Source organism: Solanum lycopersicum, chromosome 12, assembly GCF_036512215.1.
Source record: "Solanum lycopersicum chromosome 12, SLM_r2.1".
NCBI lineage: Eukaryota > Viridiplantae > Streptophyta > Magnoliopsida > Solanales > Solanaceae > Solanum > Solanum lycopersicum.
In genome coordinates this window covers 67,542,508-67,817,172 of record NC_090811.1, presented here as the reverse complement: position 1 = coordinate 67,817,172, position 274,665 = coordinate 67,542,508, and the positions used below count along the sequence as shown (strand labels likewise).

At 32.1% G+C, this 274,665-nt stretch overlaps 43 protein-coding genes, 1 long non-coding RNA gene and 1 other non-coding gene across 64 annotated transcripts; 22 read left to right on the top strand and 23 right to left on the bottom strand.

Annotated features, from left to right (window-relative positions):
* The first annotated feature begins 1,175 nt into the window (after nt 1–1,175).
* Nucleotides 1,176–6,077, top strand: LOC101246119 (WAT1-related protein At1g09380-like). The gene is made up of 7 exons (XM_019211445.3): nt 1,176–1,462; nt 2,844–2,906; nt 3,042–3,158; nt 3,800–4,046; nt 4,460–4,618; nt 5,076–5,227; nt 5,757–6,077. The coding sequence occupies exons 1-7, from the start codon at nt 1,278–1,280 to the stop codon at nt 5,899–5,901; spliced, it is 1,068 nt and encodes a 355-aa protein (XP_019066990.2). The 5' UTR covers nt 1,176–1,277; the 3' UTR covers nt 5,902–6,077.
* A 468-nt stretch (nt 6,078–6,545) lies between these two features.
* Nucleotides 6,546–7,700, top strand: LOC138340533 (uncharacterized). The gene has a single exon (XM_069292264.1). It carries the CDS (start codon nt 6,546–6,548, stop codon nt 7,698–7,700), a length of 1,155 nt encoding a protein of 384 aa, XP_069148365.1.
* A 5,117-nt stretch (nt 7,701–12,817) lies between these two features.
* LOC101266920 (GCN5-related N-acetyltransferase 8-like) lies at nt 12,818–13,925 on the top strand. Its single transcript, XM_010316476.4, has 2 exons — nt 12,818–13,206; nt 13,380–13,925. Exons 1-2 carry the CDS (start codon nt 12,919–12,921, stop codon nt 13,761–13,763), a joined length of 672 nt encoding a protein of 223 aa, XP_010314778.1. The 5' UTR covers nt 12,818–12,918; the 3' UTR covers nt 13,764–13,925.
* Nucleotides 13,926–23,142: 9,217 nt separating this feature from the next.
* On the bottom strand, nt 23,143–25,277 carry LOC101246409 (UDP-glycosyltransferase 74E2). The gene is made up of 2 exons (XM_004252979.5): nt 24,498–25,277; nt 23,143–23,900 (listed from the first exon to the last, which is right to left on the bottom strand). The coding sequence occupies exons 1-2, from the start codon at nt 25,137–25,139 to the stop codon at nt 23,181–23,183; spliced, it is 1,362 nt and encodes a 453-aa protein (XP_004253027.1). The 5' UTR covers nt 25,140–25,277; the 3' UTR covers nt 23,143–23,180.
* A 393-nt stretch (nt 25,278–25,670) lies between these two features.
* LOC101246701 (UDP-glycosyltransferase 74E2-like) lies at nt 25,671–27,700 on the bottom strand. Its single transcript, XM_004252980.5, has 2 exons — nt 26,943–27,700; nt 25,671–26,502 (listed from the first exon to the last, which is right to left on the bottom strand). The coding sequence occupies exons 1-2, from the start codon at nt 27,621–27,623 to the stop codon at nt 25,789–25,791; spliced, it is 1,395 nt and encodes a 464-aa protein (XP_004253028.2). The 5' UTR covers nt 27,624–27,700; the 3' UTR covers nt 25,671–25,788.
* A 3,840-nt stretch (nt 27,701–31,540) lies between these two features.
* LOC101247004 (uncharacterized) lies at nt 31,541–41,468 on the bottom strand. 4 transcript variants are annotated; one of them, XM_010316478.4, is made up of 16 exons: nt 41,319–41,458; nt 40,280–40,333; nt 39,488–40,085; nt 39,072–39,384; nt 38,243–38,389; nt 38,018–38,106; nt 37,818–37,910; nt 36,485–36,611; nt 35,038–35,102; nt 34,705–34,879; nt 34,254–34,454; nt 34,124–34,171; nt 33,438–33,575; nt 33,124–33,206; nt 32,495–32,610; nt 31,541–31,836 (listed from the first exon to the last, which is right to left on the bottom strand). In XM_010316478.4, exons 3-16 carry the CDS (start codon nt 40,069–40,071, stop codon nt 31,766–31,768), a joined length of 2,250 nt encoding a protein of 749 aa, XP_010314780.1. In that variant the 5' UTR covers nt 40,072–40,085; nt 40,280–40,333; nt 41,319–41,458; the 3' UTR covers nt 31,541–31,765. The 4 variants fall into 4 exon arrangements, 3 of the variants coding, with proteins under 3 accessions (XP_010314780.1, XP_010314779.1, XP_069148917.1); XR_011213515.1 differs by lacking the exon at nt 40,280–40,333 and having other exon boundaries at nt 34,250–34,454; nt 41,319–41,468; XM_010316477.4 differs by lacking the exon at nt 40,280–40,333 and having other exon boundaries at nt 41,319–41,468.
* Nucleotides 41,469–42,239: 771 nt separating this feature from the next.
* Nucleotides 42,240–44,428, top strand: LOC101267215 (vinorine synthase-like). The gene has a single exon (XM_004253131.5). The coding sequence runs from the start codon at nt 42,732–42,734 to the stop codon at nt 44,109–44,111; it is 1,380 nt and encodes a 459-aa protein (XP_004253179.1). The 5' UTR covers nt 42,240–42,731; the 3' UTR covers nt 44,112–44,428.
* Nucleotides 44,429–44,716: 288 nt separating this feature from the next.
* On the top strand, nt 44,717–46,272 carry LOC101247305 (acyltransferase Pun1-like). Its single transcript, XM_004252982.5, has one exon. It carries the CDS (start codon nt 44,777–44,779, stop codon nt 46,121–46,123), a length of 1,347 nt encoding a protein of 448 aa, XP_004253030.1. The 5' UTR covers nt 44,717–44,776; the 3' UTR covers nt 46,124–46,272.
* Nucleotides 46,273–52,189: 5,917 nt separating this feature from the next.
* LOC101247598 (enoyl-[acyl-carrier-protein] reductase, mitochondrial-like) lies at nt 52,190–55,374 on the bottom strand. Its single transcript, XM_004252983.5, has 9 exons — nt 55,125–55,374; nt 54,878–54,975; nt 54,108–54,239; nt 53,534–53,677; nt 53,245–53,447; nt 53,086–53,162; nt 52,910–52,988; nt 52,608–52,720; nt 52,190–52,471 (listed from the first exon to the last, which is right to left on the bottom strand). Exons 1-9 carry the CDS (start codon nt 55,250–55,252, stop codon nt 52,378–52,380), a joined length of 1,068 nt encoding a protein of 355 aa, XP_004253031.1. The 5' UTR covers nt 55,253–55,374; the 3' UTR covers nt 52,190–52,377.
* Nucleotides 55,375–63,294: 7,920 nt separating this feature from the next.
* LOC101248087 (acyltransferase Pun1-like) lies at nt 63,295–66,632 on the bottom strand. The gene has a single exon (XM_004252985.5). It carries the CDS (start codon nt 64,813–64,815, stop codon nt 63,469–63,471), a length of 1,347 nt encoding a protein of 448 aa, XP_004253033.1. The 5' UTR covers nt 64,816–66,632; the 3' UTR covers nt 63,295–63,468.
* A 2,435-nt stretch (nt 66,633–69,067) lies between these two features.
* Nucleotides 69,068–72,960, bottom strand: LOC101248372 (2-alkenal reductase (NADP(+)-dependent)). The gene is made up of 5 exons (XM_004252986.5): nt 72,552–72,960; nt 71,330–71,507; nt 70,637–70,803; nt 69,775–69,857; nt 69,068–69,603 (listed from the first exon to the last, which is right to left on the bottom strand). The coding sequence occupies exons 1-5, from the start codon at nt 72,774–72,776 to the stop codon at nt 69,225–69,227; spliced, it is 1,032 nt and encodes a 343-aa protein (XP_004253034.1). The 5' UTR covers nt 72,777–72,960; the 3' UTR covers nt 69,068–69,224.
* Nucleotides 72,961–74,052: 1,092 nt separating this feature from the next.
* Nucleotides 74,053–75,519, bottom strand: TAPG4 (abscission polygalacturonase). Its single transcript, NM_001246988.2, has 4 exons — nt 75,061–75,519; nt 74,687–74,976; nt 74,371–74,599; nt 74,053–74,290 (listed from the first exon to the last, which is right to left on the bottom strand). Exons 1-4 carry the CDS (start codon nt 75,484–75,486, stop codon nt 74,072–74,074), a joined length of 1,164 nt encoding a protein of 387 aa, NP_001233917.2. The 5' UTR covers nt 75,487–75,519; the 3' UTR covers nt 74,053–74,071.
* A 6,278-nt stretch (nt 75,520–81,797) lies between these two features.
* On the top strand, nt 81,798–83,234 carry TAPG5 (polygalacturonase 5). The gene is made up of 4 exons (NM_001345919.1): nt 81,798–82,223; nt 82,309–82,598; nt 82,688–82,916; nt 83,016–83,234. Exons 1-4 carry the CDS (start codon nt 81,798–81,800, stop codon nt 83,232–83,234), a joined length of 1,164 nt encoding a protein of 387 aa, NP_001332848.1.
* Nucleotides 83,235–83,609: 375 nt separating this feature from the next.
* Nucleotides 83,610–85,511, bottom strand: TPG6 (polygalacturonase). Its single transcript, NM_001320889.1, has 3 exons — nt 85,053–85,511; nt 84,275–84,564; nt 83,610–84,193 (listed from the first exon to the last, which is right to left on the bottom strand). Exons 1-3 carry the CDS (start codon nt 85,497–85,499, stop codon nt 83,743–83,745), a joined length of 1,188 nt encoding a protein of 395 aa, NP_001307818.1. The 5' UTR covers nt 85,500–85,511; the 3' UTR covers nt 83,610–83,742.
* Nucleotides 85,512–87,419: 1,908 nt separating this feature from the next.
* LOC109119189 (uncharacterized) lies at nt 87,420–90,027 on the bottom strand. Its single transcript, XR_011213514.1, has 4 exons — nt 89,949–90,027; nt 89,440–89,506; nt 88,814–88,905; nt 87,420–88,578 (listed from the first exon to the last, which is right to left on the bottom strand). It is a non-coding gene; the product is annotated as an uncharacterized lncRNA (long non-coding RNA).
* Nucleotides 90,028–90,064: 37 nt separating this feature from the next.
* Nucleotides 90,065–92,656, bottom strand: LOC101248957 (probably inactive leucine-rich repeat receptor-like protein kinase At5g48380). Its single transcript, XM_026028524.2, has 2 exons — nt 91,537–92,656; nt 90,065–91,334 (listed from the first exon to the last, which is right to left on the bottom strand). The coding sequence occupies exons 1-2, from the start codon at nt 92,395–92,397 to the stop codon at nt 90,429–90,431; spliced, it is 1,767 nt and encodes a 588-aa protein (XP_025884309.1). The 5' UTR covers nt 92,398–92,656; the 3' UTR covers nt 90,065–90,428.
* Nucleotides 92,657–94,040: 1,384 nt separating this feature from the next.
* On the top strand, nt 94,041–96,441 carry LOC101249254 (large ribosomal subunit protein uL6z/uL6y). The gene is made up of 3 exons (XM_004252988.5): nt 94,041–94,610; nt 95,826–95,948; nt 96,064–96,441. The coding sequence occupies exons 1-3, from the start codon at nt 94,236–94,238 to the stop codon at nt 96,148–96,150; spliced, it is 585 nt and encodes a 194-aa protein (XP_004253036.1). The 5' UTR covers nt 94,041–94,235; the 3' UTR covers nt 96,151–96,441.
* Nucleotides 96,442–96,884: 443 nt separating this feature from the next.
* Nucleotides 96,885–99,813, top strand: LOC101249537 (cytosolic Fe-S cluster assembly factor NBP35). Of its 4 annotated transcripts, none has more exons than XM_010316485.3 (4): nt 96,885–96,982; nt 97,285–97,345; nt 97,434–97,535; nt 98,699–99,813. In XM_010316485.3, the coding sequence occupies exons 2-4, from the start codon at nt 97,309–97,311 to the stop codon at nt 99,619–99,621; spliced, it is 1,062 nt and encodes a 353-aa protein (XP_010314787.1). In that variant the 5' UTR covers nt 96,885–96,982; nt 97,285–97,308; the 3' UTR covers nt 99,622–99,813. The 4 variants fall into 4 exon arrangements, with proteins under 4 accessions (XP_010314787.1, XP_004253037.1, XP_025884386.1 ...); XM_004252989.5 differs by lacking the exon at nt 96,885–96,982 and adding an exon at nt 97,053–97,207; XM_026028601.2 differs by lacking the exon at nt 96,885–96,982 and adding an exon at nt 97,081–97,116.
* A 1,050-nt stretch (nt 99,814–100,863) lies between these two features.
* LOC101268085 (pentatricopeptide repeat-containing protein At2g03880, mitochondrial) lies at nt 100,864–103,060 on the top strand. The gene has a single exon (XM_026028600.2). The coding sequence runs from the start codon at nt 100,864–100,866 to the stop codon at nt 102,826–102,828; it is 1,965 nt and encodes a 654-aa protein (XP_025884385.1). The 3' UTR covers nt 102,829–103,060.
* A 2,490-nt stretch (nt 103,061–105,550) lies between these two features.
* LOC101249806 (ankyrin repeat-containing protein At5g02620) lies at nt 105,551–110,455 on the top strand. The gene is made up of 4 exons (XM_004252990.4): nt 105,551–106,605; nt 106,691–107,219; nt 108,118–108,527; nt 109,205–110,455. Exons 2-4 carry the CDS (start codon nt 106,760–106,762, stop codon nt 110,063–110,065), a joined length of 1,731 nt encoding a protein of 576 aa, XP_004253038.1. The 5' UTR covers nt 105,551–106,605; nt 106,691–106,759; the 3' UTR covers nt 110,066–110,455.
* An 11,041-nt stretch (nt 110,456–121,496) lies between these two features.
* Nucleotides 121,497–129,876, bottom strand: LOC101268374 (type I inositol polyphosphate 5-phosphatase 12-like). 2 transcript variants are annotated; one of them, XM_004253135.5, is made up of 12 exons: nt 129,188–129,858; nt 127,333–127,687; nt 126,206–126,458; nt 125,259–126,072; nt 124,728–124,852; nt 124,501–124,585; nt 124,096–124,261; nt 123,953–123,993; nt 123,607–123,874; nt 123,100–123,223; nt 122,661–123,024; nt 121,497–122,391 (listed from the first exon to the last, which is right to left on the bottom strand). In XM_004253135.5, the coding sequence occupies exons 1-12, from the start codon at nt 129,557–129,559 to the stop codon at nt 121,909–121,911; spliced, it is 3,450 nt and encodes a 1,149-aa protein (XP_004253183.1). In that variant the 5' UTR covers nt 129,560–129,858; the 3' UTR covers nt 121,497–121,908. The 2 variants fall into 2 exon arrangements, with proteins under 2 accessions (XP_004253183.1, XP_010314789.1); XM_010316487.4 differs by having other exon boundaries at nt 123,953–124,261; nt 129,188–129,876.
* Nucleotides 129,877–130,480: 604 nt separating this feature from the next.
* On the bottom strand, nt 130,481–137,276 carry LOC101250100 (vacuolar protein sorting-associated protein 20 homolog 2). The gene is made up of 6 exons (XM_004252991.4): nt 135,588–137,276; nt 133,843–133,995; nt 133,543–133,695; nt 131,616–131,699; nt 130,929–131,094; nt 130,481–130,838 (listed from the first exon to the last, which is right to left on the bottom strand). Exons 1-6 carry the CDS (start codon nt 135,687–135,689, stop codon nt 130,813–130,815), a joined length of 684 nt encoding a protein of 227 aa, XP_004253039.1. The 5' UTR covers nt 135,690–137,276; the 3' UTR covers nt 130,481–130,812.
* A 48-nt stretch (nt 137,277–137,324) lies between these two features.
* LOC101250385 (la-related protein 6B-like) lies at nt 137,325–144,195 on the top strand. Of its 4 annotated transcripts, XM_019211285.3 has the most exons (12): nt 137,325–138,264; nt 138,989–139,070; nt 139,171–139,265; nt 139,513–139,584; nt 139,938–140,017; nt 140,107–140,203; nt 140,675–140,722; nt 140,807–140,875; nt 141,070–141,213; nt 141,296–141,581; nt 143,645–143,736; nt 143,816–144,195. In XM_019211285.3, exons 1-11 carry the CDS (start codon nt 137,722–137,724, stop codon nt 143,671–143,673), a joined length of 1,545 nt encoding a protein of 514 aa, XP_019066830.1. In that variant the 5' UTR covers nt 137,325–137,721; the 3' UTR covers nt 143,674–143,736; nt 143,816–144,195. The 4 variants fall into 4 exon arrangements, with proteins under 4 accessions (XP_019066830.1, XP_019066831.1, XP_019066832.1 ...); XM_019211286.3 differs by lacking the exon at nt 143,645–143,736; XM_019211287.3 differs by lacking the exons at nt 143,645–143,736; nt 143,816–144,195 and adding an exon at nt 142,746–142,979.
* On the bottom strand, nt 142,005–145,466 carry LOC101250675 (probable uridine nucleosidase 2). 2 transcript variants are annotated; one of them, XM_004252993.5, is made up of 9 exons: nt 144,948–145,466; nt 144,488–144,603; nt 144,185–144,244; nt 143,798–143,983; nt 143,607–143,711; nt 143,433–143,529; nt 142,898–143,005; nt 142,668–142,803; nt 142,005–142,576 (listed from the first exon to the last, which is right to left on the bottom strand). In XM_004252993.5, the coding sequence occupies exons 1-9, from the start codon at nt 144,994–144,996 to the stop codon at nt 142,468–142,470; spliced, it is 966 nt and encodes a 321-aa protein (XP_004253041.1). In that variant the 5' UTR covers nt 144,997–145,466; the 3' UTR covers nt 142,005–142,467. The 2 variants fall into 2 exon arrangements, with proteins under 2 accessions (XP_004253041.1, XP_010314790.1); XM_010316488.4 differs by having other exon boundaries at nt 143,631–143,711; nt 144,948–145,125.
* A 7,950-nt stretch (nt 145,467–153,416) lies between these two features.
* On the top strand, nt 153,417–154,731 carry LOC101268666 (acetylajmalan esterase-like). Its single transcript, XM_010316559.3, has one exon. It carries the CDS (start codon nt 153,442–153,444, stop codon nt 154,582–154,584), a length of 1,143 nt encoding a protein of 380 aa, XP_010314861.1. The 5' UTR covers nt 153,417–153,441; the 3' UTR covers nt 154,585–154,731.
* A 1,610-nt stretch (nt 154,732–156,341) lies between these two features.
* On the bottom strand, nt 156,342–156,438 carry MIR827 (microRNA MIR827). The gene has a single exon (NR_161759.1). It is a non-coding gene; the product is annotated as a microRNA MIR827 (primary transcript).
* Nucleotides 156,439–157,255: 817 nt separating this feature from the next.
* Nucleotides 157,256–163,528, bottom strand: LOC101251564 (poly(ADP-ribose) glycohydrolase 1-like). Of its 4 annotated transcripts, none has more exons than XR_011213513.1 (11): nt 163,237–163,492; nt 162,603–162,791; nt 162,087–162,190; nt 161,545–161,749; nt 161,357–161,461; nt 160,322–160,440; nt 160,007–160,150; nt 158,948–159,068; nt 158,521–158,830; nt 157,897–158,083; nt 157,256–157,730 (listed from the first exon to the last, which is right to left on the bottom strand). XR_011213513.1 is itself a non-coding variant. In XM_010316489.4 (11 exons), exons 1-11 carry the CDS (start codon nt 163,483–163,485, stop codon nt 157,705–157,707), a joined length of 1,635 nt encoding a protein of 544 aa, XP_010314791.1. In that variant the 5' UTR covers nt 163,486–163,528; the 3' UTR covers nt 157,256–157,704. The 4 variants fall into 4 exon arrangements, 2 of the variants coding, with proteins under 2 accessions (XP_010314791.1, XP_004253043.1); XR_003244495.2 differs by having other exon boundaries at nt 158,630–158,830; XM_010316489.4 differs by having other exon boundaries at nt 157,897–157,959; nt 163,237–163,528.
* LOC101251867 (6,7-dimethyl-8-ribityllumazine synthase, chloroplastic) lies at nt 163,477–167,785 on the top strand. Its single transcript, XM_004252996.5, has 8 exons — nt 163,477–163,819; nt 163,899–164,020; nt 164,738–164,833; nt 165,110–165,205; nt 166,072–166,150; nt 166,846–166,892; nt 167,188–167,247; nt 167,461–167,785. The coding sequence occupies exons 1-8, from the start codon at nt 163,669–163,671 to the stop codon at nt 167,506–167,508; spliced, it is 699 nt and encodes a 232-aa protein (XP_004253044.1). The 5' UTR covers nt 163,477–163,668; the 3' UTR covers nt 167,509–167,785.
* An 806-nt stretch (nt 167,786–168,591) lies between these two features.
* LOC101252162 (potassium transporter 4-like) lies at nt 168,592–175,066 on the bottom strand. Its single transcript, XM_004252997.5, has 10 exons — nt 174,746–175,066; nt 173,406–173,561; nt 172,877–173,117; nt 172,540–172,785; nt 172,249–172,299; nt 171,880–172,140; nt 171,344–171,396; nt 171,012–171,126; nt 170,667–170,918; nt 168,592–170,000 (listed from the first exon to the last, which is right to left on the bottom strand). Exons 2-10 carry the CDS (start codon nt 173,559–173,561, stop codon nt 168,919–168,921), a joined length of 2,457 nt encoding a protein of 818 aa, XP_004253045.1. The 5' UTR covers nt 174,746–175,066; the 3' UTR covers nt 168,592–168,918.
* A 4,171-nt stretch (nt 175,067–179,237) lies between these two features.
* Nucleotides 179,238–180,253, top strand: ARGOS (protein AUXIN-REGULATED GENE INVOLVED IN ORGAN SIZE). The gene has a single exon (NM_001247750.2). The coding sequence runs from the start codon at nt 179,840–179,842 to the stop codon at nt 180,194–180,196; it is 357 nt and encodes a 118-aa protein (NP_001234679.2). The 5' UTR covers nt 179,238–179,839; the 3' UTR covers nt 180,197–180,253.
* Nucleotides 180,254–181,289: 1,036 nt separating this feature from the next.
* On the bottom strand, nt 181,290–186,252 carry LOC101252471 (probable apyrase 2). The gene is made up of 9 exons (XM_004252998.5): nt 185,619–186,252; nt 185,002–185,130; nt 184,852–184,908; nt 184,638–184,730; nt 182,850–183,055; nt 182,550–182,641; nt 182,029–182,246; nt 181,750–181,939; nt 181,290–181,664 (listed from the first exon to the last, which is right to left on the bottom strand). The coding sequence occupies exons 1-9, from the start codon at nt 185,934–185,936 to the stop codon at nt 181,549–181,551; spliced, it is 1,419 nt and encodes a 472-aa protein (XP_004253046.1). The 5' UTR covers nt 185,937–186,252; the 3' UTR covers nt 181,290–181,548.
* A 1,739-nt stretch (nt 186,253–187,991) lies between these two features.
* On the top strand, nt 187,992–191,435 carry LOC101252762 (protein TIC 55, chloroplastic). Of its 2 annotated transcripts, XM_004253000.5 has the most exons (4): nt 187,992–188,592; nt 189,677–189,779; nt 189,877–191,013; nt 191,196–191,435. In XM_004253000.5, exons 1-3 carry the CDS (start codon nt 188,147–188,149, stop codon nt 191,008–191,010), a joined length of 1,683 nt encoding a protein of 560 aa, XP_004253048.2. In that variant the 5' UTR covers nt 187,992–188,146; the 3' UTR covers nt 191,011–191,013; nt 191,196–191,435. The 2 variants fall into 2 exon arrangements, with proteins under 2 accessions (XP_004253048.2, XP_004253047.2); XM_004252999.5 differs by lacking the exon at nt 191,196–191,435 and having other exon boundaries at nt 189,877–191,167.
* Nucleotides 191,436–192,261: 826 nt separating this feature from the next.
* LOC101253268 (small ribosomal subunit protein eS10z) lies at nt 192,262–194,896 on the top strand. Its single transcript, XM_004253002.5, has 5 exons — nt 192,262–192,424; nt 193,344–193,392; nt 193,490–193,769; nt 193,863–193,998; nt 194,698–194,896. Exons 1-5 carry the CDS (start codon nt 192,422–192,424, stop codon nt 194,770–194,772), a joined length of 543 nt encoding a protein of 180 aa, XP_004253050.1. The 5' UTR covers nt 192,262–192,421; the 3' UTR covers nt 194,773–194,896.
* An 85-nt stretch (nt 194,897–194,981) lies between these two features.
* On the top strand, nt 194,982–199,745 carry LOC101254073 (peroxidase 18). 3 transcript variants are annotated; one of them, XM_010316492.3, is made up of 5 exons: nt 194,982–195,117; nt 196,241–196,341; nt 197,006–197,185; nt 197,751–197,916; nt 198,957–199,745. In XM_010316492.3, the coding sequence occupies exons 2-5, from the start codon at nt 196,249–196,251 to the stop codon at nt 199,370–199,372; spliced, it is 855 nt and encodes a 284-aa protein (XP_010314794.1). In that variant the 5' UTR covers nt 194,982–195,117; nt 196,241–196,248; the 3' UTR covers nt 199,373–199,745. The 3 variants fall into 3 exon arrangements, with proteins under 3 accessions (XP_010314794.1, XP_004253052.1, XP_019067031.1); XM_004253004.4 differs by lacking the exon at nt 194,982–195,117 and having other exon boundaries at nt 195,973–196,341; XM_019211486.3 differs by lacking the exons at nt 194,982–195,117; nt 197,006–197,185 and having other exon boundaries at nt 195,973–196,341.
* Nucleotides 199,746–202,070: 2,325 nt separating this feature from the next.
* On the top strand, nt 202,071–208,681 carry LOC101253764 (probable protein phosphatase 2C 59). Of its 2 annotated transcripts, XM_004253003.5 has the most exons (9): nt 202,071–202,268; nt 202,390–202,562; nt 205,042–205,169; nt 206,141–206,239; nt 206,331–206,489; nt 207,343–207,429; nt 207,520–207,611; nt 208,005–208,079; nt 208,186–208,681. In XM_004253003.5, exons 2-9 carry the CDS (start codon nt 202,480–202,482, stop codon nt 208,342–208,344), a joined length of 882 nt encoding a protein of 293 aa, XP_004253051.1. In that variant the 5' UTR covers nt 202,071–202,268; nt 202,390–202,479; the 3' UTR covers nt 208,345–208,681. The 2 variants fall into 2 exon arrangements, with proteins under 2 accessions (XP_004253051.1, XP_069148915.1); XM_069292814.1 differs by lacking the exon at nt 202,071–202,268 and having other exon boundaries at nt 202,390–204,357.
* A 15-nt stretch (nt 208,682–208,696) lies between these two features.
* On the bottom strand, nt 208,697–210,577 carry LOC101243689 (pentatricopeptide repeat-containing protein At5g66520-like). Its single transcript, XM_004253137.5, has one exon. The coding sequence runs from the start codon at nt 210,575–210,577 to the stop codon at nt 208,697–208,699; it is 1,881 nt and encodes a 626-aa protein (XP_004253185.1).
* Nucleotides 210,578–213,222: 2,645 nt separating this feature from the next.
* Nucleotides 213,223–214,791, bottom strand: LOC101254368 (zinc finger protein CONSTANS-LIKE 4). The gene is made up of 2 exons (XM_004253005.5): nt 213,877–214,791; nt 213,223–213,785 (listed from the first exon to the last, which is right to left on the bottom strand). The coding sequence occupies exons 1-2, from the start codon at nt 214,609–214,611 to the stop codon at nt 213,444–213,446; spliced, it is 1,077 nt and encodes a 358-aa protein (XP_004253053.1). The 5' UTR covers nt 214,612–214,791; the 3' UTR covers nt 213,223–213,443.
* Nucleotides 214,792–222,550: 7,759 nt separating this feature from the next.
* Nucleotides 222,551–223,823, top strand: LOC104645215 (protein GLUTAMINE DUMPER 5-like). The gene has a single exon (XM_010316493.4). The coding sequence runs from the start codon at nt 223,108–223,110 to the stop codon at nt 223,600–223,602; it is 495 nt and encodes a 164-aa protein (XP_010314795.1). The 5' UTR covers nt 222,551–223,107; the 3' UTR covers nt 223,603–223,823.
* A 2,658-nt stretch (nt 223,824–226,481) lies between these two features.
* LOC101254674 (protein GLUTAMINE DUMPER 2) lies at nt 226,482–227,927 on the top strand. The gene has a single exon (XM_004253006.5). The coding sequence runs from the start codon at nt 227,304–227,306 to the stop codon at nt 227,760–227,762; it is 459 nt and encodes a 152-aa protein (XP_004253054.1). The 5' UTR covers nt 226,482–227,303; the 3' UTR covers nt 227,763–227,927.
* Nucleotides 227,928–228,782: 855 nt separating this feature from the next.
* LOC101254982 (transcription initiation factor TFIID subunit 10) lies at nt 228,783–232,480 on the top strand. The gene is made up of 6 exons (XM_004253007.3): nt 228,783–229,253; nt 229,333–229,397; nt 230,513–230,575; nt 231,718–231,775; nt 231,838–231,888; nt 232,133–232,480. The coding sequence occupies exons 1-6, from the start codon at nt 229,155–229,157 to the stop codon at nt 232,211–232,213; spliced, it is 417 nt and encodes a 138-aa protein (XP_004253055.1). The 5' UTR covers nt 228,783–229,154; the 3' UTR covers nt 232,214–232,480.
* Nucleotides 232,481–232,734: 254 nt separating this feature from the next.
* LOC101255571 (uncharacterized) lies at nt 232,735–236,798 on the bottom strand. 2 transcript variants are annotated; one of them, XM_004253009.5, is made up of 4 exons: nt 236,626–236,798; nt 234,358–235,332; nt 233,301–233,337; nt 232,735–233,060 (listed from the first exon to the last, which is right to left on the bottom strand). In XM_004253009.5, exons 2-3 carry the CDS (start codon nt 235,218–235,220, stop codon nt 233,301–233,303), a joined length of 900 nt encoding a protein of 299 aa, XP_004253057.1. In that variant the 5' UTR covers nt 235,221–235,332; nt 236,626–236,798; the 3' UTR covers nt 232,735–233,060. The 2 variants fall into 2 exon arrangements, with proteins under 2 accessions (XP_004253057.1, XP_069148914.1); XM_069292813.1 differs by lacking the exon at nt 232,735–233,060 and having other exon boundaries at nt 233,296–233,337; nt 236,626–236,787.
* Nucleotides 236,799–237,837: 1,039 nt separating this feature from the next.
* LOC101255281 (cytoplasmic 60S subunit biogenesis factor REI1 homolog 1) lies at nt 237,838–240,958 on the bottom strand. The gene is made up of 5 exons (XM_004253008.5): nt 240,709–240,958; nt 238,871–239,464; nt 238,619–238,788; nt 238,249–238,467; nt 237,838–238,156 (listed from the first exon to the last, which is right to left on the bottom strand). Exons 1-5 carry the CDS (start codon nt 240,811–240,813, stop codon nt 237,997–237,999), a joined length of 1,248 nt encoding a protein of 415 aa, XP_004253056.1. The 5' UTR covers nt 240,814–240,958; the 3' UTR covers nt 237,838–237,996.
* Nucleotides 240,959–241,970: 1,012 nt separating this feature from the next.
* On the bottom strand, nt 241,971–245,146 carry LOC101243973 (beta-1,3-galactosyltransferase 7-like). The gene is made up of 10 exons (XM_026028811.1): nt 245,117–245,146; nt 243,946–243,992; nt 243,748–243,776; nt 243,570–243,704; nt 243,430–243,493; nt 243,073–243,148; nt 242,890–243,010; nt 242,668–242,780; nt 242,219–242,435; nt 241,971–242,119 (listed from the first exon to the last, which is right to left on the bottom strand). The coding sequence occupies exons 1-10, from the start codon at nt 245,144–245,146 to the stop codon at nt 241,971–241,973; spliced, it is 981 nt and encodes a 326-aa protein (XP_025884596.1).
* Nucleotides 245,147–245,993: 847 nt separating this feature from the next.
* On the top strand, nt 245,994–254,087 carry LOC101244268 (ubiquitin carboxyl-terminal hydrolase 18). The gene is made up of 11 exons (XM_010316495.4): nt 245,994–246,358; nt 247,957–248,119; nt 248,212–248,300; nt 248,395–248,480; nt 248,577–248,739; nt 248,885–249,008; nt 249,307–249,464; nt 250,071–250,155; nt 251,709–251,924; nt 252,575–252,636; nt 253,068–254,087. The coding sequence occupies exons 1-11, from the start codon at nt 246,279–246,281 to the stop codon at nt 253,759–253,761; spliced, it is 1,920 nt and encodes a 639-aa protein (XP_010314797.1). The 5' UTR covers nt 245,994–246,278; the 3' UTR covers nt 253,762–254,087.
* Nucleotides 254,088–261,742: 7,655 nt separating this feature from the next.
* LOC101255868 (probable E3 ubiquitin-protein ligase RHG1A) lies at nt 261,743–266,830 on the bottom strand. The gene is made up of 6 exons (XM_004253010.4): nt 266,595–266,830; nt 263,569–264,790; nt 263,434–263,484; nt 263,255–263,353; nt 262,454–262,618; nt 261,743–262,141 (listed from the first exon to the last, which is right to left on the bottom strand). Exons 2-6 carry the CDS (start codon nt 264,763–264,765, stop codon nt 261,998–262,000), a joined length of 1,656 nt encoding a protein of 551 aa, XP_004253058.1. The 5' UTR covers nt 264,766–264,790; nt 266,595–266,830; the 3' UTR covers nt 261,743–261,997.
* Between the last annotated feature and the right edge of the window lie 7,835 nt (nt 266,831–274,665).

Genomic DNA, 274,665 nt, shown 5'->3' with positions numbered 1-274,665 from the left:
TGTCCTTGAGTAGTAAAGTCTCATCCATTTGTTCTTTGGTTTGAATAAACAAAAATGTCTTAAACTAATTGTTGGATACTAATTGCCCTGAATTTCTTAATATAAATAGATTTTTTTTAAGGAAAAAGTTTAGGAGTGGTTAGTCCTTTTCTTGTACGAAAAGATTTTATGACTATAAATAGAGGCTTGTTTCTTCTAACTTAATCAACATTTCAATGTAGTCTAATGGGCTTTGAGAGTTTTTGTTAGCGAGGGAATTTGCGGGACACAAGTGATACGTTATCACTTGTGTGAATCTCTCATGTATTTTGAGTGAATTGGTTCGATAGTTACTCTCTATATTTTGTACTCTCATATTTTTACAGTGGACTGATCATCTTCTTTGTGGATGTAGGTCAATTGACTGAACCACGTTAAATCTTTATATCTTTTAATATATTTTTCGTTTGTCTTTTTACTTATAGCCTATAGAACTTTGCTTTGCTAACTTTCACATTGCACCTAATTATTTACGATCCTAACACTTATGCCATCAGATGGTAAAGATTGATAATATATATATATATATATATATATATATATATATATATATATATATATATAGTTAGCAAATGCTTTTTAGAAAATATTCAATTAAAAGACATTGAAAAAAATGTGAATGTTCACACATGAATCATCTATATATTTAGTTAGCAAATGCTTTTTAGAAAATATTCAATTAAAAGACATTGAAAAAAATGTGAATGTTCACACATGAATCGTCTTTTTTGCTGTTATTCTATAATTTAAAGTTCATGAATTTTAAATTTGTCGTCAAATGCATATACACTATAACTCCAATACAAAATTTCAACCCAAATCATGGGATTGATCATTAGAATCAGACTATACTAATAATTTGTTTGATCAAATTTTTAGATAGTTAAACGTGCTTATTTTATAAAAAGTAAAGTGTATGACTAAGTTTTTAGGATAAAATAAAGTGGTTTCTCAAGAGTAATAAATGTTGTTTTTCAAAAGCCAAATAATAAAATTACACACAAAAGAACATTTATTGAAAAAATATATATATTTAAAACCGTTTTAAAAAGTTTGATCAAATATTAATTGCTGCTCAAAACTACAAGTATCTTTTAAAATGTATAGCTCCATCCCTAACTACTTGTCATCTATAAAAATTTCCACCCTTCTAACACTCACCCCACTCTCCACTCCATACCCCCCCCCCCCCTCAATTATTGTATATAAAGAATTTATATACATTACTATATTTTTATATGGAAAAAATGGGTAAAGATGTATTGCCATTGTTGTTAATGGTGATAGTTCAATTAGGTTATGCAGGCACAGCTATTGTATCAAAGCTTGTAATGGATGAAGGCATGGATCCTTATGTTCATTTATCCTATAGACAAATTTTGGCCACCATTTCTATTGCACCTTTTGCTTACTTTTTCGAGAGGTATTTTCTTATTCGAACTCTCTATATACAATTTTTTTCGTAAGTTAGAGTTCGATTAATTTAAATTTGCACTGATTCACTAAGAAAAAAATGCTTCGTAGTAGGGCATTTTTATACTTAAAACTCAAAATTATATATGACTTCGAAACTTCATTTGTTGCTTCATATTCGTCTGTATTTATATAAAAAAAATATATATTTCATATTTCATTTATAATCGATTTTTTATTTTTATATATTGATAAATTATTTTTTTAGCCCTCTCTTAATAAATTATTCAAGAACTCACTGTATTGTTTCACATTTTCTTTATTGCTTCATACCTACTTCACCCAAGAAATATATCTTAGTAGATTAGTTAATTAATTATTCTGTAATTTAATTCATTAATTATTTTTAAATTTCTATTTTATTGATGAGAGTTCGATTCTCACTTTATTACCTCCAATTCTTTCTTCTTCTTTTTTTCAAAATACATACCTCCAATTCTTTTTTTATATTATTATTATATTACTATTTTAAATAATTTAATTGTACCTTCGTAGTTAATCATTAATTTCACATTGAGACAGAAAAAAATAGTCAAAAGGCTCATTAATACAGCCACGCAATGCACACACAATCACATGCATGGATCGTACAATAAAATATATCTTAATCTTTTTATATAATAATAACATCACCTTACACAATATATTTTAATTTTTTTATATAATAATAACATCATTTGTCTTATTTCGATATTATAATAAAATCTTGTTAAATTAACAATTCCACAAAGTAAAAAAATATGGTTATTAATATAATAAAATGTTGTTATAAATAATGCTTATTATAGTATCTGATTTGATAATTCTCTTTTAAGATTAGTATCTCATTAAAATATTCTGTTATTTCAATTATATCGTTAATTATTATGTTTTTAATATGTGTATTTCGTCTTACTGATAATTCAAATCTCAAATCACATTTTCAATAACAATGTTCTCTATCACACCAAACGCTAAATATTAGATGTTTATATCATTTGATTAGAATAGAATATTAGTAGATAGTTGAGTTTTGACTTGCTTTTAGCATGATTGTATAACGTACTATGATGTATGTTATCATTTTTGTGTTTCTGTATAATTCTATTATTATTATTATTGTTCTTTTTCGAATGTCGTGTATTACTTTCCGTATTAATTGACTATTTTCTCTATTATCGTGTTACCTTTTTCATGACTAGTTTATTTTAGTACTTTCACATCAACCATCTTTTGAACATAATCTTACTTTCTGCATATATTTTAATTTTTTTAAAACATATTCGTAGAATTACACTAAATATATATACCGTTATTATATTGCTGACTAATGATTGTGTCCCATCACACAGGAAAACAAGGCCTAAGTTGACACCATTTAGCCTTTTCCTAATTTTCTTATGTTCTGTTTTGGGGTAAGCAATCATGACTTTAGTTTCCAAAATTAATTCTCCTTTTCACATGATTAATATTTGTTAAATCAAATTATTACATAAATGGTGATTAATTAAATTATAATTAATATGATTTAATTGGTGTGATAATTGCAGGGTAACAGCAATGCAAATGACTTGTATTATAGGATTAAGAAATTCAACAGCAACTATTACATCAGCTATGGCTAATTTAATTCCAGCAAATACATTTCTTCTTGCCCTCATTTGCAGGTAACATTTTTTAATTTATGTTTTATGTAGTGAAATTATAAAATAATTAACACAATTAAATCACTTAAAGATATACTACTAACTAAAAGTAGAGTAATAGATGTTTTATTAGGTATTAGGGTATCCTTATATATTATGAATTAAATTTTAGATTTGAGTTAGATTCGAAATTTGTTATCGTAATAATGCATGGATATCCAATTTTGAAACCATCATATAAATTATAATGTGTGTTTGCCTTTTAGATTATTATAATTTTACACATGTAAGTTGTAATTAGTATAAGATAATTTCAGATATATTATATCTCTGAATTTAGTTTAGACAAAGTTTATATGGCTTGACCTTTTTAACCATTCAGTTATTTTCGTTTGAACTTTTACGTAACTTCAAATATTTTGTATGTGTGATGGATAATTGACTTTTTAATAAACTATTCTTTTAAGTTAAGTTAAATTCAAAATTTATTTTCTTCTGGTATAACATGTCAAGTAACATTAGTTCTATCAGATAAATGATGTATATAACTTAAATTCGTTCTCTTATAGTCATGTTTGAGTAAATATGTAAATTTCTCAACAACAACAACAAAAAAAAACACTACATGTCTAATTTGAAACCTTTATTTTACATATATGTAGGCTTGAAAAACTAGGACTAAAAACTAAAGCAGGACAAGCCAAAATGATGGGAACAATAATGTGCATTGGTGGAGCTATGTTGTTATCATTATATCATGGAAAAGTTGTGATTGGAAAATTAGGATTTCAATGGAAATATTCACAACATAATAATACAAGCAAAAATAATAGTCATGGCAACTTCTTCAATGGACCTTTTCTAGTCATAATTAGCACTATGGTTTACTCTTTATGGTTAATCATACAAGTAATATTACTAATCTTCATCTCAATTAAATATTTTTTTTCCAGTCTCAATTTATGTCTCAATTTATGTGATATCGTTCAAATTTCGAGAGTCAAGTTTCTGAATTTTGATCGCATATTCGGACATTTTTGTTGTAAGCTCTCACCTTTGGTCCCTTGGTAACTCGAACTCACAACTTTAAGATTAGAAGTGAGGGTGCTTACCATTCGAGCAACTCCTTTTTTGTCGTATATTCAGACATATGTATAATCTATTAAGTTTTTCTATTAAAAAAAGGCATAAGAAGGAAACACCATCAAAGAAGAACTTGTTTGACTTGCGAAATATGAAAGTTGACGTATAAATTGAGACGGAGGAAGTACTATCTACCTTTTTTTTAATCTTATCATTATTTTTTTTTATTTTGGAGTTAGCCAAGTGTTAATATGAGGTATGCAGCTCCATATACAAGCACAACATTGATGTTCTTCATGGCAAGCTTAGAGTGTGTAATTGTTGCAATTTGTGTTAATCATGATGACAAAACTGCCTGGTCTTTGAACCCCATAAGAGCTATTTCTGTTCTTTACAATGTAAGTATATATGTTTTCACTTTTCATATTTATATTTCAAAAATAAAAAGGATTTTATACAAATGAAAATCTATAATACAAACCATATTCTACATCACTCTTAACATTTTTAGGTTTAAAAGATTTTTCTTACTAAGCGTAGTCCCAATCAATTTTAAGATACGGACAGAGAGACAGACTCAGAATTTGAACGTTAAGGGGCATCAAAATCTTTATCATGAATATGTTAAATTGTTAATTACTAACAACAGGCAAGCAATATTGTTGGATAATTTACTCTTATAGTAATAAACATATAATACACATTATCTCACAAAAAAATCATTTTATGACAAACTACTCTTCTCATTATCTTTGCTTATTTAGACTTTCTTGAGCATGTAACATTTTAAGATGTCACTTTTTTTAATTTATTATTATTATTACTTACACTTTTTTATTTTCTTATTTATCTTAGGGAATTGTGAGCTCAGCCCTAGCATTATATTTGGTTACATGGTGTATCAAAAGAAAAGGACCTTTATATGTCTCTATGTTCCTTCCCTTGCAATTAATATTTTCTGCCTTTCTCAGTTGGACATTGCTTGGTGAAAAGTTATACACTGGAACGTAAGTTACATTTTATCATTCCGAAAAAGGATAAATATATTTTCAAATTATTATAAACGGTATGTAGATATTCTCCGTTATACTTTTGAGATATTAGTGCCTCTGACGTCCAAAAACTAGAGCATATATGTCCTTCACTCTAACGGAAAACTAAATAGGGACTCGTGGCACAATTTTATCCGTCGATCTGATATTTAATTAGTATTAGACCGGTAGATAAGATCGTGACATATGTATATCCGTTAGTATAAAAGGTACATATGCTCGATATAGTTTTTTGGACGGCGAAGGCACCAATGTTTCAAAAGTACGACGGAGATTATCAGCGTACCATTTACTATAGTTCGAGATATATTTATTCTTTTTTCCTTTATTATTTTATCAGAATTTTTTATTGCCACATGCACGTAACGTTATGACATGTTTAAAACCTCAAATTTTAAAAATCTTTCATCTTTTACATATATGTATCCTTTAAATTAGATGTCATGAATATATAACATTGATTAAACTTTTTATTTTTTATCAGATTTATTGGTTCAATTACGACCATTATTGGACTCTATTGTTTTTTATGGGGGAAGAAAAAAGATATGAACGATAACACAATAAATGTTAAGGAGGAAATATCGAAGGAGAAGAAACAGTTGACCAATTTTGACTCGGAATTGTAATTATCGAAAAATTCAGACGTATATTCAAATTCAAAATAAGTTATATGTATTTGTCAATAGAATATATAGCAAAACTATTTAAACTTTAGCCAATAAACTTTTGTGTGGTTGCTTCTCATCCGCTTGTATGATTTATATCCCTCAAATCATTTTAATCATATTATTTATTTTCTTAATTTTATCTTTTACATTTATACTATTAAATTTATTTAAATTAATAATTTTATAGATTATTTAAAAATAATTATTCGTTGCTGTAAAAGAACTAACTAAATGTGTACAAGTTCCCTAGCATTACTAATTGTAATTACACATTGTTAAGAGTGTAAATATAGTTAGTTAGTTAGTTAGTTAGTTTGTTAGAAAAGGTCAGTAAATTAGTTGGGGTTTTGAGTCATTATATATGCTTGTAAGTAGCATTAGTACGGTTAAGTTTCAATATCAGATTTTTCCTCCTCTTCCTCATAGCTTCTCTGTTCTTCCTTTTACTCTTCAATGGAGTTTTCTTTCTCCAATTCAGTTTCTTAACATGGTATCAGAGCAACACGAGCCTGGATTTGAACAATTCCTACATATCCAGTAAAGGATTTTCATATTTCAGTTGAATTTCTTCTTATTAGTTGATTTTCTTCTTCTTCGATTTCATGGAGGTTCAAGGAACTGCTTCAGAAACTTCCATACCAGCTTCAGCTCCTTCTTTCGATTATCTTCATCCTTTATATATGTATCCATCAGATTCACCTGGATCGTTGAATGTTGGGATCTTACTCACTGGAAGTGATAACTATACCTTATGGAGCAAGGCTATGGAGTTAGCTTTGCTTGGAAAGAATAAGGTTGGATTTATCGATGGAACAGTGAAGAAGACACAGTTCACAGGGGATTTGACTCGACTTTGGGATCGCTGTAATGCCATAGTTGTTTCGTGGATATTGTGCAATGTAAGCAAAGATCTTCACAGTGGAGTTCTCTATTGCTCAAATTCATACTTGATTTGGGAAGATCTTAAGGAAAGGTTTAACAAGGTAAATAGCTCTCGTATTTTTCAGCTGCATAAGGAGATTTTTACTCTTGTTCAAGGTGTCTCGTCTGTGTCATTGTATTACTCTAGATTGAAGGATTTATGGGATGAATATGATTCTATAATGCCTCCTCCAGCTTGTACATGTTCTAGATCTAAAGAGTTTTTTGAGCAATTACAACATCAGAGAATGTTACAGTTTCTAATGGGGCTTAATGACAATTATAGTCAGGCTAGAAGCCAAATTCTGTTAATGCCACAACTTCCTAGCATCAATCAAGCATATGCTATGGTTAATCAAGATGAAAGCCAAAGAATGGTAGCTGGATCAAGTAGAGTAATGACTGATATGGTTCTTACTACAATGTTTACGTCTAATTCTGGTCCTGGTAGTCATAAACCTAGAAGATCTTATAATCCAAATGCTCTTTGTGATTACTGCAATATCAAAGGTCACATGAGAAGTGATTGTAATAAACTTCTAAAGTGTGATTTCTGTCACAAAACAGGCCATCTTAAGAGTAATTGCTATAAACTAATTGGATATCCTGCTGAATACAAAGGTAAAAGAGATATAATTGTTGCTGGGAATTCTATCTATAATGCAGGACATGTGTCTCAACAGTATCAATGTGATAAGACAGAAACAGTTCAATCATCTTACAATTCTCAGATGCCTCAGATGATGCAATCATCATTCTCTAATAAGATGCAACTCCAGCCTTCAAGTGTTTCTTCTTCACATAACAATGAATCTCAGATGCCTTCTTCACATTAAAATTCTCAGATGCTTTTATTCACTCCATTGCAACATCAGAAATTACTCAAAATGCTTGATCAAACTAAACTTGAGGATATAAGTGGTACAGCAAATATGACAGGTAATCATACTTCTCTGAAGTGGATTATAGACACTGGAGCATCCCATCATATAGTAAGAGACCATACATGTTTATGTAATTCAGTTATGGTAGAGAATGCAGGTCAAGTTCAGCTGCCAACTGGTACTTCTGCCAAGGTTTCACATGTTGGAGATTGTCACATAGGAGGAGGTGATGTTCTTAGAAGAGTATTGTGTGTACCAGCTTCCAAATTCAATCTTCTGTCAGTGTCTCAAATGACAAAAGATTTGAATTGCTGTGTCACATTTTACCCAAGTTGTTGTGTTTTACAGGACCTAGGATCTGGGAAGGTGAGAATGATTGGTAAAGAGGAAGATGGACTTTACACTTTCTACTCGCAGCCTGGTCAGTATGATCACAACAAGATGTTACAACCACACCATTGCATGACAACCATTCAGAGTGTGGAGGCAAATGCAAATATATGGCATCAAAGGTTGGGACATGTTCCCATGGGAGTCATCAGAAAGATTTCATCATTTCACAAGTTTGGTAATAAGTTTGCTTTACATAAATGTGATATCTGTCCTCTTGCTAGACAGACAAGATTTCCTTTTCCACACAGTACTAGTAGTTCTACATGTGTTTTTCAGCTTCCACATATGGATGTTTGGGGTCCCGATAGAGTTGAAACATATGATGGTATGAGATATTTTTTGACTATAGTTGATGACTATTCTAGATGGACTTGGACTTTCTTAATGAGACTTAAATATGATGTTGTTAGTTTGCTAAAACAATTTGTTGCTGAAATAGAAACTCAGTTTGATAAGAGGATTAAAAGGATAAGATCTGATAATGGCACTGAATTCTTCAATACCAATTGTGATGATTTGTTTAAACTTCATAGCATCATTCATGAGAGTTCTTGTCCATATACACCTCAACAAAATGGGGTAGTGGAAAGAAGAAACAAACATATTTTAGAAACTGCAAGAGCTATCAATTTCAAGCTGGTTTTCCTGACAAACTTTGGGGATTATGTATTCATGCTGCTACTCATGTGTTGAACAGAATTCCTTCTACAACTTTAGGGAATGTATCATCTTTTGAGAGATTATATGGAAGACCTCCTCTTTTAGACTACATGAGAGTCATTGGATGTATGTGTTTTGCCACTAACATTACTACACATGATAAGTTTAGTCCAAGGGCAATTAGAGCTGTTTTGATGGGATATGGTACGACTCAAAAAGGATACAAGCTGTATGATTTGGAAAACAAGAGATTCTTCATTAGCAGGGATGTAACTTTCTTGGAAACAGTCTTTCCTTTTCATGATCACACTCATAAACAGACTCAGCTAGTACAGACTGGAGATATGTTTGATTATGATGTCCTAGTTGCAGATTCTACTTCTTCAACTGTTTGCCAAAATAGTGTTTCTCCTTCTTCTCAGAATTGTGAGGATTGTGTAAATGATTTATCACAAGTTTCATGTGACATTACTCCATCACCTTTAAGAAAATCAAGCAGAAACTCTAGGCCTCCTGTTTGGCACAAAGACTATGTAGTCACAGCTGGTTCTAAGAAATGTAATTACTCTCTTGCATCAGTCTTAGACTATGAAGGATTATCACCTACATATCAAAGTTTTGTGTCAAAGTTTTCTGTTGAAACTGAACCATCATGTTACGTAGAGGCAGTACAAGATCCTAGATGGATAGATGCTATGAAGAATGAGATCAAAGCACTAGAAGATAATGGCACATGGGAACTGGTGACATTGCCTAAGGATAAAAGGGCTATAGGTTGTAAATGGGTATACAAGATCAAATATAATGCATATGGAAGTGTAGAGAGATACAAGGCTAGACTAGTTGCTAAGGGGTACAATCAAAAGGAAGGATTTGATTACCAAGAAACTTTCTCTCCAGTGGTGAAGATGGCAACTGTGAGGTCTGTTGTATCTATTGCAGCTGCTAATCACTGGATAATACATCAGATGGATGTATACAATGCATTTTTACAAGGAGATTTATATGAAGAAGTATATATGAAACCACCTGAAGGTCTTAATAGAAAAGTTGGCAGTGATCAAGTTTGCAGATTGTTGAAATCTCTTTATGGCCTTAAGCAAGCTTCAAGACAGTGGAATATTAAACTAACTACTACCTTGATTGATTCAGGATTCATTCAGAGCAATAGAGACTACTTTTTGTTCACTAAAAGGAAGGACAACAGATTAGTAGTGGTATTAGTGTATGTAGATGATTTACTTATAACAGGAAATGATTCCAATATGATTCATGAGACTAAAGCAGCTTTGCAACATGCATTCAAGATTAAAGACTTAGGAGAACTAAGATACTTTCTTGGATTGGAGTTTGCTAGAAGTGACAATGGGATACTCATACACCAGAGGAAGTATACTTTAGAGTTACTAGCTGACATGGGATTATCAGGTGCTAAACCAGTATCAACACCTATGGAAATGAATTTAAAACTCACTTCCACAGAATATGATGATCACATGGATTCTTCACATAATGATACACTTCTTGAGGATCCTGCAAGTTATCAAAGATTGATTGGAAGGTTATTGTATCTCACCACCACTAGACCAAACATATCTTTTGCAGTTCAATGTCTAAGTCAATTTATGCATGCACCAAAAATTTCGCACATGAATTCAGCACTCAGACTGGTCAGATATTTGAAGACAGAACCAGGTTTGGGAATTCTAATGTCATCAACTGGGGGAGATAGTTTACAAGTATTTTGTGATGCTGATTGGTGTTCATGCATAAACAGCAGGAGGTCAATCACTGGTTACTTAATCAAATATGGAGAATCACTTATCTCATGGAGGTCTAAGAAGCAGGTTACAGTTTCCAGAAGTTCAGTTGAGGCTGAGTACAGAGCCATGGCCTCAACTGTTGCAGAGATTGTTTGGACTGCTGGTTTGTTTCAGGAATTAGGAGTTGATATCTCTTTACCAGTGTCTATTCATTCAGATAGTACTTCAGCATTGCAAATTGCAGCCAATCCTGTGTTTCATGAAAGAACAAAACACATAGATATTGATTGTCACTTCATTAGAGAGAAGATCAAGAATGGAATGATTATCACTGCCTATCTACCATCTTCAGAACAGCCTGCAGATATGCTTACCAAGGCACTTGGAAAAGGCCATCATAAGTATCTAATGTCCAAGCTAGGAATGAAGAACATCTTCATAGCTCTTAGCTTGAAGGGGGGTGTAAAAAAACTAACTAAATGTGTACAAGTTCCCTAGCATTACTAATTGTAATTACACATTGTTAAGAGTGTAAATATAGTTAGTTAGTTAGTTAGTTTGTTTGTTAGAAAAGGTCAGTAAATTAGTTGGGGTTTTGAGTCATTATATTTGCTTGTAAGTAGCATTAGTACGGTTAAGTTTCAATATCAGATTTTTCCTCCTCTTCCTCATAGCTTCTCTGTTCTTCCTTTTACTCTTCAATGGAGTTTTCTTTCTCCAATTCAGTTTCTTAACAGTTGCTAAATAAATCCAATACAGGCAATAATATGGGTTGAACATGTGCAAACTCACTTCTGGAGGTAGCATGGCCTCTTTTGGAGAATAATTTAAAAATATCTGCGAATTAATTAATAAATAAATTTTATATAAAAATTATCAATCAATTATTTGTCAAATTCATAGCCCACCTTTAACCCTAAGTTAAAAGAAAGTGTTTTTTAATATAAGGACAATATTTATTTTTCTATGCTATCAATGATGAAGAAATTATGACTTTTTTTTTTTTATATTCCCCATGTTATGTTAGTCGTTACATTCACATTTTTCAATTCACATCCCTTATATAAATCTGATAAAATTAATTTTTGATGAAGAAATTTATTCATATGGGATTATAATTTTCAGAAAAAAATAGTAAAAATTTAGATTGAAAATTATTAATTTTTTCATTTTCGTTAGAGAAAAAGGGTATATGTAAGTTATTTGTTTACAAGTAGGGATATATATGAGTCACTTTCACAACAATGGGTATATCAGCTCTAAATGACAAAGTTAAGGGTTATATCAAACCCTTTCCCCTTAATTAATATATTACACACACTTGTTATTGCAATTTGCATAGTTTTACAAAGATCACAAGTCCAAAAATCAACAATAATAATAATAATTAACTACTCTTATGTATATTTTTTTTTCACAATCTCTCTTCAAAATTAAATTTACTTGATAATACCGAAGAAGTTCAATTTCTATTAAAATAATTTTTTGTTGGTTTGGATAAGATTAGACTTAAATTAAACCATATTTGACAAATACCATGAGTCGATAGCTGAATTGCCACCATATTTTACCAACTCAATATTAAATTGTATCATTTTATCCAAATTCATTCACTATAATGAATTAACAAGTCAGAAAATTTTAAGAAGAACAGAAAGAGCATCTTTTATATATTATATATTATATATAATAAGTAGTAGTTAAATACATGTAACTAATTTGCTGCCTTTATTTTACTCAAATTAATTCACTATAATGAATTAACAAGTCAGAAGAATTTAAAAAGAACAGAAAAGAGCATCTTTTATGTGTGCATATATACATACATACAATAAGTAGAGTTAAATACATGTTGCTAATTTGCCGTCTTTTTTGGAATATGTCAATTAATTAGAACAATTACGTAACTGATACGTTTTTAAATTTTTAAATCAGAACAATTACGTGATTCTCTTTTGCTAATCTATTAAAAAATAAATAATAATTAATATAAGTATTTCTTTATAATATTTATATTTATATTCATATTTATATCAAGTGATCGATATACAGTCTTTGCTTTGGAAAAATAATTTCCCAAATAAAAAATTCTTTTTTAATAAGTTAAAACTGACAATTAAAAATGAAAATTTATAAAATACTGAACAACCTAAAACTGAACATTGGGAACAACTAATTTGTTGACTTCAACTGTGGGGCCATCAAGTGTCTCTAATCTATCATTAAATTCATAGAAAAATCATCACCACATGCATGCATTTGCAAGTTTTTCTATAAAAGCACTTACTATATGATCAATATGAACATACTCAACTTTGAATAGTAATTTATCGTATCGTATCATATCATATTCTATGGCTTTAATCTCTCCTATTTCATCGTCAAACGGAAAAACCTTCAACCAAAAACTTTTTTCCAGAATTAGGGTTGCCATTGAATGCGATGTCCCACACATATACAAGCTCATGCAACAGTTATTCGTTTACCACGACATCACTCATCTCCTGAAATCGAATGAATCCTCCATTGCCTCGGGGCTATTTAACTCGAAATATCCTCATCTTAGTCCTGTTACTACACTTCTAATCGAAGTCTCTACTGATCCTTTTCCATCTTGTGCCAATGACAAGAATAACTCCAAGGTATGTATGACAAATATGCATAACTTCTCTATCTGTTATCATAATATTTGATTTTAGGCCACTAATTTTATTGAGTCGCTCATAAACGAAGTTGATCTTGACATGCCCATCTATTTGGTATCATAATTTGATTTTAGGCCACTAATTTTATTGAGTCGCTCTTATCTATGAAGGAGCTTGATCTTAACATGCCCCTCGTAGATGAGGAGTCAGAGCAGTTTAGAGTTGTCAAACATGATCAACATGATGTTTTTATAGCTGGATATGTCATGTTCTACCCTTGCTTCTCGAGTTTCTTCGAGAATCCAGTCTTCCACATGGAGAACTTCTTTATAAGAGAGTGTTATAGGAGGAAAGGGTTTGGGAAATGGTTGTTTTCAACCATGGCGTTGGAGGTTGCAAGAATGGGATTTTCTTCCATTGATTTGTATGCTTCGGATTGGAATGAAAGTACACTTGATTTTTACAAACATATGGGTGCTACAATTTCTGATGATTTTAGGGTTTTGAGTTTGGCTGGTAAGGCTCTTGAAGCATATGAGGATGATAGTAACTAATTGTGTGTTGTGTTACCTAATATTGTATTGCCTATAGCTCTAAATGTTATGTTTGTTTTGATAGTTATTTAAATTTCAGTCATTCAGTGTATCGTATTGTTATATACATCTCTATGTAATAATCGTTATATGCATCTCATAAAAACATCTCATTTTATATAATTACTGATTGATTTAGTGTAATCACATGATCGTTGTACACATCTCTATCGATATCTCCCAACTTAAGTTCTCTCAAACATCAAGCCAAAGTTGTCCCTATGGTGAAGGGGATATAAGATAACCTATTCCTCCTCTCTTAGGTAAATATTGAAACCATGCAACTATTAAAAAGGTGTGGCACCCAACGTTTGAAAAAAATAATTCTAATATCTCAAAAGAAATCTTTGAATTATTTGTGTGTAGGTTCATTCTTTCATATCTTGTCCGTCGATTTTTCACGCATAGTTTTACATTTATGAGCCAATTTTTAGAAATTATCGGACTTTCTTAGTTTTTTTATATGTATTTAGCCATGGATTAGACGCCTTTGTGGCACTCGAAAAATTTTTCTGAAAAAAATTATATGAGGACCTCTGTAATGAGTTGAGGAAACCTTACATATCGTTCCGCCATTTTTTTCATGCATATTTTCGCATTTGCGAGCCAAATTTTAGAAATATCCAACATTCGTGGTTGTTCGTGTTTATTAGCTCATGGATCTGGCATCTCTGGGCACCCGATTTTTTTCAGAAAAAACTATATGAGGTCCTCCGTAATGAGTAGGGGAAGCATTATGTATAGTCTCGCCATTCTTCTATGCATATTTTTAACATTTATGAACCAACTTTTAGGAATTATTCGACTTTCGCCGTTTTTTGTGTGTTTTATTTCATGAATATGGCGTCTTTACGACACACGAAAATATTTTCTGAAAACACTATATGATAACTTGTCTAATGAGTTGGGAAAACGTTATGTATATATAGTCCCGTCATTTTTTCAGCATTTTTTTGAATCTACGAACCAACTATTAGGAATATAATTACCAACTTTCATGTATATCATCCATGGACTTGGCGACGTTGTGAAGCATTACGAATGCACAGGTTCTTTTTTAGGAATTGCACAAATTTCTTGATTTTTTATATGTATTAGCCCATACATCTGAGCGCCTTGAAGCAATTAAAATTATTTTTAAAAAAACTTTATGAGGACCTTCGGCATGAATTAGAAAATCGTCACATATACTCACACAATTTTAACACATATTTCCGCATTTATATGTTCTTTTGTAGGAATTAATTAAATAAATTTCTTGATTTTTCATGTCTATTAAACCATTGATTTGACACCTTGGAGCACCGAAATTTTTTTTTAAAAATAGTTTATAAAAACCTTCTTGATGAGTTGGGCAACCTCCAATATACTAACAAAAATTTTTAACATCTATTTTTGTATTTACATATCTTTTATTTAAGAATTATGCAAATTTCTCAATTTTTCGGGTGTATTGGCCCATGAATCTTACACCTCGAACACCCAAAAAGTTTTCTAAAAAAACTTTATGAGGAACTGCGTAATGAGTTGGGGAGCCTTCACATATATTCACACCATTTTTAACGCTCATTTACGCATTTACAATCCTTTTTTAAGAATCGTCCAAATTCTCAATTTTTCGTGTGTATTAGCCCAAAGATCTGGCGCCTGGAGCACCCAAATTTTTTTCTCAAAAAAATTTATGAGGACCTCCGTAATGAGTTGGAAAACATTCACGTATACTCACACCATTTTTAACTCTCATTTCTGCATTTACAAAAAAAAATTAAAAAAAAAATCACCCAATTTTCTCAATTTTTCGTGTGTATTAACACATGAATTTGCTACCCCGAGCACCCACAATTTTTTTCTAAAAAAAAAATTTAAGAACCTCCGTAAATAGTTGGAGAACCTTCACATATACACACACCATCTTTTAATACCCATATAGGCATTTGCAAGCTCTTTTTTAAAAATCGCCCAGAGTCTCTTATTTTTTGTGTGTATTAGCCTTGGATCTGGCCCCTGGAGCACCCAAAAAATATTTCTCAAAAAAACTTTATGAGAACCTCCGTAATGAGTTGAAGAATATTCATGCATACTCACACCATTTTTAACGTTCGTTTCAACATTTGCAAGCCCTTTTTTAAAAAACGCTCAAATTCCCTGATTTTCGTGTGTATTAGCCTTTAGATCTAGCGCCCAAAGCACCCAATACTTTTTTCTCAATAAATATTATAAGGACGTCGGTAATGAGTAGGTAATCTTTACGTATACTTACACCATTTTGACGCCCATATCCGAATTCACAAGCCCTTTTTATAAGAATCACCCAAATTTCTGATTTTTCTATCTGTTAGCCCATTGATTTGACGCTAGACACCCAAAGTATTTTTCTCAAAAAAACTTCATGATGATCTTTTTAATTAGTTGGGAAACCTTCACTTAAACTCACACCCTTTTTAGCTCTCATTTCCGCATTACAAGCCATTATTTAAGAATCATCCAATTTTTTAATTTTTCGTGTGTATTAGCACAAAGATCTAACGCTTGGAGCACCCAATTTTTTTCTCAAAAAATTTTATGAGGACCTCCGTAATGAGTTGGAAAACATTCACGTATACTCACACCATTTTTAACTCCCATTTCTGCATTTACTAACTTTTTTTAAAAAATGAAAAAAAATCATCCAAAAATCTTGATTTTTCGTGTATATTAGCACATGAATTTGCCGCCCCGAGCACCTGCAATTTTTTAAATTTTTTTAAGGACCTCCATAATTAGTTGGAAACCTTCACATATATACACACACCATCTTTTAACGCCCATATAGGCATTTGCAAGCTCTTTTTTAAAAATTGCCAGAGTTTTTTTTGTGTGTGTGTATTAGCCTTGGATCCGGCGCCTTGAGCACCCAAAAAATGTTTCTCAAAAAAAAATTACGAGGACCTACGTAATGATTTGGGGAATATTCATGCATACTCACACCATTTTTAACGTCCGTTTTAGCATTTGCAAGCCTTTTTTAAAAAATCGCTCAAATTCCCTGATTTTCGTGTGTATTAGCCTTTGGATCTAGCGCCCAAAATACTCAATACTTTTTTCTCAATAAATATTATAAGGACCTCAGTAATGAGTAGGTAACCTTTACGTATACTTAAACCATTTTGACGCCCATTTCCGAATTCACAAGCCTTTATATAAGAATCACCCAAATTTCTGATTTTTCTGTCTATTAGCCCATTGATCTGACGCCCGACACCCAAATTATTTTTCTCAAAAAAACTTCATGAGGATCTCTTTAATTAGTTGGGAACCTTCACATATATTCACACCATTTTTAACGCTCATTTACGCACTTACAATCCTTTTTTAAGAATCGTTTAAATTCTCGATTTTTCGTGTGTATTAGCCCAAAGATCTGGCGCCTGGAGTACCCAATTTTTTTCTAAAAAATTATATGAGGACCTCCGTAATGAGTTGGACAACATTCACATATACTCACACCATTTTTAACTCCCATTTCTGCATTTACAAATTTTTAAAAATAAAAAATAAAAATCACCTAAATTTCTCAATTTTTCGTGTGAATTAGCACATGAATTTGCAGCCCCGAGCACCCACAATTTTTTTCTGAAATTTTTTTTAAGGACCTCCGTAATTAGTTGGAGAACCTTCACATATATACACACCATCTTTTAACACCCATATAGGCATTTACAAGCTCTTTTTTAAAAATCGCCTAGAGTCTCTTATTTTTTGTGTGTATTAGCCTTGGATCTGGCACCTAAAGCACCCAAAAAATGTTTCTCAAAAAAACTTTATGAGGACCTCCGTAATGAGTTGGGGAATATTCATGCATACTCACACCATTTTTAATGCCCGTTTCAGCATTTGCAAGCCCTTTTCTAAAAATTGCTCAAATTCCCTGATTTTCGTGTGTATTAGCTTTTGGATCTAGCGCTCAAAGCACCCAATACTTTTTTCTCAATAAATATTATAAGGACCTCGGTAATGAGTAGGTAACCTTTACGTATACTTACACCATTTTGACGCTCATTTCCGAATTCACAAGCCTTTTTATAAGAATCACCCAAATTTCTGATTTTTCTGTCTATTAGCCCATTTATCTGACGCTCGACACCCAAATTATTTTTCTCAAAAAACCTTCATGACAATCTTTTTAATTAGTTGGGGAACCTTCACATATATTCACACCATTTTTTACGTTCATTTGCGCATTTACAATCCCTTTTTAAGAATCGTTCAAATTCTCAATTTTTCGTGTGTATTAGCCCAAAGATCTGGCGCTTGGAGTATCCAATTTTTTTCTCAAAAAATTATATGAGGACCTCCGTAATGAGTTGGAAAACATTCACGTATACTCATATCATTTTTAACTCCCATTTCTGCATTTATACTTTTTTTAAAAAAAAATTTAAATCATCCAAATTTTTCAATTTTTCGTGTGTATTAGCACATGAATTTGCAGCCCCGAGCACCCACAACTTTTTTTAAAAAAAATTGAGGACCTTCGTAATTAGTTGGAGAACCTTCACATATACACACACCATCTTGTAACGCCCATATAGGCATTTGCAAGCTCTTTTTTTTAAAAATCGCCCAGAGTCTCCTAATTTTTGTGTGTATTAGCCTTCGATCTGGCGCCTGGAGCATCCAAAAAATGTTTCTCGAAAAAACTTTCTGAGGACCTCCGTAATGAGTTGGGGAATATTCATGCATACTCACACCATTTTTAACGTCCGTTTCAGCATTTGCAAGCCCTTTTTTAAAAATCGTTCTAATTCCCTGATTTTCGTGTGTATTAGCCTTTGGATCTAGCGCCTAAAACACCCAATACTTTTTTCACAATAATTATTATAAGGACCTCGGTAATGAGTAGGTAACCTTTACGTATACTTACACCATTTTGACACCTATTTCCGAATTCACAAGCCTTTTTATAAGAATCACCCAAATTTCTGATTTTTCTTTCTATTAGCCCATTGATCTGGCGCCCGACACCCAAATTATTTTTCTAAAAAAAACTTCATGAGGATCTCTTTAATTAGTTGGGGAACCTTCACGTATACTCACACTATTTTTAGCTCTCATTTCTGCATCACAAGCCTTTATTTAAGAATCGTTCAAATTTTTAATTTTTCGTGTGTATTAGCCCAAAGATCTTGCACCTGCCCAATTTTTTTCTCAAAAAATTTTATGAGGACCTCCATAATGAGTTCGAAAACATTCACGTATACTCACACCATTTTTAACTCTCATTTCTCCATTTACAAACATTTTTTAAAAAAAAATAATTAAAAAATCACCCAAATTTCTCGATTTTTCATGTATATTAGCACATGAATTTGCTGCCCCGAGCACCCACGATTTTTCTCTAAAAGTTTTTTTCAGGACCTCCGTAATTAGTTGGAAAACCTTCACATATACACACACCATCTTCTGACGCTCATATAGGCATTTGCAAGCTCTTTTTAAAAAATCGCCCAGAGTCTCTTATTTTTTGTGTGTATTAGCCTTGGATCTGGCATCTGGAGCACCCAAAAAATGTTTCTCAAAAAAACTTTATGAGGATCTCCGTAATGAGTTGGGGGATATTCATGCATACTCACACCATTTTTAACGTTTGTTTCAACATTTGCAAGCCCTTTTTAAAAATCGCTCAGATTCCCTGATTTTCGTGTGTATTAGCCTTTGGATCTACCGCCAAAAACACCCAATATTTTTTTCTCAATAAATATTATAAGGACCTCGGTAATGAGTAGGTAACCTTTACGTATACTTACATCATTTTGACGCTCATTTGCGAATGCACAAGCCTTTTTTATAAGAATCACCCAAATTTCTTATTTTTCTGTCTATTAGCCCATTTATCTGACGCCCGACATCCAAATTATTTTTCTCAAAAAAACTTCATGAGGATCTCTTTAATTAGTTGGGGAACCTTCACGTATATTCACACCATTTTTAGCTTTCATTTCAGCATTGCAAGCCTTTATTTAAGAATCGTCCAAATTCATTGATTTTTCGGGTGTATTAGCCCATAGATCGAGTGCCTGGAGCACCAAAAAGGTTTTCTTATAAAACATTATGAGGACCTCCGTATTGCGCTGGGAAACCTTATACTCGCACCATTTGAAACGACCATTTCCGCATTAATAAGCCCTTTTTTCAGAATTACCCAAATTCCTTGATTGTATGTGTTTATTAGCAAATGAATCCAGCGCCCTCAGCACCCAAAAAATATTTCCCAAAAACTTTATTAGGACCTCCGTAATGAGTTGGGGAACGTTGATGTATACTCACACAATTTTTAATGTTCATTTCCGCATTTACAAGCTCATTTTTAAGAATCACCCAAATTTTCTGATTTTTCATATGTATTAGCCTATAGATCTAGCGACCAGAGCAACCAAATTTTTTTCTCAAAAAACATTATGAGGACCTCCGTAAGTAGTTGGGGAACCTTCACGTATACTCACACCATTTTTTAATGCTCATTTCCACATTTACTAGTCCGTTTGTAAGAATCGCCCAAAATTTCCCAATTTCCGCATGCATTAGCTCATGGATCTGGCTCATCGAAGCACCCAAACAAATTTTCTTTAAAAACTTTAAGAGGACCTCCGTAATGAGTTGGAGAACTACCATGTATACTTACATTTTTTTTAACGCATATTTGCGCATTTACAAGCTCCTTTTCAAAAAATTACCCAAATTTCTCAATTTTTTTATGTATTAGCCCATAGATCTGATGTCTCAGAGCACCAATATATTTTTATGATATAAGGACCTTCATAATGAGTTAAGGAACCACCACTTATACTCACACCATTTTTAACCGCTATATCCGCATTTACGTGCCTTTTTTAGAAATTACGCAAATTTCTTAATTTTTCGTATGTATTAGCATATGGATGTGGCACCTCTGAGCACCAAAATATAATTTGGACAAAAAAATATTATTAGAACCTCTATAATGAATTAAGGAACAACCACGTATGCGCACACTTTTTTCTCACGCATATTTTCGTATTTACAGGCATTTTTTAGTCACTTTGTAAATTTCTCGATTTTTCGTCTGTATTAGTCAATAGATTTGGCGCCTCAGTGCACCCAAAAATAATTCTGAAACTTTTATATAAAGACCTCTGTAATGAGCTTTAGAACCACCACTTATACTCACATCATTTTTTAGCATTTATTTTTACGTTTACAGACCATTTTTTAAATCACACAAATTCTATAATTTTTTCGTGTATGTGAGCCAATGAATGTGGTGCCTCGTAAAACTCAAAAGTCTTTACTGAAAACAAATTCTGAGAACCTCTGTAAGCAATTGTAATGAAGACCTTTGTTTTGCACGAGTCTTAAGCATTTTGGTATTAGATGGATGGTATCTTAATCTTATTTTACAGGAAATAGGTTTCGAATCACCAATTTATATTGAGTCAATATCATCGATTTATATCGAGTCACTTTTATTCTCTTTAAATAATAATCATTTGAAAATATCTCCAATTTATATCGAGTCAATATCATTACTTACTAGAAAAGAATGTTAAATTATGCAATATTAGTTGACATGCTTCTTGCTTGTCCTCACAAAATATTTTTCCTAAAATTTCCAACAATCAACACATAAGATTATATAAGTCATTTGAAAATATTTTCAAATTTATATCGACTCAATATCATAATTTACTAGAAAAGATTTTTGAATTATGCAGTAATAGTTGACATGCTTCAAGTTGTCCTCACAAAATATTTTTCGTAAAATTTCCAACAGTTAACACATACAAATTTTAAATCCATCTCTATATATTAAGGGGTCGTTTAATTGGAAAACAAGTTATCCTAGAATAAGTTATCTTGGATTAGCTATTCTGGAATAATTTTTTCCACGATGTATAGAGATAACTTAGACCATCACTATGATATAAATGATGAAATAGATTTTCAAACACGACAACCAAATAAGATAAAATACTTTTATCTCATCACAATTATTTTTAATTTCTCACACCGAACGAGCCCTGAATAGATGACTTAGTGATGAGCAACTCAAATCAGGAACACGCCTAATCATTTTCACATGCTATACCAAACATGTAACAATACAAGATTTTCCATCTTAATTGCTACGTAAATAATTTAAAAATTGTTTGATACGAACAATTTAACGATAAATTAGCAATGAAATTTTAATAGCGATGTTAAGTCCAGATGTAGCTCAAAAACTATAAACTAGTTATTTGGGCAACGATGAACACTTGAAGAGAGATCGAAACGTTAGATGAAAAACCCATTTAACATTTTTACTCCCTTCTCCTTTGTTTTCCAGACGTGTAACGGTGTCCGCCAATTAAATTTGGTGGACACCTGACTATATGTCTGGTATACAATAAATTACACACATATACACACATAAAACAAACATGTTTGCGATAAATTTTTGAAACAATCAAACTATATACATCGTCAAGATAAATAACAATAACATGAATGATATAAAAAGTTAGCTATTTATATTGATGATGCATAAAACTTAAACTCGTATCGTAACAAGAGGAAGAAATAAGTTGGGAGAGAGATAACAAATGGAATTAACAACTTGGTGTGTATGTTAGTAACGAAATTGGGCGGCAGACATATAAATAAAAATAAACTGAGATTAGGGTTTCATATTGGAGTTTATTTGGGCTTGGAAGTTTCAATCTGTAAGGCCCATATTTATTATTTTAGGTATTTGTGATTTTTAATAAAAAAAAAAATAAAATTGGACTAAAATATTCGAGTATAAGTTATTAAGATGTGTGATATTGGTCGTGTTTTAATCTATAGGACACTTTTTATTTTTGAGATATAAACTATGTGAGCTTTGACGTATATTTTATAAACATAATATATAAATGTGTTTTTTAATTTAAATTCAGTTGACATTCATGTTTATTACTTCGAGTTGTGCACAAGTAGACACTTAAACATGTATAAAATTGAACAAATAGATGTGTGTCGTACACAGGGGCGGAGCTACCTTGTATGAAGGGGGTTTGGAAAATTATATTATTTATACATGGTTATAATGAGTTTATATGTATATATAGTAGACGTTGAACCCCCTTCGTCTATCTATTTCTACAGATTTTGTACCCTCTTTTTGAAAATCCTGGCTCCGCCTCTGGTCATACGTGACATCCAACATGACAATTTTCTTATTGAAAATTCTGGCTCCGCCTCTGATCATACGTGACATCCAACATGACAATTTTTATATCCTATGTGGCATTATACATGTATTATTTACGTAATTATGCAATGTAAGAACATGATGCATAAATTGATCAAAGTTTGTCAAATTTATTTAAATATTCAAGTCTAGTTTATTACAAGTTTGAGAAATTCTTCAATATTCTTGTTTGAACTTCCTCCTTCATCTACTGCTTCCTTAGCCAATTTTTTCCATTTAATTGCATTCTCTTTAAGCATTATACCTTCCTCTTCCCTCATGACTCGCCTTACGGAGCTCGCGATTTCATCTCTATTCACTACACCATTTTCTCCAGCCTTAACACGAACTCCTGTTTGCCATACATCACTAATAAATTTCGCGTTAGTTGGTTGATCTGACCATTGTGGCATGGCCACCATCGGCACTCCCAAACTCAGTGCCTCCAGAGTCGAATTCCATCCACAATGAGTAAAGAAACATCCAACTGCTTGATGTGACAACACATCGAGTTGAGGGCACCAATTCACAATGAGACATTTCTCTTTCGGCTTGGACATGAATTCCTCTGTAAGTTTGTTCTCTTCTGTAACTCTAACAACCCACAAGAAGTAGAAATCGCTCATCATCAATCCTGAAGCTAGTTCTTCCATTTGTTGTTCGCCAAGATTGGCTAAACTTCCGAATGATACATAAACAACAGAGCCAATTTCCCTCGAGTCTAACCACTTCATACAAGTTTCACTGTTAGGTTTGAACAGACTCAAACCATACTCTTTGTCATCTTTTAGTCGCTTGTCAAGATACATTGATGGAATAAGTGGACCGATGGTTTTGATTCGACATTGTGTCCTTAGCCAGCTGATCACCTGTACAAAAATTCAGCAACAGAATTAGAAACTTTCTATAACCGGAAACTCTTTTAAGTTTTGAACTTCTAATTTATTCTTGATACATTTCTCTTCTAGTCAGAGAATGTCATAACATAATTAAGACCTATAACTTCGTAGTAAGTTTTTACCCTTTCGATAAAGAGTCGTAAAAGGATAGCTCAGTGCATTAAGCTCTCACCATACACGAGAGAACGACTAGATCATAAGGTCTATTGCAGGTACCCTTATCCTGCATTTCTATAAACAAAAGTCTACACGATGACCGAGGGGATTTGAGCCCTAAACCAAGGAGGGTAATATAGCTAAACAAGCCCCTCTTTTACCACTAGATCAACATCACACCATATATGATTTTGCAACTCGTATTTTCGAATTTCTCAATACAAATACAGGATGCCCCTAGAACTCCCACCTAACCTCATGAATCCGCCCTTGTCCACAACTTGAACTCATTAATCAATTAATCACGTAACAACAACTTTACCAGTCACACCAAAAACACAATTTACTAACAACAAGAATATGAATTAAAGAGGGGGAGGAGGGGATGGGGGGGGGGGGGGGGGTTATTACCTCCTTCTCCAACACATCAAATGAGTTGAACAAAAGCCAATCTGCTTTCTTGAAATTGATATTCCTGCTGAATACAAGTTTCTTAAGAGATGGATACAAATCAGTTTGACACACAAAAGAAGGCAAATCTTGTTTTTGCAACAATGGAAGTGAAGGCAAACAAACACCATCATCATCATCAAAAACACAAATTTTATTTTTTTCTGGATCCATATGATAATATACAACACTAAGAGCACAAGATTGTGTAAAAAAAGCAGCCCCTTTTAACCCTAAATCATGTGCCAAATCAATTGCCCAAGTTGTTATCGAATCGAAAACAAGAACCTTCACAGGATACTCAGAATCAGACAATTCCTCAACAATTTTTGTAAAATTTTTTGACACCAATACATGAAACCATTCAAGAAAAAGATCATAACTTTGAGGTGGGGTTTCATCATTATGTGGAATGGAGTGAATCTTGATTGAACTAGATTCTAATATTGGCATAGATTTGGTAACAGAGTCTATGGTGATTAAGGTCACTTTAACTGATTCTTTTGATGTTAATCTTTTGGAAAATTGAACCATTGGGTTTATGTGACCTTGTACTGGAAATGGAAGAACTAAAACATGAGATTTGTTGGTTTTTTCTTCCATTTTGTGCACTAAATTTACTCTTTTTAACTTGTAAGTTTATCAATCTCAAGAAAACAAGACCTAAAGATTGTTTTTTTGTTCTTTTTCATTTTGGATAAGATTAAAGGGAAAACACACCCTAGTCTTAAGTGGAGAATTTGACCAAGAATAGTCAAATATAAAGTCATTTAAAAAAGAATGTCTTTTTTTAAAAAAAAAATTAGTTTTGACTTGATAAGTTTTTTTTTATATAATAGAATATAACATATAAAATGAATTTATAAAAAACTTGTTTTTTCAAAATGAATATTATTATAGAGCATGATTCTCATAGATTTGTTTGTGATTAGTGATAGATTATAACTTTTTGGGTAAATATTAAACTTTCAAATCATTTAATATTACATGAATGATATTCATATACGGTGGTCATGAATTTTTGGTCCCGCTTGAAATTTGTTTAAAAATCTTTCCGAAAAAATTATAGTTTTTGCTTCTGTGGAAAAATAAAAATAAAATATATGTAGCTTTAAATAAAATGTCACATCAATATTCTGAATAACAAGTCCATACCTTTTATCGCCATACATTATGAAACAATAATTAAATTCAAAATTTTGAGGCATTGGTAAAGCAAATGTTTTATGAATATGTTACTCAATTTAGTGCATTACAAGTTTGAAAGAAATTCTTCAATATTTTTATCAGAGCTCCCTCCTTCATCTACTGCTTCTTTAGCTAAATTTTTCCATTTCATTGCGTTCTCTTTAAGCATTGTACCTTTCTCTTCCTCCATGACTTCCCTTATGGAACTCGCGATTTCATCTCTATTAACTACACCATTTTCTCCAACCTTAACGCGAACTCCTGTTTGCCATACATCACTAATGAATTTCGCGTTAGTTGGTTGATCCGACCATTGAGGCATGGTGACCATTGGCACTCCCAAACTCAATGCCTCGAGGGTTGAATTCCATCCAGAATGAGTAAAGAAACAACCAACTGATCGATGAGCCAATACATCGAGCTGAGGGCACCAATTCACCATTAGTCCTTTTTCGAATAACTTGGACATGAATTCCTCAGGGAGTTTATTCTCTTCTGTAGCTCTAACAACCCACAAGAAGTAACATTTTGTCAGTATCAATCCGAAAGCTAGCTCCTCCATTTGTTGTTCATCAAGGCTGGCTAAACTTCCAAATGATACATATACAACAGAGTCAATTTCCTTTGAATCTAGCCACTTCATACAAATTTCACTATTTGGCTTGAAGAGACTCAAACCATATTCTTTGTCTTCCATTAGTCTCTTGTCAAGATACATCGATGGAATAGTTGGTCCGACAGTCTTGATTGGGTATCGAGGCCTTATCCACTCGACTATCTGTATAAAATTCATGGTTTGATTTAGATCGATTTTCCTCTAGAAAGAAATGTAACCACTTAAATCCTTTTTTAAAAATATTAGAAACCAAACATATTAGGTATAGTCATATGGTAAAAAAAAAAAAAAATCGATCTAGATCTACTCCTCTAATTTTGACCATTCTATGTTTGTATGTAGAATAATTGAACAAAAGATGAGGTTTAGCGAAAATGAGGATGTTGAAGTAAATATGCACACATACTAGGAGTGATAACATTAAGAACAAAGATATACTGGACAAGATAAGAGTGATTACTGTGGTGGACTAGGCGAGGAAAGTCAAATTAAGATAATTCAGATATGATAAGCTCTGCATAGATTCTACCCTTCACAAACCCCAACACAAGTATATAAATGGGGTGGACCCAAAGGATAACATTAAGATAAGAGAATAGTACCTCTTTTTCCAATGCATCAAATGTGTTGAAGAAAAGCCAATCTGCTTTCTTGAAATTGATGTTCTGACTAAAGACAAGTCCTCTAAGAGTTGGATACAAATCAGTATCATAGATGATAGAAGGCAAATCTTCCTTTGTAAGCAATGGAAGTGAAGGCAAAGATACATCAGAGCCATCAAAAGAAACTTTGGTTGTCTCTGGATCCATATGATAGTAAATGGCACTAAGACAACAAGGTTGTGTGAAAAAAGCAGCCCCTTTTAGTCCTAACTTATGTGCAAGATCAATAGCCCAAGTTGCCACCGAATCGAAAACAAGAACTTTCACAGGGTACACAGAATCAGATAATTTCTCAACAATTTTTCTCAAATTTTTTGATACCAAAAGATGAAACCATTCAAGCATTGGGTCAATGTTTTGTGGTGGAGACTTGTCATCATGAGGAATGGACTCAATATTGATTAAACCAGACTCTTTTGGCATGTTTTTGCTAATAGAGTAAATTGTGACTACAGTCACTTTATTAACTCCTTTTGATGCCAATCTTTTGGAAAATTGAACCATTGGGTTTATGTGGCCTTGTACTGGGATTGGGAGGACTAAAATATGAGATTTGTTGGATTTTTCTTCCATTTTCTGCACTACTCTTACCTGACTTGAAAGATATAAAGGGCTGGGCATGTATATATATATATGACATAATATATATATTAGACCCTAAATTTGACTTCAAATTTTAACTTTGACTTTCAACTTTCATAATGCACAAACAGACACTTTAATTATCCAACTTTAAAAATAAATAAACACATGAGTTCCACGTGGCACAAACCACGTAGGAAAAATGACATGTAGTACATGCGTGTCTATTTGTTCAACTTTATACAAGTTTAAGTATTTATTTGTGCACATCCAAAGCTGAAAAACATAAATGTGATTTGAAGCCAAGTTAAATAACACATTTATGTATTATGCTATATATATAGTGTTAAGTTAGTCTATTTTTTTTATTCAATAGTCAAATATTAATTATTGTGAATGACAGTATCAGCTTAGGATCTATAAAACTATTAGTTTAATGATTACAAAAATACATTTTTTTCTCATAGTGGCTTTAAACAATTAGGTGTGATGACACACGTGTTATTCCACCAAAATATGTTAGGGTAAACCTAACGAAATAAGATTAAATGCGGAAGTAAAATAGATTTAAGGACTAGCATAATATAAATCTGCAAAAATAATTACATAACTCTAAATGCCTCCAAGAACTGGTGCCACGTGTACAAGTCTCTAAGTAATAAAAAGGAATACAAGTTTTAATGTCTTTGTGTCTAGAACAGAACAAAAATAAAAAGAAAGAGTAAGTGGATGTCTGACGAAGTGACAAGTAACTACCTCACAAACTATCAGGGTCGTCTCAACAAGTTTGGGGCCTAAAACCAAACATTATAAAGAGGCAATATTTTTATAGTTGATAAATATATATTGAATAATTATAATAAACTAGTGTGATTCTACAAATGAGGTGTGAAGAGGCAAGATATATATAGAAATTATGAAGTAAAAACGCAAATAATGTAAATTTTCAATAAAAATTATACAATATAAAGTTTGGACTAATAAAATATGACTCAAATTTTTAAAAAAGATGATGATATTAAAATAGTAGAGATGAATTTGATAAGTTAATAAATAATATTAAAATAGTGTTGATTAGTTTTAGCGCTTGAAATTTGAATAAGACACCAAACACAAATTTGATCTTTTTATAAACACACAATAATAAATATCACATAATTTAAAATATTTGAACGTTTGAGAGACTTAGAAATATTCAATAATAAGAAAATAAAAAATAGTGAAAGGAGAACAAACAAAAGTAAGAATAAGAACACAATACTATTGGTTCATGATAATCGTCAAAATATAAATGAGCTAGACAACAAAATAGATAATAAACATGCGAAACTAAAAAAAATATTATAATTAACTAGGCACATAAAAAAATATTAAGCTTATTGATTAATATCTGTAACCTTAAAATACAAAATAAACAAACCTTCATTTTGAAAGAAGAACACCCGGATGTTATGTGTTTAACTCTTGTGATTTATTTGTTTTCATTCTCTTTCCTATTTTGCATTTTTCTTTTGTTTTGTTTCATTAAGTTGGATGGGCCACCTTGGGCTTCTCTTTGTACAAATTCAAATAAATTAGCCCAATGAATTTTTAATTAAAAATATATAAAAGATTCACAAGTTTTGCTAAATTATTTTAGCCATGCACATTTTTATTTAACTTTAATTGTAGCATTAATTCATTTGATTTATTCCAATATTTCCTTCCAAAATAAAATGAATATACATGTTAAAGAAATAATATTATTTGAAAAGTAAGACAATCCTCTCTATCTAGTTTTGAACTAATAAATAATATGTAAATTGTCTTTAGAAAATCAACAATCATTATTCAGTAATCCTAATTCTTAACCTAACTTGTTTTCAAACCAAACGATCCTAAATGTTGAGCATTAATTTGAGTGGGGGCAAATACACAGAAAACCTAAGTACTTCTGTCATTGTAAACGGAAAAACGTGAAGAAAAAGGATTGTGGGGTTGTTTGTAGCATGGAAGTGGGGGGTTGTACCAAAAAGCATGCAACTAAGAAAATTAACACTTGCACCCTTACCCTACACACCATGGACGGATCAGCTTTCAAACACTTTAACTAATTTCACGGGATATCTATTATCTCCACTTCAAGGTTGGAAATGGGGGCTGCACCAAAAAGCATGTAATTGACACAATTAACGCGTGGGCCCTTACCTTGCACACCAAGTTGTGAACAACCAACTTGCGAATACCTCAACTAATTCCACGGTATACTTCTCACCTCCCACCTTTTGAGGTTTGTGGTGTTGTTTGTAGTCGCGGGAAGTGAGGGTTTGTACCAAAAGGCATGCAAAGGACACAATTAACATATGGGCCATTACGTTGCACACAAAACAAGTGAGTGAGCCAGCTTGAGCGCACCTCAACTTATTCCACGGAATACGTGACACCTACCACCATTCGAGATTTTTGGTGTTGTTTGTAGCCTTGGGAAGTGGGGGCTTGTACCAAAAAGCATGCAACTGACACAATTAACACGTGAGCCCTTATCCCGCACACAAAACATACGAACGGGCTAGCTTTCGTGTACCTCTACTAATTCCGCTAAATACATGACACCTCCCACCTTTCGAGGTTTGTGGTGTAGTTCGTAGTTTTGGGAACAAGAAGCATGCAACTAACACAGTTAAAACGTGAGCACTTAACCATCAACCATGGCATGTCAGGTGCTCAACTAACTAATTCTACGAAATACATGTAACTTCCCACCTTTCGAGGTTTGGGGTTTTGTTTGTAGCTGTGGGAAGTGGGGCTGCAACAAAAAGCAGGCAACTGACACAATTAACATGTGGGCCCTTACCTTGCACTCCAAGTTGTAAACGGGCCAACTTGCGCGCACCTCAACTAATTTCACTCGATACCTGTCACTAGGGGTGTCAAAAATGAACACACATAGATAACCCGTCAAGAATTTTAAGGGTTGAGCTCAAATAATTTGAATTAGGTTCAATCTCAACCCATTTGAAGAGAATTCTCAATTGAGCCCAATTCAATCTCCAATTTCAACCTGTTTTAAAACTTTTTATTAAGATATGTTCCCATATTGAAGGTATGAATTATTATCTATTTAACATCTTTTAGGATTTATCTATCTATTTGTTACTTTTTTTAACAAAAAACTCTTGAGCAGAATATCAAATTGTGATTATAAAAGTTAAACATCAATGTTAAATTAGTGAGATTAATCGGGTCAAATTGGGCTAGTCAAGACCTAACCCATTTTTTAGCATTTGAGCCCGAAGTAAACTTGAGCGGGTCAAGACCCAACCCAATTTTCTATTCAATCCATTTAAATATTTTCAATTTCAACTCAACCCACCCATTTGACACACCTACCTGCCACCTCCCACCTTTTGAGATTTGTGGTGTTATTTGTAGCCCTGGGAAGTGGGTCCTGTACCAAAAAGCATGCAACTGACACAATTAACAAGTGGACCTTACCTTGCACATCAAGCATGTTGGTTGTTGCACACCTCAACTAATTTCATGAGATATCTATCACCTCCCACCTTTCGAGGTTTGAGGTGGTATAATTGTAGCAGTCATGGGGAGTGGGGGCTCGTGCCAAAAAGTATGCAACTGATACAATTAACACGTGACACCAAACATGTGGAAGGGTCAGCTTTCGCACACTTCGACTAATTTCACGAGATATCTGTCACCTCCCACCTTTCAAAGTTTGTATTGTTGTTTGTACTTGTGGGGAAGTGGGGTTTGTACCAAAAATCATGCAACTGACAATTGACACGTGAACCCTTACCCTGCACACCAAACATGTGGCCGGACTGGTCAGGTTTCACACACCTCAACTAATTCCACGTATGCCTCCCACTTTCCACCAGCAACAGATACTATATAACTCTGCCCACCAAGGCTAGGACAAATGCAAAGAATCACCTAATGTTTTTTTTGTCTCCACTCAATTTTGAACCTGAGGCCTCAGGATTATCAACGACTTCATTGACCACTGATAAGAATTTAAACACACAAAAGAAGAAAAATACCTAAAGATATTGACAGGAGGAGAAATGAAAACTTACAGACAGTGACTTTCTATAATTGGAGGCCTAATTACATGACTGAACTAGGTTAGTGAAGTGTACTGTTTCATTATTTTGTAAGATGCCAAAACTGTTGCATTATTCTGTCTATTCATTGGACCTAGCATCTTCTACGCGGCTGCCTAGCTTAACAATATCTTCAACAAAAATCTTTCCGTCTGCAACAAAAACACTCAACAGAAGTTAGACGCAACAAATATAAAAAGACATTCAGTTTTCGGGTCAATTGTGAATTAAGATAATTAATGACAAATACGAAAATCTACATTGTAGGTCCTAAATTAAGAGTTGCTTCTTATAAAACCATGTTTATTTCAATCGCAAAATGCAGCAACTTCAGTACTAATCCAATAAAAAATCTGAGGCTCACGTCTTTGAAAAGAATGTATAATTAAAAGCAATTAAAAGATGTGGAACCTAAAAAAGTAGTTGTTCTAGATAATAAGGAAGTTTTGGTGCTCATACAATGTTAATCACCAACTTCCTGACATCTATTATTTACCATGAATGAGCAAATAGGTCATCTATTTGAATATACAGTGAGACAGGTTGATCATATAGTTAAGCTGGTTTATTTAGGACACTTGAGATTTGGGACTCTTCAATCAAGGATTTTGTATAGTTAATACGTGACTTCTTTAGTTGAGGATGCGCACACGGTTATCAAAAAATGACTTCTTTAGTAGTATAGTTGCTGAAAGTTACTCACCGACCATCAAGTGTGGTATTGCTAATTGTTACCAAACAAACAGTGTCAATTTTTAAAAAAATGGCATTCAGATAGCTAAAAGACTTCAAACAAAATTGAAAATTGACCTGTATCTTTGGAAAGGTTGCTGATGAGTTCTTGAATTCCTTCTTTGCCAAGAGTATCCTTCAAGTACATGGCTGCAGCTGCTAGCTCCTCAGGAGTCACTTTTCCATCATAATCCCTGTACAACAAAACAGCATGCAAGTCAATGAAAAGCAAAATTTTGGATCCGCTCAGTTGCAGTTGAGCATGTAACTTCCCGGCAACTTAGGTCACCACTGCAAGCCACAAACCAGACCAGACTAATGACAGAAATATAAACATGATTATCATTACTTCCAGTCATGATATGATAATGGTCACGTGCATGGTCATGATTAATATTCCACCAATTCATCTTCAAAAGATAACACATATCATTCATGTTTTGCAACATGAGAATCATTCCATGATAAGGAGCGCATTTCTGCGTGCATGCTTGTGAATAAATAGGTAGATTAAAAGATGAATAAAGGGAACAAGATTTCCCCAACTTCGACCTTAATTTCATTGGAGTTGGAGAAGGACACAACTATTCAAAATGGTTTTGTACTAGTATAAAAAAGAAAATGTGAAAGCTCAAAATTGATCATCAAGCAAAAACTTTTGATAAGGATAACAAAGCAGGATTATCAAGCAAAACACTGCTACTCACCTGTCAAGTATTTGCCAATGGTTGCCAATTTTGGCATCAACATCATCGATTTCCTTCTCGAGATTTTGAAGCATGGAATCAACCTGAAACATATTAAGCCAATAAATAAGTAATTTCAAGCAAGCTGTAGGAACATATCCCAGTGTGCTGTTAGTTTTCCCTTGATTATCTTCTACATCACTTTGTATCAGTGAATCATAGTACTATCTAGGCTACTTTATCTGATGCTTTGCTCAATTTTTTTAAGGATATAGAGGACGAAATAAATGTCTTTTGTCACTACCTTCAGGACTATTACAGGTTGAACGTCTCACCTTATCTATGAGTGCAGATGAAACCTCATCATGTTCAGCAGCATGATCATTCTCATCATGAGCAGCTCTATATGCCTTCATGGCATCCACTTCACCAACTGTACCCTCTTCATTTACCATGCTATGATAAAGCTCGATCTGACAAGAAAAGGAATCCTCCATGAGTCGCAGATTCTTGAGGAGAATTACCTGGCCTTATAGAGAACCAAAGAGAAACTCGCAACTTGTAAAACGAATACCAGAAAAACATCAATAGCAAAGGGAGTCAGACAGCAAACAGGTGTGATTTCTTTCTTTTATTATGTTTTAAACTTATCTTTTTATTGGGGGAGAGAGAGAAGGATAGCTGGAGGAACAAGGTGCCCTATTAATTCTCTGCTATTAATTGAATTTTCTGCTGTTTAAGAAAGTCAAAAAATTGTGACATAGAAGACACTGAGTCAACATAGATATCCTAGGATTATGCTAGGTTTTCCTTTTACCTTGTAAATATGGTCTTAGCACAACCTATGAGCTGTTTTTGGTCAATATATACAAATGATACTTTATCAAATGGAAGCAAGGACATAATGAAATGATAAACATAAGAAAGAATTATTAAGAGAAACAGCTAGTATTAACATAAGAGATTCCCATTTGCTTATTCTTGGTCTGATTTCTCATATAGTTGCTTCTGAATGACATACCTCTTTATTTACAAGCCTCAGGAACTCTTCACGCTCTTGGCTAACAGACTGCATAAAATAGAGATAATAAAAGATTGAGAAAAAAGACTAGGTACTGAACAGTCCAAAACTTTTTCAGGTACATACTTACAGAAGCAGAAGCCAGAACAGCCAGGGCACGGCTAATTTTACATAGCTGCTCTTGTTTGTCAATAGCTCTTGCTCGAGCTTGCTCTTGTGCTTTTGTAGCAGTAGGAACAGTCATCTCTTTCAATGCTACATCTTCTCGACTACAAACAGATTTTTTCCTTCTAGATTTCTCTTCTTCCTCTTTCTCTCTCTCTTCCTCCTCCTGTGGACAATTACAATTACCTCTAAGCAGACGAGTACTGATGCTTACACAATTTGATGTACAAAAAATATAATACAGATGCCTAAAGAGGCAGATTCATTTCCTGATGGATACCATTGTCAAAAAATAGGATTCCCGGTAAGAGAACAAGAAAAAGATCCATCCACTACATATAAGCAGGGGAGAGGAGGTGGAAAAGAAAAGACATAAGAAAACTGTTCATTTCACAAGAATAAAAGAAGACATCAACCTTGATAAGCTCCTCTTGCATTTTAAGAAATTCCAATTTCCTCCTCCTTTCCGATAGAGAATCTTCAGATGGCAGGGAAGTGATGCCCACAGTGTCCACAACCTCATCTGGTAGTGAAGACAGTGTAGCTCCAACAACCTCCTCTGGCTTCAACCTTCCAGAAACAGTGAAAGATCTGCTCACGTGCAAAGAAAAAGCAGGTCATATGTGCTCAAAAGTGAACAAGATTAATCAGTTGCAAGTTAAATAATCCAGAAAATGTGTAATATGTGCACACATATTCTAGTCTACAGGTGCTGAATTTCAGAGAGAGAGAGAGAGAGACTGAGATACCTGGAAAGGATCAGAAGTGAAGAAGGCACTGAATGATTAAGTGACAAATCCAACCAATCTCGGAGCTGCACTTAAGAATAACAATATCAGAACAAAATACTCTGATCTTCTACAAATGGTGATTACTAAAAATCTTCTTATTATAAAGAGGATAAAAAGATCACGCCAAGTTGCTCTCACTGCACAATATTCGTTCAAACTGAATCTCCATCATTTTCAGAGATGGTGCAATGTTCTTTGCTGACAAAAACTCACATTGCATGTTGAAACAAAGACGCAACTGTTAGGATCCTAAGTACACTTACCTCTGTGCATGTTGATAAAGCAAAAAACCCGTTGAACAAAAAGGAAGGACAAAAGTCTATCTCTGAGAGAAAACTAACTGCAGAGGCTTATTAGAGATTGTTGGACAGAAAAGATGACAGGAGCCTAAAGTAATTTACTTATCCAATCCCAGGGTACTACATCATTGACTTTGAAGTTCATTGAATGCATGAATGATTTTCAACCCTCATATTTGCTTAACGGAAGCAGTCAGAGACTTGTTCTTTATTTCCATACTTCCCCTAAATGTACATATTCTCCTCTTCTAGTTTTCTGGTAACTGAAGGAACTAAAAACATTTCTTTTCCTTTTGTCAATTCAATATTTGTGAGGAGTCATTGTCCCCTTTGGCTTCTTAATTTCTTATGAAACAATGAAAATGGACCACATCATCACCCTTTTGCTTCTCCACGTGCCCATTAACTTTTGTGTCAATGACGACAGCGGTACAGCTAATTGAGTGCTTATACGAACTTATTCCTTCACATCCATTTGAGCAGAAGGATCATAGCATTCTAATGACGTGTTTCACATTCACAGTCTAGATGCCAGAAGGTTCCTCCATCACTATAACCAGTTAACTTTAGAACAGTAAAGATGATAGTCCCTTCGTCCCCATTTTTTTGGCATTCTTTTCCTTTTTATCTGTCCCTATAATTGAGATGTTTTCATGTTTAGAAATTAAACTTATTCTTTACCATCCAATTTACCGCTGATTGAAATGTTCAATGAGAATTGGCATGACTTGACACGGCCCACTGCATAGAAATACTAGTATGCTACTAAGAATACTTCTAATAGTTTGTAGAAATGTAGCACTTGTTTCACAAGACTTCCTTTCTTTCTTGATCTCTGTGCCTACTCAAATACTCGCAGACAAATGAGAAGAGTATTTTTCATTGCTAATAAAAACTTTCAACAAGAAAATCTCTAAAAAAAAGATGAAGTCAACATTGAATATCTTAGCAAAGATCGTCTGAGAAACACATATTGCAAGTGCTCATCTAATAATTAGCTGAAAAAGTTGCTGCAATCCGAAACTATTGACAGGATATCCACATAATATCGAACTGAACAAAATATATTTGCATTGATGTTTATTACAGAAATATTGACGAAGAACCTGTTGGCGCATTTCTTCCACGGAAAATAAACCAAGCATGCCTCGCTCTCTACAATCTTCACGAAGTTCTGCCTCTGAAAGGGATTCCACACCTTCAGCTTGAATCAATTTGTCATCAACTTTAATCCTATGAAAATTATAGGAGTTTCAGTATCAAGTATATTTTACTAGATTCAACTGAACAAAGATGAAACTAGTTACTTTGAGAGTAGCTAGTATACGTCGTATGTCATGTTAATGAACATGTAGACATGTTCCTTCTAATTATGAAAAACAACACCTAGATACTTGAGAAATAACTTGGCTGTTACATCTCCAAGAACTGCATTAATCACCTTTTATCCCAGGCTATATAACACAAACAAAGACAGACTGGTATTTGTAATTTTGTACTACTCATTGATGTTGCTTCTTGTTTAAGAGTAAAGACAGCTTTTTCCATCAACAGTTAAACAAGTGAAAAATTGTTTCCATCAGCAAACAACTCGTTGATCACATTTTTGTTTCCCAATAAAGTGAATATTCGCAATTACTTTCTTTCAGAGCTGCAGATTTATTATTGTTTGAGTTATGTAGCTTGCACAAGCACAACTAAACAAACTATAAGGTCTTCCCAGCGAATGTTCGAGAAGTCGAGAGAAACTGAATGTACATCCATATGAAGGACCATTTTCTTATTTCTGTTAACAAATCAAACAGGCTGACATAACAAGTTCCCCTTTCTGATACAGCTCTTCTAGACAATGCTTCAAACACCTTAATCAGAGTCCAAAACACCACACCAGAAGAGTTTTATGTAATTGACTCACTACTGAACAATGTTACGGGAAACCTCTTTTCTTGTACCTCCACAAGGGTCAAGAACAAGACAAAGAATGGCCTACTTACAAAGGAACTGAATATACATCCACATGAAAGACATTTTTCTTATTTCTGACAACAAGTTAAACAAACTGATGTATCAAGTTCCTCTTTCTGATGCAATTTTCCTATATACTGCTTCAAACACCTTATCCAGAGTCCAAGCACCACCACCAAAAGAGTTTTATAGACTGGAGATTCAGGAAGTGAATCACTACTGAAAAATGTTAGGGAGAACTTTTTGTTAGAATGATAATGTTAGGGAAAACTTCTTTTTTTAAGAATGATAATGTTAGGGAAAACTTCTTCTCCTCTACGACTACAAGCATCAAAAACAAGTCAAAGTATGGCCTACTTTCACAAACTGTGACTGACTAAAAAGGAAACATACATTTAGAAATCAGAACATCCAGAACAGTCTCTAACATGCATTTTCTTTAAACAATATCCTACATAGAAAGATGTGGTGCACCTTTGCAATCTCTTCCGAAGCATGAAACGCAAATAAGCATCTGTTCCATAAGGACTGATCCCCATATACTTGCACATACTTACTAATCGAGACCTGAGAAATAGATAAGATACAATTCCTTCCATATTCAGAGATAAGCTCGCATATCAAGTTGACTAGATGCAACCATAGAGAATAAAAGACTTGGTTATTAACCCAACCTTCTTATATTATCTAGGGTAAGTTCATCGTTGAACAGCTTGGCAAAGCCTAATATCTCCTCATTTGTGACTCCTGCACCTCTTCTAACCTGCATGAAGTTACAAGGCCTGTATTTAGACAAACAGAATGCTATTGATCTTGGTTGGCATTTCTTGTTTCCATATTTTTAGCCTCTGGAGGGCTGTAGAGGAGACAGTAATGGTTGTATATCAAGAATGAGTCACCTTGCTCAGAAACTCATCAAGATCTTCAGCTGTTTTCTTTAATTCTCCACTCTGAGAGTTTTGGACTTCTTTAGCCATCTCCTTGACAGTGTCTTGAAGAAATTTTGCATACTCTATCCTCGCAATCAACCTCCTCTTTAATGCTTCCTATAAGTGAATTATTCCAACAAAGTAAGTTGATGATCTTTGGAATATAAACTCTTTTGCTTACGTAAACGCAGAAGTAACAATCTGAGATTGCTAATGACATTGCAATTTGTTAGAATGTGCACAGAAGCATTTCACCATACATGGCACGCCTACAGCTTACAGATGGGAAGATTTGGAGGTCAAGGATTAGGATAGAAGTTTAGTAAGAAGTTGTGCGTTGTATAGTTGTTTCCTTATCAGTAGTGTTTGTATTACTCTCCTAGTACATTGTCCTTCGATTTTAGTTTCTCTTTGGCTTTGGTTATCATATTATTTGTTGTTGCAACTGTTATCTTCTCCATTTGTTTTCAGTATGAATTCTTCAGTACTTTATTTGATTTACAAGCTTGACTTTTGGATATGCTTTACTTGAGTAGAGGGTCTATCGGAAACAGCCTCTCACCTTCCCAAGGTAGGGGTAAGGTTGTGTATACACCACCCTTCCAGATCCCACTTGTGGAATTACATCGTGTATGTTGATGTTGTTGTTGTTGTATAAGACGAAACCTAGATTGAGAAATCAAGTCCTAGAACTACAAATCAGCAAAAATCTACGACATCACACAAGTTAAAAATATTACAGACTACTTAGACTACAACCAAAAAAAATTACTTTACACTCAGAAAGAAAGGATTTGACCTGTTCTTTCATTTTGTCTTGAAAAGTAGACGGCAGCATGTTTGGAAATAGCTTCAAGAACACAGGCAGTAAGAATTCCATGAACGGGACAATGATGAAAACAGCAAACGGAACAAGCCTGAACATATCAGCTGTAGTCCGTGTCAGCTGTTGCCTCTCTCTTCTAGAAAGACTCTTTCCACTAGCTAGCTTTATCAGCAATCTTGAACTGATCCTCATGTCAGCCCATAGGAGCTTAAAACCTAGCCAGTAATGTTGCAGAGTAGAAGTAAGCTCATGTTTCCAGTGAGCAAGTTTTTTGGCCCAATCTTCCCTGAATAAATACCCAAAAAGATAAGGAAAGAATGCAACTGAGCACTATCAGAGGCACTTCTTGTATAGCCAAAAATGAATCAATAGATTCTAACAATCCTAACCTACTCATTGAGGCCACCATTCTCAAAGAGGGACCAATCCCCAAAAGTGTTGCCCATACTCTCTGTATAACAGATTTAGCATCTTTCTGAGATTCTTGCAGGCGTTGCGCTTTTGCTTTGGCCTTTGCAGTACTTAATCCTACGACAGCTTGATCACATTCCTCTGGAGAAGCTTCACTTTTCTTTTTGGCAATCAACTCTTCTTCATCATCACTTCCCAAATTAGGTTTTTTTGCTGTTGCAGTAGAGGTACAACGTACAGAGTATGGCCACAAACTCATACTAGTCGAAGGAACAACATCAACTCTTCTATTTAGATAGTCAAATACTGTAGTACTATAACGTTTTGTCCGGAAGAATACTAAACCTGAAAATCCATCATTTATTGGAGAAACTTCGTCATGATCCTTTCTTTTATCCAAACCCTGACATATACAATTCGCAGTTGAGCTGAAACCGCAGGAGTCAAAATAATGAGCAGATTGCCCATTCCCCCAACTCCGAAGATTTTGAATAGACCGAGCAGAGACATTCAAATAGTCGGAAAGGAGCCTCCTCCTCCGTAGAATCGCCCTAGAAGCCATTAATTTCCTCTTCACTAACAAACAAAAATCATCATGTTCAGCAAGTGGCTCAAAGTTACTCGAATTAAATAAAACACCAAAAGTGAAACTACAAATCATACGCGATTAATTGCATATCTTCTTCCATTTCTTCTAAATACATAAACATAACATAGAACACTAGCAATTAACTACAAATATGCTCTAGACTAGAGATAGATATACACACATTGATCCTTCTAGAAGGTTCCACAGCATGCCTCCAAGGTTGTGCAATTGTGGCCTAGTGATCAATGAAACTGGAATGTAAGACTAGTATTCATACAACCAATACTCAATATCCGTGTTGATGGAAGGGAAGCCAGCTGGTCAATTAGTCGAAATGCATGCGAATTGACACAAACACCACCAGTACACACACATATTAATTGATATTATAATACAAAGTTTTCTCCTTATTTTCATCTTATATATGCTATACTCTAAAACTTGGAGAAAAAAGAAAAAAAAAATAACAATCTGCAAGTAGAACTAAAATTACATTACACAGGACACAAGCATAAAACTGCAAATATAGTCAATTATTCTCCTCTTTCTTTTCTTCTCAACATATACTCTGCAAATCTGTGCTTAGAGATTATATTTTTTAAAAAAAAGTAAAGCTAAAATTAAACAACCTAGATCACCAGCACTAATAAAAAAGTGCAAACATACTCCATTGATCATCTATTACACAATAATTTTTTTTCTTCTTCTCACCACAAATTCAGCTAAAATTTTAGAATTAATACACTCACAAATCACAAAAAGCTACAGAAAATTTTGATTTCACATAAAATCAACACTTCATAGAAACGATAAACTAATGAATTTTCCACAGCTGACAATATTCAAAGCAATGATGAAAAAAGCTTCAACATTTACCAATTTCTCCTCGTTTGATGGCAGAGAAAATAGTTTTGCAGAGAAACATGCAAATTTGTGCTTAGAAATCAAAATAACAGATAAAAAAAAAAGAAGCTAAAACTAAACAACACAGAACACTAGCACTAATAGAAACTGCAAACACACTCGATTGATCGCCTATTACGAGATAAATTTTTTCTTCTCAACATCACTATTTCAGCTAAAATTTATCATGAAACACTTACAGATCAAAAAAAAGAACTTTTCACATGAAATTGATACTGCAATTGAAACAATGATTTGCGAAATTGCGATATTGTAACAACTTTCAAAGTGACGATGAAAATAGCTTCGATACTTACAAATTTCACCTTGTTTGATGCGCAGAGAGAATGATTTTGCTGTGAAATTTAACGTGTGAACATGTACAAAGAATCGAGAATGCTTATGGATTTCAAGTTTCTAAGTGTATTTAGAGAGAGAAAAATGGAGGAGAAAAAATAGGTCAAGTTAGGGTCACAATTTATATACATGAGGTTTTAGGAATATTGGGGTTTAAGTAATCAGGTGTAGTGCAGGTGCAAATTCTTCAGTGTACAACACCATTGTGAATCGTGGATTAATTTATTTATTTTTTCATTTTAGTCTAATAATAATAAATTTTCGTGTAATCGATTTGAGGGAGATTCGATATGTGTAGATTTTTCCTTTTTTTGGAATCAAAAGGTTTGTTTTCGATAGACTTTTTGTATTTAACGATGCATTATCAAAAGAAGCTAGAAAGAACAGTTAAAAATAACATTAACAAAGTGGTAAGATGAGCATGGCCAATGAAGCAATAATACGTAACAAATAAAAAAGATGAAATCAAAGATTTTAAATTACTTTTTTAAAAATGCATGTTCAATTCAAATTTATAATTTAAAATCTATAGTCAAGCTAAACATATACTAAATAATAATAATATGAATATGATATAAATTTGATTTCTCTTGTTGGATGCTTAATATTTGCTTATTTGCCTTTGCTTAATTTATTTTACAACAATAAAATAGGTGAATAAATCTCTATTTTTATCATTTTTCATGTTCTTTTGATTCTAATCATTTTGTAAATAATAAAAATGTCTAGAGATTTTGCCAAACACTTGCAAGTATGTATAATAGATGTATTATATCTACGTGTACTTCTTAAAATAATATTGAAAAATAAGTAATCGTACTAATATCAAAGAAATCCTAAATTGAAATGATTTCGAAAAATTTAATTTTTATAAATATAAAATAAAATAATTATTGATAAGATATAATTTTAGAATATAAACAACCAAATCAAAACATTTAAATTTACCTAATGGTCTCAACTTTCTTTCTTAAAATAAAAATAAATCTTCTGGTTAATACATGAAATAATACTAGTATCTTCAAAATAAAGAAAAAAATTACTATTACATCCCAAATAATAAAATGATGATAAAGAAATAAAATTATTTACACCCCAAATATATAAATGGAATACAACTTTAAATGATAAACTTATTTTTATTTGAAAACACTTTTATAACTGTTCGCTCATAACAACATTTTATTAGTCAAAATATATTCAAACACAATTATTATTTTGTCCATAATTTTTCAATATCATAAATACCAAATCTTACCCTATTTATGATTTGATGGAATTTTCCCTGTATAATAAAGATTGTTGTATATGTATAGCATAAGCTTCATAGAAAAAAATCACTTTGATCTTCTTTCACTTTTCATTTATCAAAAATGGAATTGAACTTAGAATTCATTTCCACAAAACTCATAAAACCATCCATACCAACACCACCACACCTTAAGAATTACAAGTTATCGTTCTTCGATCAGCTCGCGGAGAGGGAACATATGCCATTACTACTTTTCTATCCATATGGTAACAACAATGACATCGGTGATGATTTGTTTGATCAGAAACTCGAAAAATCCCTATCCAGGATTTTATCTCATGTTTATCCTGCAGCAGGAAGGTTGTCAAGGGATCGATTTTCAATCGATTGCCTTGACCAAGGTGTTACGTTTACAAAAGCTAAAGTCAATTGTCAATTCAATGATTTCATCGATCAGGTCCAAAAGGACCTTAATCTCGCCCTGTTTTTCTTCCCTCGGGATATCCAGGATTTAAAGGACGTGGATTTTGACAGTACTCCACCTATGGTTGTGCAAGTCACAAAATTCGAATGTGGTGGAATTGCTATGTCCATTAGTGCATCACACCTTGTAATGGATGGATTCAGCAATTTCAAATTCGTTTACGAGTGGGCTAAAGTGTGTAAATTTGAGATTCCAGATGATGAGATTGATTTCATGAGTTTTGATTTTGGTGAGATTCTTCCAGCAAGAGATTTATCGCGTATTTTCCCAAATCGTGTTCATCCAGTAGAATCAGAAGAAAGATTTATAGCTAACAGATTCTTTATTACTGAACAGACGATATCGTCTCTCAGAGACAAGTTAACAGGGGCGATAGATTCAGGGGAGTTGTGCTTTAAGCCTTCGAGAGTTGAAATTATTACAGCAATTTTATGGAGGGCTTTAATTCGTGTTTCAGAAGCAAAACACGGATATTTGAGACGTTCATTAGTGTTTTTTCCAGTGAATTTACGCGGAAGAATCTCATTACCTTTAAAAGAGAACGCGTTTGGGAATTATGTAATGGATGCTCCAATAATGTTTGTACCAGAGAAGAACAAAATGGAGCTTCATGATTTCGTAACATTGATTAGGAATTCAGTGCAAAAAGCTATTGATGCTTGTGCTATAGGTACAGCTGATGATATAATCGCGAATGTGGCTGATTCATACAAGGAAATCTTCGCGTCAAAAGAATGGGGAACTGACAATGATGAAGTCGATAAGTGTATAATTTCGAGTTTGTGCAAGTTTCCTATGAAGGATGCCGATTTTGGTAGAGGAAAACCGAGTTTGATGCATTTTGGATTGAGAAATTTTCATAGTTGTTGGATGTATGATGCAGAATGTGGAAGTATTTGTGTTCAAGTGGACTTGAAGGATAGTTATATGAGTTTATTTGAATGTCAAAGTGATATCAAGGCTTTTACCAACGTTCTTGGAAATCAAGAGCGGATTCAACTACAGCCGTTACTGTAAGAGCGTGAAACTCATTCTCAAGCACTCGCTAAGAGTTATATTACTTATCAATGTTTTTTCTAGACCATGATGTTAAGGCTTTAGAGTTTTCTATGTTGTTTTTCTTTTTAGTCATCTTTCTAGTATGTCTGGTTTATTATCATTGAGTTAACAGGTTTTTAATGATTTTATAAGAAAAAAAAATATTGAATTATTAATTAAAGTTTTAATTTTTTTAGCTTTGAATTATTGAGTACATCGATAACCACGGTAAAAAGGTAGACATTTCCTCATTTACCTCTACATAAATATAGTAAATATTTATATCAATATATTTGCTGGTTACTACCTTTCATTTGTCATATAGCCTTCAACTCACATTATTGTCCTAGTTCCTTTATTTGTATTGCGCTTTATAGTTCTTTTAATTTACACGGTTGTAAATATTGATTCGATTTTAATTATGAACGTTATGTAAAGCTACATTATTATCACACCGCGTCAAATTATTGAAGAAGTCATATATTTATATTATGAGCATTTTTTTATTGGTTAAACCAGCTTAAAAATTGATAAATCAAAAATCATATCTTTTTTTTTCTATATAAAGGGGAAGAGTGGGGTGCCACTATATATCTTAGCTTTGCTTAATCTCACTTTTGCAAGTTCACCACCTCTATTTACTCATGGCATTTCAAAAAGAAAACATGCAAGTTGAAATCATATCCACAAAATTCATAAAACCATCTTCACCAACTCCAAATCATCTCCAAATTTACAAGTTATGTTTCTTTGATCAAGTAACTGATGAGACACATTTACCTCTTGTTCTTTTTTATCCTCCTACCAACAACATTAATTTATCATCTCATCATGAAGAACAACTTGAGCAATCCTTATCTAGGATTTTAACTCATGTTTACCCTATTTCTGGTAGATTTAACGAAGATATTAACTCGATATCCTGCCAGGATCAAGGGGTTAAATTTATAAAAGCAAAAATGAATAGTAAACTCAATGAATTTCTTGATAAAGCACATAAGGATGTTAACCTTTCATTGCTTTGTTGGCCTCAAGATTCATGGAATGTAGATCCATCCAATTTATTCGCCATGCCACTTGTCATTATCCAAATCACGGAATTTGAGTGCGGTGGCTTAGCACTATCTCTGAGCCACGTGCACATGGCTATGGATGGTTATTCAACTTTTAGTTTTATCAACGAATGGTCCAAAGTGTGTAGACTTGAGATTCCTGTAGAGAAGATCGATTTCATGAGCTTTGATTTAGCTAATGTTTTTCCAACGAGAGATTTATCGAAGCTTCTCTTGCCTCGTGTTCCTACAGAAGATCGCGTGGAGTCTAAATTAGTAGCCAAAAGGCTATACATCAATGAAGATTCCATTTCAAGGCTAAGAGAAAAAGTTGGTGGAGATTTATGCAAATTTAAGCCGTCAAGAGTTGAAATGATTACGGCCCTCCTATTGAGGGCATTAATCCGTGCTTCAGAAAAGAAGCACGGATATCTAAGACGTTCTTTAATGAACATTCCAATAAACTTGCGCACTAGGTTGACTTGTTTACCTCAAGTAGAGAAATCTTTTGGGAATCTTGGAGTTGACGCCCCTATAAAATTCATACCTGGAGAGAACAAGATGGAGTTGCACGAATTCGTGACATTAATTCATAACACTGTGAAGGAAACTATCGCTACTTGTGACAAGACTTCACCGGAGGACATAGTTTTCGCGGTGTCAAATATATATAATAAAAGTTTCCTAGCACAAGATTGGGGAGGAAGTGATGAAGTTGATAAGTACACAAGTTCAAGTTTATGTAAATTTCCTATACAAGAAGCTGATTTTGGTTGGGGAAAGCCATGTTTGATGCATTTTGGGTCAAGACATGATCAGTGTTGCTGGTTGTATGATGCAGAATGTGGCAATGGGATTTGTGTGCAAGTGGATTTGAAGGAAGATCATATGCATCTATTTGAATGTGATAATGATATCAAGTATTTCTTTTCTTTTTAGCCTTTTATCCCCTACCTAGCGCGGAACATTAGTGATATTCTAAGTAGCTTCGTAAGGTTTGGCAAGTTTTATTTACTTTGTTATTGTTGTTGTCGTCATCATTTTCGATTACTAAGTATAATAAAGTTGCATTTGTTATCTTGTTACAACTTCATTTGTTGGAGAGTAGTACTACCTTTTACCTTATAAAACATACATAAGGAAATATTTGTGTAGTGTGTTGGAGATTATTAGTTCTTTTACCCAATAATTAAATGCTTGCACATTTTAACGTATAGGCTTGTCATATTTCTTCAATCATCACATCATTTGACTCTAGCAAGATATCAAACGTTTTTTTGACATCTTAAACGTCACTGTGAATAACGTTTTAAGAGTAAGACGTTACATACATTAACGTTTTAGGAGTAAAACATTACTACGAGTAACGTATATTAATCTAATGTCGTCAGTTTTTAAAAAATAAAATATACTCTAAAACGTTACTGTGAAATACGTTTATACTAGTTTTGTAAAAAAAATTTAAAAAACAAATTATTTTGGTGAATTACTTTATATAATGGCTTAATTTGGTCAATACTTTTTGTTATCTTAGATCTTTCTTTAGCTGATGTGTTTGCTATTCGTTTTTCATTTTCATAATATTCAAACAAATCAATGCTTCAAAAAAGATTTATTAGGTGAGAACAAAGCAACATTTTTGGATAAAGAGATTTTAACAAGGTTGCTAACAAAGAAGTTGGGCTTAGAGTGTGTTTGGTATGAAGGTGTTTTTCAATTTTTTCATGTTTGATTGGGACAAAAGTTTCGGAAAATGTTTTCCAAATCAACTCATTTTTCTCAAAATTAAGGAAAATGACTTCCGTTCAAAAATTAAGGAAAACATTTTCTATAACTCTCCTCCAATTTCAAATTACTTTTTTTTTGGGAAAACATCAATTTAAATAAATATTTTCAATCTCAAAATTTTATTTTTTCACCTGATCCTTGACCCTACCCCCACCGGCCAGCCCCCCCCCCCACCCCTAATTTTGCTTTTTTAAAATATTTTCAACTTTAAATTTTTATTTTTAAACTCCTACCCCTCCCCCCCTCCCGGCCAGCCCCCCCACCAGTCCCCAATCCCCCAAAAAAATAATTTTGTTTTTTAAAAATACTATCAACTTTAAATTTTTATTTTTTTCACTCCTATTCCCTCCCCTCCCCCTCCCCCGGCCCCCACCACCACCACCAAAAAAATAATAATTTTGATTTTGGAAAATATTTTCAATGTCATAAATTATTTTTTACTCTATTAAAAATAAAAGATGTCTCTCAAAAACATTTTTCATTCATAAATCAAACACTAAAAATCATTTCCAGAAAATATTTTCTACTCATCAACCAAACATGAGAAAATAAGTCCAAAATCTACTTGTTTTCTTTCATCAACTTTTCAGTTTTTCACCATTGTCCCCATCATTCACGTTTTTCTTTCATCAAATTTTCACTTTTATTCTCTCTCTCATTGTTGAAGAAGAACTAGTTATTCAAATTTATACTAATTTGTCCAGATTTATCAATTAGTTTAAGAAATCTCTCAAATGATAAAGATATTTTCTAAGTCATCATTTATTTTGCGAGATTTTATTTTCAAAATCACTCATTAAGTTGAATTTTCGATTGTATGTATCACGGATTTTTTGTCATTTTTTCTATATTTATGTGAGTTTGTTAACATACTCATAAAATATTTATGCATTTTGAATTTTTAGTATTTTAAACACGATTATTCTTTTTTGTGATTTTGTTTTCATATTTGAAATTTAGTAGATTGTAAGTTGTAATAATCTACATAACAATTCATACATAATATATTGTTTGATTTTTTTATATATATTCATATTTAATAATTTTAAATTTTGCTTATAGGGTTAATAATGCATAAGTTAATACAGATTCAGATTTGAATTTGGTGAAAAAAATTGGAAAAAAAAACCCATAGAAGACGAAGGAGAAAGAGAGATCAGAGAAGATGTATCTCGAACTATATTCATAAATCAAATACATAACAAACTAAAACATTGACATCTAAGATAAATATTGAAAGTGTGCCTAAGAAAACCCATTAAATATCAAAATATTGACATTTTGAAACTTTTTTCGAGAAATTATTATCTTAGAGAAGTTATTAATTAATCGAGTATTAATTTAGTAAGATGTTACTGTATAATATATAGTGTTTCAATATTTTCCAACATTGACATCTTGTTTAGATGGTTGTAAACCGTTGTATTGTATTTGTATCGTTAGTTAAAATACAATCTTTGTTTTCAATTTTTACTTAAATTCTATTGTATTGTATCGTTAGTTAACAAAGAAAAGACGCATTTTTTGTAACAACTGATTTGGTGTGATCGCATTGTTACCTTAATATTTTCTTCTCATTTTATCTTTATTTCTTATTCAATAATCATATTTCATCTTTTATCCTACCATTTCATCATAGCTCTACTCCGTACCTTACTTTTCTTATAGATTTATCGCTCAAATTATGAATGTACGACATTATATAACACAAAAAAAATACGATAAAATACTACTCCATCCGTCCCATTTCATGTGGCACTTTTCCCATTTCGAGATTCAAACAAGTCTATCTCTGACCGTAAGTTTTTCATATATTCTTTTAACATTTAAAATTATTTTGTGACTTATAGTACTCTTTACGTAGTTTATAAATACATAAATTTTATTTTTAAAAGATTAAAAATTTCATATGTAAATATCTAATCAAAATTACACTATTTGATATTTAAAAAATAAAAAATATCACATAAAATAAAATAAAGAAATATAAAGTATAATACAATATGATATAAAATAATGAGTAACAACCATCCCACGTGAATCGTGAGTAGGTTGAGTCTCCCTAATAAATGAATTGAAATAATAAATGCATCTATTTTTCTTTGAGTTTTAATGTTTCGACACGTACATGTCCTTACGTATGGCCCATTGAAAAAAAACAATTTATTCCCATCACCTCAACTTTGACATTTAAAAAATAAAATTCACATGTTATTTGATTCTTTGTATCAAACGTTTTCGAGTTTTGGGAAAAGGTTTGATTTTATTTTTACTATTAAAATAAAATTATTTTTACTTTTTTTATTATTGATTTTATTAAATTTATCGCTAATTTTGAAAATTGACTAAAATTATCTAATCTTTAAAAAAAATGTATTCCTTATTTTAATTCAATAACCCCATTCCATTTAGAATAATTCGATAACCTTATTTTATTCATTTTCTAAAATTTCCGTTGTTCATTCGCTTTCTTTGTATTTTAATACAAAAACTAATTAAATGAGATTTGATATCTGCTATATATATTTATAATATAATTTTAATCATATATAAATAATAATATTTCGAAACCCTGACAATATGCTGGATTGGCCCCGTATTGATTGCATTATTGAAAATACATAGTTCAACTTAAGGTGTAATATTTGAAATTTAGCGATAATTTTTATTTAAACATTTATATAAAAATCAAAAAGTACTCATATAATATATATAATTAAAATTATTTTTATTTTAATTAATATGTAATAATGTAATTATCCGACGATAGAATACCGATCAACGTCCCACAACATTTTCTTTTTGATTTCTCACCTACTGTGATTGATTGATACTTTGTAGTACACTTTTTTATTTCCCTTTTTTCTTCACCTACCATAATTTATTTATCAAATTTGGATGTGATACATTTATTGTGAAAATACATTATTTTAGCATATTATTTTTATTAATTGATATTTAGTAAAATATAAAAAATAAATATCTTAGATTTGAAGTTGAAACCTCAAGTTAAGTCTTGAACCCTTCAATAATTAAATCAATCTTTAGTATTATATTTAAGTAAGAGGTTTAAATTAATATATAGATAAAATTTCTCAAAAACACTTTAAATTTAAATGTATAATATAATTTTTTATCGAAGGAGTTCGGATGACCCATTCATCAACATCGAGGTCTGTATTTACTTATAAAATGATTTTAACCATATATAATTAATAATATTTTTCATCGAAGAGAGTTCGAAACCCTTGATAATATGTTGACTCCGTCTTGATTGATTCCATTATTGAAATATATCTTCCCCAATATATCTTTTTCAACGATTTTTTTACACGTTATTTTTTTGAAGATCCGTTCATCTTAAGGTGTAATACTTGAAATTTATCGATAATTTTATTTAAGGTGTGACAAAATATAAAGAAGTAAAATTATGCAAAAGTTAAAAAGTGTTCGCTTGTAATATATATATATATATATATATATATACATATATGATAAAAATTATTTTTATTCTAACTAATACATAATGTAGTTATCCGACGATGGAATATCGATCAACATCCCACAATTTTTTCCTTTTGGTTTCTCACCTGTTGTTAATTACGATTCGCGTCAGAAAATCCCACATAAAAATAACGTGCTCTCTAACAAAAACAACTCAAAAAAAACAAATAAAATATCAGTTCAATAACGTTTTCAACGTTTATCCTAATAAAGAGTAGAATAAATAATCAAAGTAAACTTATTTTTATAGTTTGTTTTAGATAAAAACATGATCAACTAAATATAAATAATATACTAATTAATTCCTTTTCTTTTTAGAACTTTGATATAACTCGCCCTTTTTATAACCTTTGTCATATTTTCTGTTCTTTCAAATATTCACTATTTAATAATAACCTACAAGTTATATAGAAAATGTAAATTATACTAAACGATAAGATGCGACTTTTTTTATTTTGTCTTGTTGTAATTGTTATTAATACAAAGAAATCACATGTGAAAAGTACTGGATTTTAAAAATGGTGTTTTGTACAAATATAATTGATATCACGTCCACATCTTTAATGCCTCGTGATACTCGTGTTGTAGTATGCTTTTCCATTTCCCTTTTTTCTTCGCCTACCATAATTTATTGCGATTAGGAACAAAAATATCCTTTTAACTTTATTTCATCGATTGATTTTAATTTTAAGATATTTTTATTCCTATTACAAATAAATTTAAAAATATATTTCTCTCTAGATAAGAAAACTCCAAATTAATTAAAATTATTTAATTTTAATTCGACTCGACTCATTTAATAATATAATTTATTTTTTAAATGCAAATCAACTTTATTTTTCCCACACCAGCATGACCAAACCCATCGCCTTCTCCGAGATCTCCTTTATCATCACCGTATCGCTCCCACTTTACATATAGTATTGAGAAGCTTGACTAAGGCTAATAAATGAGTTGAACTAATAAATACACTAATTTTTCTTTGAGTTAATATTTCGATGTCCTTACGTAAGGCCCATATTGTGGTCCCAATTTATTACTTCCTCCGTTTAAAAAAAAAAACGAACATATTTCCTTTTTAATATGTTTTAAAAAGAATGATCGTTTTTCTTTTCTGGTAGTACTTTAATTTTAACTTTTCACGTGATATGTCTAAGACCATCAGAATAAAAGGCATTTCGATACTTTTGACATAACTTTAATTTACAATCATAAGATTAAAAAGTCTTCTTTATTTTCTCAAACTTCGTTTCAAGTCAAACTAGGTCAATTTTTTTTAAAGCGAAGGGAGCATCCATATAACCTCAAAACAAGTTTTTTGGAAGTAAAAACAAATTATGATATATTGTATTACTAACGTTGAATGTGAAAACCATAATTAACCACATAGCAAAAAACGATTTTTCATAATTGATCATGTGTAAAAAATAGTTTTGTAAAGTGGATTTGGCTTAAGTTAACAAATAATATCATAAATGAATTTTTTTTTTTCAAACGTAAATAGTAAAATAATGAATTTATACTATTTATATAACAATTAACATAATGAATTTTTTCTGAAAGTTTAATAATGTATATGAGTCTTTTCTATATTAACAATAATAATTATTCTAATATTATATCTGATATCAAATTTTAAATATTAAATTAGAAGAATTTACTATATGCGTAAAATTAAATGATGAAGAGAGAAACTAATTGACAAAATTCAACTTGAAAAATATATCCCCAAGCTCAGGGGAAAATTTGTTTTCTCATTGTTACAAATTATTTATATATTTTTTAATAATCACGTTTATCATAAACATCGTGAAATATAGTCTAACAATAATTAGTCCCTTCGAGAATATCCGATAAAATTGAAACAATACACATCAAACAATAATTGAAGCTATTTTATTTTAAAATGTTAGAATTTGTTTCCTCTGACTTCCTTGTTTTCCCATTGCCTTTTCAAGAGCTATATGAAAATCTTTAAAAGGCACCATCTCCATCCTGTATTAATTTTTTTCCAAAAATAATCAATATTGCTGCATTGTTCATTTTATATTCAAAATAACTTTTTTTTTTTTAGTAAAATTATATATAAATTCATAAAGAATTAATCGATCGAGAGAGTAAGAAATTTTACTCATATTGCAATATCCCAGCACGAACGAGGGCCAATAGATGATCAATCGAACACTTATATTGTGCTTCATCTAAATTCTTTTCTCGTAACAGAAATCCTTTCAATGAAATATCCTTTTTAAAAAAAGAAGACAATTCAGTATATATAACAACATATTCAACGAACTACAATGGTCAAATTTGGAAAAAATAAAACGTATATAAAATTTATTCGTATCTTATAAAATAGAAATATATTCTCGATAACCGATCCAAAGAATTACTTAGTATTTAAATTTCATGATTGATCATTTGAAAACTAACCTTGAATATAAAATGTGTAGTAGATACAGTAATTGGCTTCTTTGACATCCCTCCATATGTAACCATAGTGCCACCTTGCCTTAAAAATAAAAAAAATTTGTATATTTTCAATATTTAACCAAAAGTAAAAACTTCAACTTTGAAAAACATAATTTTTTTTTAAAAAAAAATCTCACTTTAAGAATTTTACCACCATATTAGCTGCATTTCCACCAATACAATTCAAACCCAAACTAGGTTTAGGTATATCACCCTACAACACATCATCGATCGATCGTTACAATATATTTAAAAAAATATTATATTATTCGTATATAAAAATTTTAAATTCATACCAGGAGTTTTTTGACATCTTTGACTTCGAGTTCACTTTCAGTAAATACTTTAGTAGCTCCAAGTTTGATTAATTTTTCCTTAATTTTATCAGAATCAGGTTTATCTCTTATGATATTAATGCTATGAATTCCACGAATTCGAGCTAATTGAATAACACATTGCCCTACTATGCTTGTAGCTCCATTTTGAACAATTGTGTCCCCTGTTTAATTGAAAACACTAATTAATTTTTAAATCAAAATAAAAGTAATTAAACATATTTTTAATTTTGAAATTTAAATAATAAACCTGATTTTAAAGCCACAAAATCCTCAAGCATTCTCAAGGCACTCAATGGATTAACAGAAATAGTGGCAGCATATTCAATTGGAGTGTTTTTGTCTATTTTGTACCATAAACTTTGATCTTCTACCACATATGTTTGCCATGTCCCTGGAACACATACACATAAAACTCCGAATTCAGAATTTGAATTTTACGAATACTTTTGTAAAGGAAAATTAGAATTTTTTTTATGTATCTAGCGCTTTCATCAATATAAAAGATGGAGGAAGTTTTTTTGGGTTGTACCTGTATTTAACAACAATTAATTAATGATAATAACTTTATTATCGCTGAATATGTATTTTTAGCGACAACTAAACACTCTCTGTAAAATGTCCCTTAAAGCCTATAGCGACATTTAGTCTAATGACAATCAGTAAAGCTTTAACACTCTTTGTCAACATTCACATTTATTTTCGTTAAAAGTTATTTTTAACATAGTAAAACTGGGAAACGGTAAATAGTAAACTAACTAAAAACGATTTGACAAAAAAATCGATATGAAAAACGAAAATATAGCTATAATTTGAATAATTACCCGAAAGATAAGCTGCATGTATTACCAAATCTCCAGGGGAAAGAGCCACAACAGCAGAGCCTACAGAATGTATTTCTCCAACACCTTCCCATCCACCAATGGCAGGGGTCGGTGGCAATACTAGATACACTCCTGATATGCAAATATTAATAAAATTTAAGAACTCGATTATAAAAATTATTCACAAATTTTTAAGCTTTTTTTTTTGACGATTATAGAAGTTCGATATTTAACTTGAAATTGTATTCTAAAATTGGAAAACTCCTATAATATGTTTTCTAGACACATTTTTTACTTTTTATGTTCTATTTCTTGAAGATTATTCTAAATAGGAAAAAAATAATTAAAATAACTAAACACAATTTCATAAATCCCCACTCCCCCCACCCCACCCAAAACAACAACAACAAAAAAAAAAATTAAAAATACTTCGAAATCTTTAATCATAATATTCGAAATAGCTAGTTTATTCACGCATCAACAAATGCTTAACTCATTTTTCACTTTTTATTGTACTTTTGTACATTCAACTTTGAATATTATTTCAAATATTCTTTAGAAAAAATTATATCCAAACACAACTTCATATAACGTAATTTATCGTCGAAGAAATCAAATTTTTTTCCTTTATTGAAATTAATTAAAACTACAACCTAGTAATTACTATATCAACTATTAGTTTTAAAAAATATTATTTTTCTCATTCAATTTTTTTAAAAAAACTCATATACATATATATATATATTAAAAAAAAGAGAATTTAATTAAACCCTCTATTCTGTTGATATCAGCAGGATTGATGGGAGCTGCAAGCATTTTCACGCACACTTCGTTTGCATTCAGCACCACCGGTGGAATATTAGCAATCCTGTCGGAATTAGAATTTTCACTGACGAAATTCAAAATATATATATAAAAAAAATTTAAACAAACATATACTATATATACATAAAAAAAAATTTAACTGTATATATAAAATATAATCTTTTGACAGGACATTATGAATGTAGAACGAACCTTGTGACGGTGTCGGGAGGGCCGTATTTGTCGTAGACAACGGCGGTGGATGGCGGAGACATGGTGGCCGGGAAGTTTACGGGGGAGATTTGTTTAGGGACGACCAAATGTGAGTGTTGAGACAACATTTTTCGATAGAATATTTTGATGTATTGTACTAAAGTGTTTCTTAGTGTTCACTTGGAAATATTGAGGGAAAAAATGCAACTACTTGTAATTATGTAAGAGAAGGGCATAAAATAGTTCTCAATTATGTGAATTGGTACAAATTACTCTTTATTTATCTACTGAGTCATAAAATGTCCTTGACGTCAATCTTTTGAATTTATTTTTTGCTTTTATTTTTAACGGTCTTAATAGTGACCTCAATTAATAAATTCGTTATTATAAACCTAATAATTAATTAAGTTAATTAAAAATGTTATAAAACATCCACCTACTCCAAAAAAAAAATTTATTTTATACGTGGTAGAATCAACTAAATTTGTATGAGAGTCCACTAGCTTTTGGACATGTGGATTGTGGGGGCTCAAATAAATGGACCGACAAAATATAAAGTTTGTGTGGAAATTGAAAGAAAAAATATATATTATAAGACAAAAAAGTATTTGTATATATATAATTCTTTTCAAACTTGCGTTATTTTTTAAAACGATTTTATATTATAAGATAAAATAAAATTTGTTTATATTTTATTATTTCTTGAAACTTGCGTTACTTTAAAAAATGAGAAAAGGGTCAAATATGCCTCTAAATTATTCGAAAAGGTCTATATATACCCTCCGTTTAAAGTTTGGTTCACTCATGCCATCGCCGTCCAACTTTTGATCCAAATATGCCCTTTTGGGCCATGTTGGACATATTCAATTCATTTTTCAGTTCTTTAAATGTCACAAGGAATTGGTATATCATTTTGACCTTATCACATGACATTTAAATTTAATAATATCAACTTGAAATTAATATGAAAATACTCAATAGATAACTTAGAGTTTGATGAAGAACAACTCAAATAAGATATATACTGAAAACTACTCAATTTTGTCCATCTATGAAGTCTCTACTATTAAGAAAGGATGTTGGACCAAGACCCACGACACCTCTAAACTACTAACTGAAAGTAACTCTGAAGTCCTTTGGAATACAAGGAGGCTCACCAAAGCTAATTGGAGTATAAAGTAATCTTAATGAAGCGCTTTTTGATAACCATGAACACATATATCTGCATCTTAAAAGGATACATGTTGAATGACATCAGTAACATGGAATGTACGAGTATGTAATATGGCTGAGTAAACAAATAACTGAACTGAATGACTGAAAGTGATTCAACCGAATCAATACATGAACATAAAGTGAAAAATATTTACGCGTTGCTATAAGATATACCATGGCAGCAACATGAAAATAATATATTTTACTTGTGAGGAGTTTCTCTAACCGACAATCACTACTACGAGCCTAGCAATGATAAAACGTTTTGCCTCACGTTGCTAGGGTCGTCTTATACTTTGTTGGGGTATAGGATGATATCGTGACTATGGATCCATCTAATTGGCCTTGTCAAAGGCAGTGGATAGACGCATGAAGAATCAATGTTATGCTATGTTACGCTGGTTAAGTATTTCTATAGACATTTCGAATTATAAAAGACTCTAATCTAATTCGGTGCTCGTATTGCCGCCAAAATAATTAATATAACTTTGTGCTAAATTCACTCATTACAAAGAATATTGGACATCTTACATTACTTGAAATACTTTTTAAACAGGAGACATGTTTACCTTTTTGAAAACATGCACTTGTGAACTTACCTTTCAAAGTCCAATAATTAACATAAGTACATATGTATATATATATGAATAAAATAACATTAGTCTTTATGAAATAGAACCTTTAAATTTTTTCTCCAAGCTCAGTTTGAAACACAATGATTGACTTTCAAAGACTCTCAAGACTCATGACTCTATTCGCACGGTTTATGCGAAATAATGGGCATGAACGACTCATCGTGAGGACCTCAATAACCATATTGAAACTCATGAATACAATTCTAAGTTAAGTGGGAGATTGTTGAAATATATACTATTAATCATATACTTAGATATAGTATTTATTATAGAATAATTGTTATTCATTTTTAATAGATCATATATTTATTTATGGTGTTTGTTTACTTATGTAAAGAGTTTTAAGCTTATACATAGATGATTAAATCATCGGTCTTGTAAGTGTAAATTTTTTTGTTCACAATCTAAGATTGGAATTGCTCATGCCATCGATATGATTGTACCACAAAATTATATGTAGTTTATCTTGATTATGTGAATGGTATAATTTCAACATAACTTCTTGTACTAGTGCATTTTATATGTATTGAACATGAACGAGTAGAGATTGTTGCTTTAGAGTGACCGAAAAAATCATAAAATATAAACTATTAAATATACTCATATTCTTAATCCTGATATAACTATCATGATATGTGTATGTTAATTATCGTTTTGATTTATTAAAAGCTGAGATTGTAAAATGGATCAATATGCCAGGTACATTAGATGATGATAATATATATTGGTGAAATAATAAGTTAGCTAACAGAATCCACGTCTCGATATAGAGATTGATGATATGTCTTTTTCAGAAGTTTATAAGTTTTCATCATGTCAAACCTTGCAAGTGAATTTATGAATCCGATACATGAAATAAGTTAAGTAGGCTCTAAACAAAATTGTTTATTAAATTAAATTTCTCAGTAATTTTAATTTATTTATTAGTATCTATATTTTTGACATGAAGAATTACATATGCGTTTAATGGAGAATTTTTAAATATAAATTGAAGAGTGCAATCACAAATTTCTAGTATAATGATTTATAATTTAGTATGATAAGAATAATTCAAATTAATTATTTAGAATTATTTTCATAATAAGAATTTTTAATAATTAATTTTGTGGTCTCTACCGCGCCCATATTTAACTAGAACTCAAAATCTATTCTAAGATGGAAAAGAGAAATACGTGTCTTTTTCTATTGTAAGCAAAGATGTGATATTCTCTCTCATTCTTGGATCGAAAAGAAATATCTATAAATTTGAATTTTTCTAACCCTTAAAAGAGAATTTTTTTTTTATACGATACTTACCCAACTAAGTACTGAGATCATTGTAGAAGATTTCAGAATTGTGGTCCAGTTTGTAGACTGGCTTGTGGCCATTCACTTATGATTTTTTATTATTGAAACAAAAAATTCAAAACGTGTGAAAAATAGTGGACTTAGACATTTTGGACCACTTATAGATGAAGGTAAAATCCATCCATCGCAGGGTGGACAGTGCTCGTCGATAACGCGATAATATATCGCGATTTACTAAAACATATTTGGTATCGCGTTTACGTCTTTAATGTCCCGCGACAAAAATAGCGAAATTTCACTCCGAGATGCAAGTTGTTGTGTGCTTGTTCTACATTTTGAAATCGTAATTTATAATACAAACATAATTTTGTATCGTGTTCATATTTTTGATGCCCCATGACAAAAAATGGAAAAATTACATAGCAAGATGCAAGTTGTTGGAGGAACTCGTCGTTCATAATTTCAACAAAAGGGACATACATGCTCACATGCATGTGTTTTCTTAGCAACTTGGTCAAAGCAAGATGATTTACGGGAAAAAAGGCTCAAATATGTTATCAAACTTTCAGAAAAAGCTTATTTAATCTATCAGTTAAAAGTTTAGCTCATTTATGTTATTATCGTGAAAAATAAGGCCCATTCATGTGATTATTTTTTAACATTTGGTTTTGCAAAATAATTTTTGATGCGTGAACAATTATAGTTCGGTCACGTCATCAATTTTTTTAATAAAAAAAAATCATGATTCTGAAAAAAAATGAATTATTATTTTTTATTTTAATTAAATAAATTGATGACAAGACCAATTAAAATTTGGCCACATCATTAATTTTTTTTTTATAAAAAATCAAAATTCTGAATAAAAATTGAATTATTTTTTTTAATTTTTTTATTTAAAAATTGATGACATGGCCGAATTATAATTGGCTGCATGTCAAAAAATAGTTTTACAAAACCATCATTAAAAAATAATAGCGTGAATGAACATTTTCTTTAACGATAATGATATAAATAAACCAAACTTTTAACTGATGATTTAAATAAGCATTTTTAAAAAATTTAATGGCATATTTAAACCTTTTCCCGTGATTTAATTAACTTGAATTAGGTTAGCTCAAGAAGAAATAATAAATGTATATCTTATGATTGTACAATTATTTTCACTTTTGTAAGTGAATGATTGATACTCTACGCATGTAACACATTCTCTCATTTCTCTTTTCTTCACCTACCCTAATTTATTTTTTAAATTTTGATCTAATGCATTCATGAAAAAATAATAATTGATATGATTAAAATTTTAACATATTATCCATATTTATTGATATTTAATATTAAATCTTGAAAAATGATGTGAGGAATAAATAACTAATACGAAAGGTAAAATATGAGAAAAAATAATTATTTTTTCTTGATATGCGAGAAATGACAAGCAAAACTGAGCTGATCTAAGGAGTATATTCTTTCAATTTTAATTTGTTTGTCATATTTTTACTTGATACAAAATATTTAGCATTTTTTTTGTTTGTTTTTCATTTCGTATCAGGTAACTAAATGAATCTCGATTGAGTTTAAATTGGATTGTCAATGGTACAGTTCGATCGGTTATTTTTTAAAAAATTACACCATCTCAATTTCTTTTTGTGGATATTTTATAATATAGATCACAATTAGATTTTTAAAAAGCATCTCAATTATATATATGTTTCTTCGGTATCGATACGGTTTAATTAATTTTTAATTTTTTTACTTTTAAAATATCATCTCAAAAATACTACTATTAAAATATTTTTTCATAAATATATTCTAAAAATAGCACGTTAATTCTTCACCAGAAAAACGAAAATATAAAATACTATTACATATTATTTGATCTTAAATATTTAATGGAAATATTTGGATATGTATTGTTCTATTGTTTGTTAGTGACTGATTGATATTCCCTGTATATGCTTTCCTTTCTTTTTTCTCCACCTACCATAATTTAACATATTATTAATATATATAATATATATACATATATGTAATGTTATTCGGTTTGATTTTTATTTTTTTTCATAAATTAAAAAGAAGATTTCAATTATTCGGAACAACTATATATTTACATAACAATTTACGATTTTATTGAAAAAATAATATAATTAGATCGATTCAATTCGGATTCAATCAATTTTTCATATTCTTTTGACACCATAAATTTAGATTCACATCAAAAAGTCACATATATAAAAAAATAAAACCCGAAACTTCTAATTAAATCGGAAGAAATACCTACCATTACTCCCCAACAACCTTTATTGATGCACATGTTAATTGCTTTGAGTTGATGTCTTAGATTTCTTTTTGAAAGTAAACAAAGACCACACATATTATTGGTTTTCATGTTTCTCTGTCAGTTGAGTTGTAATATTACAAATTAAACGTTTTTATAGTCTATCCAAATGAAGTAGGGACAAATAATTAAGTAAAATATTTATTTATAGTTTATTTTAGATAAAATACGAGGAAAACATAATTAAGTATATAAAAATTATATAAATATTTTTACGCGAAACAATCACACAATTTAACAATTATAATATGACTTTTGCTGAGCACGAGTCCAACATTTTATATTTTAAAGTAATGATTGTGTTACAGTCATTTAATGTAAATAATGGTGAAGTTGTCGAAAAGAAAACATAAAAAGCAAGCTAGGAGAAACCATCAACATGATTGTGAATTCGGAAGTACGGAGAGAGTTTGCAAGTGAACTCACATCACGTTAGAAGACCGCGACCTTGCGTTCAATTTGTAGACTGGTTTGTGGATTCACTTGAAGTTAAGGTCTAACTTGTGAATTCACTTGAAGGTATCTATGTGATTACGCTTTAAAATATAATTTTTGAATTACATTTTAGAAAGTTATGTGCTCTATATATGTTCTAATATAAACTATGTATTGTCTATTATCCATATAATTAATTCTGATATGTTTTCACTGTACATATATAATTTTCTAACAGAAAAATCTTTCAATGAAATCAACATGGCTTGTTATTTTTTATTTTGTCTTCTTATTATTATTAAATTAAAATAATAAATCACATGTGAAAGTTTGTGGACTTACACACTTTGGACCACTTATAAGAAATCACATTTATGCAAACATTTCACCGTCTTTAAAATTTTTTGAACAAATTAAATCATTATATAAAGTAATTTATTAAAATAATATAATTTTTTTTAAGTTTTACAATATTAGTATAAACGTATTTCACAGTAACGTTTTAGGATATATTTTATTTTTAAAAAATTAACAATGTTAAATTGATATACGTTAAACGTAAGTGACGTTTTACTAGTAAAACGTTATTTTGAGTAACGTATATCAATCTAACACCGTTAACTTTTAAAAAATAAAGTATACCCTAAAACATTACTGTGAAATATGTTTATACTAGTTTTATAAAATTTTAAAAAAACGTATTATTTTGATGAATTACTTTATATAATGACTTAATTTGATCAAAATGCCCGATAACAAAAATAGAAATATTTCATAGCGAGATGCAAGTTGTGTTCTCTTTTCTTCACCTACCCTAATTTATTTGTCAAATAATTGACATGATTACTATTTTAAAATATTACCCTACCCTATTTATTGATAGTTAATATTAAATCTTGAAAAATAATTTAAAAATATTATTTTCAATATATTCGTACAAAGAATTACGTAGTAGATGTAGTAATTGACTTTTTTTTTTATTATCAAATACTTTATTAGCATTAAATTTGATTAATTTTTTTTTTTTTTGATAAACCAAAAGGAAAGGGTCGGGCCAACTTCCCAAACACTTAGTTTTTATTGAGAACACAATGAGCTTGTTTTTAATAATTGATCGAACCGTACCATTAACACCCCAGTAAAATATAATCGAAACAATTAGTTACCGATTATATTATATAGTATGTATCAAAATTAGATTTTTAAAAATCATCTCAATTATATCTATTTCTCTTCGGTATTGGTACAGTTTGATTAATTTTCATTTTTTTTACTTATAAAATATCATTTTAAAATATACTAATAATAAAATATTTTTTTTGCTAATATTTTTAATTCTTCACCAAAAAAACGAGAATATAAGACCTTGTTGCCATATTATTTAATCTTAAATATTTAACGACAGTATTTGCGTGTGTATTATATTATTGAATTCTTCGATACTAAGTAATATACTTAATTTTTTACACGAGACGATCATACAATTCAACAATTATAATATTATATTGAATCTAATATGATATTATTTATTCACATTTAAGTGGCACTTAATCAAATATTAGCAAGAAAACTTTGGTGGATCCTATTTCTTATGAGCTATATATCTCTTCAAAGAGAAAAAAATTGCAAATACACCATGATAGTGTATAATATAACTTTGTTAACATGATCTTTTACATGTTTATATGGCAAGTTAAAATAAAGTCATCGTTATTTAATTAATATCTAATTTTGAAACAATTTAATCAAATCGATTAAAGATGTGGAAACATATTGACAAATATTTGAAAATGAGAGATGTCTCAATCGATATAGTGAGAAAGACTATATTCAATGAATTAATAGACTACATAAAAATAAATGTAACTAATGATACATATACAAAAAAAAGTAGTTTAAAGAAAAATGATGATCATTTAACAATAATATTTTATAACAAAATATTAATAATCAAAATCCTTATATTTTGAAAAACAAGGATAATTATCGATAAGTAATAGAAATTTTTTGAAATAGCAAACATAATAAGCTTTTATAGCTATAATTTCAATAATTTTACTCCATAGCTATAATTTCATTTAAAAGCTATAATTTCAATAATTTTACTCCATAGCTATAATTTCATTTTTTATTTGTCTCTTCACCGACAAGATATCACCATCTTTGACAAAAACTATTTGTTAATAAAGATACAACACACCACCACGACTAATCTACCAAAAAATAGACTTGAAAAATTCGAACTTCAGCTTGATGAACATGTCTATAAATTGAAACTTGATTACTTTAAATTATCGGGATAAAAGTAGTAATACACTCCAACAAATTAAGTTGTAACAAGATAACAAATGCAACTTTATTATTTTACTGAATCCAAAAAAAAAAAAATGATGACGACAACGATAACAACAATAAATTAAAAACAAAAATCATCAAAACTCTAAAATTGAAAGAAATCCTTGATATCATTGTCACATTCAAATAGATTCATATTATCTTCCTTCAAATCTACTTGCACACAAATCCCATTGCCACATTCTGCATCATACAACCAACAAACTTGACCATGTCTTGATCCAAAATGCATCAAACATGGTTTTCCCCAGCCAAAATCAGCTTCTTGTATAGGAAATTTACACAAACTTGAACTTATGATCCTATCAACTTCATCATTTCCTCCCCAATCTTGTGCTAGAAAACTTTCATTATATATATTTGACACCGCGGAAACTATGTCCTCCGGTGAAGTCTTGTCACAAGTAGTGATAGTTTCCTTCACGGCGTTGTGAATTAATGTTACAAATTCGTGCAACTCCATCTTGTTCTCTTCAGGTATAAATTTTATAGGAGCGTCAACTCCAAGATTCCCAAATGATTTTTCTACTTGAGGTAGAGAAATCAACCTAGTTCTCAAATTTATAGGGATGTTCATTAAAGAACGTCTTAGATATCCGTGCTTCTTTTCTGAAGCACGGATTACAGCCCTCCATAGGATGGCCATAATCATTTCAACTCTTGACGGCTTAAATTTGCATAAATCTCCACTAACTTTTTCTCTTAGCCTTGAAATAGAATCTTCATTGATGTATAGCCTCCTGGCTACTAATTTACACTCCACACGATCTACTGGAGGTATACGAGGCAATAGAAGCTTCGATAAATCTCTCGTTGGAAAAACATTAGCTAAATCAAAGCTCATGAAATCGATCTTCTCTAAAGGAATCTTATGTCTACACACTTTAGACCACTCGTTGATAAAACTAAAAGTTGAATAACCATCCATCGTCATGTGCATGTGGCTCATAGATAGAGCCAAGCCACCACACTCAAATTCCGTGATTTGGATGATGACAAGTGGCATGGTAAATAAGTTAGATGGATCTACATTCCATGAATCTTGAGGCCAACAAAGCAGTGAAAGGTTAACATCCTTATGTGCTTTATCAAGAAATTCATTGAGTTTACTATTCATTTTTGCTTTTATAAATTTAACCCCTTGATCCTGGCAGGATATCGAGTTAATATCTTCGTTAAATCTACCAGAAATAGGGTAAACATGAGTTAAAATCCTAGATAAGGATTGCTCAAGTTGTTCTTCATGATGAGATGAGAAATTAATGTTGTTGGTAGGAGGATAAAAAAAAACAAGAGGTAAATGTGTCTCATCAGATACTTGATCAAAGAAACTTAACTTGTAAGTTTGGAGATGATTTGGAGTTGGTGAAGATGGTTTAATGAATTTTGTGGATATGATTTCAATTTCCATATTTTCTTTTTGAAATGCCATAGATTTTGTGAATTAGTAAAAAGAGAGACTAAGTGAAGAAGATGTGTAGAGGCACTTAATTCACTCTTCCCATTTAAATAAAAAACAAAAAAAATAAGATAACCAAAGTAGTGACCAATATTATATGTGTGTGGATCATATACTACATCATCCTTATAATCCATAACAAATACTTGTCATTTGTCTCTTTCTTCAGAAATCTCGCATCACTCTCTATTATTTCTTTTACTTTATACAAATACATATAAATTGTGTTTGTATTTGTATATAGCGAGAGAATACTATATACAAAAACAAATATATATATATTATATATAGAGAGAGTTTTTTTCCTATTAGTTCTCTTTTGTCTTTCTCTCTTTCACGTTTTATACAAATACAAATTATATAAATTACAATGTATTATTTGTGTTGTATAAAGCAAGAGAAATTTGATATATATATATATGTTTTATTTCAATTCAATTGTAAACAAATTAAAATTTTATGCAAATATAAAAACACAAAAAAAATATACATATGCAAACACAATTTTCATAGACACAAACACTCGATTTATACAAATTAGATACCTACAATTTTATACAAATCAAAATTGCCTACGATTTCTATACAGATCTGATATTTCACAGCAAATATAAAATTTACTATGAATCACAATTACGTAAACTATTATTATAACATACAAATATAATATTTTTATTTGCTAAACCTAAAATTTACTCATTTAAAAAGTTAACCCACATATTATTGTATGTACTGACGTTTTCAAAGCCTACCAAAATCCCATATAGTGTTAAGAGTACATAATTAAGAAAAATTATCTTTTTATAGTTTATTTTAGGTAAAGTATTGATGAAAACATAATTACATAAATATAAATAATATGTAAATTTCTTCTTCTTCTTTTTTTTTATTCTAGGATAACCTGTGAGTTTTAAGCTCTGTCACAGACTCACAACTGTTATCTTTTGATAAGTATTAAGTAAACTCTCTTCTTCTATCATATAATAGCCTACAAACTACTTTAGATAAATATTATATAATATATCGAAAATCAATTTTGAATTATATGCGCAAATAACCACTCTCCAACTAGCTAAATAAACAAGACTTGGTTGTATTGCGATATTTTCTTTCTTTTTTTCGTTTATTATTTATTTAAACAAGACATAACACATGGTATCTATTATATAATTATTCAACTTAAAAAATATATCTTCATGCGGTTCAGAGTAAATATTATTCTACATAATAACACGTGATATATATTTCATAATTTAATATATATACTTGCTATTGAAATATTATTTTATGTAATAGTGTATGTCAAATAACTAATATAAGAAAAGTTATAGCCAACGAATTTGCATTTAAAATTTCACATTTATCCTATTTTCATAAAATAGTTTTATTCAAATGATATTTTACATTTGAATCATATTTCATAAATCTCTAAACATAGTATTAAGTTCTAATTATTTATACCAAAAAAATTTTAAAAATAAAATAAAAAAAATTATTTTCATGATCAAATAGGAAGAAAAATCTCACTAAAGTGACCTAATACATAAACACATGATAAGCATTCATTGGTAGGTGAGAAACGCAATACGTGGCTGAAATTATTTGTGGTGTTTATATTTCATACGTTTTTTTAAAATATAAAAAAATCATTCATTAAAAATTACAATAATTAATTTGAAAAATAGAGTGAGAAAATAATATTTAAACGTGGTAGGTTTACCTAATCCCCTCTCAAACATATTTTTTTTGTTTTGTATGTGGGAAAACATCGATATTAAAAAAAAAAAAAAAGGAGAATTATTAATTAATATTAAGTATATATATATATATATATATATATATATATATATATATATATATATATATATATATATACATACTTTTGTTATATAATAAGCAAGTAAAATAAAACAATAACATATCATGTGTGAAATTTCGCACAGTTTAAATTTAAAATTAATAAAGTATACATAAACTATATCTCAATATATAATAAAAAAATTAAAAATAAATAAATAAAAAGACATTCAACTTAAGTAGACGAACCAAATAATTTGAGTGTAAAAGTTTTATTTTTTTTAATATTAGCTGTAAATCCAATTTTAAAATTGCACATTCTTCTTGTGTTTGGAATAATTCTGTAGATATTCCGATTTGTGTGGTCTATAACAAATATATTTTTGGAGGGACATAATAGCTGTCGGTAAATGTTTTTTTTTTTAAACATTTTATGGTGCAAAATCGAAATTTTTGAATGAGATACGAAAAGTTAGAGATGAGTTTTAATTAGATTTAAATTTTAATAAGAAATAGATTATAATAGAATATATTTCACTAAATTGTTTTAAATATGTTTTTACTTTTAAAAAATTATTGATTTATAATATTAATGGGACCATATATTTATAAAAAGGTTTTCTGAAAATATATTATCAAATTATCTTGTCGAAATAAGTAATTTTTTTTAGGAAAAATTACAGAAATTAATACATTTTAAAATATAATTACTAATTTTAGCTATACTTTTTGTTTATTATCATTTATAGCTATGCTTTGTTAAATCTATAATATGTATTAAAAGTAAATTATGTATGAATTATAATTGTTTTTAAAAATATATCATGTTTGTTTGGTAAAAAATTGTCAAATGTGTGATAAATGTATTATTCATCATTAAAATTTGTATTATATGTGAATAATAAATTGTTCTTTGTAATATGCATTTAATTGTATTATAAATGAATTAAAAGTGATCAAGTAAAAAAAAATTATTGCTATAAATGATAAATATTTTTTTATTATAATCGATTTATGCAAGTTTTCCATTTTTTTATTGGACCAAGTTGGGATCGAAGAAAATTGGAAAAATTACATGAATTAATACATTTTTAAAAATAATTACTAATTTTACCAATACTTAAAATTATTACCATTTATAGCAATATTGTAATAAATTTGTAATATGTATTAAAAGTGAATTATGTATTCAATATATTTGAATATAATTGTTTTTGAAATATATTATGTTTGTTTGGTAAAAAATTGTTACATTGTATTATAAGTGTATTAAAATGTATTATCCATCATTAAAACTTGTATTATATTTGAATAATAAATTTATATTTGTAATATGTATTAAACTTGTATTATAAATGAATTAAAAGTGATCAAGTGAAAAAAAATGTTATTGCTATAAATAGTAAATATTTTTTTATTATAATATATTTATGTAAGTTTTCCAAGAAAATTATTATCTTAGAGAGATTATTAATTAACCCAATATTAATTTAATAAGATTTTGCTGTATATAATTTTTTTAAAATCAAATTTGATTTATTAATATATTGTTATGTAAATTAAATCAAGTTTATTCTACCTTTACTTTCAAACAGAAAAAGATTCCAAGTAAAAAGTTACTATTAGAATTACCATTTATTATTTTGTATATAGTTTTTTAATCAAATTTGATTTATTAATATATTATTATATAAATTAAATTAAGTTTATTCTATCTTTACTTTCAAACAGAATAATATTCCAAATAAAAAGTTATGATTAAAAAATTACGATATATTATAGTAATGTTAAACAAATAAAACCGTAAACTAAAGATTATGATTAAAAATATGGAATCTTCTTAGTTGTCATGTTGCATTTTTCGTGAGTCAATTTGACTAATTTTTAAATTTAAATTGAATTACATTTATGCGATATCTTCAAATAAAATTTTAAATATTCAAAAATTATACAAATAGTACCATAAGTTGCAACATATTTCATGTTAATATGATAAAAAAATGTATCTTAAAATGTTGATCAAAATTCATATCGTATGACTCTCAAAAGGGAAACTATGACAGCTAAATAGGAGCAGAGGGAATAGAAAAATTAGATTAATGTTTTCTTGATTTAGTAAGATGAACAATTAATACGAAACAACTGTTTATAGTAAGATGATCGACTAATATGAAACCGAAAAAGTATATCTTAATTTTTCGAAATAACAACTACTTTTAGCAAGCACATAGTATGTGGAAAAGTGATATTAAGAATTCATTTCATCCATCATATTATGTCTTCAAACCTACTAAAATTGTCTTTCTTTTCCTCTTTAACATTTTTGTCACATAAAAAATGGATTTTAATGACCAAATTCAAGTTAAAATCATGTCCAAAATACTGATAAAACAATCCTCACCAACACCAACTCCAAACTCAACACAACTTTTGGTCTATACAAACTTAGCATACTTGATAAGATATGTTTGTATCATAGAGAAAATTACACATCCAATCTTGATGATGAACATGAGAGAGTTATTTGTTGGTACTTAGTAACACGACGAAAGTATCTTCCATCGTATCAAACACACTCGATAAGTTTATTCACGAGCAACGAGCACTACCTGTTTTCCAACGTTTCGACCAGAGAAGAGGCCAACTAGAGCACCTGGTGCACTTTCAATTCCTTCAGCTATGTCCTCCACATAGGTTACCTTCCCTTCTTTTATGTGTGGAGTAACCATTTCTACAAATTTTTTGTAGAGGGGAAAGTAATCAACAGCCAAAAATCCTTGCATACGGAGTCGTTTTGAAATGAGGCAGAACAAGTTGTGAACACCTTCGTTTTGCTCGAGGTTGTATTGTGAGATCATCCCACATACAGCTATTCGTCCATGGACTCTCATGTTGAGAAGAACCGCGTCAAGCATCTTTCCTCCAACGTTCTCAAAGTAGATATCAATTCCATCTGGGAAGTACCTGGTTGTATTCAGGAATGATATAATTAACTAACTAAAAAGTGCGTTCTTGGATGAGATGATCACACATTTCAACAAACTAAATCGACATTTGGTGAGAAAATACATGTTATTAGTGAACCTAATAACACCAAAAGAACTTAAAATACCATGAAAAGTCATCGGCTTTTACCTTTTCAAAGCTGCTGATAAATCTTGTTCCTCTTTATAGTTAAATGCTTCATCGAAACCAAATTTGTTCTTCAAAAGCTCAACCTAACAACATGAAAAACAACGAAAACATTGAGATCGGATCAGAAGTACTAGTCCCTGCCTAAATTTTACATGATTTTGTTCGCGTAATATTATCCAACAGTAGTACCAACAGACTTCAATCAATATTACATACTTTTGTGACTTGTGAAAGATCAAACCGTCTAAAAAATGAATAGATGTTTCTTATTTCTAATGGTCGCAAGATCTCATATCGTTCAATTAGTCACAAGTTGCTTTTAAGGGTATTTTTAAGAACCAACTCTAGTTTCTAGCTGTCCTGACAATAAGACGTTATTCATCTTGTTGAAGTGCGTAACCATCTCATGTAAGAGCTTCATATCACACTTTTAATTTCTTACTAATACGGTGTCTTAACGTTCTCCCACATATATAAACCTAATTCTTTTCTTCTTAAGCCAAACACATGGATATATTATTTTTGCTTTTTCTTTGACTGCACAGAAAGTCTGTTTGGTCTGATACTATGTTGAATTGTATGACAAACTCGTATATTTCATAAAGAATTCAAGATGGTATCGGACCTCAAACCTCTCACTTGGTGGACGATGTTCTTGAAAATAGACTACAAGTCATGCATTTACTAAGCAAACAATGGAAAAGGAGTTTAGAAGAACCATGGGGCAACGAAAGTCGGCTTGACATTAGCTAACACAAATATCATCAAGATCCGAACAAGCTTTGAAATTCGGTTTGACATTAAGCTAACATTGAGCAGATCAACCATTTCGGTGAAAAGCTTTTTCACGAAGAAAGCTTACCTTTTCTTTGCTTCCAGCACTTCCAACAACATAGCAACCTATTAGCTTAGCGAATTGTCCAACGAGCTGACCAACAGCTCCAGACGCAGCAGAGACATATACAGTTTCTCCTTTCTTTGGGGAGCATAGCTCATAAAAACCTCCATAAGCAGTTATCCCGGGCATCCCTAAGAATACAATTACATTAGTTTTTAACACTAACCGTTTTATAATTCTCCGTCTGATGTGTGAAGAATAATCAGCAAGGGATCTCAGGGAACTATTTTCAACACAAACGTGCAAATTTGGGATAAACATATACCCTTATACGCCTTCTGTTTCCACAATGAGAAGAAAAAAGAAAAAGTTTTCTAGCTTGAATATGAAAATGAAATACAAAAAGGAAACTCAAACTTAGAAACACAAACATTCGACTGTTTCTGTGTAATACATTTTAAAAAGAAAAAGGATCAGTTCCAGCAAAGGTTGAAGCGATTAGTTTTATTTGAGATATAAGCATTGAAGTGTATGATCATCTAACACCCTTCTGCCACAAGTCCAGGACAGGACATCTCGTGCATGAACAATATAACACGGATGTCCAAAAACAGACAAAACATTCTCAAAATTATGTTTTCAGAACTCCAAGACTTCACAATATGGAATACGTCTCGACTTGGAACTTCACATGATACTCTTGACAGAGTAACTTACCTAGGATTCCTGTATAGTAAGAAAGCGGCACATCCGTATTGTGAATTTTAAAGAGAGTCTCAGGAGCCTTGATGACACTGTATTCTTCCCATCCAGTTATTCCCCAAACTAACTCATCTTTCTTGAACTTTGGATGAGCTGAATCCACAACTTTAGCCACACCAAACCCCACAATAGGCTACACAATGTAAAACAAAGAAGGATTCAATTGACTTTCATGTAAAAATTATACAAGGCCATAACAAATAAACAAACACTTAAAATTTAGCCTCTGATGATAAGTAAACACTTTGATAGTGCACATCTAAACATCTCAACTGATAACTAAACCGTGCAACTCGTCCTCAGTGTGTTCGTGGACACCCGACGCTACGCGGCACATAAATTTTGAAGGTGTCTAGATGATCATTTTGTAAGTTGGAGTGTTAAGCTACACAACCGAGACGAGTTGAGGTGTCTAGATGAGTGCAAATCTACACGTCTCAACTAACAATTAAACGCTCCAACTAATCCCCGCTGTTTTCGTGGACACCTAACAATGACGTGACACACAAATTTTGGAGATGTTTCGAGGTGCACATAGGCTGTTCCTGTTTAAAAACCGAACTTTTTTTGTGCTCTTTCCTAGAAAGTCCATCTTTTTGTTCCCTTCGTGACTCAATCAAAACCACAACCTTAGGATCGGAGATAGAGGGTGCGGTACCATCTAAAACCTTCTCTAGAATTCAAAACCCATAAACTCAAAATTCTAACTCCGCCTCTGTTTATCATAAATCCGAGCTACAAATTCGGCACAATCTAATAGCTTTGGTTCAAAACACCTAAATTTACACGCAGCTGACAATTAGACACTCCAACTCCAATCACGCACATCCATACATTACAACTCGTTCTCACACTCCAACTCATCCACATTATATTTCGTGGACACCTATCACTCGACATGACACATAAATTTTAGAGACATTTAAAGACACACATAACCTATTTGTGTTTAAAAATCCAATCTTTTTTTACCCCTTCAACTAAAAACCACTCAAACCCACAAACTCAAAATCTTACCATCTAATTCAAAACTCATAAACTCAAAATTTTAACTCCGTATAAAAACTAAAGTTTTAGCCAATCTATTATTTTTTTACAATTCAGAACTCATAAACTCGAAATTTCAAAAATATAAAATACCATACTATAAAATAAATAAATTAAAATTAAAACTTACAGAGCCAGGAGTAAAGGAATCAGTATAACTGCCTTCAGTTTTCTTCATACGAGGTCTCATATATGGATCACAAGATAAATAAAGATTTTTAACCAAAACACTATTGGAATCTTCTGGAACTTTCAATTTCATACTACTAATTCTTAATTCCATATCTGATTCTTTTGGAAATCCATTTACATAATCTTTTAATAAGATCTGTTTGTTACTAATTTCTTCTCCCATTTTTTCACTCTAATTTTTTTTTTTACACATACACACTATGATCCAAAAAAAAATATATATATATAAGGAAGAAATATTTTTTTTTTAAAAAATTGAAAAAAATGGGCGGATATGTCAATGTAATTGAATTATTATTGGTGTCTCAATAAGATAAGGTGCTTTAATTATGGGTCTTGTTCATGATGGGGATATTTGGTTTAGTGGGCTTTTTTTATTCTCACGGTCTATTTTTAGCTATAATTATATTACTCAACTTTTTTATTTTATATAATTCGTTTATTTGTATAATTTAAAATTTATATAATATATTTTGTATAATTTTTGTATAATTTAAAATTTGTACGAATATTTATACTTCTGATGTTTGTAATTGTATAAATTCTTTATTTTTGAAGTTTATACAAAAATAACTGAGTTATACAAATATACCTACGAATTATACAAATTATACAAACGAGTAAGCTTAAACTGTACTACAACTAGTAAATATGTTAACTATAGTTATGGAGCATAATTACATTTATTGCGGTGGCTATTTGTGAAAATTCCTCTTTTTTATTTGGGAAAATACCCAAGTACCCCCTCAATCTATGCCCGAAATCCCAGAGACACACTTATACTATACTAAGGTCCTATTACCCCCCTGAACTTATTTTATATGTAATTTTCTATCCCTTTTTAGCTTACGTGGCACTAGTTCCGAAAAAAAATCAACCATCGTGGCCCACAAGATAGTGCCAAGTAAGCTAAAAAGGGGTAAAAAATTATTAATAAAATAAGTTAAGGGAGTAATAGAACTCTAGTATAGTATAAGTGTGTCTCTGAGATTTCGGACATAGATTGAGGGGCACTTAAACATTATCCCTTTTTATTTTATTATCCATCTAGTTTCTAATACTCATATTAAATTTCGCTTAAATCTAAATTTGCGATAAAAAATTTCACATAACAATAAATGAAGTGTCTTTAATAAAAAAATATTTATTATTTCACTATGATATTTTATGAATGATGGAGGTATTGGCCAGTGGATATAAGCTTTTTGACTTTTTTTTAACTTTTGTGAAAGTAAATAAAATAAAATATCTCAATGTCTTTTTTCTTTTTCTTTTTGTAAAGTAGCTAGAAATTATAACAACTAGGATATAAATAATAGTATATTATTACAAAAGAATACAAAATACATCATTATAATTAGATTAGATTATCCATCTTCATTATGTATATTAAAATTACCAACTATATTTTCATGTATAAATATATAAAATTTTGTTATTTTTTTTTTGTTGTATAATTTATAAGCATTTACTAAGTTCTTCAAAACCAGAAGCTCTTCCTCCAGCATTAACACATGAAGCTTCAGCTCTACCATTTTTATAACTAAGATTCACATCTTCAAGTGTTATTCCACTACATGGATTTGTTTTGCTACAATCTAATTTCACCGCGATTTCTGTAGCTGATGTTCCATGTATGTCTTCATACGTTACATCACTTATCTTTACACCTGAGCCCTGGAAAAAAAATTGAGTAGATTATAAGGTATGGAAAAACGCGATTGATACTATTATATCATAATTGTGATAATTAATACCTGATTAGGACAACTTTCATGATTAGGACAATAATTTTGATCTATGATTATTGGATTTTGAACATTACTCATAACAATATGTTGAAATAAAACATTTCTAACAAAACCATTGCTAGGTCTTGCCCATGTTTTTACTCTCACACCATTCTCAGTACTTGTGAAGCTAACCATCTTAACTGTCACATTTTGTACTCCTTGCTCTTGGGATTCCCAACCTAAGCTTCCAATGCTACACGTAAGAACGATAAAAATCAAAGTAAATTCACTAAAAAAGATAGGAATATATAATCAATCATTGATATGTTGTGTTTCAAACCTAATTCCATGGCCTGGGCCACAAGCAATGCCTTCAATCCATAAATTCGAGTTTCCAGGGCCAATAGATATACAATCATCTCCAGTACCAATATTCGAGTTCATAATACTAACTCCTGAGGATGATTGTACATGAATTCCATCAGTATTAGGGCTATTTCCTGGAGATAACACCTTCACTCCTTGTATCATCGCGTTATGACAACCATCTACTAAAATATGGAACATTTGGCTATTTTGTACAGTTACTCCGCTCATTACAATGTTGTTTGAGTTGTAAAAAGCTAGTGCCTGAAACCAAAATTTAACGTAAGATATAAAAACATCGGTTCAACCAAGTATTTTTTTTAAAAAAATGGAAAAAACATAACGTACCGTAGTTCCTTTAGGGCAATTCTTTTTAGAGTTTTTGCAAGCCCAAAGACTAGCACCTTGACCATCAAAAATTCCACCATAGATAGAAACTCTATTGACTTTTTCAAATTTTATCCAACTTCCATCATTGTCAATTGCATTATAATCAGAAGGAGCTAAGAGAGTTCCATCGATATGTATAGCAATAGCGTTACTTTTGCATGTTTGACCATTGAAATATATGTTACGAATCAAGTAATTTCCACGTGGCACATAAATAGTGGAGGCGCTCGTAGAAGCACATGCAGAACCCCATGCACTTAAAAATGCTTTTGTTGAATCTATTTTGCCATTGGATTGTGCTCCAAAATTTTGAACATTGTAAATGGTGTTTGTTGCTAATGATAAGTTGAAGAAAAAGAAGAAGAAAATTGCTAAGGGACTCATTTTGCTAAAGGGGAAGTTGGAATATTAATTGATGAGGAATTGGAGTAGTAGTTTTGAGTGATATTTATAGAGTTTTGGGGGTATACTCTCTCATTGGTAAATAAAAATAAATATTTTTTTAATAGTTGCTTTTTGAACTAGAATGAAAGTTAGGTTATTTTTTTCAATTTGGTCATGTTGGGATTTGGGAAAATAAGACTTTAAATCATATGCAATCACATGGCCAAAAATCAAGAAAATTGTTGGCACCTTATTTTAAGGAGAAAACTAAGGGGATAAAAAGTTTATTATACATTTGAATATTAATTAAATAACTTTAAATGTTAGCAATGTAGTTGTGTTTTGTTACATACAAACATTAAAAATATAGAAAAATATAGCCCATGCCTCTTTGCAACCCTCCTATTTCCATCCTTGTTCGTCCAACAGATTTGATTTTGCATCTATAATATAAAATATAAATATTTATAACTAGTATTATATATCAATAGCATTAACAATTTTAACGATTTAAAATATAATAACATTAAGTCAATAATCGCGAAGTATGAAAGAATAATTTGATTATATTCATGTAATTGAATGTTTCCTAGTGCATACTATTTAAAAGTATATAACAAAGTGAGGCTCTAATATCACATGTGTTGAATTAATTACAATGGAATGTTAGGAACAAATTAATTAAAGAGATCCCAACACAAAGATATAGTACTAATTGATATACATAAATTATACACATTTATATGTATATTCAGTTAGGTAAACGACTATTTAGATTAATACAAGACTAGGTCAAAAATTAGGTGGATATTACTGTTACAAATTCAAATGGATTTATCCTAAGTTGAATTTTTTTTTGTTTCATTAATTAATGTTCATGAATTGTTTTTAGTCTATGGTAAAGTATATATAGTCTAGCCACTAGGTATTTGATAGCTTTAATTACGCAAAACCACACATGGTTAAATTCACATAACTTCTACGTGTAAATATGTACTTCTCTTCCTCGTTTCATTTTAATTGTCATGTTTTTTTTGACGCACGATTCTTAAATTATAAATAAGGCTTTTATTTACTAATTTATGTTTACATATCTCTTTAATAAATAGTTTAATTACTGTTAAATATGTATTTTTAATGACAATTAACACTTTTTGTAAATGTTCCTATAACTTATTATTGCCTATATTGACGTTGATCCAATGACAATTAGCTAAAGATGAAAAAGACTTTAACATCTTTACTAATGTGTGTATTTATTGTCACTAAAAGTTATTCATATTGCGATGATCATTAACTACTTTCTAGTTATATAGTTAATACAATATTATTTACATTTAAGAATAATTAATATTAAGAGTGAGATAGAAAAAAAAAAGTGATTGAAAATGATTGCATTCTCTAACTTTAAATATGTTAAAGAATTTGTTATAGTTGTTGAAAAATCAGTAAAGCCAAACAAAACTGGAATTTAATATCTCTATGATGGAAATAATCCTAACTTTGAAATAGTAAAGTAAGCTTTACAAATTCTCATCATTTTTGTGACTTTTTACATTACATTACATACTTTATTAAAAGCCAACCTAAAACATGGGATCCCAAAACAAGGATACGTGCATGCATGAAATTAATTGACATAATATATACGCAAAAAATTTTAAATTAAATTTGGTCCGATTAGCTGATAAATAATCACTCCAACTTTGAATTATTACAAGAAACGAAGATTTTTTCCCCATCACTAATCAACAAAAAAGTTGACAAGAGAGTTGCTCGGATATTTAGCTTCGAATTTGAAGATTGTAAGTTCGAGTCACCAAGGAAGCAAAAAGATGAGAACTCCTATTGTGGGGGTGGGTGGTTACAATAATTAATAAAACTTTGTGCTATAAAACATGAGTTTTTCATCCCAATTCCCATCAAACCAGCTCACATGGTAAAAAATAAATTCTCGCTGAAACATTGAAAATCAAATTTCCGTTGATATACTTGGAAATCAAATCCCCGTTAATATATTATAGTGTTTAGTTATCGATTGAGGCTAAATAAAAATATTTAGATATGTATTATTATATTTACTTACCTACTAAGTATAATTTAAGTAATGTATTACAATAATTTAGCTTTTTTGTTTATACTTAGGTTGATACTATTACAACTTTAGAATAATTTATTAGGTTGATACTATTACAATTTGTATTTGTTTATACTTTAGGTTTACTTTGTACATCAAAAATATCCAGCCGTCATAAAGTTGGCTATTGTAGAAGAATCAACTACTAGGTATAGCTCTTTGGGAGCCTAAATTTTGGCTGCACACGTGGGTTAATAGACGGTTAAATTTGGACGGATCAAAATGACTGAGTTAATAAATTTAGGGCCAGTGGTTAACTTTACTAAGAAGTTACTTGAATTTAGATTGATCGAATCAAAATGGGCTAAACAATTGAAACATAAATAAAAAATATATTTTTTTATTTAAATAATTTGATAAAAATTTCATGAACTAATTTTAGTTACATACATATGTACTAAGTCCTATTAGTTAATTCTAATTTTTTAGATGAGTTGAATTTGGGCGAGTCAATATATGAAGGATCCATTTACCTTTATAATTAGTAAAAATTATATAATTTCATAGTGTTAAGAGCTAATTACATTTCATTTTAATGCTTTTGCAAAATTTACAAAAATTTCTTAAAATTGAAGGATTTCGGATACATCAACTAACATGCAGATATATAGGCCGTGATACATTGCTATACAGAAAAACTGCTGATAAATAGCTCACAGACGTATCTAAGAGGAAAGAAATGTATTTAAGAGAAAAAAAATATATCAGACAGGAGAGAAATGTATTTGAGAGGGAATAGAAATGTACTGAAAGGTAATAAGGATGTATCTGAAAGAAAATAATTCTTTTAAATTGTTTTTTTTTAGAAATTATAATAAATATATTTTGATATTTTTTCCATATAATTAGTTATAAAAGACCTATTTACCTTTATAATTAGTTATAGATGCATTTCATTTTCCAGGTAGTAGTCATGTCACAATCTTTGAACACAAGGATATTTTCAGTTGATAATGATAGCATTTTTTATTATACAAATTGAAGCATTTACTACTATATAAAAAAAAAAAAATCTCAAACAGAGTATAACATATGATGTGTTATATATATATATATATATATATATATATATATACTCACTCCATTAATTTTAATTTATTTGTTTCAGTTTTATTAGATATGAAATTCAACAAAGTAAAGAATTAATGAACTTATTAAACATTGTAATCATAAATTAAAGATATATTAAATATATTTAAATTGTCTTTTTTATCTTTTTTTAGGCATATTACTAATATACATTTACTATTTAAGTAAATAAATAATTTTAACTCATTACATTAAAATAAAATTTTAGATTCATTAAATTTAAATTCTGAATCTAATTCGTAATGGTAAAGTTGCATGGCTCGTTCATATCATATATATACATATCTATCAAACAGAAATAATTGGCCAATAGCTCCGCCAACAAAAAGAAGGAAAACAGTAAGAATGAATGAATGAATAAATAAATAAATAATAAAACAAAATTGATATTTTTACATATTATATTAAATTATCTTGTTAATGTAACAGTTTCATGTATAACAAAGGAGACGTGAAAAAGGGTTTACCAAATATTTCATGCATGCACGTATCCTTATTTTTGGGATTCCATGTTTTAGGTTTGCTTTTTTTTTTTTTTTGGCTCCGATCATTTTTATTTATCCATTTCAACTATTGTATCTTTTTTTAAGAAATAATGATTGATATGAGTATCTTATTATTATATTTTAAAAATAATTTACAGAATAAATAATTAATGTTGAGGATAAAATAGAAAAAAAAGTTATCTTTTAATTTTTGATATACTAGAATTGATAAATATATGTGAAAATTTATTTCTGAAATAGTGGATAAGTAAAAAATAAACAGACGGATGGAGTATATATACTAAAGTATGAAAAAAATAGATAAATATATGATGTGAATTTGTATGGCAACTTGACTATTTGGAAGCCACTAGCTAGGCACATAGAGTTGGGAGAATTGGCATATAAGAGAGATCTTAAAGTCCACTTTTGTTGTAGTCAATTCTTTAAAATATTGTGTGGATAATACGCAAATAAACAATATTTTCAGTTTCAAAATTTTATATTCAAAGATTCATGTGACATGACTTTTACCTAGAAGCTAAAAAACACATTAAATATGAATTTTGTTTAAAATGTTTTTTGCGTACATAATATGATTATCTTATACTTTAATACGATATTAGAGCAAATAATAAAAATCTTGACTTCGAGCCTAGTCACCACCGTATTATATAAAATAAAAGAATTTTAGTGTGTTTGACCCAAAAAAATCAGGCCAGTTCCATAAAAAGGTGTGTTACGATATAATTAAGTAAATAAAAATATAATCTTTTAAAAAATATGTTGTTAAAAACAATTTGGTTCTTCCTAGCTAAATTTTGTATATGTAGAAGTTAAATATGTCGAGAAAAGATCTCTTCCGTATTTGATCATGAAAAATAATCAGGTAAAAGCGTGTTAAGAATATAATTAAGTAAAAGATAAGAAAATGTGGTAAAAATATAATTAAGGAAATATAAATGTGTTTCCTTTTAACAAAATGAGATTGCCACATTTAAGTAATTTGTTCCTTCTTAGCTAAATTTTTTACAAGAAGTTATATATTCCAATTAAACCATGTATATTTTTGCTTAAATTCAACTATAGACCAAAAACAACACATAAAAATTCTCAATGAATAAGTTCTTATATCCATAAACAACATTCAACTTACATAAATTAATCCATTCAAACTTGTAATCCCTAGTATATATATCCACCTAATTTTTTTATCTTAATCCTTTTGATTAAATAGTTCCTAATAATATTCAATTCTCTAATTAATTTCACACATGTGGTGTTAGTGTAATGCTTATAACTACAAATTAAATGCATTGCCAAAAATGGTATAAGTATTTTAATATATCAAATGGAAGCAACAATTCTATGAATCAAAATATCAGTCTTATTTTATTTCTCTCTTGAAAAGTTTGTTGGAGAAAATTTTCTTTTAAATGGAAAGTTGCAAAGGGGAATGGGCATTATATTTTCTATCTTTTTAATGTTTGTATATAACAGAACATTACAATACATTGCTAACATTATACTCGGTTTCTTTAATTACTTGTCTACTTTTAACTTAACATATTTATTAAAAAAAAAAAATTGATAAGTGAGTTTATCATCTTATCCATATTAATTATGAAGTAGATGAATTAAAAATTAAATTTTTAAGAAGTTTACATTTTTGAAAGTTATAAATTGAGGGTATAATAGAGAAAAAAATTATACTTTCTTGATTTGTCTAATTGGACAAGTAATTAGGGACAATTAAAAAAAAAGTGGTCAAATAATTACTAATTAGGGACAGAGGGAGTAATAAGACCGTTAGAACTTGGGGTGAGGAATAAGAGAACTTTTTCTGGAATTAATTTTAGAATGAGTTTATTCTATATTTGGCTAGGATAAAATTGTAGGATAACTTTTTTGGGGTTGTAATGTTATTTTTATCCCACATTAGAGTGAAATAAAAAAAATTGAAATAACTAATTCATATATAATTAATTTAAAAATAACTTATTTCAAGATCATAGTCTTAGTTTTATGCACATTGAGAGTGGCATAAAAGTTTTTGGAATGACCAATCTAGAGATAATTAATTCAGGAATAAATTATCTCGATATTGCAATGTTGTTTTTATAATTAAATCAAAAGTACCTTACCTCCATATTGTAACATTATTTTTATCCCATATTAAAAATAAAAAAAAAATTCTAATATAACTAATTATCCCAAGATAACTAATTCATAAATAACTTATTCCCCAATCAAACTACCCGTTAATAGATAAATGTATATAAGAAACATAACCTGGACTACTACTCCCCCTCCCTCCCCCCCCCCCCCCCCACCCTTAAAATAAGGTGCCAACATTTGTTGATTTTGACCTCATGTGGTTACATATATTGAATTGTAATTTAAAAGTCCTATTTCCCCAAATCTCAACATGACTAAATATTATTTAAAAAAACCTAACTTTCATTGATAAAAATATCTTCTTTTCTTTATTTTTTTACTTCTATAAATATCCCTCTAAACTACTCCAATTCCTCATCACCTATCCATTTGATCAATTAATTAATCCATTAAATTCTTGTACCAATTTCCCCTTTAGCAAAATGAGTCCCTTAGCAATTTTCTTCTTCTTTTTCTTCAACTTATCATTAGCAAAAAACACCATTTACAATGTCCAAAATTATGGAGCAAAATCCAATGGAAAAATAGATTCATCAAAAGCATTTTTAAGTGCATGGGGATCAGCATGTGCTTCTACGAGCGCGTCCACTATTTATGTGCCACGTGGAATTTACTTGATTCGTAAAATATATTTCAATGGTCAAACATGCAAAAGTAACGCTATTACTATACGTATCGATGGAACTCTCTTAGCTCCTTCTGATTATAATGTGATTGGCAATGATGGAAATTGGATAACATTTGAAAATGTCAATGGAGTTTCTATCTATGGTGGAATCTTTGATGGTCAAGGTGCTAGTCTTTGGACTTGCAAAAAATCCCAAAAAAATTGCCCTATAGGAACTACAGTACGTTATGTTTTTCATGGAAAATGTTTTTTAAAATGTTTGGTTGAATGATCTTTTTATATCTTACGTTACATTTTGGTTTCAGGCACTAGCTTTTTACAACTCAAACAACATTGTAATGAACGGAGTAATTGTACAAAATAGCCAAATGTTCCATATTTTAGTAGATGGTTGCCATAACGCGATGATACAAGGAGTGAAGGTGTTAGCCCCAGGAAATAGCCCGAATACTGATGGAATTCATGTACAATCATCTTCAGGAGTTAGTATTAGGAACTCGAATATTGGTACTGGAGATGATTGTATCTCTATTGGCCCTGGAAACTCGAACTTATGGATTGAAGGCATTGCTTGTGGCCCTGGCCATGGAATTAGGTTTGAAACACAACATCTTTTTAGTGAATTTAGTTTGATTTTATCGTTCTTACTAAAAATATATGTTCAAAATCTCGATATTTCTGTAGCATTGGAAGCTTAGGTTGGGAATCGAAAGAGCAAGGAGTACAAAATGTGACAGTTAAGACAGTTACCTTCACGGGTACACAGAATGGTGTGAGGGTAAAAACTTGGGCAAGGCCTAGTAGTGGCTTTGTTAGACATGTTCTGTTTCAACATATCGTTATGTCTAACGTTCAAAACCCGATAATCATAGACCAAAACTACTGTCCTAATCATGAAAGTTGTCCTCATCAGGTATTGATTCATCAGAATTATGATAAAATAAGATGAATCGCGTGTTCCTTTACCTTAATCTAGCTAATTTACATTACATATTTTCTGTTTTCTTTTTAGGGCTCGGGTGTGAAGATAAGTGATGTAACGTATCAAGACATACATGGAACATCCGCTACAGAAGTTGCAGTGAAATTAGATTGTAGCAAAACGAATCCATGTTCTGGAATAACACTAGACAACGTAAATCTTAGTTATAAAAATGGTCGCGCTGAATCTTCATGTGTTAATGCTGCAGGAAAAGCTTCTGGTTTCAAAGAACTCACTAGCTGTTTATAAAGAACAACAAAAGTTACAGTATTTTGCAGTTAAATATACAGAATATAACGAAAAATACACTCGTATACGAATACTACATTTGCTATATGTACCTAGAAGAAAAAAATTTGAATGTAATGTAATTTTATTTGTTCTGTTACTTGTTGATGTTCTTTAAGCTGTATTTTCGATTCTTTTGTATAATACATTACTACTATACATATACTGATCGTTGATGTTCTATTGATTTCTATTCGTAATTTCATAGCAATACCCTTCTCAACGTTCGTTCTGTACTGTTCTGTTTCGTTCTGTTCAATGAGCTGAAAATTGCGAGTTCTGGTTTTTGTGCAGACTATTGTATGTAAATGGAACTTCAAATAGACGTAAGTAGAAAGACATTCTATTAAAATGAATAGTGAGACAACAATTTCACTTTCAAATCGCGCTATAGACTCAAGTGAACTTTTCTAATTTCGAAAGATAAAAATGGCAAAGCTAAGCTAAATATACGAATTCGAGTTTTCCCTTACAAACAACTAGTAGGTTGAATTACACCAGTAGTTGTTCCTGCAACATTAGAACATGAAGCTTCAGCAGCTGGTTCATTCTTATAACTCAGATTAACATCTTCCAGTTTTATTCCTTTACATGGATTTCTCTTACTGCAATCAAACTTCATCGCGACTCGTGTTGCTGAGCTACCATGTATATCTTGATACGTAACATCACTTACTTTCACGCCCGAGACTTGTCCTGGACAATTCTTGTTATACGGACAGTAATTTTGATCGATAACAATTGGATTTTCAACATCAATCATCGCAACGTGCTGGAACAGTACATTGTTGACAAATCCAGTACTTGGTCTTCCCCATGTTTTGATCCTCACACCATTTTGTGTGTTCATAAACATAACTGATTTTACTGTCACATTTTGCACCCCTGCCTCTTCAAAATCCTTCGCTAAGCTTCCAATGCTACTCAAAATACACGGAGGGTTTAAGTATCTGTTGTAACAGTCTTATTTTCAATATGACAAACATTAATACTAATATTACCTAATTCCATGGCCAGGGCCACACGCGACATTTTGGATCCACAAATTACTAGTTCCTGGACCAATGGATACGCAATCATCTCCAGTACTGATTATTGAGTTCAATATTGAGATATCAGACGATAATTGAACATGAATTCCATCAGTGTTGGGGCTTTCACCCGGGGCATAAACCTTAACACCCTGCAACTTCACATTTTTGCAACCATTGATGACAATATGAAACATTTGGCTGTTCAATGAAGTTAACCCCGTTATCGATACATTGTTAGAGTTAGAAAATCCCAGAGTCTACAACAAAACAATAACAATTTTCAGTTTAGTTCCAAAAAACAGAACTTAATTCACTGATTTTTAAAAATAAAATAAAAATTTAATCAACCATAAATGACAATGTAGAAAATGTCATAGACAGTTATTCACATAAAGTACACATTTATCCTTATTTGAAGGAAACGTTACACTCATATAGAAAACTGCTGTAATGTTTTGAGTAATGAACAGTCTTTTATCAACGACGATATCAAATTATCTAAAAGATAACTATACGTAACGACAAGTAAATGAAGTAGTAGATATAGTTACGTTCTTTATGTTGTTAGTGTATATAAGTTCAGTTCTTGCTAAACATACTATCAGGTTATCTAAAAGATCATAACTATACGTAACAGTTCATAAAATTAGCAGATAACCTCGATAAACAAAACAAAATAGTACCAACACGGAAAACAAAGTACGTTATTGTGATATACTGTTAGTATATATAAGTTAAAACGTACCGTAGCCCCTCTAGGGCAGTTCTTGGTAGAACTTTTGCAAGTCCATAAACTAGATCCTTGACCATCAAGATTACCACCAACAATTGAAACACCATCAACACCTTGAAATAAAATCCAATTTTTTTCATTTCCAATCACATTATAATCGAAAGGCGCTACGATTGAACCATCGATACGAAAAATTATGGGATTATTGTTGCATTTTCCTTTAAAATATGCTTGTTTAACTAAAAAAATCCCTTTTGGTACATAAATTGTTGATGATTTTGAAGAGTTACAAGCTAAGTCCCAAGCAGATAAAAATGCATATGATGAGTCAGTTTTGTTATCTGATTTTGCACCAAAGTTTATAACATTTAAAAACATAACATCAGCTATAGATTTAGTGAAAAAAATTGAAAAAAATGAAATTAGAAGAATTGAAGAAAAGGGGTTGTTAATTTTCATCTTTCTTGATGAAATATGAAAATTATAAAACTAAAGACTAAAAAAATAAAAAAATAAAAACAGAGAAGAATTTAAGAGTTGAGAATTATGAGTAGTGTGGATGAACAGTTTCTGAGTTGTGAGCTTTAATTTATAATTTTCAGTTTTTTTCTACTTCATAAAAGAGTGATTATTTTTTGGAATAAAAGAAGTAAGAAAAACTTTTTTTTTTAATTTTTTTTTTGAAAGTGTAACTTACTTTTGAAAAATGAAAACTTTGGTCACATGTTAAAGACTAAAGCACAAAAATAATAATATTTAAAATAATCTTTAGTTTACTAAAAGTTTTTTTTTTTTTTTGCAAGAAGCTAAAGAAAGGAATTTGAGTTAATTTGGGATTAAAAGTCTTTTAATTTGGCATATAATATGATAAATGACCTATACTGTTTTTCTCTTTCGGTTTATTAAAGAGAAAAAAAAAACAAAAAAGGTACTCATTTCGTCTAAAATTTATATCGTGATTTCTAAAAATAATTATTTCAAATTATTTAAAAGTTTGAGCTAAACTCGATTCGTTTCTTTATTCTTTAATTGGTCTTAGTGATTACAAATGTAATAACTCAATAGAGTAAATATTTAATGAAAATTAAAAAGATATTATATTTCCAAGAGTAAAATAGTCAAATTAAAACAACTCCTAATTAATAACGGTTTTAAGGAATTTGTAATAAATAAAAATGTGATAGATAATTTGATATTAGGTTATTTTAAAATTTTAAAAATTAAAAGAGATGAATATAAAGCTCCTTTTTTCACATAAAACGGTTTTTTTACTTAAGCTTTATTAATTCAGTTAATTGACTTTTTAGGCATGAACAATTAATATCCTATTTTATAGTGCTACATGGCCACGACAGGGTTACACTATTATAGGAAAACCATATATATAGCTTTAGAATTAATAAATAACATTGTTTATTTTTATTTTTGAAAAAATAATCTTATTTTAAAAAATTTAACATCTTTTAGAATTCGAGAGTCAAACGAGTTTTTTTGCTGTAATTCTTTTATGTATTTTTTTTTAATTATTAAGACTTGTAATATTTTTTATATAGTTTTAAATAAAAAAAAAATAGTAAAAATTATATATCCGAATTCACAATCAAGTAATAAAATTTGACTTGAAATTCGAACAATACCATGTATATTCGAAAAGAATTAAAATCTGTTACGAAGAATTTTAATAGCTTAATTAATTGTCAATCTGAACGATATATTTTTTCCTCACAATTTTCTTGTTTGTCCAAAGAGAGAAGTTGATAACATAATCATTATTTGTGGAAAAAAAATAGCGGTTGAGTATATGCATCGTGGTGTGTGTGGAGTGTGAGGGTTGGGGTGTGGGGGACTAATCCGAATTCATATAAAAAAGTTTCACTTTTAAGGTAAAATGTACTTTATCAAAAACGATTTCATATCTAAAATTCAAAATCGAAATCTCTAATTAAAGAAGAAAGATTACTTTCTACGATCTGATAATGATGATTGAAAACAGATATTGAACACGTCAAGTAATATAAAGTCATTTCAAGTTGCTTAAGCTTAACAAAAAGAGGAAACATGTTACACCAAAAAAGTGCACTAATTTAGTACAAAAAGTTACCATATAAATATGACATGATCATTTGCTACATATCATTTTTTTCTAAAAGAAAATTATTCATAGGAGGATATGGATATTGATATTAAGGAATATGGTAGAAGGTTAATAAGTACCACTTATTATTAAGTAGGTAGTCGATCGTTGTCTGATTTTCCTTATTAGTATAAATATTAGAATACAGGGTCGAAAACACACTTAAAACGTTTTGATTTTTACAAGTTTCGTGCTAGTTTCATATTTGAACTATCTGAAACATACATATAGTGGCCTCAATCTTCCTCAAAGTGTCAATATTAAGTAGCTTTCTTTACTAACTAGACTCAATGTAGTTATCATCTATACACATATTACTAATCAAGTAGCAGGGGAATCATGCTATATCTGGCGCTGACGTTTTCAACATGATTTTTTTCATTTCTATGGGCTTAAACTCGAGACCTCTAGTTAATGTAGATTCTTTTAGAAACCACAAATGCAATCAATATAACTTTCCAATATTGTAAACTACAAAAAATAGTACTAGTCCTATATATAGACTTCACAAATGCCAGTTGATAATAAGGGAGTTTTCTGTACCTAGTCGTCGTTTCGACCTTGAGAAATTGTCTTGAGTTTGTCATAAACTTCCAGCATTGTTGGCCTTTCATTAGGTAAGAACTTCACACAGTCACAAGCTAACTGTAGAAACTCGAGGATCAGATCGTTGATTCCTTTTCCAAGCAAATCTTTATCTGCATCAAGTAAACAAGGCGAGTGATCAAACAGATTTCTCGAGCTGGCCAATTCATGCGGTTCCTTCCCTGTAACCAGCTCGAGAAGTACAACACCGAAGCAATACATGTCTTGCTTGTAAGAACCTAAACATGAATATTCAGCTACTGGGAAAAGACTCCAACTTAATGCTGTATCATTCTTACTCCAAATTTTTGCTTCCCAAAAGTTGGATATTTTGGGCTCAAAATTTTGATCTAGCAAGATACATCGCGTGCTTATGCTTCCGTGTGTAACGTGCAATCTGTAACCATGATGAAGCCAAGATAGACCTTTTGCTATCCCAAGTGCAATTTTAACTCTAAGACGGAAGTCTAAAATCTTGGCCTTGTCTTCGTTCGAGTGCAGCCATTCATGAAGACTTCCATTATGCATGTATTTGTAAACAAGAAGTCTTTTTTCCTTTTCAACACAAAAACCTATAAGAGGTAATAGGTTACGATGCCTCACACCACCAAGAGTTGTAATCTCCTAGACAAACTCGTCCTCCAAGTTCTCTGAGTCATTCAGTTTCTTGATTGCAAGTGTCCAGTCATTTGGTAGAATTGCTTTGTACACTTTGCCCAGCATTCCGTTACCTACCAAATAATCTTCACTATAATCAGAAGTTGCGTTTTCCAGCTCCGTGAAGCTCATTCTCGTAACAAACTTCTCCAGCTTTAATTTCTGTAAACCAGCAAGTTAAATCATTGGAACATACACAGAACAGAACAGAAATTTGAGAAGCTTACTTCTATCACATTCGATCATTGAATAAGGAATTTATACCTCGATTCATATCTTTAGTCGAGAATATATAACATGATGGATTTGTAAGGACTAATAACTAAACTAGAACTACAGAAATAATATGTAGCTTAACAATGCAGGAGAAAAGACGGAAAGTTAGCAAAATCTTTACCTTCTGGTGATTGCTTAATTCTTCTTCATACCTGAAGTTAAGTCCTTTTTCCTCAGCTTCCAGATGTTCAACGAGACTATCTTGTCAATACCCTTGACAGGAAATTTAAATAAGCAAAGGACTAAAACAAATGTAAAGAAAAGAGCCCAACCACACACAACTGCTTCGATAAATGAAGCACGATCTACATGTTTCCATATCCAAGAATCCTCACATCCTTTCAAGGGCTCCCCACAAAGCTCATTGTTTGCAAAACTCTCAGCTGTGATATTTTCGCTAACAAACGATGGCACTGGTCCAGTCAAGTAATTGTTGGCTACAGTGAACGTCTTAAGGCGAGGCAAATAGCCTATTCTTCTTGGGATTTCACCTTCTAGATTATTATTGTCCAGCTTTAGAACATTAAGGTATTGACAATTAGCTATATCAGGTGGTATATAGCCAGAAAACGTGTTATATGAGAGGTCAAGTATTGTAACATATTTAAGTATCACTGAAATATCAGAAGGGGTGGTTCCATACAAGTTGTTGCCAGAAAGATATAAATCTGTTAAGCTTGTACAATTTCGAATGCCTCAAGGAAACTCACTGCTTAATCCTAAGTCCGAAAGTCTGAGGTTCATTACCTTATTCTCATTACTATTCCAGCAGTTAACTCCCCTGAAACCGCAGATGAAGCCTTCGTTAGCATTGCTGAAATCACAAGAGTCCAAAGAATTGAATCAAGCAATAAAAATCAGTCTCTGAAGCACTGCAGACACAAATTCTGCTAAGTAATATCAATAGAAAGCCAAGAAATGCACAGATGAAAAAGAACGTTTTTGTTCTGATATTGGTTTCCTCCATAGTTTACACTTATTGTAGCAATGACAAAGCTTCAATTTTTCTCTTTATTTATCGATGATTCTTGAATTCATGGTTTGGCATTCTCAGCATAGAATTTTCAAACATATGGAAGTTTGAATAAGTGAATAGACAAATAAGAATGGATGGCACTCTGGGGGATTATAAAACAAGAATAAACAGAAGTTATAAAGAGGAAATAAGCAAATATACTGTGATTTTGAGCTTTTTTTTAAAAAAAAGACAGTTTAATGCACTAAACTCCTACTAGGTCTACTGTACGCAGTCTTACCTTGCATCTCTTTAAGAGACTGTTTTCACAGCTCGAACATGTAACCTCCTAGTCACAAAGCAACAACTTTACAGTTACGCCAACAAAAAAACAATTGTATAGTTTCTTTCCAAGAATTTTCTCCACCTGAAAATCTTTCAATATATGATTTGTATATTGTGGTGTCAACCTTACTTATATAGCATAAGGAAGTCAACGACTAAATACAATTGATTTGTTCTTATTTTTAAGTATATATTCTTATTTCAAACTGGTTGATTTGTTCTATTAGAATACAGATTCATAGTCAACTTCTCTTCTTTACAATATGCAAATAAAAGCTATCTAAATAAAGAAACTGCACGATGTAGACTTCAACGGATTCATATATATTACAGTTAGAACAGAAGCTATCAGCATACGGACTCGAGGCACGGATTTCATGCTTTAATATAGTGCATTTCTTATTTGTTTTTCTCAGTAACCATAAAAACAATAGCACTAGTCATATTTACTTGAAATATCGGTTAATAATGGTATCTTCTGTATCCAGTCCCTTCGACCTTGAGAAATATTCTTGAGTCTGTCGTACACTTCCAGCATTGTTGGCCTTTCATTAGGAAAGAACTTGACGCAGTCACAAGCCAATTCAAGAAATTGGAGGATTAAATCATCAGCTCCTTTCCCAAGCAAATCTCTATCTGCATCAAGTAGACAAGGCGAGTGATCGAATAGATTTCTTGAGCTGGTCAGTTCATGTGGTTCCTTCCCTGTTACCAGCTCGAGAAGCACGACACCAAAACAGTAGATGTCTTGCTTGTAAGAGCCTAAACCTGAATATTCAGCTACTGGGAAAAGACTCCAACTTAATGCAGAATCATTCTTACTCCAAAATTTTGCTTCCCAAAAGTTGGCTATTTTTGGTTCAAGATTTTGATCTAACAAGATACATCGTGTGCTTATGCTTCCATGTGTAACGTGCAATTCGTAACCATGATGAAGCCAAGCCAGGCCTTTCGCTATCCCAAGAGCAATTTTAGCTCTCCGAGGGAAATCCAAAATTTTCGCCTTAACTTCATTCGAGTGCAGCCATTCATCAAGACTTCCATTACTCATGTATTTGTAAACAAGAAGTCTTTCTTGCTTTTCAGCACAGAAACCTATCAGAGGCAACAGATTCCTATGCCTCAGACCACCAAGAGTTGTAATCTCAGAGACGAACTCGTCTTCCAAATTCTCCCAGTCATTGAGCTTCTTGATGGCAAGTATCCAGCCATTTGGAAGAATTGCCTTGTACACTTTGCCCAACATCCCATTCCCTACTAAATAGTCTTCACTAAAACCAGAAGTCGCGTTTTCTAGCTCCGTGAAGCTCATTCTCGTAACAAACTTCTCCAGCTTTAACATCTGTAAATAAAACAAGTACAATCATTTGAACATATACAGAACAGAAACTTGAGAACCTTATTGCTATCACGTTTGATCATCGATCGAACAAATATAACATAATGAACTAGCATGGACTAATCACAAAATTAGAACTACAGTAGAAAAGGTAATTTAGCAGACTATAAGCAGTGCAGTGCAGCAAATTTAGTAAGATCTTTACCTTATGTTGGCTGCTTAATTCCTCTTCCCTTCCTAAAGTTAAATGTTCCTTTTTCCTTAGCTTCCATATGTTCAATGAGACTATCTTGTTGATAGCCTTGGTAGGTAATATAAATAAACAAAAGACTAAAACCAATGTAAACAAAAGTACCCAACCAATCACAAACGCTTTGATGAACGAAGCACGATCTACATGTTTCCATATCCAAGAATCCTCACATCCTTTCAAGGGCTTCCCACAAAGCTCTGAATTGTTTTCAAAACTCTCAACTCCGAAACCTTCTCCAAAAATCAATGGCACTGGGCCAGCCAAGTAATTGTTAGCTACACTGAACGTCTTAAGGCGAGGCAAATAGCCTATTCTGGCTGGAACTTCACCTTCTAGATAATTATTATCCAACTTTAAACCATTAAGGTATTGACAATTAGCTATATCAGATGGTATATAGCCCGAAAACGTGTTATTTGAGAGATCAAGTATTGTAACATGTTCAACTATTGCTGAAATATCAGAAGGGATAGTTCCATACAAGCTATTCCCTGAAAGATCTAAACTTGTCAAGCTTGTACAATTTTGAATGCCACGAGGAAACTCACCTATTAATCCAAAGCCTGGAAGTTGGATGCTCAGTACCTTATTCTCATCAACATGCCAGCAACTGATTCCAACAAAGTGACAGATGAAGCCTTCAGTAGCATCACTGAACTCCCAAGAGCCCAAAGAATTGAAAGGGTCATGTAATGAATCTTTTATTGATTTCAAGCAATAAACATCACTCTCTGAAGCACAACACACACAAATTCTGCTAAATAGTAATACTAATAGAAAACCAAGAAATGTTCTGAAATTGGTTTTCTCCATATTTTGATTCTTGACAGACTTTCTAGCAAATCAAGAATTAAAAAAGTGATCTTTTTTTACACTTATTGTGTTGCAATGGGGTCAGGGTCAGTCAAACTAGTAAGGCTAAGAACTCAACTTTCTTCTAATTTATTGAAGCAATTATTATAAAAGTTTCGATTTTATAAGTAGTGTTCGAAGAAAATATTTATACGCGAAATTTAAAAATATTATATCTCATAGGTTAGCCGATAAAAAAAAAAAATTGCAACTAAAGACTAATAAAAGTTGTTTTATTTTATTATATATATGTAGTTATCTTCCAAGAAATTTTGCCACTTCAATAATTATGGTGCATTGACTGAGTCATTCTTCAAAAATTTAGTACTTTTCAGTGTATGGTGGACTTTTTGACTTTTGTAAACTAAAAAGCCAAACACGGAATTAGTTCTAATCTTATTTAATATTGTGAAAATGATGTTTTCCCTTGTTTTTAATAATATAATTCAAAAGTCTAGAATTTGGGAGTTGAATTACTTGGAAATTCTATTAATTAGATATATAGGTTTCTAAGACTTCTTTGTGAAACTTGTGGAATTAATAATGTATACTATAATATACGTTATTTTATCTCAATTTATATAATATTATTTCTATTTAATAATATTTTATATTAAATGGTAAATACCGTATTGGGAAAAGAGTATTTTGAATTTCACTTATAAAAATTCTAAACTCCTAACATACTATGTTAATTGCCAAAAAGTTTCCGTCTTTTAGATAAGGATATTCTTATCAAAATAAATTTTTTTCACATGAAAGAGTTTTAAGTTTATCGAGGACATATTCTTAGATATGAGATTATGAAGGACAAGTTTAAGTTTATCGAGGACATATCCTTAGATATGAGATTGTGAAGGACATATAGATTAGGATAGGAGCTCAGTAGGTAGGAATACATTGTCTTGATATCCGTCCATACTTGTAGTTGTAGTATTATTCTTGTATTTATCGTCCTTTGCTTTCTATTACTATCGTTATTTCTAGTTATTTCAGTTCTCATATTGTTTTGTTATTGTACTCTAATGTTGAATATCGTATTGTTTCGTTATTGTACTCTTCTATTGACTATCATATTGTTTTGACTCTTCTGTTGAAACTCGTATTATTTTGTTATTGTACTCTTCTGTTGACTATCATATTGTTTTGTATTGTACTACTATGTTACTTTCTTTTATTTTTACTGCTTTGAACTATTTTCTTAAGTGAAGGATCTACGAAAAACAACCACTAGAGGTAGATAATGCGTACTCTATGCTTTCCAAATTCTATTATATGAGCTAAACTGCGTATGTTTATTGTTGTATTGAAGAGTGGTTAAATATTACAACACCACTTTAATTTTGAGATTTGACTAATTTTTTAATAGCACAATATATAAGCATGTCAGTTTAGGCTCCATTGGTATCTACACCCTCTAATTTTAGGTGTGCACAAACAAATATTTAAATTTATACAAATTTGAACATGTAAACACACGCATTCTACGTGACGCATGACACATTGGATGCCATATAGGACCTATATGTTTACTTGTTCAATGTTAATACAAATTTAAATATCTACTTATGCACACGTAAAATTAGAAGACCCGTTTATAATATGATATGGGCCATAGCCAAAGGTGTTATCTTGGGCTAGACCATAATGTTGAAGGCCCATTAATCTCAATAAGCCCAAAACATCATTTTCTAGGTTTATTAAAATCCCTAATTCACCATCTTCATGAAATCTCTTTTTAGGGTTTTGCTTTCTTTCACTGAAACGCCGCCGCCGACGGAGAGAGAAGAAAACGAAAAATGAAGACTATTCTCTCATCGGAAACAATGGACATCCCAGACGGGATAACAATCAAAGTGAAAGCAAAGCTAATTGAAATCGAAGGGCCAAGAGGAAAGCTTACCAGAAACTTTAAGCATCTAAATCTCGATTTTCAGCTCATTAAGGATGAAGAAACTGGGAAGAAGAAGCTCAAAATTGATGCCTGGTTTAGTTCTCGTAAAGCTACTGCTGCTATTCGTACAGCACTTAGTCATGTGGAGAATCTGATCACTGGTGTTACTAAGGGGTACCGGTACAAGATGCGTTTTGTCTATGCTCATTTTCCTATCAATGCTTCCATTACCGGCGGGAACAAGTCCATTGAGATCCGTAACTTTCTCGGCGAGAAAAAGGTTAATTTTTTCCCTTTTTGGTTATGTATTTAGCTTTTTGATGATAAATTTAATTGAATTTCTGTTTGTTTAACTCTGCTTTAAAGTATTTTGATTATTCACGGTGCTGTTATATACCTATCGAGTTTGTTTGGTTAAAAGGAAAGTGCTTTTTGAGGAAATAAGCTTATGGTTCTGGATCATTTTCATATATGTGGTTTATAGGGTACTTGTTTGAACCTATAATGTGCATTATATAAGGTTAAAAGATAGTGGTTTTTGATGATATACTCGAGCTATGTTGCTCAGACTCTCGTAAATAATGCTGCCACCTGCATTTATTACTTCGACGAATGCACTACATTTGAAGGATCTAAGACGAGCCTGTCAACTTTTTTTGAATAGTCCGAGCAACATAGTATTAACAATGTCTAAGTTCTGATTTAAGCAAGTGATATGTTGTAGGAGTTGAGATGTTTGTGAGGGAAAGTGACTTCTCCAACTAATGGGTGAAACTCAATTTGTTCCCTTGGTGGAAATTTTTTCCTTGGAGAATTCAATTTCCCCAATCCTAGATACTAATGCCTACCAAATACACTTCGATATGCCTTTTTCTATTTCATTAGTTGCTTGGTGATGACTTTTCAAATAGGAAGTGAAAAAGCATTGAGAAGCATTTCTCCCTTAGTCTATCCATCCCTTTAGCATGTGTAGGTAACCTCGCAAGACTAATAGTCTAATATCATTGATTTTATGTCTTTTGACCATGTTTACTGTATCCATGATTATCTATTATGAACTTTCAATGTGCTTTATTGTATTGATACTGCTGTTTCAAGATTATACAAACGGTGAAAAGGGTACTAAGAAAATGACATTATACCTTTTAGAAGGTATTTTAAGTGTTTTCCTTTTAACTGTTTTCTCCTATGTCATAGCAATAGAAAAGTTGTCCTAGATTGATTGGTATATTTTACTACTCTCTTCTTTTAAAATTAGAGAATGTAAGGCTGATCTTTCAATGTAAATCTTCACTGTTCTGACTGTGTTACTGTGCTTGGTGTTGGTGTTTAGTAATTTGAATGCTGTCGTCCTCATCACATAGTTGTCTCAGATTTCAGCTTGATGGACATCCAAATAACCTTCTGAATGTTTACATTCTTGGCTCTTACACTTGTTAATGTAAATTAAGTGCAAGCCTGTTAGAGACTGACTTGTTTGCTGGTACTGTATCAGGTGAGGAAAGTTGATATGCTTGACGGTGTCACTGTTGTCCGTTCAGAGAAAGTTAAGGATGAGTTGGTTTTGGATGGAAATGACATTGAACTTGTCTCACGATCAGCTGCCCTGATAAACCAAGTAAAGCTCCCTTTCTTTCTGTTAATTACAGTTTTACTGTAATGTTTGCTTACTCTTTATAGTGAACTTCAACTTCTTGCATCCTGAGTTTAAACCTTCTTTATTTTTTCTACAGAAATGCCATGTGAAGAACAAAGATATCCGTAAGTTCCTTGATGGTATCTACGTCAGCGAGAAGGGAAGAATTGCTGAGGAAGAGTAGATAGTTAGCAATAGATTTCTCTTGATCTGTTTGTTCCCCATATTTTTGTTTTAAGCGCCGAGATTATATTAAGATTCCTTGCAATTTGAGTTTAGATTAAACAATTTTGAATTTAAGATATTCTTGCTTGAAGTTTCTTTCTTGAGCAAGCAGTTGTTTGTTCTTGAAGTAGGGCATGTGAAGTGTTTTTCTTGAAAAGCTATTTGGTTATAGTAATTCTCAATGCTGTGACTTTCTTGAAACTCATGATTTTAGCAACTTTTCTATACGAAGAGTTTGTTTAATGTCCAAGGTTGTGATCTAGTGGTTCAGGACTCATGAGTCGAGTATCATGAGGATTGTGGAGGCATGAGTTTTACTTTTTTCAAGTCTTGATGAATCGAGTTATCTAATATATTGACAGCTGATGCATTGTGGAATTCCACAATTAGTTGAGATGAATATGAACTTTATGTTCGAATTCAGAACTAAGCTAGCAAGGCTTGGTGATAGAAGTTTAAATACAATGTTAAAATATTATTGAATTTACTAATTCATATAGTTATAATAAATATTGAAATTGACGTTCCTATAAGAACAATTTACAAATTATGTTCCAAAAATACTTGCACATTCAATCGAAAAAGGTGTATATAAACACAAAATAAAAAGTATGTTAAATTCATATATTTACGAAATAAAGATAATACATCCCTAATATATATATATATATATATAAATTTATAAGTGACAATACCAATAAGTAGGACACTTAAAAGTTGAATTGAAAAATGTGGTGAAAAGTGTGTCATTCTTTGTATGCTGGTGAACACCTACTTCGATATTTGTGCTGGTAAAAATATCTAAATATATAATTTTAAAATATTTTTTTTAAAATTAATTATTTCAAAATTATTAATTTCGAAATAACTTGTTCTATTAACACACGAAAGACAAGGACTAAACAAAAAATAAGAGTCAAAGGCGGTATAAAACCTTATTTTTTCTGTATAAAAGCTCCATAGCCCTAAATCCTGTTTGACAAATTTACAGCAATTTCTCTGAATCTGCATAATATGTTAGTTTATTAAAGTTCAAATTTTTATTGATAATTTTTCACTTTTTCAGTTTATTAAAGTTTAAATTTTTATTTAGAACTTGTTGTTGCGGCTGAAGAAGATGGAAAACGGTGAAATCCCAGAGAATGCTCCTGAACGTATGTAGATTCTTGATTTTAATCTTAAAGTTTGCATTTTTGTTCTTTGATTTCAGTGTTTTAAGCTTCTTTTTTTGTAAATTTTCAGATTGCCCAGGTCCACAATCTGAAACAGCAGGAAAATCTGATTCTTGTAAAGGATGCCCTAATCAAGAAATTTGTGCTACTGCTCCTAAAGGACCTGATCCAGGTTACTGTTTTACTTCTTTTTCGTGTGTAAAGATACTTTTTTCAGCTTGTTTTTCATATATTTGTGATATTGAGTGTTAATTTTATGACAGTAGAATGTTATCTAGTTTGTCTTCCGGAGTTTGTGGGATGTGTACCGGGCTCGTATTATAAGATTCTATCACCCTATGGTCAACATTCCATTTCCCTTAGTCGTAGGTGCTTGATCTATTTTGATTGGAATGGGGGTGATGTTCCCGATGTACACGTCTGGTTGAGGGTGTCTCGGTGATATAAACAAAGAAAAGGTGATGATTTTTGACATACCCTTGCAAATAATAAGAAATCGTCTACTCTATTGATGAATTTGAACTCTACTCTCTCCGCGGGCTTAGTTCAAGAGGCAAAGGTTGAGGGACTTGAACTTAGGTTGGATGTTTGGGTGTTGAACATGTAAACTAAAGCTGGTATCTGAGTGGAGAAGCTTAGAGAAGTGAACATATTATCCCTGAGTTTGGCAGGTTGTGGTTAGTCCTAAGGGTCTATAACTGTGCTCATGAAGTACCTTAAAGGCACAAAGAATGGATAGTTAAATTAGTTATGTTGGAATCTTAGTAAAACCATTAACTTAGGAACGAGTTAAAAAGTTTGAAGCATTAGCTTGGAATGAGTACTAGTAAGAAAAGAGAATGAGTACTAGCAGACACATGTGCTAATGTTCACACACTAGAATCTCTAAATAAAATCAAGCACCTCTTGGGATATCTTCCATTTCAATGTTACCTTTTCTAATTTTAGAATTGTTGTTTTGGTATGTTAATTTTGATCTGATGATTTTGTGTAGATATGGTGTAACTTAAGTCGCTCTTTCTTGTATGTATAGTACACTGCAACGAGTAGCAAGAAACTATATCGTAGCGAGTAGCAAAGGGAAGCTTGGGGGGGATTGTTGGTTGCGCTTTCTAATGGATAATTTGTTTGATACTGAGAGCTAGGTTATCCAGAATTGATATGATAAAGTGGTTGATAGTGTAATACTAACTAGATTGTTTATTTGACCAAGTTGGGACCTATCTGAGTTTCAATACATGCGGTATTTTCCGGCTGTCGGTTTTCCCTTAATTATTTTTACCTGTGGTACATGGTGCTCATTTCCAATGGTTTTGTATTGATGGTTTCGTGCAGACTTAGTTGCAATAGTAGAAAGAATGGCAACTGTGAAGCACAAGATACTGGTTTTATCTGGCAAAGGTGGAGTTGGTAAGAGTACTTTCTCAGCGCAACTTGCTTTTGCATTGGCAGCTATGGATTTTCAAGTGGGTCTCCTTGACATTGATATCTGTGGCCCCAGCATCCCAAAGATGCTTGGTCTCGAAGGACAAGAGATTCACCAGAGTAATATTGGATGGATACCTATTTACGTTGAGTCTAACCTTGGGGTTATGTCAATTGGTTTCATGCTCCCCAACCCTGATGAAGCTGTCATATGGAGAGGGCCTCGCAAGAATGCTCTAATTAAGCAATTCCTCAGAGATGTTGATTGGGGAGAGCTTGATTTCCTCGTGGTTGATGCTCCACCTGGGACGTCAGATGAACATATTTCAATCGTTCAATTACTCCAAGAAACTGGAATAGATGGCGCAGTTATAGTCACAACCCCACAACAGGTATCCCTGATAGATGTTAGGAAAGAAGTTAGTTTTTGCAAGAAAGTTGGGGTGGAGGTTCTTGGCGTTGTTGAGAACATGAGTGGTCTTTCCCAGCCACTCTCAGATTTGAAATTCACAAGAATGACAGAGACTGGCGAGCAGAAAGACATGACCGAGTGGGCCATGTCTTATATGAGAGAGAACGCCCCAGAAATGCTGAACTTGATTGCTTGTAGCGAAGTTTTTGATACCAGTGGTGGAGGTGCTGCAAAGATGTGCAACGATATGGGTATCTCGTTTCTTGGAAAAGTACCACTGGATCCTCAGCTATGTAAAGCAGCCGAAGAAGGAAGATCATGCTTTTCGGATGATAAATGCCAGGCAAGTGCCCCTGCACTCAAGATGATAATAGAAAAGATATTAGCTCAGAAAAACATCTCAACAGAGAATGGAGCATAGTATTTATAACTTTTTTCTAGGCTTTCTGTACCTTTTCTCTGATTAAATTCCGGGTGCATGTGACCAACGTTTTATTCGCAAGGGAGATCTTTTAGTATGAATGTATTATACAGTTTCTACTGATTTTTGTAGAACATTCCGTGCATACATACGAATCTTTTGTGATATCAGTTAAGTTTAATTGCTGTGAAATTTTCCTCTTCATTCCAACAGGAGCTATAATGTGCAACACTTTTAGTAGTGTTATGTAATTGTGATTACTGGTTGTTATGCAGTTACTCTTTGGAACAAATTGGTGGTACTCAAAGCCAATCTTGGGCCAAATTTAAGTAGCCAGCCCATGTGACCTTGTGCATAATTATACAAGGCACCTATTCGACGTTGATGCTGGTGGTATGTAACAGATATTCAATTGAATAGTTATTGTGCACAAGTATGGTGCACAAGTTGTCCACGTTCATTGCATCTGATTCACATTTCATGAGTTACTTAGTTAAAGCATGAGCAACTCGAATTCATTTCACGAGTTAGTTAATTAGAGCATGAGCAACTCGATTCAATCAAGATCATCGAAATAAGAAATATTTTTGTCACTTGAGAAAAACTCAAAACAAGAAACATTTTTTTGTCACTTAAAAGAAAAACTCAAACGGACCAAATTGTTCATGAGTATATTTAAGGGATTATTATAAACACATACATAACATAATAGACCATTTGTTGTCATTTTCTTAGAAGTTACTAATACATGATTTATGTTCATTGTCCAAAAAAAAACTGTTCCTCAGTATCTCCAAATAGTGGCAGCTGGAGTCAGACAACATTATTAGTTTCAAAAAAACGGAATCTTGAAATTGCTGGCACTGAATCTTTGTGTCACTGTTTCATTTTGTGAAGTGTGAGGGCTTCTATTTGCTGATTTGTTAATTTCTGTTTATGCCTACAACTTGTTTGATTATATGCTCCAAATTAAATTGCTTTATCAATTTTGACTTTCTTTGTATTGATTAGGGTTGAACATAAGTTGATTGTCAAAGGGGTAAAGGTTAACCAGTCAGAAGGGGAAAAAAATCTGATCTTGTAGAATTTATTGCCCTTATATGAATTTGCTGAAACAGGGGGAAAAAATCTGTTCATTATCCATTTGGAATGTTCAAAGAGAATAAGGAGGCAATTACTATTTGTCTTACAGAGATCGTTCAGTTTTTATTCAATCTTCAGAGTCCTACGGCATAAAATGAGATGAAAACCTTATTGAGATTCAAAGAAAACGTCATATCAGTACATGGATTGGTTATTTCTGGTCCATTGTTACCACTTCTGTTTCAGCATCTGCGTTGTTGCTCTGGTGCAACAATTCAGTGGAAGAATGAGAGAGTACCAATCAAATGTAGTGATTTGCTCGATGAGTTCACTACTTATTGCTATGCGAGGGATCTTCCAAGGGCAATGAACGCATTGAATGCCTTGCAAATTCAAAAGATATGGGCTGATGCTGTCACCTACTCTGAACTCATCAAGTGTTGTTTGGCTCGTGGCGCAGTGGAACATGGTAAACGTGTCCACCAGCATGTGTTCTCGAATGGTTATGAGCCTAAAACTTTCCTTGTTAACACACTTATGAATATGTATGTGAAGTTTAACATGTTGGAGGAAGCGCAGGCTTTGTTTGATCAAATGTCTGAGAGGAATGTTGTTTCCTGGACTACCATGATAGCTGCCTACTCTAGTGCTAAGATCAATAACAAGGCTTTGGAGTTTTTGATCTTCATGATGAGAGATGGCGTGAAACCTAATATGTTTACTTACTCCTCTGTTCTGAGAGCTTGTGATGACCTTTCCAATCTTAGGCAGCTCCACTGTAGCTTACTTAAAGTTGGTCTGGAGTCTGATGTATTTGTCCGAAGTGCTCTTATTGACGTTTACTCCAAAATGGGTCAACTCGAGTGTGCAATGTGCACCTTTAATGAGATGGTGACTGGGGATCTTGTTGTGTGGAATTCCATTATTGGTGGATTTGCGCAAAACAGTGATGGGGATGAAGCCTTGACTCTCTTTAAAAGAATGAAGAGAGCTGGATTCTCAGCTGATCAGTCGACCTTGACAAGTGCTCTTAGAGCTTGTACTAGTTTAGCACTTTTAGAAGTTGGAAGGCAGGTCCATGTTCATGTACTCAAGTTCAAGCGGGACCTAATCCTTGATAATGCACTTTTGGACATGTATTGCAAGTGTGGCAATTTGGAAGATGCCCACCAAATATTTAGTCAGATGGTAGAGAAGGACGTAATCTCCTGGAGTACCATGATCATAGGCTACGCTCAGAATGGTTTCAGCAGAAAAGCACTCGAATTGTTCAAGGAGATGAAAGTCTCAGGGATCAGACCAAACTACATCACTGTTCTTGGAGTTCTATTCGCTTGTAGCCATGCAGGACTCGTAGAAGATGGACAATTTTACTTCCACTCAATGAAGAAGCTCTTTGGTATTGATCCAGGAAGAGAACACTATGGCTGCATGGTTGATCTTCTTGGAAGATCTGGAAAGCTAGATGAAGCGGTGAAACTAATCCATGAAATGGGATGTGAACCAGATGCAGTGACATGGAGAACATTGCTTGGTGCCTGCAGAGTACATCGTAACATGGATTTAGCTGAGTATGCCGCCAAACAAATTATAAAGCTGGATCCAAGTGACGCGGGAACTTACATATTACTATCTAACATATATGCTCGTACTCAAAAATGGGAAGACGTTATGGACCTGAGAAGGTCCATGAAGGAAAGAGGAGTAAAGAAGGAACCAGGGTGCAGCTGGATTGAAGTAAACAAACAAATCCATGCTTTTATAATGGGAGACAACTCTCATCCACAAAAAGAGGAAATCAACAAAGAGCTAAATCAGATTATTTGGAGATTAAAAGAGGTGGGATATGTTCCAGATACAAACTTTGTCTTGCAAGATCTTGAAGATGAACAGATGGAAGACTCACTTCTGTATCACAGTGAGAAAATAGCTGTTGCCTTTGGTATACTAAGCCTGTCTAGAGAGAAGACCATTAGAATCAGGAAAAATCTAAGGATATGTGGGGATTGTCATTTATTTGTGAAACTTTTGGCACAGATAGAGCATAGAAGCATTGTCATAAGAGATCCAATCAGGTATCATCATTTTCAGGATGGTATTTGTTCTTGTGGAGATTATTGGTAGTAGGGAATGGAGTATCGTATCGTATCATATTATATTAAAAGTGGAAAGCTCCAAACTTCAAAGTTGATTTACCATTTTCTGCTATGTTAAATTATACAAGAAGGGGAAATTTTATTGATTCTCTTGTGAACGAGTTCCATAGAACCTCAACAATCTTTGAAGTTTCTTTTGTATCACTTTATGTGACACTTTTCGCATTTTGAGATTTAAACAAGTCTATTTTTGGTCGTAAGTTTTTCGTAAATCCTTTTCACATTTTGAATTATCAATTATTCTGATTTATATTACTCTTTACATAGTTTACAAATATATAAATTTAAACCAAAAAAATTGAAGATTTCATAGCAAATGTCCGGTTAAAATTAAACCATTTGACTCTTGGAAAACGAAAAGTGTCACATAAAACGAGACAAATGAGTATATTTTTTTGAGCTTTCTGATTGGAAAGATCTGTCTTTTACGTCAATGAGGAAGCAAAACACAAATTTGCTTTCTTTTAGAATATAATGAAAGAAATAAAGGTTCGAAGATTAGACTACTCATATAATTTTATTTATAGAAATGAACATAAAGAAAAAAATATATTTACCAATAAAAAAGAAGAGGAATCCTTTTTTTTTTTTGATAAAAAGGACAGGCATGTCAGAATGGGACTCCTAAATTGTGTAAAATTTGTTAATTTGAAATTAGTCCCACGAGGGTCTTGATGTTATAAAAACACTAAATCAAAGGACTTAACATGTAATTATTAGTATAAATAATCGGTAAATTTTTTGCCAGGATCGTTTGATATGATGAATAAATAATATCAATATCAATTATTCAACGATACAAGTATGAATATGACAAAGTAATGGCCATCGATCCAATTTAGTGCCTTTGCTTGTGTAGGTTTACTATCTTTATTCATAGCGTTGAGACCATATAATTTTCTTTTTGATGACTTCGTAGATAAATTTACAATACACAATTTATCTCATATAAGCTCATTCATGATACATAATGAGAAAAATAAAAAGAAAAAAAATTATTAAATTTCGAACAAAGTTCCATATTGACAGTTATACAAAAAGTTACATAATGCAGTGAAACTTTAAATTACAAACTTAACCATAAATAAATAACATCACACTATAATCATATATTACTAAAAGCATGAACAAAAAGTTGAAAGTTGAAAGTTGAATTACGGTTTTACCCTTTCTATAAATTTAATTGTTATAAAATATTTAAATATTTGATTGTATAAATTTAATTAAATATTAATGACTTCTAGACTTCTTAAGATTAATTCCTAATTAAATATCTAATCTATTAATATTTATCATCTATAATAATAATTATAATTTTTTTTAAAAATCTTTATCCAACTTTCTTTTCTTTTCCTCTTGTTATAACTTTTTCCTTAACCCCTCTCATAAATAATATAATTGATGTGGATAAAGTATTATCTTTTATGATAAATAACGAAATTTAATAATTTAAAGGGTGCAAAATCTACAAAATGGAGACGCACATTGATAATGTCCTCTTGATTATTATTAAAGAATGACTCTAGCTTCACAAATTTAAATTAATTAATACTTATTACATGATAAGAACTTTAGTTGTTCTTTTTACATGGTTTGCTAACTTTAATTTTTTTTTCATATTCTTCATTTATTTATTATTATTTTCTAATTACTTATTTAACTTTTATACTCTTAATATTCATAACTTTCATCTTTTCATATTCATAACCTCCAAATATTTAAACTAAAACTTTAAGATATCTTTTGATATTCCTTCTATTCTATTTATATAAATTCAACTTCTTTATCTCATGAAACCCATATCAAAAGTATTATTTTTATTCTATAGTAAAAACAGATGATGAAGACTCTTGAATTTTGATAGGATATGAAAGGAGTCGATAAAAACTCAGAGAGTTATGTACTAATTTTTACTTATTTTTTCATCCATATATACATCAATCTTATAAGAATAATGTCTATATTGTATTTTTTCTTAAATATTCTGTTTCTTTTTGTCTTTCTTTCATTCTGTTAGACTTCTTAATTTAGTTTTCTGTGAATGTTTTATTGTTGTAAGTCTTTGAATTTTGTAATTGTTATATTTTATTATTCATAACAATTTACATATATATTTTCACGAGATTTTAGTTATTCTATGTATTTATAAAAATTCACATGAAATACACATGCGAAGCACGTCCTCAGAAACTAGTTAAAAAAAATTCAAACTATTTTAGCCCAAAATTATTTTTTTTACCAAAGAAATGGGAATCTTTTCAATAATCCAAGAAAAGACATGCTTACATTCAGGCGTGTCAGAATGTCCCTCCTAAAATTCTGTACATTTTGGTTACGATGGAATTTTAGTAACTCAATTGATTAATAATTATAATTTATTATATTTTTCATTACGTGCCTCACATGACACTATCTTAAGTTCGAGTTACAAATGAATCATAAGATGAGAATGTCAAAGAAAAGAAAAATGATTTACGATTTTGACTGATTGACATTATGATATTTAGTATTTATATTAAAATCTAAGTAAATTCATATTAGCGATACAAAGTTCCGCATGAAGAAAAATAAAGCACGAAAACTCAAACCTGAAAACTCTGGTAAAGAATATACCACTCCATCACAATCCTAATCGATTTTATCCCTTCAAAATGTTAGGTAGACTCTTCTTCTCTCTTGTGTCACATTGTGGGACCCAAAATATGAGATGGGGCCCCACCAATTATCTTATCATCTCATGATTCATGAGCTTGCATAAGAATATAGCAAATATAAACAAATGGCCAATGGCCCCCCATGGCTGTATATAATGTAATCTCTGTCTTTTAGTGCACGTTTTGATGTTAACAGATAACATCAATCGAGACCAACAACTTGCCCTTTTTCATTAATCGCGATATTTGAGTCAATTTATATGTATTTCAATTTTTAATTTGACTTATATCGTAATTTTTAAGCATTTCATTGATCACTAAGCAAAGCTCGAGTGTTAAAACATATTGTTGAACAAGTAAGCCTGTTTAAGTAAAAAAAGGAGTGTTTTTTTCTGTTGATTTATTTCATATGGGAATTTTAGTATTAGTAAATACATCAACTTTAAAAGAGGCTGACAAAAACAAAAAGTGGGCAAAACCATTGGATTCAGTGACCCTTTTGTTGCCTTATACTGCTCTTTTGTTTTTATTTGTGTTTCCTGTTCTTGATATTCCTAAGTTTTCTTTTTCAAGATTTCATCTGATTTTTAGCTTTTGGGGGTAATCAATAGGGAAGTTTGAGCCTTATATTTGTTGAAAGATAGGTTCTTTTTTTGTCTGATTTGAGTTCTAGATATGCTTTTTAGTTCTGTAAGTTCACTGTAAAGATTGTTTTTTTCTGGACTTGTGATTTAGTAGAGAGCTCCAAGACTTAAATAGTATAAAGGGTTCTTTAAATTTGCTTCAAATTTTGTTTGTGCCAGGTTTTTTTTTATAGATTCTTAGCTAGAAATGTGGGAAAGGTGATAATTTTTGGTATCTTAGTATATCCCTTTGTATTTGGATTTGCTGCACTCGAGCTGAGGATCTTTTATCTTTCGGATTTTTTCATGAGGTAGTGGTAAGGTTTGCCTATACTCTACTCTCTACGGACTCTACTTGTGGGATTACTCGAGCTGAGGATCTTTCATCTTTTGGATGTTTCCGTGAGGTAGTGATAAGGTTTGCCTACATTCTACTCTCTACGGACTGTGCTTGTGGGATTTCACGGGGTATGTACTATGTTGTTGTTATTGTAACTTAGTATATCCCTTTCCAAATTGAATTGATAATGATGAAAAGTTTCGATCTTTGTAGTTCTTGAAAGTGGAAAAAGTTGTTATTTTTGGTCTAATATACAAGAAATCCATTAGGATTTTGGGGGTTATGATCATGGAGAAACAGGTTAGTTTCCAGGGTGCAAAAATGGAAAAACAGCAAAGTTTTCAAAACGGGGCGATGGAGAAGCAGAAGAGCTTTATAGGAATAATGGAAAAACAGAAAAGTTTTAGGATAGCAATGGAGAGGCAAATGAGTTTTGGTGGTGAGAGGAAAAGGGGTAAGGATTCACCGGGGAAACGTGGGGATTCCCCGTTGCATCTTGCAGCTAGAGCTGGGAATTTAGGGAAGGTGAAAGAAATTATTCAGAAGTTTGATGAAAAAGGCATAAAAGATTTGTTGTGTCAGCAAAACCAAGAGGGAGAGACTGCTTTATATGTTGCTGCTGAGAATGGTCATAGTTTGGTTGTTGCAGAGTTCTTGAAACATTTAGACCTTGAAATTGCTTCTATTGTGGCGAATAATGGTTATGATACACTTCATGTTGCAGCAAGGCAGGGTCATCTTGGTGAGTTCCTCTATTAATTCTAAAGCAAATCGACTTCGATTCTTGAAAAATCAAATTAGGCTAATTTAGGGGATAGAGAATATAGATTCTTTCGCATCTCGATTCAGTTTTGATATTACATGTGGTCCTCATAATATCTTTCCAGATTCGGTTTCAAAGCAATAATTACCAGTAAAAATGTGTACTTCATGAATGAGATGCGTACTTCACATGAAATTTTATTTCTGCTAATAATGATGGTGACAAAAGGGGAGTCTTGCCGTAACTGGTAAAGTTGCTGCCATGTGACCAGGAGGTCATAGGTTCAAGCCGTGGAAACAGTCTCTTACAGAAATTCAGGGTAAGGTTGCGTACACTAGACCCTTGCGGTCTTGCCCTTTGGACTCTGCACATAGCAGGAGCTGTAGTGCACCTGGCCTCCAATACTGATGGTGATTAGAGTCTGCAATTTCTATCCTAGATCTTAGTTTTCAGAATCAAAGTTCTATCCGTCAGTGGACATATATCTGACGACCGAACAACATAAAAGCATTGTGTTTTCTTTAGTACATTTCTCCATGTCGTCTCAATTATGTCGTACAGGGTTGTTTCTATCAAACTGTAAAAAAATCAACTGGAACCTCGATCCTAACACTAGAGCTTATATGTTTTTGGTGACCATAAAAATGAAACTTTATGGTCAAGTCTTGATTTACTCCCTCCGTTCCAGTTTACATGTCTTAGTTTGACCGGGCACGAAGTTTAAGAAAGAGACAATGTTTTTGGAACAAACCAAAAGGGAAAGTAAGACACTATTATTGTTGCTTCAAGCTTGTTGTGGATACTTGTTAAACATGAATTCAGTTTGTTCTTAGTTTCTAACTTGTACTCGTAAACACTTTTTCGTATAAAATTGCAGATGTACTACAGGAACTGCTGCATTCCTTTCCAAACTTAGTCATGACCACAGATTCATCGAATTCTACTGCGTTACACACTGCAGCTGCACAGGGACATATTCATGTAGTAAATATGCTTCTGGAGATTGATTCTAACCTTGCTAAGATAGCTCGGAACAACGGAAAGACTGTGCTACATACAGCAGCAAGAATGGGACACTTGGAGATAGTTAGATCCCTTCTTAGCAAGGATCCTGAAATTGGCTTTAGAACTGATAAAAAAGGCCAGACTGCCTTGCACATGGCTGCAAAGGGACAAAATGTTGACATCGTACTCGAATTAATCAAACCAAATCCTGCTGTTTTGGCCTTGGAAGATAACAAAGGAAACACAGCACTTCATATTGCAACAAGAAAGGGACGAATACAGGTTTGTTTGTTTAACCTGTTTTTTCTTGTAAAGCATCTTCCGTAAACTTGAGATTTGTTTTATGTGTGAGGCAATGTGGGAAGTGTTCTATATCTTGATGAAAAATGCTGGTAGATCAAGGGAATACTGTTTATTTGGTAAAATCAAGATGGAAATCACAAACTTGAGGGATCGTGGGCAGGCCAAGGGTGAGTTCATTGTCGTGCCACGGAATGGTTATTCAAATGACTTACTAATAAGTTCCAGTTTCCTTTCTGGATAGTTATGTATCTGGAGAGAAGGAACATTCAGAAACACTTAATCTTTTAGTATCATGTATCGTGTCCTCCCGCATGAGGTCTGATTTCCTTCGATGATTTGTAGGGAGTTGGTCAGCGTCCGTTACTTTTTATTTTATATAGAAACTTTGACACACATAAACTGCATTCTTTGTAAATGTACCATCATTTTGGTCCTTATTCAGAAGCTTATTTTTATGATTGTGTTTTGCCACAAGAGAAACCAAAAAGGAGTATTTCATTCATGACTTAATGTAGAAGTTGGTAATAGACCACTTGGCGACACCCTTGGGTGCTCTCTGCTACGTGTACTTACAGATGGTACAGTGTTTTTTGTTTTACATGTTCAATCAAGGACACTCCGCATCCTTTGTAACACTATGCTATGCGTAATTGCAGATGGTACAATGTCTTATATCAATTGAGGGCATTGATCTTAACACGCTTAATAAGGCTGGAGAAACAGTTCTTGAGATTGCAGAAAAGTTTGGAACTCCGGAGCTTGTTTCTATTTTGAAAGAAGCCGGAGCTACCCATTCCAAAGATCATGGAAAGCCAGCCGGTCCTGCAAAGCAGCTCAAGCAGACTGTCAGTGACATAAAACATGACGTGCACTCTCAGCTCCAACAGAGTCGGCAGACTGGCTTCAAAGTACGAAAAATTGCAATGAAGGTGAAGAAGCTCCACATAAGTGGTCTTAACAACGCCATCAATAATGCAACGGTTGTTGCTGTCCTTATTGCTACTGTTGCTTTTGCTGCTATCTTCACTGTACCTGGGCAATATGTTGAAAAGAAAACAGATGGATTTTCGCTTGGAGAAGCACAGATAGGGAGAAAAGCAGCATTCATAATCTTCTTCTTGTTTGACAGTATGGCATTGTTCATTTCAGTTGCTGTTGTTGTGGTCCAGACGTCTGTTGTCGTGATTGAACAGAAAGCAAAAAAACGACTCATGTTTTGGATAAATAAGCTAATGTGGGCAGCTTGTCTCTTCATCTCAGTCGCCTTTATCTCTCTTAGTTATGTAGTGGTTGGATCTAAGGAAAGATGGCTTGCTGTGTATGCAACTGTGGTTGGCTGCATAATCATGCTCACTACAATTGGCTCCATGTGCTATTGTGTGGTTCAACACAGGTTAGAAGAATCAAGGTTGAGGAGCATTCGAAGAACTGAGACTAATTCACGTTCTTTCCCAATGTCTGTCGCATCAGATCAAGAGCTATGCAGTGAGAACTACAAGAGGATGTATGCAGTATAGGTAGAATAATCAGGCAGATTTCTGCCTATGGCATCAAACGCAGAGCTCGGTAACTGAAATTACAAGCAATTCTCAACCATGAAGTTCAACAACACTGAAATGGAATCAGATTCAGAATGGTAAAAGTATGAAAGGGATCTATAGTTCTAATAGATTGACAATAATATCGGAGCGATATCAGAAACTGCAGCATCATTTTTGGAAGTTCAAAATGAAGCATTAGTACATAGATTGCAACCTGGTGACAAGAATGTGGGGATGGCTGCTATTTATTTTTATGCCTATATACCTGATCAACTTCTAAGTTCATCAAACAAAATGGTGTCATTGTATAATTCATTATAGCTTCTTTTTTTCTATCATCATGAAAGTCCAATCTTTTTCAGCTGCCATCATTTGTTAGAATTCTGCCAACATGAAGAAAAAAAACCCTGAGAAAGAGATAGTTCTATGAAAGTTGAGCTTGTAAACAGACATTCAAGCTTAAACTCGGCTGAGGACTTCCGGAATTAGTTGTGGAAGCATTACGTATAGTCGCACCATTTTTTAAGGCATATATTCGCATTTACGAGCCAGTTTTTAGACATTACACGTTTTTTTTAGTTTTTTTTTGTGTGTATTAGTCTATGGATCCGGCACCTTGGAACACGTTGAATTTTTTCTGAAAAAACTTTATGAGGACCTCGGTAATGAGGTAGGGAAGTATTACGTATAGGGTTGTGGATCGGTTCAGTTCAATTTTATATATTATCGGTTCGGTTTATCGGTTTTTGATTTTTAAATATGCTAACCCCAGTAACAAACCAATAAGATATTCTTTGTTCGGTTTATCGGTTTTTGCAAATTTTTGTGTACTAGCACATGAAATTTTTGGTGATCCGGAATTCCGACGTACTTTTTGCCCAAAATTTTCATGGACGTCCGTTAAAACAAATCTATGGTGGCAAATGGTTATGACGGCCAAAAAGACGATTTTTAAGGTCAAACGAGCCTCGGAGTAGGTAACTCCTTATTTTACCAATTTTCGTGTGCTATAGTCAACAATCTTTTTTAATAATCCAGAATTCCGATGTATTTTTTTGCCCAAATTTTTTTTGTGGATGTTTGTGAAGACAGTAACTATGGAGCGAGTTGACTCTGACGGCCAAAGCAACCCATTTTAAAGGTCAAACTAGCCCTGAAGTAGGTAAACCCCTTGTTTATCGATTTTTGTGTGCAATAATCCATTAATTTTTTGGTGATCCATAATTCTGAGGTTTTTTTGCCCAAATTTTTGGTGCACCTCCATTAAGACGTTAGTTATGGAGTTATTTGGACCTGACGGTCAAAATAGCCCATTTTGAAGGTCAAACAAGCCCCGACGCAAATATACTCCATTTTGTTGATTTTCGAGTACTATAGCCCGTGGAATATTAATGATTTGTAGTTTGATGTCTTTTTTGCCCAAATTTTTCATGGATGTCCGTTAAGATGTTATCTATGGATCCAGTTGGCCCTAACAGCCAAAACATACCATTTTGACGTCAAACGAGCCCCAGAGTAGGTAAACCCCTCATTTTACCAATTTTCATTTGCTATAGACGAGGATCCTTTTTGGTGATCCAGAATCTGAAGTCCTTTTGGCCTGAATTTTTTATGCGCGTCCATTAAGACGTTAGCTATAGAGTCAGTTGGCCCTGACGGTCAAAACGACCCATTTTGAAGGCAACGAGTCCCGAATCAGGTTAACCACCATTTTACCGATTTTCATGTGCTATAGTTTATGGATTTTTGGAGATCCAGAATTTTGATATTTTTTTTGCCCAAATTTTTTGTGGACCTCTATTAATACGCTAGTTATGGATCTAGTTGGTCCTAACTTCCAAAACGACTCATTTTGAAGGTCAAATGAGTTAGGAAGAAGGTATACCCCATTTTTTGGTGATCCGGAATTCCGGCGTCTTTTTTGCCAAATTGTTCATGGATGTCGTTAAGACGTTCTCTATGGATTCAGTTAGCCCTTACGGCTAAAACGGACCATTTTGAAGGTCAAACGAGCTCCGCAGTATGTAAACCCCTTATTTTACCGATTTTCCTATGCTATAGTCTACAATTTTTTTTGGTAATCTTGAATTTCGATGTTTTTTTTGTCCAATAATTTTGTGGACGTCCTTTAAGACGTTATCTATGGAGCTAGTTGGCTCTGACAGCCAAAATGACCCATATTGAAGGTCAAATGAGCCCCGAAGTAGGTAAACCCTTTATTTTACTCATTTTTGTGTACTATAGTACATAAATTTTTGGTAATTCGGGATTTCGACGTTTTCTTTATAAATTTTTGTGGAATTCTGTTAATATGTTAGCTATGGATCCAGTTGGCCGTGACAGTCAAAACAGAACATTTTAACGGTTAAACAAGCTCTGAAGCAGGTATACCCCATTTTGCTAATTTTCATATGCTATAGTCCATGAATTTTTGGTGATCCAGAATTCTTACATTTTTGCCCAATTTTTTTGTGTACCTCCATTAAGACATGAGTTATGGAGATAGTTAGCCTTGACAGCCAAAACGACCCATTTTGGAGGTCAAATGAGCCTGAAGCAAATATACCCCATTTTACTAAATTTCGTGTATTATAATCCATGGATTTTTTGGTGATATGGAATTGCGACGTCTTTTTTGCCCAAATTTTTTATGGACGTCTATTAAGACATTATCTATGGAGCCAGTTTGACTTGACGGCCTAGAAAGACCATTTTAAAGGTCAAACAAACTCCAGATGAGGTAAACCCCTCATTTTACTAATTGTCGTGCGTATCGTTCACTATCTTTTTGTTGATCCAGACTTTTTTGCCCAATTTCTTTGTGGACGTACATTAATACATTCGACATGGATCCATTTGTCCCTGACGATCAAAGAGGCTATTTTTGAAGGTAAAACGAGCTCCAAAGCAGGTAAAATTCTCATTTTGCCTTTTTCGTGTGCTATAGTCCATGAATTTATGGTGATCCAAAATTATGACATCTTTTATGTCCAAATTTTTCGTGGACCTCAATTAAGACGTAATCTATGGTCCCAGTTGACCCAAACAGCCAAAACCTCCCATTTTGAAGCTCAATCGAGTCTCGAAGCAAGTATACCCCATTTTACCAATTTTCGTGTACTATAGTCCATGAATTTTTGTGATTCGGAATTCCTATGTCTTTTTTGCCCAAATCTTTTATAGACTTTTGTTAAGACATTATCTATGGAGCCAGTTTGCCCTGATAGTCAAAACGGAACATATTGAAGTCAAACGAGCCCAGAGAAGGTAACCCTTAATTTTACCAATTTTTCGTGTTCTATAGTCCATAATATTTTTCGGTGATCTAGAATTCTGACTTCTTTTTTGCCTAAATTTTTTGTGGAACTACATTAAGATGTTATTTATGGAGTCAATTAGCCCTAACGACTAAAATGACCTATTTAAGGTCAAACAAGCCCCGAAGCAGGTATACCCCATTTTGTACATTTTCGTGTACTATAGCCCATGGATTTTTAATAATCCAGAGTTCTTACGTCTTTTTTGCCCAAATTTTTTTCTGGGCGTAGTTAAGATGTTATCTATGGATCCAGTTGAATAGACGGCCAAAACATACAATTTTGACTGTCATACGAGCCCTAAATCAAGTAAACCCCTAATTTTCATATATAGTCCACGATCGTTTTGGTTATGAAAAATTCCAAAGTCTTTTTTGCCTAAATTTTTTGTGGACGTCCATTAAGATGTTAGATATGGAGCTAGTTGCCCTTGACGACCAAAACAACCCATTTTGAAAGCAAAGAGTCTCGAAGCAGGTACACCCCCATTTTATCAATTTCTGTGTGCTATAGTCCATGAATTTTTGATGATCCAAAATTTCAATGTCTTTTTGCACAAAATTTTTATGGACCTCTGTTAATACGTTAGCTATGGATCTAGTTGGCCCTGATGACCAAAACGACTCATTTTAAATGTCAAACGAGTTAGGATGAAGGTATACCCCATTTTGTCTATGAATTTTAATTCCCACGTTGTTTTTGCCCAAATTTTCATGGATGTCCATTAAGACGTTTCTATGGATCCAGTTGTCACTTATAGCCAAAACAAACCATTTTTAAGGTCAAACGAGCCAGCCCCTCAATAGGTAAACCCCTCATTTTTATCGATTTTCATGTGCTATAGTCCACGATCTTTTTTGGTGATCCAGAATCTGACCTTTTTTTGCCCAAGTTTTTTGTCAATCTCCTTTAAGACGTCAGATATGAAGTCAATTGGCTCTGACGGGAAAAATAACCCATTTTGAAGGTCAAACGAGCCACGAAGTAGGTAAACCCTCAATTTTACTCATTTTTGTGTGCTATAGTCTATGTATTTTTGGTGATCTGAGATTTCGACGTCTATTTGCCCAAATTATTTGTGGAACTCTGTTAAGACGTTAACTATGGATCCAAATCCAATTAGCGTTGACGTCAAAACAGACCATTTTAACGATAAAACGAGCCCCAAAGCAGGCATATCCCATTTTTCGATTTTCATGTACTATAGTCCATGGATTTTTGGTGATTCGAAAATTTTGACGTCGGTTTTTGCCCAAATTTTTTATGGTCATCCGTTTAAACGTTATCTATGGAACCAGTTGTCCTTGAAGGCCAAAACGGATCATTTTGAAGGTCAAACGATCCCCAGGAGTAGGTAAACCCTTTATTTAATGATTTTCGTGTGCTATAATCAACGACCTTTTTTGGTGATCCAGAATTTCAATGACTTTTTTTACAAACTTTGTGGACATCTGTTAAGATGTTTTCTATGGATCCAGTTGGCCCTGACGTCCAAAACGATCAATTTCTAAGATCAATCGAGCCCCCAAGTAGGTATACCCTCCATTTTACCGATTTTTGTGTGCTATAGTCCATGATCTTTTTTGGTGATCCGGATTTCCGACGCCTTTTTTGCTCAAATATTTTGTGGACATCCATTAAGACGTTATCTATGGAGTCAGTTAGCCCTGACGGCCAAAACGACTCATTTTGAAGGTCAAATGATCCCCGAAGCAGGTAAATCCCTCATTTTACCGATTTTCGTGTGCATTAGCCTAGGGATCTTGCGCCTTGGAGCACCCAAAAAAATTTTCTCGAAAAAATTTATAAGGACCTCAATGTTGATTTAGGGAAATATTACATATAGTCGCACAATTTTTAAGGTATATTTTCGCATTTATGAGCCAATCTTTAGGAACTAAGCGACTTTTTTATTTTTTGTGTATTAATCCATGGATCTGACGCCTTGGAGCTTCAATTTTTGTAAAAAATAAACTTTATGAGGTCCCCTGTAATGAGTTGGGAAGCATTACATATAGTCGCACCATTTATAAAGCATATTTTTGTATTTACGAGACAAATTTTAAGAATTACGCGACTTTCATGGTTTTTCATGTGTATTAACCTATGGATCTGGCGCCTTGGAGCACCCAAAATTTTTTTCTAGAAAAACTTTATGAGGACTTCTATATTGATTTGGGAAAACATTACATATAGTTGCACCATTTTTAAGGCATATTTTCGCATTTACGATCCAATCTTTAGGAATTACGCAACTTTTTCAGTTATTTGTTTGTATTAGCCCATGGATCTAACGCCTCAGAGCACCCGGAATTTTTTGTGAAAAAACTTTATGAGGTCTTCATAATGAGTTGGAAAGCATTACGTATAGTCACACTATTTTTAAGGCATAATGTCATATTTACAAGACAACTTTAAGTATTTATGCGACTTTTTTGATTTTTCATGTGTATTGCTTCACATATCATTGCTTATACATATACAATATTGAAAATTAGAGTAACTATAAAAAAGAAAAATGCCAGTGAAGCGGATATAATATGATGCTATTATAATAACTATTATGAAAACAACAACAACAACAACAAAAGAGTGCGATAACCGAAACACCATAAAAACATTTGGTGGTAGAAAGCAAAAGAAAGACAGTTTGAAGAATAAGAGTACTACTATGACAGACACCACTAAGTCTAAACCCTTCGGAAAGCGAGAGAACACTCCAATACAACCTTCTACCTTAATCTGCAATCTCCATGCTTAAGCATTTTTTATAATTTGATGAAATCAGTTTCTTTTTTCTTCTTAGTTATGAAAGACGAATTAGCTTATGTATTTGCCAATAATAATTTTACCACATGCACTTATTTATAAGCCAAAAGTTTGTCTAGAATTCTGTAGAGAGCTCAAAAGTTATGTTGGAGATCAATGGAGAGACATTCTTAAAATGTGTTTTAAAACACCTTTTCATTTTTAGTATTTAAATTAATATAATATAATTATTATTTAATATTTTATTACTTAGATATATTATAACATTTTGAATCAAAGTAGGGGTAAAATAGTATTTCAACTTTTACTTTTGTGGCTTCCCACTTATAATAATACTAGTTTCCGAGAACGTGCGTTGCACGTTTATCCTAAAATCCTTCATATAAAGTTTGTACTGCAAAAAATAAATTTAGACTATGTGTATATATATATATATCAAGAATTAACTATTATCACATTTGTTACCGACCCAAAGGTATATATGTACATTTCACAAATTTCGTCAATAATTTATTTTCTCGTAAATTTAAAGAATAAAGTTACAATGGTTCATATCAACGTATAAGACACCATTGAATCTCTTCATCTTCATTTTTATTCTCTTCATGGTAATTTTTTTTAATCTTTCTTTAATTTTTTTGTTAGTGAGTTGGATTTACTTGGACAGAAATCACATCAACTTTTTGTCTTGTAGGATATTCCATTGATTTTCATGAATGCAGTAAGTTAGAAGTCTTTCTTCTTGTCCTTGTGTAAAAGACTCTTTTTTTATTCGAGAATCCAATTAAGTGTTCCGTCTCAACTTCTTTAAAATGATTTTTGTATAAAAATCAAACAAAAAATTAATTAAGACCACATCAACTTACATAGAAGCAATTAATTGCATGTAAGGAACAATGATATATTACCTGGAAATCGATACCACTTGAAACAGTTCAATGTGTGTTGCTTCACTTACTACATCATCACTATGAAATATTAACGTCATTTCTTAACTGTATCTTTATAAAAAAAAGTCAAACTAACAAAATTCTTTAGTAGTTGAAATATTCAACAAATAGATGAGTTAAAATAAAGATAAATAAAACATTGAGCATAAAAAACTCATATAAAAAATAATAGAGATAACATGATTACATGAGAAAGTAGAATACATAATATAGAAAAATGGAGAATCTGCTAATAGAAGATAAAAACGTTACAAATTAAGTGATTCAAGAAGTGACCTTTTGATATCTTTAACCTAACACCTTAATATGAGTTTTGTTTTTTTTTAAAAAAAATGACAATGGTTTAAAAAGCATAATAAAAGTAGGTAACTTAAAAGGCTAAATCATTATTGCTATATTTTTGAAATTATTTATTCCAATCCATGTATATTTTTTTATCTAGTAAAATTTTATCTAGAAATCAATTATGAATGAAGGACAATAAATTTCCACTTTAAGAATTGAATTAGGTCTTTATTATGTTATTAATTTCAGTAAGTATTATTTAATAATATCTATCATATGAACTAATATCTAAAACATAATTAACTATTATAGGGGTAAAATGATAATTCAACTTTGAATTTTGGAGCTTCACACTTATAATAATACTAGTTTTCGAAACGTGCGTTGCACGTTTACTTCATAAGGATGAATAAAATGATAAATAATTTTTGTTTTAAAAGATAAAATAAAGTAGCAAAAACAAAAATGGAGGCACACTATCTTATGATTAACTTTCTTAAAATGTCTTTTTTGTCTCATAAAAATGTTGAAATTAAATTAATATTTATACATTTCAAGAAGATAAAATGTTTGACATTAATTAGTAAAAGATGAAACTCTCCTTCTCATTAAGTAGAAGACAATTAAGTAATTCAAATTTATAAATAAAAAACTTATTAGAAGAAAATAACTAAGATTTAAAGTGCAACGATTGATATTTAAATTATGTAATTATATAAATAAAATATTAATATTTAATTAAATAAATTAGATTTTAATTTAATGGAGAGTCAAAATGACAATATTAGTATTCTTACAATTAAAAGTTTGTTAAAATATATTTTAAATTTTTTTGTTAAAAAATTAATAGGAGCAGTATTTGGTCAAAGGATAGAAGATCTTCTAACTTCTTAAGCATTTTGGTGTATCATTTTTTTGACTTTGGGATTTGGATCTCATGATAATTTTAATGAAAATTATCGAAAAGCTGTAGATTTTATCCACAAGCACATGTAAGAATGATTCTTTACAAATATTTAAAATTTAAAATGCATAAACGTAATTATTAATAATTTGAAATTAGAAAATCTTGTAGGCATTAATTGTTTTGCATGTCTTATACACTATTTTTATGATTGTATTTGTCTCATTTTCTAAAGCAAAAAACACACCCTTCAATCAAATATATTCTTAAAACAAAATTACAAATACAAAGATAAATATCATATATAGGAGCAAGTTTAGCATAACGCAACCAACGAAAAACAGAAAAATTCTAAGACAATCTTTTTCCTGTTTTTTCTTGATAATGCAAATTGAAACAAAGTTTTAGTAATAAACATTCAACTTTTTATCATAAAAAATTAAAATATTTGGAAGACAAGTTAATGGAAGTGATATTTAGCTTTGGAATATGAAGATTCACTTACAAAGTTGAAAGGTCAAGTGTTACAAAAATTTAAGACAAATATTAATTAAGAACATAAATTAATTTAGAAGATAAATCATATACATGTATCTATTTAAAGGGTAAATAATTCAAGAAAATAAATTAAATTAGATATTTTAATTAAGAATTATTCTAAAGAAGTGCAAAAGTCATTAACATTTCCATAAAATAATGTAACTTAATATTTAAATTAAATAGTTAAATATTTTTATAATATTTTAATTTATAATAAGGGTAAAATCGTAATCCAATTTTTAACTTTTTTGTTCCCTCTTATAATAATATATGATATATGATATGACTAGTGGCAATTTTAGTGACGATTATAGTTGCCCCAACCATATATTTTTGGCTGTGATTGTTATATGATCTAGTGGCAATTTCTAATGCCACTAAAATGTACTTTTTGCAGTGCCTTTATAGGAATTAGTGGCTGTTTTAGTTTCCACTTATTCTTTCTTTTAGAGGCTAATTTATATGATTTAGTGGCGACCACAATTGCCGCTAAAACTCCTCATTTTTTGTCACTAAAATGACTTTAGCAGCGACTTGAATCGCCGCTAAAACCTTTAATTCTTGTCACTAGTACTTGCTTTTAGTGGCGACTGTAAATGCCACTAAAACATCAACTTTTGACGCTAAAAGTTGAATTGTGGCGACTATAACCGTCGCTAAATCCTTTAATCTTTGTTGCTAAAAGCCACTTTTAGTGACCAAATTCATAAGTTTTAGCGGCGGAGAAGGTCGCCACTATAGTTACTTTTGCGACGACATTCAAAACTCTTAGCGGCAGTTAAAGTCGCCACTAAAACAGACTTTTAGTGACGACATTTAAAACTTTTAGCAGCAGCTAAAGTCGTCACTAAAACAGACTTTTAGCGACGACATTCAAAACTTTTAGCGGCAGCTACAGTCGCCACTAAAACAGACTTTTAGCGACGACGTTCATAAGTTTTAGCGGCGGTTAAAGTCGACGACATTCATAAGTGTTAGCAGCGGATAAAGTCGCCACTAAAGAGATTTTTAGCGACGACATTCATACCTTTTAGCGGCGGTTAAAGTCGCCACGAAAACTCACTTTTAGCGACGACATTCATAAGTTTTAGCGGCGGTTAAAGTCGTCGCTAAAGTGACTTTTAGCCCAATTTGCAACTTTTAGCGACGACTGTCACAAAAAATCTTTTTGCGACCACTAAACCACCGCTAAAACCTTTAATTTTGGTTGCTAAAACTTTTAACTGTTGTGACTAAAAAGGACTTTTAGCGGCGACTTGAATCGCTAAAACCTTTGGTTTTAGTTGCTTAAAAGTTATTTTAAGCGGCGACAGTTTTAGATACCACAATTACAATCTTTTAGCATCAATAGTTTAATGATTTAGTCGTTATTTTGGTTGTCATTAATACAATCTTGTAGCGATAATTGTCATATGATTTAGTGGCTGTTTGTTATGTGAATTCTTGGCACATTTTTGTACCATTAATTCTTTCTTTTAGCGGTGACTATAATAAGAATTAGTGGGTTATTTCTTCTGCAACTATACTTACTTTAGCAACGACTCTTATATCAATCAGTGGTTATTTTTAGTTACGTTTAGCAGTGATTCTTAGATCAATTAGTGGCGGTTAAGCTTCCACTAACATTGTCGTTTAGCAACAACTGTTCTATGGTGTAGTGGCTGTTTTAGTTGCCAACAATACCAACGTTTAGTGGCAACTCTTTTATGTGTTTTTGCGCCTTTTTTAGTTTTCACCCACAAATACTACCTTTTAGCAACGTAGTTTATTTGTATATATATACTAGTCTCTGGACACTTGCAATGCACGTGTGTTCCATGTGAATTTAGAACAGTTAGAATTTTATACAAATCATGTTAAGTAATATTTTTATTGTGCGTCAAGAAACAACAAATGAGAGGCATATTGTAATGTTTAAAATCGATTCCTCTAAAGCTACCATCAATATATCAATTCCATTAAAGCTATTATATGTAATCTTTTAACTCTGTTTAGTTGGTAACACTTCTAATAAAGTGATATGAATAATTTGAGTCAAATAACATACATACGATAATGGGGAAAAAATCACAAAAACCACACAATAAATAGAAAGAAAACTAAAACATACACGTCATTCGCAAGACTTTATTCATATAGATTATAGATAGAAAATAAATATAGAATTAATAAGCTATTCATATTCGGAAGCTACAAATTTAAAGAGGAAAACAAAAGGCACATACCATGAGAGGGAGGGAACTATTTGCACTGACAAATCCTATAATTTACAAATTATGTATGACGAAGTATGCATCATATTTTTCTCCAAAATATTATAATACTTATTTCTGACAAAAGCAAAGACAATTTACAAAGACAATTTACATATTCATTGCTTCACATATCATAACATATACATATACGATATAGAAGCACTCGAAAATTTTTTCTGAAAAATCTTTATGAGCACCTACCTCTATGTTGAGTTGGAGAAGCACTACATATAGTCACACCATTTTTAAGACACTTTTTCCGCATTAACGAGCCAATATTTAGGCACCAGAATCACTTCATATCTAGCATTATTTATTTGCATTGCCAAGCATATATGCAGGGCAAGAAACGCCCAGTCTGGCTTTTCAATGAATGTTACCTAAGAGAAAAGGAACGTAGAATTCTGCATTTCTACAAACAAGTCTTTTTGGTGAAGAACAAACTGTTTTCTAATGAACACAATTCTAGTGAAAAAATGGAAGAGCAAATTGATGTTCTATATCCAGATTTCTGAGCGCTAATCACCTACGAGTATATACATCAAGACCTACCGCACATTCTCAGCAAAGGGAATCCCATAATTTTACATCAGAAAATTATATCAGAACTCTCTTGTCGGTGAATCTTAGTAGCTTAGTTCGTTGGCTACCTGAACTTTCACTTTACAAGTGAGGGTTTGATTTTCCACCTTGTCATCCCCTCCCTGTACCCCAAGTTTGAGGGGGGGGGGGGCAAACCTTGTTTTCTTTAAGTTTTAAAGTTTTCATGCAGATACCAGGTACCAGAAAGCCTTGATGGTCATTTATATTTATTCATGTCAGAGGTACTCTCTTGTTGAAGAGAAGATCTGGGGTGGGAGCTCCCTTCATTTCTTCTGGAACCATTTGACACGCTCTCCTGTTGAAGAGCAGACCTGTGGTGGGAGCTCCCTTCATTTTTTATGGAACTATTTGACCTCTGATTGGTGCTTCCTTCATTTCTTCTGGAACTGTTTGACCTGTGATGGGAGCCCCCTTCATTTCTGGTGGAACTGTTTCTTGATAATATGCATACTGCATCAGTTGAGAAACGGCAGCTCAGCTGTACTTTATGTGTTCTTACCTTCGTTGAGCCACTAGATTTCACATTGATCATTAAAAACACCTCTTCTTCTCTTGTTTCCTCGGACCGTTTGCTTGGTGACATAACTTCAGGAATATTTTCTAAATTACGGAACTCTTCCTGATGTACCAAGATCTCTTCATCTTCACCAGATTTGATCATGCCAGCCGCAGGTGTGACCTGAATCAGATGAAACTATAAGATGACCTTGCTTGCAGAAGAGGTCTACTTTCAGTACAGAGAAGTATAACATGCTAATTTTCTATTTTATAGTATTGTGAACTCTGACTCTTGAAGTTAAGCATATGCTTTTTGCATCGTTCACAGACTCGCTACTACAAGATGTATTGTACAAAAGAAATTTCTCCTTGATCCATTTTATGATGAGAAAAGGAACATCCAATCCAACCATTGAATAAGAGTTTAATAATCCATAGACCTGGAATCACCTTAAGCCAACGGGGAAAGCAAAAGGAATCTCTGGGACGATAGCCTGATGTTTGCTTGTTCTTGTCGACAGTTGATTGATATTGGCAAGTGATTTGGAAAAAAACATTATCCTGTCTAGTACTTCTGTTGGTAATTATTAAGCTGAATGTTTCTTGATTCTGAAGAAATATTTGGCTGGTATTTACGGCTACTACAGGTATATAATACAGTTCTTCCAGTATAGACCTGATTTTATCATTATACTGGAAGATCTTCCCAAACTCTCGTCTCCTTACTGATCGATCAACACGGGAAACTTCAACACTAAATTTGCACCGCACAGGCTTGTGATCGCTATCTGTCACTTCCATGCAAGCATCGTACCTATCACATAAGTGAAATCAGTTTCTACATGGAAGCAAGAAAGACTTACTTGAAGAAAGCCCTGAGAAATCCTACTGTAAAATGGAAGCAGCTACAGGGCTCCCTAAACTGCATGGCATAGAAGGAGCTGCCCGGCTATCTCGATATAGCACTCTGTCACACCAAGCTGGAATTCGTTTCTTCTCCCCAGAATCATATCCTAAAGTGGAAAGCGAAAATGTCTTTCAGTGCTTTTTGACTTTTCATGCATTTAGCAATACAACAATCCCAAAGGGAAATCTTAAACTGGTCGTTGGACATATCTTTATCATAAGAACACTGTAGACAATTTAACTACTCCATCCGTTTCAATTTGTTTGTTTGGTTTTGTCTTGACACTGAATTCAAGAAAATAAAGAAAAAAATGAATCTTGTGGTCCTAAACATGCCATGTGGAAAGTTGCCAAAAAAGGGAAGTGACATTTTTTTAAAACGGACTAAAAAGGAAAACAAGACAAACAAGGAGTAATATTTGGCGCAGCGTAAGAATGTAATATGTTGAGTCATATGTTATAATCATTATTCATTACAAATATATCTCACCTCCTAATCCTGGTTTCCCTTTGTCAAACTTGTAAGTTGGAGGAAATTTGATGATTGCTTCGCGCATCCCTTGGAAAACTTTACCAGCTTTCATTTCTGCTCTTAGTTGATCTTTCTCTCTAAGCCAGTCAAAGCATCTTTGTGAGACAAAGTCCCTTGCTTCATCATAAGATATTCCAAAAAGACGATAATTAAGATCCCCACAGAAAATCACCATATCAGCTTCAGCAAGGTCAGGTTTTCCCTTCCCGGGACTAATTGCTGCAGCCTGAGATAGAGGAAGTCAAACTTTAGTTCAATAGAAAAAGATAGTATGAAACTGATGAATACAAATACCACGTCATACATCTGTACCACGAAGCATTTGAGCAGCGGATGACACACCAACTGCAAGAGAGAGGATCCATGGCAGGCCAGAAGAGTAAAGCAGCCACAGTAAATATGTGGAGAAGACAAGAGAGCAAGTCAAAAACAGGTATCGCAGCATACCAGCAACATTGTCAAGAAGATTAAAAGATCGAGTGAAAGCCATTGTTCTATATATATGGTCAAAATCAGCATTCCGGCGGTTGACTGCTTCTAAATGTGCCGCAAAGTGACAGTTCACGAAGCACATAATCCGATCAAATACTCTTAACCTCAAACCGACTCCCCCCTGCATTATAATTGTACAACCGTGAAATTGTGGCAGTTTATTCCCTTTTCAAAGAAAATGACAGTAATTTAGATTAGAAGCTGAAGCCCTTTATATATTGTTTTATCATCTCAATCATCTTCATTACCTCAACTTGAATAAAAACAAATCCTTTATCCAATTTGAACACTTAATAGCTTGATGAATTCTAATGACAAGATCATTGTTTTGTTATACCTCTTAACAGTAAGAAAACTTGCCTTATTACCAATGGCATGTCCAAAACCACATGCAACTGCTGCAACGTCAAGGTCCCCCACATGTACTCGAAGGGTTTTTCTCACCCTAAGTTAAGATTAACGATCAATGTTACACAATGTTCAGGAAAGTAATATTTAAGTAGTATGAATAGGCAGGAGCCAGTGGAAGGAAGATGTTGTTCTATGCTGCATGGTTTTTTTTATGAAGTAACCACACTAATTCTTACCAGATAGCAATAAGCAAGCCAGCTAGTTGCCTTGATCCTACCTTTTCAAAACTTGATCCTTCATCCAAAGTCTTCCCTATTGCATCCAGCCACCATTGTCCACTGGATGTTCCTTCTAGTCCTACCTACAGCACAGTAGACAAGATCAAGATAGCATAAGGTGTCACGATCCCCATGGGTCCAAATATTAGTATCCCTCAATCGTCAAGATACCCGTTGAAGTGTGGGACCACCTCATCTAAAAAATCTACAGTGTTAGAGAGAGCAAATCTTTTACTTATAGTATTAGAGCTAAACTCATCTTAGTTATATTGGACTCCGTTGTTATATTGTCCACGCTCCAAATGTCTAGCCCTGGCATGCAGGGGATAGAATTTTCCACATCGTCGAGGTAATGTGCTATAGTTTTCTTATATTAATGGTGTTAGAGAATCATCACTTCATGAGCTAGTTTGTTGTTTTTTTTAATCTGAGTTAGGTGCAAGGTTCATTTTCTTTATGAGATATAAGGGGTGTACTTTGATAGCTTACAGTTTCTTTTGCTGCAGACATTGCAAGAAAACCGGCTCCCATTTCTACTTCTTGCAACCCAATTACTACAATTTCAACATCCAAAATGGCAGAACTCAGCCAAGTTGCAAGTGCTTCCTGTGAGGTTTTTCCTTCAGCAACATTCCACGTGCCAACCAGAATCTTAAAATTTTCTTGTCTGGTGTATAAATGTCTTTTCTGTGCTCTTTCTGATTGCAATATTTGATCAATAGGTCCTGGAGTGGCAAGGGTCCATCCACGTATACCTCCGTGATTAGCCAAGCTAAAAACATAATCACCCCCAATTGCCATTTTTATTACAGGATCGGTATGAGCAACCCAATTAGCTACCAAGTTCCCTTCAAGGTCCAGGACCTGTACCATACCACTTATATAGCCAACCCATATTCGAGAACCATGAGCACATAAGCATAGAACAGCACAAGGATGATGATGGAAATCTTGCAAACGGTTTCCATTCCCATCCCACTGCACAAGTAAGCCATTTGAACATCCACTCCAAATCATTCCATCAGATGAAAGCACAAGGGCTTCTGTTTTCTTACTATCTTCTGAAGATGCTCCTGACCCCTTTGTTGCAACTCGACGTACAGCACCGGCAGCTCCCATTATAGCATTGCGTGAACGCTGGAAAAAGTTACCTCCTTGTGACTTTTCTTTTTTAGATTTGGTGACAGACTTGACATTACTCTCATCTTCCACAGCTTGGTCTGGCACAGATGACATATCAACCCCATTTTCAATCTGACCATCTACATTATACACTTTCAGGAGTTCCCTGGTTCGTGCATCCCTGCAGTTTTCGAACTATCAGAGTAATTAGTGGCTAGGCAATTATCAAAAAATAAAGCCTCAACTCTTACCTCTTCTTTTATGTATTAACATAGAACAAATGCATACGTCATATTCATCTGGAAAAAACATACCATAACGAGAAGGATAAAGATCCCGATGCCCACACTTTTGCTCTTACATGATCAGAGAGCAAACACTTCACATCAGAAGATGAGATGCTACATGCACCATTAACTGTAACTTGGCTTCTAAGGTTAACAAGTGACCTTTCCACAAGTAAAGAAGCAATATGTGTTTCATCTGATGATAGAGAGAGAGACTTCTGCACTGCTTCCCATGGCCAAACCTTTATAATACCGCCTTCAAATCCAGACCATATATCACCTGGACCAAGAAGAGAGTAGTCATGATAAATCGTTCTTTTGAACACTATCAGGGAGCAAAATTAAAGATAAGTTAGGGAGGTATTCACAGAGACAGAAAGAGAATATAACAATAGAACTTTGAAGCACAAAGTGTTAAGATCAATCAATGCGAAACGAGGCAGACATGGATTTATGGGTTTAAGCTAAAGTGACAGAAACGTCCAAGTTGTAACCTGGATATGTCACTTCAAATGCAGCATTATAAAACTGTGTATTTACGTTTCTTGCTATTGTTATGACTTGAAGCACGGTTATGCAAATCATTGGAGATACCTTTGGACCGCTACGATCCATAGCAAGCACACTTCTTTATTTTTATTTTTATTTTTTTTAGGAAAATAACTGTATTAATCAGCAGCACAAAGGCTGTACTGTGAGCCAAACTAGAATTCCAAAAAAAAACAAAATTTATTCCCTTGTTCATCTCACAAGGACTTCGGAAACTCTAGCAATTTTTCAGCTTCATCTACATAGCTTGCGTTACAACAAAAATGAAATAGTGATGTATAATTCATCTTGACTCTTTGAATTGTGCAACTTATATCTTCAAAACACGTTGCAACCACATTAGTATCTTGATCAATTTTCCTTGTTACTAGGAAAGAAAGATCATATGTTGACAAACAAGTAAGATCCTCTTACCCAAAACAAGATTTATATTCTAAGGGTTGGAAGTCTTAGCAACCTTAAGATGCACCGACATATCTCAACCTTAAGATAATTAAATCGACAAGACCACTTCTTCCACTGAAACGTAAGCTAACAAGAATTTCAACAGGGTGATCAGAATGAAAAAACTGTAGGATCATAATCAAGGAAAATTCAGATATTACCATAAGAAGATAGCATCAATGAAAGAACGGGACCACGATGAGCATTCCAGGAGAGACCTTCCTTGAAAGGGGAGTCATCAGAATTAGGCTGGTCTGTTCTCCAAGACCTGATCTTGCCATCCTTATGTCCACTCCAGATTAATTTATTTCCAGAATCAAACATCAAGCATAATGTTGGTGATATATCAGCTGACTCGTAAAATGGTGCTGCGTCCTCATCCCCTCTCCTTGCCCGTCCACCAATTCCTATCCCACACTCATATTGATCTGAAAAATTCCACACTCTTACACCAGATTCTTGTCCCGCCCATAATTGTGTCTCGGAACAAACAATGGTCCTCAAAAATTTCCCAACCTGCATTATTGTTTAAAATTTGAAAGGAAACTGTGAAAGGATAATAAAGAGAAAAAACTACAGTAGCTCATGCATAACTCATCAAATACATCCTATCCATATCCAAATATTGTTCGATTTATTTCCAACTTCTTTTTTGTACATTCAAAAACTGTGCTTCCAACATGTGTACCTCCGTTTTTAGGAATAATACTTAAAATAAGCCCTATAACTTGGTTTCAACTAGCATCTATGCCCTCGAACATTGGGTGTGCACAAGTAGGCACCTAAACTTGTATAAAATTGAACGAGTAGATACGCATATCCTAAGTGGCATAATACATGTAAGATGCCATATAGAACACAAAATTGTCATGTGGGACGCACATATGACGAATGTGCCTATTATTCAAGTTAAAGTATTTATTTGTGCACACTGAAAGTTGGAGGGTGTAGATGCCAACTGAAGCCAAGTAGAAGGGCATGTAGTATGCATTATTTCTACAAACAAACATAGTTCATTAGTTGTTTTTGGTGTGATGTTTCCTGAAGAAGTCATTCTAGCACTTCCAAAGTGTTTTCTCCAAAGAAAATTTTTTTCGCTAAGAAGATAATATTTTATCACATGAGTGGATGCCATTAATTTTTCATGCTTCGGAAACTTCTCCTTTGAGCTGAGGGTCTATCGGAAACAATCTGCATACATCCCAGACCTCACTTGTAGGACTACAATAGGTATGTTGTCATAGTGTACATGCCAACTTCCATTCACTTCGACTAATTCCACGAAGCTACCTCCCACCAGCACTAGAAAAAAGCTAACAAATCTCATGGATGTCATTTTTATTTTACAAGTATTTCTAACTCTTCCCCCATATCACTTATCTTAACCTTGCTTGGGCTTTTAAAAAATGCCAAAGGGTGCATGTCGGGTCCCTCCAAATAGAGGATTGGATACGGGTGTGTCATCATATTTGGAGACTTTGAGCAACATATATAGGTTTTAACCAACATTCTTATCTTGTTATTAACCTTAATGCTAAAAAAAATGAAAACAGAACACTTACATTACCATTTTCAAAAGAAAATAAACCCCGTCTTCCTCCTAATACCATTACTGCATGTGAGATAGATTAATAAAGGCATAATATATAAACATAACCCTTAACTTGGTGTCAATTCGCAACTATGACCTTTAACTTTTGGTGTGCACAAGTAGACAATTAAACTTGTATAAAATTGAGCAAATAGACACATTCGTCCTACATGACATCCTGCATGGCGTCCTACGTGTATTAGTCATGTAGGACATGTGTGTCTACTTGTTTAATTTTATTCATGTTTAAGTATCTACTTGTGAACACTCAAAGTTGGAGGGCATAGTTGTCTGTTGAAGTCAAGTTAAGGATCATATTTATGTATTATGCCGATTAATAAACAATAAAATAGTCCCCACATTTACTCCATATTTCGTTCATTAAAAACTCGTCAATGATGAAACAAATACGCATTTTTCATCACCTGTGTTTCTTTGAGGGGATGTGGCCTGATCTCAAGGTAAGTTGGACGGGCAGGATGCAGAGGCGCACGAGCTGGTACTTTAAAGCTTCCTACTCCACCACCTGTTCCTTCAAACTCCGCCAAAGGCGATTGATGATGACGATTATCATCTAAACCATCCGCTACAACCCCAACGCCTTCAACCTTTCGATTAACCAAATGGGAACCTTCTCCATCATTGTATAATCCTTCTTCTTCTCGTAACGAGCCATCATTATTGTTTTGAATGACATTATGTGTCGTCCCCTTGTGATAAACCTTTTCTCGAGCAGGTTGTGTGCAACTCGGATTATGATCCAATCCATGTACCTTATAGTCTTTGATTCCATCCATGTAATCAAATATCACTTTAAATTTCTATTCTCAGTCAGATTCATTTGTCAAATTTGCAAAAAGCTTTTGAATTTGTGTGAAGAAAAAAATCAGAGTGAGTGAAGCAGAGGGAGTGGACGTGCATGGGAAGAGGAGCAGAGTTCGGGGGAGTTGCGGAGAGAATAAATGGTCCGAAAAATATTTTCTCGAGAAAAATAAATTCGAAAATAAGAAAAATTAATTTCATAAAAAATAAAATTATAAAAATGTTATTTAATCACACCTTATCTTTACCCGTACCTAGCAACATATTTAACTAATTTATTTAAAATAAAATAAGAGAAAATGACAAAAATTTAAGAAAATAAATAAATAGTCTTCTAGTAGCTAGGTAAAGATAATGGAAAAAACAATAATATTATAAAATAATTGATAGAATTTATGAAATATTTTTTACATTTAACTGTCCCATTTCTATCACTAACTAAAAAGTGTCATTAGAGATGAAATTTCAAATGTCTTTAACGCCGAATAAATAATCAACATTACTGCAACTATAAATGTTTTTCACTTAAGACCGTTCGTGATTCCACCCGTGAATCACTTCACGAAGGAGCCTGTAGATTCTTTCAAGCTATAGGACCAGTCGAGAGTGATAGAGAATAAAAGGCTAGAAGTCGACCATATAGACTTTTCACTATCTAAATGAATTTGAAATGTACTCTTCAATTTCTTCAGACTTTTTGGAGTAAGAAAGTTATAGGTGAATAAAATTTGCATTAATTGATAAAAAGTTAGGGAATTTGCAATGATATAACTAACTAAGAGATTCAATTAAATTTACTATTTAATTAGATTATAATTTAACATAGAAGAAAATGATAATTCAATTTTGAAGTTTAGAGCTTTCCGCTGCTAGTATAATATGATGGTTAATAGGCATTAGTTGTAATGTGGCTCATTTGGACAAATCTAAAATGTGAGTTTACAAGAATGTTAAGAGAAACAAGAACAGTAAGCTTTCTTTTTTGCATAATGCAACAAAAGTAGTAGCAGAATTAGAAGAAACTAGTAGGATATGAGTATGAAAGCACTGTACAAATCTGGTCCCCAGAATTACAACCACAATCTGCACAAATTACAGGAGATGAGACAGAAACGTCGAAAGATAACAAATTCTTAGCATCGAGAAGACTTGTATAGCATTCTGAAACTCGATACTCGTTTTGATAAATTCCATTCGAACTTTATGAATAAACCACGTTGCGTTGGGATCAAGCAGGTATTGGTTCCTCCAAAACTGTGCAAATTTTGAACAAAAACTCAGAAAAATAGATAATTCAGAAAAGAGTGAGGGTGAGCGCGAGGGTAAGAGAGAAAAAATGGTAACCTTTCTTTTGCACAGACACGGCAGTTGAAGTATCTTGAGTGTCCTCGATAACAGCTTCTGAAACGACTGGTGCTTTAGTTGGTACGTCAGGTAGATCCAGTTTCTCTTCAACGTTTTCACCAGAAGGTATTGCAGAAGGAACTTCTGGCAGATCTTGAAGTGTTAACTGTGCAAATTTTCCACCGTCAGGTAAAATATATGAGATTCTTTAGAAAAGGATACAACACACGATTCACAAGTCTTCTTCTCTTTCTTAAATTCTGTGCACAGTCATCATTATATCAAGGGATGGGAAAACAATAACTTTCAAGGTTCCAAAGGCATCTAGACCTCTGGGTCGAATTATAACAGTGTCGTATTCAATAGTTGCAAAGTTTTTGCTTCTTTCAAATAGGAGAAAGCATTACTAAAAACTAAAAACTAGAACTCCATAATGTTGTTGTCGTGCTATAGCGAAGGTGATCCTTTAGTGCAGTTGATTATCTCTCAATCAAGAAAGGGAAGTATACCCCCAAAATAAGTAGACAAAATATGGTTATATGCGGTGGGAAAAATTAAGGTAATTAGTAGTTTAACCAGAAATAGCCACAGCAACGGAGTTATGGTGTCATTAACAGAAAGAGCATTTAGTCACTAAGAAATGGACCAAGTTTTAGCACCAATTGACTACATAAAAAATGGACAGACCTGAGATTCCAGATTCTCAAATTCTGCTAGAACTTCCTCTTCATCTTCAGCAGATAGCTTCTCTCCAAGAATAGCATTGACTTCCTGCAAACGGATACGAGCAGTCACGCAAAAAAAAAAGAAGAGGAGCGCTCTTCTCTGTCAAGCTGATCTCTCATAATACCTAGTCAAATTATTTGCTCAAAGACTAAAATACATCAATATTGATTCCTTTCTCCACGTAATTACTTTTTTTGCAGAATAGTTTTGTGAACTAGTTCAACACAGTGCAAAAAGGTTAGTCAAAGGGAGCTCGGTGGACAAAATGCCTAGTGGCAGAATCTAATTGGGAGCAATTCCTTGGGGCCACCTCAAGCATAGGTAGAGTTATACAGGATGTTTTTTCTTCAAGTTAATCTATCCTCGAATATTAATACCCGTTCCTCAACCAGAAACACTAGGAATATACAATACATAGGTAAGAGCGATTACAGTGATAATATCAAGAAACTTTCTTCCTGATGGAAAGAAAATCATTTTGGGAAATAGATTGAGGTTCGACAGTTCCATTATATGAAAAGAATAAGAGGTTATGCAAAGCGAATATCCTTAGCTGGAAATGACGTGTGTCAGGCACAGGAAAACTCTGCTAAACATGGAGGAGGTCCATGACTATTGGGTGGTAGTGAATTCTCACTGATTCAAGAGATTTTTACACATTGAATCCAGGCAAGGAAACAGGATTTGTCCGGTATGATACAGGAAATAATCAGATAGCAGCTACTAGGATATAACAGCAAAATTAAGAGTTAAATAGATCACTGCAACAGTTGGCTAACCCAAGTGGCAGCAGTGACACCCAGGCAGAAATATTAACTGAAATTCAAGAAAAAAGAACTGATGATAGCAACACTAAGAAGAGACTATTCACTGCACTATGTAGGTGTATAACCATGGTGATTGAAGGTAATACAAGGGGACGAGATAGATTTAAAATCATATGGAAAGAAGTGTAACAAGACCTACAATCTCTTGGAATCAATGCAGACTTGGTGCAAACCAGAGCACAGTGAAGAGAAAAGGAATCATTAAGACAAAATTAACTAGTTGGGATAAAAGTTTGATCATGTTGGTATATGTTTACATTAGGAATAACGATTGTTATGAGTTTTTTAGTCTTTTTAGAGATTTGTTTGCCGAAAAATGTAGAGAATTTCTAGTTCTAGTGAACCTAAGTTTTTTTTAAAAAATAAAAATAAAATATTGATAAAGGTCAACGACAAATGTAAAGAGGATTCTGGATTCATACAGAAATTTAACTACCTTCGGATAGAGACATAGTTATTGTGGTTGTTTAAGGTGATGATTTCATTAACATGAAACTAGGGGGGAACCCCTTACACAAGATAGAAGCAAAAAAGTGGAGAATCTCAACCAAAACACGAGATTCTCAACAACTAACATCTTTTCAGATTAGGTTAGATCTTTTATATTCAGATTTTATCTCCAATCTCTCTCTCCATCACCAACTGTTATCAACTAGACTTAGCTTGGTTTTTATTTGTCTAGATACATATAGAGCCTTAATCATATCAAAAGTATTAGATTGTTTGAGACTCTTAAGTAGGATACCTTTAATACTTCTTTAATATATAAATGAATTCTACCCTATTATAATATCTCCTCTTAAAATTCTCTCCCTCCACTCATCCTTTCTTTCCCTGGTCTGTCCGTCTTTGTCCCATCCCCCTTGCTATAATCTCTTTCCTGTTAAATTTCTTTCTTCTCCCCTTTCTCATTTCTCCCCCTGACCTTTCTCTCATCTCTCTTCCGGTGGTACATCAAAACTACTATCATTATCAAGTATGAATGAACTCCCAATTTTCACAAGACTGAGTAGACACTACCAAATATAAGTGAACAGGGAATGAGATACAAAAAAACTTACGTCTTGATAAGCTTTTGCCTCTGCAGTATCATCCATTAACTTTTGAACATCCTCTAGATTGATCTCACCTTGTATTGCTTTGATTGCATTATTCCCAGTTTTCAAACTCTCAAAGACAGCCTTTTGCTTGCTTGTCAGTTCAATATCTGCCAACTAAAAGAATTTGCAAATAGAATCAGAAAACAATTTAAATGCTTAAGAGAAATAAGGAAATTTAGCATGGTAGCATATGCTTAAGAGAAATAAGGAAATTTAGCATGGTAGCATAAGTATGGAACTGAATTAAGAAGAATTACTTACTTGCTGCTCAACATTTATGAGCCAAACATCAACTTGCTTTAATAGTTCTTCTTGCACTTTCTTCTTTTTCAATGCTAAAAGGGCCCTCTCTTTCTTCTTTTCGCGTAGCAAGTCTTTTGCAGCTTGTTTTTCGGCTTCAATAACAGCATCCAGCTGAAACAAAGAATAACAGAAGGGATTAGCAGGTCTGAAACCAACATTGAGGAAAGCTTGCAAATCAGTCCTACGTGGAGCCCTTGGCACCAAAAAAAGAGGAGAGGACCTTTAAGTTCTTATTGTGGACAATCTCAGTTGCACCGTTTAATAGAATTCCAAAAAACTTCCCCTACTTCATGTAAAACCAACTTCTACCCAATTTTGGGTTTTTCTTTCTTTTATTACTTTTCAATTTTGTTGGGATTGTTAGCATTCTGACTAACTGCATAATCAAGGTATGGGTCACTCTCCTGTAGAACTTCCCCGAACTATTAAAATTAGCTGCGTGTCCAGTTGCAATGAAACTGAGAATGCCCCTTCTTTTTTTTTTTGGTTCATTTTTAACAGAAAATATGATATAAGCAACAAAGTGCTATTATTTCAAGTAATGGTTGATGCTGAGACTTGAGGTCTTGTATAGAAGGTAATTGCTCAGAAGTAGAATTGGTAGGTCAACTTATATCTAGGCTATATGGTTTTGAAGATTTAGACAATTCACAGATTCTCTTTTCTGACTCGGAGAAAGGAAACGAAAGCTCTCTATTAGGTCATTTCTTTCATCCAGGAATAGAGTTGACTATTGTTTCCTTGGATGGCAATTACAGAAGACAAAAGCTCCATCAAAGACTCACTTTTTCTTATCATCAGCATCATATGAAGCAGTATTTACTCAAACTTCTACAGAAAATGAAAACCTTTGTATGAAACGTACATTTTTTTTTTTCAAATCAGAACCACCGTCTAGTAGATCTTTTATGTGTTGAAAGTAAGAACAAGCTGTCGACATCTCTTCCTCCCCTACATAATGACCACTGAGATGACGGATATGTAATGTGTATTGTAAAATTTACAAATATTCTAGGTACTGCCAAGTTCAGTTGCTATTGTTTCTCAAATTGGAAGAGCTGGTCGATTCATTCAGAAATATAGAGACTTTGATACACAGCTCCTCTAAGCATCACGTTATGGTCAAGGAAGAACCAATAACAACAATGCCTCAGTACAAAAACAAGTTGGGATCCGCTATATAACCCTCACTAATCATCTTACTCCACTTAAACTCATCGCATGCCATATAATAACAACAACAACACACCCGTGTAATCCCACAAAGTAGAGTCTGTGAAGGTAAAGTCTACGAAGACCTTACCCCTACCAGCAACCTTGGAGGTAGGAAACCTTGGAGGTAGGGAGGTTGACCCTCGGCTCAAATACCAACATAGAGAACTAATTCTTCCTAAACATAGTTATTGCTAAAAGACTCAAGAAAAAACACATAGTTCTACAACTCAATCTCAACATTATAAATCTAGTATTAACATCATTGTTGAGCTATAATTGTGCATTGCAATAAACACCCAAAAAGCCATCTTGCTGTCAAATTTCATAATTTCACCTAATAATCCTCCACAATAACCAATCCCAGAAAAAAAAATCCAAAAACTACCCATGATCCATCTTAACTAAACTAAGCAATTTTAGTTTAGCCCACCAAAAAGAGAACTGCAGTCAAAATTTTCAAAAAGGGGCAAAAATAAAATTCCTTATACCTGTTGCTGATATTGAGCAAGCTTACGCCTTTGAGTCTTCAAAGACAAAATCGCTCTATCAACTTCGGTGATCTTCGGTTTCTTCACAAATATATTTCCCATCTCCCAAATTCAAAACCCACAAAAAAAAAAAACGAAATTGAACAACCCCACAACAAAAAAATAAAAAATTTACAACAAAAATGAGGTCTTTTGCATCTCTATATGCAAAGACCCTTTAGATTATTCGTAATTGATCTCCTTATAAGCTGAAAAAAACAATATGAAAATACGAAATTAATGGATCGGTGAGTCCTCAGCGATGATCAAATAGACAAAAAGAGACAAATTATTGTGTAGAAATCAATGTTACTTGTTCTTTGAGTTCTAACTTTTTTGATCTTTTTGAGGGGCGTGAAGGTAGAAGAAGAAAGGGTTCTTGTTTAAGATTAAAATATGATGGATAACAATGGAGATTTTAACAAAATAGTCCCTTAAGTTTTGGAGTATGACTAATATCATTCAAAGTATTACTTTTCATACACTCTTAGTCCTTAAAATTTAAGGAATGGATGGCTTTGGTCTATGTTAACTAACAATTCCACCATATAAATTAGTAGTTGTTGTGACCCTAAGACCTCTCGTGAGTGGTCGTTTCTAATAGACTCATGACTCAAGTACAATAATTTTATGTATAAAGAAGATGAAAATAGTGACAAAACATAACAACTAATTGGAGAGGCAGCGAAGCTTACAAGAAAAAAGTTATGAACAACAACAAAATAATACTGCAATAGCAAACATAATACACATATGAGGGTAAATATCAAAAACTAAAACTAACAAGAATATGACTAATACGGCAAACAACAAAACCATTAACTACTAAAACAAAGCAACACCCCATCACCTACTAATATTTTACCCTAATACGCGACCCTCCACGTCTGTCATATCTAAGGTCAGATCTTAAGTAATACGAAGTTGTGCTAATTTCTACTTAATATATATATATATACACACACACACACGCTCACACTCAGATGACATCAAGGAGGAATAAACCATATTTCAGAAAAAATGTTCAATTACTACTTGATATCACCAGAATATATAGATACCATTAGAATGTATAAATATTATAAGTATACTGATATCAAAAATGAACATTCAGTGGTTCAATAAATAGAACAGGGGTAGTCAAGTAAATAGTTTGGTCCTGAGTTCAATAGGATAATATATTATGTTAGGTTTAGGTAAATATTTTGCCTATTGGATCCAATTTGTATAGTTCTTTTATCCGCGAAAAAGATAGGAATGACTTCAATGACAAACAAGATGCAAAAGATACAAGATTGTGAATACTTTAGACATGTTAAAATGGAAATGTGCATACGCTCCTATGAGAAGGTGTGAGGGATTGGATCTAGTAGGCACGGGAAGAAGTAAAGATAGACCGAAAAAAAAATTGAGAAAAAGTGATTAAACTGAACATGAATAGTATTTTCACACATTTTTGTAGTTAAAAAATGAGATCGAGGTATGAAAATATGAGGTAACCGCTTGTAAATATTTTTTTTTCTTTTGCGGTACAAAATATCCTTTTCTTTATTTTTTTTTAATTAATTTGACCAAATGGTCTTTTTGGTTATTAAATTTTGCATAACTTAATTTTTAAACCATATAACCTCAAAAATAAATATTCCAAGCTCCCATGCATGCAAACCAATTCTTTATTGAACGGTAATCCGATTAAATGATCTAATTCACCCGTTTTTTTATTCCTCTTTCTTCCACATGTCCAAATAATTTTAAAAAAATTAAAATAAAATCAATGAAATTAAAAAAAAAAGTATAAATAGTTAATTGTAATAACAAACTCAGAACGAGAACTCTTCTCCATTTTCTTCCCTCACCATTTTTGAATTTTACTTCCATTGGATCTCCCTTTTTTTTTCCTTTCCTCTTTCCCCCGTCGCTACATTAGGGGGAAAGAGAAAAAACGAAACGATACGAAGAAGAAAATAAGAAAAAAAAGCAAAAAACAATAACATTAATTAATCAAAAAAACAGTCGATCTCGAAAAAAAAATATAGTAATTGATATCTCTATACATCAAAAAAAAAAAAGAAAATTACATCATTTTTGCATTGTTATGGCTATAGAACATGATACATTATTCCTCGATTCATTGAATTCAACAGCTACATCTTCATCAGCTTCACTTGATCTTGATCATCCATTTGAATCTACGTCTTCTTCACCATTATCACCTTCATTAACCAAACTAAACGCTCGTGCCATTGCGTTTATCCCACGAAGTTCGTCTTCTCCATCATTATCATCAGCTATGTTGGCTAAATCATCTTCTTCGCCTTCATTGGCGACGATGTCACATCCTAATTCCTCCCGGGCCAATTTAAATCGGCCCGAGAGTAGGATCGGGCCTGGATCAGGGCCCGTTAATGGACAGACGGTGTTGCATCTGATTGCAACACCATCTGCTGCATTTCATCAGATAACTACGCATGTTCCTGTACAGAATTATATATATGCGTCTCAATTGCCTGTGCAATATCCTTACGCTGGCGGAATCGGAAGAGGATTCGTCGATCATGGCGGTATGCCGGCGGTGGTGGTTATTGGTGCCGATTCTGAACGGTTAAGTGATGAAGCTTGTCAAAAAATTATTAATCAGGTAAGCATAAATCTCTCTGTAAATATAACCTCGAACTATTATAAATGGTATGTAGATATTCTCCGTCATACTTTTAGTACATTGGTGCTCCTGCTGTCCATAAACTAGAGCATATATGTCTGCCCTTCACTTTAGCAGAAGACTAAATAGGGATACGTGACACAATTTTATCCATTGATCCGATGTCGGTTCAATGGATAAGGTTATGACACGTGTATGCCCATTAGTATAAAGGGTATATGTGCTCTCGTTTTTTGACGGTAAGAGCACCAATGTTTCTAAAGTATGACGAAGGGTATCTGCTTACCATTTACGATAATTCGGGGTATATTTGTCCTTTTTCCCTTGTATATATGACTAATCGCACTTGGATCATAATACATCAATGCATCCTCCAGCTTTGGGTGTACACAAGTAGACACTCAAATATTTACAAAATTGAACAAGCTAAGTAAACACATGCGTCCTGTATGGTGTGACGTGCTATGTGTAATATGCTATGTAGGAGGTGTGTGTAAAAGGCCTACTTGTGCTCACTGAAAGCTGGAGGGCGTAGATGTTAGCTGAAACGAAGTTAAAAGATATATTTATGTATTACGCCAACGGTGAAATTTGGAAAAAAAAGTTGAAAATGGTATTGGAAATTGGATTAAGAATAATCCATTTGAAGTAATGTTCCAAATAGAAAAACTTCAATTTTTTTTCTTTGTTATATTATGTGCAGGTGGAATTTTATTTTAGTGATATAAATTTGGCTACAACTGATCATCTAATAAGGATTATGTTCAAGGATCCAGAAGGATATGGTAAGATTGTTAGAAAAATATAATAATCTTGTCTTTATTGGTATTTCAAAAGTTAAAATTTTTCATCTGATGAATCTTTTGGTTCTTTTTGATGTTGTAGTACCAATGTCTGTGGTTGCATCATTCAAGAAGATTAAAGCTCTTACGAGTAATCATGCCTACGTTGCAAAAATCCTGCAGTGCTCCACAAAGCTTGTGAGTTTTTCCTCATTTCCGCCCCTCACATCTATCATCCCCATCAGGGACGGAAGGGGTTTCATCTGAACCTCCTTTGCCGAAAAATTGTATTGTATAATACAAGGTCAAATTTTTCGTTATATATATATAGTAGATGTTGAACCCTGTCACTCACTCTGTGTGAAATACTTGTGCTACCTGTAATACACTTGTTTCCACAATTAGTCCTTTTACATACTTATGTAATTGATTTCTCTGTTTTTAGGTGGTTAGTGAAGATGGAAGAAAGGTTAGACGCCAATTTCCGCTGTCTGAAAAGGACTTGGAAGAGCTGCAAGTAAGTTCGTTTTTATATGGCTAGTGTTTCACTTTCTGTCTTGAGCAGTGCAGTTATGATGTATCGATCTGTTAGAACAAGGACAGTTTAATCACGAGTTTGTGAATATTCCCATTCAGTGTCGGAGCCAGGATTTTGAACAAAGGGGATTCAAAAGATCCGAACTATTACCCTTATGTCAAGGGGATTCAGAAGTTTATATATATGAAAAAAAATTACCTTTTTCCTATTTCCGCAGTATAATTCAATTGAACCCCCTTTCTTGACCATGGTTCTGCCAGGATCACCGCTGCTCTCATTGTATTTCCGTTGTCTGGTTGTCATTTTTAACACTTTGATTCTGTCTCTTTTAGTCTCGCATTGTGGTTGCTGAGAATTTACCCGATGATCACTGCCACCAGAACCTCATGAAGATTTTCTCAGCTGTTGGAAGGTATAAACAAGATAGTTTATGGAAATTTGCTTTTAGAAACAAATCAACAGTTATCGTTAGACTGACCATTTCGTAATTGATTCTGTCAGTGTAAGAATGATTCGTACATGCCAACCACAGTTAAACGGCGGGGCCTCTGCAGCGTCTAGAACTGGAAAATCAGATACCACATTGTATAGTAACAAGGTGCACATCAAACATATATACGAAATGATGAATCTCAAGTTGAAGTTGTAAAAAATCTGTTGAGTTTAGCTTGATAATGCATGCTTCTAAATGGAAAATAAGAAACCAAAATAGGATAAAATTTCAATTTATATGTCTTGCTTTCCTTTTTAGTCCGTTTCAGACTATTGACTCGTTCTTTTTTTTGACAACTCCTTAATTTCAACTTTCCACGTGGCATGTTTAAGATCATTGGATTAAAGGACATGTTAGTATATTCTACGTATCTTTAGTTTTAGATCGCAAGATTGAGAAGTCTTCTTACTTTCTAAAATTCCGTCCCAAGTCAAAACCAGAAAAACTAATTGAAACGGTGGGAGTGCTGTTTTTTGGAAGCACAGTAGTAGAGTGGAGTAGCTTTTCATTGTCTATCTTAATCTTTCGAGTATCATTTTTCATTTCTAGAATCTGAACTGAAAAACCTAAATGCAGTTGCATGCATTTGTGGAATACGAAAGCATTGAATTGGCTGAGAAGGCGGTAAGTAAATTAAAGCTTGTTCAATATGATACCCGGATCATCTCTCTGTTGCATCCTTTAACCTTTCGCAATCTTATTTTGTAGGTTATGGAGCTAAATGATGAGGATAACTGGCGAAATGGTCTGAAAGTCCGTATACTGAACAGGTGGACGGTATGTGTTGGACATATACTATCTTGATAGTCAATGTAAAGGTGTATCTTTCTTTTATGACTGAAAAATTCGTCTGGGGCCAAATCTTAGGACCAACTGCAGCCTTTGGAACTCGGGAATTAGAGCTTCTGGTTCCATTTTGGATCTTGAATTCTTGTCGATTAAGCATTTATAGATTTTGGTTGAACTCACAGGGAAAATCTGGTCAAACTCGAGGGAAGAAAATTGGTTACGAGAGTGAGGTCAGCTTCAAGGAAGACGATACTTCATCAGAGGCTAGCGAGAAACACAGTGACGACCTGTGGCACCACCTTGATGCTCACCTCAATGACCTTGCAGTAAGTGTTGTTATCTTTCAAAAAATGAATATGTAATGTAGTGAATGATTCTGAGTGTATATATTTGTGTTTTATATGATAGGAGGAGCATGTTGATGGGCAGAGGAAAGGACTCAATCGCAGTTGGGTTAAGGGACTTGGTCAGGGACGTGGACGTCCTCAGTTTCATCAAACCAGTCGTGGAGGTCATTTAAGTACTCCCCCGGCAAGTATGAGGCGTGCATACAGTGTGGGAAGTGCACTATCAAGCATCAATCGTTTTAGTCTAGCAGGGCAACCCTCAATGCTTTCTGATCAGTCAGCACCAGTCAAGCAAACTTCTGTGCCTCGCATGCCAGATGGCACCAGGGGCTTCTCCATGGGTCGAGGTAAGCCAGTTGCAATTAAAACAGCATAACGAGTGTATGTGGTCTCGAGTGGCTACTTATGTGAGCATTTCCAAATGGAGAAGTGGAAATGTGCTCTTTTTTTGCAGTATTGATGGCAGGGTCTTAGAGACACTGTCAATCCAGTTGGAGTTGATATAGTTGAATCGGCGGATTGAGTCTCTTTTGTTTTTCCTGTTTATGTTTGTCAAAGCAAAGATCTTTCAGGAAATCTGTGGCTTTTGTTATGTTTCTTCACTAGGTTTCCGTCGTGTTTATGAAGCAAAACCTGAGGGATTTAAGTAAAGTCACACAAATGTACAAAGAATCTTCCCTCTAGCTTCATCTTAGTTTTTTTGTGTATACTAACAGAAATTGAATATATTATCAATAGTTCTATCATATGTAAATGTATGGAGCTTCTCATAGGAAATTTATTTGCATTATCACATGACTCCCTTCATGAACTCGATTTTGGGGTTGAGTTAGACCCAAATGTCATATTTTTACATAGTATCATAGCCAGGTCTATCCCTATTTGAGCTCCCGATCCACATTCCAGTTGGGCCTGGATGTGAAGGGGGTGTTAGATTGGATTTGAGCAATCCTCCTCTCGTGAGGTACCTTTTAGAGTTGAGTTAGGCTCAAATGTCATATCTTTACACAAAGATTAAATCTATCAGAACACGACTAGTCTAGCTGTAACTTATTTTTGCAAGTTCATATTCTGTATATGAGCTGCTTACTGCTTACATACATTCATCCTTGTTCCTGAGAGTAGTACTTGGTCTATAGTTTAAGATTCCGTTCCTTATAGCGTAGTTAAGTTTCTGAATATTGAGTGCAGAAAGACAGTAACACTGTTCAAATAAATGTTCAATGAATACTTCTAAGAATTGACGAGTCGTGTCATCACCAATTCGATAACTTTAGGAGCATCAACAGTTGCTGCCACTTTAACTATAGGTTTTTCAGACCATTCAGTGACTTCAACAAACCTTGTAAAACCAAAAGCAGATGAAGTATGTAGTTATAGGGATAATATAGCAACAATATAACACTTATATTAAGGCATTATGAACCAAATACCTTTTCTGTTTGTTATAAAAGATTGTGAGACCCTTTGTGATGCCAACTGTCTGAACGCGAACGACACCTTCTGAATAGGTGAGGAGTGATGGATTAACAGCAGCAAGTAAAGCAGTTGGATCATGAAGGAAGACACCTACATAGAGCCCCGATTCCAGTTACATAAAGAAAGTGAGTAGAAACCAAACGAGAAATATGGAAACAGCTAACTTTGCACGTGACAGACAGACCTCTCGTGCTGTATGCAGTATTGTGATAATCGAAATAGACATCCAAAAGCTTGCTGAGGTACTTGGCAAACTTTCCATTGGACTTTGCCAATTCGCCACGATGAGAATCTAACAACAGTAGATAGATGCTATTAAGAGAAGTTAACTAAAACAGGACCCTAGGAGCTAAGACCGCAAAATAACAAGATAAACAAAGCAAATGAAGTAACAGGTAGTAGTAAAAAATAGAGAATAAGATACTTATGTGTAGATAGGATTACTACCTTTCTACCTTAATCCTTGATCTCCATACTTTTCTATCTAGGATCATGTCCTCAGTGAGTTGAAAACTAGTCATGTCCTGTCTAATCACATCCTCCCGTTCTTCTTTGGCCTATACCTCAACATCTGCTAAAACTTGCTATAGCCAAACTCTCGCGCCTCCTCTACACTACTCTCTTAGTATTTGTTTCTATTATTCGATAGCACATTCTTCTTAAAATAACAACGGAGACAGTGGCTTGAAATGAAACTTAAGAAACAAAGAAAAGATTACCAGTAAGGACAACTTGATGTGTAATATTTAATCCAACAGCAAGAACATCAGCACCACTTGTAAATACAATATCAGCAGCAGTTGGATCTTTGAAGATCTTGCGCAAACGAAGAATAAAAAAAAAAGTCTTAGAAGTTGAAGCACATATAAAGAATGTAGCTATTAGCAACTTACATTTGCCTCAGCTGCTGGACTCACATTTCCATTTACAGCAAAAGCACCACCAAGAACAACAACTTGACCAACGTTTTTGAAAAATTCAGGATCCAACTGAATAGCCTGTTCATATATATACATATATCAGGTAGGAAACTCGCAAACAAGTAATACTTCAAGTGCGTTATTGACCATTATCTCGTACTTACAAGTGCTATATTTGTCAGGGGGCCTAAGGCCACAACAGTGACCTTTCCAGGGTAAAGACTAGTTTGCTGAATGAGAAATTCAGCTGCAGTCTGTTCAATAGCCTTTCCTTTGGGTGGAGAAATGTTTTGGTTTCCGAGTCCATCCGCGCCATGAACATATCCACTACTTTGAAGTTTTACGCCTTCCTTTACATGAACATAAACAGAGTCCGCGGGGGAAAAATTTCTAAGCTAGGTCTAAATATGCTGAATGAGCAAAGGTACACAATCAGAAATACTGTAAACATTACAAAGTGTTCATTTCGTTCTGTAAATCTTATACTCCCTCCGTATCAATTTGTTTGTATTGTAATATGGATGAGCAATAAGACAGAGAACTGAACATACAGTGATCGTAACGTGTGAGCCTTCAGCCACTGGAATATCTGTCCTCCCAGCTATCTCCAACTAAATCATCAAAACTCGAAAAATCAACATTCATGCTCATGGCAAAAGAACTAAACGTACGTTTTTCATTTTATATGTTACCCTTTCCTTTTTAGTCTGTTCTAAAAAGAACGACACATTTCTATATTTGAAAACTGAACATCACATATTATCATGAGTGATATTTCTAGTCATTTACTATGTATGGAAAGTCGTTCTTTCTTAAACTCCGTGTCCAATAATGAAATAAAGATAGAACTTTACCAGATGTAAAGCATTTCTGGTTGACAGAGTTGTCTGAACATTACCAAATATTGTTGTGAGTCCAATTACTTCAATTTCAGGAGATTGAAGTGCCACGAAAATCGCGATTGCATCATCTAAACATGATATTAATTCATATAAAATCTCAAATAACTCAACAGTTGAATTGGTAATCACAAAAAAAAAATGAAATCTTGAAATGCTCTTACTATGAAGAAACAAAAACACGAAGATACCATAGTGTAATATGACGAGGATAGAATGTACACAGATCTTATCTAACTCGTAGAGTGGTAACCACGATTAGACGTGTGACATGGGAGCAAGTACACAACATAAGAAAGAAAGAATAGCAATGACAACGAAATAATGTGACAATCAAAGCACAAAAAACACAGGTAATAATCAAAATCGAAGAACAAAAAACTACGAGAAATAGTTGTAATAAAAGCAAAATTACCAATTCCAGGGTCAGTATCAATGATGATTTTCTTGATTTCTTCTACCATTTTATTGATTATGCAAATGAATTAAAAAAAGGGATTCATTATAGAAATATTTAACAGTTTCAAATTGTGTATACAGTATACACTATACAATTATTGTCAGCAAGTTGACTCTATAATGATTGTATTAGAAAATTAATGCTATTAGAAACATTTGGAATATTAGGATTGAAAATTGGCAAAGATATTTTTTTTAAAAAAAAGGAAAAAAAATATATTTGATTTGAATATCTATGTTTTTTGGTGTTAAAAATAATGTATAACATCTATTTTTTACCAAAAAAGTTACTCCCTCTATCTTATTTTAGTATTTTACGCGAAGGGATTCATAATATAAGGATCAAAATATCTATGAATTTGGACATATTTTTTAGTGTTTTTGAATAAAATTTACAAATTTAAAAACTTGGAGAAGTACTATAAGTAAAGCAATCGTTAAATATCGTTTCATTTTAACTAAAAGTTTTGAGTTCAAACTTTGGAATGTTTGATATATGTTCATATACTGAACATATATCAAATAGTAGCATTTATAAATTATATGTATGATTTGACGTTTCAACAAACTTATCTAGGTATATCTCTTAAAAATAAATTGTAATAAAAAGTCTTTAATACAAAAAATAAAATAAAAGAATACGTTAAAATTCAATTATTCTATTATTTTTATATTTGAAAAGTCAATTTAACTTATCTATAAAAATAAATAAGATAAAATCAACTTATAAATTATCATTTTAAGTTTACATAATTTTGAATCTCGTTAGACATAAGAAGTTAGTAGAGATATCTTCACAAAATGCTCTAAGAACTTATAAAATATCTTTAAAAGAGTTAATTTTTTATATATAAAGTACTAATTAATTAGTACATAATTAACTTATAGTAACTGTTATTATCACTCTTTTATATGGCAAAAGTGGATTAGGTAATTTAGAAATTGAAATACCAAAAAAAAAAAGAAAAAATAAAACTAGAACTCCCACTATTTGACTCTTAGCAAAGAAAATACAATATATTTTATTCATCTAATTACGTATTTAGAATGAATTTGTCTAATTGATGTTCTAATAACTCAACTTTTAAATCATAATCATTTTATAGAAGAGATAGACGATTCAAAATGTAAACTCAGAATAATTATACCGAGGTTGATCAGTCTCAATTTCACTACAGGATTTGCGAAAGAATCCTGGGCTGGGCCACCTCGAATGGCGTGAGCCGCATGCGGGAGACCCGCACGTACGATTTTTAGAGGGATCTGGTCGAAAAACCGGCTGGCGCCCACCCGACTAGAGCGACTGAGAAATTAATTGATTTGTCCTCTCTTATAAATATAAAGAAATAAAAAAAATTCGTAAAATCTCGTCTAATACTAATATCTAATCACTAACTAATCTAACAATCTAAAATCTAATTTTTGTTTATCGAGGATTTAAATTTTTCTCTTTTTTTTGTACTTTACACTTTGTTTGGATCATTGTTACTCATTGTTTCATAATGTATATTGTATGGTAGATACAATATTTGGTTAGATTGTATTGTTTGTTATTGTTTAGTAACATTTAAATTGTTTGGTTTAATTGTATCGTACTGTATTGTAATTTATAAATTTACTTAAATATCCTTAATTATTCTAGGTTAGGAGGTTTGACTAGATTTAAATAATTAAATTAAAGGGTAAAATAGTATTTTGAAATATTATGTAAAGATATAATTGAAAAAAGTAATTAAGTAACAATGGGAACACACCACATTGGTTGTTTCATAAAATAGGAATTTTCATTGTTACGTAACAACGAAATTTAATAATACAATACAATACATTTTAAATAACAATTATAACAAATATTGTAGGTATAGTAACAATACAATACAATACAATAGATGATAATAATCCAAACATAGCGTTAATTTCACCAACTCAAAAAAAATCACGAAAATTGTGTATTTATAGACATACACCAAATGTGAATATTTATAACTAAATAGGTTATGTTTAGTGTTAATTAAGCTATGAAAACTACATACAATGTTGAGATATAGCAAAGAAAGATCACAATTAGGAGATTTCTTAATTAAACTAAACAAGGTTTTAGGTAGTTGGTAAACACGTAATCTATCACAAGGCAAATTGGATGAGGATACACATAAGCTAAAACTAAGTCAATAAAAGGAAAAAAAATTCGTGTTATTTATCATTTAATAATAATAAAATAAATAATTAATCAAGAAGAAATATTCCATCAAATAATAATAATAATAATAATCAAAATTCTAAAATTAAAGTTGTTAAACTTTCCTTTTCCTTCTCTCATTTTAAAAAGTTAACATTATTGATTTGTTTTTATATGTTTTAACTAGTTATTTATCGTGTTTATAGATCACAAAATTTACTTAATTATAAATAATTATTTATAACTAAATTTCTAATGATATGTGTATAATAATTTTATACTATCGATGTATATTAGTTAAAATATTATTCTAAAGTTTTATCCTTTTAATATCTTCTAGAAAACTTGCATCACTAATCTTTTATGTCATGATAAATGCCACATCCAAATCAATGTGCTTTTTATTTTAAAGAATAAATATTGAAGAACAAGTCAATTTTCAATTGAGTGTCATTTTCATATACACATTTTTCTCTAGAATAAATTATAAATAAATACAAGAATAGGATATGATTGGGGGCAAGATATATGATCAAGTCAATGTTGAAATAATGAAAGAATAAAGAGATATATACATACACATTCGTATATATTATTGGAGATAATTTATCTTAATTTTATGATTACATATTTTATATTTTAAAAAGAAATTCAGATACATTTTGACTGACTTAACGATATAAATTTTTTTTATTAATAATATATACAATTAAATTTATATATATCAATGTATTGTATAAGTATCTTTTGATTTTTATAGAAAAATATTATTTAAAAACATATCGTTAATATAACATAATATATAAAGTAAATTCCAAAAAGAATTTGGCATTTTAGTGAAATGTTATTATTACACTCTACTGATTAAAAGCACAACCAAAAATTGACCTCTAAAAGGGACAGAAAAAAATCAATTTTAAATGTTGATTTTTTAAAATATAATTTTTAACAAAATCAACTTTTAGCGATAAATTTTTTTAATGACAAAAATATAAATCGCCCGCTAGAGGTTGGTTTATGTTTATAAAATTTTGCGAAAAAAATCCACCTCCAAAGGTTTTTCTTACAAAATAAAAAAGAAAAATCTTTTTTAAAAAGTTTGTTTTTTACAAAATAAATAAATAGAAAATCTTCCCTCTAGAAAGTCCTTTTTGTATTGACCTTTAATTTGAAATCAATATTGATTTTATTTTTGATACTTTTATTATAATAACTGTTTTAGAAAGATTTGACGATTATATCTTAAAACTCAGAATATTTTTAAGTATAAAAAGAAAAATAAAACTCGAAAATTCTCACCTAACCCCTCATATATAACAAAACTAGCTAAGCCAAAAGTCTTCAAATAACTCATTTTTCTTCTTCTTCTTCTCCTTCAAAAAAAAAAAAAAGTTTCATGGAAGGACTTATTCCATTAGTATACAAAACCATTAAAAGAACGAAAACTCGTCGAAAATATGAATGTCTCTCTTTTGGTGCTGCTAATACTTACGATATCGAAAATTTCTATCCAAAAAATACTAGTAAAAATTACGAAATGTCATCAATTGATGACCAGAAGATGGTGATTGACAGTAATGATGGTAATCAGACAAAAAAAAATCGTCATCATAGACGAACACAATCCCTCCACGTGCAATATTCCGGCGGAGTTTTACCGGAGGATAATATTCCGGTGAAGGATAAACAATTTGTGAGATTTAGAAGTCATCGTAGAATGTTTTCATGTGTTACTGGTGGATGAAGAAATAATTAATTAAAGGAGTATGTATATGGTTTTCAAATTGTTCTTATATGTCTATATATATTTGATATTAGAAAATTACTGGCTCGATTAATTCAAATTTACTAGAGAGGAAGTGAGATTCTCTTGAATCCGTGATCGCTTGGTAATTTGGGGTGGTGGGGGATATTTTTCCATCTTATCAAAGGCGGAGCTATGAATTCGGTAGAACCAGTAATTTTTTGATTAAATATATTATATATGTATCACTTTAATATTTTAAAATTTATATATTCGAGATTCTAAATTTATCTATCTATCAATCTCACCACATTTTTTTGCAGTAATTCTTTTTTTTTTTAATTATACATTATTTTAGTTTCATCGTTCGATATTCTTGTAAACAAAAATTATTGTATATTTATGGTGAAAATTCTGATGTGTATATAAATCAAATAATAACCCAAAAAAAGTGAGTCAAATTGGACTTACTAGCAACTCCTCCTTTGAATTTCAATTAATGTGTTTTATTTTCTCAAAAATATTTTTGAAAGAATAATATTTTATATATTTAGTAAATTTTTTAGTTTTAACCGTTTAAATGATATTTTTAATATCATAAGATTAAGAGTATTTTTGATAACTCAAATGTACTTTTAATATGATTTAAAATAATTTTACTTTTTCTAAATTCATGTCTAATCAAATTAAAACGCGTATATTAAAACTGGTTAAGAAATAACTTGCTTCATGAACCAACTAGATGAGTAAAGTCTCAATGGCTGTTGTTTTCCAATAAGCTTAAATGGGGTAGGTGGATCACATTTAATTAGACTAATTTGTGTTAGTGGCAATCTATTTTTTAGGTCATTAATGGAATTTGGATAATTTATCTAAGTATGTTACTTTTTATGTTTATCTAACTTCATGAAATTAGAAATGTATAGTAATTAGTAATTTTTGTGCCTCATCATGGATTCATATAAGGGATGATATTTATTGTTACATGCATCATGGCTAATTTTCAATTGATGTTTCGTCAAAATTATCTTGCTAATTTTCAATTGATATTTCGTCAGAATTATCTTGACAAAAAAGATTTTTAACAAAAAATCCATTAAAAATATTATCAATTAAATATATATATATATATATATATATATATATATATATATATATATATATATATATAAATAAATAAAAATCTTTGAAATATTTGACTAGGTAAACAAGTCAAGTTTCAAGATACAATTATATATTTAATAATGGTTTCATTAATAAGTGAATTGGTAGATTAATGAGTATTTCTTCATTAGTGTTTTAAGTTCGAGTTTTTTTTTGAATATACAAGTGTGTTTATTAGAAAGTGTTTTATGTTTGTGTGGATTTTTTTCAATACAAATTTTAATTTGTTGAATTTAATATTAATACTAAATATCGAATATAGAATTCAAAAAATAATTAGTTATGATCCTAAAACATATGAAAATTATAAAGGGTTTATCAAAGTGGATTTTTTCTCATAAAAATTTCTCTACACAGCAATTGATATATAAGTCCTCCATTAATTTTCATGGGTCGCTACCTAAAAAAACATAATTAATTTTTTCTCGTGTATAAATAAATTCAAAATTTAGAGGTCGTAATTAAAATTTTTAAAAAATGTAATTTATCAAATATTTTCACATTCTAATTTGTTCCATATGTTAAATGTACATAATCGAATCAAACTTTTTTTTATATCATTACTTTAACATTAAATCAGTGATCTCAAAAAAATATTTTTCGAAAATGATGATGAATTTTATCCAAATTAACTTTCTTCTAAAAAGAAGTTCATAATGTTCCGTTAAATATACTTAAATTAGTAATCAAGTAGTCAAAAATGAATCAAAATTACCTTTTCTTCTCTAATTAAATTGAACTTTATTCTGTGACATATTCAAAAAAATTCATCGCGCTAATTTATAATGCGGCAAAAAATCACAAACAATAAGATTCTTTTTAATTAATTAGAGGAGAAAGGGTCATTTTTTTAATAAAAAAAAATAATCTTTATTTCTTAAATTCTGTGTCAAATTAAAATAAAATAAAATAAAATAAATTGAAACAGATTATCAAATAAAAATTCAAAAAAATTAAATTAAAACGGTGAAAGTAGCATGTGTTTATATAGAACTTTTGGCACTTAATCACAAATTATGTACTAATACCTCATTAAGTTATTTAATATATAGTAAATTATTTGTTATAAATTTCATGTGCATAATATATTTAACTACTGGCGGCTATGCACGAAATATGACGTCATTTAACTTTTTTTAATGATGAAAATATGACGTCTGCCAGCTCATTTCATTATATGAGATTAAATTATTTTAACATTTTATGAATACTTGGTAGTTGGTTAAACTAAAAGTTATAATTTAATCATTATAGAAATGCTATGATAATAATCTAAAAAAATTACATATTTTTTAAAAGTTGTTCTTTCATTTTTTTAAATTTCATATCGAATTAAGCTATGACAAATAAATTTTAGACAGAAGGAGTTGTTAATAAGTTCTTTCAGACAATGAGATGGAGGGATCCGCGAATACACCATCAGAGCTAGATGCCTTAACCCTGTCATTGAATGAGGTTAAACACCTTTCGAAGAATTTAATAAAAAAAATACCTTCCTTCGGCAAACGACTGAGTGGAAGTTCAAATTTTCTAATTACCTCTTCAATATCATATTAGTAATCCACTTTTTTCCTTACACGTACCTTAAATAATCATATATAAATTTTTTTTAATGATCTACCATTTAGAAACTTTATAAATTTATTTACACTTTCAAAAAATACGTATAATTAATCATAAAGATAAAATATGAATTTTGTCTTAATTTTATACCCTAACAAGTAATTCACAACAAATATTTAATAAGATGAATAATTAATATTGGTCGGAAGGAATAATAGATATTTTTAAAGGAAAAAATAGCTACCCAAAAAGATTCCATTGAGATTAGCTTAAATACTAAAATTAGGGCAAGTTGCACTAAACAATCCAAAGTTTTAAATAAGTGAGTTCTTATTAAATATTTTGTTCTCAAAGAAAAAAATATATAATTCTAAGAATATTTATATATAATTTAGAAAAATATTATGAAAGCTATTTATATATAATTTATGAAAAATAGTACGGTTATGACCGGTGGAGATGGAAGCTATGAAGGGTGAAGAAATAAAAATGAAACGTGTCGGAGGGTGCGGAAGACGCAATAAATACAGAATATCACTCGTGAAACTTATTTACTAACTCTCATTGGAAAAATCATTTTCCTCACTTTTTTTTTTAAAAAAAAACCTTGTTTTCTCAAAATAAAAAAAAATCAATATTTTTTATTAGCTAACATAAAAAATCCAAAAATATTTTCCTCCATACCAAACGCACCCAAAATTCCGACCAATATATTATATATATATATAAACGAATAGCTATACAACCAAATTTTTTTTCTTAAAAAAAAATTTCACCTAATATTCAATATTATCTACATTAAAATTTAACTATTCGAAAAATCACTCCCTACCAAAAGCCTCAACCAAAGTCTATTTTGAGTCCTTTTTTAGATAAATCATATCATAATTTAAGTAAATTAACTATAAATTTTGTCCCTAACTAAATGCATCTTGTCTTCTTGTTATACAAGCACATGCACTATATTAAATTTTATTTAGACAAATGTTCTGTATTTAGGCTGCTAATTTTCTTAATTGGAAATTAATAATAATTATTTTGTAATATTATAATTAGAAGACTATATATATATATATATATATATATTATAAGATAAGACTTGGTAAGTATACCTTTTTAATTATATATGTATTTTGTACTTTCGATTAGCCAAAGGTTATCTTACACCTTACACTACGTGAGGATAAATAGGATCCCAATTAATATTAGGTATTAAATATCGAACTTCCAAAATTTAGTTTGAAAATAATAAATATCGATATCGTAATTGTGTAAGTACGTATATTGTGTCGGTGTGTGTTAGTTGTTTGTTTAATATTTAACCTAAAACATTCACTAAATAATGAAATCGTAGAAAAATAGTCTGAAAAATATTTTAACTTTGATCGAAATTGTTATTACGATACCAAACTTTATGGAGGATCTTTTACCATTGCACTATTTAATAGTGTATTTTAAAGGTATATATGTGACAACATGGACACATAACTATTTATAATGATGTAATATTTATGATGTTCACGTGAACACATATATACCTTTAAAATACACTATTAAATAGTGCAGGGTAAAAAGTCATTTCCAAAGTTCGATATTGTTACAATAATTTCGGTCAAAATTGAAATATAATTCAGACATTTGATGTTTGAATTAAAAAAATCATTAAATAATATATTTATTAGTATATGTGTTGTATTGAATCACGATCTAAACTAACATGCAATGTACGTTTTATTTTTTCACTATAAATACCACTTTACTATTCCAAAGTTTTCAACCAAAAAAAAATCATTCATAATTATGGCTTCTCTTTTTCTATCGAAATTTTCTTTCTTTCTTTTACTAATAATAATAACTTTATTTTTTCACTCTTCTCATTGTGATGTCCTAACAAGATGTCACATCACATCACTTTTTCAGTTCGGCGATTCTATCGCGGATGCTGGAAACGTGATCCGCATACCTGGTGCCGTCATATCGGCCCAGGCATGGGGTCTACCTTATGGTGAAACCTTTTTTCATAAACCTACTGGACGTTTTTCTGACGGTCGTATTATCGCTGACTATATCGCCACGGCTCTCAGTCTCCCATTCCTCAATCCTTACATGGACAAATCAGGTGTTTCCTTTAGTCAAGGTGCTAATTTCGCCGTTGCTGGTGCAACGGCGATGAATAACTCTTTTTTGGAGGAGAGGGGCATTGGACATGTCCCGTTCAACGTTCCTCTCCCGAGTCAATTAGAGTGGTTTAAATCTCACCTCCAGTCAACCTATGGGTCAAAATATTCTACAACTCTACGAAACTCTCTTGTAGTATTAGGAGAGTTTGGTGGAGTTGATTATTGGAATGCTTTAGCGGGAAATAAACCTGAACCTGAGGTACGTACGTACGTACCTTTTATTATTGATGGCATTATAAGTGCCATCAAAGAGGTGATCCAATTAGGATCAACTCGAATTTTGGTTCCAGGAGTTTTTCCTTTTGGGTGTCTATCATCATATCTAACAAGATTCGCTGACACGAATCCAAATGCTTATGATCAATATGGTTGTTTGAAATTTTATAATGATTTCGCTACGTATCATAATATCGAGCTAAAGAAGGCTCTAGAAAATCTACGATGTGAGTTCCCACGTGTTAAAATTGTGTATGGGGATTACTATGGTGGTTTTAGGCTTGTTTTTCGATACGCGTCTTGGTTGGGATTTAATCCAAGTACATTGGTATCGGCATGTTGTGGGAGCGGAGGACGATACAATGCCGGGGGATGTAGTTCAGCTAGTACCAATGTATGTCCTAACCCGTCCCAATACGTTAATTGGGACGGGCTTCATCTGACAGATGAAGCGTATCATCGTATTTCTAACGTTGTTATCAACAATATGCTTCCAAAATTTGGGTGTTATGGACTTAGAAATTCGAGTGCATTATCTAGTTATTGAATTTTTAAGGTTTTTGTTTAATTTGTTTTGGTTATTTGGGTGTCTTTTTCATGATTTTCTTTGTACTTGAGTTCGTTGATTTTGATGAAATGTGTTGTAGTTTGAAATGAATATGAATAATGAGAAAAGATAATTGTTGTGTTGTAATTTCAGTTGATTTTTACGTATGAGATAATAATTGAACTTTATTTATAATAAAACAATAAAGTTATAAGATTTAATTTAATAACTTGTATTGCATGATGATCTTGCAAGATTAAGCAGAAGGAGATATTTAAATTTGTATAAAATTTCTACAAGTAGATATACACGTTTTATACAACTTTTATCGTGTTTTATATGTTTATTTTACTTAAAATGTGATTTTTATTTATTCAATTTTATAGAAATTTAAATACGATGTATTAATAATTTCACGATTTTTATTTTTGTTTTGGAGTGGGGGTGGGGTATTTGTATTTTTGCGACTATGATGAGATGTGTGCTGTCTTCTCCATCTTAGGTATGGATAAACAAAAATAATAATAAAAGAATAATTATTGTTTAGTAATTAAACCTTATCCACTAAAAATGATTTTTTTTTATCATACCATAACATCAAAATTACAAATATTAGTTGGAAAACCCTTTGATATGATCAAATATGAGTTTGTATATTTACAAAATAGACATAAATCAATTAAATTTTTTGATAACTCAAATTCCTCATAAAGCATTGGAGCTAAGATTGTTCATGGCATGAGAAATTTGGAGGAAATGAAAAATTAAGTAAATATATAAATGCCTAAAAAGAAAATGCAAAAGATTCTAGTAGCAAAATCACTACCTTTTACTAAGATATAAGAAAAAAATAATAAAAGCTTGAGTTATCCAATACTGGTGGAAGGTAACATATATTCAAGGGAAAAGGGTCTGATATACCCCTCATTTGGAGCTAATATATCCCTCGTTATAAAAGTGGCTCATATATGCCCTTACCGTTATACAATCGGCTCACATATACCCCTGCCGTTACAAAATGGCTCACATATACCCTTCATTTAACGGATGTTAAAAAATTAATTTTAAATTTATATTTTTTACTTCATTTTTTTAAAAAAAATGATTTAGGGGTATATATGATTCTTCTATCAAAGTTCAAGGTATATTTTAATTTTTTTTGATACATAAATTATTTTTTAACTTCTTTTATTATAATTATTTGAGTTTCTTATTCTTATTTTGTTTTTTTTCTTTCATTCCTTAGTTTAAAGAAAAAAATTAAACTATTTTTTTTGTGTATTGTAATTTAATTTTGTATTCGAAGAAAAAATTTGGTCATCTACAACAAGTTTTACAAGAATATTAGTGAAACATAAATAAATTTGATTATCAAAATAATAATTATAAATTAGTCATTGAAACCAAAAAAGTCAAAAAAAAATGTTTGACAAGGATTAAATTTACTCATATGGGATTATACTTTTTAGAAAAAAATAATAAAAATTTAGATTAAAATTATTATTTTTTCATTTCCATTAGAGGAAAAGGGTATATGTGAGTCATTTGTTTAGAAGCAGGGGTATATATGAGTCACTTTCATAACAAGGGGTATATCAGCTCTAAATGACAAAGTTGAGGGGTATATCAAACTCTTTTCCCTATATTCAATGATCATTGATCATTGAAATTAGATAAGGTGCATATAAGCTTGTACAAACACATCTAGAACAGTAATAGTTAATTATCAAATAATCTTGGGATTAACATGAAGTGATGAAGATGTTTGTTGATGTTCATCTAATCATGGCATATTAATGGTTCCAAAAACTATGCCAAATGATATGATGAATAGATGACCATCAACAAACAAATTCATAACTACACAATTTTAGCATATATATACCTATATATACATGGAATTGCTCGGTTTAAGCCGAGTCTTTCAGAATTAACACCTCTACCTCCACAAGATAGTGAAAAGGTTTACGTACATTCTACACTCCCCAGATTTCGCTCGTGGAATTTCAATAGATATGTTTTTGTATAGAATAATAATATAAGAAGAAACTAAGAAGATAGCAAATTCACAGTATTATGTTGTAAGTTGTATGATTATTAATATATGCTCAGAATATCTATATTCTATGAGAAGTATATGCCTTGGGAATATACCTTACTTGTACTCTATAAATTTGAGGTTTCTATTATTGGTTGGTGGGTATTTTGAGTATTGTTTTAATACACATTTTCAATGATGAAAGGGAGATATTTAAACTTTTAATACCGAAAGGGCATGGTCTAGCTATCAATGAAGTGAGTGAATTATGAGTGATCGTGATTCAAATCTCGGCAGAAACAAAAAAAAAACACAATTTCTTCACGTGTGTTGACATTGGTTGATAAAGTTACTTGATACTGTAGTAAGAAGTACTAGGCATCCGATGGAACATCGAGGTATGTGCAAGCTGATGACCCTAAACATATCATTAGTTATCAAAGACTTAAAATTGTAATCCAACCAAATATACCATATGCTTCTTATTGGGGATGTTTAAAAAAAAAAGACGTTCTACCTTCACGAGCTAGGGGTAAAGTGTACGTACACTCTATCCTCTCCTAACCCCACCTATGAGATTACATTGGGTACGTTGTTGTTGCTTCTTAGTGGGACACCTTAGGAATAAATAGCTTTTCTTCCTTTCAAACCTTTCACCCAGTTAAAATACCAATCAATCAATTATACCACAATATTACAATATACAAGTATCTAACTTGACTAGTATACAAGTGTGATAATAACAACTAGAACTTCATATAACCAACAACTCCTCCTATGTGAGGTTCACATGGTTGGTCTCAAGTTCGAATGCAGTAGGTTGACAGTCAACATAAAGATAGAACCATGACGACACATCTTACCTTATAATACAGTACAATGGAATGGCGTATACATGGATCGAGCAACATTATTAAGCTTAACAGCATGAACATGTCCGATCATCATAGGAATCGTTGAGCATGTCATCATGAGAAGACAATGATGGAAGGAGCCAATTGAAGAAGCCTACTCTAGTTTCTTCCCTCAATCTCTGAGAAGAGTATTCCACCAACACATTCCAAAGCTCCCCTGCAGTCCACTTATGTGAAACAATCCATTGAATCACCTAGACCAAGTTTTCAACATAGAAACGTCACACGCTGATATAAGCTTCCAAGGCTTTCAGAAACTATAACAAATCGGCAAACATCCTAGGATTAAACATATCAGTTCAAAGTCGAATGAAACTTCACACCAGACACATTATAAAATGATTAACAGACAGAAAGTACCTGCTCCAGCATCTGCAATGCTTCCAGTCCAAATGTATAATACAAGATGAAAGGTCTCATTGCCTGTAGGAGAAGATGTTCAAAGTGAAATGAACATCTAAAAGAAGATATTTGATATTTTGACATTTTATCGCCTCCATCTCTGTCTGTATGACATCATTTTCCCTTTCCGAAAGCTTTTAAACGTCTAGCACAATTTACAAGTAGCAATGAAGCATAGACCATTACAAGTATCAAGAATTCAAAGATTATTAACCTCAAGTTAAAAAGTAGGCATAATACATAAGCAGTCTTGACCTCATATGGCAAATAAACACTCCAACTTTGAGTATGCATATCTAGGCACCTCAACTCATCTCAATTGTGTCAGTTGAACACTCAAACTTACAAAACGATCCTCTGAATACCTCCAAAATTTATGTGACACGCCAGTGATGGGTGTCCATGAGACAGTGGCGATGAGTTGGGGTGTTTAGTTATCAGTTGAGACCAAGTTGAGGTGTCTAGATGTGCACTCTCAAAGTCAAAGTAATTACCTGAAGTTTGAGTGTCTATTTATGTATTATGCCTTAAAACTACGATGCGTCTCAAAAGTAGAGAAAAATAGAATGCGCCTAGATTTACCAAGTACATTATCCCCTAATAGGTGAAAAGCGAGTGCTCTGTGCCTTCTCGCATGAGCCAATACTTCCCGCATACAAATGCAGGAAAATGTCCAAGGAGAATGAACAACCTGAGATGCAGCAATCCATTGAAGCATTGCTTTAAGTTGAGGATCTCCTCCAAAAGCACCACAACCCCAATTTCCAGTCACAACACCAATTTCCTGCTGACTGTCTAAAGGTGGACAACGGTGCCCCTTGTGATTTCTGGCTAAATGATTCCCCGATGCTCCCTCGGTTGCTTGAGATGAAGTTGAAGTATGACCAAGTGACTATCAGAGACAATTAAGAAAAGGAAAAAATTGAAATACCTATAGAGATATTGGAAGGGGAGCAAAAGGAAATAACAAACTGAGGAAGATTTAAAAAATGACAAAAGGAAATCCTACCAGAAGATTAACAATGGACCTCCCACCGGTGGAGTTAACAGTTTGATCATCTTTGAAGAGCTGTTGATACTGATGACATTTGCATTGATCCATGAAGCCACAAAACGCTTTATTAATCTCCCTGGGCAACATATTCAACTTATCATCAATAAAGAAATACAACTATCAAGCATTTTTTCTGTAAATACTAAAGGTCCATGGTTAATCGACCAATAATAGTTAGAATTTCTAATGTCAAAATGTCTCACTCTCAGTGCAGAATATGCTAACCTATCAATTCACCATACAGCCTCACATGAAAAAGGAAGAAAAAAAATACTACGTTACCATCTCAAAGCCTCTTCTTCTCAATTTTTAATATACATGTGTTATTTGCACTTTTTGCTAAATAATGTTAACTTTTTTCTTGTCTATCTTTGTAAGACCGCACATCCATCTTAGCATCCACATCTCTATGACATAATCTTGTGGAAGTCCAACATATCCCCAAAATGAGTGTCTTAGAGATGGATGTGTAGTCAGTCATGTAAGATCCTTTAGAGGGTTGTATGACTACAATATCTACTTTTACTTTTTTATTTACTTGGTATCAAAGAAGGCAGAGATTCCGGGTTCACGTGCTTGACCATAAAACATAATCATATCCGCATGTGAGGGGACATATTGAAGATATAATAAAATAAACATAAGTGTACTCACTAACAGCTTTCTTCTAAAAAATGTGGTCACAGTTCAACATTGTCATGAAAGAATGAAACATATTGAAGTAGATTGTGATTTCATTCTAACAAAAGGTCGAGTCAAGGTGCACAGCGACAAGTTTTGTCAATTGATCAGTTTGCAGATATTCTTACAAGGTCCCTTTGTAGCTCCAGAATTGAGTATATTTGAGGCAAAGAGGAGCATACAATGTGTACAGATTGATAAAGAACCTAATTGTACCTAAAGGATAATCCAAAACTTACAGAGTTCAGTATCATATGTTTAAGGCCTTAACAGACTTCATGAAACAAATATATTCCAAAGAAGCATTTTAAAAGAGTACAGAAACTTGTGTACCTTAGAAGGCCTTCAAGTCGGTACTGGTTGTTTCCCGGGCAGCACAGTGCATCTATTGCAACTATCCTAGTCTTACGCCTTCCAAGAACATCAATGTCCTTTTTGTCGACATAGTCACCATTAAACCGGAATGAAGAGGCATACCTTCACCAGTTGAAAGACGTGAAATAAGCGGAATTACAGTTAATGGCCCAAAATGTCAGAAAAAGATTTCCACGCATATATAGCTTCAACAAATTAGCAAAAGCCCTATTTGTTCCAAGTTAACTTAGTAATGTGTTGCAAATACACAATTCATTCTCTATATAAACTCACCCGGTATAACTTGAAAACCTTTCTGTACCAACAATTTCTATAGCTTCATTGTCTGCCATGCACGGCAGGAAAAGCATGCCAGCGATTAACTCTGGATTGATCATAAATCGAATTTCTTCCTAAAAGGAAAACTACCTATTAGATATTATCTTAAACGTATACATTCCAACAATCAATTGGGGCTGTGTGTATAAGATGCAACTGTTTATTGGGGCTGAAAAAATTCAGTCTTCCTTAGAAAATCTATAAAAGTCTCATTTATAACTAAGACATGTGCAGGTCTGGCTGAGAGACTTTCAAGTTGCTTTGGAATAAGTGTGAGATTTAGAGAACTTCTTATATAATTAACCGTAACTTAGTTTAAACAGTTATAGTAGATTGATTGATTAAACATAGAGGTGTCGAAAAAATAGAAAACCACACCGAACTGGAACCCAAACCAAACCTACTTGATAAATAGATATATTCTTCAGTTTGGTTTGGCATTAAATTTTAAAAACCAACATTATTTGGTTTGTTTGTATTTAAAAGAAACAGACTGAACTGACAAAAAAGCGGAACTGATAAATTTTACAATCTGTGGTTTGATTTATATATCTAATAAACCAACTTAGCTGGTTTAGTTACTTAGCAAGTTACATTTGAGCCAAAACAAACTGCAAACACCATATTAAAAACACGAAGATGCAAGTGGATCATTTTACCAATCACTACAAAAGAAAAAGTTTTGGTTGTAAGCAACAAAATGATGATGGGACTGAATGTCGAAAATCAACAGATAATATATCAGTTCTCTTTTTAATCAAAATAAAAACATAGGGAGGGTTTTATGAAGTGCATTCACTTTAGGAATTAGACCAAAATCTCCAAAAAAAAATTAAACTTCAAAAGGCAAAAAGTGTGGTGCATTGTGGCAAAGGAAGGACAAAAGCAACTTATTCAATGAATTACTTTGAAATTCTTAATAATTGAAAATAATGGCTAATGGTTAGATTCAAAATGTGAAAACGAAAAGAACACTCTCCAAAAAAGAACCTGCACACAGCCCCTAACGAGAGCACCACCTCCTAAATACATGTTAGCAAAATCAACTTCAATAGCTTCACGTGATTGATCTTCAATTAATCCTGAAACAGAAATCTAAAAATAAACAGAATGATATCATGGCATGTGAGAAAAAAGAGACATGATAACTGGATTGAGATTACAGTTTCACTTCTTACCTCATAATGACAAAGGGAAATATTGGATTGGCTCCATAATTTTTCCTTTGGATAAGGAATACAAGATGGACTAAATTGTAAAGAAAGAACTTTTCGCTCGAAAGACACATAGCCTGCTGGCATAGATGAACATATCCTCCCAAAATAGTGAACAATGCACTTCAATTTATTATCGAATGCTTCTTCATAATGATCATGTAGACACCTGAAAAACATGTATGGCAGCACATGAACTTCATTAATTCGATTAACACAGTTTGAGATATTTAAAGACCGAAGTGCCACTACGGAAGAGTACAAAATAATTGATCTGTTCTTATTCTTCAACTCTGTATAACTCATTCTAGTTAACAATTGTAGATAAAAATTATTCAATTAAGACCTTACAATCTAATTATCAACCTAATGAAACTATTTATCTAAACCGTATCCTAAGATAGAGAAGTTATGTCAAGTTTTCAGATTATAACAACTCATATAGAGATATGAACAGAAAACAAGCATAGATGCAACAATCATATCAGACAGTTGATGAAACATACGCAAATAAGTGATCAAAGTTGATCATTGGAAGGTGTTTGGCACCTCTATGACTGGTAGGAAATAGACAAAACAACGCGCATGCAAGAAGAGCACCAATTAGTTCCTGGAAAAAAAGATTGAAAACCATGAAAATTAATGCTACAGATACTTGTTACAACATCGAATAATCAAATTCTGCTGCAGAAATCAGTTAAAGGGGTAAAAGAGGTATGAAACAAATTAATTGTTGAGTATCCCATACGAATCTCAGGCTGTGACATGAACTCATTTGTGTGTATTAGGTACAGGAAGAAATCTAGAAATGGGATTCCTCATCGCTTAAACTTAAAGTTAATTGCTTTAAAGTAGGATAACTCTTTCCTGCCTGCTTATTGACCACAACCACACCAACCCACAGTGACGGAGCCAGGAGTGTTACTAAGGCGTATCACAATATCAAAACTAGACAGACGTAAAAAAATAAGGAGAGTTAACATATAGTATATACATACATACATAAAATTCTAAACTACTACCTGACTAAGGAAGACAATGCCAGGCTCTTGTGATTCCAACAAGCGAAGACCGGTTTTAACTCCTTTCAAAACTCCATCATCAGCATTCTCATAATGAGTTTCTAGCAATAAAGGCAATCTCAAAAGCAACTTAGCCAATTGTGGTACCACTTCTTCGAACCATTTTGCAGCTTCATCCCTAGGAAGCAACTGCACAAACAATTCAGCATTTAGTAAACAATCGTATCAGTTCAAACTTTTTTTTTTCATAATAAACCAGTAGCTTGTTCGATCAAGTTTTTGAGAAGTCAAAAGTGTTTATTTTTAAAGAATCGAGGTGTTCGGCCAAGATCTTACGAAAAACAACACTCCTTCTCCCTCCGTTTAAATTTATTTGCCTTTATTCAGAGTGCACAAGCAAACGAAATTCGGACATAAAAACCTCAATCTATTTGAAAACGTACTATAAATCACGATAATAAAAAATAGAAACTTTTTTTCACAACCTATCAACATCGATCAAACACAAATTATTGCACTAATAGTATCTTTTCAAATTAAGAATCGAAACAACAAACTAATACTATACTTTAAAACAAAAAAAAAATGAAATTTATATGTTCATGAACAGAGAATTATGGGAAACGAAATTTACATCATCGAAGAACAGAGCAAAACCTTGAGAAGCAGAAGTATCAATTGAAAAACTGTGGAACGAGAGAGAGTTTCGAATATCGGAAATGGCGATGAATAGGCCTTCGCCGGAGTCAATTTTGCTGTGATTAGGACCTTTCGAGATATCGGTAAGTGCTTCAGTTACCGGCGCCGGCCAAAAAAGTGAAGATGATCGGAGTGAAAAGGGTAAAAATGGAAGAATTGACTTCAAGTCTTCTCTGTTCTCCATTAAAGTTCGTTTTTTTCGACGTTACATAATATCACATATTTATATTTAATTTAAAAATAAAAATTATTTTAAAACAGATTAAAAAGAAAATAAAATAATAACGAAGATATAAATCAGAAACGCTACTGTTACCAAAAACTCAACTGGAAGAAGAAAGTCAAATTACAGTCTGAGAAGATAAAAATGGCGGCTTCAGCTTTCGGACAGTGTAGTCTTCTTCCTCGTACAGTATCTTTGAATCCTCAGCAGTCTCATCGTCAGCTCTGCAGTTTGTCTTTCCATAGACAAACTGTAAATTCTTCACTTCCTGCACTGTCATTCACTCAGTCTATAGGTTAATATTATTTCTTTCGATTTCGATTCGATTTGATACTGTTTGGGTTTAAATTGGGAATTTTTTTGAATTTGATTAGGTTTTGGGTCTGCAATTGAGAGACATTGTGTGGATCGAAACGGGTCGGATTTGTTTAAAACGGATGCTGTTCGTCAGTTGAATGGTTCAGTTATCTCTGCTAAGGGGCATCGGTTTGCTATTGCAAGTTTTTTCTCTCTTTTTCTTATAATTATCCGTTTGATTGCTCGAATTCTTCAAAAATGTTGCTTCACTTGTGTCGAATCAGCTAAAAATGACTACTTTTGGAGTATCTGATAAGACCCGTGGAGTTTTTTTAGAGTCTGAGCAACATCACTTTACGATACTCTTTGCATTTCATTTTATGTGGTGATAAGAAATGAAGGATTGTATCTCCATCAGACTTGATTTATGTGATGCTTGTGTAGCTATATATATATATATATATATATATGTCATTCTTTTTGGGACTGCAACAGAAGAAGTAGCTCTTTTCTTACATATAGGACTGCGATAGAGTACATAGGAGGGAGGAATAAACATGCTAAAAGTACCTTAGTATATGGTGTTTCATGCTTTGTTAATTCCAATAATAGCATGTCAATTGTCATTAAGGGCAACCTGAAATGTTAAAAAAGCGAAGAGTATTCAAGAAAAGAAATATCTCGTGTAAATTGAAAAGGAGGGAACCGTAGTTTAAAGTGGTGATTTTTAATTGCGAGAGTTAACAGTTTCATTTAAAGAAATTGTGAAAAGTCAATTGATACAATTCGTGTTTGGTCTGTAGTTCTGTTATGTTTTTGGTTTTACTTGAAGCCGTATAGAAGTTGAGTTCATTTCATTGACAATGTTTCTAATAGAGTGTTATTGGAACTGACTGACCGTCTGTTGGTTTTAAAGGTGGTTGCACGTTTTAATGATCTGATCACCAAGAAGCTTTTGGAGGGAGCTTTGGAGACTTTCAAGAATTACTCGGTTAGAGAGGAAGATATTGATGTACGTTTTCTATATCTAATCCTCCGTTCCCTCAAAACCTGTATTTTCTCTTAAACTTGATGCAATTACTACAGAAGGTCCGCTTGCCATGAAAAATCTAAATGAGAGATTGATTGCTACATAATACCCCTCTATGACACGCTATACTGGAGCATAAAGATCCACTATGGGATAAATGGAGAATGTTGTATCAATAGATTAAATATAGAATAAGGCGTGGTGGGAAGTTGTCTCTTCCATTTCATGGCGTCATCTAGTTTTTTCCTCATAATGCAGGTTGTGTGGGTTCCTGGTTGTTTTGAAATCGGCGTGACTGCACAGCTTCTTGGAAAGTCACAGAAATATCACGCAATACTCTGCATTGGGGCTGTGGTAAGCTCACTTCCAAACATAAGTTTACCTTGTCGTTTTTCCTTCTACATTATTTGCCTACTACGATTCTGTTTCATATGATGATATTTTTTGTATCGTGTATGGAAATATGGAAGATTACAGTCAGATGCTTAAGTTATTCTTTTGGTATATTCTGTTTTGGATCGTCTTATGTGTTCATCATTGTAAGTGAACTAATCTTTTGAGTTACGGAAGGGGAAGCAGCTTAGAGTATGATGAGAAGCATTAACTGTGTCTTTTGTTCCTGTTGAGAAGACTAGCATTTATTTGTGACGCTCTTCCCTCAACAATGGAACTATAAAGCTGAACAAATAAAACTCAAGCACTATTTTGACAGATAGGCAAAATTATTAAACAAAGAAGCTATTGAACTTTAGATTCCTTACTGAAGATATATACTTGGATTCATTAAATGGAAATCTTTAACTAATTTCCATTGATGTGAGGGAGGGAAAAATCTGTGGATTTAGCTCAGTGTATTCTAATTTTTCTTTGTGGGACGGGCTAAACGTTTAGTTGTTGTAGTTGGACATAGTAGGGAGGCATGCGTGAATTTAGTGCCTTATTGTGAAGTAACCTCATCTGAACATACTGATAAACACTATATTATTTTTGCCCCGGTGGATTTCTTTCTCAGTTAATAAATATCTGGAAAGGAAAAGGTAATATAAAGCTAAAACTCTGAGCATTACAAACCCGAAGAAAGAAAAAATCCATCACAGACAAGAGATTGAAGTGCCTTTCTGCTTTTCCCTCTGTCCGAATCATAATCTAATATTTCTTTTTTTCTTGATGGTGATGTGTATCATTGTTTTTAATTGTATTTTTTGCTTTGTGGCTAGTAGATCAGAGGTGATACATCTCACTACGATGCAGTCGTTAATGCTGCCACATCTGGAGTACTTTCAGCAGGTCTAAATTCAGGTGAGATAACATACTCCATTATAATCCACATGAGCAATAACAAGTATGCTGATTTTTAATCTTTTGCAACTCTTCAGTACTTTATTGATAGATAAGATTTTGGAACATTGTTAAAACTTCGAATGTAATATCTGGAATTAAATATGATGGTTGAAATAGAGGATTGTTATGGGACCATGATCCAACAAAGTGATAGGCAAGGTTTAGTAAGGTTGTGAGACTAAGCATGTAATATGGGGTTGTTAGGCTTCTAAAGTCCGAACATATTCACAGGATGAATTTGTTAATCTGGATGTTCGGACATACAAGACTGATAAGATTAGAAATGATAACTGACAGAAGGTGTAAGTACCCTAAAAGATGAAAAGAAGGGTCGTTGAAGACTACTTATGTCTTAAACAGTCATCTTAGATAGTTAGGCTGTGTCGAACACTCAGGCATAGTACAACAACTTGAAGATCCTATGTTAGAATCCTAGTTAAAAACTGTGTGAGTTCATATGCTCTAGTCCTGGTGTCATATTTACTCGATGGTTGTGCTTCTGAGCAGTATAATAAGTTCCCCGATGAATTTATCAAGGTAAAAGGTAGTTTGATTACCTCTGTTACACATCTTCTGTCATTATACGCTATTTTCAGTTCATCTTTTTCAATTCGCTGGCCAAACTAAAATCTCCCTTATGTAATGAGTTGCAGGTACTCCTTGCATATTTGGTGTTTTGACATGTGATACCTTGGAGCAGGTAAGCAATTAGCCGTTATACACGTGTGTTGGTGTTCTATCTCCTTTGTCCATTGTATAAATAGTGGTTGGAATAACAGATTCACGGAAAGTATAATCTGCATCAGCTGAGAGGTTATTATACCTTGTAGCTTTGTACAGCGAGATAGTCATTGTTGTTTCGTGTACTTGAACTGTTAGTTTTTTATGGATTTGTGTAACATATACTCTCCTTGGAACTACATTTACAATATTCTTCTTGGCTGTGTGAGGCTATCTTGCTCATGCATGCTAACCAACATCGCTATATAATGCAGGCTTTCAATCGCGTTGGTGGGAAGGCTGGGAATAAAGGTTCCGAAACTGCATTGACTGCTGTAAGTTGCCTGTGATTGTGTGACAATTAGATTTTATCCTCAAAACAAGTTCATTTGTGTCTGATTCTGCTCAAATATATCTGCCTTAATATGCGATTAAAAGGGTCTGACTAATATAATTGTTGAAACTTAAACATCAATAACTTAAGACTCAGTGTTCTGTTAGCAATAAGTGACTGATCTTGAATGCATATATTGTGTTTAATTTTTCAGATTGAGATGGCATCTTTGTTTGAGCACCACCTAAAGCCTTCAGAGTAGACAATCCTTCTTATCGCGACAAGGTTCTGGATTTTCACCTTTAAACAGAATCTCACTCGCATTACCATCCCAACTAGTTACTCCGACTAATAAGGTTAGACATCGAGGGGGAAAAAGAGTTCCCTCTACTTCTCGGTTTCCTTCCTCGTCTACTCATTGATGCTGGATGTAAACATTCTTGTAAAAGCTGCACTTGTTTGAGAAAATGTTGCACTTTGTTTCAAGTTTGAGTTTTGGATAATAGTATTCTTTCAAGTTTTGAGTTTTGGACTTCAAATTGGTTCTATGTGAATTGGAACTTCAACATTGATTAGTTCTCTCCCACTTCCTCTATCCAAATAGTATACAAAAAAAAAATGGTAAAGTCCGAGAAGGAATTGCTCAGATGGTAAGCATCTCTCACTTCCAACCAAAGGTTGCGAGTTCGAGTCACCAAGAAAGCAAAAGGGATGGAAGCTCCTAGGAGAGGGTAAAAGAAATTCTGAAAAAGTAAAATTATACGGAGCGATTGTTGATTAAATTTTACGAAATCTTTCTATGGTATGTATCGTACTGTCGTAGGTTGATTATAACGATCTTTCTATAGTGTGTGCTAAAACTTGATTTATCAACATATACTTCCTTCATTTCAATTGTTTGTCTTATTTCCTTTCATGCATTTCAAAAAGATTGCCTCCTCCCTAGAAGGCTACTTTTTAATTTCAATTTTCTACTTGACATGTATAAGGCCATAAGAATAAAAAATATTTGATACATTCGACATATATATCTTTAATTTATAATCATAAAATTCAAAAAAAAAAGTTTTCTAAAACTTCATGTCAAATTAAAATCAGACAAACAAATTGAAACACAGAGAAAAAGAGTTTCTTAATAAAAATTGTAAAAGATCAACTTGCCCTTGGAACTAATGGTTCAAAATTGTAAATTTGTGTATAGGATAGACTATGACAATTAGTTCTCTCTGCAAATATGAAACAAATTACTCATAATTCAAACAAAAATATCAATCAATTGCATTTGGAAATTTGATGTGCAAACTATATATAGCTTGTCTGATCCTAAGCATTATATCCACTAATGTTAATAAATAGTTTACAATTTTTTTAAAAAGAAATCAAAATGTTAGATTACAAAAGCCTATATAGCTATTTCAATCATAGCTTAAATCACCTATTAAAATTATAACTACTGTCTCTATCTAACTATAAAATACACAAATAAATACAGGTCATATGTGAAAGAGATGATATAACAAATATATATATACTAACAATACAAAGATTAGTGATGAGCAAGACTTGGTATTTGGGGCAAAAATATTCAAGAAAAAGTTCATCTACCTGTGAAAAGATTCTGCAAGTAACTCCGATGAAGGCGTTCAATGTTCTCTTGGCTCCAAGCCTCTCTCTAGACATAGTATATCATGCCAACTTCAATAAGACTAATGTGAGGAATGTTAAGTGCAACAGCGGAAGCTCTGCAGTTCTTACGCAGAAATGAATATGCAACGTCAATGACAAATTTCTTCCAGCAAGAGGACAATCTACGTGCCTTGACATATGAGTGTCCCATTATATATGCAACCCCTGACTCCTTTGCCTGAACCAAATCTATAAGCTCATCCCTAACTTCAGGATCCATGCCAGAGTTCTCTGGCAAGTTGAACCTGATTCGTCGTTTTCTGTTTTCATGGTTCCCATCATCATAAAAAGATCTTACACTTTGAAGTGTCAGTGACTTGCTGCTTTGAATGGTGGAACATGTTTCAAAATCATCATCATCTATGATAAATGGTGAGTGTGACTGTAGATTTGTGCTTATAACTGCCATCCTACCATCAAGTGATGAACTATCGGGGCTTGATAATTGTGGTTCCACAGCTTCCATTTGGATGAACTCTGCTAGACTTTGGATGAGAAGGTCCTCAAAGTTCCCAGTACCTTGCTGTGCGTCCTTGTAACCATATCGAACAATGCAACGATACATGCGATATGATCTTGGGCCAACACGACCAATGAGGAAGCGCTCATCGGATGAGACATGAGGTACAGGAACAGATTTGACGCATACAAACACCATTACATTATGAAATGCAGGGAGATTTGTGACAAAGTGAGAGAAGATAGGTGGAACTCCTGTTACCAGTTCAGAGTATATTAGCCCTATCCCTGGGACGCGGACAATACCAAGGCTTGGACCCAAGCCAAGGATCCATTTCAATGGAACTTTGTTGTGCAGGTCATATTTGTACTTCTTGCAAGTTCCATAGTGCCACACAAGCATGATGGCTAAGAGGATAAAAGAGAGCAAAAGGGATACCCATCCTCCCTGTGGAGCCTTAATGGCTGCGGAAGATAGGTAGAGACCTTCGATGAACCAGAAGAAAAGGAGAAAAGCAGCAGCAAATACTAAACTTCTTTGCCACACAAAGATTATAACAAGTGTCATGAGGAATGTTGTGATAAACATAACTGTCATGCAAGCTAGCCCTGAAAAAAAAAACGTCTATAAGAAGGTTTAATTCAAGAGTTATAGAATGACTCGAATTTAGAAAGAAAAAAATCCAACTATAAAAGGCAAGCTGGGCTTTACTAAATGCAGTAATGTACATAAAAAATCCCTTCTACACAAGGAATATTTTACTTCTCCATGTCATCCAATTAGAGGAAGGGGCCTTAACATAGCTGGTAAAGTTGTTGCCATGTGACCTGGAGGTCACAGGTTCGAACTGTAAACAACCTCTTGACAGTTGCAGAGTAAAACTGCATATAGTAGACCCTTGTGGTCCGTCCCTTCCCCGAACCCCGCACATAGCAGGAGCTTAGTGCACCGGGCTGTTTTTATAAAAAAAATGTCATCCAATTAGAGAATCCTCCTTGTTCACCATTTATGTTTCAGTTTAATTGTTATTCTCTTTTTGCAAGAGATCTTCTTTATTGGACATATATAAATCATCCAGCACAAGCTTGGGGAAAAAAAGAAAATCGTGAAGACACTAAGAAAAGGAGCAGCATTTAGAAGAACAGAATCATGTAAAGCAAATCAGATTCTGTAGTGAAAATTGGTCGAGCAGAGTTGTTGATATTTAAAGTCTCGTAGAGGGTTGTTTAGACTTAAGACCAAATAAGACATCTTTAGCACACAAGAAGGCTTACCGTATGCATTTCCAATCAAAGTTGTATCTTGGAACCCGATAGCCACAGCAAGAGTGAGAATCATCAGGATCCAATTTATTTCTGGTACATAGATCTGCCCTTTATGCTTTGAGGTGTGGACAATCTTGACCCGCGGGAAGCAACCTAGTGAATTACATTGCTTGACGATTGAGAATGTGGCTGTGATGATAGATTGGCTGCCTACAATGGCTGCAAGGGTTGCAATAACAAAAACAGGCCAGTATACACCATCTGCATGGATAGCATAGACCAGCAGTTAGGATTGAATCATTTATCGTGAAAACATTAAGCTGTTACAAAGAGAAAAGGAAAAGAAAAACCAACCAGGTATTGAGCTATAGAAGCTATTTGGAATGGAATCTAGATTTTTTGACAGAAAAGCAGCTTGACCCATGTACTGTATCACCAAGCACGGATACACCACAAATGCAAATGTAATCTGCATAGGACAAAACAAATTCAGATAGACATGGTGTAAGTTCCAGGAATCCAACAAGTTAACTAGGACGTTGAACAATATGATGCAGAAAAAATGACAACTACGGACAATATAATCTGCCAGACACCAGGACACTCAGCTTATAGACGAGTACGAGCACAAAGTTTTCACGATCCACAGTTTAATTTAGTCCGCTCCAACAAATAGTTTGACTTACCCTCATGGAGAAGGCAGAGAAATGACCAAGATCTGCATACATAGCTTCAGTACCTGATAAATGAAAATAATTGGAAATCAGATCCAAAATTCTAGTAAATGTTTATCTCATAGTTTCAAAAAGTGTCTGCACAAACAACTGCTTTGAATTCTCAAAGTTTACTATGTTTTCTTGTATAAATAACATAAACAGACACTCAAACTTGGCCTCAGCTGGCAAGTAAGCACTCCAACTTTGAGAATGCACAGCTAGACATCTTAACTTGGTCTCAAGTGACAACTAAACACTCCAACTTGGCCCTATTATGTCTCATGGTCATGGACACCCTACATTGACGTGGCACATAAATTTTGGAGGTGTCTAGATGATCATTTTGTAGGTTGGAGTGTTCAACTGACACACTATAGACGAGTTGAGGTGTCTAGATGTTCACTCTCAAAATCGGAGCGATTACTTGTCAGAGGCCATGTTTGAGAGTTTGTTTAAATATAATGCCTAAATAATTACTGAGTTAAGAGATAATAGACGTCATATACCTGCAACTGAGAGGAGAATACCTCCAAGAGAAATCCAACCATCTTTTCCTGTATCCCTAAAAAACTTGATGATATAATAGGGCGAAAAAGCAGACACAATTTTGGGGTTCCAAATGATAGTGTTGTACAACCCAATTATCATAATTGATATCAACCAGATGAGCACGATTGGTGCAAACAAAAATCCAACCCTGTGGGTTCCAGAATGCTGTAAAGCGAACAGGCCAACCAATATTATGCAAGAAAGAAACACCACTTCATCTACAATAAGAGATATTGTGATAGTCAATGCCTTAAGACTGTAGTCAAATGCTGACTAATTGAATCCATCAAAACTAAACACAAATAGGTAAATTACGATAAACCTACCATGAGTTAGGCGATCTGCAGCAGCCTGTATCCCTGACATCGATGATATGACTGTCACAGTGAAAAGGTAATACTAATTAGAACATATACTCAAATCGGCTCGAGTTAAAGGGCTTTAAGCATATAATGGGCCCCACAAACACTTGGTCCATACTCCTAATTTACTATCTAGAATCGCTCCATGAGTAAGAAACCAACTCGTTGAAACAAATTCAAGCTTGTAAATTACATAGTTACACAAGCTAATACCACATAAAATAAGACAGTAATAGTTGTTATAATAGTTTCTACCTGACATTGCAGGTGTCAGAACACCATCGCCTATGACCATACAAGCAGCCAATAAAACAATAACAAGTAATACTGTACGTGACTTTTTATGCTTCTCAAGAAATCTCTTCAACTGAAAACCTGCTGTTGACCGCCCAGAAAAGCCATATTTGTAAGAAGATAGCTCCTCATCAGCTGCTTGTTGGTTGGGAAGTAGACTAAACTTTGCATGTCTACAGAGCAGAGAGTAAAGAGCAAATGAACCACCTGGATGTATATAAGTGTATTCGTCATAGAGGATCAGGTATATGAGTTCTTCCGTAAACATTGACTAACGTAGAGTCTATCTTTAACATACCTTCACCATTATCATCTGCACACAATACGATAAATACATATTTGAGCAAAGGAATGAGTGTTATTGTCCAGAAGATCAATGAAAATGCACCAAATATTGTTTCCGGAGACTGATGATCTTGCAACTTCCCGTCAAATACACTCCTATAGACATAAAGCGGTGATGTGCTCAAATCTCCATATACCACCCCAAGACTTTGGTATGCCAATACTAGATTCCTGGAGATATTCAAAAAAGGGAACTGCAAGGCAAAGTATAAGACGCAAGCCAGTTACACAATCAGTAGCTACACATATATAAGCTAGATAATGCTTCTCTCCCTTATGTTCTTTCCTATTCATTGTTCCATCAACACGCCTATTAGTTATTCTTCATTTTAGCAATCTTGAAGCCTAAGTTAATTAAATCCTCTATTGACAAAAAAAACAGCAGATAACTCACAATTGAAGTCAAACAAAACAAACAGATCCAGTATTAAAGACGGTTAAGAAAAAAGCCTGAGAAAGTAAAATAAAAAAAGATTTTCCACCTTTGATGGAAGCTCCGTTTTTCTCTTTCCCTCTGGAGTTTGTCCACCTTTCCCATCTTCTCCAACTGTATCTACTGATACATGGGCCCCACCGTCGGCAAGCGAAGGAGGATGCTCCAAACTATCTCCATCATGATGGATACCAACTTGATACATCTATTACAACCAAAAAAATTCGAACTTATTTTGATATGCAAATAGAGAGAGAGAAAAACAAGACAACTCGCCTTTTACAAAAAGAAAGGGGAAATAAGCAGAGCAACAAAGGAGTAGGTCAGATAGATCACGGATTTAAATGTTGCGAGTTCTAAGACAACATATTCAATGTTCCATACACTTATTCTTTACATATATATATGGCATTCAAGTAGAAAAGCATGTCTTCAGTCGGCCAGCAGCCAGATGTTATATCTAGGATGTCAAAAATTTCTTAGTTAGTAACTACTACTACTATTAAATACAAGAGACATCATGGTTTGATAAAGATTACGCTATTTAATCATGAAGACCAGCAAAGGCCGCATTAACTGAATCATTTTTCAATAAGCTCAGAGTCAATTCAAATTCAACTGAAAGCCTCTAATGACAACAAAAATTGCAAACTTCCATCAAGTGCAACAACCATACATGCTCCGTTTTTGTACCAAGTCTTTAACTAGATATAACATTTAAGATGTTAGTTTGCCGTATATATTACTCACTTTGTTTCAATTTGTTTGTCCTACTTTCCTCTTTACTTTGTTTAAAACCTCTTCTCTTTTTTTGACAACTCTCTAATTCTAATTTTTCACATAACACATTTAATACCACAAGATTAAAGGCGGCATTTCGGTACATTCTACTTAAGACCATAAGATTCAAAAGTTCTTTACTTTCTTAAACTTCATATCAAGTCAAAACCAGACAAACAACTTGAAAACGCACATAGTATTACGTACCATGAAAAGTTGTTTAGCAATAGGAAAAATCATATCAAAACTTTGAAAGCATCTATTCTAATAGCAACAAAATTTTGCAAACTTCCATCATGTGCATTGTGTACAATAAGCATATTTTCTCCATCTTCATACCAAATATTAAATATGTACATAGTTTAAGATGTTAATTCCACATATATATCATCAGGTATCATGAAATTCTTAAAAAATCATATTAAAATTCAAAATTAATAAATTTCAACAAGTTTGAATTCATTAAAAATATGAAAAATTATATAGAAACGAAACAATTTCTGACATTCAGGAACACCTAAATGGAAAAAAATTGACACACAAATTCAACTCTACATCATTGGAATTAATGAAAAAAAGTGATTTATATAAGACGAAGAACGAACTTACCGTTGACGGAGAACGGCGAAGGCGGCGACGGCGGCGACGGCGGTGAGGTATTTGCCCTTAATAATACATGAAGATGGATTTTGACGGACGATGAAAGGAGATCAAAAAGATGAAAAAATCTCCTTTCATCTCAATTTTTTTTTTCCCAATCAAAATGACATTATTATGGGAATACCTCAATTGCATGTCAACCACCACTCTCTAAACCCAATTGTTTAAAATGTGTATAACAAAACTTATTACATTTAATACTTATCGCGATAAAATTAACCCATAAAAAATATTAATAATTTTTAAATTTATTTTTACTTTTTTTTCTTTATCATTCGGTTAAAAATGATTGAAAATAGCTTTAATATAAGTTTATATTTTTCAAATCACAATGCTACATAACTTAACTTTCGACGTAATTTGTATTATTAAACGTATATAACTTTTGTTCATAACGCAAAAATATATCTTACGAAACATGATTTAGTTCGTATAGAACACATGCTAATAGAGATATAAGTTTAATTTCAGAGTTTACGACTATGGAGTTATTATTATTTTCAAATTTATTTTTACTTTTTTTCTTTATCGTTCGGTTAAAAATGATTGAAAATAGCTCTAATATAAGTTTATATTTTTCAACTCAGAATATAACATAAGTTATGCTGCGTAACTTAATTTTCGACGTAATTTATATTTATTAAATGTATATAACTTTTGTTCATAATGCACAATATATCTTACGAAACATGATTCAATTCGTATAAAACACATGTTAATAGAGATATAAGTTTAATTTCCGAATTTACGACTACGAAATTATTATTATTATTATCTCTATTAAGCATAAGATTATGGGCTTTGACATTTGGGCTGGCCAGCCTAGCCTTGTTTGATAGGTTTGGATTTACTTCTTTTTTAGCTTATGTAAGATTTATGCTTAATATGGGCCAACCCACAACTCTTTTAGGGCTAGGCTCGAAAGAGTTCGAGACTCGGTTATGAAATTATATTGAATTTTGTTGTTGTTATTATTATTGTTGACCATTTTAATGAGGTCGTTGACACCTCTACCCTTATTTGTGCTTGTGTTTAATTTTGATCTCTTGAGGCAAATAATTTTTCTTGCAAGACATAAATTTTTGCATCGTAAATATTTGATAATTTGGAAGAGAAGATTAAGATGGATGATCGTTCTCTCGTCTTCTGAGTATATACAATAACAATAACAAAATATATTAAAAAAATATACCTCATCGATAATACCAATATAATACAAATAAAGTCTTATCAAATTGTACCATTAGCTTATTTAAAACACCATCTAAAAAGATAGTCTCTTTATGAAGCAATAATAACATCTAGCAAAATAATTACTTACCTATTATTCATTTATTACTTAGGACATAAGAAATTAAATTTCATAATTAAGGGACTTTTAAATATCACTTCCAAATGTGGTCAGATGCAGAGTAACTGTTAAATATCACTTCCAAATGTCACTCAAAAAAAAAAAGGCAAATAATCACAATCCAACTAGTATGGCAACCTAATATATAATGGAACTGACGAGCCTTAAAATAACGATAAAATTATTTCATTGTAATATATAGGTTACGAGTTTGAATTGTTACAGGAATCACTAATAGTCGTATTAGGTTAGATAGTCTATAAGACATTTCTTGCCTTAAAATAACGGTAAAGTTATCTCATTATGATCTATAGATTACGAGTTCGAGTTGTGAAAGAAATCACTAGTACTCATATTAGGTTAGATAGTCGATAAGACATTTCTTTGCCTTAAAATAATGATAAAATTATCTCATTGTGATCTATAAGTTACGAGTTCGAATTGTGAAGGGAATCAGTAATACTCGTATTAGGTTAGATTATCTATAAGACATTCCTTATCGCGAAGGTCTTTCCTAAATCATACTAATGCAAAATGTTTTATGCATTAATCTGTCATTTTTATTATTAATTAATTGTAATCCAAATTTGGTTCATGAACAATTAAAAAATACAGATCAAAGTTCATGTATTCATTCCTAAATTTAGGTATTCCTTTATGCATTTGACTACTACTAGTTGTTTTCATGAGGTTGGCTAACATATCCTAAGAGTGTATAATTAGGTATCATACCAAAGTTATGTTTCAGAAAATTTAAAAAATCATGAAAAATATTTTCTAAATTAAAGATCAATAATTATATTAGCAAAATGTGGATTTTTTATCAAAATTTTGAGTGTCAAAGAGTAATTAATATTAATGTCTATTGAGGATGTAAAATGAAGTTGCAAGTTTTAATTTTAACTTTTTCAAAATAGTTGATGATTCAAATTGTGCTCTTCTCGACGATGAAATTTATCGTATCGTCTCGATCTGATATCATCCTCATAGTCCCCACTGAAACATTGCTTTACTTTTTAGATGTTCAGTCAATTTCAATATATTTCTTCTTAATTTCACCTTTCTAGCCTTCATTCTCATTCAATATTATAAATTTATAAATATATAAAATTATTAAATTCACATGAATTCATAAATACACGTAAAAATTAATCTATGTTTTAAAAGCAAGTGCATGGAATTTAATGCAATAAGGTTGGTTGTACGAGGAAGTAGCTAAAAATCATTTATTAATTTCTTCAAAGGTTTTAAATGAAAAATTCATTGAATCAAAAGGTCGGTCACATGCAATAAATAAATAAATTAAATAAAGTATATAATAAGCATCTTAGAAGAAATGATTTTTAACTCAAAATAGAAAGTGTTCAAATATTTATTTTTTCATGAATAGGAATCTTTTTAAAAAAAAATATAATTTCAAACCATGTCCATTTAAGTTTATTTAATGTTATTATGGAAACACGTATAATGAACAATACTTTTGTATATTTTTCTTTTCGTATAATACATAAATATGTTTTTAAATTTAATTTTAACTAATTTTTATAATTTTTGATTTTGAGATACAAATAAAAACTTTAATTTATACAATGAAATAAGTAAATACACATATTTTTACACATAGTAGGCTAGTAGCGTATTATACGTAGAACGTTATATAGAATACAGACTATCGTGTAAGATGTCACACAGAATAAATATATTTATTTATTTAATTTTATACAAATTTAAATAACTCTTTATAAATATATAAAAATTAAAGAATATAAATATCAGTTTAGTTCAAATTACAGAATACTTTTATATATTATGTATTTCCTTTATCTTTTAACTTCTATATTTTTATTATTTTTTTAATTTAGAGATCAAATTAATGGATATACATTAATCAAGTAAAATGAAGCAATTGTCAAACATGTAGCACAAGAAAATTCTTGGTTCTAGACTTATAATTACTAGATGAATTCATTGTTTCCAAGTCAAAGGACAAATTCATTTTGATTGTTTGACTAAAACTTATACACTTATTCCTCTTTTGAATTGTTCATTAGCCAATGGAGTTTTTTTTTTTATATATATATTAATGAGTTTGAAATTATAATTGGTTTGGTTAAGTTGCAAGGAAGCTAATAGTGTATAGTGTTTCTATTAAGAAAATGTTTATTTTCAAAGAGTTGATATATGTACTTGGTCAAGCTTTTTAGAAAATATATATGTGCATAATTAGGTTTTCATTTGAATAAAACCAAATTTGGAATTTTGATTATTACTCTAATATATTAATAAAAAAATAATTCAAAAATCAATTAGTCAAATATTATTATTATTATTGAGAAATACTTTTTTTTTTTAAAAAACAAACAAATTTTGAAAGCTTTATAGAACAAGCTATTAAGTAATTGATGTGATAACTGCTTTTGAATATCGAATGGTTAAAAAAATGATCAAGATATGTAACATCTTTCTTATCTTTATTCTTAGTTAAAAATTTCGATTTTTCAAATTTATAAATTCATTTACAAATCACAACTGATAATTTGAGATGAATAAATAAATTATTTGAAATAAATATTTTTTTAAAAAAAAGTGATTTCTTTTTTCTTATTATAAAAAAAGAATGATGGCAAGAGGGACAAGTGGAAAGTGTGGGGGAAGGGGGTAAGAGACAATGTTGTCTAGGGGTGAAGAACCTTGGATAGTGTGATAATCTCTTGTTTTACCAAAAACAATCAACATGCAAATCATCTAGCCCCACTTCATTACTTAAATTCATTGAATCCACCCTAATTCCAACACCCCCACCCCCCTTTAACCCCATACCCCCCCTCTTCTTCCATCCCTAATATTTTTTCGTTTTAATTTATCTGACATAATTTAATTTCATATCGAGTACAAAAATGAAATTTCTTTTTGAAACTTATGATTTAAAGTAAGTTTTATGGTTCGTGTAAAATCGAACGATATCACATAAAATGAACTGGAGAAATATTTCTTTTGGGATAGATTTCAAAGAATGAGTTATATAAATAGAGACAGACGGAGTACAAAACCTACTATATATATATATATATATATAATATATGAGAAACCAAACTAGCAAAATATATTCTCCAAAGATACTTTGTAACCACTATAGATCCATCAAAATCTCAAAAACCAAAGGCTATTATCCCATAATCCCCCAAAACCAAGAAATATCAATGTCAAAAAACAATACAATCCCCCTAAAACCAATAAACATCAGTGTCAAAAATCAACATTTTATTTAAACCAAGAAAAAGGCTATAGATTCCCACAACTTTGCTCTTACATCATTCCAAAATCATTTCACCTTTTTCCCTTTAAATTATACCCTTTAGTGTGAAAACAACATATAGAAATCTTCACTTTCTCTATTTAACTCATACTATCTACTGATTTGTGATTTCACCAAAAAAAAAAATTTGTTAAAGATTGGCACATTTTCAAGTTCAGTATTCATTCGATTTTTGATATCTACATAAAAAAAAAGTGTCCTGGTACTACTCAATATTCCTCAGAACGACTTCATATTCAGGTCTCGAATTCAAAACCTCACATCAAGATTCTTAGGAAATTTCAAGATTGGTTGAAAAACTCATATCCTTCTCTAAGTTTCAAGATTGGTTCCAAATTAAAACTCGAGACTTCTGAGTAAGAGCGTACGACTAGTAATGAACATGGACATGGAATCATCAGAGGCAAAATTGAGATCATCAAAAGGGTTTATTAATTTGGAGGAACATCAACAATATTTCAACAACATTATGGAAGGCAATAAGATGGAGCATAAGAGATCATTTACACAAGGACATGGCAAGAAAATGTTGTCAATGAATTATTTTAGCTTAGAGTCAATTATTTTGTTACTTGGTCTTACAGCATCTTTGTTACTTTTGCCATTGATGCTTCCACCATTGCCACCACCACCTTTTATGTTGTTGTTAGTCCCAATTTTCATTCTTGTTGTTCTTATGATCTTAGCTTTTATGCCTTCTAATGTTAGGAATGTGACTTGCTCATATCTTTAATTGTGTGGTTTAATTTAGAAGAAAATATCAAAGTAGATTCACTTGTTTTTTACATAATGATTAAATACATTTTTTTCAATCTCTCATTCATCTATTTTGTTTATTTGAACATAAAATTCTATGATTTTTAATTTACTTTGTTGATCGATAGGCTAAATATTGATGTTTCGAAAGTTTATTTATCAAATTCTCTTGGCCTTGTGTACTTCTTTTTCTTCATAACGATGGTTTTGTAGCACACCTCGATTAATTTGCTATTTTTTGTCATATATAGATTTAGGTAACTCTAACATTCTAAATCAGTTAGGGTTACGTCTGGTTTGGGATGATAAATATTTGCTCACATAAAGTGTTTTTACCGAATTAACCTCATAGTTTGTTAAGAACTAGGCTGGGCATAAACACCGAATCGAACCAATTTTTTTCAGTATTTCGGTTTTGGTTTTCGATTTTTGATTCGGTATACGTTTTTGTATTTTTCTGCATTTCAGTTTGATTTTTAGTATGTAATTTTGTGTTATTTGGTCTTTCGATTTATCGAAATATATTATATTATAATATATATTTATATTATATTAATTATTAATTTTAAATAAATAAATATTATAATTTAAAATAAAAAAATTAAGAAGTAAAAAGTATTTCTTTGATGTAACTATTTTAGTCCATTAAGCTGAAAAATCAAATAAAAAAATTTGTAAATTTTTAAATTTTAAAAAACCCACTAAGTAGGCCTATTTAGAAAATTGAAATAATAAAACCAAACCGAAATAATATAAATTAAACCGAAATAATATAAATCGAATCGAACCGAATTATCGAATGCCCACCCCGATTAAGAACTTATGTGAAAGAACTAATCACTTAACTATAATTAAGTGATAAATAGATGTTTGTATGCAATACATTTGTTTTAAATTCGAAAAAGGGTTCATTCATCTGATATATTTACCTTTGTCATCCAACTTAAGGTATGTATTTGTTTTTAAACCGTTAAGTTACATATCACCAACTTCTATTATTGAACGTGGTGAAATGAGAGTTAATAGTTTAGGATAAATATATGCCTAAAATTGAATGATAAAGATAAATATATCAAAAATTGATCTCATTTAAATAGTGCATAATTCTCATAATACATGATTACAAACAGATTTATCACTATTCTTGATTCCCTTTTAATAAAAAAGGGAAAAATAAAGAATCTCAACCTGCTATGGACTATGGCAATCCCTTCTGCTTCAGAACATTAACCTAATAGGCTTATCAGAAGCTGCAAGTCAAAAATACATAAACTATTAAAACCCAAAATTGCATGAATGGAACCTATCCTTTCCATTTCCCAGTTAAGTTTAACTCAATGATGATGCAACTTCAATGGCACTGCCTAATGGCCATGCTGCTTCAACAAAGGAATTCTTGTATTCAACTTTTTTCACCAATGTCATTTCTTGATGAGGTTCAAGTCCTGCAAAGTAAGAAATAGTATTGAGTAACGTAATTGAAATGAATTTCGTGTGAACTTTTACTGAAATATGAAAGTTTTTACTCACCGAATCCATCTACAAGTAGAGTGTATTGATAGACGAGATCCATGCATAGGTATGGCAAGTTATCAGCTTCTACACGAGGAAATTCAGATTTCGCACCCTCAAGTCCAGTTGCACAAGCACGATTAGCTGCACTTTCGTAATCAGCTGGGCGAACTTTTGCAACAGCTAAACTTGGATTTATAATACCAGCCTATGCCCACAACATATAACATTTGTGTCAGAGACATACAAGGGAGAGAAGTTTCTTAACTCATTAGATTTAACTACAGGGATTCATACCTCAGCAGCTCTGTCAAAGAAAAACGAAGCAACAAACATATTCTTCTGTCCATCTCCTCCTCCACCATTCCACACGCCACCAAAGGTACACTTCATGTGGGTACATGCTGGTTCATTAATTTTCAGAGCCTTTAGAGCTACCTCCCTACAAGTACTCATGCTTGAACCTTGAGACGTGGCCGATGCTGGGTAAACTGCTCCTCCATACTTGTATGTCCCTGCAAAATGATATTGTTCATCTTCAATGAGATACTTGCTAATCCAGGAAAATGAATACTTACTTTTCTAATTACAGTATACAGGCTCAATGTAAATTAAGGACCCAGTGCTCCTATTTCTGCAACTTATCTGTGTGACTAAGATAAGATATGACAATTCAGTTAAGGGTAGGGGGGAGTTTTTTTCTCTTTGTTAACCTCCGCTTTTATGTCTTACAGATAGAAATGATGCTTCTGAAAGCACTGCATCAAAAGAAGCAAGTATAGAATAATCATTGCACCAGGAGAGAGAGAGAGAAATACCGTGGTGGCCTCCCAAGATGCAAGGACTTCCAGATTCACCAGAAACCTTCAAGATCTCAGCTCGAGCTGCTAGTAAGCCATAGTGCAAATAGCTGTAAGCAATAAATATAGATCACATTAAGCCTGTACAATGAAGATGACGAAGTACAAGATAAGCCCACTCTGAATAACAAGACAAATATGTTCTTGCCACTAGATGGATCACAGGTTCATCCTGATCAAAAAGTTGGAGAGCACAAAATGGATATGCTGACATTCTCTAATATCATCACATAATTATGTATAGAGGATGAGAAGGACCTGTGAACGTAAAGGTAGTATTTTGTCCCTTTCAAAAACATTTCCTGAACGTATGTATCCTCTCCATCTGATACCTTTGGAGCTTTTTGGGCATCTGACTCTGAGATGGCATACGCCATTTGCACAGATCCACCACCAAGATCAACCACTCCAACTGTATCAGAGTATTTCTTTCCCAATTTGCCCAATAAATAATTGATGCTTACCTGCATTAGTATCAGAAATTAAAAAATCAGCTGGCTATACAATTGGTTGACCCATATATTAGACTGAAACATGAGGTGACACAAATTGTAACTAATATGGTTGGGGGGTTGAAGATCAAAGAGTAATAAAAGTATTACCATTTTTATTCAAATACACAAATAATCCAAAATAGTAGAACATTTTCAGTGAAGAAAGTAGCCTTTGCAACCTTTTCTAATATATTCTCCAAATTGCATCCAAAGATACTTGATTGTCAGATCTCAGAAATTTTTTTTGAGTGAGAAATGGTTCACAAAGTATTCATTGTACATACTTCTAAACAGAACGCCTTAAAATGTGCAATGCCACTCTAGTGCTTCAAAGGATAAAAGTGAAGGGGAGATTTATTGATTTGTTTTTGTCATGCAGGATTACTACTACATAACCACACCTTACTTGCCTCTCTAATTGAATCGCTTCTTTCAAGATCAACTGAGATCAAAGTTATACAAAATTAAAAAAATGTAGAAGCTCTAAAAGTTCTATATATCTTCTTCGACTAATATATTAAAAATCTCAAACTAAAAGACTGAAAACATAGGAATTAAAGTAATCATACTACCATGACTAAAAATATTCCCAATAAATTGGTATCCTATATAAATTTGTCTTCCAATGTGCCCTATTTTTTGCTAAGCTTGCAGAGATCCAAGAGAATGTAGGTCTTACAAGATAATTTCCTTTCATTTGATTTTAGGTCCCGTCCCTCTTTAACATCCTCACTCTCTACGGTTCTAATGGATTGCTGCTTCTCACGCAGGATTACTAATATTGCCAAAATGGTCTAAGGCAATGTTCAATTGCATAGGGCAATTCATTCTATTTATTAACCTATCTTTAATTTCAAACAACATAGGGTAGAAAACAGAATATTTTAGGAGACCGTAATACTTCTACCAGAAATCAAAGGTTGGAAAATTAATATCATGAGAAGAAAGTGTTTTAGATGGAGAAAGAAGCCCTTTAGTTGTATTTTGTCGATAAATTAAATTGCTCATCAAATAAATGCAAGTCCTTCTCGGGTTCAACAGTTCCACCTTGACATGGATATTATTAAACTTGTTTTTCGCTATGTTGCTATTTATTTGAATTGTTAAAAGGAATTTGATGATGTTCATTAATAAAATTGAATTATCTATGTAAGGACAACAACTCTTCCTTTTGCTTTAGAAAAGAGAGAAAAGAGAATCTACTTTTGTCATCTTTAAACCTGAACTTGAACTAAAATTTACTCTTTTTTTAAAAAAAATAATTTGGTGACTTTGTCTATTCCTCAAAAGTCAGTACTAAAACTAAAAATTTACTCTTTATCATGCTGATAATGCTAAAACTTAGCAAAAAAAAAAAATAACCAAGACTAAACTAATCAACATCACGTCAGAGAGAACTACATTCACTAACAACCAGAAAAATGAATCAATGTTCACTTTTCTTTTAATAAGCTATAAAGAGCTCAAAGTTATATTAAGGAAGCAACTCTTGTGTCAAATAATATTTTAATCTATAGAGAAGCTCATAACAGCTTGAAGTTCATTCACATACCCACTGGTAAGCACCCTCCTGATTTCCATCAAGAACAGTGACCGCGTCCGCTTTTGCTTTGAAGCTGCTTTTGCTCTTCAGGAAATCCCTCACCTTCAAAACACATTTATATTTGTTCTAAGTACTGAAAAACTTAAGTAGAAACAGCCACTTCAAAATTGTAACACAAGACATGCCCAAACAGATGAAGGTCTAGGATGTAAAACAATCTTACCGCTTGAAGAATCCTGTCAGATGCATCACCTTCCAACTGCCTCAAACCTGCAGTGGCCTAGATAAACTGCCTATCAGTATTGAGCCTATGGGCAGGCTAAAAAGTTTAAACTTCAATTATACGAAATTTCTTTATACAATGTTCACTAACCCCAACTCTCACTGGTGTATTACTGCGCAAATTGCGTGGAACTACATTCTCTGCGTCCTTTAGAAGTGGTAGAAGAGAATCGGCAGCAGCCACAGGATCACTAGCAAATGAACTCAGACCTGGTTTTTTCTGGTACAAAAGCCAAATATAGATGAACATCTGCTGCTAATAGAAAGCTTTTCCACAAAATCTAGGGATTCATATATAACAAACTAGAAAGAGGGGGAACACATAGGCTGTTTGCAAAGATTTTCAGACTTCACTGGAGATGCATTTCAATCAATATCAACTACATTTCAATCAGAAACATAATCAGTGATAGAGGTGCTTGAGTTTTGTGTTTAAGTTTGGTCGAACTTGCTGCGTTCAAACTTGATTCTGTCAGGATCAATAATATAAATCAGCTATAAGCTAGTCAAATACCAAGCTATAGCTCAAAGTTCCTTGCTTGCATCATAAACTTTGATAATACTAACAGGGCATATATACACTGTAATTTTCTCAACTCTCTGGCGAAAAATGTTCAACTGACTCACTGCTTCCAAACTAGATCATACTGGGATTGACAATATATGAATCCACAATAACGATTAAATAAATGCAAAATAGAATATTACCTGCACGAAAAGTTCGAGTTCATTGCCAATGGGAACAAGATCCAAATTCTCATCAAAACAGAAGACATGAACTCTACTACCCGAACTTCCAGCATCAAATATAACCGCATATTTCATAGATCCGAGATTCGGAGAGAATTTCCGGTTTAACGACTCCATCGAATCAGACGGATAACGCGTCGGCATTACATAAAGCACTAGAGAAACGAGAAACAACGGAACGCAAATCACAAGGATCACACCTTTATACCTCTGGATCTTATCGGTGAATGACTCACCACCATACTGTCTGTTGTTTCGCTTCATTGTCTTCTCCATTTGAAGTGGATCGAGCTGTGCCTCTAAAAGCTCGGCTGCTGAAGGTGATCGGTATCGGATCTTGCCGTTTCCCGGCGCCGGAGTATCCTGGGTCTCCAGCTCGAATTCTTCACCGTCCTTTTAGGTCTCTGGATCACAAATGCTGCCGCCGATCAGAGACTACCGGAAGGATAAGCAAATGAAAAATCCACCGGGAAGAAGAGAGACGATATTACTTCAACTCTACAGACAATTATAACTGCTAAACTGGATAGTCCATTTAGTACCCGAAAAACAAAACCGACTCAAACCCATCTGGCCACGGTTCGTTCGATTCGATTTTAAAGTTTATTAATTTAATTTACTATTATTTATCAATTTAGTAGATATACGAAATAAGTTATAAAATCTTAAAGATATAGTTTTATCGTTTATAAAATGTTATGATCGATATAATTACTTATAAATCAAAACATGTATGTGAGTTGACAAATTATATTTTTCTCAAAAAGTAAATAATGACACTTTGTTGAAGAATCGAGATTCCGAGACCGACAGATTTGGAAGTATAGAAACTAAACGACACAATACATTAACATGACCCTTAACTTGACGTCAGCTGACAATTATGACTCTAACTTTAGGATATGCGCAAGTAGGCATTTATACTTAAATAAAACTAAACAAATAGACACATTCGTCCTACGTGGCACCTACATGACAATTTTGTGTCCTACGTGGTCTCCTACATGTATTATACCATATAGGACACATGTGCTTGCTTGTTCAATTTTATACAAATATAGATTCATACTTATGCACACGTTGGAGGGTATAGTTGTCTACTGAAATCAAGTTCATATTCATGTGTTATGCCAAAACTAAATTCTAAGCTAAAAACTTTATATATAAATAGTATAAACATAATTTGTTATCAATTATCGATTATCTCATCTAAAGAAAATCTTACACCATTAAAAATCAATAATCTAATATAAGAAAAAAAAAAAGATCTCGACCAATTGTGTATTTCAATAATTAATATTCTAATTACTAATTATTAATACATTTTTATCTTTACCAAATAGAGTAATACTTTATACTAAAAGCAAACCATTTATTGTAATCCATGTTGAAATAATTAATGAGAACTTATCTAATTTGGTATGGTTAACCTACTTTGACCTTTTCTTTTATATGTTGTTACTTTGTTCTTTTATTAATTGTTTTTAGCAAGATATTTTTGCTAATATATTTAATTTACACAATTTATGATATGCTTACTCAATTAAAGGAATAAGAATACCCACTCTGTCTATTTTTATTTGTCATATTGCGTTTTTCGAAAGTTAATTTAATTAATTTTTAAAGTTAGATTAAATTACGTTAATTTAATATTTTTTTTTAAAAAAATAGATATTCAAAAATTATACGAAAAGTACTATAAATTACAATTTTTTTGCATATCAATATGATACAAATATACATCGTAAAATATTGGTAATCGTTTTTATAGTTTGACTCTAAAAAAAATCATGATGTAAGGATTAGACATGGATAAATTCTTTTCAGTTTATAGTTTATTAGGGTTTTGAACAATTTATTTTACGCATATTAATAAAATCTATTTGTTAACACATACAAAATTTAGACAAAAGCTACTAGGTTCTATCGAACTGATAACAAATATTTACTTTCACCTAAGTATTGAATCATGAAAGGAACAAAACGTCATATATGAAACTTATTTTTTCTGCTTTTACCACTAAAGACATCTATTTTTAAGGGCATAATATATAAATATGTTCTATAATTTGGCTTCGAATCATATTTATGTCCTTCAACTTTGGGTGTGCACAAGCAGACACTTAAAGTTGAATAAATAGACACACATATTCTACATATCATTTTTTATCCTATGTGTATTGTGTTATGTAGGACTCATGTGTTTTTTTATTTAAAAGTTGGACAGTTAAAGTGTTTGTTTGAACATTATGAAAGTTGAAGGTCAGCGTTAAAATTTGAAATCAAATTTAGAATCCAATATATATATTATGACAATTTTAATGGTAGATTATATCATGTTGATAGAAGGCATCTTTTTTGGAAATATTGTAGATTGAGACACAACAATTCTTTGTATTTGTGTGGCTACCATTGGTTCAACAAAACAAGAAGCAACACAAAGGTCTTCTACTTCAACATGTCAACAAAAACTACAAGTGTCTCTAATGCATCCAACTCCTTTTTCCTCCCAAAAATCACTCACAATAATGGCTTTACAACAACCATTTCTATCTGAATTACTACTCCACTCATCTTCAATTAGAACAACACTCCCCAAAAGTTCACTTTTTTCTCTACAAATACCTCAAAGATTCAATCTTTATCTTCAAAATAAGCAAATCAAGAAACAAGGAACAAGTTGTTATGCAATTGCTGAGAATCTTGAAGCTGAGGATCAAAGTTTGATTTTGGAAAATTCAAGTTTAGATGAGTTGAGGGGACAAAGGGAAATTGTTGGTTATGATTGGACTGAAGAATGGTATCCTTTGTATTTAACCAAGAATGTACCTAATGATGCACCTTTAGGTCTTACTGTCTTTGATAAACAAGTTGTTTTGTATAAAGATGGAAGTGGTGAACTTAGATGCTTTGAAGATAGATGTCCACATAGGTAAAAAGAACATACTATATATGTTTGTGTTTTCATTGTCTCAGTTCAGTGTACAAAGCATCTCGATATAAATAGTACTAATTAAACGTATAGGTCACACAGAGATAACTTTGTTTGTTCAAGAACTTAGTATTTTAGCATGATCTTGTTATGCATAGACATTTCTTTTTTACTTGTTCCTTATGTAGTTAAGTGATAGCTAATACATTATGTAGTTGCTTAATTTCTCTTGATTAGCTAAAATCTATGTTTCGTGTAAGGGACAAGTACAAGAAGGGAAGTAGGAAGAATCGATTTGTAGCAACTACGATTTGAGTTACTAGTCGTTGGAAAGTCTCACAAGACGGATGAGCTCCGTTTTTTTTCATCATACTATGGTGGAAAAACATCTGTTTTTTCCAATACCTATAGTGATGTATTTATATGTATAGGAGGAGGACAAGTTAATGGTCTACTTAGCACCTCTTATGGATGGACCTAACCATAGCATTTTCCAATGGCTTATGTGGTTCGAGTTGAAAGCAACGAGTTCAAGCAGAATTTACCCTTCTCTTATTGTATCCTCTTGAAATAGCTCAAATGAGTGTAATAACGTACAACATTTTCCTCTTTAGTTTTGGTCTTGTTAAGCTGCTGAATGTTAACTGATTTTTCCGCGTTTCCATAAGCTCATAGTGATTTAGAAGTATTTTAGTACATGTTGTGTATTTTCAGGAATGAAGCTTGATATGAGTTCGATTCACGACAATGTATAACTGTCAGTCTGTTATGTTTTAATTCTTCATATCTGTTGATAATGTGTGAAGTAATCCTCCTTTAGTGTTCCCTGTTTTTCCCCCCTCTATCTGGCATGTATCTCTGTCTATCTATTAGTTTTGACGGAGCAACAAAGGGCTGAATCTCAGTGGTCCGTGACAGTAAGGCCACTCTACAACTTACATTACCCCGTCTTGTCTATCCATTAGTTAAGGATTCAACTAAACTGACTTCCAGATTGTCGCGAGATCAGTACCTCTTTCTGCTTTACTTCTATGCATTTCATAACAGTAACTCCGGAATCGTGACAAATTTCTTCTGAATTCAGATTGGCCAAACTCTCCGAAGGGCAACTGTATGATGGCAAACTGGAATGCTTGTATCACGGTTGGCAGTTTGACGGAGATGGTAAATGTGTCAAGATACCACAGGTTGGTTTTATATATGCATTTTCGTTTATGTTTCGTGTTGCAAATGTAATGTTATGCACTCTATTTTCATTTCCGTCTTTGATTTTGTTCCGTCCAGCTACCTGAAAATGCTAAAATTCCTCGATCAGCTTGTACGAAGACATATGAAATTCGGGATTCCCAAGGAGTAGTCTGGATATGGATGTCTCATAGAACACCACCTAATATTAACAAAATCCCCTGGTTTGAAAATTTTGAGAGGAAAGGATTTCGAGACATTTCTACTATTCACGAGCTCCCTTATGATCACTCTATTCTTCTCGAAAACCTTATGGATCCTGCTCATGTCCCGATATCACACGATAGGACAGATTTTACGGCGAAAAGGGAAGATGCTGGACCACTGTTTTTCGAGGTGACAGAAAGGACTAACCGAGGGTTTGCAGGGTGGTGGGGTAAAGAAAGAGATCAAGGCAAAGCAAACTATACTCCGAACTTCTTACGTTTTGAATCTCCTTGTGTTCTTCAGAATAATAGAGAAATTGTTGATGAGAGTGGGGAGAAGCATTACTTTTCGGGTCTTTTTCTTTGTAGACCATCTGGACAAGGGAAATCGATGCTTATTGTTCGGTTTGGGAATACAAGAAAACGAACCGGGATACTTAAATTTATCCCAAACTGGTTCTTGCATCAGAATGCAAGCAAGGTTTTCGAGCAAGATATGGGGTTCCTTTCGTCCCAAAACGAAATCCTAATGAAAGAAAAGGTTCCAACAAAGAAACTATACTTGAACCTTAAGTCGTCGGATACATGGGTAGCTGAATACAGGAAGTGGATGGACAAAGTGGGGCACGGAATGCCTTATCATTTCGGTCACAGCACCATTTTCCTGCCTCAACAACCTGCTGTCGTTGAGCACGCCCCTGCTGGTTTCGTTGCCAATTTTTCAGCTGCTCAGCCAGCTAAAGGAGGAATCGGTGGAATATATGCTCCGAACCCTGCCAACAGATACTTCAGACATGTTGTACATTGCAGGGATTGCAGCAACGTTGTTAAAGCTTTCGAGACTTGGAAAAAGGCCCTCTCTGTTATAGCTCTCGTGTCAACTGCATTCGCGATTCTAGTGTCTGGAAGACAATGGAAGGCCTTGCTTTTGCTTTCGACGTCGCTATGTTTAGCTGGTGCATATGCTTGTTCAACAGCCATTGCAATGAACACAACCAACTTCATAAGGACTCACAGAAGATTGTAAAAAGTATGTATATAATAGCTATATTCATATTGATGTTTTTCATGTAAAATAGGATTCAGGTTTATGTGCTTTTCATACATATTGCTCCCTCCGTCCCAATTTATGTGACACTGTTTGATTTGACACTTAATAAGTGAATCTCATATTATCTCTGCTATGCTTGATCGTTCCGTATGCTTCTTAAGGAAATTGAATGTCCGCGAGATGTTGGTGCAACTATCTACCTGGATGAGGTGCGTGCAAGTTGGTCTAGACACTAAGTTCTGGATGATTGCTTTGATAGGAAGAGTTAGTCGGTATATGTGTTGCTGGGAGATAATAAGTGTACTCAATGAAAAGTCGAGGTGTGTGCAAGTTGACATGATCGTTTGTTCACTTGTAATAATGTTTTGCCATGATTTAACTAAGTTCTCTTTTCCATTGTCCATGAGAGCTCATGGGATTGCTATTATTTTTGGTATGTTAGAAGTATCTAAATATGTAAGCCAATAATTAACACATATAACACTAAAAATATTTTTAGTAATTTTTTTTTTTTTGTATCAAGAAGAAGAGGAAATGTATTTGTTAATCAATTAAACAAACAAAAAATAAAATAAAAGAAAGAGTATGAATATAGAAATGGCAAAATACCATTTTTTATTTTTTATATTCGTACTTTGTACATGATATTAATGACTTCATTATAAATTTTTAAATATTTTTATTTTTATACATAATATATTCCTTACAAAATATTATAAGCACGGCTATTATAAAAAAAAATTCAAAAAGAGTGTATCACTATAACAAGTCACTTGTGTTAATAGTGAAATAAAATATAACATCAAAAATCAACTTTGAAGAATAAATGACTATTATAACGAGAGGAGCAAAGTATAACATCAGAATCGATTTTGAAGAGTATAACATTTAAAACATATTTCAAATAAAATCAGGTTATTATAGTAATTGTTATTATAACGAATAACAAAAAAGTAAAATATGTCATCAAAATTCAATTTTAATGAAAGTTAGGTCGTTATAACGAGAGAAGCAAAATATAATATTCGAATTGATTTTTGAAGAATATAACATTAAAAAAAATATTTTGAAGAAAATCAGGCTATTGTACCGAGTTGTTGTTATAACGGATAACTATTTAACAAGAAAAGCAAATTATGTCATCATAATTTGATTACGATGAAAATTAGATCGTTTATAATTGTACGCTGATTATATTTATAACGAATGACTATTATAACGAGATTTGACGGTATAACCTTGTCCAAGCCCATTAGAGCCCAAAAATCCAAACAGGCTTTTTTCCCCTTTTAAATAAAATCTTTGGCGAAACCCTAATTTCTTCCTCCCTATCTCTTCCTCTTTTTGCCGAGAACTCTTCAGCTTCACTTTTCTTCAACGAAATCAAATGGTATGTTTCTGTTTATCTCTAACTATACCTTAAATTTATCGTATTATATTCGTTAATGGTGTTTTAAAGGTTAGTTAATTGGATAGTAATGTGTGTTTTGCTTTGAATTTGTTAGATTGATTCTTGTGATTTTTGTGTTAATATGTGGAGTAATAGCTCAATTGTGATGAAATAGTAGTGCTAGTTTGTGTTTAAAGTAGTAAAAATCTGTTCTTTTTGTAAATCTGAATGACTAATTACCAGAAAGATAATTTGATGAGGTGAGTTGAGCTGTGAGGGCTCAGGTTCTAATCCGGGTGTGTTAAAAAGATTGATTTTTTCCTATCTGTTTGAGATTTGGGGGACAGTGATATTTATGGACTCCATGATTGTAAAATAGAAATTCAATATAGTGGGTTGGGTTGAGCTGTGAGGTCTCAATGTTCATGCTTTGAGTGACTACTGCCCGTTGATGGCATGGTTGTAAAAAGAAATTCAATGTAGTGGGCTGGACCGCGAGGTCTCAGGTTCAAATCCCTGGTATGGTAAAAAGATTTTTTTTTTCCTGTTTTTTTGAGCTTTCTGGTTACCTTTGTACACCATGATTGTATTAGGAAATTCAATATAGTGGGTTGAGCTGCGAGGCCTCAGATTTAAATGCTGGGTGTGTTAAAAGGTTGATTTCCCCATCTGTTCAAGCTTTGGTGGACAGTGTTACCTATTGACACCATGGTTATGGTTTTAAAAAAGAAATTTAATGTTGTGACCGGTCAAATCCCGGGTGTGGTAAAAAGATTGATATTTTTACATCTGTTCAAGCTTTAGGGGAGCTTGGGGGCCAATGTTACTCGTGGATGCCATTGTTGTAAAAAGAAATTCAAATAAATTAATTAATTCTCTCGGATATTCTTATGTGTTTTTTCATCAAAATGTATTTCAGATTATCCCAGAGAAAAACAGGAGAGAGATCTCCAAGTACCTCTTCCAAGGTAATTATTTCTTTCTGTTTTCTTATGTGTTGGATGCTTTAGGATATCTTTGAGATGATGTTGGTATTTATTGCGAATTTACGTTTATGCATTGTAGAGGGAGTATGCTTTGCTAAGAAGGACTACAACTTGGCGAAACATCCTAACATTGATGTGCCGAACCTACAAGTGATTAAGCTGATGCAGAGCTTTAAGTCAAAGGAGTATGTGCGCGAGACCTTTGCTTGGATGCACTACTACTGGTATCTTACCAATGATGGCATTGAGTTCCTCAGGACTTACCTCAATCTTCCTTCTGAAATTGTCCCTGCCACATTGAAGAAGTCTGCTAAGCCCCTTGGTCGTCCCATGGGTGGACCTCCAGGCGATAGGCCCCGGTAAATTTCACAACCATATGTGTAGCTTCATTGAAATAAAAGTTTCTCGAGTGATTGAGTTGATTTTGATGCATCTCCTTTGTATTTTTGCAGTGGACCACCAAGGTTTGAGGGTGATAGGCCAAGGTTTGGTGATAGGGATGGTTATCGTGCTGGTCCAAGAGGTCCACCTGGTGAATTTGGAGGCGAGAAGGGTGGAGCTCCAGCTGACTACCAGCCCGCATTCAGGGTAAGTCAATTCGTATCCTTTACATTATTGATTCAAATTTTCAGAGCATGTTTTGTATTGAGGAATGAAGGCAATGATATAGCAATCGTTTTTTGTTTAGTTTAAATTTCGTATTATTACATTAGCAAAGCCGATTTTAGTTGCTCTCAGGTCATCAACCAAGATTTCTTTCATTTTTGTCTGTTTAACTAAAGTCACTTTCCTTTATTTTAGAGGAATTTAAATGGGAAAAACATACAATGGTAAAAGATTCTTGCCATACTCTAGTGCCAATGTGCCTTTTTACTTGCTGAATTGTAAAATCTTCGTGTTAATATCTTGTGTTTCCTGTTTGATGCATTTAGTACTTGCCAACGGCACAAGGATTCACCTGGATATTGAACCGTAGTAGTTCTCTTCAATGCTGAACTTCCCATATTGCCTATGTCATTTTGGTTTGTCCCCCTCCATCTTTTCTTACAGAAGCCGGCAAGTGCATTTCAGGGTGCTGATCTTTAAGTACCTTTGCTATAATGTTGTCTGCCTCGTTTCTTATTTTGCTTTTGACCAATATGTGATTTGCATGGCAATTGAATGGTGGAAATGTTCTCTATTCAAAAGAATTCGTTAAGCGGACACCAATCTTGTGGATGCTCTCTTATTTAATGTAAACTAAGCTGAACTATGAACATTATCTAAATTATAATTTTGTACTTGTAGGGTGGTGGTGGAAGACCTGGATTTGGTCGTGGAGCCGGAGGTTTTGGTGGTGCACCCCCTAGTTCAAGCTCCTAGGTTTCTATTGTTTTATCCAAATTTTGATCATTAAATGTTGGACTCAACTTGACTATTATTCTCTCCTTTAAAACACTCTGCTATGCAGGCAATTTCAATCTATCTTTTTATCTTTAATGAACTACTATAAGATTCACATATTCTGGTCATTGTTTTATGGTCCAAACAAAACACTTGCAATTTGTTTCATTGATAGATCAGTTATTGATGTTTTCGTCTGGATAGACTATATGCTTTAGGATTGATATAATTTTCCTCGAATTTCATGTGAACGTGGGATATTTTGTGCCTCGAATTTCACTGGAACTCAGAAATAAGGTGTCAGATGCAATGTGGATTGACTTTGTAAGTATTTAAGTACTCATCTGTTCCCCACCTTGGCAGAGTGTATCGACATAACCACACCAAATAAATGTAGCTTTAATGCTAAATTTAATCGGAGATGCCAATAAATTTATTGCTAATTTCATATTTTTTTATCGTTATCGTGAGCAAGAAGATTCTTTAATATATATCAAAGTGATGAAAAGACCAATTAGTTCAAATAAGATATGTATCTTCTTTAAAACTTGTCACACATTCTGAAAGAAATTAATTGAATTTATTTTTATATAACCTAGCTTGAGTTTGATTAAGCATAGTATCTCAAAAATGAGTGTTTTAGGTTTAACATTCTCTATGTACTCTTGATCGAGTTTGTTACACGTGACTTACCTGGTGCAATTTAGCAGATTATTACACTAGACTTAAATCTATCTTTTTCGCGCTCAAAGAATAGTGATTGCGGAATAAAAAAAGATAATTTTGATCGAATTTGTTACATGTGACTTACCTAGTGCAATTTAGCCGACTATTACACTAGACTTAAAATCTTTTTTTTCGTGTTCAGAATAGCGATTGCGGAATAAAAAAAAATAATGGTAATTTATATTACAAACTTATCATAACATGGCTAGCAAGCTTCTTATAAAGGGGTAGATTATTATTGCTATTTTAAAAAAAAAAAAAAAGTATGGAACAAATGATACTATAGAACATCCAAGACATTCATAAAACCAAAAATAAAATATAAAAAAAATGTTCACAAGTAATTAATTAATTTAAAAGAATTCATCTGTTTTCCACTCTTGTCAGAAAATAATTAAATTCATTTACTATACCTAACCAAACTAAATAAATGCACCCATAAATATTCAACCTGTACTTTCCTCCTCTTCTTTTTAATTTTTATTATATTCCTTCATTTTACTGGGCAATATACTGAAAACACAAAGAAAATAACTCTGTGTAACACCAAAAATATATATGGAGAAACTCAAACTACAAATATATTCAATCCAAACACTATGTTTACGCAAAAAAAAATATAAATTTTCGTTACTTATTTTCTTGTGTTCGATAATATTTTTTTCGAAAACATCATGTTCAACTCTTTCATTTAATTTTTATGGATTATCTTGTCCCTCAGCTGAATTAATGGTGAAAAATACAGTAAGATCAGCTTCTTCTATGGATCCAACTATACCTGGGAAATTGCTTCGTCTTCTTTTTCACGATTGCTTTGTTGAGGTAATATTTCTAGTAATTATCTATTTAATTTTTATGCATTACGCTTGTATAAAAGAAATTTGGATTAACTACTTTGCATGCAATTACGTAACTAGTAGTGTATATTCTCACTTCAATTTACACTCTACTGTAGTTAATTTTATCGATTTGATGTGAACACTGAATAAAGTTTAATTCAAATAAATTTAATAAAGTTCTTAAATTCTTCCTCAAATAATACTTCTGATCTTAATTTACATGACATCATCTGATCAAGCATGAAGTTTTATAAATAAAATAAATACTTAATTGTGATCTAGAAATATTGTATTATTATAAATTATCTCATTTAAGCAATTAAGTAGTTTTCAATATAAATAAGTGACATTAATCACTTCTAAGAAAATAAAAAGAAAAAAAAAACATGTCATAAATTAAGGCAAATGACGTAATATTTTATCATATGAAAGATTGATTAATTTTTTTCTGAATAATAGGCCCTCCTGTCTATCCTTGTCCATTTAAGTACCAAACTATATTTTTGTGTTGATTAGGATTAAAAACTCGTAACTTGCATCTAACTTACACATCTGATATCATACATTGCGCTCTTATTACTAGATCAAAAATCCCCTGAGGCTAAAATATTGAGGAGGATTATAATATTTTTAAAATTTTTTTTTAGGGTTGTGATGCATCTATATTATTAGAAGGAAATGGAACAGAAAGAAGTGATCCAGCAAACAAATCACTTGGAGGATTTTCAGTAATAGAAAATGCCAAAAGGGTTTTGGAAATATTTTGTCCTTTTACGGTTTCTTGTGCTGATATTGTTGCTTTGGCGGCTAGAGATGCTGTTGAATTTGTATGTTTTTCTAAAACTTATTTGTTACTCAACCGTCATTAATAAGGATTAGCGATGAAGTAATTTTTATTGTTTAGCAATATAAGTTATCCATTGTTGATTTCTATTTTTTTATAGTGTGTTTTTGTTTGTTTAATTAATGTATGTTAATTTTATGTGACATGTTTAATTTGTGATTAAAAAATTATTTAGTTCGTCGCTTATAAATATTTGATGTTTAAATGGAGAAGGATATATAAAAAAAGTTCATTATTCATCGAGTTTTGACTAGTATACATTTAGTTAATCTTCAAAAATTTAGATCAAGATTGAGAAAAAAAAAACTATTGTACTTATCGTTACTACCTTTTTAATACGTATTTTTGTTTGAAAACATAGAGAACTTCCTGTATTAGAGAAAATTAAATGTTTTCATATGTTTGATCGATTCTTATTACTATTCAAGATTGACTTGTTGAAAATGTTTTTGATGTTTCGATGGAAATGTTTGTTCAAAATTCTTTGATAGTAAATTTGTTTGAGACTGAAACGTTAATTGTTGTTATTTTGATGATTATAAAAACAGGCAGGAGGGCCAAATGTTCAAATTCCAACAGGAAGAAAAGATGGAAGAATTAGTTTGATAACAAATGTGAGACCAAACATAGTGGACACAAGTTTCACAATGGATCAAATGATTAATATTTTTACTATAAAGGGACTTTCTTTAGATGATCTTGTTATCCTATCAGGTACATGCATTATATTATTTAATTAAGCAATTTATTTTTCATTGATCTTTAATTTTTATCCTAAAAATCGAATTTCTAAAAGGTGCCAATAATTTCTAAGGTGAGAAGACAAAGTCATAATGTATTTAATATTAGGGTCACAAAAACTTTATGAGTAGATAGTACTAAAATTTAAGTAGGGTTACAAGAATTTAAAGTCATTTATTTCTCATATTTGATAATAACTATGACTCAATTCCATATAAACTATAATATTAGATTTAAACGTTTAATATACAATAAAATTACTCAATTTAGCGATAAATTTGATTCTCTTCCCATAAAATAATGTTTAGATATGTAAAAAGGAGATCGAGTTACACGTGTTCTTAATCTTAAATGTAAAGATATAGGGATCCATATATATACACATAATATATTTGTTTAGATAGGCCTCAATGACCCCTTTCTCATTTTGAAAAACTTATGTAATCCTATTCTAACCCGATTCGATATGGAATGAACTTATAATCATATACTATCGATTTCATTTCACTTAAGACGTGAAATTACAATCTTTTTTATTTTATTTCGTCATGTTTCCATAAGAATTTATATAGCATGTGAGAAATATTGAAAATTAATTAGCAATATTTTTTATTATTGTTTCTTATACTTCAATTATCTTTTGCTATTTAATATGTTGCTACTTTTCTTTCTTCCATACTTCCACCATTATACTGTTTTTCTATAGCATTCTTCTGATTTTTTTTTAAAAAAAATCGAGAATCAATAAAAAAACATTCACTATACCTCCAGAAAGGTAGGTTTATTATATATTTATGAAAAATAGTTTTTGATCGGTCTATATATATAAACATAACATAATTTTTTAACGAGAAATATTTGATTGACCATTCTGGACTATATATGACTTACATCACTGGGTGTAACTACGTAAGATCTTCATACAGTACTACTCCTTCCCTAAATTTCACTTGTGCGATTACATTGCGTATATGACGTTACTAATACTTTTGTTGTATGCCAAAAAATTGTAGGTGCACACACAATAGGATCAGCACATTGCAATGCATTTAGTGATCGTTTTAGAGTGGACACAAATGGCAATTTCACTCTAATTGACCCTTCATTAGACAAAGCATATGCAATAGAGTTAACAAAACAATGTCCAGCAGGGGCAGCAACTTCAACAATTACAGTAAAAAATGATCCTCAAACACCTCAACTTTTTGACAATCAATATTTCAAAGATTTAATACAACACAAGGGGCTTTTTCAATCCGATTCTGTTTTATTTAACGACGTACGTACAAAGAAAAGAGTCGTTGAGTTTGCGAATGATCAAGACGGATTTTTCAGGAGTTGGAGTCAATCTTTCGTGAGACTTTCTGTGCTCGGAGTGAAGTCCGGAGAGGATGGAGAGGTTAGAACTTCTTGTTCGGTTATAAATTAATGTGTGGTAATATAATGACGTACGAACAAAGGAAAGAGTCATAGAGTTCGCAAATGATCAAGACGGATTTTTCAAGAGTTGGGAGTCAATCTTTTGTGAGACTTTCTATGCTTGGAGTGAAGTCTGGAGAGGATGAAGAGGTTAGAACTTCTTGTTCGGTTATAAATTAGTGCGTGACAATACAGTGACGTATGCAGAATTTTATTCGTGAGTTGGTTTCTATTATTATAATTTGGGCTTGTAAGTAAGGTTTGAGTTTGGAATTTTATAAATTGTATTATTTTAATTTCAAAAAGTGTCGACTTATTTTATGTATTCATATTTTGTAATAAGTTAATTTATTACATTGTTGTTATATATAATTTTAAATTCATTTTTGTGCGTTACTTCATTTTGTAATAACTTTATATGATGTCTTAATACAAAACATATACGATATCTTTTTCTAAAACAAGATTTTTATCAAATTAAATTTTAAGTCACTAATTTTATTCAATCGTCTTGAATTTCAAAAATAAAATCAATTTATGCGATTGGTCAATTCGAGGCGGTGAGCCATGGTTTGTAGTATGTATAATTCTAGAAATTGCTAGAAAGGTGTCTATAGTTTTAAAAGTGACATGTTTATCCTTCTAACTTGCTAAAAGTTAAAAGATGACCTGTTATTTTATGACTCATTAATATTCTATTTAAAATATTAATAAAAAAAGTATAATTTTGAAAATAAAAAAGAGTCAAAAATACCCTTATTCATTAACAGGATCTGTAAACGCCACTTTGTTGCCATATGGATACCACATGGCATGCCACATAAGCCAAAAGAGTTCCACTCATGCCGCATAGAAAATAAACTTACCCCTAATTTCCCCCAATTTTCTCTATTTCCTTAAAATTTAGACACAAATTCACTGAACATCATAGAAATCCTTTCCCTTAGAACTTATGTATTTTGGAAAATTGTTCTAAAGAAATGGAGAAACGAGGAAAAAGGGTTCTATGTTCTTTAGTGAAATCATTTTTTAAATTCTACGGAAAATGGAGAAAATTGAGGGGAAATTAGGGGTAAGTTTATTAGTCTACGTGGCATGAGTGAAATTCTATTGGCTTATGTGGCATGCCATGTGACATCCACGTGAAATCTAAGTGACCTTTAACCGATTATATTAATGAGAAGGGTATTTTAACCCTAAAGTTTGACGGTAAGGATATATTTGAGCCGAAATATACTTCAAGAATATATTTAAGCTATTTTTGATAGTTCAAGGATATTTTTAATTCTTTTTCCATTTTGAAAAAAAATGAAAGTACTAAACAACCAAAAACTTAAATCTCCACTTGGATGAGTTTACACTATAATTATTTTTTCACACATACTTGAAAATACAGTTATTTGAATCGATATATTAAATTTACTCATTTTAATATTATATGATCACATATTCATCATAGTATATCATGTACATCTCATTCATACATAAAACTAATTCTTAATGTATACTTACCATAGAAAATATAAAATTCAAAACTAATCGATGAGGATCAATCATTGAATTAGTGATAAAACATAAATTATTGATTAGTATAATATATTTTGGAGTTATACACACCTCAATACTTTTATGTATTGTCAACAAGCCAAGTGTTGGGTAAATTTAATGTTTAGTTTCATTTGGACAAGTAATTTTGTTGTCTTATTGACTAATTCTCCATCTTACACATTACCTCATTTTTAGGTCATTGCATTGTTAGCTTTGATCACCCTCAATACCCCCCACCACCACCACCACCACAACATACACATCGAAATTCTACCAAGTGAAATTCGAAGAAGATATAGTATATACAGATTTTACTATTATCGCATAAAGATAAAAATATTATTACTGAAAAATCTTCGATTCAAGTGTATCAAATTCTAAAAAAATATACTATGTTAAAGATATAACATCACAAGTATAGGGTAATACTACAAATTTTAACATAGCACATAGTCAATTACTATGGCAAAATAAAGATTAACATTATAACATATAAGTGTTCAAAATATAAATAAGTAAATACAGAAATTACTCGAAGGTGATTCAATTTAACTATATTTACACAAAAAATAATTTTAAACATTTATAAATAATGCAGTTTTCCATGGACCTAAGCCTAAACTAGATCTTCCCTAACCTAATTATTAAGTGAAATAATTCACAATTATGATTAATATTTTCATAAAAATACAATGAAAAAAAGATGAGAAGTGCACATCTTAAATTTAAAAAAAAAAACTAAAACGAAAAAATATAGACTAAAAATACTTGATATCAAATATCAAAAAAAAAAACTAAAACGAAAAAAAAGTCAAAATTATTTCCAAACTGTTGCAAAATAGATTATATATACCTTTTGTTATATTTAAAGATGAAAAAAGTGTCCCCCATATTATTTCAAGAGTTCACAAATACCTTCGAGAGTTAACAATTCAAATTCTAGTGACGTGGAGGGATTAATCTCAAGTGGATTGTCACGTTATTAAAAGTTTGCGTTGTTAACTCTCAAAGGTATTTGTCTCTTGAAATAATTAAGAACAGGGGCTTTTTAATCCCAAAATATAACAAAGGGTATACGTTATCTATTTTGAGAAACTTTGACCATTTTCCAAAACTAAAATTAAGATATTAAATTAAAAAATTATTTTCATTTTTTTATTGAATATTTGAGTCAAAACATAACCACATTACAATCATTTACCTAATTCATTACCAAGACAATAATAATAATAATAATAAAATTAACAACCCCAACCTCACCCTTATATTTTTTTCTTTCAAGTCCATTTTTCTCTTCTTTTTTTTTCTTTAATTTCATTTGCTTATTTCTTTTTTTTTTTCTTCCTCTTTTGAATTAGGTAAATTTCAACAAATGTTGTTATCTATAATTATATATTAATTTCATGTTTGATTTATGTATTTTTAGTTTTAGATCTGAATAGAATTTTGATATTTTTGTGTGTGTGTTTTTTTTTGCAGATTTAATTGTTAATTTTGTTGATTGAAATGTATTTTGGTGATAATTAAGCATTTGCAATTTGAATAATTTGGATTTTTTGGTGGATCGTAATGGGTTATTTGAATTCGGTGTTGTCATCTTCTTCTAATCAAATTCATGCTGATGATGCGCCTGTTAGTGGCGGTGGATTAAGGTGATTTTGATTCCTTTTTTAGTTTACAGATTTATTTATTTTTGATGATTTTTTGTTAATTTGATTGCAAAATTATGTGTGCAAGATGCAGAATGGTTGTATAAATCGGAGACGGATTTAGAATTTTGAGTTTGTGTGTTATGGATTGTAGAAAAAATTGCAGGTTATATGGTACTTGATAGTTGTTGTTGGTGGGAGGTGACAGGTATCTCGTTGAATTAGTTGAGGTGACGTGAGCTGGGGTGGACATAAAATACAAAGATATTGGTTTTTCTGAACCCATAACTAGAACTCTAGCTATGCTCCTGATACGTGTTGTTGGTGGGAGGTGGTAGGTATTCCGTGGATCATGGTTATAAAAAGATGCAACTTTTTGCTAAAGATATTGGTTTTTCTGAACCATAACTAGAACTCTAGCTATGCTCCTGATACGTGTTGGTGGTGGGAGGTGTTAGGTATACCGTGGATCATGGTTATAAAAAGATGCAACTTTTTTGCTAAAGATATTGGTTTTTCTGAACCCATAACTAGAACTCTAGCTATGTCCTTGATACGTGTTGTTGGTGGAAGGTGGGAGGTATTCCGTGGATCATGGTTATAAAAAGATGCAACTTTTTTGCTAAAGATATTGGTTTTTCTGAACCCATAACTAGAACTCTAGCTATGTCCCTGATATGTGTTGTTGGTGCGAGGTGGGAGGTATTCCGTGGATCATGGTTATAAGAAAAAGCATTTTTTTTGCTAAAGATATTGGTTCTTCTGAAACTCATAACTAGAACTCTAGCTATGTCCTTGGTATGTGTTGTTGGTGGGAGGGGACAGGTACGTGTGGATCATGGTTATAAAAAAAATGCATTTTTTTGCTTAAGATATTGGTTCTTCTGTCCCCATAACTAGAGTTCTAGCTAGCTATGCCAATGATATCTATAAAGAACACCCAATTGCTTATTTACTTGTGTTTAATTTTATGTGGATGTTGAAAGTTCTGTTGGCTGTTTTCGGTTAGCTATTTATGAATTGTCGTTTCCTCGTTTGTTTGATATTTGTTTGATTCATTTTCCTCTTGGGTGATGAATGCATTTCTAGTTTTAGTTGTCGTAACCCTTTAAATGGGTACTTTTGTCGTTGAGCTAAAATTGGATTGTCGTTTGCTGAATTCGATGTTTGGATTTCCTTAGTCGTTTAGGAAGCTAAAAGAAGAGGGAGACTGAAGTAGATGGGTAAACTTAGCGAAAAAGGAGATGATTGAACTTGGTGGCTTAATGTTATTTCTTCTTCTCCTGGAATGTGGTTATGAGTTGTTTTTGTGAACTAAATGTGTGATCTGTATCATGTGTTAGCTCGTACTTGAATTAGTTGATGAATGTTCGTGATGGAGATGCATGTAAATAAGCAAGTGCCGATTCCTATACTGACACACGTGTACAACAAAGAATTATTATTTTTCCATATGTCCCTGAAGATAAAGGGAGTACATGTTTAAGTAGCAACCGAAGTGTTGTTGACTTTGAAGAATACTCTTTTTCTCCTTACTCTTTAATATCATCGTAATGTTTTTGCTATCACTCTAGATCGTATATAGCATAGTTGTATATTTAGATTCCCCTATTCTATTCCGTAAGTTAAGTAATTCTCTTAAGCCACCCACCATATACATTTATACATTGCTGTGGGCTAAGCTAAAAAATACTATTTCAATGATGGCCCTCCATGGATTCACCTATATAAGCAGCGGCTAAAGTTGCAAAAATAAGAGCTTGAATACCACTTGTAAATAATCCAAGGAGCATGACAGGTAAACATCAGAAGTTTTGAGAATGCATGAGAGCTATTACTCGAATTCCTTGTGGTTTGTCGATATAATGATGTCTTAGTTACTAATATTTCTTTTCTTCCCGCTTACAAACACCATTTTCAAAGAAGCTGCTAATTTACTGTACATCCATTTGGTACTCTAATAAAGTAGTTACCTGTTTACATAGTGTCCTTGTGCACCATGCCTGAATGGTAATACCAAGTTCAGCTTTTAATAGGTTACCGTATAATCCATATCATTATCCATATGAAGGTTCACTTTTAAAAAACGGGATGTAGATCATATTACATTGCTATCAAATCCATATTATTCAAGTTCCATTCACAATATTATCTGACTGGATATGACAAATACTAGTTAAAACCTGAACAAGACAATGGAAATTACCCTGAGATAATTGGAGTAACTTTTGACAATTTTCTGAGCTCACATAAAACTAATTTATGGTGATATCACAAATACTAGTTATATGCAGTCGTGTTTGTTCAGGGCATTTTGAAAATTATATTCTGACTGATCTTTTCCACATTCCATCTTATCCAGAAATCCCTTATATCGTTGTTCTCAGATTGCTATCATTGTAATTGTTTGAGTTTCAATGGAGGTTTATATAATATGCACAATGTTGCAAAACTGTAGCCTAACAAGTGCTATGCATTGCAGTCAAAATGGGAAGTTTAGCTATGGATATTCTAGCTCCCCGGGAAAAAGGTCCTCCATGGAGGATTTCTATGAGACAAGAATTGATGGCGTTGATGGAGAGGTAGTTGGTCTCTTTGGAGTTTTTGATGGTAACTCTTCTTTCTCTGTAACTTCTACATGACTGGAATGAAGTGCATGAAATAGAGTGAATGAGAAAAGACATATCTTCATTTGTTTTTATGTTTAAGCATTTCTGTGTCATTCAAGATTTGGCAAGTAAGACATTCAGTCTGATGACTATAAATTTGTCTTAAATTTTGTGGTTGCATCAATGCTGTTTCTTACTTCATAGATCCTTATATTTTTTTTCTGTTTAATTGTGTTTTGAAGGCGAAGCTTGAGGATTGCTTCCATTGTCTTTTACAAGCATTTTTTTGGGCCAAATACATAGACAGTCGGACCCCTAAACTAATTCGGAAATTCCATTTGACCACTTGAATTAAATTTGTTTCCATTTGAACATTAGATCTTTATTCAAATTGTGCCATTTAGACACGTTTTTCTCAATAATCTCAAAGTAAGCGCGTGTGTTCACACGCGTTGAGATGGAGAAACAACCAATTTAGCTATGTCACATGAATTTTTTAACCCAAAAAAAATTGTTAGGAAAAATATTTTGACCAAAGAAATAAAGTTATCCTTCAATAGACCAACGCCGCATGGTTTTCTTAACCAAAATAAATTTTAAATAAAAATGACCATCGTTATCTCCTTCTCCCATACACCACCTTCTCCCCCAAAACACTATCTTTTCCAATTAGCAATCACCATCTGCACCTTACTAAATTCAATAAATTAAGAAGGAAGCTTCCTACCGTCCCTCTCAAATTCCTCATGCAACTTTTCCTCCCGGCTGCCACATCTGCTACATCTTTTGTTGCTCTAAAACGTCTAGATCCTTGCTGGTTCATTTTCGCCCTTGGTGCAATACCAGTGTGTATATCTTTGTTAATTTTTTGGAGGCTGCTTAAAGATAATAATTAGAAAGTTCCAATTCATGCCAAGTTGGTCAAATGTTTTCCAATTGGGTATTTTTACCTGCATTTTGCTCTTATTTCAGGTCATGGAGGTGCTAGGGCTGCAGAATATGTGAAACACAACCTTTTCAGTAACCTGATTAGGCATCCAAAATTTATCTCTGACACCAAATCTGCCATAGGTATGTTGACGTACTGTGAAGTATCGTTGCTATGTTCCTTTTCACAAATAACTTATCTATATCTTTGTCATTCATATATTTGTTTCTGCAGCTGATGCATACAACCATACAGACTCTGAGTTTCTGAAATCAGAAAACAATCAGCACAAAGATGCTGGATCAACTGCTTCTACTGCCATACTTGTGGGTGATCGTCTACTTGTTGCAAATGTGGGCGATTCTAGAGCTGTTATTTGCAGGGGTGGCACAGGTAAGGCTTAGGCGATTTGATTCTTATTTGGCTTTTGGTTCCTTCTCAGAGTATTTCACCCCAAAAGTATGATGCATTTTGGTATATAATATCTGCGTTAGAGCAACCTCAAAAGTTTGTTATGATTTTGGTATCCCACGATATTTGGTTGTTGTCGTACTAAATATGTTGCAAGTTATTCTTATTAAGTTTTACTTTTCTAATTACTCGGTCTTAACACTATGAGGACCTGCACTGTAAATGTAACGTTTCACTGCTCTTTGAAGTCAGGAGAACAAGATGGGGATTCTTTACTTTTTGTTTTAGAGAGAATGGAGTAAAATAAAAGTGCATTTGCATATTGATGGTATATCCTGAAATATTGTGGGAATATGGAAGATGTCATGCTAGCACTTCCAATAATACATATTTCTTAATCCAATAAGAAGACGTTCTTTTGCATTGCACTTCATGTCTTGGTTCACCATTGTTTTGAATATGTCAGATAGTTGATCGAGAAGCCACTGCCAAAGATTAAAAGAAATTGGTAATTGGTGCTAGTTCGTTACTTCTCTTTCTTCTTCAACTCCCATGAACAGTTTGTTGTTGTTAACATATAATTTGGCAGTGTGACAAGCAGGTCAAGGGTTCTAGCCCCCCAAAACCAGCCTCTGCAATATAAGATTGCTAACATAAGACCCAATGTGGTTCACCCCTTCTCTGAACCCCGTGTATAGCATGAACTTAGTGTACCAGACTGCCCCCTTTTTTTTTTTAATGTCTGTTACAGTACGGTACATCTTTGATTAATAATTCATTATGACCCTGTAATTTAACTCAGTCACCTGATTGGGGATGCTAATTTCATTCTCAGCTATTGCTGTTTCTCGAGACCACAAGCCTGACCAAACAGATGAGCGACAGCGCATCGAAGATGCTGGAGGTTTTGTGATGTGGGCAGGTAAGCCCATCACATTTGACAGTCCGTTTTTAGTCTATTGATTTTTTTCTAAATCTCGTGCAAGTCTAAACGTAACATATTGTGTTGCAGGTACCTGGAGAGTTGGAGGTGTACTTGCTGTTTCTCGTGCTTTTGGCGATAGACTTTTAAAGCAGTACGTTGTCGCTGATCCAGAAATACAGGTGACTCGAACAACTTGTTTAATTGTTTCAACATAGGAATTCATGTTTCGAAATGAATATCAAATGTTCTGTGTGAATGTATTTGTACTTTTCAACCTATTTTCTCGATGTATATGTTGGCACATTTCGGAAACCGTTTAGTAGTTAGTCCTCATTGTATCACATTCCCATTTTTTTCAGCCTTATGCCCAACAGACTCTTCCTGCTTGATTTCATTTTTCCATCTCATAATAATTTTAGGACATGTCTTAAGCTTTTCCATAGCAGCTGCTAGCATGTTTCTTTTTGGAAGACACTTTAATTGAATCTTTATTGCTCTTTATATTTTCCGCATCTAATATACCTTAATGATTTTGGTGTATTCGCGGACATAATTTGTTGTTCAAAATACAGGAGGAAAAGGTCGATGGCTCTCTTGAATTTCTCATCCTTGCAAGTGATGGACTCTGGGACGTTGTAACGAATGAGGTTAATAATTCTTCCCTTTTTTCTTAGTTAGATATCGAATCCATCACCATAGTCTTACTTTAACTATCAAGTAGTTTATAGTCCATCATTACAAATAAATTTACAGGAGGCTGTCTCGATGGTTAAGCCGATCCAAGATCCTGAAGATGCAGCTAAGAGGCTGATGCAGGAAGCATATCAAAGAGGCAGTGCAGATAACATCACCATTGTGGTTGTCCGTTTTCTGGGTAACCAAGAGGGTTCCTCCCGAGGTACCTCAGCTTAAAAAGTAATTACCACTTCTAACTCGTGGTAATAAAACGACAAGAAAACCCATAGGACGTAACGTAAATATTGAATATAGATAGATTTCTGGGTTTATGATGTAAGGAAAATCTTTAGAATTGAACATTGTCAAAGCTTTCTCTCAACTTGTATGAAGTGTTCAAGAGTGAATCTGGGCATAAGTCAAATCCCAAATTATTGATGTTCTATGTTTAACATACAGTAGCTTTATAATATATACTGCTGTTTTCTTGTAATCCCCATTTTATTGCATTTTGATTCACCAGTGTATAACAACATTTGTTATATTATATCTATATAGTCCGACTTTTCTATAACAGTCATCTCTGTCTTCACCAGTAGTCTTTACAAGAACACTCTCCACCTTTAAAGTGATGAAACCTGTTCCTATCTCTAACGATGATTTCGAGATTATAAACTTTTGAGATGAACTTACTTGCTTGATGACAGTCCTTGCAAACGCGTAAATTCTTTGTGATTCGAAGAATATCCCCAGGTTTGCTCTTTAATAACCCGAAAGCAATAGCTAGTTTCTCACTATGATAGTTCAATGGATTCTCTGTTTCTTCCTCATCGATGTCATATTGCATTCCATCAGAATCTGGAGAATAGCCTGCAGATTTTATACACTCCAGCATTTCGTTTGCTTTTACATATATCTCTTCGGCTTGAGGATGAGTTCTTCCTCCTGCAATGAACTCGTTAACAACGCCTTCTAATTCAACGATGGAGAAGCCAGGTACCTTCTTCACTCCCCTGTCATTCATCAACTTTCTTATACTGGCAACATCTTCCCATCTACCTGCATTAGCATACAAGTTAGCTAACAACACGTATCGACCACTGTTCTGGGGTTCTAACTCGATCACTTGCTTCCCTATCTTCTCTCCGAGCTCTACGTTCTTGTGAATCCTACATGCACCAACAAAAGCACCCAATACACCTACATCAGGACTCATAGGCATATCGTTTACGACCCTTCTTGCTTCTACCAGTAATCCAGCTCGTCCGAGCAAATCAACCAGACATCCGTAATGCTCCATGCCAGGTTCAATGCCATACGTTTCTTTCATGTAACGAAAATAGTGTTTTCCTTCTTCAACCAACCCGGAATGAGCACAAGCACTAAGTAGATTCACAAACGTTATATAGTCTGGAGCTACCCTCTCACTCTCCATTTCCTTCAAAACCTCAATGGCAGCCTCACCTTCCCCGTGCATCGCCAACCCTCCAATCATACAATTCCACGACGATATTCCTTTTCTTGACAAACCTTGAAAGAACTCCACAGCCTTATCTAAGCAGCCACATTTGCAATACATATCAACAATCGTAGCACTCAATTTCGAGTCTAACTCAATCCCACTCTTCTTGACATGTTCAACTATCCACTCACCTTGCTTCAACGCTCCAAGTCGCGTACAAGCTGACAACATACTCGCAGCAAGAAACTTATCAACCACAACACCCTCACACCCCATCCTTTCGAACAAAGCAAACGCCTCATGAAACCGGTTACTCTGCACATAAGCTGATATCATAGCATTCCAAATAACACAACTTTTCTCCCTAATCGAATCAAACACTTGAAAAGCTTCATCAACATACCCCAATTGAGCATAACCACTAATCAATGTAGTCAATGAAACATCATCTCTCTCACACATATTATCAAACACCCTCTTCGCTTCCTCCAAACATCGAAAACTCACATACATATGAATCAAATTGTTCTGCGAAAATCGATCAAATCCGAACCCAAACTTCACCACATGTCCATGAATCTGTTTACCTTCTTCCACAGCATTGTCAATACAACAAACTCTAATAAGAGGTGGAAAAGTGAAACTATTAGGCCGAACTGAACTTTCTAACATACACAGGTAAAAAAGCAAAGAATCTCTCAGCATTTGAGATTTCAATAAACCCCTAATAACAGTATTGTAGATAAAAGGGTCTGGTTCAGGCAATTTATCAAACACTTGGAGGGCATAACTCAAATCGCCCAATTCAGATATTGCACAGAACTTAATAACTCGACCCATTGCGTCATTGTCATGGGAGAGGCCATGCTTAACAATTTGCGCATGGAACTGTTTGAGTTTCGACATTGATGAACATGATTCTAAGCCCCTTAAGGTATTGACATTGCTAGTTTGGTGTGACAATGGAGATTGTGGAGTAGGAATAACGGAGGTAATAGTTGCTTGCATAGCTAGTCGTAAGCTGCTCGCAAAACTACGTATAAGCTACTTGTAAATTAGTTTAGGAAATTGATGGTAATTTATAACTTAATTCAGAAAGCTACTTGTCGATTGCTTTATTAATTACTTTAAGAAACTGATTGTAATTTGGAGTTGGATATTGAAGTTGATAACTTGTTGTGTGTTTGAAACTAATTACTAATGATAAAAGAAAAATGATAAATATATCTCCTGAATTATCGTAGATGGTATACATACATCCTTCATTATATTTTAGGGACATTGGTGCCCCTGTAGTCCAAAAACTAGAATGTATATCCCTTTATACTAACGGACATACACGTGTCATAATCTTATTCACCGACCCGAGATCGAATCGATAGATAAGATTGTGCCACGTGTTCCTATTTAGTCTTCCGTTAGAGTAAAGGACATATACACTTTATTTTTTTTACGAAAGAATGTACTAAAAACATAATAAAAAGTATCTGCATATCATTTATGATAGTTTGGGAATAATATATATGTCCTCTTTCCCTTAATGATATACATGGACATGTTATAGGATTAGATACTAATTAAAATGTTTGAAAAAAAGAACAAGGTGTAATTAATATAACTTTTGACTTTGACCAACTATATTGAAAGATCACTTAATAAACTAAAATTAAACTCAATTATATAATTTTACATTAAAAAAATTCATTTTAGTTTCACTTTTAGTATTTGACATTCTTTTTGAAGCTCCAATATAAAAGTCAAGTTAACGTGAATATAATATAATATATAATAATTATCCAATTTTTGTATTCACGTGGTTGGGATATAATAATGAACTTCCAAACAGAAAATTACTTAAAAATTAATGAATTTCCAAACAAAAAGTGCATAAAATTATTAACATATAGTGCTTATTACAACTTTTTTTTTTGTGTGTCAATTTCTTTTTATTAATTAATTAATTTATTTATTTATTTATTGGTAAGTAGAGGACAGTTCATTTTTGTCAAAGATATGAGAAAATCTAATCTACCAATAAGATTTCAGATTCTGATATACTATAAGATCCTCGCAAAATTTAATAAAAATTCGTTTGGTTTGCGAAATAAATTATCTCAAATTATCTCATTTTGTAAAATTAAAAATAAATTAAGTTAATATTTATTTAATAATAATAATTTTAATATTAAATTTATATATCTTATTTCATGAACCAAACTAATCAAACAAATATACCAAAGTTTTAATTAAACTCTATTTTTTTCTCCTTTTAGGGTTAGTTATTTATTATTGAAGGAGACTAATGCATGAACATAGGCCATGTGTTTTTGACATTATTTTAGACATTGACTAGAGTGTCAGTTCTTACTTTTGTGTCCACTAAAAAGTAGATAAAATTAAATATTACTATTTAATATAAATAATTATTATTATTATTTATTAATAATAATAGTCTTCTCATAATTTTGTCCAAGTAAAATGACAGCAGTGTTTGTGAAAAGTCCATTGATCTTATCTCTCAATGTTGACATAGAATAAATCCATTCATAATTTGATATTATCTACAAATATAATAGATAAAAAAATTTAGATGGGAAGCATTTTTTTCCTACTTTTTGAGATCAAAATGAATACTTTTTAAACTTAAGCTACCAATAGTGAGAAATTCAAAAGTGATATTTTTTAAAAGCCGGCTTCAGCCAATTCGATTCATTCTATTCTCAAAGGCGAATTCTAATCGAAGCAAATTTGCCTTGGTTCTCTCTTTAGTGTTCGCGTATCAAGCGCGCATTGACCATAAAAAAAGATTTTGATTTATCATTTCGTTAACTTTAAACACCAGGAAGTAGATTTTGATATATGCATCACTATTTTGGTATATGTCAAACTCTCTACGTAAATTCATCTATTTTCAGTTCGCGTCTGAATCAGATGTGAATCAGATGTTTGTTAATGCAAAGAGTATTGCACATGTGAAGAGTATTCACGTGAGTGAGGAGTTAGTAAAAGAATTGCAGTTCGCCCATTTGTGAGTGAACTACCTTAAAATTTATGTGATATTTGTTTTAGATGTATATAGAATCAGTAGCGTAGCTAAAATTTTTAACGAAGGGTTTCAATATTTTGAAAAACTAAACACATGAACTAATCGAAGGAGGTTTGACACTTATTATATACGCATAAAAAATAATTTTAATCATATATGAATAGTAAATCTTCCGCCGAAAGGGGTTGGAATGAGCCCCCTGGCAGAATGACAGCTCTGCCCCTATTTAGAACGAAGATGACGATATCTAAAGATGCCATTACGATTTATACGCAAATGAATTAACTATCCATTTTGAAATGTATTTTTAGAGAGCTTTCGATGTTTTACCTTCAAAAGATGTCTAGTTTAAATGTTAAAATCGCCGCACAATATTGAGATTCAAACAAAGCTCTATGTAATATCCAAAAAAAAAATGATAGGAAAAAATTGAAGTAAATTATGGATTCATAATAATGAAATTAGCTAATTATATTTATCATGCATTATGATAGATTGCTATTGAAATATTATATTAACTATGTGTATCACTTCATTTTGCAATTAAACATTTTGAAACTTGGTATATTATGCCATTCACAAAAAAACATCAAATCAAATTTCATCATTAAACAAAATATAAGAAAATTTTAATAATTCACTACAAAATTTATCCATTACAAATTTCTATTTTTTTAATAGCTTTTTGATACAAAAAAAGAGAAACAAAATTAGATATATATACACGTAGTTACGATCCTCCTCACTAACAACATAAAGAGGAAAAAAGCAAAATATCAATTTTTTTTTTTAATAATTAGAGATAATAAATATATATATAAAAAATAATTAAAACGATGGAACGACACCGTATGATGCATCGACGGTGATGAGTGAATCGATTTCAGTTTCAGTACGTTTAGCGAATCTCCCTTTGATTCTGGGCCGAGTCTCAGCATAAGCTTTTCTAGAAGCATATCGAATCGTCTTCTCGAACTTTCTATTCTTCCTCTTCTCTCTGTACCTCATTACCCTTGCTTCTCTGTCTAAACCGGAAACTGCATTCGGTACAACGTCGGCGCCGGCGCCGGCAATAGCACCGGAAGATGAGTTCATCACAAAAGTGTTTGATACATCCGTCATTGTGCTGTGGTCTGGTACAACTCCGACGTCAAGAGATGATGATGAAACCTGTTAGTTAAACAAAATCAAAATGAGATCGGTAATCGATTCACATAAACTGAAGGAAATTGAATAGAGTAATGCAGATGCAGATGCATACACTTTGGCTGATCGATTGAGAGGTGAAATTGTACATATAAGGTTTAGATCCAGTGAAATCGAGTTCGTATGTAGGGAATCCATCAACGACTGGACCGGGTAAATGAGTAGTTTCGTTGTTGTTCTGTACTGGTACAACTCCGTCGGAGCTGTAATGGTTGTGTTGATGCTGTTGATGATGAAGAATATGTGGTTTTTGCTCACATGACATTAGATCTATATCTAAATATGAATCCATATCATTAAACAAGTAATCAGCAGATTTATACTGATCAGTTCCTTCTTTCGGCGTCGGAAGTATCCACGACGCTGCTTCAGCTTCTTCCTCTGGTTGAGAAGGATTCTCATTAGTACTATCAAAGTACTTCTCATCATCAACAGCATCGGCATCGGTATCACCACCGCCGTGAGATTTCGCGACGGCGAAATCATAGAACGGAACTACCGGAAAACGCTCATGGCGACGAGCTAACGGATTTGCTGAATGAATATCACGGTCACACGTAACGCAGAGAGCAGCGGCATCCGCTTTACACGTGACACTCGCCGGAGCTTGCTCACACACTTCACAAACCCAGACACGCGCGTGACGTGACGCTAACTTGTTCGCTGCGTGGATTTTGCAGTCACATCCTAAGCAGAGAAATGCTGAATCTGCCCGGCAGAACACCGTCGCCGGCGACGTTTTGCATGAGTCACATAACTTCGCCGTTAAACTCCAATTCTCCGTTCCCATTATTTCGATTAGTTTTTTCTTTCTGTGTTAAGTGAGAGAATCAAAAATTGATTTGCTTTTTATTTTTTTCTGTCAAAATTAATTATTTTTTTTACAACACTGACTAATATATATATAAGTAATAGCAACTCATTTTTTTATTTGTTTGAGAAAAATGACAAAAATGGTCCTTTCCATTTTAAGACAAAATAATCAATTAAATATGTATTAATCAATTTTGATATTTTAAAAGTTACCAAAACTAAATATTTGACTTATAAAAAAAATTATTTTAATATGTGTTTGGATTGAGGTATTTATTACCTGATTATTTATCTCATTATTTATATCTTAGTGATGACATAAGTTATCACATTATACATTAGTTAAGTACTCTTTTTATCATATTTTATATAACACTTTTTGAATTTCAAAATTCAAACAAATTTATGTTTGATCGTAAAATTTTTTAAGATCTTTTAAACATTTTAATTATCAATTACTGTGACATGTAGTATATTTTACGTAGTTTATAAATATATAAATTTTATTTCAAAAAATTAAAGATTTCATTAATTTTCGATCAAACTTAAATTGTTTAACTCTCGAAAAATAAAAAGTACTATATAAATTAAAATTAAAAAAAATAACTTACTTTAAAATAATTAATTTCAAGATAACTTATTTCGAATAAAACGAACTCTTGTTTCACCTAAAAATAAATTGCACCAAACTAGAAAATATTAAACTTTTTGCAAACTACACAACCTATAAAATGTGATTTTTTTGCTATTTTCTTTGTTTTCTCATAATTACCATCAAATCTTATAGATAATGTTTTATAATTATTTGATATAGATTGAGAGTGTTATCTTTAGTATATACTTTTAGAAATCAAAATTATTGAGTTGATATTTAAGGAACTATTTCATTTTTATCATTTTTCTCCTTTTAATTTGTTTAAAGAAAGAAATATTTGAAAATATCTCTAAACTTGGCATATGTTACTTAATTTTATTTATTAATTATTAACGATTATAAAACATTCATCTACCTGACTAATTAAACTTATATTTACTCCCAATCTACACCTTGACATAGCATCAGTCTATTTTTAAGTTTAGTCAATCAAGTAGATGAATGTTCTAAAAGATTGTCAATAGTCGAGAAAGAAACTAATATTATACGCCAAATTCAAATGTATTTATCCTCATATAAGATAAATAAAAAGTTTGATTTTTCGTTTTTGTAATTTTTCACACTTAAAAGAGAGTGTAATCACTTAATGTGTGTATTTAAGCTTAGTTTATTAAGTATAGAGGTGTTTTTAAATCAAGAACTAATTCGAAGATAAAATTAATAATTTACGGGATATTAGAAGTCAACGAATAAGGAATCGATACGTGGGATGTTTTATAGCCAAACAAATTTAAGCATTAATTAAAGATGTAAAATAATAAATTGTCTTTTTATGAGAAAAAAAAATGAGTTGTCTTTTTTGGGTATAAAAGAGGTTGGGGTCCACAAGTAAGAAATGCCGTGTTTGGATTGAATTATTATTAAGGACATGTTTGGCTTTATATGAGAAAAAACTAAAACTTCATAATGGGACGTGGGACCCATTACTCGTGTATATGGGTCCCACATTTTAAAAATTGGTTCGTGACTAATTTGTACACTTTGTAGGGGTTGGCTTTTGAAGCTTTTCAAGAGTCACTAGGAGTGTGCATCGCTTCTATCCAATGTTCGATATTTATTTTTAACTCTACATAGGTAATATACCTAAGTTAGTTAGAAATGTTACGTTGACGGAAATTAAATTATATGATATCTAACACAATATCATGCAAACAAGATAGATGGAGAGTTGGGGTTCGAGAGTCGGGATTTGAACCCAAGTAAGGGCGACATACGTGGTCTCCAAAGTAATTTCATCATGGAAAACATTTAATATACATAAGCATAATAGATAAATATGTTTTTTAACTTAATTTTATTTTCAAGTTTATATCTTTTAACTTTAGACACATACAAGTAGACATTTAAGTTTGAATAACGTTGACACGTGAGTTATACGTGACATAATACATAAAAGACACAAATCGTCATGTAGGTATCACGTAAAATGCATTGTTGTTTAATTTTATACAAGGACATAACTGTGAGTTGAGTCCAAGTTTAAAGAACATATTTATACGTGAAACACTCTTTTTTAATTTATTATTAAAAATTATCATATTTTTATAATTAAAATTATTGTGTATCAAAAAAAATTTTATTATAAACTTCAAACTCTCCAAGAAAGAAGGATAAATAGGACATTATCTAACAAAAATAAATATTATTTGAAGTACTTTTTAAATGGAATACTTTAGTAATTGACATCTAATAAATAATTTAATTAGTGTTTGACCCAACTACTTAATAAGTACTTTGCTTTATGTCTTGAATACCTATTTAAAATATTTTGTTTTTTTAATTTATGTGTATTTAAGACAAAATTTAAGCTAAAAAAATAGTTAATTTTGAATTTTTTTTATGATTTTGGACAAATCTTAGATATTCTGGGTGATTATCAGCCATTTTATTAACAATAAAAAAGAATTTTTAAGAATTAAATTATTTCTAACGGTAAAAAGATAACATCTAATTTGAAACAAATTAAAAATAAAGATGGCATATAAATTAATATAAAGAAAAAACTGCTATTATTTATATCCATATTAATTACTGATATTATGGAGTAATTATTTTATAAATATCATTTTTCAAGAAAACACTTTCACATTTGATTAAACACTATGGAGTATTTTCACGGATAAACATTTTATAAAAATACGATCATTTGATTGTTGGTTAGAAAAAAAAAACGATAAATTAATATCATATATATATAGTATTTTCCTTGTTATATATAGTATATAAAATTCATCACATTAAAGATAATGTTTGTTATTGATTTATAATTTTGCATAACTAGATAAAAGTTATGGTTATTTAATTAATCTATATATTATTTCATACATTAATAAAGATAAAACAACTAACATAAGTTACATAACAAATTTACGTAACTAATATTATTATTATTAGTATTCGTATAATTTTATCTATCGATTCCACAATTCTACCTGTGCCACTAACATTGATTTGGGACTTTATTATCAACCAATACCAACAAATGCTTCACGTGGGACGGTGGGGCACCTATACTAGCTGTTTTAATAATTATTTTATAATTTTTTAAAAAAATTAGCTTATTTTGACTCGATTTGGTATTTAAAAAATAAAGAATATTTTTTGATCTCGTGATCTTAAATATATTATATGAAAAATTGAAATTGAAATGATACTAAAAAAGAAAAATAATCACTTTTTCAAAAAAATAGACTAAAAAAGAAAGTACATTATTTTTTAAAGGAGAAATGCATAAGTACCTATCAATCTGTGTCCGAAATTTTCGAGACACACTTATTTTATAAATAATTTTCTATTTCTTTTCGAACTACGTAACACTAGCTTGAAAAAAAAATGTCAACACGAGCCGAGATAGTGCCACATAGGCCGAAAAAGATTATAAAATTATTTACAAAAATAAATTCAAAAAAGTAATAAAACCTTAATATAGTATAAATATATCTCTGAGATTTCGAACAAAGATTAAGAGATACCTGTGCATTTTCCTTTTTTAAAAACAGAAACAAGTATTTTTTTTTTTTACTTTGCTCCTATCATTTATAGTATGTTTATAGATAAATTAATTCCATCTCCTAAAAGATATCACAATTAGTTCTTGATTAGTGTTTGGTGTTAACAAATCTTTTTGACTTTGTTTCTACCAATTATAGTAAGTATGTTTATAAAGCATTTTAATTATGTCATTAGAGATTAGTGAAATGAATAATAGCCTTTTCATTGTATCCACAAAAAAACATCACAATTAATTCTTGATATTAGTGTTTGGTGTTAACAAACCCTTTTTTTTTTAGACTTTATAGTTTATTCTTATCATTTATATTATTCTTGATTAAACTTGGGTATTAACTTTGACTTTGTTAAGATCGAAAATAAACTATTTTATCCCTTTAATTATATTATTAGGATCGTTTATTTGCTGATTAGAGACTTATCATACATATACAAAAACTGAATTCACAAATTACTAGTAATCAAAATAAATAAACTTTAAATTCTGAATAATGCTTGATTTGAAATTTTTTTAAAATTCATTCAGAAACTTTTATAAAGAATTGGGCTGGACAGGATATGATGTTTGTCATTCAGAATCACATATAAGCCCAACTTAGCCAAGGACAATAACATGTAAAGAAACTTACGGAAATTTTACTAGTTTAAAAGTTAATTATTTTGATAATAATATGAAGTTTGTAATATTACAAATTTTATATAATTTTGATGTGTCAAGATACTTCTAGATACATGTATCTCAAAATACAAATTAGGTATAATTTGTCTGAATACATTGTATTCAAGTGGATTCGCATGTATCCGAAATATATGACAAATCTCCCTCGCCTCCCTCCCATTTCGCTTTCTACTCTCCTAAGTTGATTCAGATACATGAGAAATCTCCCCCACCTCCCTCTTATCTCGCTTCCACTTTCCTATGCGTCAAATATTCCAGATACATATATATAGTGTGATTCACATGTATTTGGGCTACGTAACTAACTTGCTCGTCACTATCTCTTCGTATTTCAGTGTATCTAGTAGCAAAAAGACATGATATATCTTATTCATTATATGGTTAAAAACTCTTAATTAGTCATAAGATACGTAATTGTTTGAAATGATGTGTGTGTGTCTTAATAAAAACGGTTTTTCTTCTTTATTAAGTTTCATAGAAATTATATAAAACACTTATTATTTATAATTTCAATTTACTTTTTAATTTATAAGCTAGATATTTATTGGGGAAAAAAAAAGAAATCTTATTAATCCCATTGCAAGTAGGAATCAACTAATTAACCCTATAATTAATTCCTAAGTAGTTTAGGACAAGTTTTAATTTTCTTAATTTTAGTTACCTATAAATACATTACATATTTATGCATTGTATGAACATATCAATATCTAATTTCTAGTAAAAATTGATTTATTCAATTATTTAACTTTTTTTTGTGTGTGTGTTTTTATGCTACAGTTTTGATTATTAATCTAATTTTTAATGTTTTATCGCATGTTTTTTTTTGTATTAATAGAAGGTTTTAGAATGGAACTTAAAATCTTAATTTTTGATAAATTTCGTTGGTAAAATTATCTTAAAATCTTGATTTATTATGACTAACACGTCTGCATGTCTAATATTTGTTAAAATTTAGAAAAAAATTTGAATAACACACCCAATGAAATCTTTATTTTATCAACATATAATTCATAAAAAAATGAAAACGATTCAAATATATTTATACTTTACGAAAAGGTCTAACTTTATCCTTCGATAAAATCTCCATTTGGGCCTACTTACATTGGAAGGCTTCATAGTTCATAATGGCCCATTAATAGGCCCAATGTTGCTATGGGAGAAATATGCAAAAATAGCCACCTTTTGGTAATAATTTGAGATATTGTGGTAGTTTGTTTTTGTAATCAGGAGTTCGATATCTGCATTGAATTAATTTGAATAATACCGCATAAGATCCATCTATGGGAAAACACGTCCTATCTAGATTTTTTTTTCATATTCAGGACTTGAATTCGAAAATTTTAATTAAATGCTAAGAGATTCTATCCATCTCACTACAATCCACGATACGAACCGAAAAAAAAAGGAGGAAATGTAAGGGGAAGTCTATTGACACAATGAATAAAGGCTGCTAAAAGATTAGGTTGATCTCCTACCCCACAACAATACTGCTAATAATATTTACTAGCTGTTTTCATAACTTTATTTAGTGTTCAAAAAGAATTTTTTTCCTTTTAAATATTATAATAAATTAAAACTTTTAGAAAGTGAGGAAACACTAGTTGGTGGTAGATGATGAAATGAGGTTCAACAAAAGTAAAATTAGATTTTAGGATATGGTAGTGTTTTTTCAAATCTAAAATAGTGTATGTCCTTTCACTTAAATGTACGGTCAAAAGATGTTATAATTTTCGATTTAGATCGAGCTTACACGATTTTCCTCAAAAGGACTTATATCATTAAGATCCCATATTTATATGTAGTTTTTCAATTTTTTCAGATATCAATGTGAGACTTTATTCGTACATACTCAATAATCTGTTCCTCAAACTAAATTTCATGTAGCCTATCTTCACGATTCACTATGTGTCAGCCATGTCATCTAAGTATATTATGGCAATTGAAACCCGTAACTAGCTTCTTATTGTGTTCGTCAATCCAAATATACTCTTAACCTAATATGATATTATTCAATTTAGGCCAAATCTCCATGATTGTCCTGTAAAGGCTGCGTCATGTCACTAGGAAATCCTAAACCTTATTTTTGTTGCTTCTCAATCTTTTCAACTACACAACTACAATTACTTTAACTCGATTATTCAGTTGTCATAGTTGAGATTCAATTATACATATACAAAGTCACAACTTTAAGTTAGGAATAAAGAAATTAACTTAACGTTCATTACGATTGATCAACGATTAAATTTTAGATTGGCTCCCATAATTCTTCAACTACCACACTCTCTCAGAGCTCAACTGATGAGACATCAATTATTCGAGAACAAAATACACTAGAACTTTTTTACTAGCTAGAGAAAGCATGCTAACCTCTATTCATAAAAAGCGCCTAATCATCACAAGTAATAACAAACAAGTTTTTAGATGAAACAGTAACAAATTATATTTAACGATAACTTTAGAAAAACAAAGTTACTCAATAAGGGTGTAAAAGTGCATACAACTCTTGTACTCTATAAACTTTGAAAATATTTTTTATATAAAAAAAAAAACATTATCTACTATAATACACTATATCTTGTTCCTTTTTTTTTGTTTTATTTTGTGTTAGTGATTGAACCATTTTTTCCACTTGCAACAATTTTAATGATGGGATAGGCCTCTTTTGTCCTTTTGGCATGCGGAAACACATAATAAAGGACGTTACAAAAAAGTGATATGCCATCTATATACAACAAAAATATATTCTTACACCAAAGAATATTTATTTTTGTATATAATTATGATAAGAATTTTACATTATTAATTATTTATATTTTCTTAAGATAGAAGTGGCCTATTATATTTTATGAAAATAAAAGTAAAATGATGTCACATTGTTCATGAAGATTCTCACATTTTCTCCTCTATCTCAAATGTTTGTAGCTAGATTCATTGTATGTGTACTTTCAATAACTTATTCTTTTCGAAACTTCAGTACAATTCGCAGTTTGTGACAGTTTCTGTCACAATTTATACTCTTCGAGTGAGCATTTTGTGCATATTAGGTAAAACCTTTACTGTGTAATAGGTTGTAAATCACACATGAAATATAAATTGCACTACACAAGCCCTATGTGACATGCTCGACTCAGACGTTTTAGAATGATAAGACTAAATAAAAAATGAAAAGAATTAAAAAGAAAAAGATAAATCTAATATTATGGATATGTATGAAAGAGAATGGAATCAAATATATATATAAAAAAAATACAATATATTTTTTGTTGTTGCTTTACCCACCAATCTTATTATTTATTCACTTGTTTGCTTAATGATTGAAAAAGAGAAAAATCTAAGTGGTTTTCTCCTGTAGTTTAGATGTGTGGACTTAACTATTGCACCTCAGCCCAAAACAAGGCCCACTAATTGGGCCCAATATAAAAAAATATCCATTTTTTTATCATTATCATGATAGAGACATATTCCTTGTTTATTATAAAGTTGATTGAACATATGGAAATAAGATAGGATCAAAGTTCAAATCTATAATATATTGACATTTATGAACGAAAAAAAGACGGATTCATAATTTGAAGTTCACTATATCAATCAAATTCCTCTATCAAATGATCTATTTGATAAGAATAAGAGCGGGAATAATAATAAGTTGCATTGTTATATCACGTAACAGATAACTACGAGTAATTACTTAAAATGATTGAGCTTAATAGTGATGATAAAATGATATATTAGTTATGTAAAAAGTCAAATTAAACTAAAGATGATCTCATGCCATAAAAAAGATATTTCATAAAAAAAAAGGCTAACTTTTTTTTAAATAGAAAATTAAAAAAAAATGTTATGTTACCTTAATTAGAGGTTTCAGGTTCAAGTATTGAATATGAGAGTATCATTTTTGAATGAACTTCGAAATACATGATTCGAATTTAGTCGAAGTTTTAATTCAGACTCCGAACATGGATGAGAAATTAAAAAGAACAAGAGAATACTTATAAAATATTGTTTATTCCCTCTTAAAAATTTATTCCCTTTTTACATTACAAACTAATTATAAATACACATATACACCATTTATTCATTTCTCAAACTAAGAAAAAAGAAAAAAAATATTTAAGCCAAAAAAAATAAAAATGAGAACTGTGAGTACCTTCATTGCTACTCCATCAACAATTGAACCAGTTGAATCAACGGTGAAAACTACTTTTTCGCCGGTGGAGAGTTTCCAGAGATCGCCGTGGCATTCACCGGCGGCGTACCTATTCATCGGTGTTGCAGCGATGCTAGGGTTAATAGCATTTGCACTTGTAATTTTAGCTTGTTCTTATTTAAAACGCTCCGGCGAGACTAGCGATAGTACCGATGATCTGGAATCCGGCGCCGGTGAGAAATCTTCCGGAGATTTAGTTAAATTTGTGCCGATTTATGAAGAGAAAATTGTAGTGATAATGGCTGGAGATTTGAATCCAACTTTTTTAGCTACGCCAATTTCGAGCAAAAGCTCTTCGTTTGGAGATGAAAATGGAAGTAAAATTGAGAAGAAATTGGAGATGGAGGATGAAGAATTAGCTGATGAGAAGTTGAAAGATGAAGTTTTTAGGGACCAAAATCATGAACAAAGTCACTGAGCTCAAAAAGGCGTGAATATTCGTATCGGAGCTCGATTAATTGATTCGGAGACTGCTCCCTAGTTTACGAAGAAACGATCTATCCATCATATCAAATCCTTTGACAATTTTTTTTTTCATATTTAAAAATCCGATTTTAGTTTGGATTTTCAATTTTGACATTTTGGAGAGTGTAATTTTTGTTTGAGATATACAATACATTGTTATGTTTTTTCTCTTCATTTTAGTAAGTTCTTATAAGTCGTTGTGGATTGACTTACGAAAAAATAGTTTTTAAGTAAAAAATAAGTTCGACTAAATGATTCTTTTAAGTCAAAATTTTTAACTTGTTGTATGTCCATTTTGACCTTTTCAAATACTTTCGAACTTATTTTAAGTTATTTTTAAAACTTATTTTAAAGTTATTTTTCATATTTGTCAAATACGAAATCAAAAATAAATTCAATCAACTTTTAAGTCAATTCGAACACCCTCTAAATCTCTTTAAATATATGAAATTTAAAATATTAGTAAAAGTAAGATATGTGCTTATGAGTAAAGATGGTTTGATTGTAGTAAAAATTATTTATATTGACGGTATATATCATATAAGCATTGTGAGAATTTTTTCATTTTTTTAATCCAGTTGCATTGCAGATTTAAACATCAAATCGAATATAAAAAAATTATTCATAATGTAGTCCTACCATTTGTCATCTCTGTTCTGAAATCGATAATTTTATTTTGTTTCTTCCGACATTTTATATTTATTTTAGACTCCCAATCAATGCTAATTAAAAAATGTCAGTTCTTTAAGTTTAAAGTACAAATTTTTAATTAAAAATAAAAAAATTATATTCGTTTCATCGTAATTTTAAATAATCGAAACAAATAGTTTAAGCCTTTTGGTATTTCACGTCGTCATCCAACTCAAAGAAAGTGGCTTAAAATTTAAAAAATATTATCTATTCGAATTCTTCCACTTACAAAACAAAATATTATTATGTGAGAACTTATTTAATCCATTTTGATATTAGAATCGATAATTGGAAAGGACGACGCAAAGCAAAAAGTATTTTTCTTTTTTAATAATTATTTGGTGTTTGATATTTATAATTTCAATTAATTTATACTCATATTGATTGTGCCTATTAAAAAAGAAATATTCTCTATCCTAAATACGTTTTATTTTTTAAATTTTCAACATAAGATTTCTAATGAAAAATAGAAAAAAAAGACAAATATACTCCTGAACAATCGTAGATGGTATGCAAATATCCTTCGTTATACGTTAGGGATATTAGTGTTCATTCCGTAAAAAAAAAAACAGAGTATATATACACTTTATACTAACGAACATACACGTATCACAATTTTATCTATAGATCCAACATTTATTAAATATCGGATCGACGAATAAGATTGAGCCACGTTTTCTTATTTAGTCTTCCATTAAAATGAAGGAGTTGTATACTCTAATTTTTGAACGACAAAAGAATACCATTTACAATGATTTAGAGTACATTTATCTTTTGTCTCTAAAAAATATAAAAAGTTTATCCGTCTTATCTCTATCTCACTCCGTCAATAATATAAAACAATTTTCATAGCAACAAAAGTAAGTGCTATTTTATTTTAGAACTTTCTTAATTAGATGTGGCGAACCATGAAGGGCTCCATATAGATTATCAAATATTCTCTAACCAATATACATTATATTAAAAAAACATATCATCCCCCACTAAAATAAAATAAAATTAAAGTTAGTGACGATTTTCATTTTTTAAAAAGGTATAATTTGTTCACTATGAAAATAAATGTAGCTCAACTTTCTTTTTTTTTTTCCAAAAAAAAAAATAAAATCTATTTACAATTATATATAATATAAAATTATAAGAAGTTCAAATAAAATATTTGCAACTATCCTTACACTGTACAGCTGCCGCTTTTGGCGTTATAACACCAAATAATTATTACCATAAAATCATATAATTTTATATTTGGCCGAATTCATAAACTTATTGAGTTTTCCTCTCATGTATCTTAACTATGTCATTTTTCTATTAAATAATTGAACTATCCATAATTTATTTTTTCTAAACACTGTTGGTTGATTTTGATCGGCTTTTTCTATCATAAATGTTTTCAATTATGTTCGAATTGTAATAATTTTGATTGAAGGAATGAACACAAATAGTGTTAGTCTCATTTGTTTTCTAATGTGTTCAAATGACTTCAAGTAAAAGACAATTATCTTCGAACATTTTCACTATCAATTGGACTGGTGAAATCTGGCACAACATATGTATCAATTATCATCTATCAATATCTCTCACAAATTTGATTCCACATTAAGTCAATAGTGTTTGTTTAAATGGAACAAATTATGGATGGTTCAATAATTTAATAGAAAAATAACATAGTTGAGTTATCCGAGGGAAAAACCCGAACAATTTTAGGAATCTATTTATGCATTTGGTCTTGATATAAACATCATGTGCAAATAAATTTTTATCAATAACCATTTGGCGTAGCAAAATTACTTGCTTTTTGTATTTTTATTTTACGTGGTATAATATGATTTGACATAAAATTTAACAGAAAAAATAACTTAATAATTTTTCAACACTAATTATCAACGTTTAATTATTAATATCATCTCTAAGCTTAGTTGATAAGTATGAGATAATGATACTTTAGTTCATAAAGAATTATAATGATACGATCACTTTACTCCACTAATGACATTTTTAATTCTCTTCTTTGCTCAATGATTATTGCTGCTTTACTCATAAGCTTGAGTGTTTTTCCCACTTAGTATCTATAGCAATAATTCAAACGAAAGATTTGTTTATTTTACCATTAAAACAACGTTGTTAATGAGATGAATGCGATCTTTTTATTTTTTATTAATCGAGTCGAACGAGTTACTAATATACTTTAATATATATTTCGTGAGATTGAAAGCACCTCAAAAAGGCTAAGGATGTCATGGCATTTCTATCTTACTTTTTCATACACCATGTGAAACGAATCCAGATTAATCGAATCACCAAACATCAACATATGAAATGAATATTATTAGTATAAAAAGTACAAAAATTTCCTACATTTAGAGGCTAATTACATTTTACTTCGAAACTTTTCCTAATTACAGAAATTCTAAATTTTTCATTATTCTTAGATACATTCTGTGTTTGTCCGATACATTGCAAATGATACTTTACTTAACGAGAGGATATCCGAATATGAATTTTTATAATTTTTTAAAAACAAGAAATTTCAAAGATAACAATATATCATACTATCTCCGTCCATCTTTTAATTGTCTTAATTTCCTTTTTCAAAGTCAAACGATAATAACTTTAACTAATATTTTACGATATATTTTTACATCACAATGATATGCAAAAAAGAAAATTTGAAATTTATAATAATTTTGGTAAATTTTTTTCTTCTCATTAAATTTTATGATTCCCTATTGATCACTTCACCCTTCTTTTTAACTTACTTTTTCTCTTTTCACTATTCATCCACTAAATTTGTTTCATATAAATACACACATATACCATCTTTGCATTTCTCAAGCCAAGCTAAGTTTTATTTTTCTTATTTTCTTTGTTCTAAAAGTTTAATATTCGTTTCGCTCGCAAAAAATTTAATAAATTTTTCTATCGAAAAAATAAAATATTAGACATTTCATCTTCGAAAATAAAATAAAAATGCGAACAGTAAGTACCTTTACTACTGCTTCTCCATCAGTCTCTCCATCGGCGATTGTTCAAAAATCGCCATGGCATTCGCCGGCGCCGTATCTATTCGCCGGCGTAGCGTCCATGCTAGTGTTAATAACTTTTGCTTTAGTAATCCTAGCTTGTTCTTACTGGAGACGATCCGGCTATCCGAGAGAAAACGGCGATGTAGAATCCGGCGACGGCGAGAAATCGACCGGTGATGTTTTCAAGGCGTCGCCGGTTTTTGAGGAGAAAATAGTTGTGATAATGGCTGGAGATTTGAATCCAACTTTTTTGGCTACGCCTATTTCGAGTAGAGGTAATTCGTTTGGTGCTGGTGATAAAATTGAGAAGAAATTGGAAAAGGAAACTGAAGAATTTGATGATGAGAAGGCGAAAGATGAAGCTATGGATCAAGCTCATGAAGAATCTCAAATCGGCCATTGATGAAGCTACTGAGCTTTGAAAAAAAAAAAACAGAGCAATTTTCTCTATTTTTTTTTTTGAGTTCTTCCATTTTTGGTTTAATTTTTCAATTTTGAGATTCGGGAAATTGTACTCAATTTTGGTTGAGATAACAAAGAGTTAGAAAAAATTTTCGTTTTCGAGTAATATGTTTTCACGGAAATTGTTACTTCGATTTGATACGTGTTTTATTAGCTAACGATAATCATAAGAGTCATTTTGCTAAAAAATAAATAGATCGTTTTTAAATTTTTCAATGAAAAAAGTAAAATTGATGATATATTTTTAATATAATGAATGAAAAGAGTAGAATCAATTATATATCGATTTAGAAAATGAATTATTTGAAGAATCTCGAATGTATGTGCATATGTGACGTTTGCGATTTTATATCTATTGTGATTTACTAATTATATTTGATAATTTATAGTAATTAAATATGATTTAAAAATCATGCTTATTCATGCAATTTATAGGTCGTATCTATCGAATATGATATATAGTTAATCTATAAATTGAGTTACTATTAATATGTAATTTATAAATTATATTTATCTAATATAACTTTCAAATGATGCAAATCAAATGTGATATTAGTCATATTTGTGAAACATGATTTATAATCGTGCTTACCAAATCATTCAAGTACCAATTAAGTTACTCAATTGTATTGTAATTAAATTAGTTATCAAATAATATCCAAATTGTTTACTCAATAATAATATAATTCATTTTAATCTTCTATGATAGAGAAGAATAAAATGGCTAACATAAGTGATTATGAGTGTGTGTATATATATATATATATATACTTCAATGTAAATTTTAATTGCGTTTGGTTTGATAGAGAATAAAATAATTTAATTATATTTTTATTTTATAATTTTTTTAAATGTTATGAACTATCAAATTTAAAAAATAAAATAAAATATAATTTTTTTTTTTACGAAATATTATCGTTAGCTAGGTAAATATATATGCCCCTCTTCGCGAACGAATTTCACATAACAAAAATACAATTCTCCTCTATCTTAGGCCTTTTCTCATTTTTTTTCTTTTTTGCACAATTGTGGAGAAACAATTTTGAATTTTAAAAAATAATCAAAATTATAATATTTCTATATCCTAGAAGGAAAATAATATTACTTTTTCAATATGTGAGTTTAAAAATAATTTTTATATATATTTTTAAATATTTTAAATTATCGTAACCATAGTAATTTTACTTACCTATTACTAGAATATTTTTCTTCAGTTTCTTCTTCCGATTTTTTTCTCAAAGTAAAAAGGCACAAATCTTCCCCAATTTTCCTCCGGCGAAATTGAAACTCCGACCACCGCCGATCCTCCGTTGACTCTGTTTCGACGGTGAAGATGAACCAAAGTCAAGGTCAACAAACAAGTGAAGGAAGACACGAGGATGATGCTGTTCTAGCCGATTTCCTTGCTTCCTTGATGGACTATACTCCCACTGTGAGCTACTTTTTGCCCTTTTTCTTACTGAAGAGATCAATTTTATGTTTTATTTATGTAGGTTAACGCTTTTGATCAGATTCCTGATGAATTGGTGGAGCATTACTTGGGTAAAAGTGGATTTCAATGTCCTGATGTTCGATTGTATGTATTTTCTTCCCATTCTTATGTTGATGTTTCTGCAATTTAGCCTGCTTAGATTAGTTATAGAAAAATTGTTTGGATTGCTCATAAGGAAGATATGATTTTCGTGTGTTTATCTAGAACTATTTTCACTAGGTTTATCCTCTGTCTTGAGCTAACCGTAGTCTTTAAACTCGAATACGATGAACGCGCTCCTCAACCTACGTTTATTTTGCTTGGCGTAGCGAAAGCTCTACACTTTTGCCAAGTGAGCTAAGCCCTGGGGGTTCAAAGGGAGATATTATGTTACTGCAGCAAACAAATAAATTGGGCAAAGGTGCCCATATAATGATGTAAAATCCAGCTTGGGAGGATGTCCTCCCAAGATATTTCCTTCAACGAAGTAATAGAAAACTTAGCTGAATTATGTGCTAGTTTTGTTTAGACTTCTCGGAATATGAACAAAGTCTACATGATCAAGCAAGCTCTTAGCTTCCAAATGTCTTCACAAGTCACCTCTATCTCCCATGAGGTAGTTAACTTTTTCCTGAATCATAATCAATAACACTCTTTGCTTCCAATAGGATTCTCACATCCTTCCAATTGTTCCTGATTGTACGTTCAAGAGCCACTCTTAAAGCAAGTGCTTCAACAGTCATAGCTTTTCCCGCAAACTGGATTGGGGAAACATGGGCATGAATCAGTTTTCCAAGGCTTTCCAGAGCTGCAACACCAATATTTGCCAGTCCAGTATCCACCTGTAAACCTGCATCAGTAAACAATAATATAACATCTTGGTGGGTTGTTGGTGGAGCCGCAAGGCAATACCCATTTTTATGAAAATTAGATGAGCAATTAGCTGAATATCTTTATACTCGTAGCAATCAAACAGTGACTAAGCGGCAGTATTCTCTAGTTCCGTTTTTGTTTTGATCGTTTTCTATTTATCTGGTTTAGCAGTAAATTCAAGTAAAATTTATATATCTGTGAATTGGATTGGTATTTACCTTTTTACAAGTTGTAAATTTTAATATTGTAGCATTTGATGTTTTGTTTGACAGTGATGGCTGGTTTATCTTATGTTATCAGTTTTTAATACTGTGTTGTTGTATTGAGTTTTTCCTTTGGATATGCAGAATAAGGTTGGTGGCAGTTGCTACTCAGAAGTTTATTGCAGATGTGGCTACTGATGCTCTCCAGTATGTTTCTTAATTATTTTATTTTTCTTGAATTCTGTTTCCTCCTCCATCTTATGTTAAGTATGCTGCTAATTCTTCGGCATATTGCTCATCGATTGTCCCCTACTCTTGAGGCTTCAATGCAATTGTTGCCTGTCTAGGTGTTTGTCATTGTATGATCCTTCCAACTTTTAAGTGTTCAAGTTGTTCTCCTCCCCCAAACCTTAAAAAAACTCTTTTTGGTTCGTCTCTAATGAATTAGAAACATTAAGTTGGTAATTTTAGAATCCAAGCCTGTTATATTTTTAAAGACTGCCGACCCTAACTTGACTACACTACCAAAAATACAACACCTGAAATTCTCTATTGTTAGCGCAATAATACTACTACCTCAGGAGATTATTGTGTCTGTGACACTCCAAAACCTTAGAAAAGAGACAAAGAAACAGAAAAATACAATATAAAGAAACTAAGATATGACTTGAGTAGACATGTAGAAAGACCTTGTTTCAGAATATATGATTACAAATAACAAAGCATCCAACTTTCTCTGAACTTCCTTTCTTAATGTTTCCAATGGATTGTTATTTTCCTAATGCTTCTACTGGATTGTGGTAGATCTTCTCAACTGTGACAAATCAGTTGTGTTTTGTTTCGTTATCGACTCAAGATTTTGTGAATGCCTCACTTTACTCACTATTTTGCCTTCACTAGTCGTAATGAAAGTAAAACTCATGAAATGCTGTGAGTCTTTTGAGGATAGATTATGGCTTTATCATCGGAAGAAAGAATAAGAGTTTATGAATGGTCTCTTATGTATCCTTCATGTTTAGAAAGAAATGGATATTTATGAAACGGGCCATTCCAATAGAGAAACAACATAATGCCAGTGGTTGAAAGCAGGCAGGTCGATGAAAGTTAGGATATATCAGGAGCAAGGGGTATCTCCATTGGTATTCTGTGTAGAGACTAGAAATATGGTTGAGACAACAAGATGGCAGTGGTTGAAGGAAGGAAAGTTGATGACTTGTGGGTAGACCAGGATAAAGACACCCTCATTTTTTGTGTTGAGACAAAATATAGTTGAATTTTGAAATTCTTGTTAATGTCTTGGAAACCGAGCTTATATTAGATTAACTTTCTTATTTTTCATGGTAATGCAGACATTGCAAGGCAAGGCAGTCAACTATTGTCAAGGACAAGAGAGATAAGCAGCAAAAGGTGCTTCACTTTTTTCTCTTTTCATTTTCTTATGTTTATTGGTTCTAACTCTGTTTTAGCAGGACAAACGCCTTACCTTGACAATGGATGATCTTTCAAAATCTCTACGAGAGGTAATCATTCTTTGCTGGCCTATCAAAAAATAATAAAAAGTTATTCATCATTATAATTTCATCTTATTTATTCTATAAATAGTCTGCTGTATAATGCTTTTGACCAATCGAGTGGTCCATCCTTGTAGAACCTCTCTTGTTTCTTCTTCTCCAAAAGGCTGTTCTTGCGTTGCCAATATTTTTATCACTTCAGCGATACTTTTTGCATATGAGTGTTCTCCGTAACCTTTGATTTGCATTGCAGTATGGTGTTAACGTCAAACATCAAGACTACTTTGCTGATAGCCCGTCTGCCGGGTTAGATCCTGCTTCAAGAGAGGAATGATGTAATGCCTGCTAACAAATCTCTGTGATCACATAAATCTGATGGTTTTAGGTCATTGCGTTGTTGTCATCCTCTTGATTTCTCAAAAGCTATATATCTGTTGGAGGATACAACTCTTGACTACTATGTATCTCTATACTTACCAATGTTAACTGTAGTTGCCACCATTGATAGATTTCTCGTTTCGATATTCCTTTCATGGTAGCAATGAGGGTGATGTTGATAACTGGTTTGAATGTTTAAATTTGCTTTGAACTTGTTGATGAATGTGCTCTACATGTTTGGTTGTGTCTATTTCTGATGGAATACACTATTGTGGTAGCTGAAACATGACGGCTACACGAGTAGCTCTGGCTGAATATTTTATGTATCGTGAACGACACTTCAATAAATGATCCTTCCAAACAAGGTAATGAGCTTATCGCGAAATGTCTCTTCTATTTGCATCGAAATGAAGACCATTCACCAAAATGAGCATCAATATCCATCATCATAGTGAACAAAATGCAATATTCACAATATTCACAAAATAGCAAGTTAATATTTACTCCTTTTTTGGAAATTTCTAAAGGATCTATAGCAGTTGCAGTCTACAAAAACATAAACGATAAAATCCATTACAGAAGTTAAAAAATTGTCTAAAGACTATCTATGAAGCCTTCACTATATAACGCGCAAGCATCAAACTTACAATCGTTTGCACCACAACTAAACGAAGAGATTTAACCTTTCCCTTCTCATACCGTGGGCGCTAGTCCACCATGAACACAAACACTTGATAAGTAATTGCTAGGTTTTCAGGTGAATGAACGATACGCTCCAGTCTTTCCAGTAGATCCTTTATTACCTAGCAAAAAAAAACCCAGTAAGAACGATCTAGTTACTGGAGCAACGGGAAGCATGGATTGCACCATCGTATTTGAGGGGAACCATTAAAGGATGGAACGGGGGAGGTCCCGATCCTTTTACAGGTGCAAGCGAGATCTAGTGTTGTTTCCTGCAATATCTTCAAGGAAAAAAATCCATGTCTAATAGAACATGATGTGGGGTGGTGATGGTGGTGGAGGATTTCAATTGAAGTACTTACCTAATTGTCATAGAAGCGGGAACGTCTTCTCCGAGAACTGTGCCACAAAGGAAGCATGAAAAAAGATAAGAAGTTGTGAATCAGATTGAACATTAACAACATTAGACACTATCAACAAGAATATATCTAGCGTAATCCCACGAGCGGGGTCAGAGGAGGGTGGTGTGTACGCAGCTCTACCCCTACCTTGTGAAGGTAAAGAGGTTGTTTCTGATGAACTCCCGGCTCAAGTAAAGCATAGTAAAATCAAGAATGAAAAGGACGATATAATAATGGAGCAATCATGTTGAACATAAACGGCAGCAACAATAAATAATATGGGCAACCGAAGCAAAGGAAACAAAATGTAATAATTGAATCAAAGAACAAGATAGTATGCGAGTGCGACTAATAACAAACACTACTGAAAGTGGAGACTACACAACACTCAACTACAAATAAACTTTTACCCTAGTCCTCGACCTCCATATCTTCCTGACTAGGATCATGTCCTCGGTAAGCTCTGCAAGTGTCCCATGTCCTGTCTAACACCTCTTCCCCAAATTGGTGAACTACTGTTAGATTAGTAACTGGTTCAGTATTGAAAGGTTATCACTGTATCATCCTACTGTTATATCGTCAGGTATAACCATAACAAATGACGGACAGTCAAATGTTTCCGTTGAACACGATTTATGAGGCCAAAGAAGGTTAGCACTTGACTGAAAAACTCAGAGAAGTTTATAAGAATCATAGAAAGAATATCTAATGCATCAAAAGTGTGAATAATCTGCTCAGAAAAGATATAACGTGGGGTGCAGTTAGTTTGATCCTCTCTTCACAAGAAGCAACCCAGGGGGGCGGGGGAATCACAACTACAGAAGGGAATACTGAGTCATTAATCTTAGAGCATGCCGCAATAAAAGCTTGATTTGAGGTGGCGGTCCAACAAGAGAATAGAGATCTACAATAATGGATTGTCACATTTTGCAGTGGCTAAAACATCCTCAAATCAAGATGAGCGTAAAAAAATGTAGTGCATATGCAAATAAAGGCCATCTATCTAGAAGTTACGGACCTGCGACTATCAGCTCTTCTCCTTGAGACGCCAGCAATCCTTACAAAACCATCATCAAGCTCCTCAACCCCATAGTCTACATATTCTACAGATGTCACAGAACTCTCATCAGAGTTTGAAGCATCATAACCCAAATGGCGGTTTCCTCTTCTTGCATTACTAACCCTAGATCTTCTTCTGTTTCTAGACGTCCTAAAGTTATTAAATACTTGATACAAGATACATGATCTCCACCAGTTTCCTTCCGCTGAAGGGAAATTCTCAAATTCATCATCAGAATTATCATTTCCATATTCAATCACATAATCACCTAAAACAACCCCTCGGGGAACTTCTGCATGTATAGTACTCAAGACGTCTATTATTTCAGAGGACTGCTGAAAGTTTTCCCAATCAATCTGTCGAGCAGGATCTATTTTTGAGGGGCGTGCATGAGGGTGGTCAAGTTTAGCATGTTTCTGAAGTTCCACATAGGTACCTTTAAATTTACATTTATCTTCTTCACAACAGCGCTCCTTGACATCGAGATGTATGCGAGCCTTCTCAACAACAACCCATCCAGTAACTTTTCCCCTACACAAGGGGCAGGCAGACCAGCTGTTGGCCTCTGATTTTATCACATCTTCTCTCTCATTGGATATCGAAAGTGATGGTGAACCAGCTATCACCCGATGTGCTTGTTTGAAGCGTTCTAGACAGTTGGAATGCAAATGATCTGTGTCACACAAAAAAGGCCTGCAACCCTTGTCATAAGATGAGCACTGGAGGAGCACACCATTGTGAGGGAAGTCCAAGCAAATGGGACAAAACACATCATCCCAATTGGTATATAGCTCCACCTCCTCTGTAGAAAACTTTGTCATAACTCCTTTTAGTCTGAAGTTTCAATGATGGGAGAGATTAAAGATCAACTTCCTGTCAGCATGCAGCATCTCCCTTCCTCCGATCAGGATCAAATAATATCGAGATGACTAACTGTGAAATTATGCAAACAAAAGCAACAGTATAATATGAGTACACAAACATTTCACTAAAACAAGCTTGAACTCACAGGGCAGAAGAGAAAAAATGTCTCAGAACCATTAGGCAGAAAACAAAAAGAAAGATAAAAACTAAAAGAAGAGTAAGCTAATCAGTGAAGGCTATTAAACTCTGGAAGCAGACAATTGATTCATCATGAATTGCAACTTATTAAAAAAAGAGAATTAAAATGTAATTGAGTAAAGGTGAAGAGATCCTTATATGACTTCTCTATACCAAAAAATGTCATCTCCTCAATTCATTGTGCCATTTTCACCTCATAATACTCACCATCAATTTAATCATTTTCAATCACAAGCTAAAAGTATGGAAAAACTTCCTCAAGAAATGCAAATATTGATTATTTATAAGAAGATTCGATACTAAAAATAATTGTACATCAAAATACCAAATGATCAACTATTGAACTCAAATGCGGACAAATCAGATACTTATAAAAGGACTTCCCACTCTATACACTCAACACAAGTACCGGATAACTCTATTTACCAATACTTGGACATATAGAAAGACATCACATGGCGTTTTTGCCTCTGCTAGGAACTAAGCCTAACTTCCTCTCTATCTTTCAATTTCTACAACAACATACCTACTGTAATCCCACAAGTGATGCATGGGGAGTGTAGCATATAGCCATATACCCCGACCTTAACCCCCCTACCTTGGGAGATAGACATTTTCAATAGACCCTCGGCTCAACGAAAAGCACATCAAAACAGATCAGGAAGGAAATAACAAAGTGAAGGGATCATAACGAAATACGATAGAAAGCATGACAAAGCATTCCGAAAAAAGGAACAGTAACTACACCATAAAGGTGCAATAATCCAAGTTACAAGAGATCATCTTTCAATAACTTCCTCTCTTTCTCTTCTGCACCTCTACTTAACTATCAGATTAATAATAAACTTCAATTATACCCATTTCTCACAGCATCATTTCACCAATTCACAAAGCAAACAAAAGAGGCCACCAAATAGAAAAATCAAAACCAGATAAAGGGTATGCCCCAAATACAAAAATCTCAACATGAAGTGCTGTTAACAGATAAATCAATCTTTAACATAAAAAAAACCCAAAAAGATCAATTTTGACCAAAAAGATTCAATTTTTATGGGAAAAAAAGGTCAACCAATACAGAAAATGAAAACAGCAATGGATCATTCAAGCTAATCTAAGATACCCATGGAGAAAAAGAACAAATTTTTTAAAGGGAATGGATCAAACCTGAAAAATTTGTAAGAAATCAAGAACACCCAGAAGAAGATTGAAGAGGAAAGAGCATAAAAATATAGAATAATGTATTTATATGTTGATGATGTTGAAAAAAAAGAAAAAGAAAAGTGAAATGGAAAAGTCAAGTAAAATAAAGTTCATCATAGCTAGGTTAAGTGTTTCTTTTATTTTGGGATGTCCATATAAAATTTATCTCGAAAATAATTTTTTTATTCGTAACGAAATAGTTGGAAGTAATAAGTAGTTATTCGTTCTTATCATATTTGAGTATTTTTGAACATAGACTTCCTTTGTTATGGAGCATTTTACGCTTTCATATCCAATAATCGAATTCAACGTGGATATCAAATGTTAAATAATTTTTTTAAAAAAATTGAAAAACACGTTTATCGTTATTTATGGTTTAAGTGATTGGATGGATGTTTATTTAGATTAATTTATTTTTTTAATATATATTTCTTTTCCCACCTCCATTTTGATCTAATCTTGTTTTTAGAATATACTAAGCCATTTTTTTGATTTGACAATAACTTGTAATGTTTTGGTACTAATAAAAAAATTGTCTATTGTCAAGAAAAGCTAGAAAAATTTGGGCTACCATGTTAAGTAGTCACACTTATTTGAGTAAAGTCAAAACTTGCTTAGGCTTATTCCACATAATTAAAAAAAATGTCACTTACATATTGGGAAATTCATATAGAAGAAAATTTTCCTTTTGTTTTGCCACTAATTAAGTGCGTAGTCTTCGAGTCTCCCAAACTTTATTCTTTAATATGAGATTTTTCAGTGTGAATCTGAATTTAGTTAGAGTTTTAATGCGAACGTCGTCATCTATAAGAAAACAAGAAAAAAGTTGTACTAGAGTCCTACTATTAGACTAATAGCAACTTTGAGCATAATAATAAATTCAACATCATTTTATAGTTTGATATAAAAGTAAAGCTATTTTTAGAAACATGTAGTAAAGCTAGAAGGGGTAGGTGTGTGACATATGACTTGTTATAACATGATATTCCTTATTCGAGCTTCGAGACCTATAATTAAAGGTAGAGGAGTATCCTCCATACCGATAAAAATAGACTCATGTAACTTCTAGAACTAGGAGTATTCGAGTTTTTCCATAGAGCCAACGTTGTGGCAGCAAAAAGATTAGACATACCCTGTAACGCGATGTCAAACTAGGAACGCGATCCTCCTGGTGAATTGACCGTAACAGGGCTAGAAATAGATATAAAAGTCACTTCCAAACAATCTATATGACAATACAAACCAAAAAGTTATAAAGTATGAGGAATTACACAAGTTGGAATAACAGAAACACCAAAACAATCTCTTAGAAGGCTAATATTACTATTGAAAGGACTAATATGGTATGTTCTTAGGGAGGTTACGAATGACGTTGCTTTTCATGCCAATCTTACTGCGCATTATCTCCACACCAGACTTGTTCATGGCTCTCAACACCTTCAACTTAACCATTTGCTCTCTTGACTGCACAGTTGCAAGACCCATGCTTCGGTACCTGGAAGGGAAGGGAAGGGCGTTTTGCTCAAATGACGGTTTAAGATGGAGGAAGGTGATGAAATGGACACTTTTGAACAAGTTAATACATACCTTGCAGCTAATGCAGCACTTATAGCCACATCATTGGTCCGTGTAGGCCTCAGTTTCTGTCGGTAGTAACGCAAAAACTCTCTTGATCCAAGAGTCCTAACAGATCTTCCATCATTATTTCTTCTTGTTATTATGAGCTCAGATCCACCACTTCCAAGTTCCACACTGTTGCCCGTGTCATCCGATGAAATGAGCTGTTTCCCAGATTCATCAACAAAGCTACAACCGAAGAGAACCTCAGAAGCAATAACAGTACGGAGCTTCACTATACACATCCTACCTAAATTATTTTAAGAAAAATTCTTGAAAAGAATATACTACACTCATCCTACCAAAATTACATTGAAAGCAATCATGTTAGAAATTATACCTGCTGCTATAGTCATAAAACTCTTCTAATTCAGCTTCTTCATCATCATCACCATCACCATAATGCACTCTGCAATGATTCTTTGCTTCCATATGCTTCCGAACTGCTTCTAAACTGCTGAAAGGTAGACATCTGTAGTTGCAATACAAGCACATGAAATCCCTTTTAACCTGTACGAGAAAAAAGAAAAAGATTGTGAACACAGGAAATGGTTAATGCTGGAAAAAGGTCTAGAGGAAGCACATATTCTACCTTGAGACCAAGGTAAGTAAGGAACCCTTTGGGATCCTTAAGATACTCGACATCAGGGATGAAGAATCCATGATTCTTGTGCATGTGAACCATGCAGCTCTCAATGGTATTGTGTTCTTTATCACACATGAAGCAACACGAAGGGTCTAAGTTCCCAACGTATTCATCATCGCTATCTTCATCCATATTGCCATTAGATGTATGCTCATCCATCTTCAAGTCTGTCAAAGAATCGGTGGCTTCACTAATCATCTCTTCATCTGGATCAACCTCCTCCCATTCACTTTCATCACTTTCATCATTCTCCTCAATAACATCCTCTTTGGCCTTGCGTGAGGTTTCATTTCGAGGGTGGCGTAGAAGCGGCTTGATTGTAACACTATTCTCATTAGGATGACCTGGTTGTTGAGAAGCCCGTGCTAAGTGACTTTTAGATTTCAGATGCTGAGCATGAGCCTTGGAGCTTCTATACTCTTTGTCACACAGACCACAGGCATATAGCAATGGAGTTTCACTCAACTTTTCCTTCTCTTCTGCAAGTGCAGCCTGTCTGGCTAGAAAAATAGTCTCTCTCACTCCAGGAACTCCTGCAACCTGAAAAAACATGCATGAGAGCAAAAACATCACAATTCTGCATACTAACCCATGAAGCCATTCCATAAAGAACCATATGGAAGAGAGTAGACATATAGAGTCATCAATCCTAAGCTTTGATGAATGATGCATGAACTGAAGTCCCTAGTTAGGTAGTATTCAGTTGAAAAATATCGATTGGACACAGGTCCATAACCAGACTCATACTCTTCCAGGCCTATGAAACTAATAGGTAAAGAGGCCAGTGATATGTAGGATTTTGGTATTTGGTAACGACACCAGAGACATAAAAAGAAAAAAAATCCTATGAAGCATCATATTAGTAGTATATTTTCTAGTATAATCCATTTCTTCTGTTAATAGGTGAAATCCAATTTCTGCTTGTTTTTTTGATAAGTTTGATCCACATGCTTTTTTGCAACAGAATAAAGCATATATATTGCATGTACCCCCCCCCCCCCCTTTGGTAAGAACATTGATTATTCAATGAACAAGAAAATGACTGAATCAAGATTCAGGAGCAAAAAAAAAAAGCTACTTTATTTGTTACAACTATCTACGCCTTGATGGATAAAGTCCTATTTGATGAAAGATGGCAAGTATTAATTAGTTGGAGTTAAGGTGCATCCAAGTTCACAATTTCTAGTTTATGGGTTTCAATCCACAACTCTTCTTTTTTCTGATAACCGTGGTATATGGACCAGCTCACACGCACCTCCACAAAACATCTACCACCTCCCACCTATAACAAGTACTAGGTAATTCTATCCATCATCACCTAGTGTTATATCGACCTCATGGTGCTCAACAGAATCATTTTTCTTTACTGGGTTCTAAAAAGATTGAATCTTTCTAACACAAATACAAGGTTTGAGCCAAAACCAGGTAATTCCATCCATCATCACCTAGTGTTTTATCTACTGCAATTTGCACTCGAGACCTCATGGTGCTCAACAGAATCATTTTTCTTTACTGGGTTCTAAAAAGATTGAATTTTTTAAACACAAAATACAAGGTTTGAGACAAAATAACTAGTTTATGACTTATGCCAAACCTGTAACAAACAATCTGGCTCTATCCCTGCACATAGAGGCTATGTTTAATCTCCCTAATTACAGAGGTTCCATAGCATTCAATCCAATACACAACAAACACAAACTAATACATTCAATTCATACAAACAAACAATTTCACTTTTTCAAAACAAAAAAGTATCAAAAAGGGGTTTGTTTTTGAGCAAATACCTTGCGTTTAAGATTGTATCGGTGCCATTCAGATTTGTAATGAAGCTTTTGCTCAGTATCATCAACAAATTCCTTGTCACAAGCGTTACAAGTTAAGCCTGGCATTTCAAAATCTCCAAAAATGGCGAATTTCTTCTTCTTCTTCTTCTTCTTTATATATATACACTCTGCGTTGTAAGGGTTTGTATCACAAAAAATGCTTTGAAGGAGGCGAGGCCGCTAGGCGGTCAATATTTAGGCCTAATATCACAAAGTGCCCATATCTTATCTTTATTCCAAATTTCACCTAAATTTTAGAAGAATTGAAATTTAGACCAAAAAAATATTAGGATAAGCTTCGATGTCAATCGGTACTCAGTAATTGGTTTGGAGATAAATTATATAGATATTTAATCATGTTTAAGTAATAAGTACCATGTTTAGTGATTGATTAGGAGGTAAATTACTCATGTATAAAATTAATACGATGTCTGATTTGTAATTTTAAAATTTGCATAACTATTATATTACATGAAAAGCTAAACCTACGTAATTAATCTGTGTATTACTCTAAAGATCACATTTTTAATGTTTAAATGTCTACTTAGTCCATTGACAAAATGGGCTTAGAAAAAACTCAGCATGAAAGGAGAGAAGAGTAATTAACCAAATTTGCTTAATTTTTTTTTTAAAAATCTTTACGAGTTTCGACTTTATCATGATTTCTACTTAACTCTCTTTAAAAATGTGAGCGTTTGAGATATGTAAGGATAAAGGTGTAGTGGAGAGATTTTACTATTGTTTACTTGATGCGAGACTAAAAATATCGTGAATTCATCGAAAAATGACATCCTAATCGCGATTATAAAGATGCAACTGATAAAAGATAAATTAAACACGAGGGGGAAGTTTAGGGAAGAAATGAGGGGTTAATATGCAAAACGAAAATAAGAGTGTAAACCGATTCTTATAATGTCTGACGAGAGTTTGTGGGTCGCTTAAATACTATATCGACATATCTTTAAATCGACATTACATTCACGAAAAAGCTCTAAAAGATCCTATATTGAGTTTTACTATAAGAGGAGACTATCAAAACGAGAGTTTGTGGATCACTTTAATACTATATCTACCTATCTCTAGTACTAGTAGGATCTACATGTGGACGGAGCTACAATTATACTTACAGATTCGACAGAACTTAATAATTTTTGACTCGTACTAGTGCATCTGTGTTACTATTATCTCATGTATATACGAATCGAGAACCTATAAACTCGAAACTACAAGAGAGCATCCCAAAGAGTAGCAGCATTTTCGCCACACTTGGCGTGTACATACTTGATCCTCTGGACGGATTTGCAAATTCCACTGCAATTCCATTCGAACGATGCTGCACAAACTTTACCACCTTGTGCTTTCCATTCGCATTCTGCAACAACATATGAAGTCGTAGAACATCATTAGTTCGAAAGAGTTTAAGTTCTATACACTGACGGTACAAACAATATGCAATCTACAAGTTGTTTACCAGGAGGAGTTCCACAACACATTCTACGTTCATCGATGTGTTCAACTTCAAGACCGATTAACCATGATCCAAGTGAAACATCTTCATTTGCATATTTATGCAGAATAGGCCTGAAATCACCATATTCTCTCCGTTTCAATTTGTGTGTCTTACATTCCTGTTTAGTACGTTTGATGAAGAACGTCTCTTCCGTTTCTTCACAACTTTTTACTTCTAACTTAACACACGAGATCATTAACACCTCAAGATTCAGAAGTTCATCTTCATTTTCTTAAACTCCGGGTCAAGTCAGAACCAGACAGAGGAAGTACAAGACTAGTTCTTGATTATTTACAGCAACGCGCATTGCAAAGTCTTGTTAGAGACTCAAAAGAAGTCTTTCTCGTCGATTTACAAAATCTATCAGGAACTTCTAAACAGAACAAATGTATATCTTACCTGTTACGAACTAAGAATGTCTTGAAATTAGAAGTTTCAGAGGAAATTACTGGACCGGATTTCATGCATCCTATATACACCATTGATTTCAATCGATGTCTGGCTAGCGTTGCAGCCAGAGTGCCTATTCAACATCGTGACATTCAAAGAGTTTAACTTCCATACACGGACAGTTAACATGAACTTACATTACATCGTCATCAAAAGGAGAGTGGATATATATATGTATGTACCTAAATTAACGTGAATATCGTCATCAACCTTTACATAGAACTCTGCATCCCAGTTTGCAACTGCAGTAGCGAAAAAATCTTTTGTTTTTGCAGATAACTCGTGGTATCCTTCTATGTGATCCTGTAAAATAGCAAATCCGAGATGACAGTATAAGTATAATTCAACCGTATATACAAAAATGCAGATCGAATTGTCATGTCTTTATGCTGAGCATCTTCAAGATCAACGACTCGATCTAAAATGCTATTAGATATAGCACTGTATAAAAAAGACAGACATAACGTTTAGGCTAGAATATGCCCAAATTGTTCGATATGTAAATGCCATAACCAATGATTCGACTAAATAGGCAAAATGATATGTCATTCTGAGCTACATATGTTGCTCGGAACACATCTTACAATATTTTTGAAGAGTCTGATCGAGTACGAGAGGACTAGAGTTGTCTTTGTACAAGAAAAAAGGCTAAACAACACAAGATATATCGAATCATTTCAAAATGAAAACCTCAGAATACAACATTGGCAAGAAATGTTCACCTGTGGCCTATCATGAAGCGAACAATGATCCCTTTTTCTTGCTCTAATCGGAGTAGTTTTTCACCTAATATACACGTATCGTTAAAGGAGGATGCAACCAGAAAAACGAAAAATGTGATGTAGATATATACGTTACGTACCTTGAGGCATCCAAGTTTCTCTAATGGAATCACGTCTCCTTCTGCTACTGAACGCGGTGTTTATTCCAATTACCACAAAAGGCTTCCTTCTTATCCCAATTCTTTCAGTATCCGCGGTGATCATGGTAGGTAAATCTTCCATTTCCTTCGTACCAAGGAACGTCTTGGTTGAAGGCGCTGATCTTAGCAATTGAACTATCTAATGACCTGACACACATCACGAGAACAAGATTATGAAAATACAACAACTACGACTCAGTAACAAACGAGTTGGGGTCTGCTGTATGAATTCCACACCTCTTCATTATCGTTCAAATGTAAAAACACATAACGAATGAAGCTCTAAACTTATTATTTACGATACGAGTAAACTCACCTAATAGCTTCATGGGCTTTGCTAAACTCTCCCAACATATCCTCCTCCTGGTAAAAATAGGAAAAAATCTTCTTTACTTTCTTAAACTTTATTCTCGTCAAACTAAGTCACATAAATTGAAACAGACCAAATGACATTACATAGACGATTACCTAACTCTCATGTTAAGTTCTTGTTTCGACGAATCCAAAATCTTTACAAGATAGAGCAGTCATTCATCCACAAACAGTGGGGTGAAATGAAATCTGATACATAAATCAGTTAAGACATAATACATAAATATGACCCTTAACTTGGCGTCAGTTGACAACTATGACTCTTAACTTTGAATGTGCACAAGTAAACACTTAAACTTGTATAAAGTTGAAAATAAATATATTATATATTCACCTTTTTTCTATCTTTTAAAAATATATTCAACATTATTCAAATATATTTTATTTCTATTGCCATTTAAAAAAATTTTTGTCTACTTATTCGATTGGAATAAGACACAAATACTCCCTAGACTATTAAAATTTGTCTACTTATTCAATTGGAGTAAGACACAAGTTCCCTTAAACTATAACCGAAATCGCAGAGACACACTTTAACTAACTAAGGTTCTATTACCTCCTTGAACTTTTTTTTTTTTTTTGTAATTTTGTACACCTGTTGTCTTACGTGTCTATGTACTTTTATTTTATGCAGTTTCTGTATAACTAATACGTGCATAAAATAATACATTCACTCATAACTAATTCATATGTTACTAACACTTGCATAGGAAACAATTGCTCTACCTTTACGAGATAGTGATAAAATTTGTACGCACTCTGCATCTCCAGACCCCAATTATGATATTCCAATGGGTATGCTATTATACTAATACTTGCGTAGCTCTAATCGACTATCAAATGACCCCCAATTCCCCAAGTGATTGTTTCATGGATTATTAGGGCCGTTTGGCCATAAATTTTGCAAGTAAAACTTGGGAAAAAACTTGGCAAATTTTGTTTGTCCATACACTTTTTTATTATTTGGCAAATTTTTTTGGTAAATTTTCCAAATTCCCAAATACTAGAAAAAAACTAGTATTTGGGCCAAATTTCATTATTTGGAAAGTTTTAGAAATTCAATTTTTACCCTTAACTTTTTATTTTACAAAAATAATATATTTATTGACACCAACCAATTCAATTAGCTCCCAATCTGCCAACATTATTTAGTCTTAATGAACTAGCTACTAAATAAAACATGAATTGCATTTATTTTATTTTGACAGATAAATATTACGTTGTTGATGCTGGTCTACGGAACACAAGAGGATTTTTAGCTCCATTCAAAGGAATGTGCTATCATTTGCAGGACTACCGAGGAAGTGAAAGAGAGCCTAAGAATGGAAAAGAGCTATTTAATTATAGACATGCTTCTCTGCGCAATGTAATAGAATGAACTTTTGATGCGTGGAAAAGTAGATTCAGAATACTAAGACAAGGCATGAACAACTATGAATGTGACATGCAAGTGAAAATAGTAATTGCTTGCGCTGTATTGCATAATTTTTTACGTGAACACCAAAGTAGTGATGGAATATTCAATGAATATGAAAATGATGATATGGTTGTTGATGAAAGTGACGAACTATTGGCTTAGGGTAACAACATCGCTTCATCTTCTTGATCATCTGATTCGGAAATGCAAGCTCATCGAGAAGAGATTGTTTATAAAATGTGAGAAGATTATATTAAAGAATAGGTTGATTGTAATGATTCTTGTTGATTTGTTGCGGAAGTCATAAATCTTGTTACATGAGATTTCTATTGTGCTATGTAATACAAATTTATGGTTAGTTTGATAGTTTTAAAAACTTATGAGTATAAATCATATTTCTTAAAAAAATGAAATATATTTCTCAAATTCTATGGCAAAACACATGCTAAAATTTCACCCAAATTATCATCCAAATAATATTTGCCAAAAATATTTGAATATCTATGGCCAAACGCTAGCTTACAAATTCATATAATTTCCCAAAATACAAATACTCACAATTTTCATAATCAAACACTCTCGTAAGTTATTTTCAAAAATTTAGAGGGCATTTTTTACCCAAAAAGAACTCAAAAACAAGAACTACTTGAATTTCAGTTACTAGTATCAACTAACACCAAATTCAGTTACTTGAATTTCCCAAAAGGTCTAGAAAGTTCCTATAAAGTTCTAGAAACAAAGAGCCTATAAATTCGGTATTTGCAATTCAATACTTCTTTTTCGCAGCAACTCTACTTAACTACTCCACATTTCGCCGGTAATTTTGATTCCGGTGATAATTCGACGTCGCCGATCGGAATATGGGGCTGCCGAGTGCTTGCGCCGTCTGCGGCAATGCCACCTCTAAACGATGCTCCCGCTGCAAGATGGTTAATTACTGGTATGCACACTTTTCGAATTCGCGATTTTATACACAGATACTGAAGTTCTCGTTGGTAGTTTGTGTAATCGTTTTTGATTGAAGTGAAAGTTACACGCGTTTCTAGGTAGACTTGATGATTGTTTTTCTAGGGTTAATTTGAGCTGTATATGTAGAGAAATGCTACAAGATTTAGGTATAACTGAACCAGAAATTATGTTACAATTACTCTGTTAGTTGTCTTGTTGAAGGTGAGGTGGAGTAAATAGTTTGATGAACCATTTGATAGGGAAATTTGGTAAATTGCTTAATTCTGTGAAGGATAGAACGATAATTTGATCTACTGCTTGCTATTCTTTGTGATAGAGTAGGAAATAGTTTTGTTCATTCCATTTAGCAAGATTTATGCATGTTAGGATCTTGTAAATTTTTCCTGATCATCCGGTGGCTGAGGCTCTTATCCTTTTGAGGATGAAATGTTGCTGTTCTTGTCATCATGCCTCTATTTTGGGTTTCTTGTGATAATGTTATGTATGTAACTGATGTGGCCAAGAGTTCCATGCCGCTCAATTGCAGGGAATTACTTGTGTAATGAGTGGGAGGGGTATTTGAAGTTCAGAGAGGTAGAATATATGATAATGAGAAGAGACGGAGTAAGCATGTTCTGGGTGAGGAAGGATTCAAAACCCCAATACCGTGGTTCATAGCCACATGATCTAATGATTTCATGTGATGTCTTCCTTTACCATTTAATATCCACTTTGCAAGGTGTCAAACAGAAAAAATTTAGTCCAAAATAGAGTGCTCTTTAAATTACCCAATCAGTGGAGTGTGGCGAGAGGCATCTCTAGCCTATAATTGGGTGGAAGATTACCAATTTTATGAACTCCGTCCTCTCTCTCTCTCTGTGTGTATATAATATATATATATGTATGTATGTATGTTTGTGTGTACACGAAAGTGCCTCAATTCAAGCTTGGACACAGTATTGGGGACCTTGCATTAAAGTTGGAGCTCAGTGTTGATTTGACAACATCGTCAAAGAGGACCGACATTCAACTTAAAGCACTTAACTAAAGAGAAACTCCATATTAAGTGGACGTATAAACTTTCTGTTGTGTGCCTATCCTTGTCAAATCATGTTGGAATTCATTAAGATCTTATGTTACAGATTTTTTTTAGTGCTGAATAAACTGTTTTGAGCTTCTTTTTGTTTGGCATGTCTGCTTCTCTATGTCAGACGAGCTGAGTATATACATCCCTACTTTTGTACTGACCTGCACTGTACAAAAGTTGGCTGACTTTTTCAGTAATAGAACTCCTAATCACCTTCTATGAAACAAAAGAAGTTATCGTTGATACGCATACTTCCTCTCACAAGTCACAACAAGCATTCTTGTCAATTACTTCACATCACTTACAGGGTTCTTTATTTGTTGTTCTCTTTCAGCTTTTCTTCTACTTCTGCTGTTTCCTAGTTTTTCTGGTTTTCATTTCTTTCCTTGGAGTAACCATAATATTTCTGCTTCTCTTTATATAAATCTGACTTTGAGTGTAGGATAGTGGCTAATTGTTTTATTTCTCTCTCTGTCTGTCTGTCTGCCTATATATCTATCTAGTTCTGATGCTTGCCAAAGATCCGATTGGAACTCGGGGCACAAGTATGGATGTAGGGATTTTCAATCATCTGTTAAAGGTAATTCTGAGCAATCAGCATCGACTTTGCAAAGGAGGTACATGTTTGGCACTTCATTTGTTCCTTTTGGCGGAAAAAATAATCAGGTACATGTTTCTTCCTTAATTAGCTTTTTACGTACACCAAATACACATGTATTTTAAAGACCTGACTGGAGTTGGGATTTAACCTGTTTCAGGAACTTTTTCCATATGAAGAATTCTTGAATTACTTTTACTGGGGTGGTTCAGGCTATCCTCCTCGTAGACTCATAAATTGTGGTAACAGGTATCTCTAGTATAAACTTTTAACGACCAATAGTCATCTATCGTTCAGTCTATTCTTTGAGTTTTCTTAATGTCGTTCTTTGGTTCTTATGCAGCTGTTTTGCTAATGTGGTTCTGCAATGTCTAACACAGACTAGACCACTTCTCGCCTACTTGTTGGAGAGAGGCCATAGAAGAGAATGTAACTGCATCAAATCAAATTATTATGATGAACTAACCCTTTGTTTTAAATTATTGGAATTAATTATTATATCATTTATCCTCTCTTTCTGCCCAGGTAGATCGAATGGTTGGTGCTTCCTCTGCGAATTTCAACTCCATGTGGAACAATGTACCTGGTGTCATGATCCCTTTTCACCAATTGACGTACTATCAGGGTTGCCTAACATTGGTGGTAATCTTTCTTGTGGAAAGCAGGAGGATGCCCATGAGTTTATGAGGTATGTTGTTGTCTGAGCTGAGTTGATGTGTAAATTTGCTATAATGCACAACATGGAAACCTGATTTATGAAGATCAATAATGTAATTACTTGTGTTGTATGTCAGTAAACATGTCGAATCATAATAAAGTTGCCTACTTGGTAGGTTTGCTATTGACACAATGCAATCGGCAGTACTTGCTGAATTTGATGGAGATAAGGCTGAACCTCTTAGCGCTCAGGAAACAACTATTATTCAGCATATATTTGGTGGTCGCCTTCAATCTCAGGTAATCTTTAATTTATGAGAGAAAAGAGTTATTCAATGTGATTGTGCAATGTGAAACAGATTAAAAAAGTTATTATCATGATATTTGTTGTATTGGCCACACAAATTTCTGTGTGTTGGTTTGTACAGAAGATTCATATACTTGATCCCTGAGTTGGTATGGGATTGAGGCATAGTTGATTGATGAATATGTGCTTTCAAAATTTTTTTTACATATAAGCTGCACAGTATTTACACTTTTGTATAGTGTCAATCTCCCTTCCATCTTTTGTCGCATAATGTGCTATTGTTACTTTTAGGTTGCATGTACAGCATGTGGTAATCACTCAAATCAGTTCGAGAATATGATGGATCTGACTGTAGGGATTAATGGGGAAGCTGATTCTTTGGAGAAATGCTTAGATCAATTCACTGCCGAAGAGTGTATGGATGGTGAAGATATGTATAAATGTGATAGGTAGCTTCTTCTCTTAAATGCCGACTTTCTTCTTCAAAAGGGCACCTGTGACCTTAGTCTATACTTTTAAATACCAGTTAGTTATTCCTTCAAGTGAAGACATGCCAGTATACATTCTGCCAATGCAATGCTGATCATTGCTTTTATTCTCACTTTTATGTCAATCCATTTTAATTACACGACTGGCTAAGTGGCTAGGACATAGAATGCAGGTTCACTCTGTCACACCTGGTTTGACCTAATTTCTAGTGCAAAACCTGTACTTTTTTATGCCAGAACTTCCTCAATTTATCTTCTTTTTTTTGGGGAAATATTTTCAAAGTTTCTTGTTGGTATTACTTCTTAGGTTAATCATTAAATTAGTCAATCATCACAGACATTGTTTTTGGGAGAGCAGGTGTAACTTACCTAAAAATATCTGGGTGATGAGTTGCTCTTGATGTTTGTTCTAACTGTCTACTGCTCAGTTGTTGATTGTTTGAAATTATATTTGTTCTGATATGATATTTTAAAGGTTCATTCAGTAGTTTTTCGTTTGCATCTTCCCTTGGTTTTCTTTCTGTAATACCAGACAGCCTAACACTAATGAATGACATGTTCTTGCAGATGCAATGATTATGTCAAGGCATGGAAGCGCTTAACGATCCTGGAGGCACCAAATATTCTAACAATCGCTTTGAAAAGGTTTAAGGTTGATCTCATTTCTTTTTCATCTATATTACCTCTTTGGCCTTTGAACTAAGTTTTATTGATAACTAGCCACTAAAATATTGAAAAAAATGACCACCTTCTGTATCACTTTATTCAGTATAGACGAAGGTCTGTGCCATTAAAGTGACTAAACAAAGGGATATTTTAATCATTTATGAGGATTTGTAGTACCAAGCCTAAGGAAAGCAGAACATCACAGAGGATTGAAGAAAGTATACATGTCCAATTTTCATCTCCCTTGATTGTCATTCCAGAATCAATTTCTCTCTCTGTGAAATAAATTTTTATTTGCCAAATTGAAAGGCGCAGATGCAGCAACAAGTAGGTTGCTGGTTATTAGTGAAAGCTAAACCTGGAACATGGCTAATACAAAAAGCACCTCAAAGGATTGAGTACTAGAAATGGGATGTACTCACTCCTAGGGAAATAGTGAGTAGTAAGAAAGAACTATTGGAAAAAGTTTGTAGTACAAAAAGCCATTGCATTCCTGATCAAAAAATAGTTGCAGATCAATAACTAAGAGTACTTGACCCCCTAAACCCATAGATTTCTCTTAAACTGTCATGGCTAGTGAGTTTCAACCAAAACTACAAACTGTAAAATTAAAAGAAACTTATAAATAAACCAGCGAGACCAATTGGCAGGGTTGATGTCTGGAAATGAGAAGTGAGGATAGTTGTTTGATATGGAAGGGACTGAAATATTTACTGTTTCTCCATTTAAGAGGCACATGAATCACATAAAGAATGGGCAACTTCTGACAGAAATGTTTTTGTTTGTCTTTATAGTATGCAGCAAATAATAGTTTGAAGGTTAAAGTGCTTACCTAGTGCATCTCTCACTATTGCCTTAACTATACCAGGATGCAGCATTTTTATCGTCTCTCTACAATGATAGGCGCAAAGTTTCATCCATAACTCTCTATGATACTATCTAGGTATATTAGGCTTAATTTGGCTTGGGGTTTTATATTTAGAATGTTTAACTTCTAGTTTGCTTAATAATGGGAATCGACATCAGAGATCTTTGTTGTTGAACACAATCTGATCCTTCCTCGTACATTGTAGGTGAAAAGTGACTAATAATATGTTTTTTTCAAGCTCTTCATCATTTTTAATGATATTCAAGTGTGTGATGTAAATTCCATATTGCAATTATGAATAATATTGCTAGAATGACTTTTCAACAAGTCATAACAGCTAGAATCTCTTCTGAGGATTACGATGGAACTTCTCTCTATAGCTGCTTTAACACTAAAATAGTACATAAAAACAGACATTGCATAGAAAAGGACCCAGCTGAAGCTATTTATGATTTTACAGATTTACTGAAGTTAGGTCTCCAGTTTGCTGGTTGCTCAAGTCCATGTTATGCCTTTCTTGCTTTCTTGGAAAAGTGTGTTTCTCTCTGTTGCCCTGTCCCATCTTGTTCTGTCTAGATTTTTTTTCTTGTTGTTAAACAGCAAACCTTGTATGAGTCAATGTTTTAGATTTCTGATAGCATAATCTAATTGGGCATAAAATCTTTTTGCAGAGCGGGGATACTCCTGGCAAACTAAATAATAGAGTGACTTTTCCTGAAAGTTTAGATCTAAATCCTAACATGAGTGAAACAGGAGATGGCAATGACCATTTCAATCTGTATGCGGTGATTGTTCATGAGGATATGTCAAATGCATTACATTGTGGTCATTATATCTGCTACATCAAGGATTTGACTGAGAATTGGTATAGAGCCGATGACACTGAGGTAGGAGGCATCTGTTTCCTGGCTTAATCTCCTCTTTTTTACTTTGTGTGTTCACCCACAAGATTCAATAGCGGTGTTCTCTTCATACCTGGAGGATGTATACTATTTGTCAAAAACTGAAGCTTCAGAGGCAACCTTCTGATCCTTTTGGTCTTGTATGGTCTAAACTGCAACAAAAAAAATCCTGTTTTGGTAAGACTATACGACATGTAACATTTGGCTCTATGCAACTGGCAACATGCATGTAACAGACAAATTTGCCTGGGTATATGTCAAAATAGAATTATAATGAGTAGATCTCAACTTCACCCTGTTGTTCCTTCATACATGTTTAGGGTGCGTGGTATGTTTGTATGTCCTGTCCAACAATATGGACATCATCTTTGAGGCTCTTTGTTACTTGATAGCCTATGTCTCATTTTCGAAATAATGTTGAAGGTAGCATCTTGCTTACATAAGGGCTTGTGGTAAAGTAGTAAAGTTCTTTCTGTCATAGTCATTAATAAGTATGTAGTCACACTTGACTAGCCTTAAATGTTCATGAGCTTCCTGTGACAAGAAATTCATGATTCCATACAAATTGAGCATTTCTCACCTTCTTTTTCTTCTCATTTTCTAATTTTCGTGTCTTAATTCACAATTTATTTCAGGTCATTGATGTAGGAATTGATGACGTGCTTGTGCAGCAAGCATACATGCTCTTCTATAGCAGGTATCTTCATTCAACCATGGTCTAATTGATCTCTGAATGCTCACTACTCCTCTGCAAATAAAACTTAACCCTTTTACTTTGACTTTTTCTTTAACCATGATTTTTTCAAGTAAATCTATAGCATTTTGAATTTGAGACTTCAATTTTGTAGTACTTCTTATTAATTTGTTATTATTATTCTTAAGGAGGATTACACATTCCTCCTATGAGTTTTCCTCTACATTGTGTAACAAAACAGGCTCATTTTATGTAGTTCTTTACTCTCTTTAATTATTGTCTTTCTTTTTTGTTTTTAATTTTTGCAATATTTCCCTTTTTAGTTTTAATTTTATATATCATTTTCATGTATGGAATTGTTTGAAAAAGTTGGATAGAGGATTGGAGGAATGAATCTTGGCATCTAATAATCTTGCTGCCTTTGCTTTTGACAGGCATTTAGCCAGGCCAACATCCTTATATCCTCTTGAATCATTGAATAAACCGGACAAAGCGGAAGGCAAGCAGCATTCCACAGTTGCACCTCTTGAGTGCCATAAGACAACTGTGTCTCCTGCTATATGTGCTAATCCTGGTTCATTGCCAACTGATAAGAAATCAGTGATTTTCAGGGAAGAAGAGGAGTTGACCTCAGTTACTAACTTTGAGGGTGATACGGTAGATTCTGGGGCAAGTCGTAAAGTCTTGCAGGAACTTCAGGATGTTAGAGAATCCAGTGCAGATAGAGAAACTTATCTAAGAAAATTATCAGCTACTTATTCCTTCATTGATAGTTGTTCTGAAGCTGTAATGCAAAGAGCTGAAGGGAGATACCCTGTTTCTGACAATGAGGAAAAATCCGAGATGTGGAGAAGTGTTACGTATGACTCTCTGTTCGGAAGTTCTAGCGAGGATGAGGATTCTTTAACCTTTGAGGAATACACTGAGATATATGAAGGAAATGCACATGAATCTCTGTTTGAAAGTCCACGAGAGGATTCTGGAAGTTCTAGCGAGGATGAGGATTCTTTAACCTTTGAGGAATACACCGAGATATGTGAAGGAAATGCACATGAATCTCTGTTTGAAAGTCCTCGAGAGGATTCTGGTGAAATGCCGTATGATTCTTCTTCCGATGCCTCTGACTGAAGCTCATCTTAAACAAATGCATCCCCGCAGTCTAGCTTATCTTGTGAAAGTCCACAATCTGGTATACTCTGTGAATGAACATACTTGTAGTCACCTGACAAGACTTTATACTTTGATCTGGGAAAGTAAGTAGCCGCCTCTTCTGATTGTATTGGAGATTAGAGTTGTATAGATGAATAGTTCTGATGATTTACGATAGTGTTGGAGATTAAAACTGTATAGAGAGACATAACCAAGGTTCATGGTTGTTCATTTTGTAGACATGTATTGTATATTCCTTTTACATGAATGATCTATATGCATAATACAGAAGTTACTATGTTTCATTTTGTGTGTACTATTGACACAGCTGCACACTACACATTAGGTGAAAAAAAAGAAGTAAAGAATGAAGTGTTAATGAGAAGTTGTTATAATCATACAAACGTTAAACTGTATTTGAGACTAAATTTTTTGAAACTCTTATAACCACACAAATGATATGGAGGGTACGACTACAAATTACAAATCTTCATTTTTAAAAAAATAGGGAATTAGGCGATTTTAAGGAACTGTCGTGTAAGTTAACTCATGAATAATGGTTTTGGGTGATTTCTATTTTGAAAATGTTTTACGAGACCCTCTGTAAGGAGTTGGGTGAATAATTTGTATAGCTTCACCATGATTTGCTGCTTTTTAAAACATTTAGGAGCCATTTTATGGTAAATAAACAATTTTTTCAATTTTTCATGTGTGTTAGCCTATATATCTAGCATCTTGGAGCATTCAATATATTTTTAGAAAAAAATCATGAGGACCTCCATAATGATTGGGGAAGCGTTACGTATATTTCTACTAGTTTTTTCAGGCATGTTTTCGCATTTACAAGCCAATTTCAAAGAATTAGGTGACTTTCTTGTTTTTCATGTGTATTAGCCAATGAATTGGAGCCTAAGAGCACTTAACAATCTTTTCTGCAAAAAACTTTATGTGGATCTTCGTAATGAGTTAGGGAAGCGTTACGTATAAGCCTTACCATTTTAGGCATAATTTCACATTTACACCAAACTTTTAGGAATTCCACAATTTTTTTGATATTTCGTGTATATTAGTCCATGGATCAGGCGCATCAGAGCGCCCAATTTTTTTTTTTAAAAAAAATCTTCATAACGACCTCTATAATGAGTGGAGGAAGCATTATGTACAATCTCACAATTTTTTCTAGGCATGTTTCGCATTTACAAGCCAACTTTTAGAATTTATGTGATATTCATTTTTCGTGTGTATTAGTCTAGGGATTTCGTCTCGGAGCATCCAAACTTTTTTTCTTAAAAAACTTTATGAGCACGTCTATATTGAGTTTTTGTGTATATTAGCTCATGGATCTAGCGCCTTGGAGCACCCAAAATTTATATGAACTTTTTATGAGAACTTTCATAATGAGTTGGGTAAGCGTTACACATAGTCCCACCTTTTTCCAGATATATTTTTGTATTTACAAACTAACGTTTAGAAATTACACGATTTTCTTGATTTTTCATGTGTATTAGGCAATGGATCAGGCACGTATAAGCACCCAATTTTTTAAAAAAAATTCTTCATAAAGACCTTCGTAATCAATTGAGTGAGCGTGTTATGCATAGTTCCACCATTATTTTTTATTCTAAAATTATTTTATATCTCTGTAGTGAGTTAGGAAACCATCACGTATATTTACACCAATTTTTAACGCCTATTTTTGCATTTACAGTCTCTTTTTTAGGAATTACGCAATTCCTCAATTTTTTTTTGTGTTACCCATGGATCTGGCGCCTCGGAACACCCAATATTTTTGTGAAAAAACTTCATAAAGACCTCTGTAATGAGTTGAAAAACCACCACGTATATACTTACACCATTTTATTAATGCCTATTTCCGCATTTACAAACCATATATCTGATGCTTTGGAGAACCCAAAATTATTTTCTGAAAAACCTTTATGAGGAATCACCACGTACACTCACCTTATTTTTAACGCTTATTTAACACTCACATCATTTTTTTAAGGAATCACACAAATTTCTTGATTTTTCATGTGTATTAATTAGCTCATAGATCTATTGTCTCAGAACACCCAAAATTATCTTTCTGAAATAAATTTTATGAGATCCTCTGTAATGAGTTGGGGAACTACCACATATACTCACACCATTTTTATATCTATTTATGCATTTACAAACCTTTTTAGAACTTACACAAATTTCTTGATTTTTGTGTGTATTAGCCTAAAAATCTGACTCCTCGGAGCACCCAAATTAAAATTGTATAGAGAAAAATAACCTAAGGATCATAGTTAGATTTGGAAGTCAAATTCCTTTTACATGAATGATCGATATGCATAATACAGAAGTGGCTATGTTGCATTTTGTGTGTATTATTAACCAAGAAACTTTTGTGTGTGTTAACTCATGAATAGTGATTTTAGCTGATCACTTTTTTGAAAAAGTTTTACAAGACCCTTTTTAAGGAGTTGGGTGAATAGTATGTATAGCTTCACCATGATCTGCCGCATTTTAAAACCTTTAGGAGCCATTTTATGGGAAGTAAGCATTTTTTTCAATTTCTCTGTGTTTGTTAGCCTATGGATTTAGCGTCTTGGAACATCCAAAATATTTTTTTAAAAAAAAACTTATGAGGACTAAGGAAAGAATTATGTACCATCCAACCATTTTTTCAGGCATATTTTTGCATTTATGAGACAACTTTTAAAAATTAGACGACTTTCTTGATTTTGTATGTGTATTATCCAAGTATATGTCGCCTCAAAGCACCCAATTTTTTTTTTTTGGAAAAACTTTATGAGAACCTCCAGTATTCCTACGTCTATTTTGCCCAAAATTTTTTGTGGACCTTCGTTAAGACGTTAGTTGTGGTACTTGTTTGCCCTGACGGTCAAAACAGATCATTTTGAAGGTCAAACTAGCCCGGGAGAAGGGAAACCTCTCATTTTGTCATTTTTCATATGCTGTAGTCCACGATCTTGTTTGGTGATCCAAAATTTTGACGTTGGTTTTGCAAAAAAAATTTGTGGACGTTTGTTAAGACGTTAACTATGGAGCCACTTGGCCTTGACGACCAAAATGACCCATTTTGAAGGTCAAATGTACCCGAAGCAGGTATACTCAATTTTGCCAATTTTCATGTGCTATAGTCCATGAATTTTTAGTGATCCAAAATTTTGACGTCTTTTTTGCCCAAATTTTTAATGGACATCCATTAAGACATAATCTATATAGTCAGTTGGCCCTGACGCCCAAAACAAATCATTTTGAAGGTCAAACGATCCCCGAAGCAGGTAAACCTCATATTTTATCGATTTTCATGTGCTATAGTCAATGATCTTTTTTGGTGATCCATTATTCCGACGTCTCTGTTCTCAAATTTTTTGTAGATGTCTGTTAACACGTTAGTTATGGAGTCACTTGGACCTGTCAAATATCCCATAAATAAAGGTAGGTCGGAATTGGTGAAAGAAGGGCTTTATACTTTCGGAATAAGGGCAATGAAATTGGAATTCAAACTTAGGGCTTAACAGCGCCTTCAGCAAAGAAATTGTGAACCGCCCTGACCAAGTCGTCAACCATATAGCAAAGATCCTCCGCTTCCCACCACCTTCAATGGCCTGAGCCAATCTACCAGTCACTAATGGAACTCCTTGGTAGGCCCCTAAGGCCAAAATAACCCATTTTGAAGGTCAAACGAGCCTCGAAGTAGGTAAACTTCCCATTTTACCAATTTTTATGTGTTATAGTTCATGAATTTTTGGAGATTCAGAATTCAACGACTTTTTGCCCAAATTTTTTGTAAATCTTCGTTAAAATGTTAGTTGTGGAATAAGTTGGCACTGACGGTCTAAATGGACCATTTTGAAGTAAGATAAGCCCTGTAGAAAGGAATCCCCAAATTTTATCATTTTGTGTATTATAGTCCACGATCATTTTCTGTGATCCAGAATTTCGACGTCTTTTTTGCTCAATTTTTTTATAGACGTCCGTTAAGACATTATATATAGAATCAGTTGGTCGTCACGATCAAAACGATCCATTTAGAAGGTCAAACGAGCTTCGAAGCAAGTAAACCCCCAATTTTATCAAATGTCGTGTGCTATATAGTTCATGATTTTTTGGTGATCCAAAATTTTGACGTCTTTTTTGCCAAAATTTTTTGTGGACCTTCGTTAAGACATTATCTATGGAGTCAGTTGGCCCTTACGATCAAAACGGACTATTTTAAAGATCAAATGTGCCCCAAAGCAGGTATTTCCAATTTTAACAATTTTCTTATGCTATAGTCCATACTAAAATTTCGTTGTCTTTTTTGCCTATATTTTTCATGGACAATCGTTAAGACATTATCTATGGGGCAAGTTGGCCTTGATGGCCAAAATAGAGCATTTTGAAGGTCAAACGAGCTCCGAAGCACGTAAATCTCTTGTTTTATCGATTTTGGTGTGCTATAGTCCACGATTTTTTTGGTAATCTATTATTCCGACGTCTTTTTTCCCAAGTTTTTTTGTAGACGTCTGTTAAGACGTTAGCTATGGAGTTTGGTTACCCTAACGGTCAAAATGACCCATTTTGAAGGTCAAACGAGCCCCGAAGCACGTATACCCTCTATTTTTTACCGGTTTTCGTGTGCTATAGTCCATGAATTTTTGGGAATCCAAAATTTCAACGTCTTTTTTGCCCAAATTTTCATGGACCTTCTATAAGACGTTAGTTGTGGAACCAGTTTGCGATGACGGTCAAAACGGACTATTTTGAAGGTCAAACGAAACCCCTCATTTTATCATTTTTTGTGTGCTATATTACACGATCTTGTTTGATCCAAAATTTCAATTTTATTTTTCTCAAATTTTTTGTGGACGTCCGTTAGACGTTAAGCTATGAAGCCAGTTGACCGTGACAATCAAAATGTCCCATTTTGAAGGTCAAATATGCCACGAAGCAGGTATACCCAATTTTGCCAATTTTTGTGTGCTATAGTCCATGGATTTTTAGTGATCCAAAGTTTCGATGTCTTTTTGCCCAAATTTTTCATGGACATCCATTAAGACATTATCTATGGACTCAGTTTATCCCGCGGAGAAAATCGACACATTTTCAAGTTCAATCGAGCCCCAAAGCAGGTAAACGCAAATTTTACTGATTTTCGTGTGCTACATTCCATGAATTTTTTGTGACCTAGAATTCCTGAAACGAAATGTCAAAAAAATTTCACGGACGTCCGTTAAGACCTTAGTAATGGACCCAATTTGTTCAACAGAAAAAACGGGCGCATTTTCACGTTCAAACGAGCCTCAAAGCAGCTAAACGCAGATTTTGCCAATTTCGTGTGCTATAGTCCATGGAATTTTTGTGATCCAAAATTTTCCAAACGAAATAGCCAAAAATTTTCATAGATTTCCGTTAAGACCTTAGCAATGGACTCAATTCGTCCCGCGTGGAAAATGTGTGTATGTTTAAGTTCAAACGAGCCCCAAAGAAGGTAAATGCTGATTTTGCCAATTTTTGTGTGCTTATAGTCCATGGAATTTTTGTGATCCGGAATTCTCAAAACGAAATGACTGAAGTTTTTCATGGACACCAGTTAAGACCTTATCAATTGTTTCAGTTCGCCAAACAGAAAAAACTGGTGCATTTTCAAGTTCAAACGACACCCTAAGATGAGAAATGCAGATTCTGTCCGATTTTCGTGTGTCATAGTCCATGAAATTTTTGTGACCCATAATTCCTGAAACGGAACGGCCAAATTTTTCATGGACGTTCGTTATGACCTTAGCAATGGACCTAGTTCCATCCTGCAAAGAGAACGGACGCATTTTAAAGTTCAAACGAGCTCTTAAGCAATAAACGCAGATTTTGTCAATTTTTGTGTGTTATAGTCCATGAAATTTTCGTGACCCGAAATTCTTAAAAAGAAAACCGTTAAGACTATAGCAATGAACCAAGTTCGTCTCGCAGGGGAAACAGGTGCATTTTCAAGTTTAAACGAGCCTCAAAGCATGTAAACGTACATTTTATTGTTTTCATAGTCTATGGGCTTTTTGTGATTCGAAATTCCTGAAACGAAATGATCAAAATTTTTCATGGAGGTTTGTTAAGACCTAAGCAATGGATCCATTTCGTCTCGCAGGAAAAACGCGCATTTTCAAGTTTAAACGAGCCCTAAAATAGGTAAATGCAAATTTTATCGATTTTCATGTACTATAGTCCATGAAATTTGTGTGACCTAGAATTCCTGGACGAAATGACTGAAATTTTTCATGAACGTCCGTTTAGAACTTATCAATTGACCAAGTTCGTCCCGCAGGAAAAACGAGCATATTTATAAGTTCAAACGAGCCCCAAAGCAGAAAAATGCAAATTTTACCAATTTTCGTGTGCTATAGTCCATGAAATTTTTGTGACCCGGAATTCCTGAAATGAAATGGCCAAAAATTTTCATGGACATTCATTATGACCTTAGCAATGGACCTAATTCATCCTGCAAGGAAAAAAGACACATTTTCAAGTTCAAACGAACCCTTAAGGAGATAAATATAAATTTTGCCAATTTTCGTGTGCTATAGTCCATGAAATTTTTGTGGCCCGGAATTCCCGAAAATAAATGGACGAAATTTTCATGGACGTCCATTAAGACTTAGCAATGGATCCAGTTCGACCGGGGAAAAAATTGTATAGTCCATAACATTTTTGTGATCCAAAATTTTCGAAACGAAATGGCCGAAATTTTTCATGGACGTCCATTAAGACCTTTGCAATGCACCCAGTTCGTCCCACGGGGAATACAGGTGCATTTTCAAGTTCAAACGAGCTCCAAAGCAGGTAAACGCAAATTTTATCGATTTTTGTGTGCTATAGTCCATGAATTTTTGTGACCCGGAATTCTCGAAACGAAATGACCAAAAGTTTTCAAGGGCGTCCGTTAATAACTTAGCAATGACCAGTTCGTTCCGCGAGCAAAAAAAATGCACATTTTCAAGTTCAAACGAGCCCCTAAACAGGTAAACGCATATTTTTGCCGATTTCATATGCTATAGTCCATGAAATTTTTGTGACCCAAAATTTCCGAAACGAAATGACCAAAGTTTTTCATGGACGTCCGTTAAGACCTTAGCAATGGACTCAGTTCGTCCAGCGGGAAAAACAAGCGCATTTCAAGTTCAAACGAGCCCCAAAGCATGTAAAGCAGATTTTGTCGATTTTCATGTGTTATAGTCTATGAAATTTTTATCACCCGAAATTTTTGAAACGAAATGATCGAAATTTTTCATGGATGTCCGTTAAGACCTTAGCAATGGACTCGCATCTGGATCAAGTAATGCATATACATCAAAAGTATAGACTTTTTGATCATATTAATCTTTTGATCAGCATATAAATTTACTTACAATTATATTATATATTATATTCTAAGTGTTTTAGTTGTATGGTTTTTTTATTAAGTAAATTATTGATGCATAAAATTATATACTAATCAGAGAACGGAGCTAGAATTTGAAGTTTGTGATTTCAAAAATGCAGATTCGTAGAATTTAAAATTTGTGAGTTCAAAATTTTTTCTTTTTATTCTTTTGAGCTATTAAGTTCTAAATTAATAATTTATATACTTGCAATGAATTTCTTATTGCAAATTTAAAGTTTGAACTAAAACTACATATTTTGTAAACACTTGGTTATGTTATTGTTTCATTTACCATAGGATTAAAAATTCTCTTTTTGTTCTCTTGGCTCACCTCTTAGTTGGGCTCGACTCCAACAACGACAACAAACTCAATGTAATCCCAAATGGGGTCGGGAAGGGTATATGATATAAGCAGACATTACCCCTACCCTCTGCAAGGTGATATTTTATGGACTAATGGTCGAAAAAGATATGCATAAACTCGTTTAAGGAATGTGTTTATCGACATAAAAACACTATTAGAGCAAGCAAATGATTGGAACACTTTAGCAAATGTTGAAGGAAATGAATATGAAAACATTCACCACCACAAAGCCAGAAGAAGGCCTGGGTTTATTGGTTCATATGGCAAGAGAGCAATTAAGCAAAAGAAAAGAGACAAAAAAAAGTTCAAGAGAATAGAGGAAAAAGAGAACAGTAAATATGAATTGCAGGAATCCACAAAAACCAACCCCAGATGAATTTGTACACAGGGAAACTGTTTAACAGCTTTCCCACATCTGGGGTTTAAGGTATCTAACCATTTTGCAACTAAGATGTCGGTTTCGATGATTCTACTGCAGCCTTACAGATAGGGCACCAGTTCTTGAGCTTAAACCACTGCTTTATGCACTCCATATGATACCCGTGTTCACAACCCAGGTTCCCTATTTCATCTCCGATCACGTACTCCTCCTGCAAAAATGTTTTGACTGTCAGAGTTAGTAACTCGATTCATTTGGACTGAAATGAGCTCAAACAGAGCGATATGGTCAACGAGGATTCATATAGTCGAGTGTCGACCAAACTAGCTGAGGGTTTATAGATAATAATATAAAGATTTAGTCTCACACAGAGGATACGTCATATTCGCTTGGAAATGTCGACAGCATGGTTAGAGCTTCTCTTCATTTGAAAAGATAATTTCATAGGCAAAGGAAATACACAACACAATGCTATAAATATCAAAAATGAAAATGATAGATATGCTTAAAATAGGACGACAACCTGACAAATGCTGCACTTGATGTCATCTCCATCCTCATCAGCTTCTAGTGTTTCTGTTTCTGAAGCCATACCCTGATAAATGTTTCTCCTGAGGCACTTTGATAGTTCTTCCTCGGGCAGAGCGGTACTAACAGAGCCAATCCTCTCCTCAAGTGCTAATAATTCCTATTACAAAAATCAATAAATAATTTATCAGATGATGGATATGAAGGGATAAAAACATTTTTCAGACGATGTAGAAAATATCATACAAGACTGATGGGAAAACTTTAATTGAGAAACTTTCAGCTAAGAAATAACTTCAAATAAATAACCATCAAGCGTTCTTGCAAAAGAGAACACCAATGAACATTAAGTAGTCATAAACTCTTTTGCCATCCTCCAATCGTGAATGATGGGGTTCGACAATGAGGACTAACTTTTTCGTCCCTCTATCCAAATTTATGTGGCACCCTTTCTTTTTTAGTCTTTCCTAAAAAGCATGTCATTATTCTATATAAGAAACAATTTAACTTTAAAATTCCACGTTTAGCTGATTAAAGAGGATTTTAGACCACAAATTTCAAAAGTCTTTCATTTCTTTCTTAAACTTTGTGCTAAGTCAAACAGTGCCACATAAATTGAGACAGAGGTAGTAAATTTTTAACTCGAGTTAGGATATGAATTTTCCATACTTTGTAGACAAACTATACTGTTCTAAAAACAAAATGAGAACTATAGAACATTTATAAGATTATCAAAGTGTTTGAGGAAGTCATAGTAATAAATTTCTTATAAGTTGTGAAAAAAACAAAAACAGACCTCATAGGACATGTCATCAATATCTAGTCTCATGTCTCTATGCTGGTCATAAAAGTTAAGGCCACTGAGGAACAAATTGGACTCCAACGCCAGTAGTCGCTGTAGATAGAAAATAAGAGCTCATTCACAAACCGAAATAGTAAATTCACAGGAGAAGAAAAATAATCAACATTGAATACCTCATAAGATAACTCTTCATCTTGTTCGATTCTCTCAAGTGCCAGCAATACCTGCAAAGTAAAAGCAAGACCAATATACTTAAATATCAGTAAGCTTGTAGGAAGTATATTAAATCTGAATTCCTCCAAGAATACCTGAGCGACTCCATCCATGTTATATCTCTGCAATGCTTCACGGTTCATACCGTTAATGCAGATTTCTGCTGAAGTGAATGGTACTACACCAGGTAAATCATCATCTTCATCTTCATCTTCGTCGTCATCATCATAATCATTTGCAGGTAAACTATATGTGCTATAATCACTTGATGAAGAATCCATGAAAAGTTGACTGGATGAACTAGGCATATCTAGATTTGGAGTTCCATGCTCAGGTAAATTTTGGCTTAAGCCAGAAGACTTAGTATGCAATGAATCCTGAACAGGACCCCTTAACCTAGTACTCACATTCATTGACCTGCGGGTCCGAACTGATACAGCACGATTACCGTCACTGAAATCCGAGCTTCTACTACTCCTTGAATCAGAGATGGAGATTCCAGTAGCAGGACGAACTGCACGCCCTTCATTTGGCGATGCACCACTCATTTTTTTCCCTTTAGATGATGAACTGCTTTCACCTTCAGTATTTCTCCTTTTTACTGTTTCCCTTCGACTAATACTTGATTCTGATGATGAAGAACTATATGGGAGGACATCAGGTGTGGAATTGCACTTCAGATTTCTCAACCTGTATCCCTCTCCACTACTACTGCTCCTTGTCCCAGCACTAATGGATTTAGACGACGAAGAAATAGAGGAATTCATTGGACTCTTTTGGTTGGAAGAACCAGGTCCATGACCAAATATTTTTCGAGGTCTACTGTTCGATGTTCCACTAGAGCAACCAACTTCTGTAAATACAACTTTGCTGGATCCAGTATCTCTCTTTGCTGAATCAAATTGGAATTGACGCTCCGTTGATGACTGCATCTGTTTTAAAACTTGTGACTCTTTACGTAAGGAACTGGTATCTGATCGCTTATCTTCAATGTTAGAAGAGTACTTCTTGTGAGATTCCTTGCCTGACCTTCTTGCAGTAGTCATTCCAGAGGATGTCACAGATGAACTCCCAACTACTTCCTTTCCGTTTGATGAACCGAAAGTAGGCCTTAGTGGTCTCGGTTTCTCCATGCCTCCAACTCTGGTACTCTTAGTATAATTGACCCGGCCACTACATCCAAGTCTAGAACAATACTGAACATTTTTATCTTTGTTTTCAGCAGTGTCCCTTAAACCTCTTCTGGCGGCGACAAGCCCATTCCCAGCTCTTTTAACAGGATATTCATCCATGTCTTACACGAAGCACCATTTATATCTGCATAAACCATATAACCTTAAATTAGAAATCCTTGATTAAGCCTTACAACAAGGAAGCTGTATATGGCTACGCAGACATTTCTTTTGCAGCTGACAACAATTCTCACGATAGAACAGGATTTCAGTAAAATACTGAAGTAATCTCGTACTATTAGCAATTACTAGCTAAGAGGAACTTCATTCATATTAAGTGATCAACATCAAAGAGATTCACGCATAAATCATAACAGTTCACTAAGTAGATGACTATAACTCTATCTAACTCATAAATATCATTCAAAAATCCAAACTTTTCAATAGTTCTATCACAACAACAACAACAGACCTCGTGTATTACCACAAGTGGAGTCCTTGCCTCGTGGAGACAGAGAGGTTGTTTCCGAAAGACCCTTGGCAATAGTACTATCGCAATCAAAAACCAAATTCTTTTTCCCTACATACTTTTTCTTTAACCAGATAAACCCATCTAATATTCACATAGCTTTAAACCAAATTCAAAGATCAATACATCCCCTAAATTCTACGAAAATCCCGTAGCTAAACCAGTATAAATGACAAGAATCATTTGCTAAAACCCACTTCCCTATATAACATAAATGACAACCTAAAATAATCATCCACAAAGGGAAAATAAGAGAGAAATACCGTATGAATTCAACTACTGTCCCATAAAATATTGTAACAAAAAGCTGTAAAGTGGCTTCAAACTAACAAAAGTAGATACCAAAACTTTCATCAGAGGCACGTAAAGTTCATCATTCAATAAAAAAATTAAACACATAGACATAGAATCCCAATAAAACTTATCAACAAGACAACAATCAAATGGGGGAGAAAGTAAAAAAACACATCAAAAGAATTGATTGAAAATCTTTTTTCCCATCTCTTACTACAAAACTCAATTCACGAAATCGCAGGAAACTGAACCATAACACTATAATCAGCTATAAACTATTGATAGAAACTACTAAAAAAACATTTTTTTGCTTCTCTACTTCCAAAGTCAATTCAAATTATCACATAAAGTGATGTATAACAGTATCATAATCAGCAAAAACAATAGAAAGTTCATCTCTGCCTCTCCAACTCCAAAACCCAATTCACAAAATCACAGGAAACTAAACTATATCATTTTCTTATGTAACTTCAAACCCAATTCACCAAATCACCGGAAACTGAATTATATATCACCATAATCATCCAAAAGAAAAACGATCAGAAATCCTGTTTTGCCTCTTTTAACTTCAAATCCCAATTCACCAAAATCCCATAAAACTGAACTATAGCACCATAATCAGCCAAAAGATGATTGAAACAAAACAACGAAAAAATTCATTTTTCGCTTCTCTACTTCCAAACCCAATTCGAGAAATTGCAGAAAACTGAACTATATCACCATAATCAGCCAAAAGACGATCGATAAAAACTACAGAAAATTCATTTTATGCTTCAATACTTCCAAACCCAATTCGCAAAATCGCAGAAAACTGAATTATATCACCATAATCAGCCAAAAGACGATTGAAAGAAAACAACTAAAAATTCATTTTTCGCCTCTCTACTTCCAAACCCAAATCGCAAAATCGCAGAAAACTGAACTATATCACCATAATCAACCAAAAGACGATTGAATCAAAAAGTCTAAACATCCATTTTTTATCCAAACCCAATTCAGATAACGACTGAAAAGTCAATTTTCACCCAAACCCAATTCAAAAAACATCACAAAAAGGTGAAAAAACTACAGTTTCACAATCATTCAAAACGAAAAAAAAACAAACTTTTTTCTTTAATTAATCCACCTTTTTCTCTTCTGTTTTCGTTGTTTTCTTCTTCTTTATCCCAAAGAAAAAAAATCCCTTTTTCACGAGAGAGATTATAGGATCGAAGCTGATGAAAATGGAGAAAGACTATATAGAGAAGACGAACAAATCTTCAACAAACAAATGCTGAAATGCCGTAATGCCAATTGAGTCTTGTAAAGAAATATCAACCGTTGGATCAAAATTGTGATTGAAAAGTTGAAAATCAACGGCTCATGATTATCTATATGTCATGTTTCAATTATAACTCTAAAAGTTTTTGACTCTTTCTTACTTGGTCCCCTACTAAACTAAAAAAATTAGTGAAAATTATTTACTTAATTAATATAAAAAATTATCTTAATTTTGAGGATTTTAAAGTCACTCATCAAAAAGGTGAGTTAATTTGAGTGATCGAAATTTGAGTTTGTATATAAACATATTAGAAAATGATATTTTGACATCATTCGTAAAAAATGTGAGATTAATTTTGGTGGTCGAAAATCAAGTTTAATATATAAAAATATTAGAAGATGATATTTTGAAGTCATTTGTAAAAACTATGAGTTAATTTGAGTGGTTAAAATTAGAGTTTTATGTATATGAATGTATCAGAAGATGATATTTTGAAGTCACTCGTAAAAAATGTGAGTTAAGTTGAGTGGTCAAAATTTGAGTTTTATATATGAACTTAATAGAAGATGATATTTTGAAGTCACTCGTGAAAAATGTAAGTTAATTTGAGCGGTCAAAATTCGAGTTTTATATATGAACGTATTAGAAGATGATACTTTGAAGTCATTCATAAAAAATGTGAGTTAATTTAAGTGGTCGAAATTCGAATTTTATATATGAACGTATTAGAAGATGATACTTTGAAGTCATTCATAAAAAATGTGAGTTAATTTAAGTGGTCGAAATTCAAATTTTATATATGAACGTATTAGAAGATGATATTTTAAAATCACTCGAAAAAATGTGAGTTAATTTGAGTGGTTGAAACTCGAATTTTATATATGAATATATAGGAAGATGATAGATTGGTGATAAAAAATTAATAGACTTGACCTTAACAAGAATAACAATATAAGACACGACTTTATTATTGCTTACAAATTTAAAAAATTTATTAAATACACAAAAGAGGAGATTATATTTATAGTGTTATTAATTATAAATCACCATATTACAAGATAATTTAATAAAACAAGGAGTTTTTATTTAAGAAAAAAGACTTCTATAAAATAACAATATACTATATTTAATGTAATTTTACAATTAAAATTTTGGGAAACTAAAATATACAAAAACATTATTATTATCTATTAGAGATTATTTTCTATACATTTTTGAAAAAGTATATATTTTTAAAAATAAGGTCGAAATTTTTGTTTAAAATATTTGGTAGATGGCACTATCAAATATGTTGTATATTATTTTAAGAAATAATTAAATAGTTAATTAAAACAATATCTTAAATGGAATTGTGTTTGGTGGGTGAGAAGATTAATTTTTAGAAGCAAAATATTAGTTTATAAATTTCTAAAATCAATAATACTAATTGAGAAATTTTATCTAATCATTTATTTATATATAAATTTTGATTAACTTTGATAGTACACAAGTTGAGTGTACGCAATATCTCTTTCTATAAATAATTTTCAATTGATTTTTTTTGACTTTATATATCGTATTATCAATAATTGTTATAAATTAAATAAATTTTAAAATATTAAGGTAAGTGTTAAGTCCAATTTATTGATTTTGACTTTGAGAATTTTGATATTAAATAATCAAAATTTATATTTAAATCGTAAGTAATCTAAACCTATGAATGGTATATAGGGCATCAATTTGATGTTTAATAAAGTGTATGCTTAGAATATAATTAGTCAATTATTATCTTTTGTAAAGTAAAATTAAGTATCGAAATATTTATAAAAATAATCGAACTGATTGAACAACTTATTTTTAAGCAATCAAATAGATAATTCTAAGATTATAAATTAGGATAAATATAGAAAATTATTTAAATAATTAGAATAACCATAAATATATTAATCTCTAAAATGAATGAGTGGCCAACTCCAAATTATAATTGGAGCCATATACTATAGCTGTTGCTTTTGTGGACAGAAGAAAACCCCACCACTAACAAATAAGGAAAAATAAATAAATTGATGACACATATTATTCACTTTATTTAATAAATTTTATAAATTTATTTCTCGAGTTACATTATTTTTCAATTAAAAAATGAATGTATTATACATGACATCTTATGTTATGTTTTATAATTGTATATTTGTCATATTTTTTTTCTTCAAATCATTATCAATCTACCAATTTATTATTCGATCAGTTTTTTTTCGACTCTCTCAACTTACTTGTTGAAATTTTCTTATCATTATAGTAAAGGAGCATCTAACTTTGATATCATATTTGTCATGAACAAGTTCATGAATATATAGTTCGATTTATTCTATAAATTTTACGTATTTATCTCTTAATCCACATATATAAAGCTCTTACTTTCTATTTACTTATAACACGCACACATATATATATATACTTTTTAATCTTAAGAAATATATCAACCTAGAAATCTGTTAGTTCTATTTTTTGATTTGTCGTTACGATGGACATAAAATATATGACACATATTTTTGAAAGATAATTAATTCTAAATTAAGCTATTATAATAGTAAATGAAGAGTACTTTACACTGTAATTGATTACTTTTTAGAATAAAATAAGGTGGTGACACAATCATTTGAGTTCGTGGGAAATTCATAAATGCTGTACCAATTATTTTCTGTGTATTTTTATTTGTAAAAAAAATAAACAAGCAATCATTAATTATATATATTTTGTTCCTTCTTTATGGCTGTAATTGATAAAATATTTAAAGAGTTATGATTAAGTATATTAATATTAACAACATAAAATAAGTTAAAACTTACACTTCTCATGATCATATATCCGAGTAAGGGATAAAATTCGCGTACACTTTAATTTTTATAATTATAGTATTATTATATATCGTAAAAATTATCTTTTTTCTTATGAATATACCTAGTTTAATTTATTATAATTGATTAATTATTTCTTAATACAAACAATTTATGTTAATTATAGATTTAGTTATAACTAATTACTATAATATTTATGTATATTAAAATTGACTAAAGTTAAAATTTCAAATAAAATACCTACTTTATTATTTGTTTTCCTTCAAATAATTGTGATTTAGGTTGAACACGAATGGATTATTAGATTAACATAAAGACTTGTGAACACGAACTATTTTATGGACCCACCAATATTGTTGATTGATTGACCACAATAATCCAATTAAAAAATAATTTTATACAAAATTTTATTTTTTTATCCAACTTTTTTCTCCGTCGTTAGTCGGAAATTTTGAATTTCAATTTGAATATTTGAATAATTTTTTTCTTTAGGGGCATTTTACGTCCTTAATAAGTTTACTTGATGTACATTAAAACTAATCAAGTCAATTTTTTTTAATCTTCGATATTTATATTGCAGTCTGACTAATTTAAATTAGTATTAATTGAAGACTCCATTCAAAAATAGCATTTCCTATCAAAAATTTTGTTCTCATACTCAAACTTAATTCAGAGATCTTTGATTAAGAGGATCAACTTCATTCACACCGCACCAAATCTTCTGATGGTGGTGCAAGTCAAGTTAGTTTTAGGTCTTAAATTTAATTTTGATAGAACAATAGTTTACTATATATTATTGATGTTTTATTTTCTAAGAAAACACTTTCTCTAAAAAAAATATTTTTCTTCGTACTAAACACACCCTTAAATCTTAATGACCTAACAATAATCAAAATTTGAGGACAAAGATATTGAGAGGTTTTGATGCACTATAATTAGGCAACTAAGCAATGACACATAATTTTGACCATCATATTAATTGTGGATCTAATAATTAGCACATATGTCTTTAGTGGTATTATATTGTTGAGATTAAGACCTAAATTACATCATTTTCTACATAATTAGCAATTCAACTTGTTTTATTGAAAGAAATACTTTGAGTTCAAACAAATAACAATTAGGTGGTTTTTATTGGATACATATAGTAATATTGTTAGGTATTTCAAATTCAAATCTATGTTCAATACTCACTTCGTCTCAAATTTTATGTTGTGTTTCTCTTTTACACGTTTCTTAATAAAATAGTAGTAATAAAAAAATATTTTTCAGTATATTACCTTCATTTAATATGTATAAGATATAGTCTTTCATCATTAAATTTTTACTCTAAGAATAAAACGAGAGAAAATAATTAATTTTCTTTAATCTTTTAAAAAATTAAATAATTTGAGATAATTATTTTTACCGGCTAATTTTGGGGAAGGAGTATATGAAAAGAAATTTAGCAAATTTTGTTAACTTGAAGATACAACATTAAATAATTTATTCCCCATATACCTAGAATCTGAATTTCTCACATCCTTTGATGAATTCAAAAACAATATATTGAATTGGAATATCATTTTTAATTTCATGTTGTAACTTTAATTGCTCAACTTTATTGTTAAATTTATGTCTTAAACATCCCTCTAACCCACACACCATAATAAATGGCTGTTGGTATTAATGATGATTCACCAATAAAGTCCCAAAAATATAATGAAAACCATATACTAAGAGAAATAAGAGACTTATATTTATACAATTTTTGTAATTCCTCTATTGTCATTAATAATGTCGTTCTACAAAATTCATCGGACCTTATATTATGAAGCTCCTTAGGTAAGATATCGAGAAATTCTTTATGATTCGAGTTAAATTTATCACACGATATCCATGTCCTACTATCATTCAAGAGGAGGGGAGGGGTAGTTGAATTGTAAGTGTGATCGAAGATTGAAGAAAAAACAACTCGAGATTTTAGGGTTTATTGAAGGGTTATTTTTAAAAAAAAGATGATGGGGTAATTAAATTGTTATTATGATTGAAGATTGATGAAAAAGAACTCAAGATTTTCGAGTTTATGTATGAGGATCGAGAAGTAGAACAAGAATAAATAGAGGATTTGGTTGAAAATTTATGAGCTAAACTATGAAAAGTCATTGTTAAGTTGATTGAGTAATTATTCTGTAACACGAATCACTATATATAAGTTAAACTCTATCAAAAAAGAACCTGAAAAGATGTGTACTATTTCTTGTCAAAAAAGACACTATTTTATGGCGTAAATAAAGGAAATGAAGAATATATTTGCCGAAAATTTTATAAATTATATGGAACCATTGACTATAAAATAATAAAGATTAATAATGAACAAATTAGAATTATTTTCTTCTTCAATATTAATTATTTGTTCATAAAGTTATTTTTGAATTAGTATTATTTTCCTTCAATCTTGAAATACTCAACATGTTTATTTTTATTTATTTATTAAGTTATCCACTATAGTTTAAAGCAAGTGGATGCATCATATTTTCTAGAGAAATCTAAGGGCATAGCCACGAGGGTATGTTTTATTAATCTCAAGAGTCAAAGGGAAAAACAATTTAAAATAGATTTTAAGAGAAAATGGTTCAAGGGGTAATGATAAAGTCGTGAAAAAATTTAAATCTAATTGAGTTTTAATTCAAATATCGAATATGAAGTAAAAAGTTAAAAAAAGAATTTTTTATTTTCTATTTTTCATATATTCTGTTTAATATTTATATTGGAATTGTTCGAATTCATGTTGTATAATTCTAAGAAGAAAATATTTTTTGGAGTAATTTTTTTTAATTTAGAATTAAAAAATTCGAAATCTCAGGTTAAAGAGAGGACGATTCTATCCATATTTCTGTTGGTGAAACGAAGTCTTTTGATGCATTATGATTATAATGCAACTAAGAAATTGACAACATAAGATGAACTTTTAATTTATATATTAACATTATAAAAGAATTTTTACGCTATTGAATCACTTAAATAATAATTATAACTAATTGTTCGTATGAAGTGAAATTAATAACTTGAAGAATATTAAAATTAACATGTCATAATATATAGGTTAAAATACATGATAGTATAATTATAATAATGTATATTAGTTTAAAATCCATAACAAATTACATTGTAATCCATTATAATTTATATGTATAATATAATATTAATATGTTTTAGCCCAATTATTTTTTAATTTGACTTTTAGTCATATATAAATTTGGAAACCCGTTAGTGGTATGGTTGAGAAACAAAATGATGTAATTATTGTTCAAAGTGATTATTATAATTAAAGATCTTAAAATGCAATTCCACTTATTAATGTCTAGTTATTGATGTTGAGATGGGGAACAGTAAGAAATAAAATATTTAGCTTCTTGTTGTTAGAGATATTATAAGACTGGTTTCGTTTCGATAAAAATTTGTTATTTGAACTTTTTGTATCGAATAATTTTTAAAAAAATATATATTTATATAAAAAATAATTTAAACTTAAAAACTCTTATTAAAAAAAAAGATTGTATTTATCATAATATGATTGACATTAAGTTTGTGTATGTATGTAATTGAATTTCAATAAAATTTTATGTTTGCTCTTTCCCAATGTAAAATAATGAGAATTGTCTCATAGAATTATGGATGTCACCACCCTTTTTATTTTATTTTTATTATTTTAAATTGTTTTCACTTTTGATTCTCGTGATCTTCTTCGTGCAAATCACAATGAATATACCATTAGGTCAAGTTTTTTTAATTTGTTCATTTTCACTTTTTTTTTTAAAAAATAAATAAATTTTATGAAGGTATGATTGAAATCTCTTTATTTTTAGACAGAAGTTTCAAAATTTGAATTCTTAAGTATGATGAAAAATCATTAAAAACATCATCTCTAAAAATGGACATTACGTTTTTGTTGAATACTGTTACAGGTGTAATTTAAGACGGAGGAAATCTTCAAAAAAAGTTTATTAGTTCTCTTTTGTTACCTTTATGAGGTAAGGATAAGATATACATTTCTTCTAAATCCCCTATTGTATTTAGGGTGTATTCAATACGAAAGGAAAAATTATTTTTTAAAACATTATTATTGTTTCTGAATAATAATGACAATCTCATTAAACATTATTTTTATAAAAAATAACTGTGTACGTGAATATAGGGCCATTAATAGGACAAACATATTGGGAGACAACTGCTTTATTAAAAAAAAAAAAAAGGGGAACAAATCACAATCAATAATTAATACAACCTTAATAATAATTAATAAAAAGCATAAAAGGCAGCATTTGGTGGGGGCTTTTCTTTTTAAAAGGAAAACTTAATTGACAATATTAATGGTAATAATATGCAAAAACAAAATTAGGCATGTGCACGAATTGGTTCAACCTAAATTTAGAGTAGTTAATATGAGCTAGGTCGTTTGAATTGATATGTTTTAACCCATGGTTTGATAGGATTAAATTATGATTTTGGAGCCAATTCGTGAGGCAAATAAAAATTAATTAAAAAAATAAAAATAAAATAGAACATTAAAAATAACAAGTGTCTAAACTTAAAATCTGTTTAAAGTTTGAAATATTACAATTTAAATACAAATTATATTTATAAAATATGTACTACATAAAATAAAAGTTCTTTAAAATTTCTAGGAAATCACTACATGGGTCATTCCATATGAACTAATGTCATAGTTTTCGTGTTTTATTATGATCATTGAAAAATAATTGTGTTAATATTTTAATTTAGCTATTGATGTTTTTGCTTGAAATTAAACTTAATAAATATCATAAAGATAATTTATTTGTGTATATTGATTAACAAGTAGTAACACTAACACCATGTAATATTGTCTTGTCGATATTTATGATAATATTTTTAAAGAGTAATTTTCACATATAGCAAATAAAAATTCATATTTGTATTTTATAGAAAAGTTTGCATAATTACGCTTTATAACAATCATACGTTATACATATACAGTTGAAGCAAATTGTATAAAACAAAGTGTATAAAACAACAAGAAGAAAGACACTTGGCAGAGAACTGTATAAAACGAATTGTATTATTATAAGTGTATAAAA

What these genes read in the sequence shown, in the direction of transcription:
- LOC101246119 (XM_019211445.3), top strand. Translation starts at nt 1,278, where the DNA reads ATGGAAAAAATGGGTAAAGATGTATTGCCATTGTTGTTAATGGTGATA. An exon ending in CTTTATGGTTAATCATACAA is followed by an intron (nt 4,047 to 4,459) that starts GTAATATTACTA and finishes TTTTGGAGTTAG; the next exon opens with CCAAGTGTTAATATGAGGTA. An exon ending in GAAAAGTTATACACTGGAAC is followed by an intron (nt 5,228 to 5,756) that starts GTAAGTTACATT and finishes ATTTTTTATCAG; the next exon opens with ATTTATTGGTTCAATTACGA.
- LOC138340533 (XM_069292264.1), top strand. Translation starts at nt 6,546, where the DNA reads ATGGAGGTTCAAGGAACTGCTTCAGAAACTTCCATACCAGCTTCAGCT.
- LOC101266920 (XM_010316476.4), top strand. Translation starts at nt 12,919, where the DNA reads ATGGCTTTAATCTCTCCTATTTCATCGTCAAACGGAAAAACCTTCAAC. An exon ending in ATGACAAGAATAACTCCAAG is followed by an intron (nt 13,207 to 13,379) that starts GTATGTATGACA and finishes TTATCTATGAAG; the next exon opens with GAGCTTGATCTTAACATGCC.
- LOC101246409 (XM_004252979.5), bottom strand. Translation starts at nt 25,139, where the DNA reads ATGGAAGAAAAAACCAACAAATCTCATGTTTTAGTTCTTCCATTTCCA. An exon ending in TTGATGTGTTGGAGAAGGAG is followed by an intron (nt 23,901 to 24,497) that starts GTAATAACCCCC and finishes ATTTTTGTACAG; the next exon opens with GTGATCAGCTGGCTAAGGAC.
- LOC101246701 (XM_004252980.5), bottom strand. Translation starts at nt 27,623, where the DNA reads ATGCCCAGCCCTTTATATCTTTCAAGTCAGGTAAGAGTAGTGCAGAAA. An exon ending in TTGATGCATTGGAAAAAGAG is followed by an intron (nt 26,503 to 26,942) that starts GTACTATTCTCT and finishes AATTTTATACAG; the next exon opens with ATAGTCGAGTGGATAAGGCC.
- LOC101247004 (XM_010316477.4), bottom strand. Translation starts at nt 40,071, where the DNA reads ATGGCTTCTAGGGCGATTCTACGGAGGAGGAGGCTCCTTTCCGACTAT. An exon ending in TCACTTCTGATCCTTTCCAG is followed by an intron (nt 34,880 to 35,037) that starts GTATCTCAGTCT and finishes GCACGTGAGCAG; the next exon opens with ATCTTTCACTGTTTCTGGAA. An exon ending in CATTGGCAAATACTTGACAG is followed by an intron (nt 32,611 to 33,123) that starts GTGAGTAGCAGT and finishes TTTGTTGTACAG; the next exon opens with GGATTATGATGGAAAAGTGA.
- LOC101267215 (XM_004253131.5), top strand. Translation starts at nt 42,732, where the DNA reads ATGGAATTGAACTTAGAATTCATTTCCACAAAACTCATAAAACCATCC.
- LOC101247305 (XM_004252982.5), top strand. Translation starts at nt 44,777, where the DNA reads ATGGCATTTCAAAAAGAAAACATGCAAGTTGAAATCATATCCACAAAA.
- LOC101247598 (XM_004252983.5), bottom strand. Translation starts at nt 55,252, where the DNA reads ATGTTGTCTCAACACTCACATTTGGTCGTCCCTAAACAAATCTCCCCC. An exon ending in ACATGCAGCTTATCTTTCGG is followed by an intron (nt 53,678 to 54,107) that starts GTAATTATTCAA and finishes TATGTGTTCCAG; the next exon opens with GGACATGGCAAACATATGTG. An exon ending in GCTGGGATATTGCAATATGA is followed by an intron (nt 52,472 to 52,607) that starts GTAAAATTTCTT and finishes AAATTAATACAG; the next exon opens with GATGGAGATGGTGCCTTTTA.
- LOC101248087 (XM_004252985.5), bottom strand. Translation starts at nt 64,815, where the DNA reads ATGGCATTTCAAAAAGAAAATATGGAAATTGAAATCATATCCACAAAA.
- LOC101248372 (XM_004252986.5), bottom strand. Translation starts at nt 72,776, where the DNA reads ATGGGAGAAGAAATTAGTAACAAACAGATCTTATTAAAAGATTATGTA. An exon ending in TTACTATACAGGAATCCTAG is followed by an intron (nt 70,804 to 71,329) that starts GTAAGTTACTCT and finishes TTGTATTCTTAG; the next exon opens with GGATGCCCGGGATAACTGCT. An exon ending in TTATCAGCAGCTTTGAAAAG is followed by an intron (nt 69,604 to 69,774) that starts GTAAAAGCCGAT and finishes GAATACAACCAG; the next exon opens with GTACTTCCCAGATGGAATTG.
- TAPG4 (NM_001246988.2), bottom strand. Translation starts at nt 75,486, where the DNA reads ATGAGTCCCTTAGCAATTTTCTTCTTCTTTTTCTTCAACTTATCATTA. An exon ending in ATTGCCCTAAAGGAACTACG is followed by an intron (nt 74,977 to 75,060) that starts GTACGTTATGTT and finishes TTTTGGTTTCAG; the next exon opens with GCACTAGCTTTTTACAACTC. An exon ending in GGCCCAGGCCATGGAATTAG is followed by an intron (nt 74,600 to 74,686) that starts GTTTGAAACACA and finishes TCTTACGTGTAG; the next exon opens with CATTGGAAGCTTAGGTTGGG.
- TAPG5 (NM_001345919.1), top strand. Translation starts at nt 81,798, where the DNA reads ATGAGTCCCTTAGCAATTTTCTTCTTCTTTTTCTTCAACTTATCATTA. An exon ending in ATTGCCCTATAGGAACTACA is followed by an intron (nt 82,224 to 82,308) that starts GTACGTTATGTT and finishes TTTTGGTTTCAG; the next exon opens with GCACTAGCTTTTTACAACTC. An exon ending in GGCCCTGGCCATGGAATTAG is followed by an intron (nt 82,599 to 82,687) that starts GTTTGAAACACA and finishes ATATTTCTGTAG; the next exon opens with CATTGGAAGCTTAGGTTGGG.
- TPG6 (NM_001320889.1), bottom strand. Translation starts at nt 85,499, where the DNA reads ATGAAAATTAACAACCCCTTTTCTTCAATTCTTCTAATTTCATTTTTT. An exon ending in ACTGCCCTAGAGGGGCTACG is followed by an intron (nt 84,565 to 85,052) that starts GTACGTTTTAAC and finishes GTTTTGTTGTAG; the next exon opens with ACTCTGGGATTTTCTAACTC. An exon ending in GGCCCTGGCCATGGAATTAG is followed by an intron (nt 84,194 to 84,274) that starts GTAATATTAGTA and finishes TATTTTGAGTAG; the next exon opens with CATTGGAAGCTTAGCGAAGG.
- LOC101248957 (XM_026028524.2), bottom strand. Translation starts at nt 92,397, where the DNA reads ATGGAGAAAACCAATTTCAGAACATTTCTTGGTTTTCTATTAGTATTA. An exon ending in AATTAAGCAGCCAACATAAG is followed by an intron (nt 91,335 to 91,536) that starts GTAAAGATCTTA and finishes TTTTATTTACAG; the next exon opens with ATGTTAAAGCTGGAGAAGTT.
- LOC101249254 (XM_004252988.5), top strand. Translation starts at nt 94,236, where the DNA reads ATGAAGACTATTCTCTCATCGGAAACAATGGACATCCCAGACGGGATA. An exon ending in ACTTTCTCGGCGAGAAAAAG is followed by an intron (nt 94,611 to 95,825) that starts GTTAATTTTTTC and finishes GTACTGTATCAG; the next exon opens with GTGAGGAAAGTTGATATGCT. An exon ending in CAGCTGCCCTGATAAACCAA is followed by an intron (nt 95,949 to 96,063) that starts GTAAAGCTCCCT and finishes TTTTTTCTACAG; the next exon opens with AAATGCCATGTGAAGAACAA.
- LOC101249537 (XM_010316485.3), top strand. Translation starts at nt 97,309, where the DNA reads ATGGAAAACGGTGAAATCCCAGAGAATGCTCCTGAAC. An exon ending in CCCAGAGAATGCTCCTGAAC is followed by an intron (nt 97,346 to 97,433) that starts GTATGTAGATTC and finishes GTAAATTTTCAG; the next exon opens with ATTGCCCAGGTCCACAATCT. An exon ending in TCCTAAAGGACCTGATCCAG is followed by an intron (nt 97,536 to 98,698) that starts GTTACTGTTTTA and finishes GGTTTCGTGCAG; the next exon opens with ACTTAGTTGCAATAGTAGAA.
- LOC101268085 (XM_026028600.2), top strand. Translation starts at nt 100,864, where the DNA reads ATGAAAACCTTATTGAGATTCAAAGAAAACGTCATATCAGTACATGGA.
- LOC101249806 (XM_004252990.4), top strand. Translation starts at nt 106,760, where the DNA reads ATGATCATGGAGAAACAGGTTAGTTTCCAGGGTGCAAAAATGGAAAAA. An exon ending in AGCAAGGCAGGGTCATCTTG is followed by an intron (nt 107,220 to 108,117) that starts GTGAGTTCCTCT and finishes ATAAAATTGCAG; the next exon opens with ATGTACTACAGGAACTGCTG. An exon ending in CAAGAAAGGGACGAATACAG is followed by an intron (nt 108,528 to 109,204) that starts GTTTGTTTGTTT and finishes GCGTAATTGCAG; the next exon opens with ATGGTACAATGTCTTATATC.
- LOC101268374 (XM_010316487.4), bottom strand. Translation starts at nt 129,559, where the DNA reads ATGGATGGAATCAAAGACTATAAGGTACATGGATTGGATCATAATCCG. An exon ending in TGTCTGCAGCAAAAGAAACT is followed by an intron (nt 124,853 to 125,258) that starts GTAAGCTATCAA and finishes ACTGTGCTGTAG; the next exon opens with GTAGGACTAGAAGGAACATC. An exon ending in GTAGCTGCTTCCATTTTACA is followed by an intron (nt 123,025 to 123,099) that starts GTAGGATTTCTC and finishes CTTATGTGATAG; the next exon opens with GTACGATGCTTGCATGGAAG.
- LOC101250100 (XM_004252991.4), bottom strand. Translation starts at nt 135,689, where the DNA reads ATGGGAAATATATTTGTGAAGAAACCGAAGATCACCGAAGTTGATAGA. An exon ending in AGGCAAAAGCTTATCAAGAC is followed by an intron (nt 131,700 to 133,542) that starts GTAAGTTTTTTT and finishes ATCCGTTTGCAG; the next exon opens with GAAGTCAATGCTATTCTTGG. An exon ending in TTGAGAATCTGGAATCTCAG is followed by an intron (nt 131,095 to 131,615) that starts GTCTGTCCATTT and finishes AAATTTGCACAG; the next exon opens with TTAACACTTCAAGATCTGCC.
- LOC101250385 (XM_019211285.3), top strand. Translation starts at nt 137,722, where the DNA reads ATGGCTATAGAACATGATACATTATTCCTCGATTCATTGAATTCAACA. An exon ending in AGGACTTGGAAGAGCTGCAA is followed by an intron (nt 139,585 to 139,937) that starts GTAAGTTCGTTT and finishes TGTCTCTTTTAG; the next exon opens with TCTCGCATTGTGGTTGCTGA. An exon ending in CTCACCTCAATGACCTTGCA is followed by an intron (nt 141,214 to 141,295) that starts GTAAGTGTTGTT and finishes TTTATATGATAG; the next exon opens with GAGGAGCATGTTGATGGGCA.
- LOC101250675 (XM_004252993.5), bottom strand. Translation starts at nt 144,996, where the DNA reads ATGGTAGAAGAAATCAAGAAAATCATCATTGATACTGACCCTGGAATT. An exon ending in GTCCAGCAGCTGAGGCAAAT is followed by an intron (nt 143,530 to 143,606) that starts GTAAGTTGCTAA and finishes CGTTTGCGCAAG; the next exon opens with ATCTTCAAAGATCCAACTGC. An exon ending in ACATCAAGTTGTCCTTACTG is followed by an intron (nt 143,006 to 143,432) that starts GTAATCTTTTCT and finishes TACTGTTGTTAG; the next exon opens with ATTCTCATCGTGGCGAATTG.
- LOC101268666 (XM_010316559.3), top strand. Translation starts at nt 153,442, where the DNA reads ATGGCTTCTCTTTTTCTATCGAAATTTTCTTTCTTTCTTTTACTAATA.
- LOC101251564 (XM_004252995.5), bottom strand. Translation starts at nt 163,485, where the DNA reads ATGGAGAACAGAGAAGACTTGAAGTCAATTCTTCCATTTTTACCCTTT. An exon ending in AACTTTGATCACTTATTTGC is followed by an intron (nt 161,750 to 162,086) that starts GTATGTTTCATC and finishes CATGTTTTTCAG; the next exon opens with GTGTCTACATGATCATTATG. An exon ending in TTTCCCTTTGTCATTATGAG is followed by an intron (nt 161,462 to 161,544) that starts GTAAGAAGTGAA and finishes GTTTATTTTTAG; the next exon opens with ATTTCTGTTTCAGGATTAAT.
- LOC101251867 (XM_004252996.5), top strand. Translation starts at nt 163,669, where the DNA reads ATGGCGGCTTCAGCTTTCGGACAGTGTAGTCTTCTTCCTCGTACAGTA. An exon ending in AGGGGCATCGGTTTGCTATT is followed by an intron (nt 164,021 to 164,737) that starts GCAAGTTTTTTC and finishes TTGGTTTTAAAG; the next exon opens with GTGGTTGCACGTTTTAATGA. An exon ending in TACTCTGCATTGGGGCTGTG is followed by an intron (nt 165,206 to 166,071) that starts GTAAGCTCACTT and finishes TGTGGCTAGTAG; the next exon opens with ATCAGAGGTGATACATCTCA.
- LOC101252162 (XM_004252997.5), bottom strand. Translation starts at nt 173,561, where the DNA reads ATGTATCAAGTTGGTATCCATCATGATGGAGATAGTTTGGAGCATCCT. An exon ending in AAACGGAGCTTCCATCAAAG is followed by an intron (nt 173,118 to 173,405) that starts GTGGAAAATCTT and finishes TTTGCCTTGCAG; the next exon opens with TTCCCTTTTTTGAATATCTC. An exon ending in TGCAGATGATAATGGTGAAG is followed by an intron (nt 172,786 to 172,876) that starts GTATGTTAAAGA and finishes ATATACATCCAG; the next exon opens with GTGGTTCATTTGCTCTTTAC.
- ARGOS (NM_001247750.2), top strand. Translation starts at nt 179,840, where the DNA reads ATGAACATGGACATGGAATCATCAGAGGCAAAATTGAGATCATCAAAA.
- LOC101252471 (XM_004252998.5), bottom strand. Translation starts at nt 185,936, where the DNA reads ATGGAGAAGACAATGAAGCGAAACAACAGACAGTATGGTGGTGAGTCA. An exon ending in AACTCGAACTTTTCGTGCAG is followed by an intron (nt 185,131 to 185,618) that starts GTAATATTCTAT and finishes CTTTTGTACCAG; the next exon opens with AAAAAACCAGGTCTGAGTTC. An exon ending in TACTACCTTTACGTTCACAG is followed by an intron (nt 182,642 to 182,849) that starts GTCCTTCTCATC and finishes TATTGCTTACAG; the next exon opens with CTATTTGCACTATGGCTTAC.
- LOC101252762 (XM_004253000.5), top strand. Translation starts at nt 188,147, where the DNA reads ATGCATCCAACTCCTTTTTCCTCCCAAAAATCACTCACAATAATGGCT. An exon ending in GAAGATAGATGTCCACATAG is followed by an intron (nt 188,593 to 189,676) that starts GTAAAAAGAACA and finishes TTCTGAATTCAG; the next exon opens with ATTGGCCAAACTCTCCGAAG. An exon ending in AATGTGTCAAGATACCACAG is followed by an intron (nt 189,780 to 189,876) that starts GTTGGTTTTATA and finishes TGTTCCGTCCAG; the next exon opens with CTACCTGAAAATGCTAAAAT.
- LOC101253268 (XM_004253002.5), top strand. An exon ending in CCTCCAGGCGATAGGCCCCG is followed by an intron (nt 193,770 to 193,862) that starts GTAAATTTCACA and finishes GTATTTTTGCAG; the next exon opens with TGGACCACCAAGGTTTGAGG. An exon ending in ACTACCAGCCCGCATTCAGG is followed by an intron (nt 193,999 to 194,697) that starts GTAAGTCAATTC and finishes TTGTACTTGTAG; the next exon opens with GGTGGTGGTGGAAGACCTGG.
- LOC101254073 (XM_004253004.4), top strand. Translation starts at nt 196,078, where the DNA reads ATGGAGAAACTCAAACTACAAATATATTCAATCCAAACACTATGTTTA. An exon ending in TTCACGATTGCTTTGTTGAG is followed by an intron (nt 196,342 to 197,005) that starts GTAATATTTCTA and finishes ATTTTTTTTTAG; the next exon opens with GGTTGTGATGCATCTATATT. An exon ending in TGATCTTGTTATCCTATCAG is followed by an intron (nt 197,917 to 198,956) that starts GTACATGCATTA and finishes AAAAAATTGTAG; the next exon opens with GTGCACACACAATAGGATCA.
- LOC101253764 (XM_004253003.5), top strand. Translation starts at nt 202,480, where the DNA reads ATGGGTTATTTGAATTCGGTGTTGTCATCTTCTTCTAATCAAATTCAT. An exon ending in GTTAGTGGCGGTGGATTAAG is followed by an intron (nt 202,563 to 205,041) that starts GTGATTTTGATT and finishes TATGCATTGCAG; the next exon opens with TCAAAATGGGAAGTTTAGCT. An exon ending in TCTCTTTGGAGTTTTTGATG is followed by an intron (nt 205,170 to 206,140) that starts GTAACTCTTCTT and finishes CTCTTATTTCAG; the next exon opens with GTCATGGAGGTGCTAGGGCT.
- LOC101243689 (XM_004253137.5), bottom strand. Translation starts at nt 210,577, where the DNA reads ATGCAAGCAACTATTACCTCCGTTATTCCTACTCCACAATCTCCATTG.
- LOC101254368 (XM_004253005.5), bottom strand. Translation starts at nt 214,611, where the DNA reads ATGGGAACGGAGAATTGGAGTTTAACGGCGAAGTTATGTGACTCATGC. An exon ending in CTCAATCGATCAGCCAAAGT is followed by an intron (nt 213,786 to 213,876) that starts GTATGCATCTGC and finishes TTTAACTAACAG; the next exon opens with GTTTCATCATCATCTCTTGA.
- LOC104645215 (XM_010316493.4), top strand. Translation starts at nt 223,108, where the DNA reads ATGAGAACTGTGAGTACCTTCATTGCTACTCCATCAACAATTGAACCA.
- LOC101254674 (XM_004253006.5), top strand. Translation starts at nt 227,304, where the DNA reads ATGCGAACAGTAAGTACCTTTACTACTGCTTCTCCATCAGTCTCTCCA.
- LOC101254982 (XM_004253007.3), top strand. Translation starts at nt 229,155, where the DNA reads ATGAACCAAAGTCAAGGTCAACAAACAAGTGAAGGAAGACACGAGGAT. An exon ending in CAATGTCCTGATGTTCGATT is followed by an intron (nt 229,398 to 230,512) that starts GTATGTATTTTC and finishes TTGGATATGCAG; the next exon opens with AATAAGGTTGGTGGCAGTTG. An exon ending in TTTCAAAATCTCTACGAGAG is followed by an intron (nt 231,889 to 232,132) that starts GTAATCATTCTT and finishes TTTGCATTGCAG; the next exon opens with TATGGTGTTAACGTCAAACA.
- LOC101255571 (XM_004253009.5), bottom strand. Translation starts at nt 235,220, where the DNA reads ATGACAAAGTTTTCTACAGAGGAGGTGGAGCTATATACCAATTGGGAT. An exon ending in AGAAGAGCTGATAGTCGCAG is followed by an intron (nt 233,338 to 234,357) that starts GTCCGTAACTTC and finishes TTTGTGGCACAG; the next exon opens with TTCTCGGAGAAGACGTTCCC.
- LOC101255281 (XM_004253008.5), bottom strand. Translation starts at nt 240,813, where the DNA reads ATGCCAGGCTTAACTTGTAACGCTTGTGACAAGGAATTTGTTGATGAT. An exon ending in GATACAATCTTAAACGCAAG is followed by an intron (nt 239,465 to 240,708) that starts GTATTTGCTCAA and finishes ATGTTTTTTCAG; the next exon opens with GTTGCAGGAGTTCCTGGAGT. An exon ending in TTACTTACCTTGGTCTCAAG is followed by an intron (nt 238,789 to 238,870) that starts GTAGAATATGTG and finishes TTTCTCGTACAG; the next exon opens with GTTAAAAGGGATTTCATGTG.
- LOC101243973 (XM_026028811.1), bottom strand. Translation starts at nt 245,146, where the DNA reads ATGTTGGCAGATTGGGAGCTAATTGAATTG. An exon ending in AGAAACTTGGATGCCTCAAG is followed by an intron (nt 243,494 to 243,569) that starts GTACGTAACGTA and finishes CGTGTATATTAG; the next exon opens with GTGAAAAACTACTCCGATTA. An exon ending in CGCTTCATGATAGGCCACAG is followed by an intron (nt 243,149 to 243,429) that starts GTGAACATTTCT and finishes TTTTTTATACAG; the next exon opens with TGCTATATCTAATAGCATTT.
- LOC101244268 (XM_010316495.4), top strand. Translation starts at nt 246,279, where the DNA reads ATGGGGCTGCCGAGTGCTTGCGCCGTCTGCGGCAATGCCACCTCTAAA. An exon ending in CTCATAAATTGTGGTAACAG is followed by an intron (nt 248,301 to 248,394) that starts GTATCTCTAGTA and finishes GTTCTTATGCAG; the next exon opens with CTGTTTTGCTAATGTGGTTC. An exon ending in ATAGAGCCGATGACACTGAG is followed by an intron (nt 251,925 to 252,574) that starts GTAGGAGGCATC and finishes AATTTATTTCAG; the next exon opens with GTCATTGATGTAGGAATTGA.
- LOC101255868 (XM_004253010.4), bottom strand. Translation starts at nt 264,765, where the DNA reads ATGGATGAATATCCTGTTAAAAGAGCTGGGAATGGGCTTGTCGCCGCC. An exon ending in ATGAAGAGTTATCTTATGAG is followed by an intron (nt 263,354 to 263,433) that starts GTATTCAATGTT and finishes TTCTATCTACAG; the next exon opens with CGACTACTGGCGTTGGAGTC. An exon ending in TCAAGTGCAGCATTTGTCAG is followed by an intron (nt 262,142 to 262,453) that starts GTTGTCGTCCTA and finishes ACATTTTTGCAG; the next exon opens with GAGGAGTACGTGATCGGAGA.